Raw genomic sequence first — 287,726 nt, forward strand, 5'->3', positions numbered from 1 at the left:
ACGTCTTTGTGCGCACTGACACACCAGTAACTGTATTTTACTTGGACGCGTCCACATACAGAACCATTTGTTTCTTCTTGAGGAACCTGTCTAACTCCGACAATTCTGCCACCCTTCTTCCTTCGTGTTTCTTCGGGTCCATGTTATTAAATGGGCACCAGTTTCAACATGAAAGTGCTGCTCGTTTTGCTCTCAATGTCCATCTTGTGTTAGCAAAGCAATTGAAAGACGTTTATTTCACTTTCCTTTGCAAAGGGCGTATGGTTCATAAAAGCTGGTCTTGCTTCATTCGTGTCCAGCACCTGAGTCTATTGTCTTACTTCCCGCTCCGCTCGACAGCGCATCCGCCTCGTCCTCTCCTAATAGCACTCTCTCCTCATGTGGGCGGCCCCATGCAAGAAGGAAAGCCCAAGTAACTCAGGAGAGGCCCTCACTATCCGAGTTGCACGCCAAAAAGTGTACCGAAATTCACATGCTTTCGCAAGGACTACAGGGAGTATTTGGCCGACGGCGCAGCCAATACTGACATTAGGCAATGCGGCGTCGCCTGCTGCATTGTCTAGTGCGCATGCGCAGGCGCACTGAGAAGGCGGCCAAGTGTGTGTGTGTGTGTGTGTGTGTGTGTGTGTGTGTGTGTGTGTGTGTGTGTGTGTGTGTGTGTGTGTGTGTGTGTGTGTGTGTGTGTGTGTGTGTGTGTGTGTGTGTGTGTGTGTGTGTGTGTGTGTGTGTGTGTGTGTGTGTGTGTGTGTGTGTGTGTGTGTGTGTGTGTGTGTGTGTGTGTGTGTGTGTGTGTGTGTGTGTGTGTGTGTGTGTGTGTGTGTGTGTGTGTGTGTGTGTGTGTGTGTTTTGGGCACAAGGGAGCCGGCTTCAAAAACTGTGACGTAACCGCCTCTCCTGAGTTTTCCTTCCTCCACAGGCGGCTCGGATTGCGCTGACTCACCATCTGGCTAAGGATCTCCGTCGGAATGCGTTCGCATTCGGCCATCCTGTCCCGCCGACCTTCCTGACCGGAATTGTCCTCGTGTTCACATTCTTCAGAACTTGTCTCGTTGAATTCCCGGTTTTCTCAAAGCTTCAGCTCGTCAAACGGTGCAACACTGCTGTGTGCTCTTCGCCTCTGCCGTGCCTGAGGCACGTTCTCGATGCAGTAGTGGTCGTTGGGGAGCCTTTCTCTCACGATGTATGGTCCTTTGTATTTTTCTTTCAGCTTCCTTCACCCCCCCCCCCCTTTCTGCTGCTTCTCGCTCTACTAGACCAACATCTCCGGGATTTTATGTCAGCGCTTCCATCCGCTTCCTGTTGTACAGCTCCTGGTGCTTGCGTTGGTCTTATCGGATACTCTGCGCCGCTGAGGCGCGCCTAGTTTCGATGTCAGGGTCGAACTCATCGGCAAGGACGTGTTCCGCGCTGTCGCCTTTACTGCCGCGTGGCCTGAAGTTGAAGAGCAGTCCGAACAGCGTAGTTTTAGTAGCTCCTCGGAGCGTATTGTTGGTATTGTTTATGCCCCACATCACCTGAGGCAACGCAGAATCCTACTCTTTACCGTTTGCATCTTCCATCAAGCTTGCCACTGCCGGGGTAATCATGCAATTATGTATTTCGACTTGCCCGTTAGCTCGCAATGTCGCAGTAACGTTTTTGACGTGAGTGATGTAAATCTCGCATACTGCTTAGAACTTGGCGCTTGTATGAGCAGTTCCGCGGTCCGTGATCACCTTGCATAGCCGATCGGCCAAAGATTCCTACCACATCGTATAGAAACTGTGCCGCTGGTGCAGCTGATGTGTTGTGTACTGCAAGCATGAATACCAACTTTGTGGAGTCGACGACTACGATTATGCATGCGTTTCAGACTTGCTTCCCACGAAACACATAACTTCTATAAAACGTCTTCAAACAACTCCAAATATCTTGCAACGTCTAACTCCAGATTTAAACGTTTAAAAAACATCTCGGCAATTGAAGTTTATCCACAAACGTTTTAAAAACATACTGACAAAAGAGATTTATTCACAAACGTTTTAAAAACATGCTGACAAAAGGGGTTTATTCACAAACGTTTTAAAAACTTCTCTAAGTATACGTTTTCCACGCAACGTGTTGAAAATTCATCTCACGAGAAGTTTACGCGGGAACGTTTTAGCTAAGCTTTTTAACACCCATCTGTTCCGAACGTATCTTTGCATGTATGACCAAGTACTTGACACTAACAGTCGGTAGATGTGAACTAACGCCACAGTGAGCCTAAGTCCAATCATATAAATGTTTATACATCTTTTATTTCGGTGATTAGTGACGACTGAGCTAGCCCCGTACATGACTCGATCAGCGTCAATTAACATAGGATAATTTAGCAGCAAGAATGTCCACGCAACGAACGTTGCAAATAACATTCTTCTTCGAAGTTAATATACAATAAGAGTAATAAGAGCAATATAGAGTGCGTGTCGGACGTACCGTACGTAGTAGAGCGCGAGACAATTTCTACGACTATGCTGGTTTCAAGCTCCACGCACACCGCTGGCAGAAACTGATGAACTGATGAAACTATGGCAGAGACTGATGACGCGGGTTTTCTTCCCTCATTTGCATGTGTATCTATGCTGCAAAGGGCAGCTGCCTGCCTATTGCAGTTCGAGCTATACTGCACATATCTGAGCAAACAAAATCTGCAGCTCTATAAAAAGCATGAGCACTAAACCTAATGAAATCTCACTGTTTGAATTTAGAGTGCTCTAAATATATAGCATACTGATCTTGAAGGCTTCATATAAGCAGCCATTTCCAAATAATAAAAATGTCTAAGTACGTTCTTGACGAGTTCTTACGAAGAAGTTTTCTAGATATTTTTTTTGGTGGAGCATTAGCAGGCATATAACACCTCTTTCTGTCTCATTTTCTACAGAGCATCTGATAATAAATTTCTTCTAGACATTACCGCATACTTTTGTAGAAGTTTATTACACGTTACGTAGCCATTTTTGTTTGGTTTGATTTATGGGGGTTTAACGTCCCAAAGCGACTCAGGCTATGAGAGACACCGTAGTGAAGGGCTCCGGGAATTTCGGCCACCTGGGGTTCTTTAACGTGCACTGACATCGCACAGTACACTGGCCTCTAGAATTTCGCCTCCATCGAAATTCGTCCGCCGCGGCCGGTATCGAACCCGCGTATTTCGAGCCAGCAGCCGAGCGCCGTAACCACTCAGCCACCGCGGCGGCTTAGCCCTTTTTGTGTTTAGTGGGTTCTTACAGACAGGCCGAGGTGATCGACGTCTATTGACCGAAACGGCTTGTACTGTGAAGTACGCCTGGTCTCTTTCCAGATGGCGCCTTGTGGAAAGGCATTCGATGCAAGAAGGTATCTTCTAACGCAACGCATCATGCTGGGAGACCAATACCTTTCCCTAAGATTCATAAATGTTTTCTCCACGCCAAAATGGCCAGTGCCGTCATGACATATCCTGACGATTCTCCAGCGTGCCTGATTTGAAACTTCCCTGAGCAGTCTTTCGTTTAAGTCGGTGTCCTGGTTTGTTTGTTTTGTTTTTTAAAGCGAAATTTATTGCCCCAGGGCATCAATGATGGGTGAAGATGTGATTAATGATCTAAATAAATGGAAAAGGGTTAGCTGATTTGATGAAGTCCAGTAGAGAACGATGGTACGGTCCCTGCGTCCAGGCAATCTATGAAGAAGGGTTGCTTGGTGAAAGACCTGCTACCATCAGGTGCCGGATCTTTGTAGGCTTGAGAGCTGGGCAGTCCCACAGTAAGTGATGAATGTCGGCCTCAATGTCCTCGTGTTTACATACCGGACACCCTGGCCGAGGAAACAATTCTCGGTACTGAGGCCACTTCCGAGTGATGGCTGGGTGTCTTGGTTCTTCTATGCCGTTTGCAACAGGCACTCGTTTTTGACGCGCCTGTTTTCTTTGAAGTGGTCTTTTTTTTTCGAGATTTTCCTTCAAAGCTTCAGTCGGATAATTCAGCTGGGCAACAGCGAGCAGGTCTTCTTTCGCTGTGCCCGTTGCGAGGATGTGAAGGTCAGGAACAATATCTGTCTATCCAGGAGGGTCGTGTGCAGAGCGGCTCCATGTCGAAGGTCAACCCTTGCAGCCCCAGCCACCATCTGCCAATACAGGGAGATTCCTTTCGCTCATCGTTGCCCGTACTGCGTTTTATAGTCAATGACTGCTTTGAAATTCATCGCGATTAGGTACACTGGAAACTTCTTTAGCGCCCAAAGGCATATAGGCCGTTTCTGGGAGGTCTGGAATTGCAGTGGACTGAAGCGTGTCGCCGCTATTGCCCGTGTTCTTGTGCTCGATCGTCAAAAAGCCGCACGGTATTCTTCCGCCTCACAATCGTGACGTGTGGTTGCTCGGTGAAAGGTCGACTCATTAATTAGTAGGGGTATGGACTGTGACGCATCGGGCATGACCGGCATGGGAACGTCTTATCTAGCTTGGTCAACCGTGAGAGTGATGCTTGTTTCCCCACACGGTGTCACATGTCCGGGCCAGTAGCCCCCGATGGTAATTAAACGGCTTGCTCAAATTCGTGTAAGCGATTCCGATTCGGTCGGCATTCTCTTTCCGCAGAGTTACGTGTTGGCTACCGATATCGACGTATTCTCGTGTGTCGCAGCCGTTTGCCTTCGCCATCATGAAGTACTATAGTCGCGTCGGAACCGAAAGCAGAGTGAACAGAGCGTTCCCCAGCCTCATTCGCCTGCCAGAGCTTTCGAGCAGTCCTTCCAAACATCCAGTGCCATCATCAGCTGCAGGAACACTTCTTTGTATTAATTTGTGGACGAGCGCCCAACGTGGCAGAATTTTTAATTCGCAGAACGGTGCCTATTGGAGCCAATTGCGAACTCACGGCCTTCTGCAGCGTTATTCTGTCCCCTGGGTACTTTATGGGCAGCATTCTTGCCCAGCACTCTCGGCAGCCTAGCTTTTTATAGTCAGGTTTTGGACAAAGCACGCATGTAGGCCTGCTAAGTGATATTAAGCCAGCTGCGCCATGCTGAGAGTTTCCACGTTGTCATGGTGTCCATGAAATTTTTCCATTGGCCGTTGGTTGCTGTGGGAATGGCGCAGCAGCTACCAGTGTACAGTACCCTGCCCTTGCCCTGCCCTTCCTACCGTTGACGCCTGCAGGCGGTTTCGACGCGTTCATCAGCCAGGTTATGCTGTGACAGTCACTGCACTGGGTGCTCATTGCTCATTAAAAAAGCGTCAACGTTTATTTTTTTTTTCTGTCCCCCCTTACGGTTTTCTCTGTAATGCAAATCGCATCGAGGTACTACGCTCGCGTAGCTTCCAATGCATAGCCTGAAAAAGCTGTCCGCGAGTATAGTCAAAAGCACATAGCGCCTTTGTGAACGGTAGTAGTGTGATTCGGACTGCTTACATGGGCGTCACAGTTCGAAAGGTACCGCTACTGTGGATGCCTACAGGGAGGGGCAAAAGGGTGCCAGTGCATGCAAATCAGAAGAGCCATTGCTTTCAGAAAACGCGTGCGCCCGTCTTCTGCATACTTAAGCTACCGTTTAGAATCTGCTTCTATTTACGTCTCATGGCCAAGGGCGGCCGTGACCAGTGCGGCCACGTTTTGCGCCTGGCAACTATCATGGCTGCGCCCAGCGGGTTATGCTACTAGTTTTGTTGACGATGTTCAAATCGAGCGTATTTGTGGTTGCACATACTCTGCATCGTCAACGGTAGCTCGCCTATTGGTAGAGTTGTTCAGGAATGGATGTCCTTAAAGCAGAAATCGAACGGAAGCGTAAAGAGCTGGAAAACAGGAAGCTCGTCGTGAGTATTCAACCGTTCGCAACTATCGCGATTACGGATAGCCGTCGTATTCCACAGAAGTTCGCTCACGTTTTTCACATTCGTGTGCATTTTTCACATTTAATATTCTGCTTGATATTTCGTTTTCAGTTATGTGTAAGGGTGGTGAGCCAATTGCAAATGTGATCGTGGGTGCGTGACCAACGGGCAGCCGAGCTCTTAACTGTTGTCACTGTAGCCCCAAGTTAGCATCGTGACAGTATATTTCCACAGGCAGGCCAGTATTTATCGGTAAGACATAGAGGGCTCGACTCCAAGAGAGAAGGCAGATACTGCGACACCAAGAATTCAAGTTCAGCTGTCCGCGGTTGCTTGATCACGTTGACTACTGACGTCGTTGCGTTTCAAACGCGGCTGATCGTTGATGTAAAGTCGGCAGTCATGCAGTTACAGTGGTATGGGTCTCTTTGCATTTAACGCCAGCCAGGTGACAGCTGTTAGCTGCTAAGATTTCACAACTTTGCAACAACTTTCCTGGGTTGCCCTTTGATGTTGTCGCATTGCGTGGTTTGCTTGTGTGTCTTCTCTGGATTCTGCCTTCTGTACTATGTTTAAATATTCAGGGCGTAATAATAAACAAGCGTATTGTAGCGCTAATGGTAAAAGTGGAATGCAAGCGCCGAGATTGTGAACTACAGAGTGAATTCTTGAATAATGATTCCATGAACTGGCTGCTGTTATAGCGAGGCAGGATCTGCAACATGTATTCTGTTGACCTTGCAGGGGCCCCAGAGAAAGTTCTTCAAGCGGGAGGAACTCATCAAGCAGACCAATGAAGAGTACGAACTGCGGCGCAGAGCCAAGCATCAGGACGAGAGCGATGACGAGGTGAGCGCGCTTTGGCATATGTCTCTGCAATCCACACTTAGCCGTAACCATCGAGGCCTTTTCTGTACCTTGATGGCGCCACAGAGCGGCCGGACATTTGCACTCACAAGTCGCCGCATGATGGTCATTTGGATTCACAAACTTTTGAACTGCGCAATTTAAGACCTAGTGTGCTCAGGGACGTCCGCTGATATTTTTGTGCGGATACGTGCATTTTCGCATAGCTTGTTTCCTCTCACTGCCTGTTGCTTAAACATCAGCATTGGTTTTGAATTCTATCGTTAGTGTGAGTACGAAAATGTGTCCTTTGGCCCAAAGTTTTGTTCTGATTGCTCCGTGATTTCAAGCAGCATTTTGCAGCACCCAAGATCAACTATAAAGCCCTCTCACTGTGGGCCAAGGCACATGCAGTATCTTCGATGCCTTGTTAGCGAAGTGCTCACTTAACAAATTGTACTGTTAGCGGGCGTCTTCATGTGACATGTCTCTGAGAATTGCACAAGGTCTCCCTGCAGGGTTGGTATGGTTGAAGAATTGAAGGGAAGAATTAAAAACAAAAGATCACCTTAATTGACCCAGTGGCGGAACAGCATTTTACTAAACAGTCGTTAGCCCAGTTGTCGTCTGGTACTTGGCCCTGGGTGAATGTAAATTTTTGCAACGTATGTACATTTAGAAAGACGACATTCCAGAATAGAAACGTTCTAGCTGCAGTACAAACCACCTGCTGAAGGACCTTCTGCCACATTTCTTCAACAAAAGAAGATAAACACTGGCTTTTAATTTGGCTCTTGCATGCTCTCTCTAGTACTCTGCAAAAGCTCTCGGGAACTAGCGGCATTCTTGACCTTACCTTTGTCTGCTGCTGCAGTCATCGGCATCGCCTTCAGTGGCCAGCCTCCTCAAGAAGAAACAGGAAGATGAGCGTGTGCTGCCCAGAAAAGAGGTGCGTGTGCCGTCCACTTTCTCTTTGAACTGGTTCAATGCAGTGGAAAGGCAGGCTGTGTATTCGTCAGGCCCCATATACATTGTAATGCACATTTGTTTTTTATGGAATTCTTAAAAAAACGCGCCAGTCCTGTGACCAAAGTGCCATTGGAAGTCAGAGAGCACTCACTGCGCTCCCACGTAGTCAGCTTTTCAAAACGTGTGAAACGAGGGGGTGCTGTGAGTAGTCTCCGAAGTTGGTTAATTTGTCTAAACCGGATTTGTGCTCCCAGTAGCCAAACAGGTTCCAAGTCTCTTGTGCTTTTCTAAGAGATAGTCTTATTTTGATTTAAATGCACATTCTGTCTTGCATGTATTTTAATTAGATATACACGTGAAACTTTGTTTCAAGTTTATGTAGGCCCAGAGGCCCATAGCAGAGAGCTTGGAGAAGAATCCTAAGGGAAGAACTGTTGGATCTACAGCTTCCACATTTTGTGTGTACATTCAGGGGACTGCCGAGGCTTGAGATGTATTTAGACTAATGGTTACAGGCCCAACAGGATATAAATTTGAGATGATAATTTATCACTACATTCTCACTGTGTATCTTATCTTGTAATCAGTAAATGTTGTCCTTTATTTTTGTCATAGGAATAAACTGTTTCAAGCTGTACTGAGCAACCCCTGTGTCCCTCTTATCCTACCTCTAATAGCCCTTTCTTATTGTCTTTCTGGGCGAATACCTTAAACTTTGCTGAGATCTTGTGATGCCCTGCACTCTCGGTAGGTGATCAGGCGCCTTCGAGACCGTTCAGAGCCGATACTGCTGTTCGGCGAGACAGAAACAGAAGCCTTTCACCGACTTCGACGTCTGGAGATCCTGGAGCCAGAAGTCGATCGAGGTCTTCGCAACGACTTCCAGGTTAGTGGAAAAAGCACAAATTACGTTACATGTATTAGACATAGTTAGGAGTGCATTCTATTTGATGGATTCTTTGAGCTAGAGGTGCATTCATTCAGTAGGTGCATACAGTGACTTTAATCTAGCAAGCATTGCGCTCACCGGCATCTCACTTGAAGAGAGTTGTGAAGTAGAATAGAATAGAATAGAACTTTATTTACATCACTGTACATAATGTAGGAGGCTGCATTCACTCTTGGAATGTGAATGAGCCAGTATATTTCAGTTACGAACTTGTGTGTCATACTAATTTGAAGGCAGTGTTTTGCAAAAATAATAGTAAAAACTATTTAAATCAAACCAGCAAGGGAACAATGAAGGCTTCTTTGCAGGTTTTTTTTTTTGTTTTCTATTTGTCTGGCTGGCAAAGCATATAAATTGGGACCTGCCGTGTCTCAAGCAAAGGAAGTGCTCTGTGCTTTGCACCATGCAGTTCATGCCTGTAGCTCTGAATGGCTGCAACTAAGAAATGAACCTGGCCTCGGCAATGTTCCAAGTGTGCAGGATCACATTGAAGTACGTGCAGCTCCATAGATGCTTTTGCTATGTCATCAAAACTGAGCAGAGCAGATCGGAAAACATAGCACATGTAATATTTATATTCATGTCTGCTTTTCGAACAAAGGAGTCATAATGGGTGCACGTCTGACAGCAATTGTTTCGGCACTCGCATGTCTTGGTTCGCCTTCTTTTTCATCTAATTTGTATGCAAAAAAAAAATAAGAGCCTGCAAAGACTGTAAAAAAAATGCCAAAATTCTGCCAATAATGACTGGCTGTATGGCCTGTCATTAGTATGGCAGAGCAGTTTTATAGTCATTGCACTGGACAATGTGCTGTAAGCATATACAGTTCGGTTGGCCCCAATATAAAGTGGGGAATTAAACTGGGGGTTGATACATGCATGGATCCAGGTGCTCGGGGACTCCAAAAATCACTCCACAAGGAACCCAAGGGTTCCGCCCAACCCAGTTTGAGAACCCTTGGTCTAGGCATCTCCAGTGAGCCCGCTGGAGTTTCTCAAAGTGGCAGTCATGTATTATCTGGCTGGAATCTTACAAAAGCACTGCCTCCAAACAAAACACATTCTTTTTTCCCTTTTGCACTGTGCTCTAACAAACACCAATCGTAATTCTTGTTCCTACTCTCAGGGTCCAGCAAAATATTTTTTCATGAACCAGTTGCACATTTTCGTCATACTATGCAGTCGGATAATAATGTGGAGCACTGTTTGCATTTTAATTTGGCTCACTAGAACATCATTGGTTGATGATATAAATCCACAGGTGATAAAATGGAACTTGCGATTACCCCTGCCCACACTGCTGCTGCCATCCAGGTATACATGTTATGTCTGCTGTTTTCCAAACATGCTTGCAAAGAGGTAGCTGTGCCCAGAGCATGTACACCCTCACCTTCTGCTGCTGCCTATGGTTTGCATCCTCTGTTCAAGGGCGTGCACCAATGAACATGTTTGTGCCACCCATTGAGAATGAAATGAGTCAGCGGTAATGACTGAAGTACCCAAAAAGAAAGTGTCTGATCTAGCTGAACACCATTACAATACATTTCGCTCATGCAGGAAGCAATGGAGAAGGTGGACCAGATCTACCTGGACGAGATTCTCAAGTCACAGGGCAAGACTGAGGATGGCAAGTCGGTGCACGATGTCAAGGTTGAGGTTGAGGGCACCACCCTCGAGGACATCCAGGTGTGTTACTGGGCCACACAGTTCGTTCAGCTGTGGCACCTTTGCAGAGCTTTGCGCAGTTGCTCCCCCTCTTAACGAACATTGCATTTGCACTTGCACATAAATTAAGTGGTGTACATTTGTTTAGTCGCATGCAAGCTGATTTGAGTCCAGTGTTTGTCCTGTGTGGTCTGTATTTCTCCTCCTGCCATCTCAATAAGCACTGCTTAAAATAAGTAGACCAGGCAGTAAACCTTTTATTGCTGAATATATTTCCAGTGCTTTCTGGAAATTATGGCTATGTGTTCAAAAGTATATAATTGGTAGGCCGCCTCGAGCTTGACGTCGGACAGTAGCAGTCACACCTTTCGCGTGATCAACAACTCTTATTGGCTGAGTCTTCAGCAAGATTCTTGCAGTTTACTCTTGCCTTGCTAGTTCTTGTAATTGTTGACAAAGCTATATTAAAGTTGTTTTTTTGCATTCTTTCAAGTCCGTCTGCTATTAATTGCTTTCAGTACAGTAAGCATGCAAGTATGCTATATCCTATGCACCTGTTACTGTTTTAGATACAGCTTTTGATGACGTTGACAGCACCATGTGGACAATTGATTTCGAGCATGGCTTCTTGCAAACTAGTATCGTGTCATGATGTAAATGCCTTGTTTTCAAATCCCTACTGTGGTCATTTAGTTGTATAGTAATGAAGCAGTTATATGAGTGTGATCATCTGTATCATTCATCAGCCACTGATGCCCACACTTCCACTCTGGGTGCTCGGTTTCCTTTGTCTCTCTGTCAATATCTCTCTTCTTCCTCGCAGAACATAGCACAGGAACTCGGTGAACGCAGAAACAAGGGGAAGGATGCCGAGATGATCCTCACTGCACTCAAGGTGAGATGGCAGCAGTCCTGCTCTCAGTATTCTCTTTTGGGCTTAGTGTCAAAAGGTCCTTTGTCGCCTCTCTGTCCAAACCAAGCTGTAATTGCTGAAGCTCTTGTACAGCCGCGCTCAGCGCGAGTTTCAACATGCTCGCAGCAACTTTAGTTGGGGTCTGCAGATTGATAAACATTGCAAAAAGCCCTGCCAGCTGATGTGACAGCTAGCAGGTGCATAACTTTGTACTGCCATAACGGTCTCACTGTTTCATGACGAAAGCTCAGAACGCATCTTGCATGTGGCAGGTCGTACTGAGCGCAACTGTACCTGGACTTGAAACATGGTTGGTCCTTGCAAGTAGCTTGGTGCAGTTAGTAGAATATAGCTTTGCGAGGCTCATCTTTCCAAAATTTTTGAAAAACCTTGCTGATGCTGATGCTGACCATTTATAATGGGTCGCCACTGCCTCTTGGTGTGGCAGAGCCAAAAAAGACGAAGAAAAACTGATAAATACACTCACTATAAAAATTGAAAAATGGGAAAAAACACTGCTAGTTAGTCCACCTTCCAGGTGCATCTAGTCTGATATTTATTCCCATGTCTGCTAGATGCATTGGTGCTAAAACATCACCTTGTGTCAGAAAGTGCATGAAGTAGTGAGTGCCAGGTCTGTGCCAAGGAGAGATATAAGTAGTATGCAAAGCTTATCTCAGCATCTCATCTTTTGGGTACGTCAGGTTAGTTGGCTCATACCTACACAAACTTTAAACCTCACGAGACTACACCTGACTGCATAGTATTTCTTTCTTTATCTCTGTCTCTTTTGCACAGAAGATTCTGTGTTTTGCTGAACATCACAGCTTTTTCATAGAGTGGACGTAATTTAGCTTGGTTTAAGCTGCTTTGTAATATTTTTACAGTCCAACTATAGTACTTTCCCTATTTCAACGATCTTTCTAGAGGTGTCTTCTTTCTGTAAATAAACCCTTGTGATTATTTTTTTTTTTTCAGCTTTTACGGTTGTGTTTGTTAAGACACATTTTTCTTGATAAAAACGGTCATCAGCTGCCTGCAACTGCCTCTGCACATATTTAGCCAACTAGAATTATGAAGCATGCTTTGGGAGCCTATTTATGGGCTGCATTTGGAAGAACACTTCCATCTTGAAAGTTAGGGTTAATCTAGACTGTTTTGCGACTGCTAGGAGGACCTTATCACTATGACTGACACAACTGAAATCTCACCATGTGCTGGATTTCTGGGTCAACTCTGTCTAGCTGATTTTGTGAACCACTTTTCTGCATGAAGGTGGCAAGGTTTAGGCTAGTTGATTGTGTAAGTGCACCGTGTGTTCGTCTTTCGTTGTCTTTGTGTCTCTTGAGCGCTTTTGCAGTCGTATAGTTTTCTGCGTGGCACCAGTGTGGGGAGGCTGTGTGGAGCAAAGGAGGGTGTGCTTGTGTGTGTGACTGCTGGCCAGTGCTCAGCACTTTTGTTGTTTCCCATTTTGTGGATATTGTTGCCAGGTGAATGAGATTTGATTTGCAGCAAAAAAGAAAAAAGTTTCTTACACTGTGTGCACCCTTAAGATCACATTTTGAATTATCATGTATGGGAAACCTGTATTCTTGGTGAATGCCTTCACTGATTGCTGGTTTACCTAGAGTCTGCGACATTGAGCATTCACTCGTTGAATAAGAGCAGTCTCAGCAGCAGCGCGAACAGAGGGCAATGGAACTGCCTACAACCCTTAGTGTGTCAGGTCAAGTGTCAACAGCGGCTGTTGCGCCAACTGCATACAGCCATGGCTTTGCAATAAAGAGTGAGTTTAAATAATATTGATTTGATAAGAACTTGGACCACCAACCCGTATGGTTTATATGAAAGAAAGCAGCATTCACATTCCACTGAAGCTGGCCCAGCACTATCATTGCCCTGAATTTTGTGCTTCAGCATCCGCAATTTGCAAAGTACCGCACAGACCTAGAGACATAGGACGTGTGCCTGCCTATATGTCCTATATGTCCTGCCTATATGTGTCCTCGACTCGTGGTATCTGTGATACTTAGGAAATCACGAAAACATGCGAACTTGGCCACCCTTAGGTTCAATTCTACCTTGACTCACGTGTTTACTATTTTCAGCTGAAAATTTGACACTGTTTTCTCTTTCCATGACTCATGATGTTTCCATAAGCCAAGTTAGACTGCTTGACGGGTGAGCATTGCTTGGTAGACAGACAGCGAGGGTAGCTCATCCCTTTTCTTTCCCCATCCTGTGGTGCCCCTTTGATTGCCATAGTTCATCCTGCAGCTGTGGGGCGAGCGGCTCAACGCGCGGCCCGAGGCGGACAAAACGTCCATGCGGGGCAAACTGGCGTCGGCCACATACGGCCAGACGCAATCGTACCTGCGGCCCCTGTTCAAGCGCCTGCGCAAGAACACCATCCCCGAGGACATCCTAGAGCACCTGGTGCGCATCGTCAAGAACATGCTGCTCCGCGAGTATGTCAGGGTACGTCAGTGGCCTCACCTCTGCTCTGCTTTGTCGAAACGGACAGCATTGTTCCAACAGCATGCGGTAACTGTGCCAGGTTGGCTTCAAGGCAGCACCAGTTGAGGTTATTAGAAAGTGAGACTACTTTGCAGAAGTATGACTTGTTGGTTTAGTTGGCAGAGCCAGCTAAATAAGAACACACGCAGATGAAGTGGTGTGCATAACCAGAGCTGCATCTTTTGTGCTCTTGGTGTGCATCTTGAGATTTTCACATTGTTCTTGTCTATATATTCCACGCGTTTTCAATATGTATCACAGTAGCACTATTTCGACATCTGAGTAAGTAAGGCGTGCTAGTATTATGTGCTTTTAAATTTCACGAGGAATGGCAGCAGCAGCATCATTACTATCATATAGAACCTTTGTCCGTAAAGTTCCGAGACTGAGTTCATTAAAAAAATGCATTTAACATTGAAATTATTTGCGCAGCACCCCTTCGAAATAGTCTCCCTTGCAGTCTATAGTAGCTGACGGGTAATTCGGACTCCAATAATTCAGACTTGTAGGATATTTCGGTCCTCATTGAGGCACCGTCAGTCACCCCATAGAAGCACATACATATTCGCGACGGATATTTCGGACTTCAAAAGTCCAAAAGTTCAATTTTTCGGACTAATTTCAGTCGCTTGCAGGCCAAAATCAGCCATCTTGGAATGAGGTGGATTTACCCTGCAGTTGTATTGGCTTGACATACTTTCGGTACCTCATTGTTGCCAGTAGAGGTCTCTGCGATCTCTGACTCTTCGAGGTGGCAGCCCGATTCTCATTGCCGTCAACTTGCTTTTGTCGCTGACGTTGTCGTGGGCAGTTATCGCTTGTGCCATACGTTGAAAATTGGTTGCTAGGGGAAGGAAATTGTGCAGGAGCTATCTCACATCTCGGCGGGAAGGGAGGGGCTGAGAGAAGAAAGGAAGAGAGAAGTGCCGGAATGGAGGGCTCCGGAATAATTTCGACCACTAGGGATCTTTAACGTGCACTGACATCGCACAGCACACGGGCGCCTTTGCGTTTGGCCTCCATCGAAACGTGGCCACCACGGTCGGGTTCCAACCCGGGAACTCCGGATCAGTAGCCGAGCGCCCTGACCACTGAGCCACCGCGGCGGGTCTCATACGTTCGCCATTCGCCGTTTCGTCCCTTGGGTTTCTCTGACCGCATCGACCGAGTGGCGCTCAGTCTTCACGAAGTTACATCCGTTCACCGTTTTGTGATTGCGTCCGGCGGTTCTGCCGCTTTGAGCGTAAAGTGCCTTATCTTATGTGTTTGACGAACGGTGTGGTGCACACTCAGGTTGTGGACAACATGGCCCCGCCGGGTCCGTCAAGGAAGCGTGGGAAGTATTTCAACTAAATGCGGTGACCTTGCTGTCTGGCGTGTACAGTGAAAGCACAACTTTGGCGCAAATACAGGCGCAAATCGTCGCCAGCAAGAGAATTTTGCTGCGAGGTAAAATCAGTGACATTTTTAAGCCAATTTCATCTCAATAAAGTGATTTTTTTGTACCTCACGGATTTTTCGGGCTGTTCGATTATTCGGACCATTTTTCGGGTCTCTTCGAGTCCGAAAAATCGGTCGGTGACTGTATACACAGCTTCCAACGCTTCTTGAGGTCCTGGAAACAGTTGGAAAACGCGTCTTTTGGCAGGGCTGTCAGCTTCTTTGTCATGGCGTCTTGAATAGCCTCCATGCTCCCCATCCAGCGACCTTTTAGGGCTCTCTTCACACAAGGAAACAGGAAAAAATCACATGGGGAGAGGTCACGCAAGTATGGCGGATAGGGAAGTACAGTAATGCTGTGCTTGAAGAGAAATTTTGTCACGCTGAGAGCAGTGTGTGGCTTTGCATTATCATGGAGAAGGCTACATTGTCCAGATGCCCATAAATCAGGGCGACGGCGTCGCAGTGCATCGCGCATGTGTTGGAGCACGCGGGTATAAAACTCCTTATTCACCATCTGCCCTTGTGGGACGAACTCGTGGTGTATGACACCTCTGGCATCGGAAAAAACTATCAGCATCGTCTTTGTTATTGGTCTTCTGCCGCCGGACCTTTCTCGACGCCGGAGAGCTTGTCGACCGCCATTAGGCGCTCTGCCTCTTCTTTGAGGATCGTATTGAAAACACCGTGTTTTGTCTTCTGCAATGATGCTGTCGACGAATGCAGCATCCTTCTGTGCCTCGGAGAGCAAATCAGCGCTCACTGATGCCCGCGTGTCCGTCTGGTCCTGTGTGTGGGAGTGCGGCACAAGTCTGGCATGCAGCTTTCGTTTCCCCAAGTAAATTTGGTGGCATGTTGTCGAGAGGACCTGCTAGCATGCGGACTGTAATGGTACAGTCTTGCTGTACGATTTCCCTGATCCGAGCCACGTTGTTTTCATTCCGTGAGTTTGAAGGGCGCCCTTGCCTTGTGTCATCTTCCACCGATGTTCTCCGCAAAACGAATGTCTTGTGCCGCTCGAAAACTCGCGCCCGCGACAATGTCTCGTTGCCGTAAGCGTCACGAAGGAGCTCCTACGTCTGTGTGGCTGTCTTGCCAAGCTTCACACAGAATTTTATGTTTACACACTGTTCGAGGTGGACGTTCATCTCTCCACATTCAGTCACAGTAGAATGCGCAGATGACTAGTGACAACATATCTTTTTTTTTACATGTAGTGCCATCCAGCATCTGCCACAGCAATTAACATTAATAGCTCAGGTTAGCCTGAAAAGATGGCGCTACACATACGTAACAACATTTGTTTTGGGGAATCATTTCTAAAGAAGAAAATAAATCAGTCTTTACGGACAAAGGTTGTACTGAACTTGTAGCATTTCTGTAAAGGATAGGGAGTGCTTGTTTGGTAAGCATTGAGCAGCACTGCTAGTATATGTTCTTGTCCACAAAGTGTGCTGTAGCCGCCGTAGTGGCTCAGTGGTTATGGTGCTTGGCTGCTAACCCGAAAAAAATGCATTCAATCCCGGCCACAGCAGTAGCATTTTGATGGAAGCGAAATGCTAGAGCCCCCTGTACTATGGGAGGTCAGTGCATGTTAAACAACCGCAGGTGGTCGAAATTGTCCCCAGCCCTCCACTACTTCTTTCACTCCCTCCTTTCACCCTTTCCTTAAGGGGGGGTTCAGGTGTCCACCGATATGTGAGACAGATACTGTGCCACTTGCTTTCCCCAAAAATCAGTTTTCATTTACTGAGGAGTGGAAGCTTTTCAGAAAGCTGAAAAGCAGGGTTCAACTTAGGCTGTCACAACTTGACAGTGTTGCAAAGGAAGCACTGTATACATGGCTGCGAAGTTGAGGTGAAAAAAATGTTTTCTTTTGGAAATCCAGGCTTTGGCTAACCACCAGTGCAGATTCATGGAACTCACCCGAACAACAATAATGTAACAAATAGTTTGCACACAACCGGATGCGCATAAGAAGTTCAGTTTAATTGTGCAGCAGTGTAACAGTTAAGGTAGTCATTAATAGAACACAAAACGGTGATTGTATTTGCTTCCAGAACATGGCACATTTATTTGATGATGCAAGCATGCAAGAGAAATCCTAGGGTGCATGAACCGTATTATCATCGCGTACTGGCAGTAAACGAACATTTATATGTGCCAAATATCACATTTCTTAATAAAATGTGATTCAGTTGAGAAGAAGTATTCTGTTGTCATTCAAGATCTCAAACATCTAGACACTGCTTGACAGATTGCACGTTCTTTCAGCGTATTGCACTCTCCTGCAATTAAGACAGCATGTGGCTATTTTACAAACCTTCTCCCCAAACCCAAATGCTGCTGCTGAAGATCGTGGCATGATTTGATAGTTGATGTACCACCTCTGTTTCTTGACAAGACCGCAGTGACACAGCAGGGCTCAGGAATTAAGAATTTCACAACAAAAAAAGTGAAAGTAGAAAAGACAATACAGATGCAGAGCATTATGGTATTATGCTGCTGAATGAAGCCACACATAGCTCGATAACCCAGTTAAAAAGGCAGCCAAGCAAATTTGCCACTAATCATACATCAGGTAATAATATACTGCTGTGTTCATATCAGTAATTACAAATATGTATTAGAAGTGTTGTTTTGTCTAAGTTGGCATGTCTGCTGTTTCAAAATTACTTATGAACTTGGCAGGCACAGCACCAAATAGCAAGGAAAGTTTGTTCCTTGCTTCTCTTTAGTCATTTACTTGGTACACAAACAGCGGTTTTTGCCTGTGTTTTCCCCCTCCAGACCATGGTTATTGATAGTTGTTGTGAGCATGCTTGTGATGGTGGTGACATTGCAGGCCAACGATGCGTACCTGCAGATGGCCATTGGCAATGCCCCATGGCCCATCGGTGTCACCATGGTGGGCATTCACGCCCGAACGGGACGTGAGAAGATCTTCTCCCAGAACATTGCCCGTATCCTTGGCTCTGAAGTATTTTGTCCCATGTCCTGTGACCTTTCAAATAATTTCTTTCTATCCACTGCATAAGTGGTATTGGGAGATGTTAAAGGGGGGGTGCGTGTGTGCGTGCGTGCGTGTGTGCGTGTGTGTGTGTGTGTGTGTGTGTGTGTGTGTGTGTGTGTGTGTGTGTGCGCGTGCGTGTGTGTGCGCGCGCGCGTGCGTGGGGGGGGGGGGGGGGGGGGGGGCAGCAGTTAACGTGACCATTATTTCTCCTATGCCAGGTGCAGACTTCCAACTGTTAATTTCTTTCGTGTTTTCTGCATGACCATGTTGTTTGGTCTAGGCTTGCATAACTTTTATTGTGTAAGGCATGCAGCAGACTTTTTGGTTAAATTTTATTCCCAACTTCCGAATCCATGGAATACCTGCCCAGCCGTCGTTCTGTCAGCTTTCGTGGTCGTTTTTCATTTGCAGCAACGTGAAAGAGAAAAACATGAGATCAATGTTAGTGCAGCTGCAAGTTAAACGGATCCTTATTAGCTCAATTCCTGAGCGTCCCATTACTTCAGTCTGGTCGTATACTAATTGGGCCTCTTCCAGTTGTTTCCCCATTTGTATGGAATGCAAAGCTGTCATTTCAGCTGGCAAAATTGAGCACTAGAATTGGCACTTTGTGCCAGAGTGGTACGGCTCAGTCACATCAGTCATTATGTTACAAATTCAGACACCATGATTGGGCCAGCTGCATGACATCATCACAGCAGCGTTTCTTTTCTTGTTTTAAGGCACTGCATATTTTGCACTCTGTTATTCGTGCATCACAACGAAAAGCGCCCAAAATCACAAGGTTTATAACTTTTGGCATTGTCATTTCTCAGAGACCATTCCTAGGAACAGGAAATGCAGTTGTCTGAGAATCATAAATCAATTCTAGTGTAGAGAAGCATTTTGGGAGTCAAGGCAGTTACTTGATGGTTATGCTTTTCTACCCATTAGCCTTAGCCCTGTTCTTGGCAAAATAGTATTGCATATTTCAATCTAAAATTTCTGTAATTTGCACATCTGGCATCCATGAAAGGTAATCTTTCATTCTAGACTTACTTTCTATCAGTGTTTGAATCGTATTTTAAGTAAATGGCGCCATAGGTGGCTTTGCACCATAGAGTTCGTGAATATGACATAGCCAGACTGGAGCAGATGCATCTTGATCAGGAAGTACTAATTACCGGACATGCTTATTCACTTAGCTACGTCTGAACAGTGTTGTCACCTCTTGCTACAACATTTTTGCATTCAACAAAAATTTGCATTTCCTACTGATTTTGTTACTGCATTCTACTTGTAGTTTGTTGGTCCTTAGGTCAGTGTTGGTCATCTAAACATCACATTAGGCTCTTTGTTGCCACGTTGTTGGCAGCAGCTAGCTAGTAGTTCCTCATTAAAATTAATGTCAGGGTCTCTGAAGGTTTCATCATCTCAGCAGACAAGTGTTCTTTCCCTGACCAACACCTCAGATGTCCTGAATGATGAAACGCAACGCAAGTTTATTCAGGTAAGTGTTTGTTTGTTTTTGTTTTTTTGTTGTTTTAGCGTGAAAGCACTACTTCTCAAGCAAAGCTGAAAGACCCGAGAAGTGTGAAGTCTCAACCTTTGACGGAGCGCCAGCGGCGGAGGCCTTGCGCAGCTGCTCCGTAAATGTGCAGAACCGACACCCTTCCCCTCCTCCAGGAGGGGGAGAGTGAAGGAGGCCCAATGCGCGAAAGCCATTGGCGCCGAATCGCAACGTGTCCTTGTGAAATACAAACCAGCTCTTCAGGCAACGCGCCCTAACGAGATGCACACGTAGCAAGGAAAAGAAACTGAGAAGGAATGCTCACAGCTAATCAAGTGCTTTCAGAAGTCCTGCTTGGTTCCACTACGTTAAAACCCTACCATTTTTTTCATGTGCTGGATATTGTCCTTCAGCTCTTTTTAAATGCAAGCACTTTTCATCTGCTATAAATTCGCACTAGGTCATAAGATATAGCCCTCTCACATGAATATGTGTTCATACATGGCCGATATTCGCGACTGAAGTATCCATGGCTGCTATATCTCAGTATGTCAGCACGTAGAAACGGCTGGCGAAATCATTTTGCAGTTCAGATTTGTTCACTCATGCTGGGGCAGCTTGGTTGCATTGGCGGATACGTCATACAAAGAACTGTCTCATTTTATGGGGAAGAAAGATTGAATGAGGGATTCTCCAAGAGCCCAGTGATTCCAACACCATTTAAAGCACTAATGTAACCGTGTAAAATCCAGTGGTTTTGAATTTATATGACAGAGTATCACCAAAACATCATTGGTGGCCTTCCTTCCTTGTCAGTATTCTGTTTGAAATAACACAACGGATGTACCGCATAAACGCATGTAAGGGCCGCACCTGTGTATGAGCCGCACCCTGTTTCCAGGGTGGGCTACACAGGAGCTTTCAGGTGCCACCCACAGATAATGCCAGAGGCCACAACTCATAACCGTCATTGTCAACTTGTTCCTCCGCCGCGAGTTCCCGCCGCTTCTCACTATCCATATCGGCATCAGTATCACCAGCTCCAGCGTTTTGTGGTTGTCAAAGGCACAGGAGTTGTGGTTTTTTATTTTTATTTTATTTTATTTTATTTACACAGTACTGCTAGCCTCTAGGTGAGGCTGTAAGCAGGAGCGGGAGAAGAAAAAAAAAAAGAAACATAAGTGACATGCGCAAAACGGATCAAGGCACAACACGCTGCCTTCAACAAATGAGATGCACTCACAAGCAAAAATAGATGAAGGAAAGTTGCGTGCAGAAACCAAAAAAAAAAAAATCTCAAGAACACTCCGTAATCATCAATTACTATCTGACCGCATTCTGACAGCATTCATAAATGCTTCAGTAGTACGGCCTTCAGTAGTAGTACCTAGTTTATCATGAAACAGCAAGTGCATGTATTTTAATCGATCATACTGACGCCGTTTTTGTAAATTGTCTAAACCTGCCTTTTTTACTAGAGTACTCGCGGAAGTACGCCAGCTATATGATCGGTATATAAACCTAGCTGCTTTCTTTTGTACAGATTCGAGCTTGTCTATGTTGCCACGAGTGTGCGGGTCCCAAACATTTGATCCATATTCTAGAACTGGTCGAACTAAGGTTACCGTAGTTGTGGATTTCACATGCTGCCGCCGAGCATTTTAGCTTTAGCATGATGGGCAAGCACCTTAATATAGCTACACAGCTGGGAGTTTGTTGTTGAACATGGCAAGCGTGCGGCGGGCAGGAAATTCGACGTGGCCGAGAAGTGCGTCCGACGATGGTGCAACCAAAAGGATGGATTGAGGAACACAAGCTGCAAAAAGCACGCTTTCCGAGGCAAGCCTTACAAGTTTCCCCGAACTAGAAGAAGAGCTGCACTGCCAAGCGACGAAAGCGTGGAACAACGGATACGCATTGATAGCGGGTGTGCTACATGACTTATTGTAGGATGAGCGTACACCAGAGCAGAACACCAGCTCGGAGCGATTGAACGTAGAATAAATGCCGCTGATTTCCCGATTGGCGTGTTTTCACTTTAAAAAAAAGTTTTTTTTTGGAAAATTGCATGTATGGGTCGCACCCCTAAAATTGGCCCTCAGATCTGGAAAAAAAACTGCGGCCCTTACACGCGTTTCTACAGTAATGCCAGAGGCAAGAGCCCACGCCAGTGGTGCTGGAGGTATTTTTAAGGTGATGGCAGCCATCACTGCCTGTGTAAGAGCCAAGTTGCACTGGCAGCAAAAGCCAAGCCTAACCAAACTCGGCTTAGTTTATGCCCAAATCCTTTGTCTGTGACAAAGGATTTGGCTTTCGCTTCCCATCTTCTGAGCGCTGCAAGCTCTGGGTGAACATACTATTCCAGCTATGTGTTTTTGCCTTTTCTCTAGGCATATTTAACCAAACCAAGAAACATAACCGCACTGTCACGCCTTGCATGGTATTGTTCACGGGTAGAGGACTGACACATTATGTCGTTATGTCATTTATATTGTCACGCAGTGGAGTGAAAGGCTTCCCAAAAGAAACTCTTTATTGGGCTGACCTGCACGCACAAAGAACTGAACAACTCAGCGATGGCGATGGCAACAAATGTGCTTGGTGGTCGTTCAACAGAATGCCAGCTGCTCTAGGCTGCAATTTGAAGTTGACAACAAACTTTCGAGATGCAGCTTGCAAATAACCACAACAGTCTCGAACAACATCGAATCAGTTCCACCTAGGTGTTATCATTCAAGACAATCAAGTCGTATCTCGCATCACAAGCAAAGTCTTGATAAAGCCACATGCCGGTGGGCTTCAGCGTTAACAAACGGTACAAAATTTTGCAGCAGTATATACGGGGTGCAGTGTGTTACTTGCCCAATGTGGTCACTAGCGTTTACAGTCTTCCCGTCTTTTCTGTCTCTATTGGCAGGCTCTCAAGCGCCTGATGACCCAGTGCCAACGACTCTTCCCTACAGATCCCTCACGGTCTGTCGAGTACAACGCGTGAACAAGACTGTGCCAGGACTGTGGGATGATCGGCTGGAAGCAAAGACAGAGCTCAGCTCAAAGACAGTGCTTCGTGTTAGTCTGTGCGAGTCAAGAATTTTTTTCTAGATGCCACGAACTTGACTGCCACGAATGCTAAAAAGCAACAGAATACACATTGTGCTGGCGTCCATCCCGAGACAGGGACAACAGGTCAGAAGCTGGATTCACAAGTCCATAGACCTTTTCATCCTCCCTGTGGCTCTGCAGCAATTTTACAGGCAAAATAAAGCGCCTTTCTGTCCTCACGGCCTCAAGTAGCCCCTGAATGACCTCTCACGAAAGCTGGCTTTTCTTTGTTTTTAAGGTTTTTTCCTCTCTCTCTGTGGCATTGCTTTTAATTTCCGAATTTGGTTCATTGATAAGTGCTTAAACGTTGCAAGCTTTTTACAGCCTTGCTAGCAATAAGCTTCCAATGGCTGCATCCAGTGTGCTGAAAATATGCGGGTCCAATTTTCATGCTCAATTGTAGTAAATTTTTGCCTTTAAAGTTGCGAAGAACTTTCCTAGCTCATGTCACTCAGTTCTCCTGCCTGTTCCTACCACCCATGCGCTGTTTAATGGCCAACCAGTAGAGTATATTTTCAGAACCAAAATCGCAAATGCCAACATTTGGCAGCAGAGCAAAGCAAATATACTTCCTGTCAATTGACGCTGGCGGGTTGCACATCCTTATTCAGGAGAAGTACTGAATTTACATGAATATAACACAAGTTTTTTTCCTCATTTCATTGGCTTCAGAACGCACCTCCCATTATACTCGGAACCAAGGTATGAATATAAAGCGAACTTTTCTCGCTGCTCCTCAAGATAGCTACAGTGGCCTTCACCGCCGGACTCACCAGCTTCTAGCTGAAGCCAATTTTTGGATGACAATAGGACTGCGCAGCGCGCATGAGGAAAGCGCCAAGTAGAGGACGAACGTGGAAAGAAGCCAGCGTGGCGATGACTGTGGCCGGGCCGCTGCTGCGTGGAAGATGCGTCGGAGGCTTTACTGCGGTTGATGGTGTCCAACACACTTCTGAAGTGTGGCCTCAGAAATAATATGGACGTAGCTGTTGCCTCCGTTTATTTCAGAGCTCTCAGCGCCTCAGCTGTATAGTTACCTTGAACAACCTGTGAGCATGTTACATTCGTAATACTTTTATTTTTTCGTGAGGTCTTTACGTAGTTTACCCCCACTTGCTTTACATAGTTAAGTCCTGTTATATCGAACCCAGATGTTTCGTATTATCAGATTTATCAAACACGCAGACTATCTCCTCGAAAATCCTGAAATATAGAAAAGTCGCGCAGTATATCTAATTACAGTTTCGCCAGTCATTCAATCTACTGATATTTGGGCCGTGTCCACGCCAGAGGCCCTTCTCCTAACGATGCTTTTCGATAACTTTTCGCATGCAGAGATGGGACGGCTGCGTGGCCTTGGGCACCCGGTGCAAGCGCTAGAGATGCGAGACCCTGTGAAGAGGGGAACACTCTTGAGGGTGGCCTGTCATCTCTGGTACTAATTTTCCAAGCCACATCGCTGTGATGTGGTGAAGGCGTTACGGAAGCCAACTGTACCTCAATTTTAATGAGCGAGTTATTTAGTGTACTGGTAACAGGTTTGGACGTCTTATGATAGGCAGTGGATAGTTCCAAAGAAGCATCTGCCGGGGCTGCATTGCGATGCAGGTTGGGCTTACCAATGCCTAGCAACCGTTGCTGCAAGAAGAGTCACTGCCATGAGTGCAACATGTTCTTACTTATAGATTACAGATAAGCTGTACGTTAAGATAAGCGCAGTGCTGTTCGCCATGAGGCAGTCCGATTCATCACTCCATCAGTTCTACTCTTGCTGTGCACCATGGATGGCTCCTGCCCTTCAAGGGCTCTCAACGCTGCAGCCAAACGTGGCACTAGTGCATAGGCAGAACTGAAAAGGTGTCAGAATCCCGCAGTGCGAGCCACCGAAGCAAAGACAGAAATAATGAAGAAAAATACCTTTACCACTACGCACTGCTGTCACGTAATGTTACGCTATACAAGATGCATGGTCACCTTCCACGAGTTTTTGTCCTTGAATGTGATGCTATCATGTCATCTTGGTTATTCCCTTGCATCAAGCTCCGGTTCCACTTCCGGCTTTCAGGAACTTGTGCACACAGTAAGTAAAACACATGAACAAATACATACGGCTGTAAGGGCCATTTATTTTCGTGCTCTGTGGGATAAGTATAAATAACGAATCCTATGGTACACTGTGGCATCACATTGCTGCTACCTCTTCATCAAATCTTGCCCTCCACGGCATTCTCAAAGTGGTCCAGCAGCTTCTTGATGCTCTTCCTGGCATGGTAACAGTCAAGAGTGACAATCTTCTCACTTCAGAAAAGTGAAAGGACCAACTCGTAACTCACTTGTACACCGCTCTATTCATAAGCTTTCTGCACATTGACTGGAATGCATCTGGCTTGCTGTGCAAGGTACGCTTCAGCTTTTCTCCAAAACCATGCATGAAGTTACTTCGCAGTTACATCTGAAATGTACATGGTAGCGTGCACAATTCCATATCTCAGTGGCCAAAAATTATCTACATTAATAAGATGTACAATGCCATAAGGTAATTAAATTCATTTAAATTGTAGCACTAACGAACAGTGGTAGTTCTTGCAATTTGAATTACCTTTAGTCAATGCTGCCATGACGCTTTTTATATTTGCTTTTCAAAGTTCCTTGTTTATCACTGCTGGGATGAGGCCATATTACTTTCTGTCAGCTATTCAAGCTGTGACCAGGTCGCTTTGGAACAATCATGATCATGCATTATGTGCCGGTTCCTACAATGAGCGAGATTGTTCTTGGCGTTTCAGGTGCCTTACCCGGAATGTCGGACAGTCTAGCTTTCCTTCGGTTCTTTGCAGGAAATCCTCGAATACCAATGCAGCTTTTTCTAGAAGACGAGGGTCAAATTTGGCAAGAGCTCGTCTTCTCGTGAGAGCAGGTGCTTTGCTGCTAATGACACCACACCGCTCTTGAAAGCCTACTTGTGCATAACCGCGCACTTTGTAGTTTCACATAGATACAAAAAAGTTTGATTCCTCAAACAGTTTTGAGTATACGCTCACAAGCTGCCTCAGCAAAGACATTGACACGTGACCTGATTGAAATGGCCAATTCACTTCAGTCTAGATGCAGGCACACAGATGTGCAAAGGATACACCTCTGCCACGAGACCGTCCAGCGGTCGCATGGAGTTGCTCAGCTCTTCAAACTTGGCCATCAGCTGGTACATTGCCTGCAAGGGGTTTTGCACAGCGAATTGGACATGCTCTCATCTTGCATGCTGAGAGTCATGCGCGAAGTTCTGGCAGCATTGCAATGTCTGCCTGGCATAGTAAAAGAGGCTCCAATGTCATGCGTGTAAATGGTGTCAACGCAAGTCCCGCATCTCGTGTGAATTACATGTGCAGTAAGCTCCATGTGGAACAACATATTCTTAACTTCTCCTCACTGCCAATACTGAACTACACAAACTGGAAAGCAGCTCAGTTGATGGCTACACTTGAAGTTGCTTGCTCCAGCTGCGCGCCAAACAAATCAGGCAAAGTTACCGAATTCAGTTTGCACAATCATGCAGTCAGCAAGTGGCCAATATTTATTAGGGTAGAGGCAAAAGCTATTTGGTGATCTATGACATTCTACAGCTCTAAACACAAGGGATGATGCAAACAACAATGACACTAGAAGCCCTCGTGGTGCGCCTCTGTTTATGTCGTCTCTCATGCAGTGCACTGTGTGGAACACCAATATTTAGTTCCATTTGCACATCCTTACAAGAGCCATCCTGTGCAGCCTTGCATGCAATAAACCAAAGCAGGCTGACCATTAACCTGCAGCTTCTAAATCTCCTCCAGCTAGCATGTGTTGTGGCCATGAGGGGTATGGAGCAAGTTGTCGTTAAGTATGAGGGGTCAACTACATTACAAGGTGATCTGGAGAGCTATTCCAACTTTATTCCCCCCTCTCCCATTGCAATGCCCTGGGCAATGTGAACCATCCTTCAAGCTTTTAAGCTATCTTGCTACACCAAGCAACATCTACACCCTTTTCAAAAAATTCCAAGCAAGTCCCATGTTTGCCTGATGCCTTATCTGAGAACGTGAGTCAACGCGCAGGCAGCCTCAGCAAGAATGTCATGATAAGCAAAGCATACAACTCTCGATACAATGAAAGTTTATCAGGATGCGAAACAATAGAGAGATTGCAGCCATGCCTCGCATACACCATCTGAATACAAAGCCTACCTGCAGAAGCCACTGTGGGCCTCACTAGCTCCATCCACACACAAAGAAAAAAAGAGTTGCTGTGCACCCACCTTGATGTTGGAGTCTGCCACATCACAGGTCTTGGAGATTCCCCTCTCATACAGGCGCATGCAATCCACCGTCATGGATGAGATCTGGGACACAGGGGAAGGGGCACAAGAGTTTACACTATACAGCAGGGGTTCTCAAACCGGGTTCTGGGGAACTCTTGGGTCCCTTGGATTGCTTTTTGGGGTGCCCGGAGCACCAAAGTCCATGCATGCCTCAACCCCCGCATTAAGGGTTCCGTTCAGCGGAAAACCCGGTGTAGTCCGTCGTTCACAGAACACCTCACCACACCAAACAAGAACGTTCACCAAACACCAACTTGCTATTCTAGCTAGATAACCATGGGAAGCGAAGGTGACCTGGGTGCATTTCATTTTTATGCGCGACTAATATCTTTTAGCAATAAGGATCTACTAGTGAATGTTGAGTGCCCATTTCATGGCACCTAGGTACAGCACTGCAGTGATAACCCATTCTTTCTAGGGCCATTTTCAGTCAAATGTAATTATCTCAGGCAAGACCAACAGCTTGCACCAGCAGAACAACACAATGCAACAAGCCTCGACATGCTGCTCATTCCTTCTACATTCTGTGAGACCAGTGCACCTTCCCCCCCCCATTAAGCACATCCAGACAGCTGGAATGTACAAAGCAAACGAACTGCAACAAGCCACGACAATCAAAGCTGGTGTCAACTCTGCCTGGTAATGAAAATTTTTTAATCAAAACACACCAGGGGTGAGCAGCTAAGATATGTAGCTTCTCAAAAACCCTGCTCATCTAGAGGGAACACATCACATGATCTGCAAGGCTTGACAAAGTTGCCACACAACCTCGGTGCAGGTGCAAGCAATTGATTGCACAAATGGGATGTTTCTCCTATCCTCCTGTGAATGGAGGGGGGGGGGAGAAGAGGTCAAAGGCCCTGCAATTCAGGTGAGCAACTGTAGTCGCCACACATCCCTTTTAACTGTAGTGGCTCCTCATTGTGGTCAAAGGTCAGAACAGGCCACACTAAGAAGGAACCTGCTTTCTGCCTTTGACCACAAAACACTCAACAGCATGTCCTCAACAGGCTTATGCAAAGTGCCGTTTGCAGCTATATACCAGCACAAGATAGTTGATCTATGCTCACTGCCACTTGAGCTCCTCTTAACTGGAACAAATAATCAATGCCTCTTCGAGTTCAAATTACCAAGCTGACTCTGAAAGTTCATTTACTCAGGTCCCTACTTGAGAAGACATCCTGTCCAGCCACAGTCCTTGATTCTCCCTGCCTAGCTTGGAGCTTTGCTGGTTCAGTTTAGTAACATAGAGGCACGTGTGTGTGTGTGTGCATTTGTACACAGGTTGTTTCACACTTAGAGGGAACACGGGAGCACATGTGAGCATGAGTGCGTCCGACGAGGACACACATCGAAGGAAAGTGGCACAAGATGCTGTGGCACCACCAGCAGCACTGGCGTTTGGATGAAGAGGTGTACGGCTCACACAGGGCAGAACGCACCTGGCTATCAGGCTGAATGGACGTGGCCCCTCCAGCGCCCACATCATAAAAGCTGGCAGTAAATGTGGTCACTAGTGCCCCCGTGCGAACAACACCTCCAGGTCCCTTTTTGCTGCACTACTTTGCACAGGCATGTCGAACGCTATCGCATTCCGAAGAGTGGAGACACATGCTTCTTTCTGTGTTCCCTTTAAGTTGAAACAGCCAGTACAGGCACAGATGCATGCACACTTGAGTGTATGTATATGCAGCAGGTGTAGGTCAAGCATTACTAAACACCAGGTCTTGGCACCCAGGTGGGCAATGAGATAGTGTTAAACATAACCATGCATGTTAAGCACTGACATACTGTCCAACATGAACACATCATGGTCTGACTTGAAACCTTACAAGATATCTAATTCCCCTCCTGGGAACTTCCTAGAGTGCCTGTCTTGTGTCATCTAAACTCAAGGACTAGCTGGGCTTGGTGATCGCAGATGTGGGCATTTCGAGCATGCATTCTGTGTTCTCTAACAAAGTAAATCCTCACTCTCTAAACTCAGCCATGCTCCTGACATAATAGGAAGACATTAAAACACTGCAATACTTGGACAAAAATTATTTTGGGACTAAGAAAAAAATTTACAAAAAGAGGCAATACTTGGACAGGAAGAGCCACTGTTGATCACGCTGCACCACTAGTAGATGTGACAACCGGCCTCTGCAAGGCCAGAAGAGCCTCACCCCGTGCATGGCAGTGGTGAGGCTCTCCAGGAGCGTCTCGACGGATGCAGCTACCGTGCGTGCCTCATCTTCCAGGTCGGCCAGGGCGTTTGGGTCTACGGGGGCCACATGCGGGGTGAACAGCTGCCGGCACAGGCTTGGTGTGGACGAGCACGACGACGGGAACGGCTCTGCCAAGGACAGAGCAGAGAAGCAATTATGGTGGTTTAGTTGCAACAGAAATTGTAGACATAAGCTTCTCCCACAAAATCACTATTTTTCCAACCAAGTATAGGGGTCAACTGGGTCACATCTCACTGAAATGAGTTCCGAAAAGGGCTAGCACCTGCCAATACAGTATAATCTCAGTGATATGAACTCAGCTGGTACAATTTTTGGGATGATAAGAATTTACAAAATTTCCTGCCAAGTGCACTGCGCATAACGTGCACAATTTCAGGTGCTCCGAACACTATTCCGCGCCCCTAGGGATGATGCAAAAGCGGCAGCTGTGGCAGCACCCTCGAGCTACAAGGCCACCCCATTGCTGAAGCCGCGATCACTAGTCGTGCAGTACTTGCTGCGAGGATTAAGTGGTAGAATGCGGACCACACATCGTCAACATCGCAATCACCAGCCACACAGTGCACATCAGCAAGCAGTGAGCAATGGCACATGGCTGCCAATGAATGCTGTTAGTAAATAATTTCCACAAAGGCTTTTCCCGTGCTTCAGTATATATATTTTGGTTTTGTTTTGTTTTGTTTTTTGTTTTTTTGATGGTACGAATTTTAGGGTGACAGGAAACTCCGTGAGATTCGTATCAGTGAGAAACTACTGCACAAAACAAATCTGCTGTTTCCATTTACAGCGACTACTAGCAATTCCTCAAAAAGTTGTTCACACAGCCCACGGAATGTAAGTAGCTGTTGCTTCTTCTCAAAGAGGACACCAACCAAAAGAATAGCACTGTTGCATCTAGCATGCACTCATAGAAACATGTGCATCGCTCTGTTGGCTGCACACGCGCCAACACTGCACACAATCAAGTAACTCCCAAAACCATATCTTCCACTTCAGCCAATCAGCATAGACATACCCTGACGATAACGTCTATGGAGATAAACGTTAAAATATAAATAACCCTTCTGGACAGCCAGGGTGGGCAGGGGAGAGTGCTGTGCACCGAGGTAAAACTTGCAACACAGATACAGTGGACTCCTATCAAGACGAACTGGTTTAAGAATTCTCGGATAAGATTAACAACGCGACAGAAACTGATTAAACCATGCTCAATTCCCTCGCACCTACCTGAGCGCAGTGCAAGCGAATTAACCACAACATCATGACAGCCAGTGAACGCCATTAACAGGAGGGCCTCCTTTGAGGGGCATTTGCAGCTGTGTTTATGAGTCATACTTGAATAGGGTCCATTTTCTACAGGTTGCAAGTTCCATTTCATCATTCGGAACCTTCATAAGCACATGTAGTTGGGCTAGTTGGTTTTCCATTCAAGTGGATTTAGCGCAAAAATGGGACATGAAAAGGAACAGCAGACATCAAGATCGCTTCTCTGGCACTAGCTTGAGGACTTCACAGAGGCAGAAGGATTTTTGGGTTCGCTATGAAATCACTTCAGTTTCCCTTCTCACATGCACAACAATGCCACCAGACACCTCACACACTTCACTACAAGCATACTCAGCAATGCACCCAAACTCAGGATTCCGAGCTGGCATCTCGGAAAACCAGCCTCCCCCGAACGCACTGCCGCTGTGTGCACACCTGCCATCTTGGTGACAGGACTGCTGAGCTTGATCTTTTCCTGGAGGTCCTCTGCCACAAAGGTGACCATGTCACCCTCATAGGTGAGCGTGCCTTGCAGCTCGGACAGCCCACTGCTGCCTGCCACTCCGTGAGCCTGTCGCTGGAGGGGTGAGTCCTCAAAAGCTTCCTCCGCACTCATCATGGAGGAGCCGGGACTTGTCACTTGGCTGTCCGTCATGGCAGAAGGGAGGCGGCCGCCGTGGTGCGCCTTGGAAGAGGCCCTGACACCCAAGCTCTGGGGTCTGCGAATGCAACGCAAAGCAGGAATGGTCATTCAGAGCACCGAGCACAGATTTTTACCATTATTTTACTACGTTTACTTATATTCATCGAGAATAATATCGCAGTGTCATAAATATCTCTAGCCAGAATAAATATTTTGCAAATCGCTGAAAAAAAAAAGAAGAAATATAAGGATCCATTTTATACTAATAATATTCAACTAACATCCAGAAAAACTGGGCCTTTTATGCCCACTCGCACTGATCCTCAAGTTCAAAGAAAAATGGCAATGCTTGAAAAATATGCAATCACTAAAAGTACCAAATCAGCACTAACTATGCACCCGCACCTATCATGCAGATGGGTGAACACCACAAACTCTCCTTAGGCACCTACTTTGCACAATTAAATAACAGCGGCTGTGTTTTGGCTCACTACAATATATATGCAGAAAATCCCACGGCCATTACTTCAAACGGCGTTACCAAAGAGCACCCATCATGCAGCAACATGACACAGGATTCCGCAAGAGAAATGCATCATGGGAAACAATAGTGCTATACTTACACAGCATGACATGAGCCGTAAATCTTGGCTTACCCTCAAGAAAAGCAGGCATGCTTACACATACACCTCGAGACAAGCAGCCTAGCATGAACCCACAAAACAGCAGGGAGACGAAACACATGCACTGCTCACTACCAATACCTTTATTTGTAATGAATGTCCTAGACGTCTGGTTTGTGATTTATGGGGGTTTAGCATCCCAAGCGACTCAGGCTACAAGGGACGCCATTGTGAAGGGCTCCTGAAATTTTGACCCCCTGGGGTTCTTTAATGTGCACTAACGTCACAAAGTAAATGAGCCTCTGAGATTCCGCCTCCATTGAAATTCGACCGCCGTGGACGGGATCGAACCCATGTCTTTCGGGGCAGCAGCCAAGCGCCATAACTGCTGAGCCACTGCGGCGGTGAATGTCCTAAATGTACGAAGCAACAACTGCCTAGAGTGCAAACGTCATGCAAGGAGAAAAGAAAAGGCTACCTGCAACCATGACAACTGTGACAACTGTGAAGGACATGAGAGAGGCCAATGCCCTGCAGTGGGCGTAAGTAGGCTATCATGATGTTTTGTTGAATGCACATTCCAAAATTAAGGTGGCTTGAAGTGCTGTATGTCTGCTGTCTCACCATTATCCTGTGCGATTGCAATGCTGATCTCAAAAAGCAGAGCCAAGAAATCCAAATGTTTACACTTAACAAATATACTGCCTTGACAGACAGCCAAACCATAAACCAGATCTCAATTCTGTGCATACATGAAAACCTTTCAAAGTTTAAAATAAGAGACAAACAGAAAATGAGCATGAGCAAGCAGTACAGACAACAAACACACGCAGTATCAATGGCTACGTGAAATAAAGGCTTTCTGTAGCAGTGCTCTCTCAAATGGCTGTCGATGTAAAGTTTTTATCTGCTCAACATGCACCTTTCTTATGGGCGAAGGTGCCAGGCAAAGTGCATCACATTGGAAAGAAGCAAACTCTTCCAAAGGGTTCACTAAGAATGCAGCTTTTATGTCAGTGCTTCCAGTATTCACTTTTCAACAGCTTCGATGCTGGCTAATTCATGCGAGATATTTAGAAAAGGACTGCACAGACACGATGCAGGAAGAAAACAGCAGAACACAAGCATCTACCTTTGCATCTTGCCTCTACACTTGTGTCAACTTTTTAGGGAAATGTGAATGAAACTGCATGTAGAGCTGTTGACCAACCAGCCCAGCAAGATCCTGATGTAATTCTTGGGCATGCTCTCTTAACTAGCATAGACGTGCTGTCCAAGTAAGAAGGTAAATGTTAACACATTTGCATGGCTAACTACTTTGTTCAGGCCAATGTGGTTAGAAAGATCCTCCTTAGGTGGAGCTGGTTTCCAAGAGAAGAATAATTTCGGATGACTATAACAGTAATGCAATGCTCCCAGCTTTGGGCTCTGAACCGCAACAGATTTTTGTTCGACTACGATGGCTTGATAAATATACATAGCATTTCCTTGCAGCTGTATGGCTCTACTTAGATTTTGAGACCTTTTCAGAGGCGCTGAAGACGTATTCAAAATGTTGTATATCTATATATTCTCATCACGGTGCAAGTATGTTATTCTTACACCGTGATTCTCACGGATGAACTTTTAAAAAACACTTGCATAAAGTGCTATTTGTAGAAAGCAATGTAACCATTCCTTCTTTGCATTTTGCTTTTGCCCATCCTGCTTGGATCAAAAAGGTCTGCAGTATCATGTAAATAAAATAAAAACAAACAGCTTGACTGTCATCTTTAATTATTCCTTTGCATGTTATAGTTAACTTTCTTACAGCGAAAGCTCTACTTCATGACCAAAGCTGCGAAAGCCATTTCATTGCCGAACCCAAACCTTGAATAAATAAATACATAAAATAAATAGTGCCGCAACCGGATTTCGCACCCGCGGCGGCACAAACAGATCAGCTTCGCTAACCTCTGTACGAGAGCAATATACGCTATCGCTGCAGCTGATCACACCTCGTGTTAAACTGCAACACACTATCATGCTGTGCACTGCACTTCGTCGTCTTCATTAACTAATACAACCAGCAAACTAATATCGTCACCAGACATGCTGGTGACCCAGCAAAGCAAAACCATGAGCCAACCAGGCTAAATACATGCTTCCACATGTCTAGTTGGTTTAACTGCGTTAAAACCCTACCACGTTTTTTTTTTTTTAGAAAAATGCGCACATAAACACACATACAGAGGCCTTGAGGCCCCTTGTTGCCCCTTTTTTGTTTGTTTGCTTCCAAACTCCACCATAACTGGTGGCTCCTGCCTGGCAAGAGCAGTATTAGCTGCAGCATTTCTGAAAACTAAAATGCCCCCATTGGGTGGTTTCTTCATAGAATAGTAAAGAGGTTCGGTGTATGTTTAATGAATGCATAATCGTAAAGCTCACAACAATAGGCAAATCGCCAAGCGTCACGAACAAGTCTAGTTTGTAACTTTTTGTTCCCTTTTAACTTTCGTCATTGGTGACAACTTCCTGGAAGTGAGGAAAAGAAAATGAGATACTACAAAATACAGCCCAGCAAACGAGCTTGCATACAACCCAGCATGTTTTTCGATGCTGCAAAGGGAAGAAGGCCGAAGGCCTTAGAAACAATGAAATGGCGCCTTATAAAATTGGTTTTTGAAGAAAGGAAATGGCGCAGTATCTGTCTCACATCTAGGCGGACACCTGAACCGCGCCGTAAGGGAAAGGATAAAGGAAGGACTAAGAGAAGAAAGAGGTGCTGTATAGTGGAGGGCTTCGGAATAATTTCTACCAGCTGCCGCCGCGGTCGGGTTCGAACCCGGGTACTCCGGATCAGTAGCCTGAACGGTCTTTCAGGGGCCCTTCACTACAGCAACGGGCACGCGCCATGCAGACAATGCCGAGCGGTGATCGGCACCTGGAGTTGCCGCGCGCTGATGTGGCGAAGCCAGCCGCGGCCCCCTCCCGTTCCTCGCGGTTGATCTGGTCGACGAGTTGGGTGATGCCCTGCGTGGCGTCCTGCACCTCGGCCAGGTCCGAGATCTCGCCCGGCAGCAGGTCGTCGTCCTCCTCGCCCTCCTGGTAGATCTCGCTGTACGAGGCAGTCATCGCGTCGGGCATGTCGTCCGCGTCGTCCGAGTCGCCGCCGTCTATGGACGCCAGCGGCGACACGGACGCGCTAGCCGCGTCTTCGGAAGCCTCCGACGCAGCCGCACGGACAACGCCGTTGGCGTCGGCTTCATCTTCGCCGACGTCGGCCGCGTCGCGACGCAGTTTGGACGCGCAGTTGTCGAGGTTCTCCAGGTTGGGCGGTCGGTTCTCCACGCTCATGACTGGTCCACTCGCCCGGAACTCTCGTGACGTTCAGGGTTCAGGGAGCATGCATATCACTCTTTGAAACCGTGGGCGGCTCCGCAAACACAGTGGCGACGGTGAATCGTCATTTGTGACGCTATTATGTCACTGCGCACTGACTGGGAATAGAAATCGCACAGCGATGGTCGGTCGGCCGCAAGTTCGTACGGATACGCAGAATTCTTACGGGTCGTTACAAGAACATCTGCACTTACGACAGTCGGGGTAAACAGTGCGCGTACTATGTCGATAAAGGTCTTTTTTTTTTCCTCACCTTTCAACGCCTACAACGCAACGTCAGTGCGGTGCGCCAGGCTGCGAGACCTTCAATCAGCTGGCTGTTTGTTTACAACGCAAGGCGGCACCGCAGTACCGCGCCCACTGAAAACTAGGCGAAGTAGTATTTTAACGAAGCACGGCGCACGCGAGTGGTTGACACCTCTGAACCGTGTGTGCCTTTGGCGGGAAAAAGTGACGGATCTCACATTTCACGACCAACGCATTTCGCACAGAAGCATTCGCAGAACACATCACTTCTCCACTGGGATTACAGGCGATTTGGCGGCCTACAGACTGACCCCGACTTGACATTGTGCTACGACATCCTGAGTCGCCTGTTTCAGTTTCGGTTGTAGTAATTCGCATACAACAAAATTTAAATGAGGATGACGTGCACGAATAAACGCGCGCTAATGAGGAAAAACTGCATGAAACTTTCGTATCTTTACATGCTCTAATGTTCACGTCAGCTGCGAATAACTCCGTCGTGCCGACAAGAGCTTTGGTCAGTGTCTGGTACAGACTTCGTCACTTTAGACGGACGCGTTCTGGTTTTTTGAGAGAAAATCTCTACGCCTCCCATGCTGAGACTGAAGGTTATCTAGCTCTTGGATTCGACCTCTAACGGGAGGCGCGCCGCATGTGCAAAATCGGTACGTGCATTCAGCCAGAGGCCATCATCATCATCATGTGCCAAATCGCGCGTTGGCAGGTGCCTCATATGGAGGAGGCTCCAAACAGAAACCCCAGCTAATCTTTTCATATTAAATAAGATGTATCCAACGCAGTAGAGAGACACGTGCCCCAAATGCGGAGGCAGACCCACGGTGTATCACACAAAGTGGGAGTGCAAGGACAGTTATAGTTTCTATTATCACAAAGAACCGTGTCGGGAGCAGTGGGGGAAGCGCTTTCCAGCCACAATCCAGCCTTCTAACGAAGGTTGGTACAACATGCTGTGAAAGCTTACAGATCCAATGGGGCCCTGAAATAGGGGCTCCACTCGCTGAACAGGGCGAAGACATCGCAAGGTGAAGGCGACATCTGCACTCTGAAGTGTATAGAAACTAGAGCAATAAAGTTTATCCTATCCTATCCTACCGATCTTCGTCGACGCTGGCTGCGCGCTGGGCAGTCATGTCCACCGCTGCGCCGATCGCTGCTCTGTGGAGAGAGAGAGATAGAAACAACTTTATTGCTATAGAATGTCGGGATTTAGTGCAGGTGGGTTTGGTGTGGCCCCCAGTATGGGCGACTTCCTGAGCCCACGAAACGATCGAGTGCCAGCTAGTTGTGGACTTGTCTCCATGGCCTTCTGAGGAGTTGGTGTGGTGAAAACATTTATTAGGAAGGGACAGGACGTATGTTTGGATGATCAGTCCGTAAGAGTCCGTATATATATATATATATACGCACCTAAGCTTGCACTGTCATAAAGAAAACTGCACTGAACTCCTGTAAAAAAAAAATGGCTGAGGTTCAACCCGGCTGAACCATGACGTACACATCAGGTGATACGAATCTCAGCTCTAAAGGTCAAGGCCAAAGTCAAAGGTGAAGTGACTGCAGCTGGTCATCGGTCGCACGTGCTGTATATGCGCAGCAAGACACACAGAGTCCTACATTGTTATATTCTTGGAGGTGTGTGCTTAGTTTGACTTGGTCGAGCTTCCAGCTTGTCAAACGCGCAAAGCCAGGCGAAACTGAGATGTACTTCGAGTAGTAGCTCTACGACAGTACAATGCGCGATGGTCGATTGACCACGTTTGTATCATCGTATACAGTGTTGTGCGTTTTTATCGTGAACACTTAAAAAAATTTCCCCGCCTCAACCGCTAGCTCATTTACCGTGAAACTGCACACAGAGCTTGCGTATAATGGTAACTTTTGTATCGTAGCAAGTTTGACAACGGTACTTACTTAGTTGAGCCGTGCATGATGCGAAAACGCAATCGTCTACGTAGAGATCGGCAACCAAAACCCGCAGACGACGCTTTTTCGCTGAAGGGCGGCAGTGGCGTCATCTGTTTTCGGCAGTAAAAAACGTCGCGACAAGGCCGCCGAGGCGAGCGTTGCAAACAATATTTTTTGAAAGGTAAAGCCTCTTTAAATCTGTTGTTCCGATATTTTTTCCGCTCAATTAGCGGAAACTGTTGCAAGCGCTTCAGTTGAAGCAGTCGAAACGGCCGGAACAGCATATTCAAAGGGCCGCGCTTCTAGAAACGCTCGCCTCGGCGGCCTCGTCACAACGATTTCGACTGGATGGATGGATGGATACGGCTGAACCCTTTACATCGGGCGGTGGCTCAAGCCACCTAGCCATGTCTTGTGAAATTTTACTCCTGTCTTGCTTTTAGCCACCAATCAGATAACCTTCGCTTGGTTACTTCTAACCTCTTAAAATCCACTTTCCCTTCACTATCCCTAAACCCCAATGCCTTGGGTAAGTCAGCCCCGCTGCCTTCCACTGTAGGGTGAAGCCCTTTACAGAAAAGTATCAAGTGTTCAGCCGTTTCCTCCTCCTCTCCGCACGCAACGCACAAAGTGCCAATCTCCTGGTACCTGACTCTATACTTCTTAGTCCGCAAAACTCCAGTCCTGGCCTCAAACAACAAAGAACTTCCCCTACAATTATCATAGATATTTTCTTTGACAATTTCCTGTTTAAAGGTCCGGTATGTTTCTAGTGCCGATTTCGTCAGCATCCCTGTTTTCCACAAAGCTCTCTCTGTTACTTTAACCTTTTTCTTAACCGATAATTGCTGATTTGCCCCCTTACTGCTGTCCAGATATTTGCTTGTCAATTTTCTAGTTCGCTTTCTCCATTTCGTGTCAACATTCTTTATATACAGGTATCTGAAAACTTTCCTAGCCCACCGCTTTTCCTCCATCCTTCTCAATCGTTCCTCAAATGCTATCTTACTGCTAGCCTCTCTGCTCTCGAAAGACGCCCATCCCATATCACCCTGTACCCCCTGATTTGGTGTATTGCCATGTGCTCCCAAAGCTAACCTCCCTACTCCCCGTTGCCTAATTTCCAGCCTTGCTTGAACATCTGGCCTCATACACAGGACCGCATTCCCGAAGGTCAGGCTAGGGACCATCACCCCTTTCCAGATCCCTCTTACCACCTCATACCTATTGTAATTCCACAGTGCCCTATTTTTCATGACAGCTGCATTCCTACTAGCTTTATTCATTACATATTTTTCATGCTCTGTCAGATACTCAACACTGTTATTTATCCACACCCCAAGATACTTGTACTCATTCACTACCTTTAGCACGAACTCCTGTATTCTATGCTCGCCGCCCTCTTCATTAAATGTCATGACTGCAGATTTTTCCTTACTATACATGAAGCCTAATCTATCTCCCTCTGTACTGCATATGTCTAACAACTTCTGCAGGTCTTCCTTGTTGTCAGCCATTATCACTATATCGTCCGCATATATTAGTCCCGGTAATGTCTGTTTAATCAATTCCCCTTGCTTGGAAAAAGAGAGGTTGAAACCTAGTCCGCTCCCCTGTAGCTTGGCCTCCAAACCTTGCAGGTACAACATGAACAACAAAGGGGACAGAGGACATCCTTGTCTAAGCCCCCGCTGTATCTCTACAGGCCCTGATACATTTTTTTCCCATTTTATGAGCACTCTGTTACCTCTATATACATCTTTTAAAAGATTAATTACTCCATTTTCCACATCCAATGTGCCCAATATGTCCCACAAATGCTCCTGAGTAACGTTGTCATAGGCTCCCCTAATATCCAGAAATGCTAGCAATAAGGGCCTATGTTCCTTTTCCGCAATTTCTATACACTGTGTCAATGAAAATAGATTGTCCTCCAACCTCCTTTGTTTCCGGAACCCATTCTGTAGTTCCCCTAGCACCCCCTCGTTCTCCACCCAAGCCTGCAGTCTATCCTTTATAATTTGCATCACCACCCTGTAAACCACAGACGTCACTGTTATGGGGCGATAGTTACTTACGTCTGCTTTGTCCCCCTTTCCCTTATATATCATGTTCATTCTACTTAATCGCCATTCATCGGGGACTTTCTCATCCACTATCATTTTGTTCACTACCTGTATTAATGTTTGCTTGGATTTTGGTCCTAACTTCTTTATCAACATAATCGGGATACCATCTGGTCCTGTTGATGTGCCACTAGGAACCTTCTTCTCTGCCCTTTCCCACTCTCCTTGCTCAAGTGAAGCTATTGCTGTAACCGGTCTATCCTCCTTCGATAAATTATGTACCACGTGCTTTGCTGAAAATTTTTCCGTCATCCTTGTTCCTATGTGTTTTATTGCTTCATCCCCTTCTAGTCGAATACCCTCATCTGTAACAATAAACCTTTGTTCTAGCCTAGTTTTATTACTCATTGCATTTAGATGTTTCCAGAATTTTTGGGCTGCTTTTCTATCCTTTTTATTTACTTTTGACATCCATTGGGCACCCTTTCTTCTAATTTTCTCATTAATCAAATAGGATGCGTCCCTTCTACACTTTATGAAGGTATCCCATTTTCTGTCTACTTCGGGTTTTGGTTCCCCCCTCTTCTTGGAATATCTGTGTTCCCTGGATGCTTCCTTGCGCTTTTCTATTGCCCTCTTGACCTCCTCATCCCACCAACTCTTGGGTTTGCATCTTTTCCCTTTTAGCTTTACTCGCACCTTAGCTAGCTCTAGCTCCAGTAATCGAGTTAATTTGGTATAAGTCCATTCTGTTTCACTATCCTCAAAAATTACTTTCTCGATTTGTTTGGCTGCTACTTCCAATTGCTTTTCTGAGTAAAAAGTTTCCCCTGATTGTTTATCTTGATTCAGTCCTACAATGCTTTTTCTTCTGAAGCTCAACTTGATACGCTTGTGGTCACTACCTAGACTTCTGGAACCATCTTCATCTATGCTCATTACCCCTAATCTGTTATACATCCTCTGTGACATTAGTGCATAATCTATCGTCGAGTGCAGACTCCCCGCCTCCCATGTTATGAGCCCTTCACACTTCTCGGTGCTGTTGCATACAACTAAATCATGCCTGTCACACATGTCCTGCAGCATGCTTCCTGTCGAATCCGTGTACCCATCCAGGTCTTCTATGTGTGCATTCATGTCGCCTAATATAATTATCTCGCCCTGTCCTCCTAGCTCATCAATGTCGCTTGCAATACATTCTAACATTTTCCTGTTTTCCTCTTTGGCATTAACCCCTGTCCACAGGTATACAAAGCCAAGGAGTGTTTGCTTGCCTGCCACTGTTCCTTTTAGCCATAAATGTTCCCTGCATCGCAGTCTAACCCTTTGAAAATTCATACTTTTATGAATGAATGCCCCAATTCCACCTCCCTTTCTGCTGCCCTCTGTTCTATTGCAATATTCCCATGCGTAGTCTGGGTTACAGGGTGGTTGCTCCATGTCTCTAAGATGTGTTTCCGCTAAACCATATACCATTAATTCCTCCTGTCTTAACTGTTCTTCTATTTCCTCCCATTTCAGTCTATTCCTGCCACCTTGCATGTTAATGAAACCTATATTTGAATTAACTTGGCCCTGGCGCTTGCGTCTCTTTCTTCCCCTATGGTTCCATTGTCCGTTTGATCTTAATTCTTCCTTCTCTACACTGGTTCCTTCAGAGCTCTGGGTCCCCCCAAAAAAGCTGTTGCCTGGCGACCTATCCTACTACCCACCTTCTTGCCAGTGGCACCACCGTAGCACCAGTGGCACCACTGCCAAAAACAGATGGCGCCACTGCCGCAGCTCAGCGAAAAAACGTCGTCTGCGGGGTTTGGTTCGCCGATCTCTACGTAGACGATTGCGTCTTCACATCATGCATGGCTCTACTAAGTAAGTACCGTTGTAAAACTTGCTACGATACAAAAGTTACCATAATACGTAAGCTCTGTGTGCAGTTTCACGGCAAATGAGCCAGCGGTTGAGGCGGGGAAACTTTTTAAAGTCTTCACGATAAAAACGCACAACACTGTATATAGACGCGATGACAGGCCTAGTGGTGGACCGTTTAACATGAATGTATTAAGGGAAAAAATTAATTTATTTGATCCGGGTATCTGTTTCGAGCGAGCGCGTATAGACGTAGGGCCGCTTCAATATATTCCTTTTTACGAGTTTGAACAGGTCATAAAATGTCACCCTCAATACTCTAAAATCCATCTACATGCGATATTAGTGTAGAAGGAAGCTATTACTCGTTTTAAAGTCATCCAAGTCCCTTCTCGCGCATATTCTTCGCTGAAAATCTGCCACGGGCTTATATCCACACGAAGGCGTCAGTTGCCTTACTAAAACCGAAACCAAAACTCTGCCCAAAGCTTCTTGTCGTCATTTTCCTTGTTTTCCTCACTTTTTCTGACCTCAAAATAGCCACTGCATAGGCTGCATTCAAACGTTGACAGGGTAGCTGACCTAGCTATAATAACCAGGCTCTTTCAAAATGTGTGTGTCAACAAAGCGGCGTGCCGGCGTTGCGTGGCTTAGCTCGAAGCAGGATTACGGCACGCACTTCTACGGGGACCGATAGCTCTTCCGTCGCTACTGGAACGGCGGAACGGTCCTGCAGCTGACTACCAGGCCCTGAAACCGCCATGTCGACCTCGCTTCAGCCGCTAGCCGCCGTACTCCTCGTCATGTTCGCCGAAGTCTCCTTCGGACATGCCGCGTCCGATGCACCGGACCTGCTCGACGACGGTCGCTCGAGTTCGGCGACAACGTTACACGAGGGCCACCTCTACGTCATGCCCCGCGGCCGGAGGGACGAGATGATCATCTACTGCTACCCTGGCGATCCCGTCCGCAACCTGGCGATCTTCAAGTCCATCTACGTCGAGTTCAAGCACGTACCCGAGCGCTTCAAGCTCTTCGAGGGGCCCGACGAGGCATCGGTGCGCGCGCAGTTCAGCGCTCATCTGGCGAGTTGGGTGCCGCTGCTGCCGTGGAGGCAGTCGACCATCTCGCTGTCGGCGTTCCGGCCGCACTGCTTCGGGCTCGTGTCCGAGGACGACTACCGCTTCGAGCTGGTGGTGCGCCAGGCCAACTACTGGCGCGTCCTGCAGTTCGCCGCCTCGGCAGTGCTCTTTTTCGGCGTGCCGGCGCTGTGCCGCAACGCGCTCGTCTTCTACACGTGCGGCGTCTCCGTGGGCGTGCTCGCCTCCCTGCTCATCGCCGTGTTCGTCGTGAGCCGCCTGCTGCCCCGGCGCGCCGCCGGCTACTCGGTCATCTTCTTCGGGTGGTCCCTGGTGCTCTACCTGCTGCAGCTGCTCTGGTCCAATGTCTACCAGGTGCGTATGGGGGCATCCGGCCTGCGAACGCGCCGGAACGAGTCTGTGCTGGAGCAGCCCGCGCTGTAGTAGGCACGGCTTCGGAAACGTGACGGGCGGAGGTTGTGGTTGCACGAATGCAGCCTTTATTTGTAATACGCACTTATGTGATGTTGTGTTGCTTAGTTGCGTTTCTTTTTCGTGCACCATCCTTGTAAGTACGATACAGGTTCAAGCCGGGCCGACCGCCTGCCCGTAGATGTTGGAAATATTGGAAGCACGACTCGTTACAGTCACAGTGCCCCCAAACGATTGGAATAACGGCCACAGGCGCTCGATCGGCCCACCAACCAGGACCTCCTCTGAAGATGTTTATGGGGCAAAGCAACTCGGGCCATGAGAGACGCCGTAGTGAAGGGCTCCGCAAATTTCGACCACCTGGGTCCCTTTAACGCGCACTGACATCCCACAGTACACGGGCCTCTAGATGTCTTGTCAAAGGAGGCGTGTTGAAAGCCAGTCCAAACGGTAGACACGTCCAGCACTGGCTGTCCAGCTTGGACTAGCCAAAGCTGTTCACTTCTTTATTGCCATCCTTAGTGTTTGTAACATGGAATTGTTGTTTTCAATTAGATATTACAAAATACAGGTACTGCATTCTCATTCATCAATGCGCTACAATGATGCAGAATACACTACTATGCATGAATCCCCACATGGTATCCACTGACGACCACGAAGTGATTCATAATCGAATTTTTCTGTCATGCTGTTTCGGTTTCAACAGCCAAACGATGACTGCAACACCAAAGTGTGCTTATTGGTCATGTGAGTCATGAAAAACTGTGTTTCGACAGCCAAACGATGACTGCAACATAAAAAGTGTTCTTATAGGTCATGTGGGTCATGAAAAAACTGCAATGTAATCACTGCTTGCACATTTGTTGTCATTCCAGCTATTGACGCAGGCTGGCTTTTACATTGTAGTGAATTAAAACGACGAGGCAGCAATTATATCGCAGTTATTCGTGTCTCGTGTGACCTATAAGCACACTTAAGAAAGACATCGCAGTATTTGTTCGACTGTTGAAACCGAAACAGCATGAGAAAGAAGCTCGATTATAAATTATAAAGCAGAATATCATGTGGTAATTCATGTATAATAATGCCTTACGCATAATAGAAAACGCACAGCCAGAAATTAGGTGTCCTTTAATAGGCTGTACTGAATTTCATGCGGTCATTCAGCTAACGGGCAGTTAGAAGGCTGGACTACTGTTCATTTGGATGGAAGTTAAAACTGGCTTCCATCTGTCCATCTCTGTTACTGTTACCCACAGGGAAGGCAGCCAGCAGTCAATGACTGTTTGCTTCCTTCATATATATATTGTAATGAGCCGCCCATACCTCTAATCTTGTCCGCTCAATCTGTTACTCTCGGAGGAGTTTCATTGGCTACGGCAATGTACCGTGATACCTGAAATCACAAGCTTTTGTGCCCATTTGCAGCATACATATTTTGATGGCAGAAAAATGCAAAAATATCGTCGTGCCAAGATTTTAGAGCATGCAGTTGAGAACCAGGTGGTGGGATTCAGTTTGTAGTTATCCACTGTGATATTTGCCATTGTTCACTCTGTGCCCTTGGGACAGAACAAAGCATTAAACCTGTTCTCTCCTGCCGCCAATGCAGGTGCTGGCCGAATACAAGAGCGTTCTAGCTGGCTACATTGCGTTCACAGCACTCTTGAGCTTTGCCATCTGCTATCGTGTCGGTCCGCCGACAAACCCACGGACGCTAAACTTGATCCAGTGGTCCCTGCAGCTGGTGGCACTGGCCGGAGTGGTCACGTCCTCCGAAATGCGCGAAGCAACAGGTGCCGCTGTGCTCGTCATGTTGACGGCCTACAACTTTCCGCCTCTGTGGAAGGCCAAGCTGCGGACCTGGTGGCGGACTCGGGTGTGCCGACCCAAGGTGACACTGCTGACGGAGGAGGAGTACATCCTGCAGGGCGACATCGAGACACGCAGGGCACTGGAATCCCTGCGGGAGTACTGCAGCAGCCCCGACTGCAAGACGTGGCAGGTGGTGACACGCCTCAGAGACCCCGTGCGGTTCGCCAAGTTTGTGCAGGGACAGTCGCACCTTTCTGATGAAGAGGTGCTCCATTACGAGGTGGACTCGCCGGATTGCACACCAAACGACGAGGATAGTCTGATGACGGAGGATGAGCAGCCCTCTTTCACGGAGCTTGCGGATGGACCTAGTGCATCGTTCTCGAGGTAGCCGCACATTTTGGAACCATCGAGCAGTGCTACGAACTAACACAGCTGCAAACAAATGCTGCTTATTCAAGAAGATTGCATATCGCGGGACCAAGTATGAGCTGGACTCGTCAGATCCCTTCTTGTGATGTGGACTGCCTGATGGTGATGGGCAAGGGATTTATGGAACTCCTAGTGCCTAAATTGCCTGGCTGTCAATGGCTTAGATAGTTCAGTTGTAAGAGACAGCCATTATAAATTTGGCTTCTTTTCACTGAGGCCTTATTCTGAGGAGACCATTTAAGGGTGCTGCTCATCATTGATACACAAAACAAAGCAGGTACTAGAATTTATATGCATCTTGGTGCCAGGAACTTCTTGGGTTCCTGTGTGTTGCTAATGTCACATCACATTCATTTTTGTTGCTGTGTGCCAGTGTTAGGTGGCTTTTTGTTTGTTAGCCTACTGTGTTTCTGTGTGATTAGAGTTGACTTTATTGTCTCTCTTGTATACTTCTTGTGCAAATTTTCATGATTTTTATACCGTTGTAATGTAAACGTTTTAAAGCTGTTTAAGAATGTTGACAATAAGTTGCACAACAGTGATGTGCGTATTGCTTATACAGTGCAGTCTCACTGATTACTGCTGGTTTATTTCAACTGGCACTTTGGCCCCATCAGCATCATGTGTATTAAAAAGGTTCACCTTATTTCAAACTCTGCATGATTAGAATAAGTTTTCACTCCCCTTCCAGTTCGAATTGTCAGAAATTGAATGTATTGCAGTCTATCCGACTCGTGCCAACTTTTACACCTGACGTACTGTTCGTGCTCCAGTGTTTGTACATGTTTTAGCCTCAAGTGTGTATATGTGGGGAAAAGTTTTGCCCAAGCACGAAAGTCATGAATATTTGATGATTTTGAATATTTGATTGAATATTAAGGTATTCGATTCCATGCAAATGTTTGGTATCCAAAATCTCGAAGTATTTGTCTCAAGCGAATAATGTTTCTGGGACACTTGGCTCACATTGTTTCGGCCCAACGCAGCTCCTCCGGGATGGCACTGTAGCATGCGCACTGTCCTAGACGTACACTCCACGTGCCCGCACACATGCTGAGGCCATTTTGCACATGCATCCAGCGGCAGATGTAAGTGCACACGAGTGCAACGCCCAGACCTTGCTTACCAGGTGTCTGCACCCACACTACTCGAGCTGCACGCATGCTGGAACTGGCGCTGCGGTGTGCATCATTTGGAAAACACACAGCTCCCTTGCTTCCACGGAATGAGTCTGAGCCAACTGTAGCTCCTGCTGGTCTCAGTGTGAAATTCGCTAGCAAAGCGTGACAGCATGAGCACAAGGCACATGCAGGTTAGTGCCCCTTCCAACACCTGATGCAGGGTGGCGCTGGGCACACAGGAGCGTGCCGCGTATGCCCAGCAAGGTGTCCATGCAGTCATGGCTTAAAAGCAACATCTGCACAACTGCACAATCACAATTGAGACCGGAAGTCAGAAGTCCCACAAATAGGTCCCACACCCCGTGAATTGTCAGCTCTGGATGTAGCTCAGCTCCCCGAATTTCTAGTGGCCATTTTTGTAAAACATTGACTCATCTTCAACAAGTGTGACAAACTTTCAGTGCACTTTCTTTTTTTTTCATGTAATGGCCTTGCATGTTAGAAAATAGAAAAATATGTGATTTTAAAAATGTTTGTTGTGTTGGTCAACCTTTTTCAAAACTGTGTGCGAGGTATTATTTGCTTCGAGGAAATATTTGCTTGAGATTCATTCTAAGAAAATTACTGCTTGCTTGGAATTCGCTTCAAACCGGAAAATCACTATTCACACAGGTCGCATTACAGACATCATGGATAGTTGCACTTTTATCCATTTGGCTAGCTGTGATTAGCATACCGTCAGTCTGGCGGAATGTCTGCTTTGAATTAAAAGGGACACTAAATGGGAAAACTACGTCAAGCTATGTTGAAAGTTTGGTGTTCCAAGAATATTTTATATAACGTCATTTTTTTTTTGTGAAAAGAGCTTGGACACGCGAGAAAGTTGCACGATAGCAAAAGTCTGTAGCGATGCCTCGAGAATTCCATTTGCTGCACCTCATCCAATGAATTCTTCACAGGCCACAACTGGCTCATCACTTTCACGTGCAACACTGTTTTGATGTACCGTAAAAAGGAGCATGACAAGTTCTTTTGAGATACGAGCAGACGAGTCATCCACAAACCATTGAACAGTGTCCACTATTTAATTCCTATTGTGCAATTCCGAATGAAGGACCCATAGTTGGCTCAGTAGTTGGGGCACTCGGTTACCGAGTCTGAGGTCCCGGGTTCGACCCCAGTTGCGGCAGCACAGTTTTGACAGGGGCAAAACACAAGAGGCGCCAACCTGCTGCACAATGTCAGCGGACGTTAAAGAACCTTGGGTTGTCTAAATTAAACCGGAGCTCTTTAACTACGGCGTCCCTGGTAATGCTCAACAAAAGCTCATCACTGACCCATGCGTTACGTTGTGAAGCGGTCATCTACACATGTTGAGGGGGCTCCCTTATTCCTTATTATTCCCAGCGGGAGGCGAAACTTTGTGTTTAAATTTCTCCTCAAGGCTCACAGCTGTGCTAAAACAAGTGTGCGAGGTAGAACAACTGCACTGGGTCTCCATTCTTCCATGCCCACGTGTGTTGAATCTGCCCCACACTGAGGAAAGCATTTTTCTTGGTACTCTGGAATACTCTGTTAGGTGTTTTGACCAAAGAGAGGATTGGCGCAGCCTACTGTGTTGGCGTAATACACGTTTTGTGTGGCCCTTTGTCTTCCTGTCTTGTGAAATGCCATTGTGCCTGCTTACGTTCGAGCACTGAAATATGTGGACAGTAAGAAAAATAAAAAGAGGTTGAATTCTTTTTCATCAAAAATTCATCACATGTTTTTAAGCTGATGGTAAAGAGACGTCCCTTTTACACTGCTCTCTAAAGTTCTCAGACAGCCTTGTGTGCGACCAAAGCAGTTGGCCAGCTGCACCACAAGGCCGGATGACTGTTGTGGTGGTGTTCCTGATGCTCAAGTCTCGGAAGGAAGTGAGGTTTGCGAGCTGAGGCATATTCACCATAACCGAAAAAAAATTGGCACACAGGGTAGTCTGTGCAAACAATATGGAAAAATGAATAATCTAAATTATATTGAAATGCATTTACTCTTGAGCTTATTCTACAGGCGGGCTGGCAGCAGAAAAAAAACACATGCCTGCGGGTTGGCCATGAAAGCATGACAAAACCAATCAAAACAAGCTTTACATAACTTTACAGAAGCACATGTACTGTATTCTGACACAGCCTGAGTCTGCAGTGAGGCTCCGCCTACATTTAAGACCGCTGCACAGAATTCGTCCACGACAAAAAGTAATCAGTTAAAACTTTCATGTTCCTAAACAAGAAGCTAAGCACCAGATTAAATTATAAGTGGAAGAATTCTGATATGCCTCTGGCTTGTTTCACACAGTTAGGCATTAGAAAGGTGATTTTGTTTACTGTTGTAATTGGCGGCTGTGGGCCATAGCCCATTGTTACCAACTGCTTTCCTAAGTTGTATCCTACTACAGAGGCATTCTTGATGATCTACCTTTAAGAACTTTGAGCACTTGAAAACAAAAACCGTTTTCAGGCACTGGTGCTTGGCAATGTTTGAGGAATTCTGGAAAAAGTGCCAGCAGCACTTGCAGTATGATCGAACTCTTGTGTCTAAACGCTGGCAAGTGCAAGTTTTTTTTTTTTTGCGATGCTTCTGCTGCAGTCGTCAGTTAGACTGGTCTTTGCTTGGGAACTAGCTGCGATTCTTGCTTTTTATGGCGTCTGTAGAAAATATGCAGACTCTGCACATTCTGTGAATAAACTCAGCTATAACTTTGTTGTTATTGTGCATATGCAGTCTTTTTTTTTTTCCTTTTTGGTGGCACGACTAGCTCCCCAAGTGGTGAAGCTTGTGATGCATGTTCATTTAGGCTTGTGAAACCAGCTGTAGTGGTTTTTGAGCGTGAGTTATGCTTATGCCTCCTTGTGCTTGTTTAGAATAACTGCTAATTGTCCTCGAAACAATTTCCTGAACTCTATTTCTCTTTTTTTTTTTTTTTTCAGGTGTGCTAGCCCTGCTGAAAAATGATGTGCATTCAAATAAAGGCAGCATTCCTTATATAATTCTGTGCGAGAGGAACTGTAAATGCCTCTGCGTGCTGACAGTTGAAGGAAATCCGATTTGCTTCTTTTCCGCTGCCAAAGCTTTCTTTCTCATCTTATATGCAGTCTTTGGATGGCTTGCGCCGACGTCATAGCGGCCGCCAAGTTTGTGGACCAAAATTACAGTATACTGTACCGAAATACCGCGCTAGGCTGTCGCTTAGATAACTATTGCTTTAAATACTCCTTCTTCCCCAGAACCATAGCTGAATGGAATTCCTTGCCTCAGGACCTTTTACAAGCAGACAATCTACACCAATTTGAAACTTATCTCTCCCGTTATTTAAGCCTATAGAAACCATTTGCCATTGCTGTCATTCATTATGTTCTTTACCTGCGGTTCCGATCTTCGGTGGTCTGAAACCGAGCGTATTATTATGAACACTTACCTATCTGACGCTCTTGTGGCTTTATCTGCTGGCGAGATGATTGCTGATTTCATATAATTTATTTATTTATTTATTGGAAATACCTGCAGCGCCCGAAGGCATTATTGCAGGGGGGATGAGGATACATAACAGAAGAAAAGGCCAAAAAAAACAAAAAAAAAATACAACAAGGCATGACACAGCAAGTACAAAATGAATGAAATATGAAACAACAAAAAGACATGACGAAAAAAAAGCCAACTGACCAAATGATGCTGGACCAACAAGAACAAAGACCGCGTGATTAAAAAAAGCCAAAAGAAAGCCAACTGCGCACTCATACATCCGACAGTAACGCGCGGAACATAGACTCGGAACGGCACTCAACAATTTCATGGGGCAGGCGATTCCAGTCATGAATGCTAGATGGGAAAAATGCGTTTTGATAAGTGTTAGTTTTGCATTTAATTTCTCTAATCTTCCACCCATGGTCAAGTCTGTTTGACCTGAAATGCGGTGGAAGCAAATAATTTTCTTTATCTATTTTGATTTTTCGGTGAAAGATTCTGTACAGCATTTCTAACCGGGAGTTGGTACGGCGTTTCCGTAACAGCTCCCATCCCAGCGTTAGTTTAATGTTAGTAACACTGCTGTTAAAATCATAATTACTTGAGACAAACTGAGCGGCAAAGTTCTGAATACGCTCAAGCATGTCTGTTAAATTTAAAGTAGGGGGGTGCCAAACAACACAAGCATACTCCAATATTGGCCGAATATAGGTGAAATATAGAAGCTCTTTAACTTTTAGTGGTGCCATTTTAAAATTTCTTTAGAAAATTTAGCATGCCATAAGCTTTAGCAGAAACGTGCTCGACGTGCTCATTCCAGGTGAGATTAGACGAAAAGTAAACGCCGAGGTATTTATAGTGAGTAACTCTAGAAAGTCGGGTAGAATCTAGTTTGTATTCAGCCAAGAAAGGGTGATGCTTGCGCATGAAAGAAATAAACTGACATTTTATTGGGTTCAGAAACATCTGCCACTTCAAACACCATTGCTGTATGCGGTCCAAGTTGCACTGCAAATGACAAGAATCTGAAGAACTGTTAATAACATGGTAGATAACACAATCGTCAGCATATAAACGTATTTTACAGGTCATATATTTAGAAATGTCACTAATATAAACTAGAAACAGCAGAGGCCCTAAAACAGACCCCTGCGGTACCCCCGAAGATACAGGAACATAATCAGACTGGGACCCATTAATCAATACACGTTGTTTGCGTCCCTGCAGGTAACATTGAAGCCAGTTTAGAAGTTTAGTGGCTGTGTGTACTTCTCGAGTTGTATGCATCCACCCTGTAACAGCCTTACAGCTGACAGTATCAAAAAATAAATATTGGCATCTTATCACGCTTAAATAACCCGCATAGTGCTGCCTGCCCCTATGTACTTAGTACTAAGGTCATTTTTTTTACCTACACAGGCTACACAAGTGTAGCCAGTGTTTCATGGCTTCATTTTTTTTTTTTGCCAATGTGAAACGCATTTCTTTCACGTGTAGTGTAGCACAAGAACTACACATTCTACACCGCTTTCTTTGGAGGTCTTTGGAGGCCCTAAAATACGACTGCAGAAATACAAATTTTTGCAAATTATATGTTGCAAGGAAGCGTTGTTTTGGAATCAGTATGTCCTGTAATAAAATATGGTGAGTGTACATTGCAATAAATGAGCATAAAAGCAAACGATAACCGAACTTGATCATGGCTAGAGAGGGCTTTCTCTTCATGCCGCCAAACATGGCTAACCGTGGAAAATAATTTTTGCATTGAAGACACACTTTATGCAGCCAATATTCTTTCAAAAAAATTGTTAGCGCTTACTACGCTTTAGAAGCTTCTGTTTTTGTATTGTGCAAAATAGAAATGTTTCATTGCTGTAGTCTGCTATTGCAGGATGAGCCCCATGTCTGGGCCAGTGCACTGTCCATGCATTGGATATGTTCGTGCCGTGAGAAACTTGCCAGAGCCCCCACTTTTCTATGAGGAACTAGTTTGCGTGCACTAAGTGCCGGCTCTTTGCATGTCCTGGCGCTGTGCTTACAGATCTGCCAAGAAAAAGTAATAATTAGGAAGCGAAACCTCTCCTACCACAAGTAAGTGATGGCTGACAAGTGCAACATGCGGGTAGTATTTGCATGAAATAGCTCGTGAAGTGGAAGTCGTTCCTGCGTGAAATGCGCAGCCACCGCCAGTCTTCGAAATGGACCAGACGCAATCCTCAGTGAGTACGGTTAACGTAAGTTGCGCTTGTCGGGAGTACTTTGCGCTTTTAAACTGTCTCCGAGACTCCTACGAGAAATGTGCAGAGTGGTCACAATAGCGGACCATTGCGTTGTCAGTTGACACAAAAAAAAACTTGTTCCCTTCTTTCACATTTGAGTGGACACGTAGCACAGGTTCGCACTGAGCAAAACCCAGCTTGCTTGTGCATCCATACTTTCTAATGCAAAAAAAAAATGTGCTGTTCGCAGGAAAACACCATGCACGACATGAAGGTGTGCACGTCGTGAGCAAGAAGCTTATATTGAAGGTATGGCGAAAAAAGATAAAGACAAATTTGCAACTCCAGTTGTGATGTAAATAAATAATGTTGATTTTATTCGTACAGTCTGACAAAAGTCTCTGGCCCGCATACTTCGGAAACGAAGCAGATAATAACAAGAGCTATCGGCTTCGCTTCCGGAGCATGTGGTCCAGAGACTTTTGTCCCCAACTCCAAGTGTGCTGCAACTCTTGAATCACTTGCTCCGAAACCTGTCCAGGACAGACTTCGGCGTTCTCTCCGTGTGGCCTTTTCGTCCAGCCTTTTTCTTTTGCTGCAGCTGTTTTATATGTTCCTGCACAAAAAAAAAAAATTTTTTCACACTACTGTAGTGGTATATCAGAATGCAACAACATGTATGACATGCTATCTGCACACACACAAGAAAGCAGCCATTCTCGAGAAAAAAAGAGAGTAACTAAATTGACTGGTGGTTTCAAATAAGTATGCATGCGGAACGCTTCCAGCACAATTGTGAAGAAAACAGACATGATCCATGTGCACCAATTGAAATCGAATAATGCAAATGGATTACGCCTTATCATTTTCACAGGAAAAATCTGGGAAACCAGCTGCATATAAACGCTGATTCTGCTAGTGCAACCGTGTTTGGTGCCACCCGTATATTTTGTCAGTGCTATGAAGAAGGATGCTATACAGCAAGAGGTTATTCTAGTGTGAGAAAATGCGCCGAATAACTGCGTGTACTAACATATTGCAAAAAATTGCTCAGGTCCACTTGACAGCACAGCATCAATTCAACAAATAAATGGTCTTGGTAACACCATCAAAGAAAAAGAGAATGCAGTCGAAGCCCGCTACAACGAAATTCACGGGGTGCGCGAAAAATTTCGTTTGAAGCGGTCAGGATGGACAACATAGTCCCAAAACATCATCAGGATCGTTGACAGCGTGCTCTGCGAGATGCCGAAGTCCACTGCAACATCTCCCTTTTTCTTGCCGCTGGATGCCGCGCTGATAATTCGTGCCTTCTCTTCAAGAGAAAGGAACTTCCACTTCCTAGACAAAGTCGCCATGCTCATGTCCATTGCGAAAGTTTAATGAAACAAAGAAGCGTGGACCTATGGGAGTACACAGATAGGCGGCGAAATGCTTGTTTTATTGTAAGATAGATTTTTAAATCCAGCTTCGCATAGCAAAAATTTCATTGAAGCGGAAACGCACCCCAGAAATGGTTCGTTGTGATGAGAAATTTGTTCCATTACTTTCTACGGCGAGCTGACGGGGAATTGGAAATATTTTGCTGAAGCGAAAATTTCGTTGAAGCGACGTTCATTGTAGCAGGGTTCGAGTGTAGTGAACATCGCAGCTGTCCAGTCCCCAATACACTCTAGCAGTGTGCTCTGCACTGCACCCGTCTCCGAGCGTATAGCGTGTGCAGCCGTACTGTTTCACATTCCAATGGCTGCCGCTTCCTGTGTGCTCTGTCCACAGCCAAAGGCACTCTTCAGTGATGGGCAGAAGCAGCAATACGCCATGCCTATTGCATGTGATAAGGGAACATAAATTGCATACCAATAAATGAAGTGCACAGCAACTTGTGGCCATTGGGATGCAAAACAACAGGGCAGCGCAATCCCGAAGTGCTTGAGGAAAACTTATCCTTAACCCAGAGGCCAACGACGGTGTCGTTTATGCACTACAGAGCACAGACAAGTATGCGGACAAGCGGTTGCATTCATATTCCCCTTTTTCCCCGTGAAAAAGACCAAGAATTTCAGCAACAAAGATTCACTGCTTGCAATGGAACAATTATTCTCTTCAAAAGACTCCTTTAGTGACAGCCTCCATAATAGGCCTGTTATCTCACTGAATGCTCCCAGATGAAAAAAAATACCAAAAATCAGAACTCGCAGGTATATCAAGTTTTTGAAGCCTAATGGTTCCGCATGCACCTGAACAGTGCAACAAAGTTTAAAATTTCACAAGATACGTATGTTACAGTGTGCAGTCAATAGCTCTGACAGCAAATGTGGACACTGCAATTGGATACAGCTCAAAAAACTAAGCGCCTCTTCAAAGAAGCCCTCCAATAGAAGGCATCAAAATTGTAGTCAACTGCCTTACACCTACTAAAAGCCCCATATACCTACAACAATTTGAGGGCCTTTTCTTGGAGTGTATCTGCTGCACTGTTCTTGAGTTGTATCAGACTATGACATACTTGGCAGTAGGAACAAGCCCAAATGAATCAAACAGATATCTTCCTCTATGTCTTGAAATTGCCCCCACAATCGAAAGAAAATTTGAAAGTTACCTTCACACTTTCATCCTTCAAAGCTTGTTTTACTTTTGATGACTTCTTTTGACCCTTGGAAGTGATAATTGTCTTTGGCTTCACCCCCTGGAAGCACACAAAAAGAAATGCTAAACACAACAGGTTCCACACTCTCAAAAGCCTCACGAGTGCAGACATTTAAACCGGGTTCAGGTGGCCTCGGATTGGGGATTCGCGAGGGAGCGAATGCACTCGTTCAGCGAGATGACGCAGGCCTACAGAGCCTCGCGCCAGCTCTTCCCCCCGCCCCACCCCTCCCTAGACAACAAACACGCAACACTCTGGCGCAAACTACAGCCACACACAACCCCCTCACCCCTGAGCCTAGCCCACTATCACCCCTCCTTCCCCACTCCTGCCTGCACCTTGTGCCCAGAACCATTCGCCTCTTCCCTCCACATCCTCTCCCTCTGCCCGGCGGACCCTCCCCCGCGCGGCCTAGAGGACCTCAAGACCTGGGAGACCCTGCTGCGCTCGGAGGACCCGGCCGTGCAGACAATCGACACCGGCTGGGTGCCAGTGTAATGGACCTTACGGACATAAACACTTGAGTACAGTGGGGTCCTGCGGGGACCCGGCGGCATGCCCCAAATTCCTCTCCACCAATAAAGTTTCTCTCTCTCTCGATTCCCCTCACAATGCTCTGCTTGGTTTCGAGAGCTTGCCGTTTCCTGGCTTTCAGAGGAGCAGATGCCGTCGGAACTGAAGACAACCGGGGCTGGTAGACTTGCTCACGTTCTCAACTTTTCGCTACTTGTGATGACACATCTCACTCATGGGCTCAGGCGTGACAACACCGACAAGACGCCGCTGCCACTCCAGCATGCTCGTCTGGCCGCGCCATCACGTGCTTTCAAGTTTTGTCCAATCGGTGTGCCCAACGGAGGTGCATCGGAGAGATGAAAAATGCCTGGTTTGCAACTTCTATTTTTTTTTTTTCTATCCTCTCCTGCCTTCAGCCTTGCCTTGAACCACGCTGACAACGTTCTCCCGCCCCGCCTGTTGCCTCTATCTTGCACAATCTGGGAAGCGCGCTCCTCGCGCCCACCGGTACCCACGGGCCCGCACCGGTACGCCGGCCGCCATGCTTTCCAGAAACAGCACTATACGCGGTCTTCGGTTAAGCGCTGCCGCATATTAAGCGGTACGCCAATACATTGAACTCTACGGGAAGCGAAGCGGTTGTCACAAATAGCCGCATACAATGCGGTCCCACATTATAAGCGGTTACATTATAAATGGTCTGGGCTGTATTTCAGAAGCACGCTGATGAGAAAGAAGTGTATGACATAGGCATTGAATGTGCGCTAGAAAACTTCAATCTGTCTTTTCTGTGTCCAGAACATGAAAGAGATAACGGCACAAGTGTTGCACTACTACGTCGGATTGCGAATGCGCCAGTACTGCAAACAGCTCAAGAAAAATGAGCTCAACAAAAGCGAAAACCTTCGCAAACTCTCAAAGCGGGCATAAGCGGTAGTCCGCCTTTTTATTGAACAATGTAATGGGTTATCATGAGACGATAATGTGTGTAGGATTGTGGTTAAAGATGTACAGGAGTACTTTTATTAGAGTTCAGAGTTGTTATGTGTTGCGTCTTTTTCTGCCGTTGTTGTAAATATCTCATTAAAATTTGTGTCACTACCGTCTTTGTCACTAGTCAAGAACTGCTAGCATCGTTAATGATTGCTTTGCTTCACTGGCATTCGTCAAAATAAATCATGTGCATCGCAAACTCTGCCATTTTACTTGCCTCATTTCCGCTGTGTTGCGGAATCGCATCTAGAGCTTGTTTGCAGTTTCACACAAGTACCAGCTTGAAGCATTAAAATTAGATATATATAAATATAATCCACCCTCATGAAATCGAGTGGGAGGCATTGAGCAAGAGGAAAAATAAAAATTTAAATGGTGACAGCTGAATGTATTAAATCCCAATGTACCGCCCCAACAGCACCTGACCGTTGCAACCACAGTTCGGCACATCACGATCAATGCCGATTTTGTGCTTAAAACAGCTTATATTCGTTTGGCATGCAAACTAAAGTGTTCAGCGATGATAACAGTGCCGTGCAACATTAACAGCATCCACTTAAGGTGCGTAAATCATTGCCGCAGCGCCAGAGTTCACGGAATCACCCATGAGACAGGACGTGAAACAGGCTTAAAAACTGGCACGGGCGGCCCAGATGACAGCTAAGGGACATGCATAGAAGCACGTAGAGTAGCAAGTCAGAGGATTTAAAATCCAGCTAAATTTTGTTTTTCAATTAAAAAGCTTCTCTCTCTGTCTTCTGCACAATATTTCTAAGCTGGCAAGAAGTCCATCATGATTACCTATAACGAAATGAAAAAAGTCGTCCAAAGTAGCAGCATTATGTTTTGAGATTGCTTAAAAGACAGTGCATCCATAGCCTATCCTCGGTGCTGAAGGCTTTGTTCATGCTCTAGTGTTCCTTTTTCTTCTCTACGGGAATCACTTTTTGGATTCGTTCCACCATGCATGAAGGAACAAATCATGAACTGCAAGCCCAACCAGTCATCACAGCAGTGGCAAATTACATTTGCAACCTCGTATATACTGCTGAAAGTGGCCACTAGGAATTCAGCACCATTGATTCTATACAAGAATTTCTTGAGCAGATTAAAATATTAAATGTGATTTCGGAACCCTCACTAGTCACTGAGGCAATGCCATGTCCCACACTAAGCAATCAAGAGTAACAACTACACGCTTGATTTGCATTGTGTGGGACATGGCACACATGATCACTAATGGCTATCAGCAAACTGCAGACAGCAATATCCGGCAGCAGTTTATGCATCCTACTCGTAAACGCCTTGACAGTAAAACAACAACCAGCACAGTGGTATTGGAAAGCTTATCACATACCATTTTCTTGCTGTATTCCTCCGCCTTTGCTTCCATCCTTTCAACATTCACCTTGCCAAGACGTTTTGGGTCTAAGCAGATGAGCTCTGGTTGAACCTGAAAATGCCGAAATGCTCAACGTAACAAATCTGCACCTCTGCCAGAAATGCCATAGGAAAGTAAGCCAAGCATGAAAGATGACAGTTCTAGGACAAAGACTACAGAGCGAAAAATGATTTGGCCGTACCTTCTCCAAGAGAGCCTTCACTTCCATCTCTCTTCGCTGCTGCTTTGTCATGTATGGGTTGCTTTCAAGTGCATCAAAGTTTGGCTCCCCAGAGCCTGAGAATAGAATCACAGTGACCATGTGAACAAATAGCAGCTCAGCCGTCTGTAGTTCATACAGAAACCTCGACATTAGAATATTTCTGGTACAACGTGCTTGTCATTTGCCACTGACTAATGGCCAGACTTATCTGCTGTCACCAAAATGAAAACTTCTGTCATGGCAAACTCTTCTGAACCACATTCTTTTAATATTCTGAACAGACAGGGTTACACCACAGGTTTGTTACAAATTTCCCAACTAACCTAGCACTCTCGCAGCAAATGCTCGGCCTTAAAACGGCCTTAAAATGCAAGCTTTTCAAACTGATGTAAATGCACGATGTCCAGAGAACAAACCAGCCTTTCATAACTGATTAACGAACCAAAATTTACAATACTTATTCTGCTCGGCGCATGCACACACATTCTTTCTCTCTCTTGAGAAAATCCTTTATTTTCATTCCATTTTTTACAACTGTAATTTAAACCTAATGTGGATTTAGCTGATTCCACTTCTAGTTATTTAAACAGGCCCTAAACAACCTCTTATGACAGCTGCTGTCTTTTAGAAGATAATACAGGGACATGGCAGGCACAGCACACGCATAGCTTCCAGTGCTCTGCTAACCAGATATAATTATGCTGAATCTCTTTACACCATTAGCTGCATGAAGTAGGTATTTTATGCAAGGTAAGTGGCATCACCATCAACGTCACAGTTTACCACAACTTAAAACTCTCACATTCACCTGCCTGCCACTAAGAATGCTATCTCTGTGGGCCACTTGGGCCTGGCCCATGCAGATGCACTTTGTGTGGTGGGTAGGTGCAAAGCAGCTGCCACGGTAACTTCTTCACTCAGGAAAAGTCAGGAAATGTGAACGGTCTAGGGGTCCTTTGCTTCATTTTCTGACAAAGCACTCAAGAACAGGATATCATTTCCTGCCATATGGGGAATACAGCGAATGGTAGCATAAGAGCTTGCACACAAGTCACAATGAAGCAATCCAAAAAGTCGGTAGCAGTCAGAAAACAAACCTGGAACAAGGACACTGGTGAAGCCTCGCTGGTGTCCAATACCTAACACGTCCTCATAAGGGCAGAACTCCAGCGAAGACACTGTGCCAGGGGCCTTGTGACGCAGGTAGGGCGCAGTAACAGTGGAGCGGCAGCAATCCTTATATACCTAAACATGGAGAGGCCACAAAGCATGCTTTACTGCATTTTTTTTAAGTGCACGAGCACTGAAACCCTCAATCTCACATTTCGTCAATGTTGTCTGTCCAAGGCCTGCTGGCAGGTTGCCATCTGCTCACCGGATTGTGGGCAGCCTGCCGACAGGATTTATGGCCAGCTATGCAAAACACTCTATGGCCTCAAGTGGGTTTCGAACGCACGAAACGACCTTATGGTGTGAATCTCTGGACAGATGTCGAGTGGAGCAATGCATGCTTATACGTTTTCAACGCTTGCTGACCTTCCATATGCCCCCCAACCACCCGGCCTTAGCAGAGAAATATGCGTTTGTTTCATGGAGGGCATTAAAAGGTCTTATTGCACCTCAATCGAAACGACATGATATCATTCTGCATTGCAGCGCATTCATCAGTGTTATTAAATACATGAGTAGCACACGCATTGAGATGGAGGCCGATCGACGTCATCAGGCTTGCGTGTGCTTGCGTGTCCTTAAAGTCTACCTCTCATCGGCTTGACTCCGACTGGCCGACCAACTAGGCTTAGTGTGAGTCAAACATTCGAAGGTTGCGTTCAATTAAGACGCAGAAAAATCTTGCCACCAATCCTGCGCAACAGCAGGCTCTTAACCGTAAAACCTAATGTTGACGAGCGGATCGTGCCTCACAGCCAGTTTCGCCCTCAGTTACACTGCATGTGAGATTTTCACAAATGGACGTCACAAGAGTAACTGCCTGTGCTAATTGGGCTTTATCCACAAGTGCTTCTCGTCAGCGCTCACCAAAGACAACATACTGGCAGATGCAATGTGTCGTTTGCGCGGAAATTGCCACATGTGCATGTGTGAATTGTACCACCAAATAATTTCTGCGCCATAATTAAACGCAACCTTCTAATGTTTGACTCACACTAAGCCTAGTTGGCCGGCCGGTCGGAATCAAGCCGATGAAAGGTAGACTCTAAGGACATGCAAGCACACGCAAGCCTGATGACGTCGATTGGCCTCCATCTCAACGCGTGTGCAACTTGTGTTTTGTAAGTAAGAGATAAACCGGCAGCGGCTCCAAAACGGTTGCCAAAATTCTGCCGGACTGAAGGTGCCTTGCGCATATATGGCATACGAAATACGCCATGGAATTCCGCATTGCAACGTCCATTTGATTAGCCCGTTTACTGCAAACTTCGGGACATAAGGAACGGATGACGAGTGGCAGTCACGTTCATTATAAGTGGCTTTCAAGCACACCTTAGCACTTTGAAATGACGGCAAGAACTACGGTTCTATGAAACTGGTTCAAACTTGACAGAGAAAAAGCTCATTTTGGCAACTAACGACAAGTGATTTATATTAGAAAATTTTCTTAATGAGGCAGAGGTTTAAAGATACAGTAAAACCTCATTAAAGTGCACCCGCTTAAACAGTAGTTTCGTTTTAAAAGTAGTAAAGTCAAGTCCACCACTCAGCGCCCATTGCACACAATGCATTTTGCATCCGCATAAACCATACCAGCATATCTAGGACGTATCAGTTAGCACGTACCATTTTCACTTTTTGTCGCACTCGTGCACGACGAATTCATGGCGTTGAACCAACTCATAGGAAGATTCGGCTAACGATGCGACGGCAAGCCACATGGCCAATGACAAATCAGAGCCAAAGTTAACCAAACTCAGCCGCAATAATCGATGGCGTGATGATAATACAACTAGCGGCATCTTTGGGGATTTCTCCGCAGCAGCGATAACTATACATGTGGCCTCCATGATCAGCTCTGGCAACTGCGCGCTTGATCGCGGAGGCCACGACCTACCGCAGTGGCACATCCACCTACCTCCTTTAGCGGGCCCGGTTTTGAGTCAGTCTGCGCAAACACCCCTCGAACCTCAAGGGTTCAGACCTTATTTCGTCTCCGCCCGCTATGAACGTAACTGGAGGCGCTGCTGTCTGTAATTCATGAACAACGACTGCTGCAGTTTTCGCACATGCCCTTGAGCTGCTTGATCTGATTGTGAGTCGCGTGTTCTCTGTCCGCATCATGCCGAAGCTTGGACAGAAGCACTGGGTGCTCAGTATAAATGACAAGTTAGAGATAGTCCGTGCTATCGAGAGAGGAGAGAAGAAATCTGTGCTGGCTTGCGAGAGAGACTTGCCGCTGACAACCGTGTGTGGCATTTGGAATGGCAGAGAAAACCTGCACGGAACTGCTGCCGCGACTGCGAAAAGGCGTCGAGTACGAGGCTTAACATATGCGGATGTGGAGGAGGCGCTGGTGCGTTGGCTGAAAGCAGCTTGTTCAAGAAACGTCGCACAGCAATGGCTGGCTGGCATGCGAGGCATGGCATCAGCACAAAGACGATAGCTGGGGAAGGTGCCGCAGCCAACGTGGATGGCGCAGAAGATTGGAGGACTTGGCAGCTGGGACATACCGTGAAAGACTACGCGTCTGATGACATTTTCAACATGGACCAGTCTGCACTGTTCTGCAAGCTACTGCCAAATATAGAACATTTGTGTTCCAGGGCGAGTTGTGTACCGGCGGCAAGCATGCGAAGGACCGGATTTCGGTTGCGTTCGCAGTTGATATGTCGGGAAGCGAGAAACTGCCGCTTTTTGTCATTGGCAAGTTAGCCAAGCCAAGGTGTTCCAAAAGCGCCCCACTGTCATCGAGAGAGTCTTCTATAGGAACAACACCAAAGCTGGAATGACTGGGAAGCTGTTTGAAGAATATATGCGCCTCATTGACCGCCGTTTTGAGGTGAAAGGAAGAAGTGTTGTCCTCGTCCTTGACAACACATTGGCGCACGTCGCACTGAATGATCTCAAGGCTGTAAAGCTGGTGGTGTTTTTGCCGCCGAACGCTACATCGCCAAACCCTTGGACCACGGCATCATTCGAGCTGTTAAACAGCTGTACTGAAAAAATCTGCTGCGCAGGATGCTGCTAGCACTCGAATGCGGCAAGGTGTACGCCATTGACCTGCCGGGTGCGATTCGCCTTTTGGAGCACGCATGGCGACAAGTCGAGTCAGCAACCGTGCAGAACTGTTTCAAGCATGCAGGTTTTCGTGAAGTGTGCATGGGTGACGCAGATGACACAAATGCTATCGGTGGCATCGCGGACGAAGCTTGTGACAGCCTGCTCCTTGAGAGGGAAAGTGCTTCAGAAGGCATTACTTTCACTGATTTCAGGGACGTCGATAGCAAAGTGGAAACTTCGCGAGACATGTCCAAAAAAGGCATCGTTGCTTCACTTGTGGCCGAAGTGTCGCGAACTGACAGTGACAAGGACGACACAAAAAGTGACGGTGATTCGGGCCCAACAGTGGCAGTAGCTGCACACACTGTAAACGACATCATGCGACTGTTCACCGAGAAAAGGTGACTGACCATGAAGCTGGCTCGCGGCCTAAATGAGTTTGAGGCTGCTGTTGCTGCTGCTAGGGCACCGCGGCGTCAAACCAAAAATACTGACTTTTGCAGTGCAAAATAAAGGCTGCATGTTTTTTCCCCCTCTTTCAACCTACTACTGATCTCCGGTTTTGTTTTTCGGCAAGTGGGCGATTTCATGCTGTGCCTGTTAAGCCGTACTACAGTTTAGTACGCACTTTTCAGAGTTCCGGCCAACTACGGTATAATGAGGTTTTACTGTAGTATTAATGCAGAACCTGTGCATTTACCTTTCTAGCAAAAAAAGAATTATAGTAATAGCTGATATAGATCTGGAGATATCACTCTTCCAAAATTCTGAATCTGTCAAAAATGCAGTTTTGAGAAATCATGCAAAAATGGCTGGCAGCTAAACATCGCTAAGCATGAAATATTGTGTGAAAGCACGGTTTTTTGCAGGTGGACGCCACCACCACATACCCCAAAGTGCAACTGAAGTATCCACTGACCCAGGGAGCCAGTTATGCGCCTTTACTTTCCTCAAAATCAGGGGAATCTAAACCTTGCACTGGTTTTGAGAAACAGAAAAGCGCACAACTGCCTGAATTTGTAGGTGGACGCCACCGCCTACCCAATGCGTGACTGAGGTGTCCAGTGGCCCAGTTACATTTGGTACTCAGAGGCCTCACACAGAAGGACACCACTAAACCCGGCGAGTGCAGCTAGAAGTGCTTTCGCACTGAAACATTTTGGCGCATTTTCGTTGCAGCAGTGCTAACTAGATATCAATGAAGTTAGTTCTGGTTGGTTTCTGGTGTGAGCACACCATTTCCTGTCAACATAATCACGCTTGCAACAAGGAAACTGCCGGCAAACAGATTGTGTGGTGTGGAAGCTGGTACCCAAGGATAGTGCCTTTGTATCACGACCTCCCCGAAGTTGAGGTGCGCGAGTGTCTATCTCACAGTGACACTGTGTTTGCAATCAGCCCCTAACTAATGATATAAGCTCTTTGCTTGTCTCGTACCTTAAAAGAGAGAAGAAAATTTAATTTCGTCAAGGTTTGTGATTTCACACGTTGAAGAATGCCGTTTCGTGACCGCCGCCACACCACTATGCCAGAAAGCACTATCTATCATGCCGTTACTGGTTATCAACGTAACCTGCATAGGTATCGCTCCCTCTTGTGCACAGTCACAATTATACTGCCCGTACATGGCAGGAATCGCCATGAGGAGACTGTGTTCACTCCTTGCTGTTGCACTAAGCACTGTTGGCTGCGCCGTTATTGGGCCATCACTAAGTGTCGGCACTTCGTCGCCAATTGTAGATAACAGGATGCTATGACACGGCATACCCACCGCACTTCGGATCTCTACCTTTCGCACCCTTAAAGACCTTTAATGCTGCACGAATCGGAATAATCCGCACTTTGTGCCTGATGAACCTCGCTTGGCCACGACAGTGGAACCCCGTGACCAACTCAAAATGGTGCCGGGCTACAAGCAGTAAATGCTGCCAGCCAATAGTAATGCTGGGTGCAGCGGCGTCGCCTGCTGCATTGCCTGCCATGCATGCACAAGCGTGCTGAGGGGGGCGGGAGCCTCCATGACTGGCTTAAAAAATTGACGTAACTGTCTCTGCAGTGTTCGTTCCTTCCTCCATGCCACCAGCCAAACAAAAAGTTGTCAATTTGATCATGAAATTTCGGAGATCAATAGTAGCGCGTTTCGCAGAATTTTGTTCCTTCGTTTACTGCTTCCAGGGCTTGCTCATGGTTGCCGACTGAAATACTGGAACAGCCTGAATTGCAACTTTTGAAACAAAACATAAATGGTGTCAGCGAAACACGTATTTCTTTACCTGCAGCCAATAAAACTTCGCTGCGAACTTCCCTCCCCAACTTTACCCCAATTTAAAAGGCCACACGTGCAGATTCACGTCCGAGACGCTATAACGTAAAAATTACGAGATGTTTTTCAACGAAAATTCTTAGATAGCTGTAGAAAGAGCTCAGGATCGTGAAAACTAAAAGATCAAAAATCCCGTTTTTAAGATTTTCAGCTGCAAGGAGCCATGTCCCCCCCTAAAAATTATAAATCCTTGTGTCTTCTTCGATATTGCAGTGCTCAATTCTGACAATATGAGGCACAATCTTTCATTTCCACCATAAACTTGTGACACGTTTTAATAGTGGTCGGTTCCTTAAATAAGCAACCATGATATGAATTCAATGGGTAAATACAGAAGAAACAGCAAGCATAGACTCTTGGCACATTTTGCTATACCACAACATACCTCAACAAAGTTCCCAAGTGACAGCGCTACCATTTCCTTCTGGCTGAAGGCAACATGGCCAGGGCCAGCTTGAAGCTTGTAGGCATTCAATGTCTTGTACATCCTCAAGTCCCAAATCTTCAAGGTCCTATCAGCAGAGGCTGTTGCAAGATACCTAATAAGAGGGTTACCAGAAGTCCGTATTTTAGCCGCGATCATTCCATTAGCCGCAGCAAGCACAGCCACACGTAAAAACAAAAATGCACACACACTGAAGCCACATTATAGTGCATAGAACTCATTCACTGAAAAGAACATGAACCTAAGCGGTCTTGTTCAGCAATGCAAATCACATTGCACACAGCAAACATCCCCACTACATTAATTCCACAATCACTACAAAAGAAGGCTCGGTTTCACTTGCATATGCTATGCCCCCTGCTGCACCAGGATGCAAAAGGGGAGTGGTGAGGGAATGAATTTCTACCCATTTACCGGCTCGTTCACGCTGGTGGTCACTTTCCCGGACGAACAATTGTGAGAGCAAGCTTTCTGTAGCCGTTGGCACATACTGCAATCCAAAACTACAGAATCATTTGCTGCTCGGTTTGCCGCTAGTGAGCCAGACCGAACGCAAGGTACCGTTTTATCGCCTTTAATTCCATTTGCCTCTGGCTGGCTTGGTGATTGTGTCATTGCACATTTACTTCTTTGAGCTGCGCACACGCTGTCATGCCATCCCACGGAGAACTACATAATGTGGGGTGGGGCGGGAGAGGGTATGTCTTATATTAGAAGTCAGCTTTTATTTTTCTTTGGGGAGTGGGGGGTCGACGTATAGGCAGCAATATACAGTATATATTGTGTGTTATGACCTTCGTAGATTTTAAGGAGGTGTTCACAAAATTGGGGAACATACTTAATATGTTGCTTGTTTCGCCCAGTTGTGGTGCGCTGCTTTTAGATCCTTTCAAGTTACTTGAAACACCCCACATATAAAAATGTCTACTTTTCAAAAACTGGAGGGGACACTTAAACTCCGCATTTAGGGTGCGATGCAAAGGGTTAATTAATGCCCATATATGCGGACTTGGTCATTTTTGACTTTATATAGTTCATACATCGCTGAGAGTTCTCATACCAATCCTGCCGCAGAAGCACAGCAGTTAAGCGATGCGCGATTGCCCTGTGATGGCAGCTGCTCCCAATGGTGGGGCTTGTGCAACCCAGGTTTCCCTGCCCGAGCAACCTCTTGCAACCAATCATTAATTTAACCGCCACCTGCCACAGCGGCCAGTTTGCTCACAATCTGGCGGGGCCGGTTGTGATGACGCCATAAGGTCACGTGACCTAGGTGGCCCACCTAGGTTGCTTCTCCGGGTATTTTTCACTCACAACGTCGACGGCGCTGGATTTCATGCAGAATGGGAGCTGTAATGCTCTCATGTTAAAATATTTGCACAATGTGCGCACCCCTTTTTTGAAGCCTTAAATTAGAGAAACAAAGTGTGCAAATTATGTGGGTAAATAAGGTATGTCCTCTAGGACACTCAGGGCATCAACAGTTTCCTCTGCATACCCACACACACACCCTGCAGAAAAAAAAAAAATTGCTGCTACTGTCTGGAAGACGCTAAAGTAACGAGCGTTAGCTGTTTGGTTTACTAGAATTGATATTGGTCATCCGCTGAAAGTTTTGCACCAACGTGACCGTAAGACTACATTTTCCAAGTCATTTTTCCTCCAAACAGCAAGTGACTGGAACGACCTTCCCCATGAAATTGCAGCCATCACCTGTCCAGCAACCTTCCTAGAAAAAATTACATCGCACCTGTCACCATAAAAAAATGTTTTGCTTCTTCATGTCAACCCCACCCCTTATGTAAAACCCCCTACAGGGGGTCTTTAAGGAAATAAAAATGAAGTGAAGTATGAATGAGATTAAAGTGAGGTACATCAATATAAATATGAATTTGTATGTTTATTTTCCACATGATAATTATTGGAAGATAACTGGTTTGCTATATCGATTTACCATAAGGGCCGCCATCTTGCATTCCTTCCTCGGACTTTAGAAAATTTCACGCCGCAGGGAGGTGGTAGCGGTCACATATAATAGGGAGTCTAAAAGAAAATTATGAAGGAAAGAAGTATGAAGAAGACAAAGAGGTTGGCAGTAAGGATGACGTGGATTAACCGAAGACTAAAGAAGATGAAGAAGAAGCATTCGGTGAAGTGGAGAGATATGATTGGTGGAGAAGAGAAGAAGGAGAAGACGACGACAAGGCTTATGTGGACTAATGCCAAGGCTATAAAACGGCGAGAGAGAGCGAGGCACGGGGGAAGAGCAGAGAAGCGGAGGCTCCGGCGGGTCAGAGACGCTTCGGCTGGAAGAGAGCGACACCGGCTACTGCTTCGGTGAGCTCGCGTTCTATGGCTTCGCATCGTGGACTTCCTGCCGTGCCTGAGCCCGTTCCGGGGAGTCAACGGAGGATGCTACCACCTGCTACGGCCAGGGGTATCTCCAGCGCTGTTGCCACCCATCCGGGTGCTGCCCCAACGCCAACAACACCGGCATCACCTCCACGGCGCTTGGACCTGGAGCTTGTACGACGCAGCCAGCGACGCCAGCCCAAGCGCGTCGAACGCCGCCAGCGACGCCAGCCCAAGCACGTCGAACGCCGCCTCGACGCCGGCTACGGAACCCATACAATGCCGCAGCCGCACCGAACCAACAGTGAGTACGAACGCCGACTGCTATCAGTAGAACGCTAGTAGTAGACGCTGGTAGCAGTGTTCCCGGGTCGTGTGTATTTTCTGTGTTTTGTGTTAGTTTTGTGTGCTAGTGTGTGTGTCACGTAGGCTGTATTAAATGTGCGTCTGTGTGGGTACACCTGTCGCCTAGTTCATTCTTTCGGTCCGAAAGATCCATGACAGTAGCAGACTTCAAGAAATCGAGGAACGTGATGAGTAAGAGCTAATGCTCTTCATAAAAAAGCATGCCCTGCATACATGTGCATAATGTTAATGTAAAACAATTATATAGGCTTCGCAACAACATGAGAAAGGCTGATAGCACAATCAGCCATGCGCACGCAATGAAAACAAAAAAAATGGCAGAACGCAGTGCAAAACAAAAAAGTACCTCAACGTACCTTCTCTTCTGATGATCATAATGACGAGCATGGCACTTTACATTTCGGTTAGACACCAGTGCCACTCATACTAGAGGCCAAACTTCTGAGTCGCTTACTCGCTATCATCATAACCCTTCTCTCTGCCACCCTGTAAACATGCCAGCTCCGCCACCTCTCCGAATTAAGCAAAGCTGGGGCAGATTTCTCTGAATTAACAAGAGTTTCACCTCATAGAAAAGCAGTACATATGTCATATGTTTGACAGGACCAGGCAGGGGGTCCGGATTGTCCACCTTTGCCAATTAATGCGGGTCAAAATAAAAAAAATGCTTACTGTATTATATCACAGACACTTTACTTACAAACCACGCTGATCCACAGCAAGGTCTCTAACTGGCGCCTTAGCACACAACATGCTCACAAGTGGCTCCTTTACATTCGGTGTCCACATCTTCACAACACCTGAAAGCAGAAAGAAGTGACCCCTCACAATGGTGCTCCTACCGCAACTCAGATATTCAAAATATTACAAAGGTAAAAGACATTACAAAAAAAATATCATGAGATAAGAACATGCAAACTCCATCTTAATAGGACTATGAAACGATATTTACCGTGGTTAAGTAAAGCGGACGAGAGATAGCCATTCCTCACTGTTGTCCACATTAACGTCACAAAAATACATCATGCACTGAAGAAGTTTGGTCCCTAGAAAAACTGTCTATAATTAGATTCATCCATATTAATGAGACATAACGGTATTAAGATTTTGACAATCTCACTGGGCATTAAGACAGGGATTCTCACTCTTTTTAGCCTGAGGAAAACCCAACAGTTTGCAAAAATCGATGAGGAACACCACGTGTCTTGGCTTGCATCCCTCCCTGCCCGACATGCATTCACGAAAGAACATGCAGACACATGAGACTTCAATAAATGGCCAAATTCAATTCGTAAAAACTGGCTGGGCAGTGAAACAGTCTGCAGTGAACAAGTACTGTGTTAAGGGGCAGCGCAGGTCTCAAAATGTGGGGAAAAAAAAAGTATTTTCTAAAAAATCACATTTTCGGCATGTTTATGCATTCACCCTTATCTGTTAAAAATCTCAAAGTACTGCTTCATCAAAAAATATTTTAAAAATCAAAGCTTCATGCGCTCGCACGACTAAAAAAACTACTGAGAATGGCAAGATGAAGCCGAAGTTCGCTCCGCTCCTCCTTGTCCGATCGCGGTCATTCAAAAAAACGTGGATCGAGCAGTGCGTGCCCGTCGCCGTTGCAGAAAAACTGTTGGAATACAGTGCCTTAGACAGCAAGCTTTCCACTGTGTTGAAAAAAAGCTGGGTCCTTAAAGTTCAGTGTTCTGTCCCTTTAAGGTGCCGCCATGCCCTATACTTTGAATAGAAACAATAAAAACCATATGCTGGATTTGTGTCCAGGGTCCCTTTAAGTTAACCACTATCATCTGCAACTACCGTATAAGCTCATGTAAGGGTCGCACTTTTTTTTAAATTCAGGTGTGAATTTTGAAGGTGCAGCCCATACATAAATTTAAAATAAACGTATAACCATATTTTTTTCTCGATTATCTAGTCTAAAACAGGGTGCAGCCCATACATGAGATTATATGGTATCTGCATTGCTGCAACTGCTACTAACCATTTGTATGTCCTGTTAGGATGACTGCATTGTATGGATTTTGCTTCATGACATTGAGACGGCCAGACTTGGCATTGAACTGAGTAACCATTTTTCCGATGGATGTATCCAGCCATGAAAGGTAACCCTTCTCACTCTGAAAAAAAATAATAAAGAGAAGGGGGGGGGGGGGGGGGGCATTAACCACATTTTAATCATTGTTGCTACCCTTAACTCCATTTCTGCTAAAGGTTTCACTGTTTCTAAAATTTTCTAAGACTATGTTCATATATTCTGACATCTACATTTCGACCAAGTGAAAATCAAGGCATCCTTGTTGTGAGAAGTTGATACATGTGAACACTCATTCCTTGGTTTCTCCAGTGTCAACTCATAATGCCCATCTTAAATATGCACAGATGTAGCATGTTTACTTCAGCTGTTATAACTTAAGCTTAAATAATCGGAAGTCACCAGTATATAAGTTGTAGCGACGCAGAAGCTGCTTCCTGCTATTGTTTCATTACATGTGTAATTTATAATTAAGTTTCATTTAAAGGGTTACTATATTTACTTCACTACAGCCATTCTTGTTTCATTGTACAACCTTTGTCCGTAAAGTTTCGAGACTGATTTATTTTCTTCCCTAGAATTGATTCCATTAAGCAAATGTTGGTGCGTATGTGCCGCGCCATCTTTTCGGGCTAACCTGAGCTATTTATGTTAATTGCTGTGGCAGCCGCTAGATGGCACTCTATGTTGAAAAAATATGTCGTCACTAATCGTCTGCGCATTCTACTGTGAGTGAATCTGGAGAAATGGACGTCCACCTCGAACAGCGTGTAAACATAAAATTCTGTGCGAAGCTTGGCAAGATAGCCATGCAGACGTGCGAGCTTCTTCGGGACGCTTACGGCAACGAGACATTATCGCGGGCGCGAGTTTTTCGAGTGGCACAAGAGGTTCGTTTGGGGGAGAATGTCGGCAGAAGACGACAAAAGGCAGAGGCGCCCTTCAACCTCATGGAATGAAAACAACGTGGTTCGGATCAGGGACAATTGTCCCTGACAATTGTCCCTGATCCGTCCTTGTCCCATTACAGTCCGCGTGCTATCAGATGCTCTAGAAATTAGTAAGACAACATGCCACCAAATTTTGCGTGAGAACTTGGGAAAACGAAAGCTGAATGCCAGACTTGTGCCGCACTAACTCAAACAGGACCAGAAGGACACGCGGGCATCAGTGAGCATCAGTGAGGCAGAGAAGGATGCTGCATTCGTCAACAGCATCATTGCTGAAGACGAAACATGGTGTTGTCAATACGATCTTCAAACAAAGAGGCAGAGCGCCGAATGGCGGTCCACAAGCTCTCCTGCGTCGAGAAAAGTGCGGCTACAGAAGGCCAAAACAAAGACGATGCTGATAGTTTTTTTCGATGCCAGAGGTGTCAAACATCATGAGTTCATCCCACAAGGGCAGACGGTGAATCGGGAGATTTATATCCGCGTGCTCTAACACGTGCGTGATGCACTGCGACGCTGCCGCCCTGACTTATGGGCATCTGGACAATGGAGCCTTCTCCACGACAACGCAAGGCCGTACACTGCTCTCAGCTTGACAAAATTTCTCGCCAAGCACAGCATTACGGCGATTTTTTCCTGTTTGCTCTTGTAAAGAGAGCCCTAAAAGGTTGCTGGGTGGAGAGCGTGGACGCCATTCAAGACGCCACAACAAACGAGCTGACAGCCCTGCCAAAAGAAGAGTTTTCCAACTGTTTCCAAGACCTCAAGAACCGTTGGAAGCTGTGTGTAGACTCCAAGGGAGACTATATCGAAGGGGTGCTGCACAAATGATATCAATGTTAAACGAATTTTTTTTAATAAACTCAGTCTCAGAACTTTATGGACAAAGGTTGTAACAACTTTTAATTGTATGTATTAAAGTTTATCATAACAAAAAGGCTATGGCTGCATAGCCATCACGGGACATTATGCCTGCTATATAAAAACCATATTTAGCTCAAAGTGGCAAGAAAAAAAAAAGCCCTCCGGAAAACTGTCTCCGTCCACAGGCAATATTATTTCCAAGTGTGCTGGGGGCTTCAGTTCTCCTACATGACAATTATTCCAGACACAGTACAACCCCTCTATCGTAAAGAGACTCGGACCAGCAAAAATCTATACTATATCAGTTGTTGGTGATGGCACGTCTCTGAGGATGCTCTCTGGTAATTGGTGACTTACTAAACACAGTGTTGGTTTATAAAAGAAACACTTACAAATTCCTTCCATCCTGCTGTTATTTTCCCTTTATGTGTGTGGGCAGGGCATCATTATTATTTTTCCTGCCCACTCTACAATCTGTCCCCTTAAGTAATAATCGCCTAATTTCACATCTCAAGTTATCACTTTCTCGATTTTGTTTACATCTTATGGAACTACCACATTTGCACAAATTCAATGTGGCTATGAATATAATGAGAGTTTGATTTCATGTGAAAAACCAAAGTTTTGCTTGAACACTGCGTCACTTTCCACAGCCTCAGCATTGCAATAGTTAAAGAAACATGCATGACGAAGTCAAGGCGCAGCGGTACCGCTCCCGTAGTGCCGTCCCGCCTTGATTTCTTGCCGCCACTTCCCTGTGCTTCGCACTGCTGTGCTGCGAATGTTCACCCTTTACTTCCCTTCTCTTCTCTTCACTGCACTTTTACTGTGTTTCCTTCCTCAGCAACCCGCGCCGCCTTCTTTCTGTGTTCATATTCAGCTTAACTTTTTTTTTTTTTATGCGCGTGTCGCATGCTTTGCCTCACGGCCCCAAGGACTTCCAGAAGTTGGCTTCTCCTCGCAACGTTCAAGCTTAGTGGTGAAGCTGTCTAAAAAAAAAGTTTTATCAAATTTGGTATCCATTTGCCTCCAAATGTTCGCCTCGCACATGCCACGCTGTCATCATTCCGCGAAAGTACGTCGCCATGGTCAGACACTCTATAGCCGGTTTTTGGAACAAAATCTTCACTATAACCGAAAAAAGTACAGTCATCTATGGAAGACGAAATGGGACTGCAGTTTCACTTAACTATATCTGAGTTTTTAATATTTCTGAGTTTATTATAGCGGGGCTCTACTGTACAAGGACTGTACAATGACAGCAGCAACACAGCTGAAAAGTTTAACATCAGGCACACCACACCAAGGAAGCAACACAGGACAGAAGCAAAGGCATAACTTACAGCTGTGACCAGTAGGAAGTGGTAAGGCAGAAAGGCCATGCGGAGTACATTATCCAAGGCCTTCAGGCAATGCAGCTCAACACCCTGGCTGTCATAAATGTAAGTCCAGGACTTCTGAGCCACTGCAAACATGGTGGGCATGTGCAGCCACTGGACGGCATGCACAGACTCCATCACATTGGTCTCACACAGCAGGTGCTTGGTGACCCAGTCCAACGCTGCCACATGACCTCGAGCACCACCCAGTAGCAGGTGCCTGTAGTTGAGAGGTACAGTTCACTTCAGTGAGCCGCACTGAGATGATCTCTTTCGATTGCTATCTGGTTAGGCTGACAAAGCATTTGGTATGAGAAATTACTTTAGCTGCATACCATTCTTTGACTGCCACAAATACATTAAACTAACATCCCCACTCCATGAAGTACTCAGGGCCCGCCATTTTAATGTTTCATATCTTTTACACCTTTTAATAACAAGGAAGCAGTAGCGATGCATGATGGACATTCCTTCTATTTAGAAGTTGGGCAGTAACCAAGTTATAGTTCCACAATTAATGTTTTGTTGTAATATTTACAATTAAAAAACATGCGCACTTGCTCTGTTGCAAGATATAAATCACCAAATGGATTCCGGAAACATCCCAATGGGCACTGAAACTGCCTCGGACGTCCTGTGGGTGTTTAGGACTTCTGTGGGACATCCACGGGAGTTTCAATGTCCGTTGGGATGCTTTGACCTATACAACAAAGAAATGTGCACTTATGTTTCCTTTTTTCAAGTAATCTTGCTAAAAGTTACAAACGGTGAACCCAACTCTGCTGCACCTGCCAATTATGCTAGTGGTGCAGTAACTGAAGACACGAATAAATGCACATAAGGCTTTTACAATTAACTCAAGACACCTCCTCCAGAGCTGAACTTTCATGTTAGCACACACTGCTCGTCAAAATATCACATCCGTTTGGAGTCCTTTAGGTAGGGATCCTCCTTTCTAGTCTCAAGAATCCCAATGGCATTAAAAAGATGCTGCGGAATCTCACATGCCTTGGCTTCTATCCCTTTCTAGCTAGCATGCATATAAGAAAGTGTACACAGATGCAGAGCACCTCAAAAAATGCTAAATTCAAGTAATGACTGGCTATATACAGTATTTACACTATTGTAAGTCGACCTATTTTTCAAAATTTGAAAATTTTAAGTGGGGTGGTTGACTTAAAATCGAAACCAAAGCATCGCAGCATAAATAAAGGCGAGACAAACGAGATATCGGGCATGCTACAGCGCGGTTGCATTTTTTCTGCGTGGATCCGTCGCATTGCTCTTGGTGCTAGCCTCGAGCAGGTGCTACGTCAATGTGCAAAACCGGCATCCCCACCCCGCGCGAGGCGGCCGATGGTGGCTGTCGATAAGCAGCAAACCAGCACCAGCCCACTCCCCCCACATGACCACAGATTGCATCTGCTGATAAGCAGCAGCAGCCCGATAACGCATTCATGTTTTACTTTTAATAGGCGTTGGTCCAAGTTTTTGTTTACTTTCAACCGCGCACTTGGCGCTCAAGGGAGGTTTGATAGTTGATGGAAGGGCCGCTGTTTCAATAGTGGCGGCACCGCCACTTGGAACCGCAGCGGCGCCGGGGAGTGTCGGTAGCTAACGGAAGAGCCGACACCACTCGCGCGTAGTTTCTCTTTGGCTCTGACACATTTGACTAATGCCGGCCGCATTTCATAAGCTTTTAATGTGGTGGTAGTGCTTCGTAATTTGTGCTCCATGTCCGGTAAGTGACCCGTGCTTGTTCATGGCTACATTCAAGATGGCTGTCATTCTTTATGACGAAGAAACGAATAACTGTGTGCCGAGCCACAAGTTCAACATTCGCAGCAGGTGATACAGGTGTGGCAGCTGCAGCGAGGAAAATTCTGAGCTGTTCCACGCGATGTCATGATGTGGCTGTTTGCGAATTGCGGGATTTCGCTGTACTATGATAATAGAAGGACGAGCTGTGGGACCGCAGCAGCAATCACGACAGCAGCGCTAGTGAGGACGATGGTGCAGGTGTGGACGAGTAATCCACTGACTAATACATTTTCGTTTTGGAATGTGCCTACGGGCGGCAGCTGATAGCGGCTGGCGATAAATGGAGGCCGCAGGATTGCGTTATCGCGTTCTATTATTAAAGGCCAAGCATAAACGACCTCCAAGTTTCTTTTTTTCAGAAATGTGATGTGGGGGGGGGGGGTCGACTTATATTCGAGTAGACTTACAATCATGTAAATACAGTAGTGACACAAAGTCCTACAGGCAATCACAGTATGATTCGTCTCAAAATAAAGAGAGTCAAGGAAATGTGGAGTTGAGGCACGCATAGATATAGGTGCACGGGGAACATGAAGAGCATTCCACGGAACCCTTGGAACACTATATATGCTCATGCAATGCACAATCTCTTTGTGAAGAGCTATGTGGTATGCTTGCATTGCCCACAGCCCGCCTTATTTTACTTGCCTTTCACAACAAAGAATTTCTGCTTTACATCAGGAACAATGCCACTGTGGCTTCTGAACTTCCCATCTTTTGAGTTTGAAATTCTTCAGTTACAAGGCTACACACCGGCTATAACGGTAATGATTTGTCAAAGGTTCACCAAGTGGAATGTACTTAGTTTTATTTCTTAAAACAGGAAAATTGTGACTGTCACAAAAGGAAATTTCTTGCAACCTTACTAGGACCACATCACATGTGTATTGAATTTTTAGCTTGTTTCAAAGAGCAAATGAAATTCTGCTACTAACAATAAGTTTTGCAAACATTTCAGTGTACAACAGCGAAATCTGCTATTGTTTGCCTTATCAAATATTTCAGTGCAAAAGCAAACCGTCGTACTGCTTGTATAACCTCGTCGATATGTTTAAAGATAAATGCAGGAAAAAAACGTACTATCCAGGAAAAAAAACATGCAGTTCAAACCAGCCAATTTTGAAACATACCACTGCTGAATGAGGCACAAAGGCGTTTATTGACATTTTCACTTCATAAAAATCCAGACTAGCATTCCTAGGCACAAGATCTGAGCAGCTCCTTTTCTAGCACTCACAAAATTCAGTCCGCATCTGCTTTGTTCTTGGGGGAAGAGGGGGCGACATAGCCAGTCCGTTTACGGCAATGGCAAAAATAGTAGTCTCTTCCTCATTTAATCCTTGCACAAATGCACCGCAGGGAAGCCACCGCATGACTGACTGTCGCAGTGTTCTTGTTGTGTGTTCCCTTAACAGAGCTCAAACATATGCAAGCACGCACAATTTTTTTAGTGCTTTGCCCATGTGCAGCACTGCGCTGCAGAGGACCCACATTGGCAAGTGACTTCTAGCAAGTGGATTCTAGCTCTTCCATGACGCATGAACACACAACAGTTGTATGTTTACACATGTACACTTGGTCATTATACGCATTATAGGACCAGAATTTTTCAAAATTTTGAACATAGTAGCCAGGAAATTGCATTATCTGGGAACGTATTAACTCGATTTGTGCGTATGGACCAGGAACATAACAGCGAGGTTTTACTGCAAATGTTTACAGGGGTTTTACTGCAGCCCTTGAAACAGTGCCATGAAGCATCATTTCAGCACCTATTATACAAGCAAAAACCATTTATAGCCATCAGACACTGATATGTAAAAACAAGCAAACACACCCAATTCATAAATTTGTGTTCGTTCCGATATGGTCTCAAGTGGCTTGGTTTATGGGGGGTTCAACGTCCCAAAGTGACTCAGGCTATGGGGACGCCGTAGTGAAGGACTCCGGAAATTTCGACCACCCGGGGTTCTTGAACGTGCGACGACACTGCACTGTACACGGGCCTGTAGAATTTCGACTCCATCGAAATTCGACTGCTGCTGCCGGGATCGAACCCGCATCTTTCGGGTCAGCAGTTGAGCGCTGTAACCACTGAGCCACCACGGAGGCCGATATGGCCTTAAATGTTCACAGCAAGGTTATTGTACAACCACAAGAGTAATGCCTTGATGCAGTATGCCATAAATCTTTTCCTACGCCCAAACCACGGAGTAAGGATATTTTAGGTGCATTAACAGTGGCTCAGCTGCTATGAAAATCTCGTACAAACTTCATACCTTACCACGACGTGGCACTACTGTACAGGACTCTTACAAGTGTGTGCCATGATACGTGCTATCGGATGTTCTCGTGACGTTGGTGTTATGTTGTCTGTTCAAAGCAAAGCAATCTGACTGCTCACGGCTTCTTTAAGTGAAATTGGTCACCTAGAGTTCTAGGTTACGATGCAGCATTATTTTACAGACTATGCTAGCCTCTGAAACCATCTCAATTTATCATGGGTCATGCACTTTACTAAAGCAACAAACACCTACCAAGCATAGGTCATCATTCAGGTATTTACCCGCACCCCTTTCTGGATGTGAATCTCAATGAATACAAGAATGCTATGTTGTTTGAAGCTGCCTTTTTTTGCGAGCTTCTTAAAACTGCAAAAAACTGTGCATCGAAACCGCAGTTCACATGGGCCACTGACAAGTACTTTCTTATCGCAGAACACATGGGAGCGGAAAAATATCATTATCCCTCAAAAATGAGTATGCTGATGGACTGCGAATATCGAGAGGCAAATATCGAGAATGCTCAGTGTATCGTCTGCTCCTTTTGTTCTAGCATTTTGCAGACGCTATGCATTCTTTCATGGCACTTGTTTGTCCTTCAGGAACACTGAAGCTACTATTCAAGCCACTAAGAGTTATCGCACCATTGGTACGGCTCATCCTCTGAAATCACGGGCTCTTCTCTGCTGGCAGGTGATAGTGCACAGGCAGGAACCTGTTCTCCTTTGCTCCCATGGCGTCACTGGCCTAAGCAGCCACATGGACACTCCACGCCGTGTTTTTGGGCAGTCGAGCTTCATATGCTTCACATAAAAGCACCACGCTGCAAACACTGCATCAAGCACTAAGCTCCCTTAGGAGTGCCTGCCCCAGTGGCGCAGGAGAGGAGTTGGTAAAGATTTTCTTCTCTGGTTGCTACGTAGCAGGTGCAGCGCGTTCTTTCACGACAAATACTGCTTACACCGTGGCCCAAACTATACTGCTAAAAAATGTGCTTACCGGCTTTCTCGGGAGTAGTTAATGGAATAAGGGCCAAACTCTGGCAAGTTCAGGTCAAAATACTGAAAATAAACAACCAAAGATGGAACTCACATACACAGTACAAGCTAAACTAAGCATCATGCAACCAGGTCTAGAAAAAAAGATCACAATAAATAACTGCAACAGTTAGGCACAACTAAAGGGAGTGCAAAAACACTGGCCATAAGTAATCTATGTTCCAAACTTAGCCACAACATGAACAAGATGAGTCAAACAAAAATTTTGAAAGACACATTGTGCTTCTTAAGTTTCAGTTCTGCGAAAGAGGCTGTACTGGGGCCAACCACACACAGGAAAAGCACGACAAAGGCAAAACGAATAAAGAACCATAGTACCCACTTCTGATTATGGACCACACACAGACTTTTATCCACAGATTATGTGTCACATGATGTCCCAATTTGGGTTCGTCAGGTGCCCGCCTGGTCATGTATGTCCAATCCACTTATTGACCCCAGGAAAGGTGAAGGTTGTGATAAGTGGATCAGGCATGTGCATGGCCTTTCGCTGTACAACAATCATGATCACAACACTCACGATCACATGCTAGGCAGGTACCTCAAGGACCGGAACCAACACGTCACATGACGCTTAATCCAAGGGTGAAAACCAGCCTATCGCCAATCATTGGAATCCCGCATAGGTAACCATTACAAAAGAGATAAACACAGGACAAATTTAAGAAAGAGCATATGTCCACAAGAGTGTTGTACGATTTGTCAATGCTGACATCCTTAGTGTGCTGTCACCAAGAATCCCTTCACTAGAGAAGTGAAAATAGAAAGCCAAGTGAACATAGTTTCCAATGCATTGTAAGACTAACTGCGTACACAGCCTTTCAAAGGAAAGTTAAACATAAAACATTAGCAGCTTGAACAACTCTTTCATTTCCTGCTCAAACAGCCAAGCCTGCACAACACAGTGGCATGGCACTGGATGCTCCAGTAAAAGAAATCAAATGGATATTCTCCAGGAAAAGGCCAATGCGCATGACTAGGGCCAAGAAATTTTCAAAAAATAGCTTTACTTACATGGTCTAGCTAGACATTGAATTGCATGATGTATGCCAACATTCTGCTTCATAGCAATGCTTTATTAAAAGCTCACGATTCTTGCAGAAAAATACTGTGAGAGGGTGCGCGTGTGTAAAATCTGCGGCACTCATGTCTTCTGCAAAAATAACTTCTTTTTTTTTGTGCCTAACAGCACATAATGCGGAACCTGTGGTTAGAAATCAATTTTCAACATCACATGCATGTGGTCCATTCATTTCACCTCTAATAACATGTTTTTCTCTAGTTACTATTAACAAAAAATTAATTGGTTCTGACAAAAGGAAAATGCAGCAACTGTATCGCCTCTCTGTGGACTGCTCAACCCCACCATGAAGGAAGGGGTGAAAGGGAGAGTGAAAGAAGCACAAGAGAAAGGCACATTAGTGGAGGGCTTCAGATTAGTTTCGACCACTTCGAGTTCTTTAATATGCACTGACATCACACAGCACACGGGTGCCTTTAGCAGTTATTGATGCAGAAATGCATTCAAGGCTTGCAAGCCAAAACTTTCGGAGACTGAATTTTACATCCGCACTGCACCTTACCTAGATAATAAAACGCACCCGTGTCTCAAATGCACTATGCTGCATACATGGTCACACACAAAGTACAATGTATGCATGGCTATATACATAGGTACGAAGTTTGGTTATCCTTGTCAATCAGGTTAGCTTAGAGGAAGATGAAGATGAGAAGGAAGCATCAGAGACAAAGAAAACCTTGACAGAATAGAATGCATGGGCTTCTCTGGGAGCTCCCAAAAGAAAAAGAAGATAAGAGCAAAGGCACCACAATTTGTCGCCAATCTCAAGCACAATCGATGGCAATGCATTTCTACAGAAACTGCACCGAGTGTTTCACAAGTTTGTCAATAGTTTTTTCCATTAAAGCAGACAAGCAGCTTTTTCTGCCACAAAACAAAAGTCTACTCAACACTGACCTTACACAAGAAGCACACAAACTAGCACACAGACTAGAACACAGACAAAAAAATTAGCTGCGATTTAACTACTGTTGAACCTGGTTAGAGAGCGAAAGCTGTGGTGTATCGGGCAACTAGCCGCAGCTTGTTGGCGTCTGTAACGTCGAGTGCGTTCCGGACACAGGATAGGCAGCACGCCCACCCTGACAGGTGGCAGTTAAATTACCTATTGGTTGGTCACCCAATGAATGCTGCGGCCTGTTGCTACAGTGCCCCGCGTGTCTGCCACAACGTTGTCAGCGCTAACGCATGCAGCCCACATATTTCACTACCACAACATAGCTTAAAGGGACACTGAGGAGAAATCGAAGTTGGCTTGTATCGATAGAATAGCAGCTCCTGATCACAAAAACGCCACTCTTACTGAAAACAAAGCTCTTGTAATGTAGAAAATAGCAAGAACCAAAATACAGGTGCCACTGCCACAGGCCAATCTCGCAAGTACAAGCGTGATGACTTCCTAGGACAAGAGGCGCCACCTTGGAGGAATTTTCCTTACTTCATGAAAACCACGAATCTCTGAGGCTGGCAAAGGAAGGTTGCGCACCGCACCGCTAGCCGTCAGAAATCACGGAGTCTGCGTTTACGTCACGTATCACGTCACTCCGTTCTGAGACGTCATAAGAGTTGCCGTGGCGTCATAAGAGTTCCCTGAGTTTGAATCAGAGCGGCGGGAAAAACTTTTTCATCTTCGAATCCAAATTTATTTGAAATAAATGCATATTTCGCGCCCGGACAAGCGGCAACAAAGCCATGAAATGCCGAACTATCAGATTTTGCTAACAAAAAAAAAAAATGATAGAGTTCTCCTCAGTGTCCCTTTAAAGTGCGACTGGGGTGTTCACTGTCCCAGGGGGGCCAATTATGCGCCTTTCCTTTGCTTTCGAAGCTCCCGCTCTTCATCGGTTTTGGCGCAGCTCCCGAGCGGCTGAAGGTCGCTGAAGGTCAAAGTGACGGAGTCGGAGAAACTTGCGGAACATGGCGTAGTAAAGCTTTCGCTTTAAAAATTATGAGACAATCAGACATCTGATGTGACGATTCTGCAAAAGCAGTTGTATATGCTCTCGATGATTACTTTGAAGCTTACATACCCCTGTCGCATGGCCAAATTGAAGGCCTTCGAACAGATAGTTGATCAATTCAAGGGCTAACTGAACGCTGCCACACTGGCAGTTCCAATGGCCATCAAGTCAATAGTCTATCGAGTCAGCAGACCAGTGTGGAACTCTATCAAGATTTCAAAGCCCTTCGGGCAGCAGTAGCATGCAGTTTCAGAGGCGGGCACTCGGATACTCATTGGGAAATCATTGAATAATCGAAATTCAATAATTGAATAATTATTGAATTTCAGAATATGAAACCTAATTTGCGGAAAAGAAGACAGGCCTGGCCTCAAAGCATGGCGATGGCGACATGGCCACACCCTTCGAAACGGCAATAATACCACTGTTTCCAGTGATATAAAAACATCTGACACCAGCTTCTCTTATGTGCACAAGTGCTACAAACAATGCAATTCATTCCAAGAGTGATTAATTTCACTGTAACAAACAAACATTTTGTTCTTAACTTTTTCAGGTTAAACCTGTGGCCTGACTGCTTGCATGCCTGCAAAATTATTGGTAGTGACTGTGGCGCCACAGCAGCCTGGTGAGAAATGATGCAGTCTCTCAACATCGATTAAGCCTGCCTTGCAGCAGTGGCACAACCCCTTCAAGTGTAATTGCGAATGAGATTCTAGAAGGCTCTCGACCCAACAGCCACTAAAACTGCCTGTGTTACAGCAGGGTTACGCTAATGAATGATTTCACTCTAAGCTGGGGGTTTGCACATGCTTCACATCACCACAGTGAAAATGAACACGGACGGAGAGAGAGACCACAAAGCGTTGACCTCAACTTGAAACTTGACTTCATGTGAAGCTAGCACTTTGTAGAGTATTTCTATGAATCTGGGTTCATTTTTTGAGCACTGTGGTGAACTGAAACATGTGGAACCATCTAGCCCAGCAGTTCATCTTGAGCACACACACGAGATAATTTTTTTTAAGGTAGAGGTGAATTGGTGCTTCCGGAGGGCAGCTGACCTTCCTACTGCATCTATGAATTCGATTTCATGGGCTTATGGTGGGCAGAGACCTTACAAAGGTTGGCAGTATACTCCGTTTCATACATAGCACACAATGCTGCAGAGGCTACGGAAGTAGTGCATCTTCACAACCACCTACTGCATCTGTGAATTCGATTTCATGGGCTTATGGTGGGCAGAGACCTTACAAAGGTTGGCAGTATACTCCGTTTCATACATAGCACACAATGCTGCAGAGGCTACGGAAGTAGTGCATCTTCACAACCACCTACTGCATCTGTGAATTCGATTTCATGGGCTTCTGGTGGGCAGAGACCTTACAAAGGTTGGCAGTATACTCCGTTTCATACATAGCACGCAATGCTGCAGAGGCTACGGAAGTAGTGCATCTTCACAACCACCTACTGCATCTGTGAATTCGATTTCATGGGCTTCTGGTGGGCAGAGACCTTACAAAGGTTGGCAGTATACTCCGTTTCATACATAGCAAGCAATGCTGCAGAGGCTACGGAAGTAGTGCATCTTCACAACCACCTACTGCATCTGTGAATTCGATTTCATGGGCTTCTGGTGGGCAGAGACCTTACAAAGGTTGGCAGTATACTCCGTTTCATACATAGCACGCAATGCTGCAGAGGCTACGGAAGTAGTGCATCTTCACAACCACCTACTGCATCTGTGAATTCGATTTCATGGGCTTCTGGTGGGCAGAGACCTTACAAAGGTTGGCAGTATACTCCGTTTCATACATAGCACGCAATGCTGCAGAGGCTACGGAAGTAGTGCATCTTCACAACCACCTACTGCATCTGTGAATTCGATTTCATGGGCTTCTGGTGGGCAGAGACCTTACAAAGGTTGGCAGTATACTCCGTTTCATACATAGCACGCAATGCTGCAGAGGCTACGGAAGTAGTGCATCTTCACAACCACCTACTGCATCTGTGAATTCGATTTCATGGGCTTCTGGTGGGCAGAGACCTTACAAAGGTTGGCAGTATACTCCGTTTCATACATAGCACGCAATGCTGCAGAGGCTACGGAAGTAGTGCATCTTCACAACCACCTACTGCATCTGTGAATTCGATTTCATGGGCTTCTGGTGGGCAGAGACCTTACAAAGGTTGGCAGTATACTCCGTTTCATACATAGCACGCAATGCTGCAGAGGCTACGGAAGTAGTGCATCTTCACAACCACCTACTGCATCTGTGAATTCGATTTCATGGGCTTCTGGTGGGCAGAGACCTTACAAAGGTTGGCAGTATACTCCGTTTCATACATAGCAAGCAATGCTGCAGAGGCTACGGAAGTAGTGCATCTTCACAACCACCTACTGCATCTGTGAATTCGATTTCATGGGCTTCTGGTGGGCAGAGACCTTACAAAGGTTGGCAGTATACTCCGTTTCATACATAGCACGCAATGCTGCAGAGGCTACGGAAGTAGTGCATCTTCACAACCACCTACTGCATCTGTGAATTCGATTTCATGGGCTTCTGGTGGGCAGAGACCTTACAAAGGTTGGCAGTATACTCCGTTTCATACATAGCACGCAATGCTGCAGAGGCTATGGAAGTAGTCCATCTTCACAACCAAATTACTCCGCCAAGTATCACTTGTTCTTCTCGAAGCCTCGGCGAGTGCTTGAAAGAAAACAAAGAGCGGTATAAAACGAAGTAGTAGCACTGAAAAGCACGGCCAAAGCTGTCAGGCGCTGAGAGTTCGGGCCCTCTGGCTATAATATTCACCGAGTTGTGGACTACTTTTTAGGTGCATATGGAGTAACAGCGATTTGCCCTACGAGCCGTGTATCATGCCGCCACATGTCATCTTCACTTCGCGAAGTTTCGATGAGCCGGAGGACGAAATTGTGGCAAAAGGTAAAACGAAATGCAGGAGGTTATTCACGCTACCTGGGATTATTTGCCGCACGAAATATGTCTGTGGTCATCGTGGCTGTATGGCCAACTACTTTTTGGACGCCAATTTAGCCTGCGCGAACAGGCACGCTAGCTTTGGCAGCATTGCCTGCTGTATGAAATAGAGTATAGGTTGACTGGTGGTGTGGAATTTCTGGAGGGCGGGGCTAGGTGTGTGTGGATGGCCCTCCTGGAGGGTATAGAGTTGGAAAGGTGGATAGGTGGTATTTCTGGAGGGTAGAGTTGGCTGGGTGGCTGGTGGAGGGTACTTCTGGTGGGTGAAGGTGGGCAGGCAGCCCCCTAGCAAGAGGGTACAATGGGGAAGGCGGCTACTCCTTTTGGACGGTGGTGGCTTCACTCTCTCAGACTACAGACAGATGCTGGCATTTTTGCATTGTGACACTGTTACTATTTCCACAGTAAAATTTCAAGAATTGAAAAACCTGATAAACCTGAAATAAATTGCTGCCCCACTACAATAGGTAATGAATGCTATGGCGCACAGCCACGCCGCGGTATTGCACTGCGCCACTGCCAGCCACCATGATTGAGGTGCATGTAGCAGACGAACTCATGCTCTGCAAGCATGTTCTCTTTGCATGTCGCATTCAGACTGCCGTTTGGAATCCGCGTGCATCGGAAATTCGCCCGGTAGTCACTGAGTGTGATAGCCGCATGAAACTACATCATAAACGAACGCCACTTCGATTGAGCAGTTGCGCTTGTTAGCGCAGCTCGAGCCTGTCAAGGAAACTGGCACAGCGACGAAAGTTGGTCGTGGGATCGGTTCCCTCAATTCTGGGATAGAAGCTCGGATAGTGGTCAATGACAGCAGCGCTTCCGTAAAAGCGGAGAGCCGCATGTAGTTCAGGCACGTTCGCAGGGAAGAGATCGGTGGCCCAGCGCCACTCGATAGCTGCGGCACATCTGCGATGCTCCTTCCATAACTGTGGACTGCAGATCTGCGCAGAGCCATTTATTTCCGAGTCCTACTACATATCTGACCTTGATATCATCCTTCAGATTTATCTCTAAAGGTTGACCTGTGAAATTCTTGGATGAGGTGAATTGTAAAAAAGCGTAGGATGTTCCCCAAAATTTGCTTAAATATATTGAAGGAGAGGATGCGACCTCATGCTTTCTTCGATCTTGAAATGAATTCCTGGGACATGCGCTTTGTTATATCCTGGACCATGTGAAGACTGCGCTAGCGTCAAGGTGATACTGCAAGCTCGCAAGCTGGCGCAGCAACCTCAGTCCCTACCCAAACAGCAAACGTGCACCGTGGGCTGTACTGTCAGATGGCAACACAAAAAAGAGACGCAAAAACTGACAAAGCACGGACTATCAAGTGTAAGTTAGCAGGTATTCTCGTGCCGAATTTTGTCAATATGACGTGCACAGTGCAAAAGTGAACAACTACCTAACCCTTTTTACTGCCTTATGACCGACCATTGTGACAATCAATGACCACGTTTGTGCAAAAAGAACGACAGCTCAAAGTGGTACGAGGCTTCCGAAGTCCGGCCATGTGCATGCATTGTGTGCCGAGGACTCCCACACAAGACACAATCGGCACCTTTTGTGAGAGATTTACCCAGTGTGCTTATGCACTGCAGTCGCCGTAGCGAAAGGCTAGATCACTGATCACTTCCCGCGAATGTGCCTTAACTAAATGCAGCTCTCTGGTTTCATAGAAGCACTGCCGTCATTGACCACTATCCGAGCTTCGATCCCAGAATCAAGGGGAACCAAATACGTGACCAACTTTTGTCGCTGCGCTTGTTTTCGCGGCTGGCTCGAGCAGTACTAACAAGCGCAGCTTCCCAATCAAATTGGCATTCGCTTACGACATAGTTTAGTGCGGCTATCATGTCCGGCGACTACCGGCCAAATCTTCGATGCTCACGGATTCTAAGCAGCAGTGCGACATGCGAAGAAAACATGTTTGCAGAGCAGGAGTTCGTCTGCTACGTGCACCTCAATCATGAAGGCCGGAGTCCTTGTACCACAGCGCGGCTGTGCACTAGTGCATACCACCTATAAGACCATACAACATGGGATCACTGAAAAAGCCAGCTTTACATGTAACACTCAATGAGGTTACAAGTCCTGAAGAATAACAACATTTAACTACAGTCCGATACAACTCAAGAACAAAGTGGGAAATGCCCCTTAAAGGAGCCCCTCCAGCCAACAGTGTCGATCAATTCTCCCCCTCTCCCCTTGAACGACCCCCTTTGACCTGCTAGTGTCAAATTGCGGGGGGGGGGGGGGGGGGGGGGGGGGGGGGCAGATGAATGGGGAATAACCACGGCGTCATGAAAATCGGTCGATGCCATTGGCTGGAGGGCTTCCTTTGAGGGAATCCGCCGCTTCTTTTATGAGTTGCATCCAACTATAGTACAGCCAATATTAAAATAGAATAACAAAGAATCAAACCATAACACATACCTGACCCCAAAGGGTTCTTGGTCATTTCTGATGTGCCTGACTGCACTTCAAAACACTTACAATATCACAATAAACACATGCAACCTTCAGAAAAAATGCCTTGAAAGATTTTTAAAGACAAAGAAACACAAATAATAATAACCAACAAAAGCCATAGAAACAAAACAAAGGAGGCCAGTGTTTACATAATTGCTTGAAAGGGACAAAGGTGTGCAAAATCTCAACGTTGAATAGGCAAATAATTTAGAAATTATAAACAACAAAAATAAACAGTTACCTTGGTACAGCTTGTGATGTCCACTGCATTTGCAATATCAGGCTGGCGCAGCTGAAATGTTTCTTCACCTTCATCAGCTTGCAGATATCTGCAAGAGGAAAATTTGCTTTACGATGCCGATAACAAAGAAAGGCTGAAAACTTACCCAACATCTTCAGGAAGCAACAACTCTGCACGAGCTGCCTGAAGCACTGACTGCCTCACCTTCTGAGCACGAGCTTGTATCTTTTTGCGCTGAACTTTAGTTTTAACTCCGCGCTGGAAAGAGTAATTTCAATAAATAAAGAAAGGTGCACCTCCCAAGTGAAATTATGCCAAGCAGAAATGACAGACAACTTACCAGTCTAATACGGCCAGAGCGGTCATACTTTGCAGCTGCCTTTTTCAATGCAGAAGGGAAGGCCTCAGTTTCCAACTTTTTTGCTTGATGCCCTTCGGTTTCTTGGGTTTGCTTTTTTCTGTTCTTTGATGGCACTTTCTTTGTAGTTTCATCTGCATTTGTGGGTGGATTTGTGCCTTTTTTGGATGCATCTGCTTGCACTGTGAAATACCGACTCATCTGCAAGACAGGAAACAGCAACCAATTACATGGATGGATGATAATGGCATTGCCCTTTGTATCGGGCGGAAACTTGCACCACCTAGCCTATAATTTCCCCCTTGTTAATTTTTTTCTTTTCCTATTTCCCTTGTAAAATGTGTAGTTTGGCTATCTTTTCCTCGCCAAATTCACCCCTCCCTTGACTTCCTGCACCAATCTTCTAATCTCCCCCTCGTCAATGTCATGCTTTTCTCATCCACTCGTCCATCCTCCCCCGAAAATCCCAGCGCTCTCTATATCTGTTGCTGTTCCCGCGGGGACGGCGGGACGAAGTTCTGCGCACCTCAAAACTAAGTGCTCTATGATCTCTGTTTCCGTTCTACAGGTAGCGCACAAAATATCCACTCCTTCAAATTTGGACCTGTACGTTTTTGTTCTCAAAACCCTTGTCCTAGCTTCAAAAAGCAATGAACTGCCCTGCGAGTTATCAAATAAACGTTCTTTCTTTGTGTCCTGTTTTCGTGTCCTATACATACCAAGCACTGATCTTCCCTGCATTCCTTCCTTCCACATCTTTCTTTCTGTCTCTTCTGCCTCTATCTTTTTTAAACGATGTTTATTGTCTCAGGGCATAAAAGGGTATGTAATGATGAATGACGAGAATGCTTAAATAAATGAAAAAAGATTAGCTTAAGTCAAGGAGTGAACAATGATGTGGTCCCTGCATCCAAGTAGTATATGAATCTGGATTGTTCGGCGCCCTTTGCTGCCAGGTGCCAAATTTTGGTCGGTTTCAGCGCCGGGCAAACCCACAGCAGGTGGTGAATATCAGCCTCAGTACCTATGCTCTTGCAGACTGGACACCCGGGGCAGAGGTATAAACTTTGAAATTGCGGCCACTTTCGTGTCACGGCTGGAGTTGGGGAAAACCCGACCCAGATCCTCTGAAACGCAACCTCCTCTGCACAGGTAAGACCGCGGGGGAGGGTTACCGCACACAGAGGCATTAGAGCACGTGTGTGGCGTCGGAGATGTTCCTTTCTTGTTAAAAGGAGCGTGGTGTCATCCAGAGTGAGGACTCGAGGCAAGGACGAGGTTGGGGTCGAAAGGTGGGTCGCAGAATTAGCATTATTAGGTCGCAGAATTAGGAGGGCGTGGGACCCACTCAATACGGATTGGCTACGGGGATACACACCGCTAGATACTTGTATAGATACCTCATGTATAGATACTTGTACTACACCTTTTTTACACACCTTGTTTCCTCCATTTGGGTCGCCTCTCGAACCTCGAACGACGCCCAGCCCATATCTCCCTGGACTCCTTCACTTGGAGTGTTCCCATGTGCACCTAAGGCTAGCCTTCCTAAACTTCTTTGTCCAATTTCTAAATTTGATTGTACTTCTGATTTAATCCACAGGACTGCATTTCCGAATGCGAGGCCTGTTACCGTAATTCCCTTCCATACACCTCTAACCACCTCATACGTATTATAGTTCCGTAGTGCTCTATGGTTCATGGATAAATGATTATTTAACTAACCGGAGTCAACATGTTTCAATCGGTCGTCACCAGTCTGGCTGTCTCCCAGTCACATCAGGTGTGCCACAGGGAAGCGTACTGGGGCCACTACTCTTTCTAATATACATTAACAACATCATTGGTGAAGTTTGTACTGGCGTACATATTCGATTATATGCTGATGACTGTGTTTTATTTCGCGATGTTAGCAATGAAAACGATCAGAGTGACCTACAAAATACGCTTACTAATATTGTACAGTGGTGCAAGCGCTGGGACATGACACTGAACACAGATAAAAGTGTTTCTCTTCGCATAACTAACAAGATAAACGCTCTACAATATGCATATAAATTAGAATCATCACCATTGCAACAAGTAGCGTCCGTAAAGTACTTGGGTGTAACACTTACTAATAACCTTTCCTGGAACTGTCACATAGATAACATCTGTTCACTCGCATTCCGTAAGCTCTGTTATATAAGGCATAAACTTCGAAACGCCCCCGCTAACGTTAAGCTCTTAGGTTACAATACTCTAATTAGACCCAAGCTTGAATATGCTTGCATAATTTGGGACCCGTATACTAAGTCTAACATAAGAAAGCTCGAGAACGTTCAAAGGAAAGCAATTAGATTCATATATTCAAAATATCTACCCACTGACTCCCCCTCAGACTTGATGCATGCTAACGGTATTGAAGAACTACAGGTAAGAAGACGAAATTTTCGTTTAGATTTTCTTTCTTTACTTCTTAATAATAAACTCAGACTTGACCCTTCTGCTTATCTTTCCCCAATGCCAACACGGAATACACGACACTATCACAAAGCTCTTTTAAAACCATATTTTGCCCGGACTAACTCGTTCAAGTTTTCCTTTTTCCCACGCACCATATCTGACTGGAACTCATTAACCGTACCAAATCAACCCTGAAAAACAGACGCGTTCCTCAGCCATCTTTGATATTGCGTATTATGTATTTTTTTCTGCTTTGTCTTGCATTGCTGTATTGTTGTTTTACTACATTATCTTTGCTGTATTGTTGTATTTTTGTTACTATACTTTTGCTTTTTGTGCACCTGCCCATTCCTGCTTGGACCTAACCATGGTCTGCAGTATGTACATAAATAAAAAAAAATAATGCCTGAATTCCTTTTCCCTTTATCCTTCAGAATCCTCTCGTGCTCTTCCAGATATTTTTTTCCTTTCATTTAGCGATATGCCTAGATACTTAAAATTCTTCATGTGGTCAATCTTAGTGTCTTGTATTTCTAGCGGGTCTCCCCTCTCATCATTATATACCATTATCCCAGACTTTTCTCTACTGAAATGAAGACTTTACTTGTCGCCCTCCTCTACACAGATCTTAACTAGTTCCTGAAACCTATCTAGCTTGTCTGCTAGCAGTACAATGTCGTCCGCATACATCAGTCCGGCCAGCAATTGATTTACCTTCTGGCCTTCCTGCATATAACTCACGTCAACTCCTACCTTACTCTCTTTCAACCTCTTTTCCATTTGACTCATGTATATCAAGAAAAGTAAGGGTGATAGTGGACAGCCCTGTTTTAGCCCACTTTAATTTTAGTTGGTTTCGTAGTTTCTCCCTCCCATGTTACCACCACCTCATTGTCTGAATGTACATGTTGTAGAAAGTCAACCAGATTTCCATTTGAACCATATCCCTTCAACTGGACCCAAAGCTTTTCCCGGTTCACACTGTCATATGTTCTTTTAAAGGGGTTCTGATAAAGTTTCTATATGACTCTCGTGTTACAGGACGCCACTTCACAAACATGCTTCAGCAAGAATTTTTTTTATGCACTTTGTAGCCTGTAGCCAAAATTTGAATTTCAATGTCTTTGCGCCTTTCCCTCTTCTTTCGTCTTTTTTGCACACCAGAAGGTCGGCACTCCTCCACCGGCCCAACCTCTCGGTGTGGAACTTCTTGACCTGCCAAAACTACACTGCTTATTGGCAGCGGCCATGGTATCTGCCTGACGTCTGAAAGATTCTTGGTTTTGGTTCATGGCGGTTTAACGTCCCAAAGCGACTCAGGCTATGAGGGACCTGAAAGAATCTAACCAATAGCTATCTCTCAACCTGTATGCACAGATGCGAGCGACAGAGAGGGGTGTAAGCATGAAAATGTCGTCGGAAAGGGCTTGCCAACTTTCGCACGTGATTGTGGGTTCTCTGCTGCGTGTAGAAGTGTATTACTTGGCTCAGGTGTTCATGACAACAAAATGCAGAGATTGCACAAATTGGTGTGCTCTCCTTGGAAAGTGTTTCACAACCCCTTTAATTTCTAAAAATGCTATCCATAGAGGCCTTCAACTTGCCTCAGCTATCTCTATACACTGAGCTATAACAAATAGATTGTCCCCCAACAGTCTGTCCTTTCGGAAACCGTTCCGCCCATTCTTCCATTCTCATTTTCACCGTCTGCATTGCTAGCCTGTAATAACTTATGCAACTGTAACTGGTCGGTAGGATTTAAGGTTGTTATTGCTTGTCTTACCTTTGCATATTAGTCTCATCCTGCTGAATTTCCATTCTTTTGGTATGTCTCCTCCCCCTATTATTTTTTCAATGATCTGTCGTAATTCTCAATTTGCTTTTTTGGCCTAGTATGTTAACTAATCTCATAGGTATGCCATCTGGTCCTGTCTGTCTGTTCCGATGGGAACCTTGCCTTCTATTCTGTCCCATTCCCCTGCTGTCATCTCCCTAAGCTCTTCCTCCCCACTGCTGTCCTTGCTCGCCCCTAGTCCGCTCGCCACAGGCTCTGCAAATGTCGCTTCGATTGTTTGTCTGATACATTCCCCTGCGCTTCCTCTCCCTCTACTCCTTTCCCCTCCTGTGTGGTCAGAGTGTGTTGGACGCCCTCTGTCCTCTTCCCTTGTAGCCTTATGTGCTCCCAAAACCTCTTTGCAGCATTTCTATCTTTCCTATTTATTTCCACCATCCACTGGACTCCTGCTTTTCCTATTCTGGCTTGAATTAATGCCGCTTCCTCCCTTTTGCTCTCGAGGTATTCATTCCATTTTGAATCCACTTCACCTGGTGTGGCCCCCCTTTTCTTTGCTAATCTGCATTCCCTAGATGCCTCTTGTCAAGCTATGGCTGCCTTCACTTCCCTGACACACCAGCTTTTTGCTTTATGTTTCCCTTCCCTTTTCCCTTTTTGATTTGGCCCTTCTTTAGCTCCCTTTCAAAAACCCCACTAAGGCCTCATATGCTCACTCCCTATTCGGCTGCCTGGATACCCTCTTCAATGTGTTAAGACACTTCCTGTAGCTGTGCATCGGAGAGGTTATGTTTACTTTCCCTCACTTGAGTTTCTATTGCAGATATTGCACTAACAAATGTAATTTTAATTCTTCTGTGGTCGCTCCCAAGGCTTTTCATGCCTGCTTCATCAATTTCCATGCCTCGTAACCTGACGTACAGTTTGTGTGACATTAGGCAATAGTCAATAGTTGAATGAGTTATTTCTTGCCCATGTTATTTTCCCCTAGCACTTTATTTCTGTATTAACCGTTACTAGATCATGGACATTGCAAAATTCTCCTGACATCTTTCCCGTTGCATCTGTAGCTGTGTCAAATTATTCCAAGTGAGCATTCATATAACTCAAGATAATTATTTCCCGATGCAAGCACGACGCCCTGATCTCTTTAGACATACATTCGAAATGCCCTATAATCTCCGCACTCGATCCATTCCCTGTTTTAAGGTACACAAACCCTATTATTGCTTCTAGACTCCCCACTATGCCCTGGAGCCATAGATGCCCCCTGCAGTTCTCTATCACCCTTTCCCAATCTTGCCCCTTTAATGCCCCTAGGCCTCCTCCTTTACGGTCTTTCCCTTTTCTGTTACACCCTATCCAAGTGTAACCTGCAATGTGTACCGGTTCTTTCATGCCTCTCAGGTGAGTTTTGGCAGCCCCATACACCCCAAAATTTTCAAATTATAGTTGTTCTTGCAGTGCCTTTGTCCTGACACACCCCCCCCGTTCACATTTGTTGCTTACCACTTGGCATGCTGGAGTATCCTGCATGCCAGTAAAAAAGCCAGTGTGCCACAGTGCCTCAGTGATTAGGGCGCTCGGCTACTGATCCGGAGTACCCGGGTTTGAACCCAACCCAGTAGCCGCGTTTCAATAGAGGTGGAACGCAAAAGGCGCCCCTGTACTGTGCAATGTCAGTGCACTTTAAAGATCCCCAGGTGGTGAAATTATTCCGGAGCCCTCCACAAGGGCACCTATTTCTTCCTTTCTACTTTCACTCCCTCCTTTATCCCTTCCCTGCCATTTGGATGTTCACTGATATATGTGAGACAATTACTGCAGGTTTCCGTATATCACATGGTTGACACCCATCACATCGCACCTGAGGGACTTCCACATCCGCCTGATTACTGTGTTGGCCCTCATGACCTGGTCCTCGATGTAAGGGTCCAGTCCCCTGACCTCCGGGACTGTGCAGAAAACCACCCCCATCTGTACTTATTTTCCGAAGTGTTTCCCTGTATTCTGCAGCACATTGTTGATGCAAGCGCCAGGGCCAAGTTAATTCAGATATAGGTTCCATGAACATGCAAGATAGCAGGAATAGGCTGAAATGGGAGGAAATAGAAGAACAGTTAAGGCAGGAGGAATTAATAGTATATGGTTTAGCGGAAACACATCTTAGAGACATGGAGCAACCACCCCGTAACCCAGACTACGCATGGGAATATTGCAATAGAACAGAGAGCAACAGAAAGGGGGGTGGAATTGGGGCATTCATTCATAAAAGTACGAATTTCCAAAGGGTTAAACTGGGATGCAAGGAACATTAATGGCTAAAAGGAAAAGTGGCAGGGGAGCAAACACTCCGTGGCTTGGTATACCTGTGGACAGGAGCTAATGCCAAAGAGGAAAACAGGAAAATGATGGAATGTATTGCAAGCGACATTGATGAGCTAGGAGGACAGGGCGAGATAATTATATTAGGCGACATGAACGCACACATAGAAGACCTGGATGGGTACACAGATTCGACAGGAAGCATGTTACTAGATATGTGTGACAGGCATGATTTAGTTGTATGCAACAGTACCAAGAAGTGTGAAGGGCTCATAGCATGGGAGGCAGGGAGTCTGCACTCGACGATAGATTATGCACTAATGTCACAGAGGATGTATAATAGATTAGAGGTAATCGGCATAGATGAACATGGTTCCAGAAGTCTAAGCAGTGACCACAAACGTATCAAGTTGAGTTTCAGTGAGAAACCAATGTTGGACTGAAGCAGGATGAACAATCAGAGGGGAATTTGTACTCAGAAAAGCAATTGGAAGCAGTAGCCAAACAAAATGAGGAAGTAATTTTTGAGGATATTGAAACAGACTGGACTTATACCAAATTAACTCAATTACTTGAGCTAGAGCTAGCTAAGGTGTGAGTCAAGCCATAAGGGAAAAGACACAAACCCAAGAGTTGGTGGGATGAGGAGGTCAAGAGGGCAATAGAAAACCGCAAGGAAGCATCCAGGGAACACAGATATTCCAAGAAGAGGGGGGGCGAACCAGAAACTGAAGTAGACAGAAAATGGGATACCTTCATAAAGTGTAGAAGGGAAGCATCCTGTTTGATTATTGAGAAAATTAGAAGAAAGGGTGCCCAATGGATGTCAAAAGTAAATAAAAAGGATAGAAAAGCAGCTCAGAAGTTCTGTAAACATCACCATATAAGTGATGCCGGCCATGAAATAACGTTCCAGTGGCTTCCAAGTCACTGCGGGATTATCGGCAATGAACGGGCGGATCACGCTGCCCGCTCGGCCCATACTGAGGAGCGCCACGTCCCAATTCCTCTTTCTAGAACTGACACGGCACGGAAGCTCCGCCTACTTGCTCGGCAGTGCACCGAATCGCAATGGAATGAGCCACATTTAAGAAATACGCGACTGTACTCACTTGATCCAACATTAAGTCTTCGAGCGCCATCACAGCTTCGCCGTAGAGACGCCACGCTTTTATATCGACTTTGGTTGGGTGTTGCCTTTACTAAAGCCTATGCCTTCCGCATAGGGATGACTGACACCCCAACCTGTGATCACTGCGGCCATGAAGAATCAATTGGCCATATATTGTGCTCCTGCCCGCAGTACAGTCCACAGAGGGCATGCCTTAGCCACGAACTTGACCAACTGGACGACCAACCGCTATCCAAACAAAGAATTCTGCAACATCGCAAGGACCTACCGTCACAGAACAAGGCCGTACAAGCGCTTTTGCGCTTCTTACAATCTACCGGGCTGTGTGAAAGACTTCAACTGGAACGCCTTGTGTGTGTGTGCCTCCATGTGTGCATGTTCCTTTTTTTTCTTTTTTTTTTTGCGTTTTCCTCTCTGTCATCTTTCTAACCCCTATCCCCCATCCCCAGTGTAGGGTAGCAAACCGGAGACTCACATCTGGTTAACCTCCCTGCGTTTCCTTCATTCTCTCTCTCTCTCTCTCCCTCTAAATGCAATGAGTAATAAGACTAGGCTAGAGCAAAGGTTTATTGTTACAGATCAGGGTATTCGACTAGAAGGGGATGAAGCAATGAAACGCATAGGAACAAGGATGACAGAAAAATTTAAAGAAAGAAATGTTGCACATAATTTATCGAAGGAAGATGTGATGTTATTGATCACCGGAGGGCTCCACCGCGTCGGCAAATAAAATGGCACGCATGACTGGGCTAGTCAGTGCGTGGTATGCCCTTCACTGGCGTGTTGTCCTTCACTCGTGGCCGGGAAATGTTTTCAGCCCGGATTAAAACAGAGGATAGACCGGTTACTGCAATAGCTTCACTTCAGCAAAGAGAGTGGGAAAGGGCAGAGAAGAAGGTTCCTAGTGGTACATCAACAGGACTAGATGGTATTCCGATAATATTAATAAAGAAGCTAGGACCAAAATTTAAGCAAACATTAATAGAGGTAGTGAACAAAATGATAGTGGATGGCAAACCCCCGATGAATGGCGATTAAGTAGAATGAACATGATATATAAGGGAAAGGGGGACAAAACAGACATAAGCAACTACTGTCACATAACAGTGAAGTCTCTGGTTTACAGGGTAGTGAGGCAGATTATAAATGACAGGATACAAGCTTGGGTGGAGAACGAGGGGGTGCTAGGGGAGCTACAAAGTGAGTTCCGGAAACTGAGGAGGTTGGAGGACAATCTATTTTCATTGACGCAGTGTATAGAGATTGCTGGAAAGGAATACAGGCCTCTATGGCTAGCATTTCTGGATATTAGGGGAGCCTACGACAACGTTATTAAAGAGTATCTGTGGGACATACTGGGCACATTGGATGTGGAAGATGGTGTAATTAATCATTCAAAAGGTATATATAAAGGTAACAGAGTGCTTATAACATCTGAAAAAAATGTATCAGAGCCTGTAGACATACAGCGGGGGCTTAGGCAACAATGTCCTCTGTCTCCTTCGTTATTCATGTTGCACCTGCAAAGGTTGGAGACCAAACTAGAGAAGATCAAACTAGTCTTCAACCCTTCTTTTTTCAAGCAAGGAGAATGGATTAAACAGTCATTACCAGGACTAATGTATGCAGATGACATAGTGCTAATGGCTGAAAACAAGGAAGATTTGCAGAAGTTGATAGACATTTGTGGTACAGAGGGAGATAGATTAGGTTTCAAGTTTAGTAAGGAAAAATCTGCAGTCATGATGTTTAATGACGAGGGCGGTGAGCATAGAATACAGGAGTTCACGCTAGAAGTATGGATGAGTACAAGTATCTTGGGGTGTGGATAAATAACTGTGCTGAGTATCTGACAGAACATGAAAAATATGTAATGAATAAAGCTAGTAGGAATGCAGCTGTCATGAAAAATAGGGCACTGTGGAATTACAATTAGTATGAAGTGGTAAGAGGGATCTGGAAAGGGGTGATGGTTTCTAGCCTGACTTTCGGTAATGCGGTCCTGTGCATGAGGTCCTGTGTTCACGCAAGGTTAGAAATCAAACAAGGCGCCGTAGGGAGGCTAGCCTCGGGACCACATGGCAATACACAAAGTCAGGGGGTACAGGGTGATATGGGATGGGAGTCATTCGAGAGCAGAGAGGCTAGCAGTAAGATAGCATTTGAGGAACGATTGAGAAAGATGGAGGAAAAGCAGTGGGCTAGGAAAGTTTTCAGATACCTGTACATAAGGAATGTTGACACGAAATGGAGAAAGCGAACTAGAAAATTGAAAAGCAAATATCTGGACAGGAGTAGGGGGGCAAATCAGCAATTATTGGTTAAGAAAAAGGTTAAAGAAACAGAGAGAGCTTTGTGGAAATCAGGGATGCTTAGGAAATCAGCACTGGGAACATACAGGATCTTTAAGCAGGAAATTGCCAAAGAAAATATCTATGATAATTTAGGGGAAGCTCTTTGTTGTTTGAGGCCAGGACTGGAGTTTTGCGGACTAAAGACATATATAGTCAGGTACCACGAGATAAGACACGTGCGTTGCATGCAGAGAGGAGGAGGAAACGGCTGAACACTTGATACTTTTCTGTAAAGGGCTTCACCCTACAGTGGAAGGCAGCGGGGCTGATTTATCCAAAGCATTCGGGTTTAAGGACAGTGAAGGAAAAGTAGATTTTAAGCGGGTAGAAGTAACCAAGGGAAGGTTATCTGATTGGTGGCTAAAATTAAGACAAGAGTAAAGTTTCACAAGTCATGGCAAGGTGGCTTGAACCACCGCCCGATTTAAAGGTTCAGCCTTATCCATCCAACCAGCCACCCCGAAGTGTGGTACGTCGCCAAATGCAGAACCAATTATGGACATCAGATGCTAAAATTTGTACTTCCCACACTTCTAAATCACGTATTAAAAGAAACTAACATTGACATATCTGGTATATCACCAAAAAGACTGCGTGAAATGCTTATATAATGATGCCATACACTGATTTTTTTTTTTTCCTTGTGCTTTCCTCTTCGTATGATGTTGCTTAACTCGTGTATGTGTTTTGTCCAAGTGTACTTCCTTAGCCGCACGCTTCTATGCTGCCCGTGTGGTAGGGGCTCATGGCTCCTCGAGCTGTTTCTCACAGCTTTTACCTGCCCTCCTCGTAACCTTTTTTTGTTGCAGAATAAATTAGATTTGATTTGATAATGCCATGTCCGCTCCGTCCGTAAAATGGTAGCGACTATTGACCTGTAAAAGTGCCTTCAGCACGAGGCAACTGGCAAAACCTTAAATGTCGTACCGTTGGTACCAATTGCATTTCAATTTCGAACTTCCGCACAGCTACATCTAGTTCACTGTACAGCTGCACACACACTGCGTTCACAAACGTTCAAGCCTTATGTTTTTTACGCATACCTTTTCCAAAGGTGCCGGGTCAGAATAGTACACTGCACGTCACCAAGCGGTCGGAACACCTTGGGAACACTGCAGACCGGGAAATGACACACGTTTATAACGAAGGAAGGAAGGAAGGCCTCAGACGTTGCTGGCACATACCCACTACGGGGGAGTGGCCAAGACACAGGCGGTTAAACAACAGTTCGCACGTGCACGCGTCGCTCACGTCCACTTCGCGCCGGCTGCACCTTCCACGAGCAACATTTCAAATTGGATTGGATTGGATTTTGGGGCTTAATTCTTTGACGATGTCGATAGGAGTTTGTGGAGTTTCTGTAAAAGTTTCTGTTGCCTCTGGCCACTCTGGCGCCGCTTCCTTTTGAAAATGGTCTGGGAGAGGCGGGAAAGGAGACTATCAAAAAATTATCAGTCCCTCGATAGCGTGTCTGTTGCGCGTGGGCTGCTGCATTACTGGATGTTGCGTTGTTTGCTCAGCTGAGGATTTTATGGAATATTGTGTTGCAGTGCGCACCCTCCAAAGCTCGCGGTCGCACACTTCGCTTGTCGCTGGCGCGCATTTTGTGCTCGTTGGGCTAGTCGAGCAAACGCAACATGTGCCCAGCTCGTGCCGCCTTTACTGTGACAGTATTGTTCAGCGCATTAGGCGGTGCTGTCGGTTCGAGCGTACTCCTACAAGAACACAGCGTTTATTCGTCGCCGAAGAAGCCGGAATACGTCGACACTATCGACGTCTACTGCTGGGAGCCGCCACACGACGTCGACATCTTTAGGGCGGCCTCAATCGTGTTCTCCGTCGTTCCCGGAGACCTGTCAGTGTTCACTGGTGTGGACGCCCAGGAGGTGCAGCAGCAGCATGTCGACAGCATTTTGCGGTCCCCCTTCCTGACTTCCAAGTCGCTGCGCGAGGTCAGCCTGAATCGGCGCGACGCCCGCTGCGTCGGCGTCGCCTCCCGGGAGGCCTACGAGTTTGTCTTCCAGCGCGACGTTAGCCGTCGGCGTCTCGTCCAGTTTTGCCTCGGCGTCGCGGTCTTCTTCCTAGCGCCCGCTGCGTGTCGCAACGCGGCCGTCTTCTACGCCTGCGGCACTGGCCTGGGCGTGCTCGCGTTCCTGCTCATCGCGGTGTTCCTCGCCAGTCGCCTGCTGCCACGCCGGGCCGCCGGCTACGCGGTGCTCGCGTTCGGCTGGACCGTGGTCCTCTCCTGGCTCGACTCCCTCTGGTCGAACGCGCACGACGTCCTGGCCAACTACCTGCACCTGGTCGTCGGCTACGCGGTCGCCTCGGCCCTGGTCAGTTTCGCCGTGTGCTACCGCTTCGGACCGCCCAGCAATCCGCGCACCCTCGACTTGATCCAGTGGTCGCTGCAGCTCGCCGCCGCGGCCTGCGTCTACTTCTCGTCCGACCGACGGGACGTGACGGCGGCCGTGGTGGTGCTGATGCTGACGCTGTACTTGCTGCCCAAGTTGTGCTCGAAGAGGCGGTCGGCGTCGCGCGGCGCGCCCGCCGCAGATCTTCCGCGGACTTCGAGCTGTAGTTGGTGCAGCGACGATGGCACGTGGACGATCATGACGAAGGTGAGGGCGCCTCAGGCCAAGAAGATCTCCATGTACATCCATGCCGATGATCCGCAGAACGGCGGACGGCCGTCCGGACAGTGGCTGACGGTCACGGAGAGCGGAATGTGCGACGACAGCAGTGAAGAACCGGCCTCTTTCCGCTCTGATCAGCTGGACGATTCTGAAAGCATTGAGTGAATGCGGCTGGCTCGCTGAGCGTATGACAACCCACCTCGTTGAGTTTGTGCAGCTGCTCGAAGGCACATGCTGGTTCTGCCAAAGTTTGGCAGACGCTGCCGGAAGTCAATGCATAGTGTATGATTGAAGACCTGTCCCCATCGATGCACCAGTATGAGAAAGCTATTTCCTTCAGCAGCGATTGTTTCGACATTTTTGTCTTTCAAGCATGTGAACGTCTTTCTCCTGTGATACCAGGGCCTTCGACAAATCCTCTCATACTACACATTTGTGCACTGCTGGCAGTAAATTATTTCATTGTGTGCGCTTACTGGTCAATGGGGTAAATGTGACATGTTTTGTTTCATGCCGAGTACGAGTGCAGGCAAGACAAAAGAACCTATATGTTGAGTGCAAGTGCAAACCACAACTGCCGATGCTGGCAGCTATTTCAGCTCCCATCAGCCGCGAGGAGGATGCCGTGACAAGTATCACACATCTCAGTCCTTTATTGATCACTCACTCCAAACGCAGTGCAAACAGCCAAGAAAATGAAATACATTAGACACACAAACTTGTCTGTTGGGAATGGGTACCAAAGACTAAAATGTTACTCAAAAGAGGTTATCAAAAATGTTTCAGCAGCGACTGTACCCACTACACTGGAAGGGGCAGCCTTTCAGAGAACCTCTCAGAGGTGCCCACTTTACAAAGAATGGCACATTCATTCCTTGCCAGCGTTTTGGAGAACAATGGTTTTGGCCAAAACTTGCATAAATCTGGCAGCCTCATCTGCCCTCAACATAATGAATTTTTTTTTTTTTGCAACTCAAGCTCTATCAACCAGCATTCTGTGCCTTTCATGCGACTTTCTCAACTGAAAATGTCAAATGACCAACAAAATAGAAACTGCACTGACATGCACATCAACATCTACAGGAATGCAAAAACTGTGCATATATAATATACATATATCACTCTTCAGCGGCGGGTCACCATAGGCACACTAAAAATTGCCAGTCATTTTACTTGTGCAGCAACATAATCCAAGAGTGCACAAAAACAAAACTAAAGTGAACCTCTCGCCTCCATAAGAGTTAAACACAACATGCCTAATTATGCAACACATTAAAAATATATAAAATGGGAAAACAAAGGAGTCATTTAGACAGTCTTGTAGTCGGGTCAAATTCGAACTTGCCGCCATCAAGACCTACACTACTCATCAACCTTCACTCGTGCAGAATACGGCAGCGGAGCATGTTAGTGAAAACACCATCAAATGTAATCCCAGTTAAAAGCAGTGGGATCTTTACTGCTAGCTATTTTTTTAGGAATCCCTGTACGTTCAACTCCAGCTGTAAATTTTACGTAACCGTATTTCCAAATTCTTCTGTATCTACTTATTAACTGTGCCTTCATCACCAAGAATGCCGCAAGACCTGCATTCGTCCCAACGCATCAGAAGTCTCGAGGAAATCAGTCCAGCTGTGAATACATTTTGTTGCTTTCGGAAATGGCTCTGGGTAAGGCAGCACTAGACCTTAAAAATGAGTTTAAGCCAACAATTATGCACATTACGGTTGACGCGAGTCACGAAAGGCTATTGCACGCAACTCTGAATCGGAACAAAAAAAAACAACTTTGCAAGGGCTCTGAATGCTGCCCTACCAAAATTTTGATAAACATACAGCCACAACACGCAATAAAAACAATGTTGGCATAGTTACCTCGCAAGCATTTATGCATCCTGGTGCGAACACCATCGCACGTTTTCAAAGCAAGCCAAGCCTGTCGGCGACCGTCAAATGAGGACCAGCTTCCTCGGGAACGGTAGCTGGCCCTACGAGACATCTCAGCTGCTCAATGCAATAAATAAGACTGACAACTATTGTTCTTGTGTGCATAAATTTCCGAGTGCACGTTAGTAATGACGATTCAAGAGATGCGCACGCCTCCATCAGAAAAGCTGGATGTGTCAAATGAACATCTTCACAAGCTTGATGCGACCAGTTTGCTCGCAATTACACCACTGCTTCCAGTGGGGGAACATTAGCCATGCACCGGCAAGGTTACACTGTTAGAGCTACAATGCGCTCTCAAACCAATCTACCAACCTCAACACTAAGAGAGTGGTTACTTTTCCGAACTGAAGTTTTAACTATCTGCACACTCTTTGAAGGTTCCCAGGTCACACAAAGTGCAGATGAGCTACCCATCTGTTTTTAAACTTGTCATCGGTGTAATAGGACATTCTGTCTTCATTTTTTGTGCTGGTTCAAAGTGTCGGACATGAATCACCAACTTGCCCAACCTTCTGCATTTAAGCTTAATTATTCAACTTGGACAATCTTGTAAGAAAACTTACCAAAATGTGTGGCACCAAATAAGGTGGCACAAATATTAACTTCCCGAGACATATGAAACTCCAGCCTAAATGAATAAAAAAAAAGTTCTGCTCGAGGCAGTGTGTACTTTAATGCCACCAAACAAATCCCAGCAAGAACAGCAGCAAGACCTGGTTTAACGCACAATCTTGCGCAACGCCGATAATAAATGGTGGAACAGCTGAGGGATTTGAAACTGAGGTGTCGGCACAATGTGAATTGAGCTTCGGGCTAATTTACAACTCGTAATGGCATTGCAGAATACACACACTTAGCACCAGTCGGCACTTAACCATATTCTTCGTTCCGCTATCATGTTTGGATAGGCATTGAGCAACACTAGCTTCAGTTCTCAATCAACGCAAAGAGCAGATTCCCACCTTACAACAGTTACCAGTCATGTTATGAGGAAAAATGTGGGTAAAGTAAAATGACCTTCATTCACTGCATGTGCACCTCCTCCCATGTACAGGCACCAGCACAAATGCAAGCACACATATGGTGTAGTAAAACGGAATAGAAAGCAAAGTTTTTGCTGAATCGCTCGCCAAACACAAACACACCTGTATGGGAGTAAAAACGGAGTGAGCTGCCCTCTAGTGCACTTTATAAAAGGGGTGTGCACTAGACAACAGCTCACTCTTTTTACTCCTTTCTGCTTAGAGTGCAGAGGCACAGAACATTAACCGTGCAAAACAAGTCGAACAAGCGACGACAAAAGGTTGGCCACTGTGCATAGATCATGCCGCCCAAACCGACTGCACCCAAGAGTTAGCTTGCACAAGTCGCTTCATCAAACCAGCACTGCTAATGGCTGCTTTCCGTGACACACTCTGTCTGCATAAGAAATCTAGCAATGCGCAGCAACAGCTTCTCGCTTTCTCGCATTCTATTGCCACCTTGCATTTTCTACCTACTACCTCCCAGCTTATTTGCTTGCGATGTGTAATCTACAGCAGTAAACATGGTAGAACACAGGATCCAACACATCAATGAGTTTTTGCAGTACATGTACCAGGTGTGTGTAGTAAGTGTGCAGATGACCATCCCACTACAGCTTGCAGCATTTTCCTGTTTCATGCTTTGTTTTCATGCTTGATCTTGCACACTGTCTAAGTGGAGTAAGCTCGCAAAAGGCTCCCAGTCGCACTCTTGCAGGACAAACCAGTCGGCGTTATTAACAAGGGGACAGTGCTTCTACAAACCTACATGAGAAGCACAACATGCACAAACACCTGGCAAAAATGTTTCCATCCTCAATCCAGAAATTGAAGCCAAGATTTTTTTTTTCTGCAGTCATGTTGATGAAAAGGGGGTTAAGATGAGACATGACGGAGATAACTGTATGAACCATCCTCTCGTCATAATCTTCATGCTTGTGAAAAACGCCCGACCACACATTACATCGCTTCAAACTAATCTGACATCTAATTCTCCTTTCTGCAGCTATACGGACTTGCTCCCCTATTCAACGGCACAGAGCCAATGAAAACTTGCCGCCGGCTGATAAAGGCTGCCTAAATACTGGCACCACACGTTAACCTTGTCTCATTTGGTCCAGATCTCTTTCAAACATCCATGAAACTAATGTCGAGCAGCATTTCCTCGTAACCACTCCAGGAAACCGCTAAACAACTCTGCTGCACAGACTTGCCAAGCAGCCACTACAACATCCCACTGTCTATCTTTCCATCGGCTCCATTTTCCCGCTCCAAAACACTTGGGCCCAGCAAGGCACGCCATAGCAGAACACCAAGCCATTCAACCGAAGGCATAAATAGTGCAGTTTATTCTGTAACCTCAAGCCAGTTCTTGCATCAGTCATAACATTTGGCGCTCAAAACTCAAGACCATCTCTTTCACCATTGCATATACTCTTCACTCACTCTCTCACTACCACGAGCAACCCTGTACAATTCCTCTCGCTGATGCCAGGCATGACTGAGTAGCTATCCACTTAGCACCACCACTTCTGCACAAACAAAAGAAAAGGAAAAAAACACCACCACACTTCCAATTTTGCACATTTTTTTCCGAATCAAAGAACCACATAGTCACAGTACAAGCCTAATTTCTTCGGCGCACTTTCCAAATGAGGGGGCTTGGGGCACAAGTGCAATTGCGCACAGATTGATCAAACGAAACCTAGAGAGAGAGAGAGAGAAAAAAAAAAAAAGAGTTCCTGGAAAATGAACCGTTGCCTCTCCCCGATCCTGCACCTGCCACACCTCTCAGGATTGTCTCTTCCTTTGCACAGAGTTTGTCTGCGGCCACAGAGGAGGCCGCCATCTCCCGTGATGCATCCGAAGCACAGAGAAGAAGACACTGGCTGAAGCACACACAGTGGACAGGTTTGACACTGCGGCCGTTTATTCCGCCACTTGCTAGGGCACGGCGGCATGACCAAAACCAGCAGTAGCAGCAGGAGGCAAGCGCGGAGAGCGGAGATGACAGCGACAAGTCCGCTGTTGACCGGGCAGTAATAATGGCGCGTGGATTCCCTCTCACAGAGCACCACAACACTCGGCAATGCCAGTCTTCTCGTGGGAGGGGGTTCGGCCTGGCCGCTGGCTGTTAGCTCGACACCGAAGCTGCGTTGGCGGAGGAAGAAGAGCAGCCGGCCGGCACAGACGCAGCATCAGAGTTGCCATCCCTCGCCGGGGAGCATGCGCCAGGTGCGGATGCATTAGTTGAAGACGCTCGCTTGAGTGAGTCCAGATACTCCTGCTGGGACTGGGCTAGCACCCGGGCAATGATGTCCGTGTCCTCCCAGTCCGTCAGGCCTGGGCACAGAGCAGTTTCCCCATTACTGGAGCAAAGTTCCAAAGTCGGAACATCCGTGCGGTTCAATTTCAGCATATACAACATGTTTCGTGCGGCATTCTGTAAGTATGGTGTGTCGTTATGCAATCACTTACAGGTACACAAAACCCAGACATGCAAAATAACGGTGCACATCAAACAGTCGAAACACCCCCCTTCAAAATCCCTCGCAAAAGTTAGTGCTTGCATTTATCAAACTCCCGCTCAGCAAGACATTAAAAAAATCGAATGGCACCACGCCACGTCCCCGAAAGTGCTGCAGATGCAATATCTGCGCCGACTTTGACAAAAGGCCTTTGGTCTACTGTGCCCGTTTCCCATGCACCACTGCTGCAGTGAGGGAAGCAAAGCAATGCTTGTCAGTCGGGAAGCCAGCCCAGCTGACCTAGGGATAATGGCAGCTACCACTAGAATGGCTGCATCATACTCCTAGTTTAACTCATATCGCTTCAACCGCATGAGTGCAGCACAACCTGGGTTTCTGGAAAGAATTGGGAATAACTCGCGCGGAAGGTCGCATGCAAAAAAAGATTTTTTTTTGCCTCTCAAGACAACTGCAAATCTAGAGCAAGTAAAAATTTTCGTTTGTGATAAATTTGGAAGCAGTCGCAGTCAGGTGTGAAGTGCAAGGCAGCACTTGTCACACTCCTGACGACTTTCACTGTTTTTCTCCTGGGCTTTCAAACTAAACATCTGCGTAACGCTTTCTACTATGCCATCATTCAGAGGTATTTGATGATCAAATTGGTACCACTGACTAGTAACTAGACACATTTTGGATGAAGCTACAGCTGGTTTCCGGTGCTTAATTGGGCAGGACCGTCATTAGAACGATCTTCTCGACAAGATAAACTTTCCTCTCGTTGTAGCATATTCCTTTTCAGTCGCTTTTCGGTAGAATTTGTAGCTGATGTAAACAGCAGAACACACCACACTGACGATTCTTTCCTTGCAAGCTTTCAGAATTCCAAGCTGGAACTCAAGCTGTGCCTGAAGTGCCAGGCTCATAGTTCGAGTGCTAATCCTCAGGTTGTGGATCAAGTCAAACTCACTGCTTTCAATACCATCCAAAAGTTTAGGGAATTTCCAGTCTGCATCCGCACAGTTGTCAAAAAGCAACGCATGAATTTCAGCACCCCCGAAACTTCAGTCCTTCCACGTGAACCGACGTGAAAACTAGCATCCCAAAATTAGCAGCCAAGCACGTGGTGAACATTTGTTAATGCTTATTTAAAGTGAGGACGGCAAGCCACCGTCTTCAAAAGAGAATGAGCGAAGGTTCACTGCCACTAAAATGCAATGAACCCTGTTCTTTTCAGGTGGACACAGGGGCGCAACAAAAACACACGGACATAGAAGTAGACAGGGACGAGCGCTTACTATCAACAGGCTTTATTTGACGTAGACCGTTAATATACTTTCGCCTACCCAAGCGCCACTGTGCGAATCACAAGCACGTGGGTAACAGAAAACACCAAAAGAAATCGAAAAGAGGCGATTACAGAAATTTATCTAAGAAAACCGTTTCAGATCGGCGAAGCATTACAGACGAATCACTGATGCAGTTATCTCCTTTTTTTCTGATGTAATAGGCTTCCACCAGTTCCCGTTCAATCTGATCGCGGCTTCTCAACAATACTCTACAGTCAGATAATCGGGGAAAACAGGCGACCTTAGTCGTCTTAGTGCATTCTTGGCAATGGTCCGGGAGATGGGAGCCTGTCTTCTTTAAAGAATTTTTGTGCTCCAGAAGGCGCTGGTTGAGGCAGCGTCCAGTTTGCCCAACGTAAACCTTCCCGCAAGTGAGCGGGAACTCATACACAACTCCTTTTTTGCAGGTTACGTGGGGCTTACGGTGTTTTACGCCACACTCTTGCCATTTTTCTTTTCTTCTTATGCGTTCTGTTCCGGCTGTAGCCACCTTATCCCTGAGAGCGTCCTGATCTTATCCACCCATCTGATTTCTTGCCGCTCCCTGCTATGCTTGCCTTCTCTTGGAATCCACTCCACTGCCCTCGACAACCACCGGTTATTTGGCCTTCGCATTACACACTCTCCCCATGCCCATTTTTTTCTTCTTGAATTTAACTGGGATGCCATTAACTCACGTCTATTCCCTGGCTTGTTCTGCTCTATTCTTGCCTCTTATGTTACATCTTTCATCTTACTTTCCATAGCTTTCTCTATTGTCCTCAATATAAGCTCAACCCTTTTCCTTAGCCTCCACATTTCTGACCCAAAGGTGAGTACTGGTAAGAAACAGCTGTTATACACTTTCCTCTTAAATGATACTGGTGAAGTGTCATTCATGGTCCGATAGTACCTGCCAAATGCACTCCACCCATTCTTAATCTCCGTGTTATCGCATGGTGCGTATCTGTGGTCTCAGCCTGCCCTATGTAGACGTATTCTCTTACCGCTTCCAAAACTTTACTGCCTATTGTAATCGGCTGTTCCCTTCCAAGACTACTGAACATCACACAAGTTTTCTTCATATTAATTCTTAGAGCCACCTTTCTGCTTTGCCTGTTGAAGTCTTCAGTCATGCTCTACAATTCATCCCCCAAGTTACTTAGCAAGGCAATGCCATCAATAAATTAGAGATTACTATGGTTTAGGTTTATGGGTCTTAACGTCCCAAAGCGACTCAAGCTATGAGGGACACCGTAGTGAAGGGCTCCGGCTAATTTCAATCACCTGGGGTTCTTTTAACGTGCACTGACATTGCATAGTACACGGACTACTCATCAACCTTATTGATCCGCTAATCTATCCAATCCTGTTCTCTGAATGTCTCTATAGAACAAGTGGGGAATAGTAGTGGAGAGACTGTCTCCATGCCTAACACACTTCCTTACAGGAATTTCATTGCTTTCTTAAACTCCCGTTATGCAGTGCCCACATGATCACTGAAGTTTCGACTGAGTCAAATGCTTTTTCATAATTTATGAATGGCTGATTATATGCCGAGCATTTTGCTATCGTACGACTGTTGCCGTGAATAGTTCACTGAACAGTAACCATTTCCAAAAAGTCGGCACCCTTCTTTGGCCGACTCAAGCCTAAGATTGCTGCAAATATATGATTACCTTTATAAATTTGTTGTATGCAAGGTATAGAAATAGGCTTTTTGCCATGTTTCATACATGGGATTATCAATATATTGAACTATTTCGGGATCCCCTTCGAGTTCGGTATATACTGGATTGACTTAGGTTCATGTCTGTCTTCCCAGAGATCTACGAATTCCCTGACAATAACAGCCTCCCAATTTACCAATGATTGTCACAACGACCCCCCCCCCCCCCCCCCCCCCCAAAAAAAAAAACAAGTGGAGAGCCCTGCAGTCTGCTGCATTGAAGAAATATGAAAGTGTTTGCATTTGAACATCAGTACACATCCCCAACACACTTTACCATCCTACACAGCACAACGCATTCATTTCATGCCCCTCTAACATGTCTGAACCAAAGACCCTTCGTGGCGTATACGTTGCGTGCCCGCCTGGCACACAAAGGGCCTGGGTTCGTATCGCAATGCCGGCGAATTTTTTTTCGAATGGTCATTTTCGTGCGGACACACTAAAATGATAGGTCCTGTACACGCCACTCATGAGACAAGAAATGCTTTCGCATTAAAATGGATGCACTGTCATGAAAGAGGCACCCTCTCATGAGTGCTGCTGCTCACCAAACATGGACGGGGGCAGGTGGTTGAGGAAGGAGGCGGTCTCAACCAGGGAGAAGCCTTCTTCCTGGGATGGCGGGTTCGAGAGACCGGAAGGTTGTGGCTGCGGCTGCTGCTGCTGCGCATTATCTTCGCTGTCCGGGACCACCGACAGGCCAGAGCTGCCAGCCTTGGGGCTGAAGCCTGCATGGGGAGCCGCCATGTCAGCGCATGCCAGTGGCCGACTCTTCCAACTTTCCTTTTGCTGGTTAACCTGAACTTTCCACACTAATGCTTTCGCCTCTGATTTGCAGGCTCTCCTGGGCTTGGCACAATGTTATTCACAATGAATGACTAGTCGTAATGCTTGGCGCTGTCGTTTTGCTGCTCGGTACGGCGAGCATGTCGAACCAACTCTGGGTTTTCACGCTGGCATCTGATATCCTTCCTCGCTAGAATCCTGGAGCTCGGCCCAGGAGCAGGAGATAAAAGCTGGGAGCGTCCTGAACACTGGTTGGTTTATGGTTTATTCGGGTTTAACGTCCCAAAGTGACTCGAGCTATGAGGGACGCCTTAGTGAAAGGTCCCTGAAATTTTGACTACCTGGAGTTCCGATTGGCAAAGTGTGTGGGCACACAGTTTTCGAGATCGAAGGCACACTTTTGCAAGCAAGCAAGGTCCTTAGAGTGCGAACGGCAGAGGGATCTTGGCACTGCATCTCAATTCACGTATCGGTGACATGAGCTCCGCCTGATGTCAATTGCTGACGGGCTACCCATTGTCTTCCTAGTCCCTCACTATCAGCACTGCTTCAGGCTCTTGTTGCCAGATGCTTATTTCCCTCACTTTGTGCCCTAATCACTTCATCGCCAAGGTGGGTGAGGTGCACGAAGCTTCACTTCACCCTGACGCCAGATTCCCGTGTGGGTGCAGTTGCAGTGCTTTCGCACTAAAAGTCGTTAATTCGTATGTAAATCCACTACAGAAAATTCCAATTGTGTGCTGTTCCCAGTTCGTTTGTGTTCGTAGTTGCTCCCTTAGATGAGCAGTAGGTAGCACGAGAGCAAACTTTAACTAGCTCAGGGGCATGCGTGGCACCGGAATACGAAACAAAGCGACCTTTTGCCAGGAGCCAGTTGAGCCGCACGCACGTGTGCAAGGCAAGGTGAAGCATCGTTTTTATAGCGAAAGCTATACTGGCCACGAACTTGCGATTTCGCTGTGGCGGTGCTCTGAGGAGGCAGAGAGGCAGACCTTGAGCCGCTGCCTAGCAACTGCCACAGCTGGGCGGACGCCATGCGCTCACCGCACCATCTGGCATGAAACCCCCCCGCACGCCCACTGAATAAAAAGAAACCTGTGTCGAGGCTGGGAATCAAACCAGGGCCTTTGGCGTTTGAGGCACAAGACGCTGCCACGACTGCTCAAGGTTTAATCATGAATAAAGGTGCATCTAGTGATTGTACAGGTTTCATATATTAACTCTTCCCATCCAGAAGTCACCACGCTTTCGCTACGTATATCCTGGCCTAACAGAGCTAGGCCACAGCAATTTTTTCGCTTGCTTTTGCTCTCTGTTGGATTCAAATTGCTGTACTTAAGAACCCATCATTACATGTTTATTGCTTTGAGTTGCGCGCAAAGCGGGTGGGGGGCATGAGCCAATTTTTATTTGGAGTCAGCTTTTTTTCTGGCTAGCAAGGGCTACCAGTTAGTGGGAGGGGGGTATACTTTTATGCGGCAATATATGGTAATCGCAAAGTTAATCTGACAAAGCTAATGCGTTCCCTGCAACAAATTTTTTGCCTGGACCCTGTTTTTTAGCTGTGCTCAGTCAATTCGAAAACCCGGTTAATTCGAATATTTTTGATGGCCCCGATGACATGAAATCAGAGGTTTTACTGCATTCTAACTACTCCATGCTTTCAAGGCACAGGCTTGTTTCTGCTAATGCTCCCTTCAGCAACCCTGGCACTAAAAGCAAGACAGCTCAGGAGGAGAAACTGCTCATAAGGCAATGCAAAGAGTTGCACAAAGCAAAGCAGCATTACAATGAGAAATTTTTTTACAGAACTGTGGATGGACATAATCTAATCATGATACTAAACCCAAATATATATTTGGTATCACCCCTATTGAAAATTTATCGCACAAGTCAGTTTAATCCAAATCCATGTTTTCAGTGCTAAACTGAAAAAAACCTTAATTATAACTGAAAGGGTGAAGCCCTTCCCAGATGATTCCCTCAAGTGGTACTTGCCGGCTCACATCGCATGTCTGATTACAGTTGTGCTCATCACATATGGTGACCACATAAAGAGTGCAGACTTTCTGAAGGTCACTTTTTATTGCAACCTAAACATTGTGAAATTTGTATCCGGAAATTTGACACTTCACTTTTGTCACAATGGTGCCTTTGCTGTGCAAAGATTAGTGAGAGCTTTAGCAGCGAGCCCTTGAAGCTTCAGTTCCCCCCAAAATCAGAAATAAACTGCACAACTCTGTAGGATATTTTTTATTGCATACAATTTTATTCATATGTGACAATGTGACAAAAAAGTTTTGTCGTGTGAGCAAAATTTTGGAACCAATGAAAACAGGGATACTGCTCAGCAAGTGTTCTACAGATGCAATGCAAGAGCAGGTGCATCTAGGGGAACCTACTGGCAAAGACAGCAGTGAAGGGTGGTGAACCACTGAGCTGCTCAAGACCCTGAGATGGCATTCTAGATCAGTGCGCAAGTGATAAATAGTGCAATTGATAAATCCATCACAGGAAGACATCACGTCGCTTTTGTTGGTCTGACCGAGGCATGCTGCAATCTCTCCTTTTATGATCCTCCATAAAATAATGGGCAGGTTATCTAAAGGGGAGAAGGACAAGTACCGTTGACAACCATCAGTGCCCCGCTCCATTTCCGTGCCTCTATGTTGTACGTGTGTGCCAGACTACCTTTGTTTTTTTACCATGTTTCCATAACCCATGTTCTTTTGAGAATGTTTGTGCAGAGAGTGACAGTGACTTAATGATGTCCTCACATTTGAAAATGAGATGCATGTGTGTTCTCTGCCACCAAGTCCCATGTGCACAGGAACTGCCTATTCGAGAGTAAGTGCTACAGCTCTGAGAGGTCACCAGCCACTTTGGCTTCATTCACATCGACTGACAGAGTGCCTGTTATATCTTCTTTCTTGTGCCCAACACTAGGATCCGGGAGTAAGACCTCAAGCTGGGGGGAGATCAGGCTGCTTGCGTTTCTGTTGCAGTCAGTGTCGGCCAAGCAAAGCTCACCCTTGTTGTCTGTGGCAGCGTGCACGCTGCCACTGTCGCACTGGTGCGGTGGTGACTGCGCCCCAGCACCATGTGGGGGTGTGCGGGGGCTCGCTCGGGACCGTGGCGATGCCCGGCCTCCTCGTGGGGAGGCAGATGCCCCTCCTCCACATGCAGCTGCGCTGTTGGCAGTGTTGTTGCCTGCCCCGTCCACCAAAGGAGAGAGGCTGGAGCTCGACGTGGCAGTGGCCGACCGGGTCTGTGAACAAAAGTGGGGAAGAGAAAGAGGGACTCCTGAGTGGGTGGCGCAGTACTAAGCAATGGGGTGAGACAGGAGGATATTCTGCGTCAGAAATTGCACAGCTTGATGACACACTAGGGCAAATATGAGAGGAAAAAGCAGCCGCTCAGGCCGCCTTCCTAAGATCACCAATACAGGACACATGGTCAGCAAGAGCCAAGGCCACTTATCGACTGGGCATCCGCTTTTGACAGAACTGAGAAGGGTACAAGATGCAACCCTTGCCAGTGTCACACTGCCACGTCAACAGTCACTTGGACCCTCCTGCCAGCGACATTACGAAGAGGAACAAAAACAGTAGTCACAGAGGTCCCTAAATGACAACATGCATTGGGCAGCACCTGCAGATTGTGGGGATTCATGCGAGGCACTGTCCCCTTAGGTTCAGCTTCCTTTTGATGGTGCATCCTCCCTATACTCAGTTTCATACATAGCAGGCAACGCCACCAAAGCTAGTGCACCTGTTTGTGCAAGCCAAGTCCGTGCCCAAAAAGTAGTTCACCCTACAACTAAAGTGAACAGAAGCATATTTCGTTGCAACAGATCTTAAGATATCACTCTCCTGGACTTTGTTTTACCTCTTGCCACATTTTCGTCCTCCAACTCAGACTTCGAGAACTATGAGTGACTTTAGCGGCCTGATACACGGCTAGCAGGGAGAATCACCCTTACTCCATCAGCACCTATAAAAAAGTCCACGCAGTGAAAATTTTATCCAGAGGGTCAAAGTATTGAACGTCTCACAGCTTGGACCGCAATTTTCAGTGCTACCACATTGTTTTATACCGCTCTTTGTTTACAAACCCTCACAGAGGCTTTGAGAAAGACGAATGATACGTGGTGGAGTAATATTGTTTCGTGGATGCACTACTTCCTCAGCACTGCCTGCTATGTATGAAACGGAGTACAGTTGCCCTAACTATTAAGGGCCTGCGCTGCAGCAGCACTAGCACCACAGATGGCGTGACTGTTGCAGGCACAACGGAGACAGGTTTTTCAACTTTGGCCTTGGAAGTCATTGTGTGCGGATGTTTCACAGCCTTACAGGAACATGCCCTACGAGCTCATCCCGTCCAGCCACGGAGTGCCTCCCCTGCTCTAGCAAGGGTGAATAATCGTTTGTAGCCCTGCTGGTGAGCAGGACAAAGTCCACTCCTCAGCATATTTCGTTACTAGCCACCGTTACTCTTGTCTTCTTCCTCTTCTCAACAGCATGGCCTGCGTGGTTGGTTTGCGCACTGTTGCGGTCACGATCACGGGGAAGGGTCAGCAATTTGAACGATCAGGTCAGCCACGAATAAGCAGAAAAACATTTACCCCCACCATCTAAGGATCACAACATGTGACCTAGAACAGACAATAGCAAGTACAACCATAATCCACCAACAGGATAAGCACACAACTGACGGCAGAAGACTCATGAGTAGAGCGAGGCCTTTGTCTAGTCGCCTTCATATCAGAATAGAACTACTACAGAGAATGTTTACTACATTCAAATCAGTGCAAAAGAACGGATTTCTGCTATGTAGAAGATGATGATGAGCGGGCACTGCCGCGGGACGGAGTGCTCGCGCTAGACCAGATGCGGACATGCAAGAGATGATTTTGCTCGGGTCAGAACCACCAGATTAGTGCCACATAGGAGACGACGATAAGCGGGCAGTGCAGTGGGACGGAGTGTTCATGCTAGGCCAGCTGCGAACAACAAACGGAACCGACAACGGACGATTCTGTTTGGGGTCGGTACCCATCGGATTAGTGCTGACGCACTAATACATCACTACTCTCTCTCCCGCAGTTACAGACCATGCCACAGAAGCTGCAAATTCTTCGCATGGATGAAGATTTGGATTGCAAAGAGAGAAAAAGTGACCAAAGCCGAAATCCACAAGGAGCCAGAGGGCCTTCAATCCCGTAATCCGCATGACTACGGCAGTGATGGAAGTGCTGCTGAACTGCTGCGGAATTCAGAAAAGTCAAACTCGTTTATAATGAACAGTATGATTCAATGCAATTTGTTCGATATATGGAATAATTCACTATACCCGAACCCGCTTATAACAAACTTCAGTACCAAATTTGTTACACATACATGAGGATGTGACCAGTAGAGTGAAAACGCGCTGCTGAAAGAAAACTTGTGCTACTCACCATGAATAATGTACTCTGCAAGTAATTTATTGGCAGGAAATGTACGCCTATGTGCAGTAGGCAGTGATTTTTGCCTAAACATTGTATTTAGCTTCATCAAAGAAAACCACATTTTCAACATGCGACATCATTTCAACGAATTCCAGTCCACTTCCCTTGTATTCCCAAGCAGTATTGTCGCAGCACATCGCTAGCAGAAAGGATTTCTTGAAGCATTTGATGAGAACGATCTTCCGGTGGCAGCTTCTCGGTCTCCTCGGTGGCGCCAGAAGCCAGCACACCGGAAACTGTTTCAGAGTCCAATGGGCTCGCTGTCATAGCTATGTCATTGTAAAACGTTAAAGCAACCTCGAAGGCAACTTCTGTTGGCACAGCAAAGCTTTGCAGGGGGCTAGTTAGTTGTGCATACTGAGACTGTGTAGCGCTAAATTCAAGACAAAGGGACAACACCACATAGGAACACCACGAGACACGAGCGCACCACATAGGAACACCACGAGACACGAGCGCTCGTGTCTCGTGGTGTTCCTATGTGGTGTTGTCCCTTCGTCTTGAATTTAGCACTCCTCAGTCTTAGCTGGCACAGCATTTGGAACGTGGGCGAGTTATTCCCACAGCGTGGCAATGTCACTGTCATCTTGCACTGTGCGCGCTCCACTCGCAGCTTCTGCACCCTCATGCACAGTCCAGCATGATGGAAGCAGTTCCGGGCTGCGTCTCCAGACACGCGTCTTAAGCTTGTCATTAACCCATAGTTTCAGTAAAACCCGCACAACCACGCCCTTCCGGTAGATTAGCTAGAGCACACAGAAGATGCCTCGATCATCTGGCTGTAGCACTGCTGTAGTGTTCGGTGGCAGGAAGCTTTTGCCACCACCACTCGAGGCTGGCCAAAGCTGGACTGCAGGAGGAGGCAGTTCTTGCGGCCGCTCATTGCACTCCTCCCGCTACTTCGTCGTCATCATGCAGGATGAAGCACCGGAAAGCAAATGGGCAGCAGCAAAGGCACAGCCTTCTCCCGAAGCCAGTGCTGTAAGTCTAGAGCTGCTCGCACGTATTTGATCACGTGGTATGCGGCTGCCAAATAGGAGTGCTGCTGCAGCGAGGCTGGCCGACGGCGCAGATTTTAGGCTGCTCCCGCTCCTACGTTTCACGGGTTCCACTTAAGTACGGACAGGCAGCGTTGTCCAGAATCTACCTGGAGCCGGCACAGCTGCGCATTGGTGCGCGTTTGGTGACCGATTGCAGGCATATGGTGACCAATGGTGGACGCTCGGCATTCCATTTCATTTCATTTCATTTCATTTATTGATCCCTTAAAGGCCCGAAGGCATTACATAAGGGGGGGCACATTGGTTTCCAATATGCATAATGTGTATAATGCAATATGCAATATGTATAATGTGTAGTTTGTTATAAAAATACATTTTACATGCATGATGCTATAACTACTTCAGAGTTCAATGTATCCGGATCTGAATGCATGATACTTTTTCATGACGCTTGCATGGGTTTCAGTTGACGGTGGCTTGCTACAGTTACAAATATTGTCAGTGTCCTTTTATGCTGAGCAAATGAAAACTCCTTAAAGGGCAATTCCAGGGCTTTTTGACACCCACGCATTCTATTGAAACATCTCTTATGTGCCAAATTTTGCAGTCCGGCGATGTTTTGTTTCGGCACAAATAAATTTTAAAATGTCAAGTTTCGTGGCCTCAATCAAGGCAATATATACGAGCAATCTTGCATGTATGACGTCATCAGTGGCAATGGTCGATGCTCGCTCTGCATTTGCTGAAAGAAAAATTTAGAGCTTCTTTTCAGTCACTGCGAGCGATAACTTCAGACACGAAATAAATGACTAAAGTTGTCACTGGCAGTCACCAGTTTAGCCATTCAACGTGCACATGAAATTGTTTCCCACCTTGTTTCCCACTTTTTTTGGTTTTTCATAAATGATTTGGTCATCATTTGAAAATTGTTTCTGGACAACTGAGGGAGAGGGGTTCAAGGGATATAATTAGATTGTCAAATGAAGATGTTTTAAAATCCCCCAGAGTTGCCCTTTCGCCCAGTAACGCCTCTGATAAGGTGATGGAAGTCTGTATGCAGAAAGCAATATGCTGGTAGGCGAAGCTTGACGAGGTAGTGGAGCTTCTTGGCCACCACCCGGCGTTTGTAAAGTACTAGAGCATAGCCTCAATATGTAAAAACTGCACTAAGTCCAACAATCCCATTGTGCTGCCATGCCCCAGCTTCTGCACTTTGTTAGTTCTCCCTTATGGACAATTGTAACTTGTACAACAGCCAGCAAGCTGTTGTGTACATTTGAACGACATTGACCTTTTTCGGTATGGACCGAATTTCGAAAAATAAATTTAGCACATGATTATGTTTGTTGTGTTTTTTTTTTTTCAGTTTAAAAACGTCAACCCCTATCAATACACAGTACAAGTTTGCAACGAAAGACTGCCTTAAACAAGTGCACCCATTCACTATGCTCTATTGCCCCACAGGCATGGGCAGAAAAAGTAGGTCATGTGCAGCATGCCATGGGTGCAGGGAAAAAAGAGTGGTATTACTTTACTAGATCAAGGAGTTTCACTGTCAGGTGCCCGGTGACAACACCTGGTGGTCAGAAAGGCACTCGTCACACCTTTGTGCCCGCTGTCACTACTAGGCACTTACACACCAAGCTAAACAGGAATGTTTATGGGTGTTTAACGTCCCAAAGCAACTCAGACTATGAGAGACACCGTAGTGAAGGGCGCCGGAAATTTGAGAGACACCGTAGTGAAGGGCGCCGGAAATTTCAACCACCTGGGGTTCTTTAACGTGCACTGACATCGCACAGTACACGGGCCTCTAGAATTTCGCCTCCATCGAAATTCGACCACCGCGGCCGGGATCAAACCCGCGTCTTTCGGGTCAGCAGCCGAGTGCCATAACCACTGAGCCACCGTGGCGGGTCCCAAACTGGAATGTGCAGTGTGGAACAACAGTTGTGCTCCTTGCCACTAGGTGTCGTCACTGGCACCCCCTCCTCATCGTTCTGAACTGGTGCCTCCCTCACCTTCTTGCGGGAGCGCATCTCGTTCTCGCGCAGCCAGTGCAGGTAGGACTCGCGGGCCACCTGCTCCTCGAGAGCCTCGCTGGTGGCCTCCCAGTCGGTGGCGCGCAGCTTGTCCTCCAGCATGGCCTGCTCCAGCTGCAGCTCCTCCGAGGCGCGCAGGGCCTCCTTGACCAGGGCCTTGTCGGCCAGGCCGGGCTTGAAGGCGGGCAACCCCAGCCCCACGCCCACGGTCGCCTTGTACGGGTCCACGATGGAGTTGTAGTGCACGTTGCGGTGGTAGCTCAGCCGGATGGGCGGCTCGTTGTCCGTCTGCTGGCCCCCGTGGAAAATGTTGATGGGCTCCGCGCTGTAGTGGTACACCTCGATGGGCCGGTTGAACATCTCCGACAGGGCCTGCATCTCAATGTGGTTGCCGTGAATGTGGTCACAGCGCTTGCGCTCCAGGTACTTGTCAAAGTCCTCGGTCACGTACTGCGAGTAGTAGTCCGAGTTCTTGGCCTGCAAAGGAAACAGAGATGACATGAGGAGAGTGGCACCCGGTCACAAAGAGTGCGAGAGCTGGCAGCAACACTGGTACACAGGCAATCTGAACCGGTATGCAAAGAGCCCCTCAAACAAAGGCCAGTCCAAATGGAAAAATATTGAACAGCGCAAGCACCGCAGTTGTGTGCCTTTCTCACCTAAGGCCACTCTCTCTGCCAGCGCCACACATTCAATAATTACAGAAAAAAAAATCCAAGCTACCTACCAACAGATCTTGCTTAAAACAAAGAACAATGAACAGTCAGCACTTGCATAAAAACAAAATCTCTTACCACATTTTCTTCCCCACTGTCAACAAGGACAAGGTCTTCTTTCTATCAATCATGCTTTCTATTGTACACTGTAGACTGGGCATGTCCAAACTGCAGGTATGGGTATGTACAGGTGCACACATAAGTACATGGAGCACACTGTTGCCCTTAATCACTTTTTCATGTGTTTACTAATTGAAATTGTCAGCGATCATATGTGCATGCTGTTAGTGGATATTACTGCGCTTGCTCTCAGACAATGTTTTTTTATTTCCGATAGGGAAAACATTATTACACTTAAAACGGAATAGCGTACTTCGTTTACTTCTGTCCGCAGCTATACATTATTCCTCACTCTAGCTTTTAATTACACACTTGCGTGTAATTTACCTTTCCAAGTGTTCTGAAGCCCTCTCCCAGAGATTAAAGTGCCGCCATTAATTATGGTTCAAAAAATTCCTCAATTAATAATAATGAAATAATCCAGAACCCACCTTTTCCTGCCAATATGTCCGCTGCTTCCCCCACTAACACACACCTCAGACCACAAACACACATTTCCTCACCACCCACAGTAGCCTAGTGTCAAAATGGATGCATATGGGCAGTTCCCCATACAGCCACGCTGCTGTTCACATTCTAAACACTTTTCTTTTCCAGACAGCGGCAACATGTGAGGGTACACAACGCACGCATCTCGCACTGATGCACGCGCGGTACACCACACACCAGTTATCTGTCCCATTCCCACTGCACGAGAGGACGTGAGAAGGCACACGCACCATGTAGTCCATGCAGAGCTTGCGCACTGCCTTGTGCATTTCCTGGTCCCCGTACACCTGGTCCGCTGCACAGCCAAAACACGGAAATGGCCACACTCTCGTCCAATCCACAATGGTTACATAATCACCGTGCTCATCCTCCGCCCACACTTCGGTGCGCACCACGTTGAGTTTTGAGACACAAACAGCGGCACATGTGACACCCAGTGAGCCATGAAATCATGTCGCACAAATGGCTGCCTTCTCACATTAAGACAAACTGTGCAGTGGTAGTCAACGCTACATTCACGAAGGGTGTTGACCCCCTGACGGGCATTTTTCTTCAACAGTTTGCACCGAAATGGTCATTTCAGTACACGTTCCGCTATCTGTTCTCTAAACAAAATACTCCTTTGGAAGAACCCTACTCACTGTAAACTGGACAAAGAGTGCCACAAAACACAAGACGAGCTCGACTAGTCACAAGGCAAATATGACTGCCAGCTTCTGCTCTCCATTAAGGGTTAAGCGCAAGGATGGTGGCCACAATTCCACATATGTGCAACTGTCAACAGCTGCACGACGTCCAGCTCAAACGCGAGCGGCAAGTCGTATTTTATTAAAACAAGGACAAATGAGAATTCTAAGCAGAACCAGGGGCACTCTTGCACATGGATTGTTCGAGGTCTTTTCTTTATAAAAAGACTAGGGCTTCAATTTTATTGTGACACTTTGGTATCTCTGTTATCTCATTTCATTGGCAAAAGGTGTCTGTTAGGTTAAATAAGGTGGAGGCAAAATCTCCGATCCAAAGACAGGGCACTAGCTGTTTCTTATAGGTGGTACAGATGTGGTTTCCCACTGCTAGACCACCATTTGTGCAGTGTGCCGTTTCCCTCTTGGCTTGCCAACAAAAATAAAGTTACCTGGAGTACAGTGCCTGTCCTGTCTTTTGTCTCTCTTCATGCCTGGTTTGCGATTTGCACCGCTATTTACTTTCAAATGTTACGTTTGATAGCAAGCCTGGATCCTTACAGCTCCTGCCTACAATGTATGCTAGGCTGCTGACAGACGGGCTCAGTGTGCCACTGCTAACCTTCAGCATATCAATGCTGCTGCCGAACACTGAACCTCCGTATAACATCCTGCAAAAAGGCCTCCCTCTGGGCCGCCAACACATCTCCACATCACAGCTCCTACAGCGTGTCACACGGTTGCTTTGCATCTCCGATAACAATGACGCTGCAGCGTTTTAAAACCTGCTCTGCCGCCAGACAACGGACTTCTCAGCTAGTTGGAAATCCCCACCTTAAATTTTCACATAAAGTGCTCTGTGCAAAAGCCAATGTGCCCCCACTACATTTCAGGCTTTGATTGAAAAAAAGAACAAAAAAAACTTTTCTCATAATCCTCGGTGGATCATCTAAATGCGTTAGCAGCCAAGCGTTCATTATATCTGAGGCTGACACACTAAAGTTCGTTATATCTATGGTGGTACACTTAGGTTTGTTATTCCGATATCCAGACACGAAAGTTCCTCATATCTGAGATGACATACTTCGGTTTTTTACATCGGAGGTAACACAAGAAGGTTTGTTATATCCAAGGTGGCATACTAAGGTTCATTATATCCAAGGTAACACATGAAAGTCTGTTATATCCGAGGTGGCATACTAATTTTCGTTACATCCGAGGTTAACACAAGAAAGGTCGCAACATCAGACACCTCAGTATGCCACCTCCAGGTGGCATGCTGCTAACTGTCACAGGGGAAAGGTGGCAGCAACCTGGCCGCCAGGTTGTGGGCAACCTGCTTTCCATTGTCTACTGACAGACAGCAGTCACCATTTCCACTTGCACAGACCCTCCTAAAGCTAACACAGTAATAAAAAAACGGTCAAGAATGCAGGCTGGTGCTTGAAAAAACCACCACAAATTCCAAAAGACATCATGGGCAGGTCAGCAAGGTCACACTATGTCGGCAAAGAAGCACTGTGGACTGAGAAATGGGCACTGACCGACTGCCCTGAAGAGGCAGGCCCCGTCCTCGCCCATGTTCTTGATCATCAGGCCTTTCTTGAGCAGCTTCTTCTCAAAGTGGTACTCCCTCTGCAGTGAGGTCAAAACAAGCAACAGGTCAGCAGTGGGGACCACAGGGATGAGCAGTGCACATTCATTCGAGGCAATCGCAAAGCACTCTGCAGTAGGCAACCATGACAAGCAATCAGCAGCTTTGATGTGGAAATGAGGAAGCTGCGTCCCAAGGACAGGAAGCAGGAATTTTCAGCCCCACAGTCACCTGTCTGTGCAAGCAAAGTTGCCATGCCAATGCCTCAGTACCACACCGAACCATATTAGTAATCGATCATAAGAGGACAGCCAAACAGCAAGGGAGCAGGACATGAACAAACCCATCTCACTAGTGGAGTCAATGAAAAGAATGCGTGAATGAAAAGACTCCTCAGCTAAGCTCCCTGCAATTGATAACTACACAATGATGTCTGCAAGACCATAATGTGGCAATGACAAGATGGTGCCGATGAAATCTCAGCGCCAACATCACGCACCTCACTTAAACACACCTGGACCAGCCAGCTTTACTGTCATCCACCCTCTAAGCGCTGTGTCTTTATATGCCATCACACTCTCACACGCACAGGAACATACGCTCTGTGCGGACAAAATATCCACATGGTCCACCCATGCCCTACAATCTGCACCATGCCCCACCAGAAACCAGCCTGCAGCACTTGAAATGGAACTAATGCTAAAGGCCTCACTGGCAGAAGTATCAACACTACTGCCACATCTCTTGTTTCTGCACCCTCATCAGCTTTGTGGCTAATGAAGTGGAGCAATAGTCGATGCCTAATGACCCTGCCTCACCTCTCCCCTTTTTCCATGTGGCCCCAAAGCATTTGGAGACTCATCTCAGATGGAGTCTCTATGAAGCTTACCTACTTCACCACAATCGTTCAGCTCTTTTCTGATCTCACAAACATTTTATGTGCAGCAGCCAGGGTTCACTGATGGGTGCTGCTGAAATTCCCATTCGTCTTTTACGCAAGCTGATTCAAGCTGCAAACAAGCATGCCACATGCTGCACTGCCTCAAAATCCCCGTCCCAATATTTTGCCCTTTGGATTTTCACCACCCCTCGGTATTCTGCAGCAGTTAATCCCTGCAACAACTGCGTAAAAATAGGCAACATTGGACTTGGCAGCTGACCCTTCATCTTTTGTTCAAATAAACTTGAGGTAGTGCTTGCCTATGCCCCTAGGAGTGCACTGGTGATTGACCCACTATAATCAGCTGTGCTGTAAAGCAGACAAGGAAGCTTACAGTGAGATGGATTAAGGTCAGGAACCGCAAACAATTTTCTCCGGCAAAGAGTAAACCATTTCACATTTTCAAACAATGCAGTGTATTCATCTCAATGCTGAATAACCGAACAGGAAGCTTTCCAAGCCAGCCATACACAAAATGTCAGTTAGCTGGCATCTTAACATTACAGCCTAATATATCACATCACAATATATATATACAGTGGAGACCACTTATAGCGTAACCGCTTTTAGAGCGGAACCGGTTATAACGCGGGTTTTTCTGACCACCGGTATTCCTGCCATAGAACTCAATATATAGGCAGACCGCTTAATACGCGGGCGCGAAAACCAGAATACCGGTTAAAGCGCGGTTTTTGGCAGGCGAAGGGTGCAGCCCGCGCGGCAGACACACCGCGGGACGCGCGCGACGAAAAGAGAAGAGCGAGAGAGAGGGAGAAGAGCAGGCGGACCCGGCGGCCTCGAAGAGTCCGAAGGAAGGGGAGGCGCGTACGTCATGCTGGCAGCGCCCAATCCGGGCGTGCGCTGAACAGAGTGTGGGGTAGAAGCAGTCGCGCTGCTGTCGTTTTTTTTTTTTCCAACAGTTTCTTTGTTGCGTTCAGTGCGTGCTTGTCGTGCTCTCTGCTTCTGCTGCCATGTCGTCGGCGTCTTCAAGCGTCGTGAAGAAGCGGAAAGCATTACCGCTTGAAACGAAGGAATGCGTTATCAAGGACATTGAGAGCGGGCTGAAGAAGGCAGCGGTGGCTGCAAAGTACGGCATATCGGACACAACTGTGTCGACGATCTTTAAAAATCGAGACAAGGTGCGGCAAGATTCTAGTTCGCTGTCGCGGAAGAAAATTCGTGCATTTAAGTACGAGGACGTGGACGCAGCGCTCTTCAGATGGTTTAAAGAAGTTAGGGCTCAGAGCATACCGGTAAGTGGCCCGATGCTCCAGCAAAAAGCTAGGTGCCTGGGTGCTCTTTTAGGCCACAATGACTTCAACCCCCTTAACGGATGGATACAGCGCTTCAAGGACCGCCATGGCATCAGCTGCAAAGCTGTGTGCGGTGAAAGCGGAGAGGTGAACGACGAGACCATCGCAGTCTGGCTCCGCTTAAATTTAGGAACCATTCTCTCGACGTATACGGACAGAGACATTTATAATGCCGACGAAGCAGGCTTATTTTATAACCTGCTGCCCAACCGTACTCTCGCGCTGAAAGGCGAACCCTGCTTGGGCCGCAAGTCTTCAAAGGAGCGTGTGACTGTTTTGTTTTGCGCTAATATGGACGGCACCGATAAGCGTCGCCTGTTCGTCATTGGCATATCGGCGAGGCCGCGTTGTTTCAAAAAGCGTGAGTACCTGCCAGTAACGTATAAAGCGAACAAGAAAGCGTGGATGACGCAAGAGCTTTTTACGAGCTGGCTTTGCAAATTTGATGAGGATATGGTGGCAGAGAAGCGGCGGGTTGTGCTCATCCTTGATAACTGCACAGCTCATAACATCCAGCCCAGGTTGACTGCTGTCAATTTGAAATTTTTGCCAGCGAATACTACCGCCAAAAGTCAGCCCCGTGACCAGGGCGTCATCGCCACTGTTAAGGCACTCTACAAGAAAAGAATTTGTGAGAGAGTTCTGCTGAACATGCAGCAGCAGCAGCCCCTTAAGGTGCATTTAAGGGGTGCAATTGACATGATTGTTGCTTCGTGGTGGCAAGTGAAAGCTCAAACAGTAAGCAAGTGCTTTCGGAAGGCTGGCTTCGTACGTAACGCCGAAGTTGGAGCTGATGAGGAGAGCGACGTCGTCGATGAGGCAGTCAGCACTGACGACGTGTGGTCCGGCCTCGTTGAGGGAAACATCGTTTCCGCAACAGACACTTTCGAAGACTACGTCAGTGCTGATGAAAATGAGCTGGTTGTCTGCGAGGAAGCGAGCACGGATGATGCGATTGTCGCAGCGGTGCGCAGTGGCGTGGAGCTTGCGACCGATGATGAATCGGACGGGGAGGACGATGTCGACCCAATGCCAGATGTGCCATGCAAGGACGCGCTCGAATACCTGAGCAAAGTGAAAATGTACTGCGCAAAAAACAGTTTGAGCGACAAAGCGCTTCAGTATTTAAGTCTTGTTGAGGACGAAATCGTTCGAACTGCAGTTAAAAAACACCGCCAGACGAAAATCACCGCATTCTTCCGCTCGTAATGCACTTTCGATGCAAACACTCTTGATGCTCAGTTGCAATTGTTTTGTGTGTGTGTGCGTGTGTGAAATGTGCAATAAATTGTGTTTTAAAGGTAGGTAGCCCGTTTGGCATGCCTGAGAGCTTAAAAACACGATGTTTTGGTTATAACGCGGTACCGCTTATAGCGCGGATATTCGGAACTCCCACAACTTAAGTTATAAGCGGTCTATTCTGTGTATGTATATATATATATATATATATATATATATATATATATATATATATATATATATATATATATATATATATATATATATATATATATATCTGCTTCAAGCATACTGCACATCTGGTTTCAAGATTTCAAGATGCTAGGCAAGATGCTAGGTTTCAACGCTAGGCGGGCAATGTCACCGACCTAACAAAACATTGTTTCTGGAATGACGAAGTGCTGGTAATAGAGCAAAGTGCTGGCAATATAAAGTTGAAGGACAAGATGAAGGACGTTCTTTCACTAGTGTGCTTGAGAAATACACTGAGAAAAAAATGCCACAGTGGATTGTAATACAGAGAGCCTCACAAAATGTAGAAACCAAATCTCAACAGTAGTGCACTGAAACACCAGGTACAAAGAAGAGCACAGCTAATGCTGACCACCTGGCATTTAACACAAAATTCACACAGTGTAACAATTAACACAGACACAAAAGCTGCCTGCTGGAAGCAAGTCCTGCAAGTGCAAGTTCACACAAGCCAGAATAACTACTTAGGGTAAGAACAAACAACTGACAACGAGAGCACATAGAGCATTAATATGAACTAAAAAATATTAGTGCCCCACGCTAGCTAGCTGGTTTGTTTTGTGCATATTGTGGCTCTGTGTATTGGGGAACAAAGAGCAAGGGTGGCCTTACCCAAATGCCATGAAACGTTTTTTTTTCTTCGCAATGAAAGGTGGCGCACTAATATCATACGGACTGAGCTCTATATCTGCCAACTGGTAAGGACACTTTAAGATTGCTCCACAACAAAAAAAGTACCAAGAAAGCGAGCGCAACAACAGTGAAATAGCCCAGCCAGTCACGACTGGGCCAGCAAGCGCTATTCACAGGCCAGACAGACGGACAGGCTGGACAGACCTTTCAGCAGCTCATTTGATGGATGGCTGTTTTTCAGCTATGGTAGAAGGCGTCTTTCAACGTGTTTACATCAAGAACCAAATTGTCTAAACCATTACCGTAGCTCTAACAATAAAACAGTGTGATTGCATTTCAAGAGTAACTGGAATTTAAAGTGGTGCTGCAATGCTTTCTTTAGACATTGGCACTTGTCCATGAAGCTCTCGTGCCACTTTTAACATGATAGTGGTCTGAACGCATTACTCCGCTTCACCTATGTGGTAGCGGTTACCCTCTCATTGTTTATGTGAGAAGACCGACCAATAATAAAGTAGCAGTGAATGTGATGAAACTGCGTAAAAAGGAAGAAAGTGAGAGGAAGAAAAGCAGCAACAGAGTTAAAACTGTCGTTTCAGCGCCCCTTTAATGCAACTAGTTTTAGCGAGTATAAATTAGCAGCCTATATGAGATTAAGGGTAATCATGCCCTGTATGACTGCAACAATGCCTCGATGACTGCAGTGCAGGCTAGCACTTGAGCAGTTCTAACCGAGAGAAAGTTGTCCTCATTAATATGGAACTGGGGGCATACACGGGCTAACTTATAACGGAAGCAAGAAACATTGCCAACACGTGACCCCACCATTCAAACAGCACAACAGCAATCTAAGTATAATTGTGTAAGAGTTTTTCATCCCCTGTCACTGCCATCTGTACAGGTGAGAACTTCGTCAAGCGGATTACCGCTTTTTCTCTTACCCCCTCCATTAATTCGTTTCTGGTGGAAATAAACTTTACTGTTATAACATTAACATCTTTAAAGTAATGTGGTCCATGACACATGTGATAGTATCGCTCAGTGCAATGACATGAGCCCAACTAAGACTATCCACATTCCATAAACAGCTAGTACACATCTGAACTCAGTCGCCTGAAAGCTGATGAATTTAGCTTTGAACGTAGCGTGAGCCACAGAGGGAGTTTTTTTTTTTCAAAGTCCTTGCCCGGGCACCTTGGAACTGCAAAAGATGAAACTACAAAAAGAGAAAGGCTACCACTCGAGCATTTATACACTTCTGCACTGGCTCCTGCTGTGCTGGTGTACTTCATTCAAAATACACGGAAAGAAAGCTCTGGCTTGGGCAGTCGAGATTTTGTTTTTGTCACTGTGCCTATTAACGCAACAAAAATACATGGGCCCCCGATGGGCTCTCTGCATTTCCCCCAGTGTTCATTGTTTGGACAGCGAGATTCCATATTAACGAGGCGTAAATACATTGAAAAAGTTTACTGCCCAGAAAAACTGACGATAAGTCAAGTCGCCGATATTAACGGGGCACAACAGTATATGCATCCTAGTGATGAGACCTATTATTTTATTTCCCTAGCACTAGATGGGCCCCTAGCAAAAAAAACCATGATGCGTGATCCTGAAGCCTTGGAGTAACTCTAGCAAGATTGCAGGAGTGTCGCACCAGCAGCAGCCAAGCGAAAAGAGGTTGTGAAGATAAGGCGCGAGAAACGTGGTTGCATGCACATGCAGACACCAGAAAGAAGAGGTGAAGGGTGAAGTCTTAGCAAACGGTAAATCATGGATAAAGCCGGGCCGTCGACAGATTCTGAAGCCAAATGACATGCATGGCGAGCTGAACAGCAACACAAAAAAGGAGATCGCCAATCTGATTCTGCCGATCCAGTGGATACAGCAAGGCAGCAAGCCAAGGCAGCAAGCCAAAGCAGAACAGTGAAGACAGTATAACCTTGCTAAACGAGATGTGGAAACAGATGAAGAGAAAAAAAGAAGAGGCAAATGATGAAGCCTTGGAGTAACTCTAGCAAGATTGCAGGAGTGTCGCACCAGGTGCTCGAGCTTATAGACAAGCGCAGTTGCACGCGAAACGCGGAGAGAGGCTTTTCCCGCAGTCAAGGAGAGAGCCTCAGCCTACTCTAGTGTGGCCGCCAAATGCCCACCCATAATGGATTCTAGTTGGTCCCAGGCTATTACAGCGGCAGTTGAGAAAGCTGTGGCAAATGCAATGGATCGCATTATGGAAACCGTGTCCACGTGCACTTCGCAGGTCATAGCTGCTCAGATGACCAATCTTCTGCAGGCGTCCACCGCTCCGCTCTTGTCTTCTTTGGCTTCGGAAGCTACCCCTCCTTCTGTAGTAATCGATTCCGCTCCACAGGGCCAAAAACAATGTGAGCAACAAAAGACCTCTCAGGCCTCTCCTTCGAATAGCGTTATGGACGCATCCTCTATGGATTGTATGGATATGGAGTCTGATCTCCGCGCCCAGAAACGAAGTGGGTCTCCTCTGAATATTGCAGGTCCATCTTGCCCCCAGTCAAAGACAAAGAAAAGTAACGCATGTCAAAACGCTAAGACCAGTATTCTAGATAAGGCAGTCGCGGCTGCAGCACTTCCGCCAAGATAGGGCTCTTAAGTGTACTCCAGTGGAATTGTCGATCAATATTCTCAGCTTCAATAGATTTAAATTGCCTATGCAATCAGCTTCTACCAGATTTAGTTGCTTTACAGGAAACATGGCTAACTCCAAATTTCAATTATCATCTCAAGGATTACCATCCGTTCCGGCTTGACCGGTCATCACGAGGGGGAGGGTTGTTAGTGCTCATATCTACAAAGTTTTGCCACAGGGCATGCATTTCTTTTCAATATGCGGACAATGAATGTGAAATCCTTGCGGTTGACCTCAGTGTCCCAGGTCAACAGCCCTTTACGGTAGCTAACGCATATTTCCCGTCTGGTGTGTGTGACACTCGGCCCCTTGACTCACTCATGTCTAGTAGCCGATCTCAGGTTCTATTACTTGGCGACTTCAATTCGCAACATGTGACTTGGGGGTTTAATACAGACAGCTTTGGTTCTCGACTATTTGATTGGGCTTCTGGCAACAACTTGATCTGCTACAATTCCGGATTGCCTACGTTTGTTCGCAGTCAATGCCGCTCTGCCTTGGATTTAACTTTTTCCTCCCCAGGAGTCTCTGTTATGTCTTGGGCGCCTGTTGACTGTGCAACAAACAGTGATCATCTACCGGTTAGTTTCAAGTTTGCGTGTAAATTAACTCTTCCTCAGCGACATCAGTGCAGGGTAATAAATTACAATTGCTTTAAAGACACGCTAAAATCAGCCCTCCAAATCACTTCAGACTCTTGTGTTCCGACAAGTGCCAAAGAAAGGCTGCACATCTATGTTCAGTACTGGACCATGCAAGGCAAAAGTCTGAATTTTTGGTTAAGAGAACAAAGGGTGCAATCGCGAACAATTGGTGGAATGCTGAGTGCACGCGTGCATACAGACGACGGAAAGCAGCTTGGAAGAAACTTCTCATCAATCAATGCCCAAAAAATTGGCTGGATTATAAGTATGTTGCAGCAACATTTAAGCGCACTGTCGCCCGTGCAAGTGCAAAGGAGGAGTATAATACAAATCATTATGATTTCCTTTCCCAATCATGAAATAAACGAGCTTTGTTTAATTTCATGAGGCGCAACAAGGTGATTCCTCCGGCTGCCAACATTGAATCCCTCGTTCAATCCTCTGCTGACATCGCAAAGGCCTTAGAGGATATTGCGTGTGGCCTAGAGCTTCGCTTTACATCTGCTTTACCTTCTCCTACTATATTCACATGTACCTCAAGTGATTTCACTGAGGTCTCTATGCCTGAGCTGTCGCAAATTGTTCTGCGCTTATCCCCAGCGGCTCCTGGCCCCGATAAGGTCACTTCATCTATGATCAAAATTTTGTTCAATGAATCTCCTGCAGACCTGTTGGCTCTAATTAACCATTCTATTAAAGGTCCTTGGATACCGCATGAGTGGCGTATTGCTGAAATAGTTCCATTGCTTAAAAAGCAAGGGGAGGGCTTAACTTTAGACAATATACGCCCTATTTCGTTAACATCGAACGTAGTGAAATTGGTGGAAAGGGTCCTTCTCAGCCGTGTCATGTCATTCATTTCAGAAAATGCTGTATTGAATCCATGTCAAATTGGTTTCAGGCCGGGTTGTTCAATTTGGTGTGCTCATACTGACCTTGAGAGTCGTTATTAAATTAGCTCACAATAGAAAAAAGTTTGCTGCGCGTGTCACCTTGGATGTCAGTAAAGCATACGGCAGCGTGGAGCACTCGACTCTATTACTAAGATTACAGGAACTCAACTTCCCAAGCTATTTTGTAGCCTGGATTTGTTTTTTTGGAAAATAGAGAATTTTACTGCTGCCAAAATGGTGTTTCCTCAAGGAGATTTCCACAGACAAGAGGTGTTCCGCAAGGATCAGTTCTCTCACCTGTTCTTTTTAACATTTTTCTAAGCTCAATTCCATGCATTAAAAATGTGAAAACTTATGTGTACGCCGACGATATTGCATTTTTTGCATCAGCAGGTGACATTCACTCTTTATCGAACCCTGCAAAATTACCTCAATGTTCTTGACAACTTGCTAGGAAGAATTCATCTGTCCCTTAATGTGAAGAAATGCGCATTGTTAGTATTTCCAGTTTCTGTTCCTGTAAATATCTGCCTGGTCTATAGAAATAACATAATACTTCAAGTTCAGACGGTGAAGTATCTCTGTGTAATATACGACTCTACTCTCTCCTGGTGGCCACACATTGAGCAAGTTTCTGCAAAAGGAGTTCGGGTCATTGGCATCCTGCGCAGGCTTTGTAGTGCTAGGTCAGGCATGAGAAGGCATACGCTTCTGATGATTTATAAAATGCACGTCCGCCCAATTTTGAAGTTCGGGTGTGTTTTATTCTCAGGAGCTCCTGCCTATAAACTTCGCCCTCTTGTGCTTTTGGAGCGTGAGGCATTGCGCCTTTGTCTGGGGCTTCCAAAATACGTCGCCAATGCTGTTCTGCACCTTGAGGCGCGAATGCCTTCGTTATCAGCTAGGTTTCGCCTTTTAACAGTTCAAACATTTTTAAAATTGTGCGACTCACCTCTTCACGCTTCCAGTATAATATTTCTTAGTCAACCTTCCGCCTTTCTTAGTGCTGCCTGGTCTCGATTTCATACCCCGCAGATATGTCACGTGCAGTCCCTCCTTGATCGCATAAATATTCATTTCACAATGTCCGCCAAATATATAACAACTCCTCATCTGTCCAGATTGAATTCGATGACATTTTCCCATCGAATACAAAGCTGCAGCCCTTCCCGCTTCTTCAGAGTCTATTGCAGGACCACCTAAGGTCCTTTCCCTCTCATGTTCTTATTGCTACCGATGCCTCGCAGGATCGCGAAAAGGCAGGTGTGGGAATTTTTTCACCTTCACTGGATTGGTCTTTTTCTCTCCGTCTTCCTGACTTCACTCCAATTTTTCTGGCTGAATTATTAGCAATAATCTTAGTTTTACGAAAATTAGAATCTACCGTTTCCCAGGTCGTGGTTATGACAGACTCTCTGTCCATTTGCTCTTCCTTATCCTCACCCACTGACTCTCAGCCATTACGCCTCTTTAAGTTCCTGATTCTGCTCCATCTAAATTCGGTAAGGTTGCTTTGGGTACCAGGTCATACGGACTTTCACTTAAATGAGGTTGCAGATTCTTCAGCAAGAACTTCTCTCTGCGGCCCAATTGTTGCTGTCCTGCCATCATGTGCATATACAGCTGCGGTGAGGTTTCGCAGCTACACAATATTTCAGGAATTTGCTGCCTCGGCTCTTACATCATCTCCCGAATATCAGCATCTTCTGCATCCTTGGAGTAGCAAAGACTGGCGCTCACGCAGACTAGAGGTCTCTTTCACGAGCTTGCGTTGCCGGGTTCCCCTTCTAAATTTCTACCTTCACAGATCTGGCCTGGCAGCTTCCCCACTGTGCCCTTTTTGTGCCGAACCTGAGACAATAGATCACTTCCGGCTGTTCTGCCGCCGCTTTTCTCATTTGAGGAAGCGTCTTTTGCAAATTCCATTTCATCAACTGGGCTTGCCTGTGTCTTCCGCGGTTGTTCTTTCCATTGGCGCTTCTTTGCTTGGACGAAGCGACAGGAGTGTGCGCTCTGCTGTGCAAAATTTTCTTCAAGAAACGCAGCGACTCCCATTCTAATTTCTTTTTCCCTCTCTCAGTCAGTACGACATTGGAACATTACAGGCATTGTATACGATTATGCACATTAAGCAATTGTCCCGTCTTCGATCTCCAAGTTACCTGGACCCCTTTCTTTCCCTCTTCCAATCTATCAGACTACATACTATTACCACTCCTTTTCCCGTCGAAACTTTCCTGTATCCAGTAATTAACTGCCTGTATCTTGGCCACTCCCCCGTAGTGGGTATGTGCCAGCAACGTCTGAGGCCTTCCTTCCTTCCTTCCTGCAGGAACATCCAGTCGAGGGGCGTGTAAAAGTGGCTTCAGAGACTGCCGAACAGAGGAAACAGCGACGCGAATCGAAACAAGTAGCTCGGGCAGCTTATCGCAAGAGGAAAGCTGAGGAATGACTGCAAGAACATATGGGTGAAACTTGAATTTTCAAGTTCAGAAAAGCTATACAAAGATAAATAAAGCTAAACAAGGGCAAACACGGTAGCACGCCGAAGTCACATTTAGCTTAACCACGTAAATCGGGGGCCAATTTTTCTACCCACTAGCTGTGCGCATTGGTTTGAAACTGGAGCAGGTACATTATAAAAGGAACGTTCCACCACGTGCTGCTTGCAAAAAGTTTTTGCTTCAAGAATGTCAATGGCTATGCAAACATGCAACGCATGAACCAGCAATTAGTGGAACTGCCACCTCCAAGCAAAGCCCCTTCTCACAGTGACAGCACGATTCACACCTTAGGAACACTAAAAGTCTTCAATGATGCATTCTACAGAGGTCATTTACACTATTAGAGTAAACCATGTTTGGTGTGAATAACGCGCTACACACTAACAAAATGACAACTGAAACAGGGGACACAAGACAAGCGCGCCCCATTCCAATTGCTCCCATTCCAGTTGTTTTGTTAGTGTGTATAGTGCGTTATTCACACCAAATGTACAACCAACTAGTCCACATTGCTGCCTTGTAAACCATGTGTCACCATGCAACACCATGCGTCAAAATAAACAGCAGTTACAAACTCAATGCACGTTACAGAGCAAGTCAATGTAGACACTGTACTTTGATATGTCTAACAGGCAGTGAGGACTAGGCTCTGTGCGGCCAATGACTTCAGGTATTTCAGAATGGCCGACTGCTGGGCAAGTTGGCACACACACTCAACTAAAAGGACGCACCAGTGGTGCCGTGTCTTCTACGACTTCCTTTGCACCCTTCACGTTGAGACTTTTCGTATCTACAAGAAACTCTGCACTGCAACGGATTCCACTCGCCACAGCTTGTAGCACACAGATTTTCCAGAAGCTGCCTTCGATTGCTTTTATGCAAAAAGGATCGCGTTTGTTACTAGGCGTTCAAAAACGCTGTGCACAACATTTCCAGAGGCCTTAGTTTCAGCACGATTGCAGAGAATAACTGGCAACGATCCCAAAATCCTTGCCACCGGAAGAATACCTGCTCATCATTTGTAAATTTCACTTCCACTAAGCAAGCAAGCATGCCTGGTCACTAGGTTCTGGACTGGCGCACTAAGGTTGTCAGATTAACTTTCATCTTCTGGTCGGATTTCAGCGTGCACAAGAAAGCTTCTCTCATTTTGAATCTGAGTGCTCGGCAGCTGGCTAGGTGAAAGACAAGGCAGATACTCGTCTTCCCATGTAGAGAAGGAAGGAAAGAAAAAGTTAAGGACTTCTATGTGTCAAATCCGACGGAGTGGCTATAAGTGACATTTTAGTAATGGGTTCTGGGTTGATTTCAACCACCTGTAATTCTTTATGTGCACCAAAATTTTTGTCAATGAAAGATTTTGCATTTTGTCCCTATCGAAACGCAACCACATCAGCTGAGTTGCAATCCACAACCTTGCGCACATTAGGACAATGTCATGGCCCCCGAGCAGGGTAAAATAGTTCAATCAGACCCTTCCTTCCAAACTGCCTAACAACTTGCACACAAAAACGACGGCAAACTCCGGCCAGGGTGACATACTTCCATCACAGCAGGACAGCAGTCGCTTGAAGGCCCTTTTACCCAGTGGCGTGGCATTTAAATGAAACAGACCGTTCACAAAGAAATTACTTTGAATTTTTACCGAATGGCTTCCATCCCACATGCACATCTGCTCATGTGTGCCATTTTGAGATTTATAAGATACTTGCAATGATTCCAAGCTTGATGGTCTCACTGTTCTAGACAATTTAGGCCTAACTCAAGAAAATATCGCACTGCCAAAACGTTGAAGCCATCTTTGCGATTAACAATTTCAGGTGCAGTGATGGTGAGGAAAAGAAAAGAGTTAGATGATTTGACTGACCTTCGCAATGGCTAACCTTCCCGATTCAAGCATCAAACTAACTCCTCTCCACAGGTACCATATCTTTATTCCCAATCATAAGCTTAGGCTTAATAGCTGGACCTCCAAATAAAAATGTCATGTTTGCGTTGAACATATGTTTTAGTCTCTAATTCTGTAATGAAATAATAAACATAGCAAACAAAGTAAATAAAATAAATAAGTTTCTTTTCTTTTTTTCTTTACACTACTTATCAAGCAATTTTTTTTTTTTTTTCGGCTATCATGAAATGCACCAGCATGAAAACAGAAAGCACAATATGAAAGTGAGGACTGCGGCAACAAAGTGTCACTGCTAATGTCTGTTAAGGTAATCTCACATACATAATTGAAGGCATTTTTTTCCCATGCTATAAATATAAGGAGGTCTGAACGCTTAGATTTTAACACTACTTGTATTTTGAGCTGATGTGCAACTGCCTCTTTTAGGGACGGAACACAACAGCAAAAAAGACCAGCAGATTCTTTTTTCCTTGACAGAGAAGAATACGAACGGAAAACACACACTTGCAGCCAGTGACACATGAGGGATTGAAAAAGTGCGTGGCTCTGTCTCAAGGGGTGTGTACTTGCACGTCACGTCATTGATCACGTTCAAAGAACCCAAAGAACATGTGAATTTGCTCACGGAGTCATTACAAAGCTTGCTCATTTTGAAATGAGTAATTGATACATTTCGCTTCGCTGCAGCTGCTTGGTTCTAAATCATGTAACAGAACAAGCATAGCTTGCAATGTTGCAGCTGTCCTCCATCATGCTGTGAAGATGATTCTGCAATGAAAGTCTCTGCAACTAGGCAGGAAATGTATGAAAGTGAGACTCCACCAAAGTGTTCCTCAAAAACGGACAGAGCAGAACAACTGAATGTCTAGTCCTCATTCCGTGTACTTTCAATGTAATAAAAAGGCTGAACAGGCTCAATGCATGACAGGATTTGTCATTTTTATGATATTGAGGGTCAGGCGCTGACTTTTGAATAATTCTGTGAGACAAGACGAAACACTGCAATGAAATGCTTCAGAATTTGTGCTGCTCAACAACAACCTGCTTGCCTTGGACTGCAAGCAAACTCCCTACTTCTTAAGCGTCCAGATAATCATTAGATGACAATGCCATCAAAAGCATAACAGCAGCTAACAAGAAATGTTAAGCCATAGAACAGTAAATAGTACTGCAAATATGATTAGTCAGCTGTCTTTACTAAAAATTATGTTCATTTATACAGAACATTCTAGACAGGGCCATGAGGCCGTCCAAAGTATGACACCCGATTAGAGAGTATGTTTGAGATGCTTATGGTAAGCTAGCAATCAACATGGACACCTTAGTAATAAAACTAAAAGGACATAACTTCAGTCTAGAAAAAAAAAAAGTATTTTATATTTTGCGGAAAAAATTTCCACGCTGCCTGCAGGCAAAGATATGCAGTGGATGCTCGAATAAAAGTCACAAAGGCGAACTGTAAACAGCCAGGTGGATAGCCTCACCTTGTGTTTACTGACATTTTTACCACACCCCAAACATCTTCTAGCACTGCACAGGAAGTGACCAATGCGTGACAAAGGGCACACCCCTTTCTTAGCTCTGATGGCTGCAACACAAGGAGAACAAACAACTCCAGCTTGACTGCCCGGACTGTTTGTGCAGTCTTGCACAGGGAATCACTCCTTGCTACTGCTGACTTAGCACTGCAGTCTCTCAAGTCATATATACACTATTCCAGGCAGTGAAGAGACAGGCGAGCTAGATTTAAGTGCATAGATCTCAAGATGACCCATTCTTTCGGGGGGGGCACATGAGGCATCAAATTTTTGTTCAGTGTTCTTTCTATGTAATGCGCACAGGACATTAGTAAACAAACTGCCTGCTGGAACCACGTACAACTGGTCTTTGGTTTCAGCACTGCTATCTGACGGAACAACACTGAACAAAACCAAAGGAACCTCCAGTGTTTGCAGCAGTCAAAGTCAGAGAAGAAGCCCGATACCATCGCCCTACTGATCTAGCCGCTTCTACGTGAAAAGTGCTGCGAACACCAAGACGCAAAAACGAAACCGCCAATAATTAAGCGTCTCGCACACAGACGCCTCTGTCGCGCCGTTCCCTGCTTTGCAGCGCAACCACGGTAAATACTGAGATGACCTAAACAAATGGCAGTGCCAAGTGAGTGACGGCAAACCCAGTGGTCCCCTCAGCCCGCTCGCCGGACTGTGGACGCGTATCGGTGTTACGTGTGATGTGCGTGCTCGGGCGGCGTGCCAGGTTAGACGCCAGCGTCCCCCTGCACCCGAGACTATCGCGAACCGTATTACGTCAGGCTGTGCGAAGAACCGCCGTCACCCATTCAGTGGCCACCGAAGCTCCGCAAAGGGACGTTTTCCTCTTGTGACCTGCCCTTCACATGCTGACCTCGTACTGCCCTAACTCGCGAGCGGGGTCCAACATGGCTTTCGAGCCGTCCGCTCGAGACGCACGGCGCCCAGTCACGCCCGTACTCCGGGGCGACGCGAAGGAGGAAAGAGCACCCAGCGCACTTGCCTCCTTGAACTCCTCGGTGGTCCAGAGCTCGGGTGGCTTGTCGTACTCGTCGCCAGAGTTGTAGCCGCTCGGATCGGCGTCGTCGCGCGCCGAGGCCGCGTCCTCGACCGCCGGGCTGTTGGCTCCCTGCGACGTGCTCGGCTTGGCGGCGAAGTTGTTCACGCCAGACGCGCGATGGTGGCCCTTGCGCAGGCTTCGGTGAGGCGATGCCCTGTGCCTGCGCTTGGAGTGGCTCGGGCCGCTGTCGACGGCATCGAACTCGTCGAAGCCGCTGGCGGTCGCGTGCGCAGGCCGCTTCTCGTCCCGCGAGCTGGCGTTGGGCGCCGCCCAGCGCGGCGGCGAGTTGCGGTTCGCGAAGTTGTACTGCTCGGCAGAATGGCCCGAGTGGCCATGGCGGTCGCCATGAAACGAGCTCGGGTCGGAGCCGTCGGCCTCGCTTTTGGACTGCGACGACTTTTTCGTGGGCAGAATGGTCATGGTGCTTTTTCCTTTCGTGTACCGACGCTAGGAAGTCATGAATCCTCAGGCGTTGGCTCGCGGGAGCACCGATAGTTGACAAGCCAGGGAAATATCACTCCGCTTGCGAGCCAAAGCAGCCGTTCGACACACAGCAGCAGCAGCAGCTGGAACTTCTGAATTTCGACCAAAGATGGCGACTGCTAATGCGCCGTGACGTCACGCTAAATAAAAAGGCTCAGTGTGGCCAGGCAAAAAAGCGAATTGTCGCTGAGCATGGCCAAACTCAACATATTCTATTATTCCCACGGTGGTTTTTTTTTTTACTCCCTCTATTTCATATAAACCTTTTTTCTCCTTTTACGACCATGGTGACGCGATACATAACTCTGACCGCCACCTCCTGCCCACTTCTTTTTGAAACCATCGCAAAAGTAACCGACCAGTGCCATTACGCCACAGCTGTCGTATGCAGCGTTCTTGATTGGTTCTTGAGAAGAAAAAGAAACGCATCAGTTTTGTAGGCTAAGGCTAAGCGCACCACGTTTCATCGAATATGTGCACGTGCGCGGCACGCGCCTGCCGAAGTAGTAGCTCTATGTGCCGAAGTCCGTTCCACAGACCGGCCGCGCTTTGTCAGCGTTGAACATGATGCACTTAGCTCTTCTGCACGTAAATATTCAGCAATGGCGGTCGACGCGTAGGGAGCGCTTTTTGAAAATCCTTACCGCACAACGTATGGTTTTGTCGCCGCAGCATATGCGTGGCAATGGTTGCGTTCACAGGCTTGACGGCCGCGAGAGTCATTCTGTGGCGATTTCGTACCTTATCTTTCAGCTGCCACTCATTTCGCCACGTGGGCCACACTGCTTAATTAGCTTTATTGTCTCCCACGGGACAGCGTCAGGAAATAGAACAAAAAGGAAAACCGGGGAGAGGTGCGTTGCGGTGCATAAGGTAACCAATTTTCTGCTGGCCTGCGCGTAGTGAGGGTCAAACGGTGATTCAAATTTAAAGGATTTGAATGACACCTCATTTAGTTGCATGCTCTCTTCTCTGTGACGATGCACAAGACAAAATATAAGTACAAACGTTAGCGCAAAATAAGACACATTCACAACAAAAGGTGAACAAGACAACGCGCTACTGACAACGTTTGTACATAGAACTATGCACTAACTAGCCCAGCAACAAATGTTACTTGAGTACAGAATATATGGACCATCATGTACGCAGTGGCATCCGCCTGCAACCGGTAAATAATTTGGATCTCAATTCCTTCTCTCACGCTGCTTCGGGTTCATAAACCGAACGAGCGTGTAAGGACCGTTTAGGTCACTCGAGACATGAAAAAAAAAATATGACGGTCGGTTTGCGCAGTTGGGCCAAATGCGAGTTCGGTGCGCTAGCACTTCGTGAGTTTTCAATTCGGTTATGGTGTCCGAGTCATTTACATGCATAGGCGCCTGGGAGCTCCTCATACCACTCCTGCCGCAGTGGTCCAGCGGGTAAGCGATATGCGCCACTGCATGCCCTGCGATGACAGGCGCTGCCACCGGCGGTGCTTGAGAACCAGCTAGGTTGCTCTTGCCGAGCAACCTTTCGCTGCTCTCGCGACCAATTATATAGTTGAACTGCCACAGCGGCAACGGATGAGCATCCTTCCACAAGCAGGCTTCAGACAAATAAACAACAGCTAATTGCGGAGAGTTTAAGGGGGGGGGGGGGGTTTAACCTCCCAAAGCGACTTGGCTTATGAGGGACGCAGTAGTGGAGGGCTCCGAATGTTTTAACCACCTGGGGTTCTTTAACGTGCATATACCCGCCGCGGTGGCTTAGTGGTTAGGCCGCTCGACTACTGATCCGGAGTTCCAGGGTTCGAACCCGACCGTGGCGGCTGCGTACGTCTTTATGGAGGAAAAACTCCAAGGCGCCCGTGTGCAGTGCGATGTCAGTGCACGTTGAAGGTCCCCAGGTGGTAGAAATTATTCCGGAGCCCTCCACTACGGCACCTTTCTTTCACTCCCTTCCCTTAATTACGGCGCGGTTCAGGTACGCATCCAACGATATATGAGACAGATACTGCGCCATTTCCTTAATTCCTCAAAAACCAATTATTATTATCAACGTGCATATGGCGTCGCGCAGTACACCGAGCCAACGTTCCTAGACTAGCTTGTCTATAATTTCGCCTCCATCGAAATTCGACCGCCGCAGCCGGGGTCGAACCCGCGTCTTTCGGGCCAGCAGCCGAGCGCCCTCACCACTGAGCCGCCGCGGCGGCTGAATTGCGGAGAGCGGCCGCGCACTAAAATGCACTCTCTATCATGGTCTAGCTAGACGTAGGCGTGAAATGCTTTGCAGTTCTGGCGCAGCACATTGAATTAACCTCGTTTCAAGGCAAGGTCTTTTTCTCGGCCGAACACAGCCATCCTACCGCAGCGTCGTTAGGGTGCAATTTCGAAGGCCACGGCCCTCATTGTATACCGCACCACGCCGAAGTATGGCTCAGCCATACGGGGTGTTTGTTCACCACGAGATAAGATGGCGCAATTATCAAGACAAGTTACGCGCGGTCGCGTGGATCCCCCTCCTCAGAATACTTCATAGCACCAACCATCACCACATGCCCGGCGCTCACACTAGTGTGCTTTGTTCATCGGCCTTCTCCCATCATCACCCCCCATCGTAACCATTTCTTCTCCCCTTCCCCAGTGAAGAGAAGCAGGGCAGGTATCTTTTCCCGGCCAACCTCCCTTTCCCGTCGATACATCCCCTCTCACCTGCGGGCGCATACACAGGAACACTAGCTCACACGTCGCGGTGTGCGCCGCTCGGGCTGCAGGGTAGAGGGTATGCTGCCTTGCGCCGCCTTCGTTCCTATGAAAGGATATATGAGACAGATACTGCCATTTCCTTTCCCCCAAAATACGGCGCGGTTAAGGTGTCCAACGATATGAGACAGATACTGCGCCATTTCCTTTCCCCCAAAATACCAATTATTATTATTGACGGCCGCTGCTCATTGTGTGGAGGTGGCCGACAACTTTCACATGGTTTGGGCATGCAGGCAAAATCCTTCTTTCCCCCATAACCCCTTCCCCTACCCGGTAGGCGGCTCTGCTAGGCTGCCAGGAACTATCGGCCCAACAGGCCCTGGTTCGGCGGACCTGCGCAGCGGTCAGGACCAACGGGATCCCGGAATGAGGAACTCCGCCTTCTATTGTAAGGGGGCGATACCCACTAGGGGCCTCTCCCCGAGCACCTCTGTACATATAGATTAATAAATGTTTTTCACCACCATCACCAGCTGCCTCCGCCCAAAACGGGACGGGACTTCTTCCGGAGGATAGAGGGACTAAGAGGTGCCCCCACTACGGCGCCTTTCTCCTCTTAGTCCCTCTATCACTTCCCTAACGGCACGGTTGAGGTGTCCGCCGAGATGTGCGACATACTGCGCGATTTCCTTTCCCCAAAAACAAATTTTTTCCGGAGACCTCCGCTATGGCACCTCTTTCCCCCTCCCGCCCTTCTTTTTATCCCTTCCCTTACGGCGCGGTTCGGGTGTCCACCAATATATGCGAGACAGTTACTGCGTCACTTCCTTTCCTGCAAAGCAGCATTTATTTTCAAGACTCTGTTTACGCATATACCGTTCCAGCTGTAGCGCAGCACCCTTCTTTCACTCCCCTTTATCCCTACCCTTAGGCGCAGTTCGGGTGTCCACCAATATATGCGAGACAGTGCGTCATTACCTTTCCTGAAAACCAGCATTTATTTTCAAGACGCTGTCTACGCATATACTGTTCCAGCGGTAGCGCAGCACCAGTCTTTCACTCCCACCTTTATCCCTACCTTTACGCGCAGTTCTGGTGTCCAGTTACTGCGTCATTTCCTTTCCTGAACACCAGCCTTTATTTTCGAGATGCTGTTGACGCATATACTGTTCCAGCGGTAGCACAGCACCAGGGGGGGGACTTGCACCATCACAAACTCTAGGGAACGTTGCCTCCCGTAAACATTTCCAGACCTCTTGCAAGGACGGGGAATTTGGTGCTGGGCTAGGTCGTGTTCTCCCGCCGTTCTAGCGCAAATGTCACCCACGGCGCGCCTACTACGGGAGCTGAAAGCAAGTCATGCTTAAATCTACAATAAGCTGCTGATACATCACCCTCATTCCAGGTCATGAAGCAGGCTGCCTTTGTAGTGAATTAAAACACTACCACCTCAATTATAGTGCAGGTTTTCCACGCCTCATGGGACCTAGACACACGTCATGGCCATTGTTCAGTTTAGAGCACAGCAGCATCAAGAAGAAATTCAACTGCAATTTCTTCTAGCTGTCATAAGGGAATACTACGGGGTGATCACTGTATACTAATATATTTAATACATCATTTTGAAAAGACTAAACACGCAAGCGCAAATTTGATGTCTATATACCTTTAAGAATGGTGCGGGTTACTACCCCTTTATTTGCACAGGAAATACGACCATTCAAATGGCCGGCCTCAAAGTGAAAAGCCATAAAGAGGCACGTTGCCGATGAAAAATAGGTGCCACTTGCATGGGGCATCAGGAAAAAGGATTTAAACTATGAGGCAAGGAGGCCATATGCCACCAGAGTTTGAGACCCCTAACCTAGATAGGTTGTCCATTGACAAATGTAGCAGGGAAGCCATGCATGCAAAAAGCCAACTGGAAGTGGCTTGCTCCATCCTTCATGTGTGCACGTGGCTTAACCGTGACAGTTTCGACTCTGCTAAGTCACACATATGCACTACCCAAATTGGAAGTTTACCAGTTCACACTTTAAGAGCTGTGCAAGACAGCAACGCAATCCTTGGAACAGAAGCATTAAAGGGTGAAAATTTCTGCCTGCCTTTTTGTACTGTGTCGAAACTCCCAAACAGGTATTTAACAAAACTTGAACTGTTTAAAAATTCACAAGAGTGGAGACTGAAAACGTGGAGATGGTGGCAACACCCAGCATGCTCCAAAGGCTCTAATAGGGAGGGCTTACGCAGCCTCCTCTGCGCACAGAGCAGAGGCGTTGAGATTGGACGCATTAACAGTTACGGCATCTAGCCCACTACATTATAATTGGAAGAGCCAGTGGTCGAGTAAAATTGCTGAAGGTACGGTGAGTCATGGAAAGGCAAAGGCACCATTCTTAAAAGGCCGCTACTTGATAGGAGAAATTAAAGACCACGCGTTCCAAAAATCTAACAAGCGTGCCTCCACCCATTAAAAAAAAGTGTTCCAAAACTACTACAGTACCTTGCAAAGGAACAAGAAACTTCCACAGTCCCTTCCAGCCTTCAACACTCATCAAAAGCATGAAGACAGATTTAGTATGCTGCCTAGCCTGTATGTGGAATTGCCATTTTGCAGGCCACATTGCAAAGTTTCAGAGCCCTGCTATTATGTTAGCATGATGTCACAGTTGCTATCAGGTTGCAGAAGGTGTTTTTCTCCTCTCAGAGAAAAGAACAGTACAAATAAACGCCAATTGCGCAGCGAGTTTAACGTCCCCAACTGACTCTGGCTACAAGGGATGCCGTAATGAAGGGCTCCGGAAATTTTGACCACCTGGGGTTATGTGCACCAACATTGCACAGTACACGGGCCTTTAGCATGTCGCCTCCATCGAAATGAGACCGCCACAGCAGAGATCGAACCTGCACCTTTCGGGTCACCAGCAGAGCACCATTAACCACTGAGCCACTGCAGTGGCACGCACAGACATCTTGAAGCCCACAATATCATAGCGATTACATACTTCCAAGTAGAGAACAAACAGTACTGTTCATAGGGAGATCTTTAACATTCCAGATGGTGGAATTCATGACTGATATGCCAGGATACACTACCCTCTGATATGGTATTTATACAACAAATAGTTCTTGTATGCAAGCATTTGAGGCTACTTGTTCAGTTGAGTACAGTGTAGATACTGCATATTTATTCATAAAAAAAGGTCTACACATTCTCTCAAACAGCAAAGAAAATCTTGTAACATGCCATGACGAGGAGCTGACGGTTCAAACAAAAAAATGGGGAAGGGGTGGGCAAAGTCACTTGTGGCAGAGTGTAGCAACACAGGCCAGAATAAACTAGGCATAAAAAAATAAAGATGTCATCAACAGTGGGAACGAGGGCTTAAAATTAGTAACCACCAGCGCACACACATCCGTCGTCTCCCTAAAAAAATAGTGCAGCTCTCATTCAGCTAAAACAAAGCACACTCTGCACAGATACGACCCCCGTACATTATATATATAAAGCTGTTTCAGACTCAGCGCTAACGCGACTTGTGGAGAAAATGGTTCTGCTACAGCCCTCAAGCAAAATTACATGACGGACCTGCCCAGACCTAGGAAACTGCGTGCCGACAGCATCCCTGTTGTCTTTTCGTGCCCAACAAACAAAATGGTGCCACTGCCGAAATTGAAGCTCGGGTTAAACGCGAGCCCCACAACTGCCTATTAAGCATTCCGCATTCCCTACAGAGAGAGCTAGAGATATCTGCAATATTTACATAAGAGTGGGTGAGGGGCAAAAACAAACCGAGGCTGGGAACACCACTGCCACGCAGAATGATATGCCAACTGTGCCAGAAGCGTGCAAGAAGGACCCCCCCCTTTTTTTTACTACTGCGTGCCCCGCAACAAGCGCTGGCAGACACCCTAAGATTTGAGGCTTGCACGGCTGTGTCCTTCCAATGTGACCGAATGAAGCAACGAAAAGCACCACCCCTTGGCACAGGGACAAATGATGCTTACGAATTTGTAAGCACGTTGAAGGAACACTAGCCTCACTCAATTAGCCGCAAGCCAAGGACACCTATAAAAATGGCAGAGCAAGGAATGCTGCGATATTGTCAATAATTAGTGCTCCTTTCTTTGCACTTCAAAGCCATAAAGTTAACGAAAACACCAAAAGGAAGTACTAAGCAGCAAACGCAGTCCCGAGAAGATTGACAAGAACGATATGGAAATACAAAGAGCAGCAGTCTTCTGAGAGCGTAGCAGAGGGAAAAAAGCTCGCAGCCCCCTTTTGCCCAGTAGCAGGAAGATTTCATGCGATAAAACTCCCAAGTCAACCACGAAACCTCCAGCATCTATTATATACATTGCCTGCAAAACTGGTAATGAGCAGCCTGCAAAGAATGCTGTCACCCTTAATATGCCTGTGCCAAAGCAACACCTTCGAGTGTACAAGGCGGGACCCGTGCCTCACAACAGGTTACATCAGCTTGCCAGCTCCTATTAAAAAAGTACCCAGCACAGCAGCGGTATTCAACCTTAATCACAACTTGACCACACTAGAGCCCCTTTTTGCCAGCATCTACAACACAAGTTGAACCGAGTCATAGATGACAAACTAGACTGCAGATGGGCAAAAACGGCAAACAGTGTAAAACAGCTTGCCATCCACAAGTTTGCAAAACCTCACTGCTTGCAGCATCTGTTCTTGGAGAACAGTTCACAGAATGCAACAAAACACCTTACTGCATTTTGCCCTACTCTGCTTGGCGACGCATGTAATGCGGTGTTGGGAGGAAGGGAGGGAAAAAAACAACAAAAATGTGCAGCATCAACGTTGACCACCCGCAAATAACGTCACCTATTCTTCACTCACTCGACCCCGCGTGCTTACGGTCGCCGCATGCCACCTTCACGAAGCAGGCGACTGTCCCTCAGACTTTCCTTCTCCCCGCATACCCTGCCTCATTCTCGTGTCCAGAAACACAAAGTGGCTTTGAGAAAAGAGGGGCTGGCGAGGGAAAACAAAGCAACCAAGACATGGTGACGAGAGATGCGTGCCCTTGGCAAAGCCACTGCCAACTCGACGTGGTCGTCGCATGCTTGCCCAAACGAGCAGACTGGCAAAGTCTCCCCATCCCACCTCAGCCCCATCCCCCCAACCGCCAGCCGCCTGCTCGTCCAGAGGCCAGCGGACGACGGCCTGGAGCTGCGTGGGAGTATGTGCAAGCACTGGGTTGTTTGGTCGTGCGCGTTGCCTTGTCGTCGAGGTGGGAAGGCGGGGGGCGGCGCGAGGAGCGGCATTATTAGCAGCAGCCCTGGCTGCGCGGCTTCTGCTCGTTCGTGAGCTTGATCTGGTCGGGGAACTCGTTGTAGAGTTCGACCTCCGTCTCCTGGGCGAGGGCGTTCTTGGCCACTGTCTGGAAGGCCTGCTCCACATTCAGGGCCTCCTTGGCGCTCGTCTCAAAGTACGGGATGCCATTCTTGGACTGGCACCAGCCCTGGGCCCGCTTGGTTGACACCTGCAATGGAGGGAAGCCAGCTCAGAGTGGGCAATCTGTGCACAGCAAATGCCAGTGCAGCATTCAGTGAGGAGAGCACAAACAAGATCAAGACAACTGCTGGCCATGTGGTGCAACCTGCAGCAACAATCTCTGCTGATATTGCACTGCCAAGCGTGAAAAGAAAGGCTGCTAGCCTGATCCCACACATGACCCGGCAGCAGAGAACTACAGCCCATCCCTTTCTAACTCAACGTGGTCTCCACCACATGACCCAAGGGCATCATCACCCAGCTCAACTCCACCCAGATGGGATATGCAATGACTGTCCTGTTCAACCAGATGCACATACTATTATTCACTCCAGAACAGATGCGAGCTATGTCCTAACTGAAACTACCTGCACCTGGACTCCCATTAAAGAATTAGGCAGTGCATTTAACAAGGCAAGAAACGACATCCAGGACAGCAAACTAAATGCACATACAGGTTCGTCAAACCCCTTACTGGGCACCAGGGACATATCTCTCCAGCAGTGTTCTTGTTAGGCATGATTGTTTGCTTGCAGCTACCAGTGTTCATATGTTCAACACACACGTATAATTTGATGAAGGCGACTGCCTTGTGCCTGAATGAATTTTCATAACTTCTTTGACTATGCAGTGCAAGAGATTTGTACAGTTAAAACTTTGCGCAGTTAAGATTTGCCAGTCACTGAAAGTTTGAGAAAGCCCTCCACCATGCATGTATCCAGGTGTGTGTGTGCGTGTGAATTGAAGCTTGCTCTCCCCTTCCCCAATTCTCTCAGCAGTGCTCTTCTCGGGCACTGCCAAGCAGAGAATGCAGGCGGGAAGAGAGAAAATGGTGCCAGTGCTCACCCCCCGGTTGTCCAGGTCCACCTTGTTACCAATGACTACAAAGGGGAAGTTTTCGGGGTCGCGGGGCGAGGCCTGGATGAGGAACTCGTCCCGCCACGACTCGAGTGCCTTGAAGCTGCCCGGCACGGTGACATCGAACACCAGCACACAGCAGTCGGCGCCCCGGTAGAAGGCCACACCCAGCGACTGGAACCGCTCCTGGCCCGCAGTGTCCCAGATCTGCGTACAGCACCATGTCGGACAGGGGTCAACACTGTTCTGTACCAGTACGCTAATGCCTGTCAAACTCTTGGTTTTAACTGCGGTTCAGATGATGACAGCTGACATCAATAACTTAACTGTCCTCACACACACACGCGTTTAGTCAGCTATGAGGGTTCAGGAGCACAGTTCACATATGCAGAAGCACATTATATGCCCTCCTCAAGTTGACTGAACTGCTATGATTCAAAAGCCCCTGAACGAAGCATTTCATGCACAAGAGCACAATAATACCAGCTTTGGATGAAAGCACTGCTGCCTTGGCAGCAAAATGCTACATGAAAAAACTGGAAGAGCACACTGGTTGGCAGCCAGAGAAGGTAAGGTGCAAGATGGAAGGACAGCGCTCTGCAGGGCCCCACAATGTAGCAAACCACAGCACTCACTGTCATGACAGTACATACAAAGTGCACAGGGACCACAAGCTCAGCCAGACAATTCTTTGGCCATCACTCTGGTTCCTATGAAAGGAACATTACTTAGCAGTAAGTACCACCACATTCCAAAACTCGTAGCTCACAACAAAAAATCCTAGCAATTGCAAGAAACATGGCCAGCCTTTGCAAGCCTGCCCTGATTAAAGCCAAAACCTTTGCTCCCTCAGCTTCTTACGCACACACACAAAAAAGTCACATGTAAACCGTTGTATTGGCTTATAGTGGGTGCTCGCGGCGTACAGTATGCATAAACCCACTGCATACTCTCTCAAGTGAGGGCATCATCGTTTTGTTGTACAAATTTTACGAACAGGCACAATTGTCAAACAACATTCCCTCACAGCTTTACTTCCAGTGAGAGGCTCGAAACAGTTAACTCACTGTGACAATCAAATGCACTCAAAGCAGTCTCTTCGGATTAAAATTCGAGGTCGCCACCTCCTGGCCCGAGCTCCAAGCAGCGCCAAATGCCCACACGGCTAACACCCACCTGCATGGTGACGAGCCTGTCGTCAACCATCACTTCCTTGGTGAGAAAGTCGGCCCCAATCGTGGCCTTGTACTGATTGCTGAACTTCTTGTTCACATACTGGTTCATCAGAGACGTCTTGCCTACCCTGCACATGAACACACAAAGGGGAAGAAACAGGGTTCAGGACCCAGACCAGAAAATGAATACAGGCTCTGTCACTGACAATCGTGCCAATAGTTTCTAGAGGCCAGACTATGCAAGGACCACACACAAATGAAAAGTGTCCAGCTTTTTGCAATGGAACAATGGGAGCACATCAGCGCATGCAAGGACAGTGAAAGCTACACAAACTTTGGAAACGGCAAATGCAGTTCGTCATGTTTTCGATTACCAATAGCAAGAGCTCCCTTCCTTTACGCAGCTGTAGCTACGTACTCCCAGTGGGCAGCCGTGCTTGTTCGGGGCTTCCAAGTCGAAATAAAACAAGTAGAACCAGCTTGCATGCATCTAAACGTTTCACATTCACTTCACTGCAACCTGCTCTCGTCTTTCCCATGTAAATATGCATGTGTGATACTATTCTCTTATCAATGGGTCCACTGCACTGCAGTGTGGAATTCCTTCTTCCTACATCCCAGCAATTTGTGCTCAGTAACACATGCTTATCAACTACGGTATGTCATGCTACACTGCATAAGCTATCAGTTCACAAGCAACTGACTGCTCTGGCTTCCCCTAAGTACACTGAATGAATGTTCACTGAAATAACAGCTGTGGCTCCAGACATAATGTGACCACTTATAAGCACAGGTTAACAGATATCAAGGGACACTGCCAAATGTACAAGTCAAGACTGCCCAAGTTGTTGGCTGCTGCAGTAGTTACAATTACACTGAGGAAGCGGGAACAAATTGCTACAGTGTGCGGAATGCCTCATGTAGAGAGCTGCACAAAGGCCAACCCCTGTGGTGCTTGACATTTGTTTCACTTGCCCTGCACGGCCCTCTGCCACTATAACCACTTCACTTATCAAAGACCTAGCTGCTTGTGAAGTTGCCAAGCACTTTACACCAGTGACTGTTCTTTTATACCCTCAAACGAGCTGAATGTAGATTCAGCACACGAACGATGCTGCCAACAGTGACTCTTGTCATGAAATGCTACTGTTAAACACGTTCAGCTTGTTCATCTCGTAGCTCTGAAGCTTGTTCTGGCAAATTCCCAGAGGCTGCAAATACACACTGTTGAGGACCCTGCAGCTCAAAGCATACAGGTGAACAGTGAACTGAAGGAATTTAACAGGTGTACTGAGAACACTGCATGCAGTGCGGGCATGCATCTGTCTTGAATATTGTACCTCGCTCGTCACCTTAAAAAAAAAAAAAAGATTGACCTTTCTTCAAATGGTAATCTTCACTACTCAAACCTTGCACAGACTATTTTCAGAAGGGACCAATCAAGTTAATTTGCAGAGATTAAGACAGCAGGAAGCAAGTTAGAGCACAGCCGAAGCAGTAAACAAAATGTCTCAGTTTTGTACCATACACAATGTTAATAGGAAAGCTCGAAAGCTATAAAAACAAATATAACTTGTGGGGTTGACTGGGGAGATAAGTACGTTCTCCCCACTCAATCGCGGCTGACACGGAAAGCCGCCCGGACCCCACCCCGTGATCGCGTACGCTACCGAGCGCACGCCAACCACGGCGGGCCTTGCTCCGAGGGAACAAAGGAACGACACATTGGCTGACACAAACAGGCATTTATTGCTACAGCAACAATAACACCAGCTAGCAACAAGGTACGCTAATGAATCGAGGCCGTCCGACTCACCAGCAAGGTTCCGAGCGAATGTTCGCCCGCACTAGGGCAAGGGATATAAACTCCGCAGGCCGGATGGGACGAGTACGGGAGCCTGTCTCCCCGTCGCTTCCTCGCCCCGCCAGCAAAGAGCGGAGCCACGAGCAACGCGTCCGCTCAGGCCGACGATCCCAGCCGAAGCCCCCTCTCCCGCGCGCGGGCTTTGGCAGTCTCGCGCGCAGCGATGCTGGCGCCCTCTCTTGCCAGTTAATGTAACTGACAAGGGAATGCGCTCAGTCTCGAGGTGAGACTGCCGCTGCACGGTGCCTCGCGGGAAAGCAAACTCAGGGGGCTGCAGGGCAAGTCCCTACACACTCAACCTTGATTTCAGCACGATGTATCCGCGATGAAGCGGGCGTCAAAAGACTATGCTGCAGTAAAATTTATCCCCGATGTACGTATGGTTGCAAGGTCCCGACATTAACAAGCAGTCTTACGCGGAAGCACGAACAACCAAACGAAAAAACGACTAGCGGTTTAGCATTGCTGAGTAAGAAATTAGTGCGAAAGCACAGTTTTTGCAGGTGGACACCACCGCCAGGTACCTGAAAGCGCAACTGAGGTGTCCATTGACCCAGGAAGCCAGTTTACCCAACGTACGCCAGTGCCCTATGCTCCAGTGCCGCTTTTCTGCAGCAATGCTGTCAATGCCAACTGCAGTGTTTCTGCCACAGCGTTGTCCACGCCAATGCATGCAGTGCACATCTGTCACTGCCGCCACATAGCTCAAAAGGTGAACATGTTTGAGAGTAGTATTAGTCGATGAAGAAGACAATGTACAATGCGGAGCATGAGAGTGCTGCAATTTAACAAGACATGTTCGGCTACGGCGATAGCCTAGAGCTCTCATGCAGTAGTCAGCGAAGCAAGATCTGTAACTGTTCGCGCAGCTGTGGGTTTGTATCCCAGTCGCAGATATTTGATTTATTTCTATCTATTTCAATCTGCACAAACCCACTAAGATCTTGCTCGGAGTTTACCCGCTGGACAGTGCTTTCGCACCAAAATTATCCTGGAATGCTTGCCTCTTTTTGATAGGGCAGCAAAGTGAACCCCAAAATCGATGCCTACTGAGAACTTCGCGGGAGCGTGCCGTTTCCCCACTTCGGCCGAGCAAGGATGTGGAGGACCAGGGCCATTTGTGAATGTTTTTGCCATGCGCATTTCCAGCGTGCCCTCCACACCACGGTGAACTAGGTGGCAGGCCACCTGCTTTTTCACTCACAACACCGAGGGTGGACTTTCTACTGAACGGGAGCCTTAAAACTACCAAGTCAAAACAAAGAAAAACATTATGACAAAACAAAGTGCAGGACATTGCCACTCATGGTGCTCGAGCAGTCAGCCCAGCAATGAGTCAATTGTAAGAACATAATGGGGGCAGAGGTCTGTTGAGCAAGTAAATCAACTTGGCTCATGAGCACCTTGGGCAGACTTGTGGAGAGAAGCCAAGACATACCCGCTTTCCCCAAGGATGATGACCTTAAGTAGCACCTTCTTTCTGGACGACATTGTGAATCTGCGAAAGAAAAAAAGAGAAAAACACTGAGAAAATGCAGCACAGTGAAGACAGGCATACCTCTTATTGCCAAAAGGTCGCAGCCTTCCCAGAGCCACAGTTCACCAAAAATGCACTCCAGAACAAACTACAGAACGGTCCTAGCAACATAAGCCATCGCCTAGGCACTATTAGGCTTGCTTGACTACTCAACGGCATGCTTGTGGTTACTGTGGACAATTCTTAAGTATCAAAAATCAATGCAAGCTCATAGCACAAAGCTTGATGCAAGCCTTACCTAGAAATACATAAAACATAAAAAGACCCTCAGACACCTCTGCAGCCTGATGCAGAGAGGTATTAACAATGGGTGTTGCATGAACTGGGTGAGGCAAATGAAACCAATCGTCGAGATTGTGCCTGGTCACTACAAGAAGACCGCCTCTGGTGGACATCACAGGCAGATATGACCAGTTTCCGCATATATTTTGAAGGAAAAATAATCTCCCCGTATTTAAGTATGCCAATTACACAACACAGCACTGCTATCCTCACAGTGCAGTGGGCATATTGGCCCCTCCACCCCTTTGCCAGTGACTGCCGAGAGGATTAACTCAACTGCCGCCGAAATCAACACGCAGGGTGCCACAACGCTCCAGGTGGCTTCCAGGAAGTACAGTCATGAGCAGGGAGGTGACAGGAATGCTGCGACAAGCATTCTCAGTTGTACAGCAGCACAGGTGGTATGAGTATGAACAGCACAAGCAGCAAGCACGCAGCTGTTGCATGCCCACATTAAACTCATCTGTGCATGGCCGCACCGGATGATCAAACACAAGGAGCACATGTGCAACATAATTTGAAGCCTACAGCTAAGAGTATGCACAACTTAAAGGTTAACACTTGACACTGATTTCTGAGCCACATACTGAGCTTTATAACCTAGTGAAACAACAGTGCAATAACTTGGGGAGCCTTCCGAAAAAAAATGCAGTAGCATTTGAAACTTGGGGCCCACCCAAGGAAATGAATTCGGGTGGATTATTAGGTCGGATTAGTATATTCCCATATGATAATCCAATGAAAGTACTCAAAAATTCGTCCTCAGATTTTCAAATTTGGCGGTACTACTTATATCACGACTCTCTGGACCAATCAGAGAATTTCGTCACACAAAAGCTGGAAATTTTTCAGGTAACGACAACCCAAATGCTATTACATTAAAAGACCAATGCTGACAAATGCCGGACTTGCCTGGACACTCAAGATGCCCTGTGCGGGAGCATCATACTGGGTGCATTAACATTCATAGATCCCTGGTAGTCCTCATACCACTCCTGGCGCAGTGGTTAAGCGGTAAGCCACTGCCCTGGGATAGCAGCTACTGCTACAGGTGGAATTTGCGCGATCCAGGTTGCTCTTCGTGAGCGACTGATCATTAATTTAACTGCCACCTGCCAGGTTGCATGCCGACGCAATCCTATGGGTACCACCGATTGTCTTGGCCTTTAGCCTGCGTGTGCTAGCCTGCTGGCTTCAAGACTACTAGACTATTAATAAAAGAAGCCTAGAGCTCAGTTATTAGTCCCTCTGATTTAACAAACTGAGTTCCCTACTTAGCTCTGATCGCAAACTTTTTTTGGTACAAATGTACCCAGCAAGTGTAGAATAGTCATGCTAGCTTTGGCAGTGTTGAACACTACCTATGAAACAAAGCATGGGGCTGGTGTGTGGCAACCAATCCTGCAAGGATCATCCTTGCAGAGTGAACAAGAGGGCTACACCTGTGGCAGCAGTGGTGGTGGCAGTTCCTTCATCGTAGAGAGCAAGTGAAAGCCAACTAACAACCTTTGATGTCGCCAAGCGGGCGCAAGCTGCGTTATTGTAGGTACACATATGCAACTTTCATTTGCACTAAAGGAAATGTTGCAAGACTGAGGGGTATTCTTTAAAGGGGTGCTAAAACACCTGAAGAGAGCACAAAAACTTGCTCAATCACCACACCGTGTTGTCAAACACCTGGGCCAAATAATACTTCTACATGTGGCAGAGGACCCATAATCATGTGCAAAAGTTGGCCAGCCCTTTCCAGAGACTTTTTGAAACTTGCACTCTCCGTGTCATGCATCTGCGTATGTCAGATGGCTATTGGTTAGATTCTTTCAGATGTCGCACAGCTACCACGGCCGCGGCCAGTCATCCGCGTCGGTCCAGTGGGTCAAGCAGCAGAGTTGTATTGCTTGTGCTGCTTGCATTACAGGCGTTACATGTCCAATAATAGTACAAAGAGTACAGCCACCTTCACCACTATGACCAACAAGTGTGCAATGAACCAGACATTCTACACTGAGAAAACAATACAATCCCTGACTTGCTATTTCTCAATGTTTCTGCTAGGTGAGGTAACACAGGCAACAGTGAATCACATCAAGAGCAACTAGGCACAGAGAGAGAAAACCAAACCAGGCTGTAAAACTATGTTGCAACCATGCAGGTGCAATGGAATCATCGAGTAGGCAGCTAACAGGTTACTGGTATTGCCACAATGCAATCTGAAGGAAGGAAGCAAGATCTATATGTGCATGATTTTGACATACAGGGGGGGGCACCAAAAAAGTATTACCACATATTTTCCGAAATGAATCCCCAATGCGCATTTCTTCGTGTGCCATCCCAGGGTACTGGACCTACCACATAGCGTTAACTGCAACCTTGCACAGCACATAAGCGAAATGTTGGCTAACTGTTGCAGAAGACTTCCTTGCAAAACTCAGATCCTGGGCACATCTTGCTTGCATGAATTGCATTTCCTCAGCACCACTGTCGACTAAGACGAAAGGGCTTCCTTTGCGCAGGCAGTTCCCTCTACACTAATCAACTGCACCAGTGTAGCCGTCATAAAATAAACTTACAATTGGTTTTTTATGACTACAGCCACCACATCTTCAAACGCGGCACCCTTGCCAGGCGGCAATGCGTGCTGTCTGCAAAAGGGTGGTACACGCATTACCTTATCTGGGCCGCCGTAGAAGCAGGCCATCAGTTATCACCAATGGGTAAACGACAGTATGGCTATTGACGGAGAACAGGAAGTGTCGACTTTGGTTTGTTTCACAGAACGAGGGCAGCTGGCACAAGTTGTGGAGCCAACCGAGAGTCCATATTTGCGGCAAAGGTGCCAACCAAGATTCCAATTCATGCCTCACCATCTACACCAATGTTGTGACCTACTGTGAAGCACTGTCAATGGTGAATTAAAAAAAAATCAACGGTCCAAACTTTCTAGGCAGCAGCATGCATCTGCATAGAATCAGGATGACTGAATCCACAGTTATGACAAAATTAAGAAGCAATTCGAGCAAATGTACACAAAAAAGAGCTAAGCGAGGAGCTTTCAGAAATGGGCCAATGCCTTGTTGCATTGTGACGCAGAGGCATGGCAAACATCAAAGTGCAGTCACTAATCTGATCGGAAAGAATTGCCACGACAAAGTGAAAACTGCCCAAATTCACTGGTCAGAGTAGTGGGGAATAGCTTGATAAATGCAGTGGTTGCACCAGGATGAACTAATCACTCGGCCAGAAAATTAAAAGATTACAGAAGGGGAAAAAGGTGTGGCGAGGGCAAAAACGTCCCCAAGCTGCATGCTTCGGCTATCTGGGATTAACGAACAAAGACCAGGCCAGACCGGTTCTTTCAGCTCAGTTGCGTCAGCGGAGATTTAGATTAGCCCACCTGTGGGAATTCTCGGTGGAGGCAAATCGCGAGATTATACAACGTGCCTCATGAACAAAAGAGCCCAACAAGGATGACACGCCAGGTCTCGTCTCGGGCGTTGACACGAGCACGAGCCAGAGTGGCGGAAACTTCACTCAAACACTCCGTGCATAGTACACAACTTCCCACACTGCGGCCGAGGGACGATAGCGATGAAACTGGCCGCGTCATGCCATGCGGGAGCGAAGTCTGTAACGGCGCGACAACCTCGCCAGTGGCGCAACACGACACAGCAACAAGGGAGCCGAGAAGACGTCGCACGCGCCGCCGACAGACTACTTTTCCCGAGACCCGGTAGTCACCACGCGGCGACAGCTCAAGACCAGACAGATCAGCGCCCGGTTCAGAATCCAACACCGTGGCACAAACGCTCTCGTCAACCAAATGCGCATACGGAGGAAACGGGCGCGTTCAGTGACCGCCCGCAAAAAACAGAGCGAAGTGCAGAGCGGAAAAACATGCCCGGGCGAAACGGAGAGGGCTGCGACTGACTCACGCACTGGTGATCTTGACACGTTTATCGCGTCACAGGTCGCTCGGGGCTCCCGGCAATGCACCAGGGTCGAGCCACCCGAGCACACACACGACCGGACAGCGCGCCAGTAGGCTGGCCAACGACAAATCGACCCGAAAACGACGAAAAGGAAAAAAAAAAAGAGGGGGAGAAAGTTGAGGCTGGCTGCCGACGCTGTCACCTCCACTGCCGGCCCGTCGCAGCACCGCCAATTACGACTAGGCAGCCCCGAACCGGGTTCGTGACAATGCACACGCTGTCTAAACTCGGTGGGTGGATGCGGCGCGATTAACACAGCGGCCGCCGATTGAGATAATCGCCCGCGCTGTGTCCACGATTTAGGTGCCAAGAAAATGCAGCGGCCGTAAGGCGGGCAAAGAACCTTGGCAACGCCAAGCCGCTGCCTGGGACGACGCGTCGCTTCAAAGAAAAGCAAGCGAGGAGGGGGGGTTGTTTCACACCAACAGCTGATTTGTCAGCGCGCAGACCCAACTTCGTCGTCACGCACGGCGCATCGCGTCTGTGGCTTTGACAGATGCTGCCTCTGTTCGCAAAACGCGTTCCAGTCGGGGCCTGTGGAACGAGCCCGGGGTGCGATGCGTATGCGACGCAACCGTATGCACATCGTCCGTGGGACCTCTACCGACGTTCCGAAGACGAGCCCTCGGCGGCAGCTTAGGCTTAAAACGACGCCGAGCCGACGGCATTTGAGTAATTTACCTAGACGCTGCCGAAGGACGCCGGGCCTTGCAGTTCGGTCGTCACCGACGAAGGTGGCTGAAGGCCGTCGCAGCCGAGCGGGGTTCCCTACTCCGGGACGGGAGATGAAAAAATTTTCACAGTCCGCTGCACTGCCGAGCGCCGAGAAAAGGACACACCGACTAAACCAAGATGGCGCGAATCGTGGATCACGGGATAAGTGACGTCACTGACATCATGTGACCGATGGCAGCGGCGTGAGTGGGAACGGCAGTGGCGTCAAAAAAGTGGCAGTGCATCGCTGATGGCCCATTACAAAACTGCTTGAATTTCAGATGGTCTTGCTTACGAAAACAGACAGTAACGAGTTGTAACCCACAGCGCTACAAATCACGAGCAGCGGCTGAGTGTTGACCGCATGACGTCTTTAGGCACAAAGCGCTCGTCCTGTTCAGCAACACTGTCACGCCGCTTTTGTTGTTGTTAGCCTCAGCTTGTGTTACTTGTGCTGTGCGAATCATAGAGCTACTACGTGCGAATGGTGCAGTAGTCGGTGCGTAGATTTAGCCCTCCATAACTAGAAAACTTTGGCTTCAAAATGGCCATGCATTGTGTAACGAGACTACGTTAGTGTACGAGGTAAAAAAAAAAGTTGCAGTCGCTCTCGATCTTGTATCTGTGCCCGCACTGAAGGCAGCGCACTTACTTTTGGTTTCACCTGAAAGCTGGCTTTTCCACAACCCATGAAGTCGATATATGTAGGGGAGATGTGTCTCCTACGTGTTCCTACGTCGAACGCATCGCGAAGACCAATGACGATACGCTGAACGCACTCTTAAGAAGGTAAAAAAAAAGATGTTCCAATTGTTTGAGACGACGCGACTGCTGTCCCTGTCAGCCACTCGTCGTCAAGATGGGGTGCGACCGTCGGTGGTTTTGTCTTCGTTCGCCGAACAAGCGGACTGGCAGATCTTGGCCCTCGTCTGCAGTAATGGTGAGAATTTACGTCCTGTTATTTGCTGTTACGTAACGACATTTTTTGATGCATTAGTTTACTTTTGCTGTTTGTGAGCCAAAAGTACTAGTGGTACTAGGATGCCTCGAAACATCAGGAAAATCTAGCCCATTGATTTGGCTCTGCGCAGTGTTCTGACTACATTTTTACTGCGAGTGATGCAGCAAAGCTTAAGAGTTAGGGACAGGTGTGCGAATTAGGTACCGCACTCTAGTACCGATGGGTGTTATAGATGGTTGAAATTGTTGCTGGTGTACTTGGAGAGTACAGTGAAGTTCCACATTGTTGTAACATCCGAAAAAAAAAAAATTAGCCGTGATTGTCTGTCACCTTACATTCGACTGGCGAAAATTCTCCACAGTTAAGCCATATTATTTGCTTAATTATTTGAGGCATTCTTAATTGTACATGTCGAACGCTGCTTAGTCATTCAAGGCATATATGGTGTTGGCCAGATGATTGTACGATCTGCCAAGTAATTCTACTTTGTGTGCCTGCCTTAATTAGATCATTGTAGTTATGGGCAAGCATGGTGTGTGAACATGTGTCTGTGCCAAAGCCATTGGAAGGATATATCGGTAACTTTTGCCACGTATAGTCTAACAATATCTTTATGCCGATGTGCGCCTTTGCATGTTGGTGCTGCACTGCACCCATTAGCCAGTTCCCACACCAGAATCGTGTTCTACACTCTCCTCCTCCATTGTCCCATTCCAGTTCAGACTATCTACTGCACCCAGATCTTTTCACTGCTGCGCTCATTCTGTGGTCCGTTCTCACTTGCATAGGTGAGAAGTAGGCAACATGATCAGAGGGGAAAGCTGGTTATTAGGATGAGCCAATGAGTCCATACTTTCCCCCAAACAGAAATCATAATTATGTTACAAACAGATCATAAGTGAGAGATTTGCCATGCAGTCAATATACCAGCTGACTTGTTTGGTGTAACCTCTCTTGTTTGACTCAAAGGTACGACGCGACATGACATCAAAAGCATGACGTGTGAAAATATGGCATGTCAATATACTGTGCAGATTGGCAGTTCTGTCTGCTCACAGGAGAGTATCGCTATCTGGGCAAGTTCTAGGAGCCAGATAATTTGATTGAAATGTTTACTACATGTTTGTTATTTGGCACACATTCCTTGATAGCGACAAGATCATAGTGTCAACAGGTGTGGAGGCAAGGGGGTGAATCTGCCAACCTGTAGTTTTGGGTTTGACTAAAGTAATTATTAGTACGGCAGGTGTCGTAGCTGCCAGTGGGTGCACAGGAAGTCATAAGGACAAGCAGTTCCTCTAATTGCTTCATTGTCATTGTTATACTCGGGGACGACACCACTTGCAGGGCACCTGGTGCTGTACCTGCGGCATATGCGAGATCCCCGGCCTCGCCTCTGGAGCCTGCCATGGTCGACGCCATGCAAGCCACACCACCATGGCGACGTGGTGGCACTGTGCATGGACCCACTAGCCACCAGACTAGTCCTCGTCACCGCCAACGGGGCACTGCACATGTGGGACATTTCACCTTTCCTGGTGAGTGCACTTTGCGAGGCAGTTAATTGGTGGGTGCAGTTGTGGAGTGCAGTTAGTGGGCATCCTGGAGCAAAAGAGGATGAGAGGGGTGGGTGCAAAATGATGCATCATCAGAGAAACATTTTTGCAGTGTTGACATCATGTAAATAGGGTGCTGCACTAGTGCAGGCATAGTGTACACAATAAATGGTGGCCACAAGTTACTGATGACCAGAGTGAGGAAACCAGAGTACGCATCACCATGATGTCATGAAACAATGACGGCTGGGCTGGCTAAGCCGTTCCCCACTTTTTTTCTGGGGTGTGGAAAAGTCGGGCTGCCGTGTTCAGCTGTTTTGTAGCGATAGCTACATTACGGTAGCATTTCGAACCTTCAGCGTGGCGGCGCGCCACCCGGTGGCGGAGCAGTGCGGAGCAGCTGCCGGCGGCGTGGCGCCATGGCTGATCACGTGGTTCATCACATGGTTGGTCACGCGACGCAAGTTCCACTCAGCCAGCTGTAGCTATTGCATCACTCCAGGTTTAACTAGAGCGAAACCACTGCAGATTTTTTTGCCAGATATTTTGCTGAGCGGCTTGCTTCAAACAATGTCAGGTCATGTGGGAAAAAGCGCTTTACTGGAGCTTAAATGCAGAAATATTCCTGGCTATATAAATACACTGGCATTCGTAGGCCGCCATAGAACACTACTGCCTCGTTCGTCCAAAAGTGTTATAAACTCTCAGCGATGATCAAGCACAGATTGAGAAAGTGGATATTGCTGTTCCCTCCAAATGGGTGAGCTTGTGTGCACATTCATGCATGGCTGGCGATCAGCCAATGCACAGCAGTGGCAAGACAGGGCACGCTGGCTAGCAGCTGTTGGCTACTGACCTCCCCTGCTCTGCAGCAATGGGAATGGCCTGGAAATCTTGTTGCCGGTTTTTTTGCATGCCAGGAGCGTGTCATGACACCCTTAACCCACATGCCGCTGGGGCCTCACTTGTGGCAGTCTCTTTTCGTATGCTCTGTAGAGCCACAGTATGGAACCCAGTATCACTGTCTTTGTGCATGACATTGGAATAGATAAATGGAGCTTAATTCTTAGTGTGCAATTTACAGAGTGCATCATTGAATCTCAAGCTATGCATCCTATATGCCAAGGAATTATAATTCATTGCCAAAGTCATGTTTCATAAACGTTTGAGCGAGTGTACATGGACTTGTGGCAAGCAGCGAGCACAGTATTGTGCAGAGTGCATATTGGCACACACAGGTCTTCTCGTGAGAGCCTGGTATGTTTCACTGCTGTTTTGTGCTAAGTATCACTGCAAATGGCACAATATGTTTTAGCAGCCTTATGCTCCGTTATTTCCACTGAGGCTTGTGCAAGAGCAGTCTGATCACATGCCTCATTTTCATGCTTTTCAAAAACTCTCATAGTGGCTATCATTTGAAATGATCAGCAGTGCGTCATGTTTCTGTGCTCTACACAGCTCTATTCAGCTATTTAAGAAACGGTTTGCTGAGAAAAGTGGCATCGTGTACACTGGCAGGCTACATATAGCAGTTTCTATTCGCAAAGTTTTGCTTGCAGCTTCGCTTTCAGGGGCTTCTGGCTTTTACCTTCATAGCTCATTGTCATCTCTAGTGCTGGTTCTTTTCTAGTTAATGAATTCAGCGTGGTCAAAGTGTCACACGCACAGCTTTGCATCACAGCATCTTGTTGTGAATATTGATATCCAAGAGATGGGCAGTGATAAGGCAAGCCATAGCAAATGCGTATTTATTCTCAAGGAGCGCACAACTCAGTTTTACATAACACTGCAAACAATTTATACAAGTGAAGCGCTTCAGATGAAAATGTCCAAATGGGATTTTTTATGGTCCCAGTTCAAATGGTTTATTGGCCCATTCCTTGTAGCTGATGGGACCAGTAGCTGATGGGACCAGTAGCTGATGGGACCAGTAGCTGATGGGACCAGTAGATGCTGGAACCAATAGCTGCTGGTTTAGCCGCTGGAAGCAGTAGCTGCTGGTAGCATGAACATTTATTTGCCTAAACCATCCGTGTAATATCTCCTTAGATTTCTAACCTTTCTGGCAAGTTACAGATATAATATGTTTGAAAGAGTTGCTTAATGATAATAAGCACACTCCAAAAATTCAGGAAAACAGAATTCTTACACTAAAATGTGTAACAATGTGTACACCTGCAGGACCACACAGATCTGCCAATAGTGAGAACGCACAGCTTTAATCATAGCAAGTGCCAACAAGACTAACAACAAAGCACTGTAATGCACATAATTTGTATGAGAAACTTATATACACTCGGGGTGCAGGCCACGTCAGGAGGTTTGCCTCGTCTTCCTCCTTTTGCCTCACCTCGAGGGCATATTGTATTATATGGCCAAATAAAAATACTACTACATACTACTACTCACATTAAATCAAACTGTTAAATGAGCTCATGCTTATATACTCCCTCATTAAGAGCATCCCGTAGGTGTTAGTAGGGAACAGGTAATAAACAGTTCTCTCATTAAATTTCAGCACTGTTTTTGCAATTTATAGCAGAAAAACTCTGAAGAGATTTAGGTGAAAAATATTAATTGAGGAACACCATTACAACATAATCAACAGAAAAAGGTGTCAATCCAACAACAGAAAGTTCTGAATAAGAGCCAGCAGATCCCACTTCAGAACCAGAAGCTCCCAGCAGGGACCAGAAGAGGCCTCCTACGGACCTTTTCAACCAGCAGCAAACCAGAAGGCTTTCTTCTGAGTTAGGCCAGTAGATCCCAGCACAAAACCAGAAGGCTTTCTTCTGGGAACAGTAGATCGAGGCAAAAAACCAGTTTGAGCCCTACAGGGACCATTTCAATCAGCAGCAAACCAGAAGGCTTCCTTCTGGAACCAGTAGACCACAGCACAAAGCCAGAAGGCTCCCTTCTGGGACCAGTAGATCCAAGCAAAAAACCAGTTGGTGGCCTACAGGGACCATTTCAACCAGCAGCAAACCAGAAGGCTTTCTTCTGAGCTAGGCCAGTAGACCCCAGCACAAAACCAGAAGGCTTCTTTCTGGGACCAGTAGATCCAGGCAAAAAACCAGTTGGAGCCCTACAGGGACCATTTCAATCAGCAGCAAACCAGAAGGCTTCCTTCTGGAACCAGTAGACCACAGCACAAAGCCAGAAGGCTCCCTTCTGGGACCAGTAGATCCAAGCAAAAAACCAGTTGGTGGCCTACAGGGACCATTTCAACCAGCAGCAAACCAGAAGGCTTTCTTCTGAGCTAGGCCAGTAGACCCCAGCGCAAAACCAGAAGGCTTCTTTCTGGGACCAGTAGATCCAGGCAAAAAACCAGTTTGAGCACTACAGGGACCATTTCAATCAGCAGCAAACCAGAAGGCTTCCTTCTGGAACCAGTAGACCACAGCACAAAGCCAGAAGGCTCCCTTCTGGGACCAGTAGATCCAAGCAAAAAACCAGTTGCTGGCCTACAGGGACCATTTCAACCAGCAGCAAACCCGAAGACATTCTTCGGAGCTAGGCCAGTAGACAGCAGCACAAAACCAGAAGGCTTCCTTCTGGGACCAGTAGATCCAGGCAAAAAAACCAGTTGGTGCCCTGCAAGGACCTTTTCAACCAGCAGCAAACCAGAAGGTTTCCTTCTGGAACCAGTAGACCCCAGCACAAAACCAGAAGGCATCTTTCTGGTACCAGCAGATCCAGGCAAAAAACCAGTTGGTGCCCTGCAAGGACCTTTTCAACCAGCAGCAAACCAGAAGGCTTCCTTCTGGAACCAGTAGACCCCAGCACAAAACCAGAAGGCATCTTTCTGGTACCAGCAGATCCAGGCAAAAAACCTGTTGGTGCCCTGCAAGGACGTTTTCAACCAGTAGCAAACCAGAAGGCTTCCTTCTGGGACCAGTAGTTCCAGGCATAAAACCTGTTGGTGCCCTGCAAGGACCTTTTCAACCAGCAGCAAATCAGAAGGCTCCCTTCTGGAACCAGTAGACCCCAGCACAAAACCAGAAGGCATCTTTCTGGTCAACATGAACTGGTGGGCGAGTTGGTCAGACATAGTTCTTGTAAATCAGCGCAACGGCTCGAAGCCAAAGAGAAAGGGACAAAACACAGCGCTGTGTTTTGTCCCTTTCTGTTTGGCTTTGAGCTGTTGCGCTGGTTTACAAGAACTATCTTTCTGGTACCAGTAGATCCAGGCAAAAAACTTGTTGGTGCCCTGCAAGGACCTTTTCAACCAGCAGCAAACCAGAAGGCTCCCTTCTGGAACCAGTAGACCCCAACACAAAACCAGAAGGCATCTTTCTGGTACCAGTAGATCCAGGCAAAAAACCTGTTGGTGCCTTGCAAGGACCTTTTCAACCAGCAGCAAACCAGAAGGCTCCCTTCTGGAACCAGTAGATCCAGGCAAAACCTGTTGGTGCCGTGCAAGGACCTTTTCAACCAGCAGCAGACCAGAAGGCTCCCTTCTGGAACCAGTAGACCCCAGCACAAAACCAGGAGGCATCTTTCTGGTACCAGTAGATCCAGGCAAAAAACCTGTTGGTGCCCTGCAAGGACCTTTTCAACCAGCAGCAAACCAGAAGGCTCCCTTCTGGAACCAGTAGACCCCAGCACAAAACCAGAAGGCATCTCTCTGGTACCAGTAGATCCAGGCAAAAAACCTGTTGGTGCCCTGCAAGGACTTTTTCAACCAGCAGCAAACCAGAAGGCTCCCTTCTGGAATCAGTAGACCCCAGCACAAAACCAGAAGGCATCTTTCTGGTACCAGTAGATCCAGGCAAAAAACCTGTATGTGCCCTGCAAGGACCTTTTCAACCAGCAGCAAACCAGAAGGCTCCCTTCTGGAACCAGTAGACCCCAGCACAAAACCAGGAGGCATCTTTCTGGTACCAGTAGATCCAGGCAAAAAACCTGTTGGTGCCCTGCAAGGACCTTTTCAACCAGCAGCAAACCAGAAGGCTTCCTTCTGGAACCAGTACACCCCAGCACAAAACCAGAAAGTTTCCTTCTAAGACCAGTAGATCCAGGCAGAAAACCAGTTGGTGCCATGCATGGACCATTTCAACCAACAGCAAACCAGAAGGCTTCCTTATGGAACCAGTAGACCCCAGCACAAAACCAGAAGGCTTCCTTCTGGGACCAGTTGATCCAGTCAATAAACCAGTTGGTGCTCTGCAGGGACCATTTCAACCAGCAGCAAACCAGAAGGCTTCCTCCTGGAACCAGTAGACCCCAGCACAAAACCAGAAGGCATCTTTCTGGTACCAGTAGATCCAGGCAAAAAACAAAAACCAGTTGGTGCCCTGCAAGGACCATTTCAACCAGCAGCAGACCAGAAGGCTTCCTTATGGAACCAGTAGACCCCAGAACAAAACCAGAAGGCTTCCTTCTGGGACCACTAGATCCAGGCAAAAAAACCAGTTGGTGCCCTGCAAGGACCTTTTCAACCAACAGAAAACCAGAAGGCTTCCTTCTGGGACCAGTAGATTCAGGCAAAAAAACCAGTTGGTGCCCTGCAAGGACCTTTTCAACCAGCAGCAAACCAGAAGGCTTCCTTCTGGAACCAGTAGACCCCAGCACAAAATCAGAAGGCATCTTTCTGGTACCAGTAGATCCAGGCAAAAAACCTGTTGGTGCCCTGCAAGGACCTTTTCAACCAGCAGCAAACCAGAAGGCTCCCTTCTGGAACCAGTAGACCCCAGCACAAAACCAGAAGGCATCTTTCTGGTCAACATGAACTGATGGGCGAGTTGGTCAGACATAGTTCTTGTAAACCAGCGCAACGGCTCGAAGCCAAACAGAAAGGGACAAAACACAGTGCTGTGTTTTGTCCCTTTCTGTTTGGCTTTGAGCTGTTGCACTGGTTTACAAGAACTATCTTTCTGGTACCAGTAGATCCAGGCAAAAAACCTGTTGGTGCCCTGCAAGGACCTTTTCAACCAGCAGCAAACCAGAAGGCTTCCTTCTGGGACCAGTAGTTCCAGGCAAAAAACCTGTTGGTGCCCTGCAAGGACCTTTTCAACCAGCAGCAAACCAGAAGGCTCCCTTCTGGAACCAGTAGACCCCAGCACAAAACCAGAAGGCATCTTTCTGGTCAACATGAACTGATGGGCGAGTTGGTCAGACATAGTTCTTGTAAACCAGTGCAACAGCTCGAAGCCAAACAGAAAGGGACAAAACACAGCGCTGTGTTTTGTCCCTTTCTGTTTGGCTTTGAGCTGTTGCACTGGTTTACAAGAACTATCTTTCTGGTACCAGTAGATCCAGGCAAAAAACCTGTTGGTGCCCTGCAAGGACCTTTTCAACCAGCAGCAAACCAGAAGGCTCCCTTCTGGAACCAGTAGACCCTAGCACAAAACCAGAAGGCATCTTTCTGGTACCAGTAGATCCAGGCAAAAAACCTTATGGTGCCCTGCAAGGACCTTTTCAACCAGCAGCAAACCAGAAGGCTCCCTTCTGGAACCAGTAGACCCCAGCACAAAACCAGAAGGCATCTCTCTGGTACCAGTAGATCCAGGCAAAAAACCTGTTGGTGCCCTGCAAGGACTTTTTCAACCAGCAGCAAACCAGAAGGCTCCCTTCTGGAATCAGTAGACCCCAGCACAAAACCAGAAGGCATCTTTCTGGTACCAGTAGATCCAGGTAAAAAACCTGTATGTGCCCTGCAAGGACCTTTTCAACCAGCAGCAAACCAGAAGGCTCCCTTCTGGAATCAGTAGACCCCAGCACAAAACCAGAAGGCATCTTTCTGGTACCAGTAGATCCAGGCAAAAAACCTGTTGGTGCCCTGCAAGGACCTTTTCAACCAGCAGCAAACCAGAAGGCTCCCTTCTGGAACCAGTAGACCCCAGCACAAAACCAGAAGGCATCTTTCTGGTACCAGTAGATCCAGGCAAAAAACCTGTATGTGCCCTGCAAGGACCTTTTCAACCAGCAGCAAGCCAGAAGGCTTTCTTCTGAGCTAGGCCAGTAGACCCCCAGTACAAAGCCAGGAGGCTCCCTTCTGGGACCAGTGGATCCAGTCAAAAAACCAGTTGGTGCCCTACATGGACCATTTCAACCAGCAGCAAACCAGAAGGCTTCCTTTTGGAAGTGGTAGATCCCCAGCACGAAACCAAAAGCTTCCTTCTGGGACCAGTAGATCCAAGCAAAAACCAGTTGGTGCCCTACATGGACCATTTCAACCAACATCAAAGCGGAAGGCTTCCTTCTGGGACCAGATGAAATCATTAGAAACTAGCAGAATCCCATATTGATATGCAACAAAAAGCCCGAGGACACTTGAGCCATGATGCAGAAAAGATTTTAATGGGCAGTGGGCCTAAAGTTAGCTCTCTGTTTTGTCACTGCCTGTGTCATTGTCTCCTGGCAGTACTCCGAGATGCAGTGCCAGTGTGGTGGTTAAGAATTTATAGTACGCATAATTTGTGATACAGTAGAATCCCACCGTTATGTTTCCATGTGCTGTGTTTTCCTGGCTCTTACATTTTTGTGAGCCAGTCCCACTCTGTAGCTACCATAGAAGCCCTTGTAGTACAATTAAACTCTGCTCTTACAGTTTAATTGTAGCAGCGTGTCCTCATGGTACGTCGCTGATGTCACCTGACAATATCCGATGCTGGCGTTTTGACAGCCTATGTTCAGCGAGCGGCGGCATGCAGGCCAAAGTGGGACTCTCAACATTCCAAGCCTACATTGGCTGATGATGATGATAGTGGCACATTTTAATGGTGCAAGGACAGTTTTGTCCAGAGAGTGCTATGGCACAAGTTATTTTTCTTGACACCCATTTTGCAAGCGTTTAAACCCTAGATAAGTCGAGCACCAGGCCAGGGTAAAGCTTGTACCCATTGTATTCCCGGAGGGTTACCGGTGGCACTGTAGGTCGATCCCCGCGCCTGCCGCATGCAAGGTGCAGATGCTAAACCACTATGCCACTGCTGCGGTATATCTACATTGGCCCTTTACCGCCAACATGTTCGGCGGCTTCGGCGCGCCGCACGCGCTTGCAGCAGGCATGAATTTTGTTGGTGGAGTTCCAACGCCGTTGTGACATGAGCGCGGACGACTGGAGGCACAAAAATGAAACTACGCCGCAGCAGACAACGTGTGACAGCGCTGTACGAGATGCAGCTTGCACGTGTTGGCTCCGAGGCTTTTGTTTCTGTAATAAGTATTGCACATTGTTGCCTGCAGCTTAAAGGATGCAATTTCTAATTTAGAGTAGACGAATAAAGCAGCCGCCCCAAAAACATCCTAGGAGCGCGCGCGTGCCGCGACTTCGCCCGCTGTGCGTGCGCTGGATCCCGTCTGCGCTGCTGCCTCCCTTTCACTGACAGCTGCTCAGCCATTACAGGGCGTTTTGGACATTGTGCACATGCAGAACGATGGAGAGAAAGAGAGAGAGGGTGAATAAAGGTTAATGCTTTAGTACTGGAAGGGTATACGTGCCAACAGAAATTATGACCGCTGTCACACGTACGTGACGTGGTGCGAACCTTGCGCCGTTATTGCAACCTCCTGCCCACCGGATTTGTGGGGTACACTGCCCACCGCAGCAGATAGCAGTAAAATTATTGATTGTTCGCGAGTGTTTGTTTGTGACAAGCAAACTGGGTCCCACAAGCCCCACTATTAGCTGTGTTTGAAACAGCTACCTTCTGGGGGTCATTGGTGTATCGCTCAACTGCTACACCACTGCACCAGGAGCTAGTGGTATGAGGACTGCCAGGCATCTATGAATGCAGAGTATGACCTTCTGCAGATATGAGCATCAGCTACAACAAAATCAGCAGCAACAGAAAATGCTCATGCATTTAAACAATCCACTGAGCATCACCTGAGAGTTTTATTGCTCTAAAGGTTGGTCTTGAAGCTTCTTGTGGTTGGGGCCCTCTTCTAGGGTTCTCGCGGCATCTGCTGCTGAATGGGCCCTGTCGACCAGCTGATCTTAAATCTGACCGTTACAAAGCCTTGGAAATTCTACAGAAGCATGTTGCGCTTACAAGAAAAAAAAAAATGTTAATCAATTTGGGTAATTAGGCCAGGTGTGGGTATGTGCGCCGGCATGATGTGTTTTGGTGCTCCGCTGCTCTGCTAGGTTAAGGTGGTTGTTGGTGTGTGTGTGTTCTTTCTTGCAAAAGTGAAAGGAGATATAACACCTGCCATAGCACCTGCCTTGTGCCACTGCTCACCTGCCCACCGGCAATAGCTTGGCAAGTACGCCATTCGATGAGCAGCGGCGCAGCACCCCAGGTTTTCACCTGGTTACTACCGGCTACACCTTGGCAAGTAATCCACCCGGTGGTGGGCAGGTGAGCAGTGGCACAAGGCAGGTGCTATGGCAGGTGTTGCCAACTGTGGGACTTTGGTTGCGACCCAGGTTGCTCTTTCCAAGCATCCTCTCACGATTAAATGGGCTGCCGCCTGACACAGTGAACAGGTGAGCAGCTTGCCACAAAACCAGCTTCAGACAAACAGACAAAAACATAACGCTCAAATTCGAAGAATGGCCACTCTAAGTGCTAGCGCACTAAAAGTAAGGTGGCGGACAACAAGTTCAATTTTTTCATGCGCTCTGTTCAGCGATTATGTTTCCCAACTGGCGCATTTTCTTTTCTTCATGCTTTTGCGTTTGTGGGGTAGCTTGACGCTTCCTGCTCGTGGTGACAGACAAACCAGAGGCAACCAGAAGAACAAAACAGTTGTTTACTAAAATGGTCTAACAAGGAATAACCACATGTCGACAGCCACACACAGCTATCCAGCCAGCGCTCTGTGAGTGGTGTAGCTGCCGTCTCTTTTATGGTGCAAGATTGCGCTTCGCACATTCGCCATGAGCAGACAAACACAAATGCCATGTCGAGTTGCGACACTTTGCAGGAGGTTCGACTGTACGATGGTGGAGATTTGGAAGAAAAAGTAGAGGAGGCTGAATGGCTTGCCGCTGGGGTCGATGGGATGAGTCTCATGAATGGTGGTCCATGGTGTTCCAGGTCAGCTGGTTGAAAGCCTTTCGGAACAAAAAGGGTTCAGCTTAATTTAGGACAATGCAGCGAGCTAAGGAAAGAAGAATGATTGGCGTAACGTTAAGATATGGGTAGTGGGCAGAGTGGGTTATGGATGAAACGGGTTAATGGCATCGTAGTTGAAATAAAGAGGAAGAAATGGGCTTGGGCAGGGCATGTAATGTGAAGGGAAAATAACCAATGGTCCTCAAGGGTAACTGAGTGGATTCGAAGGGAAAAGAGGCATAGCAGGGTGTGCCAGAAAGTGGGCGGATGAGATTAAGAACTTTGCGGGGATACGGTGGCTGCAGCTGGCACAGGACAGGGTTAATTGGAGAGACTTGGGAGAGGCCTTCGCCCTGCAGTGGGCGTAGTCAGGCTGATGATGATGATGCTGCTGCTGCATGACTCTCATGTGGGTCATCGGCACAGCTTCTCCAGGCTGCCAAGAGATGGCATAAGGGGTCTTGCAGGTGGACTTTGTGTGGGCTGTTTGAACTCGTCACATGGCTGACTGGTTGTCCGCTTTGCTCCACACAGTTGTCAGATTTTTGAAGAAGGCTTTAATGCTTGGTTTGGGAGTGTTGCAGAATTGCTGTTGTTTTTTTTTTTGTTTTGATCTGAAGATAAAGTTGTAAATGTTGCTAACACCTGGCTGCATCTGATGAGCGCTGCACAAATTTATGTGGCACATTTCATTGGAAGCATATTTGAAAACTTGGGCGAAAAAAGGAAAAGAATAACCTGACATTGCTGGAACTGTGCGGTTTGCTCAAAGGATGTTTTTTTGTTTAGAATGCCTGTGAGATGTTTATTATTCATGGGTTTCTGTTTGTGCCTAGTGTTGGTGCATAATGGGCACATAGATGACTTTCCAGGATATTTTGTGCAGGATGTGACGATCTACTTCACCTTCACTTTAGCTGTTTTTGGCCTGCCGCTTACACTGATTGCTGCGAAGCAACCTTTGCACCGCCTTTGCATTTTTTTTATCCATCACTTTCTGTAGTTCGTGTCCTCTCTTTTTTTCCTGCATATTGGCTTAGTCCTGTAATAAGGCATGGCGAAAAATGAACGTGCCTGTACATCCTGGAACTGAATGTTTGATTATTGCAGGCATATTCCTAACTATGCGCTTCAGAATCATATGACACCAATTTTTAACTGTTTTTCTAGCACAGTCTTGTATTATGCATAGTGGATCACCATTTGTTCGGAGCAATTTTTCCAGTACAAAGATTTGTCGTGCCTAATGAAGCTTGATGACTCCACAGATAAGAACCCAATATTTGCGGGAGCAAAGCTGGCTCGTGCAACTTAGTGCACCAGTGACCCACAACACAGTGAACATGCTAATGATATTAAGCAGGACTCTGATATCAGCCAGGCCCCCACTACTTCTTACGATTTCTCGTTCTCTTACAAATGTTGTGGCAGCTCAGCACAAATCTTGTGCGTCTAGGTCTCAGAATGCGGTTACACCAGTTCAACCACTTGAGCGACAACTTTTCAAGGGTCCAGGGCAAAGATGCTTTGTTGTATGGAGTTTATTGCTTCTCAAAGACTTCCATGGTTAGCTCACATCAACCTACAGGCTGTACCTACAAGCCTCACTGCAGCGCTGCCATCTTGTGGTCAGAGTGTCAACTTGTGAAAAGAAAGTTCATTCACCATTATTCATCATGCTGGTGAGCTGAAGTGAACCGACATGGAGGCGCAGCGCAGGAGATAGGACAAGGAGAAGGATAGTCGAGATGAGCATTAATTGGCAACTGAAAGTTTATGAGAAGTAATTGCTGTTTCTTGACACTTTTTGTCGCCAACTATAAACTTTCTGCGTTTGTGGTGTTTTTTGTGTTCCTTGTTGCTTATGTCCTTGTCTTGCTCAGTTTTAACCTTTCCGAAGCTATGAACCAACTAGCCCGCAAGAACGTCCTACTATAAGCTTTTTGTTGCCTAATTGATGCTCGCCTCGCCCATTTTTGTTCTTGTCCTGTCTTTGTGCTCTGTGCCTCTGCTTCAGTGCATCACCAACTAGCACCAAATTCCACTTTGCACGAGCTATTTGGTGAATACTGAGAATTGAAGGCATATTACAAACATGCTTAGTGATTAGTTGTCAGTACTCTTCTGGAATATGGCTGAAAAGAAGCTCTAGCAGTGCGTCCACGTGAGTGCCCGACGCATGCATTTTTGCCATTGTTTGCAGGATGAAGGCGCGACCGATGATAAAAGAAGCGTGGTGGATGACACACGAGCAATTCATCTCTCCGGAGACCGAGGTATGTGGGACTTTGGTTGACTCGGATTGTCAAAAACAAAGATCAGTCCGCGACAGCATGCTTTACACTGTTCACTGACTGCTTCCTGGGCCCCTAGGCTCTGCTCTAAGTGGGTGCAAAAGTGTATGCCTGATCTGACTTGGATGATGTCACGCTGTGGCCAAAGCAACAAGTAGAGGGAAAAGGCAGTCATGTTGTCACCAGCATAACTGTGAAGTGGACAAATTGGTACGACTTCTTGATTAACAGGGCAATGGGATAGTGAGGGCAGGAGAACACATGCACAGTGCTGAACTTTCAACTGACGTTTATGGTTGGAAACAAGCACAAAAGTCGTGCCTGTGTTGGTTGCTGGCACCTCCTACAAACAAAAGTTCCTTCCTGGACGGATGCTCAGAATGATGTACACTTCACCTGTACCTGCCATGCCTTGGACAGGGTGTGTGCTTAGCAAATAACTTTGCACTGAAGTTCACGAGTGTGTTTCGTTTGTGCGTGATTCTGAAAGTATGACGAGAGCAGGGTATGGAAGACCAGTGAGACTTTGTCAGTGTAGTGTCATAGCCTCTCAAAACCTTTAGAGAGATGCAAGGGGGCTTTTACCGCATGAGGCAGATTTAGGGTTGCTTGACGGCGGAAAGAATCACTGGCTCGTTAGTGCAACGGTTTGGTCCAAGACCCTTTTGCTAAGCTTCTCACCCCAGAAGAGTCGAGCACCTGGCCAGGGGAAATTTTGTACCCGTTAGAAAACCGGTGGGTGCCCAGCGGCACTGGGGATCGAATCCAGCACCTCCCAAATGCGAGGCGGATGCTTTACCACAAGGCCCTCTACCTCCAAGGCAATGAAGGCACTCACGCTGCCGATCGATCTTTAACGAACCGAGCACCTGGGACAGAGGACGATCAGGGGGGCACAGGACTTTTGTCTACCTACAATGAAATCAAGGAACGCTACAGACTGGGGCGACACAAATTTCCCCTGGTCCACCACTCTGTACATAATTCGGAAGAAGTTCTTTGGTGACAGCTATAAACCAACACCTTTATTCACTCTAGCTTACTAAATAAAATCTACCCGTGCCTATACACCGATCAGTGCTGAATACCGGGCTACTACTCTAATCTACTTTTTGTGGGAAAATGCCACTCTGAGGAGAATGCTGTCACATATGAGCACTTGGAGGCCATGTTGTTCAGCTTGGACCCAACTGTACAGAAAATTGTCAGTTGGGCACGGGGTGGCACCCACGTTGAGGACCTCCTTTAATCCCACCCCACCGTAATGGACAACAAAAGTTTTCACTACCGCCTCCCAGCAGGCCAAAAGGTGTACTTCTCAGAAAATACCGTTTTCTTCCATTCATTGACGTTGCAGGCTTGCTGGCACACAGCAAATTTCAAGTGTGCTGCTCTCAAAAGCTTTTTCAAAGCTACAACATGACCTTTTAGCATAGCCTCTCTCCACCTTTGCTGCATTGTGCTGTCTCTGCCATCTAATGAAGAAATTGCAAATTAAAAATGACCCTCAACCTTAAAATGCGGCAGTTGCTCTGGTGTTTCATAGTGTGCTCTTTCTGTTCACGTGTTTCAGAAAGGGAATGTGCTTTGTGAGCACTCTTGTAGTTCACCTGTAATATGTCGTGCTGCGCTTGGTCAAACTGCCATTGCTCTAATTTCAAAGGTGTCTTCACGGGTGCCGTGCAAGGACGTCTTTCACGTGGTTTGCATTCACACGACGTACATTCGAATTCTTCCTTTCGACCTGGGAGGGAGACGCCTAGAAGAAGGAACAGGGAAGAATGGAAAATGAGAACAAACCAAAATGAAACCACGTTAGGTGCCGTATGTGCCTGCCCTTTTCTGTTTATTGTCACATTCTGCGTGACTTTATTTGTGCGCAGTTGCCAAGCTTGGCCATGTTGCAGCCCTGCTACCGAAGGTGAGGTAACTGATCATCGTTAAGGGTAACGGACTTGATACTAAGAGAAGGCGAGCGTAGCAGGGGGTGGCAGAAAGTTGGGTGGGCAGATGAGATTAAAAAGTTTGTTGGGATAAGGTGGCTGCAGTTGTCAAAGGACAGGGTTAGTTAGGTATGGGAGAGGCCTTTGTCCTGCAGTGGGCGTGATTAGGCTAATGACGATGATGATGACCAGCAATTGTGCTCCATATGCCACTCTTCCACTGTGCAGGTACTCCGACATGCGTTTGCTGGTGGCAGACCTTGAAGGGTGTCCCAGTGGCTGTCGTCGGCACAGAGGTGAGCTCTCTTACCTTGGCGCTGTAGCCACGTTGCACTTGCACCCATGTGAGCGACCATCTGTTCTTGCAGGACCTGCGGATTTATCCTGATAATGTAACTGCACCACAGGGAAGAGAGGACTACCAGTCTAGCCTTGGTTCTATTTATTTATGCCACAGCGATGGCTCAGTAGTTATGGCGCTTGGCTGCTGACCCAAAAGACGCGGGTTTGATCCCAGCCATGCCAGTTGAATTTCGATGGAGACAAAATTCTAGAGGCCCGTGTACTGTGCGATGTCAGTGCACATTAAAGGGGCTCTGAAACGCCTTCCTAGGAGAGCACATTAACTCACTTAATCACTGCACTGTGTTGCCATGAAAACCAGAGCCAAATAATACTCTTCTACTCGCAGCAGACGACCCACAATCACGCGTCAAAGTTGGCGAGCCCTTCCCTGCGACTTTTTCATGCTCGCACCCTTCTCCGTCCCCCGCATCTGCGTAGACAAGGTGTGAGGTGGCCATTGGTTAGATTCTTTCAGACGCCAGGCAGCTACCGTGGCCGCGGCCAATAAGCCGCTTAGCTCCGGCGGGTCGGGAAGCTCCGCTCCCAGACGGGGGCCGGCGGAGGAGCGCCTGCCTTCCAGCATGTAAAACGTGATGAGAGGAGCAGGAAAGGCGCGAAGATGCTGATATTCAAATTTTGACTACAGATAACTCAGCTTCTACAAAACGCATTAAAAAATTCTTGCTGGGCACTATTCGTGAAGCGACGTGGTTTAAAGGCATGCCGCAACTTTATTAGAGCCCCTTTCACAGCCCCTTTAAAGAACCCAAGGTGGTTGAAATTTCCGGAACCCTTCTTTACGGCGTCCTTCATAGCCTGAGTCCCCATAAACCATAAACCAAAATGTATTTATTTATTTCTACTCTGAGTGCAGACGCGATCACTTCCCACGCTGTCCACTCAGTTGTCAATGCGCTGGTCGACTGAAAACGAACTGCAAAAACTTAAAAGATCTGCTTGTTCCGAGTGCTTTGTCTCTGCTTTTCTTCTGTTATGTTTGCGCCATTTGTTCCTAATTTAAGTCACGGACCAACTAGCCCAGCTATAAGTATTGGTTGCTTGCTGGCTGATACACCAAAAATAATGTAGACAGACGACAGACTGATGCTGCAAAGTGATTGGTCACACTTTATTGATTGAGTTCAAGTGAAATTGCTCACTAAACACCATGGCATCTGTTCTTGCGGATCAGTTGTAGCTTTCATTTAACTTTTGGGTAGATTTTCCAGCTCAGACAAGTTGTATTTGTCATTTGTTTTGTTATGCCACAAATACCTGTTAGCCTTTCGCAGTTTTTGTGTACGTCAGCAGGTGCAAAAAATGCAAATTTGTCAGTTATTTATTCAATTTTTATTGTTATGAACATTACGAACGTTATTGTTATGCTGGCGTCGTGTATCAGTGGTGGCGCAAATACTGTCTTTGTTGTTATTAATGTGAAAGCATTTCTAGGCTATGTCGACGGGGTCGTATCACTAAAGCGTGTTACCAAAACATGTCCGCAGCGATTCTGACGTTCTCAGAAAATCTAGCATCAAACGAATAGTTGTGATCGGTATTGGACGATGTGAAGATTATGCGCAAAAAATTTGATATAAATCGTATGGTTAGTTAATTAATTAGACCCAATAATGTAAAAAAAAACGTTGGAACAGCGTGGATGTTGATACAGTGAGTGGACGGGAAAACAGCTGTGGATGGCAGAATAGTGGAAAAATAGGCAAATAAGTGATAAGAAAGTTTGAAATGGATTGAAATGTGTTTGATGAGTGATAATTTATCGAACGAAAAGTTTGATTGACATGTATGAATTAGTTAATTAATGAGAAGCAAACGTCAATGGACTCAAAAAGGGGCAAAGAAAGGTGACGAGTGTCGAGGAGGCGTCAATGCTTTCCCATTCCTCCAATGCAGGTAGCCGCAGTGATCTCTAACGTTTTATTATTAGTCAGTATGTGCGACAACCGCAAACTGTGTTACTATGTCTGCCCCTTGCCTGTGCTTTTCGCCAAAGACAACTGTAACATAATTATAACTGAAACTGACAGTGCTTAGTCACAAAAATGATTACTGCTTCCTGTACTGCCCCTGGGCTTGGTTTGGCATTGGAATGCTGGCTTTCCCATTCTCATGTCCTGCTCTGTGTGAGATTAAAGTATGGGCTTTGCATGCCTGCTGCTGACTGCCGTTGCGATCCACCCGCAGCTGGGGGAGGTGTGCTTCATCGACCTGGTCGGGAGGCGACAGCTGGCCTCGACAGTCATCGGCCAAGCTGTGGTCGATGTGCAGGTGGTGACGAGCACCGTGCGCAGCATCACCCACCTGCTGGTGAGTGGAGGGCATTTCTCGATCACTTGCCGGCTGCACTCAATCCACTGTAGTCAGTCTGCAGTGAAGCTCTGCCCACACTCAGGACCGCCGAACAGAACCTCTTTGTGACAAAAAGTAGACTGTTGTTAAAGCTTTTCTTGTAATGCAGACAAGGAGCTAATTTTTTGTGTCCCTTACTCTGTCCCTAGTTCAATATTTTGCGCTTCCTAGTTTACAACATGCATCACCAACTAGCCCGGCAGCTTGCTCTCCTGAAGGAGCTAATCATGAGATGAAAATTATAAGCTCAAGAATTTTGACGTCTCTGGCCTGTTTGGTGGAGTCAAACACTGAAAAGCTGATTTTGCTCTCTCTTGTAATTGATAAGCGAAGGAATGCAGGACGCCAGTTTTACCAAGTCCTGTTTTTATACAGTGTGCTGTGTTAACCTTCTGCTGAGGCATGAGGGAATTTTTTTTTTAACAAGGCACTCACTATGTCTCACCTTGCCTTCTGGTATTAAGGTAACGCTTTGATGTTTGGTATATCGCTTCATGTTTGTGGTTGGTTCCATTCTCACTTTCTTTTCAACGAGAATGGAGGCTTGCCGGAGGTGTCCGTATGCCAGGGCTGTTCTAATGTGTTTCTTCAAGTACAGTGAAGTCTCTGTGATTAAAAGTGTCGCAGGGTAGCGAATAATATTCATGTCTCCAAAACACAGAATTTCCATGCTGAAGCACGGGCAATGCATTCACGAAAATCCGTTTACAGCTCAGGGGATTTATTTATGATCGCTTACATCTGCTCACGATACATAGTGTGGAACTCAGGACTGCAGCATCGGCAACACGGGGCCTTGTACTGCACTGCATGACTTGCAACTGCAGCTTTGCCAATGGGCAGGCTGCATTTAGTACTCATGAGTACAGTCGTGGCACCTGGGTTATGTCATATATAGAGGCGTGCGAGTGTGCTCAAAATACTTGATACTCTGTATGTACACTGTACAAAATGCACTTTGTTCAGGGAATCTAAAATTCACATCATACTGAAATTTATGTTGTCCCTGATTGTATCATGGACATTCTAATGTGCTGCATTGAGGCGAGATGTGTGTTTTCTCTGGGAAGGGCTTTTAGTGGCAAGTGGTCAACAGGTTTTGATAGGCTTAGACGGCGACGCCGTCGGTGTAATCGGTGTGTGTTAAATGCATGACTTCTGGCCGGTGACTCCTGATCGTTGGGTGCTCCGGTCAACCAGCTGGGTCGCATAAACCTACGGGCATCTCTGTTTCGAACAGCCGCCTGCTAGTGCAGGGGTGCATCAAATGACCACTACGTCAGTGTGGCATGCCGTGACCACTACACCAGTGGTCATCAGAGTTAACGCCTAAATGCCTTAACTACATAAACACCTAAACAGCTATTGCTGAATCTCGCATTGCACAGGCGTAACTGTCCTGTGAGTTTTTTTTTCTTCTTCATTCCTCTTATACGACATCATGGTGTTTATTTTAGTGTGCGCTGACCTGTGAGTGCCGGTGTCTTTGTCATTGTTTGCAAAGCCACATCCTTGCTTGAAGGCAGACCTTTCATAAAATGGATGCACCTTTGCGACTTGCAATGCAATGAGTGCTTGAGGTTCATTGCCACCTACTTGTTGACAGGTGACCGATGTTGACCAGCAGCACTGGCACCTACTGCTGGAGGACAAGGCAGCCGGACATGACTGGCTCCGAAGTGTCAGCTCTCCGGTCACAGCATCTTCGGGGGCTGCCACGTCTGAGTGGCGGCTATGGTCTTCGCCCGACCGTGAGGACTCTGCAGCCACACATGGTAAGTTGCTGCCGTCTCGTGCGTAAAGTGTAGCAGCAGTGCATTGTAACAACTGACATTCGGCAGTGCTGGTGGTTAATGTTTAATAGACCTGTGGGACAAAGCAGTACTACTCAGTTGCAGGGTGGATAACATCTATGCGGACATTACCCATCTGTAGCCAAAGACCGTGCGGTGTTGTGCACTGTTTCCAGCATGAGGAGGATGGGAGGATCATATTATCCCATCATGTGGTGCAGGTGGCCCTCGCACCACATCAGTGTGGTATCTTTCACCTGCCGCAGACACGTACAGAAAAAATTGGCTGTGGTTTAGGTCTCGTTAAACCTGGAGTGACGTGAGAGCTACATCTGCCTGGTGACGCTTAGGTTCGGCAGGAAAGTGAAGACACAATGGTTTTGCACACATAGTAGTCGCGTAACGGCTTGAACCACGTGACCAACTACGTGGTTCAAGCCGTGGCTGGTCACATGGTTGGTGGCTGGTCACGTGACCAACCATGTGACCAGCCATGGCGCCGCCACGGAGCTCAAGGGGTGGCCGCAGTGGCCACGCTAAAGGCTCGAAGAGCTGGTGTAGTGTAGCTCTAAGAGAGACACAGACAAAGAAGTAGACAGGACGAGCGCTAAACATCAACTGAGTTGTTTACTGAACATAAAGGAACATATAAGCAATTCGGTGGTGCATGCGCACACTGGGTTAACAATACATAGACAATCTAATCAAGGTGTGGCAAACTGTTCTTTAGGTACATTTTTTTCTTTTTTGGTCAAGGTAAGTGAACTAGTGCTTACACAGTTATCACCTTCTCTGTCAATGTGATAGGCCTCACAAATCTCGCGACCTAACTTTGTGCCTCCCCTACCAAGCACACACGTGGCACCAAACGCCGGCACGCACCCGCACCGCTTACAATGATTGGCCAAATGACCGCCCCCCGCCAATGAATCTACCAGCGTGCTGTGCTCTCGTAGCCGCTCGTTCAGGCACCGTCCAGACTGCCCCACGTAGCATCTACCGCAGGAGAGGGGTATGCGGTATACGATGCCAGTAGTGCAAGGCACAAACTTGCATACGTGTTTTGTGGTGCAGACCGGTTTCCTTTCTTCGTTGACCGCTTTGCACATGCACACCAGCTTTTCGGGGGCAGTGAACATCACGTCCACACCGCACCTCTCTCCAACTTTCTTCAGCCGGTGCGATAGCTGGTGCACGTACGGAATAGCGGTACGCCTCAGCCTCCTGCAGCTAGTTTCCGCTGCCACGCCAGGGCGGCCACCTGCCCTGATTTCTTTCAGGAGGCACTGCGCTACAGCCGTCACGGTATCCATAGGAAAACCGGCGTTCTGCAACCGGTGCACTTGCGTCTGCAAACTGATCTCAATTTTATGCTGGCAAGACTTCTCGAGAGCACCACGCAGGCAATTTTTTGCAATGCCCCGTTTTACCAATTTCGAATGAGCCGAATTGTACGCTAAAATTTCCTTTTTTGTGCGTGGCTGGTACGACCAGCAGATGTGCCCCGTGCCAAAGAACAAACAAATCTCGAGGAATTGGAGACACCCGTTGATCGGAACTTCATGCGTGAATCTCAGCTTGACAGAACATTCACCGAAAATATCTAAAACACTTTTTACAACCTGTGGTTTGTCACTCTCGTTCTCAACATTCACAAACACAATAAAATCATCCACATATCTAAAACACCTCACTACACCTTTTTCCCTTTTCATGCACGCTGCAACGCGTTTGTCAAATTGACCTAAAAATATTTCGCTAAGTATTGGAGCTATGCATGAGCCTATGCAAATACCGTCTTTTTGCACGAACAACTTGTCGTTAAAACAAATAAAGGTGGATGAGAGGTAACACTTAACTAACGCTACAAAGTCATTTACAGAAACCCCGCTGCTATTTTGGAACTTAACAGCCCCCCAGCTTTCAATTCGCTCTTTTACTGCGTCTAGTAACTCTATTTGGGGAATGTAATAAAAGAGCTCCTCAATATCTACTGAAAAGGCGAAATTAGCTCCTGAAGCACCACCTTGCTCACCCAAAAATTCAATTACATCCTTTGAGTTGCTCACACGTTATATGCGCTAGTCTTTTAATTCATGATGAAACACCAACTAGCCCAGCTTTCCGCCTTGAGTGTAGCTCTCACTACAAAAATAAATGGAACAGTGGTGAAGTGGCCATAACCTAAGAGGAGAGCCAAAAATGATGCAGTGTCATGTCGTTTTCGTCTCTTATGTTGTGTTGTGGCCTCCTTCTTGCTGTTCCACTTATTTTTTGTATGTGTGTGTCTGCCATACACACATCTTTACGTCTCTGTGTGAAGGTTGCAGCCATTAGCGAGTGTTGCCAGCGTTATATTGTTTTGCTGCTGCACATAACATAACTCTTAACTTTGTTGTGTGCTATAAACATTTCATTTCAAACTGACACTGAGGATGACTCCATGAAATTTTTGTTGTGAGTAAAATCTGATTGGCAAATTTTGTGGCACTTTCGGCGTTAGTTTGGCAGCAAACGGGCTGTTACAGAAATAAACGAATCGGTTGCACTCGGGCTTAAAAAGCGGCACTGGCGGCGCAGGCAGGCACTAGTACGTACTGCACAGGCTAGATGGCGCGAGTAGAGATGACCCCCTCCCCCCCTAATGAGCCTCTCCCTCCTTCCCTGATATTCCGAGCACTGATAGTCTCAGGGTCAGGAGGACCCCTTAAAAAGTGAGCGCACGCCCCAACCGGGCAGAGCTGACCAGCTTGCTCCTGGGCGGAAAGTTGAGGCACGACGTGCCAGACGATCCGAACGAGAGCCGGCCAACAGTGTTGCCGAATCATGAGAAATTTCCCATATCGTGGGAAATTCAAGCCACTGAGGGAAAAAGGGAATTATGTTTAATAACACATTGAAAACGTGAGAAATTTTGGTTTCTCTAAAGTCCGGTGTTCTAAATGTGCTTTCTCGTGAAAATGTGCGGAGATGAAGGGAAAATTCTGTTATCATGGCGGCCTGACTAGTGTTGCGAGAAGAAATTTGGCTTGATGTCTCCCTTTAATTTGCTGCCTAGCCTTGTATACAGAGCATACAGAGCCCTGGCCCATTCAAGTTCATTCAGGCTTCGAGTGCTGCGTCCTTGGATTTCTTCCAGCTATAGCGGCAGCGACTACTCCCAGCTCTTTAGTCACACAATCCCCTATGTACGCATGTTGTTGTAAAGGAATTCCCGAAAATATCTACGGTCTATACAGGAGAGGCTAGAAAGGAAGTGGAAGTAGCCGAGCTGGTCCCCGTCCCAACGCAAAAACTAATAAAAACGAAGTGGGGATTGACGATGATGTAATCAAGAACAATCCAGCCCTGATGTTCATTATTAGGCTTTGTATTTATTTTATTTCACTCATTCTTATATTTATTACCTTGGCTGTATTCAGTCTAAAATTACTAGAATTTGAAAAAAATATATTTGTGGGAAAAAATGGGAAATTTTTAGCCGACAACTGGGAAAAACCAACTGGCCAATGCGGCAACACTGCCGGCCATGCCAGCGAGTCCTAGAAGTGCGCATCACCACTGCCGCCGTGTACGATGAGCGTGTAGCCCGTCCCTGTCTTGTAAATGGTCTATGTTTGGTTCACCCGCCAAACAGATCGTGGATGAGTTTGCCGAGGCACGACCCGCCAGACACTGCTTTTGGTAGCAATCAATAGTCATAACAGGGCCATTTATTGGTGAGAAATTCAGAGGTAAAGTGGGAATATTTTTCCCAGCATTTGATTCAAACGCATGACATTGATGATGATGTTGACTTCATCGGGGACTCTATGATCACTGGACAAGAAGAGGAGACCGGTCTGGTCTGGACTTGTGTGTTCGTGTGGTAAGCGCTCTTGACATCACCACACTGTGCTTGTGAAAGCCTTTGGCAGCGATACCTGCCCTTCATTTTTTCGGCCTTCTCTGGCTTATGAAAGTGGCCTGATTGTTATTAGAATGTGGTACTAGTCTGTCGATACAGGCCAGCTCCAATTTGTGTGCGGTGTTGCTTCGAAACATTTACAGCGCAGTAAATTTTTTTGTGACCATTCCTGCTTAAATATTTCGTGAGTTTAATTTGAATTATAAGCTGCATTCGATTAAACTGTGGTTCACTGCACCACCTGCACCAGTTCATGGTGCGCTGCACCAAACCCCTCAATTCACAGCGTCCCCTGCACCGCCATCCGGGATTGATTTGGATGCAGCTTTGGTGCAAGAAACCATGGCACCAGCCGCAAAGGAGGTGCAAAAAAGTTGTGCACATGCAGATGGCTTTCAGCAGGTGACGCGCAGATGACCCTAACATGCTCGTAAATTTTGAAGGTGAATTGAGGTCAATTGAAGGTCTTCGCTGTCGTTGATGGGTGCGATGTCATTTTGCGTGAAAATGGCACTCAAATTTACCCGACAACAGGTAACTTTCTTTGTTTTGTGTTGTAGCTGCTATGTTGTGACGGGCAGTCCATGTGAGTGCGAGTTCACGCAAAACATTTTTTTTTTTTCAGACGACGCAGCAATTAACAGTGTACAAGCTGTTGCTAAACTGCCAGCAGGGCAAATCTGAGCGTGTTTTGTTACAACCGGCACTGGTACCTTTGCCTGATGCGCTAACCATGTAGGCAGATGCTGCTGGCTCACCTCATTCTGGCCATTCTGCTGTGGCTACGAGCAGCGACGAAGCCCTCTGGTGCTGTCGAAGGACTGTTTTTTTTTAATCAGTGCTTATAAAGAGCTAAATGAGCGAGGCGGGTTCTCGGAGGTGATGTGTGGGCGCCCTCCCCTAGGCGTCGGAAAATATGCAGGGGCTTTGAAGCGCGCCAAAAGTTCTTCTAATGCCTCTCTGGAGAGTCTGAAGAGCCTTGTGAATTCAAAATTGAAGTAGCTTGCAACCACATTTTGTAGTATTTTGGCAGTTGATCCAAACAAGTGAGTTGCAGCAAAAGATAGCCCAGAGTCGGTTTCTTCATATTCACTGTCGTAAGAGTAGAAGTACCCCATAACAAGGAACTATGCGATGCCGTCGTCGTTGACTATGGCCAACTCCATGGCTGACTCAAGTCTCGTTATGCACGAAAGCGACCGCAAACAAAAAATAAACGCGAGAACTTAACACCTCCATGGTGAGCAGGCGACAAGACCTGCCTGCACGCGCTCGATTGAAAATTGCCGCACCTATGAGGTGTGGCGCTGCTGATGCGCTGCACCTGCACCATTGAACTAGTTCTGCACTGTGCTGGCACCAGCGGCACTTTTTCAGGATTGGTACCGTGAACCAGCTCTGAATCAAATGCAGCTATACTTTACAGCCTAAACTTCTACACGTGTCGGCGAGTTTGTGGGTCATATATCCGTGCACTCATATTTCAACCTTTGCTGTATTAGTTGTGTTATGCACCATGGTCCTGAACTTGTATACTGAAGAAGTCTATGCTTGTTCTCGTTTTTCTGCGCTAACTTCATCAGTATGCATATCAACCAACTAGCCCAACTTTCTGCTCTCCTGAACTTGTGTTGGGCACTTTATTGCAGATCCACACTGCTACAACCTAGCAGTGTCATAAGGAAGCGAGTGTGTGCGTTTGTGGCACACTATATAATATTGCTGCCCAGCTCTGTGGCCTCACGGAGTGCTGTGTGTGCTTGTGTGCGTGTGCTGCCTTGCAGAGAAAGGTGGTGCAGCTCTGACCCAGCAGCATCAGCAGCAACAGCAGCAACCGCGGCGCGTCTCCAAGCTGGGCCGGGACACATTGCTGGACCGGCAGAGCGTTCAGGGTCGTCAGTGCCTACTTGTTCTGGACCCTGCCTCGGGGCAGCTTGAGGTGAGCCAGGGCCCCTCTTTGTGGCCGCAATTGGCCCCCATGTTGGGTGCAAGGCCTCATGGCAGTCGCTGGCTGTGGGGGGTCTTGTTCTTCACTGCGTAAAGTAAACAGTCATGTAAGGCCAATGAAGGAGAAGGACTTGCCGTATTTCCTGGACTACAATTCATGGACTATATTTGTTTAAAAGCTGGAATTCCACATGATGCGAATTGTCTATGGGTGCGGACCATACATGATTTAATTTTTTAAAACCTTTTGCTAGTGCTGAAGAAACCTAGCATTAGTGTCGAAGTAAACAAAAAAAGGAGGGGACCCGACTGCATATGTGTCATTTTGCTGTGCTAAATAGCATAGCAAAATTAGCTCCGATGTGCAGTCAGTTTTGCAATGCAGACAAATACTGCTACTTAGAATAGATGTTCTTCAGGGCTTGGATTTGTAAGCACAACCTCAAAACCTTGGTGAATAATGCCAGGAGCGCTGAAATAACCCCGAGGTCATTGCATCCCTTCTTGAAGAACGATTGCGAGTGCTCCAAAAAGAGGAAGAGCCTTCCTGGCAGCGTTCAGACTCAATACAGTCAAGCATGTGTGAGGTGTAAAGGTGAACCAAGCAGCAGTGAATTAATTTCATGTGGATGAAAAAGTATGTGGGCTGCTTCCCTGAAAATATGCGAAAAATCTAAGATCGTTTTTTTTTTTCCAGCAGAAATTTGTCCATGCAGACTGTATAAGTAAAAAGTTTTCATTTTAAGCCAAAATTTGCCTCTGCGGACTATACACCAGGTGTGGACTAAAGCCCGGAAAATATGGTATTTGCATTTGCCAGTTCATGCTTGCAGTGCACATTGTTGACGCTAGCTGTTCATGCTGGCGTGCCAGTTCATGCCAGTTCTTTGGATGATCTACTCGTGTGGCAGCAGATGTGCTGTTAGTGTGCCTTAGAGCATGCCCTGAGGGCCGCAGCATGCTTCAGGGTACATTGAAGACAAGTCCATCAAGTTTTTGTTCTGAGTAGAATTAGTTGGTTTATCTTTCTGTTGCTATTTTGGTGTTGCTTCAGCAGTGTTAGACATGTCACTGCCAAGAAATTTATAGTTTGATGGTCAGATATATGTCCCCCCACAATGATTCGAATGCGTCATATATTGGCGATAATTTTGAGTGCACTCTAAATACAGTTCCCGCTGTCTTTGTATGCAGCCTGAATAGACCAACTGTAAAACCCAGAGGTCAGCTTTGCTGTGCGGTGAAAGTCTCTCACTTCAGGGAAATGGTTTGGATTATAGGACCAGCATCATCTAGCCTAAGCAGATATGTGCACCCTGTGTTTGGGCACACCTGCCACGCAGTATGCTGTCAGTACTGCACTTGATACGCTTAATCTGTGACTCAAGGATGCTGGTGAGCCGAATAGTGTTACTGTGCACAGAGGAATCATGGGCATGCTAGCGTCTTCCAGACCTGCGTCAAATTATTGTCCTGCACTCGGGGGGGCCCATGGTGCCATTGTAGGGAAATTTTTGCAGCACACGGAAGCTGACACACCCGAAAACTTCAGTTTGGTATGCATTAATGTGGTATGTATTGGTGTGGTGTGTATTAGTGTGTTAGTATGGTGTGTATTAAATTTTATTGCTAGAAGCACTTTCCAAGTTTATAATAAGTGTGTTAAGTGCTGGCAACATATTTCACTGGTTTGTGCGAAGGTGTGCTTTATGATAGAGAGAGGGTAGCCAGATGCTTTCTTGACACTAACATAGTGAACAAGGGAGGGGAAAGCCTCAGGGTGCTTTATGTTTGTTTGGACTTTTAAATATTTGTTGCGTCAGTAGTGCTGTGTGATGCACCTTCACTAATAAAACAAAAGATCTAGACTGAAAATGTATGCCCCGCCAAATTTTCCTGGCCAAAGCTCTCACAAGTTGCATGGCGCAGCAAGAGAGTGGACTCTGGTTGCCTTCCTACTTTGTCGTTTTTGTAGTTCATTGTTACACTGTTGCACAAGTGTACAAAGTTAATCAAGGTGGCTGTTCTAGCAAGTTGGTTCATCAGTGCCAAGCTTGTGGCGCTTGAAGACAAGGGCAGAACGGAGAAGTCAAAACGGGCACTTACGTTCAACTAGAATGCCCATGTTGGCTTCTTCAATCTGTCCTTGTCTTCAAGCGCCACAAGCTTGGTCAGTAGAAAGTTAAGGTGGGTGTTTACGTTAAAGGCTGTGGTTGACCTAAGTGTTTTTACATTGTAGCACAAAATGCGTGAAAAGTTGCGGGGTGTCAAACACACAACCGTGACTCTGTCCAGCTAAGAAATCTATGTCACCAAATGGTCATTTTGTAGCATCTGCTCCTTGTTGCGCTCTTTGCTTGGAGTATCTGTGCTCAGCACTTTTTTTTTTTTTCTCCATCATTGCACTGCATCCGAATACATATCAGCGAATAAGTAGAAGTTCTAACATTGACAATAGTCTGTGTGTTGTTGTCTTTCCTTGTCCTGCTGTCTTCAGTGCCCTGATGCTTTTAGCCCATAACACTTGCTGTTGGGCCTGCTGGTTCCGGCATACTTCGAGGAACAAGCGCAGAAAAGAAAACCCTATGGATATGAACAAGAGATGTGACTTGGGCAGAAACACTGGACAGAGGGCTTTAGCAGCTCTGTCTGTTTCTTCCATCTTGTTCTGGTCTGTGGGTTTTTTGAGCTTGTTCTTCAAAGTTTTAGCCCCCTGCAGCTGCCAAGTACCATCCAGACTTGCCTGCTATCTTCTCAATCGCAGCTGTACGATGGTGGGGATGTGGCACGCCGTGCCTCTTGTGTGTTTGGGGTGCCTGTGGTGGGGGCTCGCCACGTGGTGCTCACGGACCACCTGCTCATCATAGCCGCCGGCTGTGAGCCGGGCTCTCCCGAGACGCAGCTGCACCTCTTCTCCCGCAGCGCCCTCGACCTCACCAGCAGCACCACCAAGAAGGTCAGTGGCTGTCTACAGTCGGTGCCCTTTGAGGGCGCTGTTGCAGGTTGAGAAGTGCCAGCAGTTACATAGCCTTGTTTAGACTCTGCCCGCTGTGATGATTGTGCCGTGACAGGCTGTTTGTGGCATAACCTGGATAACAGGAAATACCCACAGTTAAATCTTGATCTAGCAACGTTTGAGGAATATTAATGCGACAGTGTTAAAGGCCCCGTTCACCAGAAAATCCGGTGTCGGCGTTGTGGGCGAAAAATCACGAGCATGACATTGGCAGGTGGTCCCCAGAGAGCAACCTGGGAGGCAGGTGGGCCATCTAGGTCATGTGACCTTGTGGCGTCATCACAACCTGCCCACCGGATTGTGAGCACACTGCCCACAGTGGCAGGTGGCAGTTAAATTAATTATTGGTCGCTCGGGAAGAGCAACCTGGGCTACACGAGGCCCACCGCTGCTAGCACCTGCCATGCTAGCACCTGCCATGGCACCTGCCATGGCAGGCAAGGTGCCATGGCACCTGCCATGGCACGTGACAGAGCTGAAAAATGGAAAGGCACCAATCTCTCAATTTTCGCCAGAGCTACAGTCTGCAATCTTTTTTTTATTAGCAAGCTCTGGTATGTCATGCAGGTTCTGCATTGCTCTCGGGTGAACATTCAAAAGCTACACTGGATTTTTGCCGTCTTTATATGGGCTTCCGAATGGGAACGTTGCAGCCGAACAAACCTGTTCCGGCGGGTAAAAGACGGGGGCCTGGGGCTAGGGCACCTCCTTTTAAGGCAGCTGATGAACCGTTTTTTGTTTTTTCGCGACATCTCAGACCCGTTCTTGCGCACCGTGTGCCAGGTGAGACTGCGGCGATTGCTGCCCGAGTTTGTTGTTACCACAGAAGAGCTCTCGGGTGGAATTTTTGGTTACTACAAAGAGATTGTAGCAAGTGTTAGGTTTCTTTCAGCGCGTTTTTCCAGCGATTATTTGTATAAAACTAAAAGAAAAAAGTTGTACCATGATCTTTGTGATATTGTTTTCCCAGAGCCCATGTACAGGGCCTTGTACAGTGGAGGTCCGGGAGCTGATGTTTTAAAAAAGGTGAAGAAAATGCAGGTGCCACCAGGAGCAAAGGCCTTCTTTTTTAAGTTACACACCGGGACACTCCCAGTTAAAAAGTTTTTGGAGGGAAAGGATTTCTTTTTACCGTGGGGATCGAACTGCTTAATTTGTAAACAGCCCGAAACAATAGACCACGTTTTTTTGCATTGCTGGGAAGGGGTTTATTTTTGGGACGTGTTACAAAGGACAATAAAGAAAGAGCTACCACTTGACGCGCAGGGAATTCGTTATTTAAGCACTGACAATGAGGGTGGGGTACCATTTGACCTCATAATGCTCTTGGGCCTCCACTGTATATGGCGCTCCAGAATGGCAGGCTATTATTGTGACAAAGACGCACGACCTGCCCGAATTTATTTTCGGGAAAGAATAGACTGCTTTCTGGCCATCCAGAAAGCAGCTGCGGAGCCTCCCGAGTGGCTCTCGAGGCTAGAGCTGCTCTGTAGGCTTCGTGAATTTTAGTATGACGAAGCCAGACTCATGCTGGCTGATCACGACAGTGCCGTATGTACATAGTGTTTTGTGTGTTTTTTGTTGAGTTTTTTGTGTGTAAATGTTATGGGCCAAAGCCAGGCAATAAAGAAAAAAAGTGGCACATCGCTTAACCGCTGCACCACTGCGCCAGTAGGGGTATGACGACTCCCAGCGACCTATGAAGGTAGAGAATGCCCATTTCTGCATATATGGGAATTAACCCATCACGCTATTGCGTCATATCCTTAAGGCGGAGCTTAAGTGGCTCCTCTAATTTTTTTACATTCTTTTGTTATGTTGATGATAGTTTGTTATATTGATCAATAAATTCACCGTATAGGATACTGTGGATGTCGTTTGTTGAAAGGGAATAATAGTTTGTTCGATCAGGAAGTCATTAGTATTGAGTCCCTTATAATCAGTGTTTGACTGGGGTGAATAGAACTTAAATTGAGTGTCAGGCTATGTCTGTGCACGTCATCATCATCAGCCTTACTACACCCACTGCAGGGCAAAGGCCCCTCCCATGGCTCTCCAATTAACCCTGTCCTTTGCCAGCTACTCCCACACTACGGCCGCAAACTTCTTAATCTCATCCACCCACCTAATTTTCTGCTGCCCCCTGCTACACTTGCCTTCTCTTGGCATCCAGTCCATTACCCTTAAGGACCACCGGTTAGCTTGCCTTCGCATCTCTTCTTTAATTCCTGTCAGTTCTGTTTCTGTCAGCGATGGAGTATAAACCATCCAAGTTCAGTGCAAGTTCCCCTGCTCAAACCCACCTATTTTGTGTATGGTTTTTGTGGTGGGGGTGATGTTTAGGTGCCGGCAGGATTATCCTGAAGTTAATCATATAGGCGATTGCTTTGGCTGCGTATGATGGTCAAAGAGAGAAATGTACCTTGTGTGTAAGATACGGGTTTGATATCTTTGTAGTTATTTTCAAGTTGTTGTATGGAGGCTACAATAGGCCACTGCTGTGGGCAGCCTTTAGCCGGACGTTGAGACACTTGTAATGTCCCTGTGGCAGCTACCAGTTGACGGTGCCTGTCACTTGCTTCATGTGTGACATGTGGCAGTGATTTGATGGGGTGGCATTTGTGTCCCCTTGCAGAAAGAGTACATTGACCCCATCCTGCAGAAGTGCACCATTGGGGAGCCTGCGTTGGCTGTGTACCGGTGCTCAAGGCCCCGATACCAGGCCCAAGTGGCAGCAGCCGCCAGTGGCGATGGCAAGTACAGGCTCACACCCTCTCTGTCCCTAGCATGGATGCACTGCTTGTGTGGCTTGTGGTGGCAAGCTCTGCTGGTGCGTGATGGCTGGCATGATTTGTAAGCTCGGGACTCGAGGAAGCATGGTGCTCAGGGATGTCACTTTTATTAATGCGTGAGCATTACAAGGGTCTGTGCTAGCAAAAATGTCAACCACCATCACGCGTGACACGTGACTAGGTGTGAACCTTGCGACATCATCACACTTCACCATGGGCCCTGTATCGGTATCGTCTGCATGCTGTCTTATCTCAGTTTGTTTTGCCTTTGCAATTTCCTCTGTGTGTTCTGGCCTCTGTGAGCACTTTTGGTCTAGTGGGGAGGTTGGGAGAATGGCACAAGAAAAGGGGGGTGGGGGGATGGGGAGGCGAGAGGGGAGGGTAAAATACAAAGCTTGAGTCAAAGTCAAACAGTGACTGTATGAGAAGTTCCACCTATGGCAATGGTTAGTCTCACTGCAGGAAAACTTTTTGACTGCCTTGCAGCTGCGAGTGGTGAGACGAAGGATACCGATGAGGTGCCACTGGCATCAGAGACCTTCCTTGATGGCTGCTTGGTGGTGACTCGATACGGCGTCTACGTCTGCAGAGCTAGGTGGGTGCCTGGTGCGGTACAGCCCCACTTTGCGGTCTGCCACTGGGTCACACATAAAGTTGCCAGACATGAAACCACGCGACAAAGTTCTTTAGTGTGACCATGCAGTTTTCCCACTGTCACGCCTAGGTCTTGCACATTAATGGTAGCACAGTTATGGCAGTCACCAAGGTTTATTTGACCTTTGTTATTGTAGAAACAGTGAAATCATGCCGATCAGTGCTGGGATCTTCTGTGCGTGCGTTGCTAGTAACTGCAGTGTGTGAGATATCTGCTGGCATCAAGGTAGAAAAAATGCGCTGACCTTCCAGACCCACACATTTGAGAGGAAGTGCCTTCTTAATGCTTGACAGGAAGTTAAGAAGTGGCAGTTTCTTCTGTGCAGGTTTGGAATGGTTTCAGTAGTACTAGTTCCCGTGGAATGATTGGGCATTCTGGTTATGGGAGGGAAGGTGACAGCATCTGTTGGGCGGAAATGCATGTTGCTAAATGCTCCAGTAAAGCCTCGTTACTGAGATATCTGAACTAGTTCTCACATTATAAATATTTGCTTCATTGCTTCACCTGACTTGCAGAAAGCCTGGCGTGAACAAAACATGGTAGGAGCCTGCAGTCACTCTTTTAAGTTTTACCCAAAGGAAGGGTTAAGGCAGTGACAGTCTCCAAGTGTTTTTAGCAGCCTGAATTTTTTTCTACAGAGACAATGTTATATCCACGCTGGCATAATGCACTCATTATCGTCATGTCAAATTAGTGGCGGTATGAAAAAAATTAGAAAGTAATTCAGAAGTATAGGAACATCACTGCACAAAGAATTAATTGAAGGTGCACTAAAGAGAAATCTGAGCTCGTCTTTTTACTGCAGGAGCCTGATCTGCACGCTTCAATCATTCTTGGAAACGTCAGTTGTTGTCCTGTGCGGCCCATTTTCCTTGTAGATCGGACTAAGTGTCCCAGCACCTGCTTTTCTTTTTTCTTAACTGACCGCAGAGAGTAGGAGTCAGCCAACGCATGGGGTGCCTTTTAGCCACTCGCGTGGTGGCTCACTGTTCTGCCATCAGCGGAGTAATAGCTATTAATATGCCTAGGGGCCTTTGAAAATGTGCGAGTTGCTTGCGAACGAGACAACACTTACAACAAAATGTGATGGCGTCCCACAGATCACTCGAAAGAGTAGATCCATGGATGTCACGGGATTGCAAAACTTGGGAGTGGAGCAGACACGGCACCTTCGAGAAAAGGGAACCGGGATCACTGACACATCACAAGGAAAGAAGCGAGGTGTGCGCTTCCGCTGGAGCAGGCGGTGGGGCACATCTCCCCGCAGCAGCAGACGAGGAGAATACGTAGTCCAATTTGCTACGGGCTTGTTTTTTCGGCGATGTGTTCTCTGAACCACGAATATGTAGTGGTTTTATCAAACTATTACCTTACCTCTTGTCCAAATAGAGTAATAAAAATTACTTAGGTTGTCTTCACGGTTTTCACTTTCCATTCGCAAGGTGATGAGGTTGAGTCTCACAAATGCAGAGTCCATGCATATTTTTATTTCCGTGGGCTCAATTTGCGGCTATGTTGTCTGTGGCTGAAACTAATTATTCGTGGACACACAAAAAACAGGATAAAAGTGAAACGAAGTGGTGTGTGCGTGCAGGTGCTCGGCAGAGCGCCTATTCCTGGGGTTCACGGGCTCCCCCGCCCTGCTTCCCTCGGCGGAGCAGCTGGGGGCCCTTCTGGGGCTCGACATCTTCTCCCTGTATGAGGCGGCCGCCGAGGCACAGCTCGTGCGCGGGCAGTTTCCCCAGGCCGTCCGTCTCTACCAGCTGTCCAAGGTAAACGGGGCCCTGCCATTGCATCCACGCATTCCTCTCTTGATCGCTTGCAAAGCACCACATAGAGATGGTGTGCTTTGAACGGTTGGCGCAGGTTTTGGAGGCTTCAGTGAACAAGCACCATGCATGCAGAGAGAATCTGGCTATGCTAAAGTTGTCCAAATGTTTCCCTTGTGAGTTGTACACAGTGACTGCGAGTGGAAGCAATAGCATTTGCTGGCATGATAGCTGCTCTGGCACCCTTGTTTGGCTTTAGAAAGGGTCTCAGTGCACTGCATTACAATAATCTGTTTGGGGGCTAGCAATGCTAATTGAAGTTTATCTCGTAATGTCATATGTAAGGCTTGCTACCAAGCGAAGGCTGTGGGAAAGAAAAAGTGCAGTGTCAGTCCAGCATGATCTTCTGATGCAGGCTAGGTCCATGGTAGGCCAGTACTGAGGAAGACAATATGGCAAGCACAGTGCCTGATATTGGTAACTCTGCTGTAACTTGACCATTGACAAAAATTCTTTATAAATAGTATGCTTCTTTCACAGTGCTATAGAACTGGTACTTGATGAAGTGTTTCTCGCTAAATGTGGTCCAGGGCAGGCAGAATGAGGATGTTAGCTTTTTGAAGTGGTAGCTTTGGTAAATGCGAGCAGTGGACGTTTTAGCAGGTCCTGGTGAACATGTGAAGGGGTAGCTGATACCAGTAGACTGAGGAACGGGTTGCAGTGTCGGCCTTTGATTGTCCATTGCGAAGTGTGTGTTCTTCTTCTCCAGCTTTGGAGTGATGGAACTCAGGCATTGTCGTCCTTGTGTGCCCTGCAGTGTCCTCAGCTGAAAAGGGTGGCCCACTTCGCGAGCCGGGGCTTCCTCTCGGAGCTGCTGGCCTATGTGCAGGTGCTGTTTGGCACCCGTGCCTCCGAGATCCCTGCCCCAGACCGGGTCCACTTCGCCAACGTGGCCGCCCTGGGCTTCGTGCAGCAGGTGCTGGGCAAGCGCCGTGACACGACCGACCGCGATGCCGTCCTCCAGGCCTTCAGGCAAGGAGCTACTCCCTGCTTCCCTCCTGCTACGTGTTGTTAGTACTCTCTAAGGGTCCGGTTCCACTTACGTCTTCTCATTCACCTCGAAAATTCACATGGATTAGTGATTGTTGAGCAGTGGTGAAAAAGAGGCATGCTGAATGCAAGTTTTAGAGTCTTACTACGTGGAAATGTGTGCCACTCGCTTCTGTTCTCTGATTTTGCTCAGTTGCCCTTTTTGCCTGCAGGGAGTTCCTGCGGGAGAACCTGTACTACGACGCGTCAGTCGTGATGCGGATGCTGTCCGAGCAGCGCCTCTATGAGCTGCTTCACCTCTGTGCGCAGGTGGGGTCTGGTCATTGGTAGCGAAAGCTTTATTGCAATGCTTGAGAAGATATTGCGCTCTTTGAGGCTGCACTCTGTTGAAGGGAAATGAAGGGAACCCGGCAATAGACGTCATCATAAGCGTGGGCCAAGTCGTGCCAAGTAATTGATGGGACATCGCAGATTCTGTACAAGCAGGCTCATCCTTATGATGTATGGTGATGTGCCCTGTCAGCTGTGAGACATGAGCAGGCCATGCACAGTGGTGCACGTTGAGCAGTTTTAAGCTGCAGTGATGGCTGTTGATGGAACGTAACCCCTGATCCACGACATTGGCATACACATCCACACGGCAGAGGGGTTAGAAAGAGGTGGGGGAGAGGAAATAGCAGATGCTGCTCAGCAGGGTGTGTGTTTTAGGTAGGTCAGGATGGTGTTTTGAAGGTACAGCGAGTATTTCATTCACTGGTTAAATTAGCAAAGAAAGCCCACACGAGCATAGCATTGCGGAGGCCTGCTGCGAAATGGTGCATCGCCATTCGTAAACGTGGCACCCACTGAGTCGGAAGAGTCTCTTTGAGTCACTGCGGTGACTCAGTAGTTATGGCGCTTGGCTGCTGACCCGAAAGACGCGGGTCTGATCCCGGCCGCGGTGGTCACATTTTGATGGAGGGGAAATTTTAGATGCCCGTGTATACTGTGCGATATCAGTGCACGTTAAAGAACACCAGATGGTCGAAATTTTCGGAGCGCTCCACTGCGGCGTTCCTCGTAGCATGAGTTGCTTTGGGACGTAAAACTCTCTAGACAAGTCTCCTGTGAGCAGCAGCCGAACGCTTGTGCTCTTTCCTTCCCAGGTGTGGCGCCACCAGTCGCGGGGTGAGAGGCACAGAGGAACGCGTTTTGCAGCACATGCCGTTCTGATTGGCTCAGATAGCCACAGTCTTTACAGCGCTGCGTGTGACTTGCATGCGAGGTGGAGTATAGTGCCGCAGCATGCGGCAGCAAGAGCAAGAGGGGAGCACTGCATTGCAGAGAACATTGAGGGCAAAAAATCTGGCAGCTGTGGCATAGCATAACAAGAGGGAGCTCTAGCCCCGGTGCTGCATGATGAAAATGAGAGGGAATCTAGAGATGCAGCATGGAGGGCGTAGGTTCTCGGCTACTGTCCAGCGCAGAGTACGAGGCACTGTGGCACAACGCGAGAGGGCACTACACTGGTGGCGTTGTGTGGAAAGGGGGAGAACGTGTTAGTAGCGAAGCATAACAGCTGTCCACTGGGTTCTTGCATTACGTAGCATAGTGCAGATGATGACTGCCAGTATTTTCTTGGTGGGGGGGGGGGGGGGGGGGGGAGGTAGGGGTAGGGGGTAGGGGGGGGGTGCAGGGCAGGCTAGGAAGGCATGAGCTCTTCAGACCTTCTCTCGGTAGCTGTATGATGCTGGGGAATTTACTGTTCCTGATTGCCTTTGCAGCAGCAACTTGGAAGCTAGGAAAAGACGGTGAAATTAGATAGCGGGCTTTGCAGTCAGCTAGGGAAAGGAAAATGACAGCAATAACCTTTAGGAGAGCAACATGGTTTACAAAATAATGACAAGTTAGTGATGCCCTAGGTGAAATTAAATGGAAGGAATGGGCTTGGGCAGGATGTGTAGTATGGCAAACAGATGACTGGTGGTCCCTTAGGGTAACAGAGTGGATTCCGAAGAGAAATAGCTGGAACGTACCCGTTAGTTCTGATGGAAGGATAAGATAGTTTGCAGTGCTAGCATCACTACTTCAGAGCAGAGATATTTTGAAATCAATTGGGAAGCCTTTGTTCTGTAGTGGACACATTCTAGCCTAAGGTGGTGGTGGCTTACCAGTAGCCAGCACCATTGGCTGGCCACTGAGCTGGCAGCCCTGTGCTGTTATAATGTGCACCCCATAGACGACAGTTTTAGTGGACTGTGGTTAAGGCGTGAGCCGGCAAATAGAAAACGATGGTCCCCATCGGGTAACAAAAGCTCAAAGCATTGGCGATGTGAAGGGAGCGTTGCTTTTCTTTGAAGGGCACACTTGAGAGAGATTGAGCTGTGTACAAATATGAACAAGGCCCATTTCACAGGTTGCACTCTAACGCTGCACCGAGTAAACAGGTGGAGTGGGTGGAAAAGGTGGGAGAGACAGAAGCAGAAGCAAAGCCCTGCATGGTACAGGGTGTTCAACACTATGGCAAGACGGGCGAGTTGGTGATACATACTTAAGGGAAATAGCGCAAAAGACGGGGACAAGTGAAGAAACCAACAGGACCAGCGCTAACTCGTAACTGACAGTTTATTGACAGGAAACAAGGAATATAAACAGCCCGTCAGTTTGCCTGCATGACAGTGAAGTTCGTTTCCTCGATCCCACATAGCTACACATTTGTTTGCTTTGTTATCTTGTTTGGTTGCGCTGTTTATATTCCTTGTTTCCTGTGAATAAACCTTCAGTTGTGAGTTAGTGCTGATCGTATTGTTTTCTTCAGTTGTCCCCGTCTTTGGCACTATTTTGCTTAAGTACAGGGTGTGTGGGTGCGGGGTCGACCCAGGTTTGCGCTGAAACACCACGTTGCGACACACCGGATGCCTAAGCACTGCAAACTGGGAATGCATGCACAGTACTAATGGAAACTGCACATCACATCTGCCTCTTTTGAGGCAGGGCCAGGAATCAGTGCTGAGGGTTGAGGATGCCAGTAACTGATCAAAGCAATCAGTGTTTTGCGCTCGAGAATGCTACTGTGCAACCCCCCCACATCGTCTTTCCCCTTTGACTTGGCAGCTGCGTGGCCAGCGGCGGCTGATGGTGGAGCAGCTGGTGCACTTTGACCCCAGCCTGGCCCTGGACTCGGCCACGTGCGCCGCTCTTGCCAGCCGAGGTTACGGACACCTCCTCCAGCAGGCCAACAGTGGTGAGCAGGGGGGGGGAGGGAGAGGGGTCTCAGTACATGTCTGCTTGCTTGACGGCGCTCTTGGGGCTCAGCCCTGTGAGGAATTTGCTGTTAAACTCTCCATTGCACAGCCACATGCGTGCTGCCCAATTTCTGCACAACTCAGCTGATGCGTGTAATCAAGAGAGCCATGGTAGAAGTGGCCTCCTGCTTTTTAAAAGTGAGCCTGCAAGCTGCAGGCCTGGGCTGATGAGGGGCCTATCATGTCGGGAATCTTGCTGCAAGGAACTTCACCAGATGCTGCACACTTGCAAAGATGAGCAGGCACCTGGCAGAGTGCAAACTTCTGTGCGTGTTATCACTTGTAGCACTTGTAGCACAGCTTGAAGCATAGAAGGTACCTGTCCTGTCATTACACGTCAGCAGTACTGTACTTTGGTACAGTAAGCAAGCTTTATCTAGAGAAAACAAAGGCATGGTTTGAAAATAGTATTGCCAGTAGGCAGGGGGTACACCTGTATATGTCTAGCTGTAACGGCAGAACTTCCCTATCTGGAAGAAATGACCGGGAGAACAAGAATGCGTGAGGGTGCACTTGGGAGGCACTCTTGAGTTAAGAATGACAGATCGTTAATATCAGTCAAGAGGAAAAAGCCATGAATTAGCTTACTAATAGTTGATTAAGGAGAGAGCGGGGGATGTAAAAGATGACACGATAACAGTTAAAGGAACTGACTGCTGAATTTTAAAGACCCAGTCTGTTTCAGCACAGCGAGAAACTTCAGTGTCGTCGAGGGTGCCCGAATCCGAAACTGTTTTCTTATAAATGAGGTAGAAAAATCTTATCGGGAGATTTTGGGAGATAGCGATTACGCACTGACAAAAGGGACAATTTCAAAACTAATATAGTCTCAGCCGCCAGGCAGTAATTGGACAGTTTTATTATAGCGTTGCACCCATCTGAGATTCCGCACCCAAAGCTGTCACTGCACAGTGACATACGCCGCAGTAACGGCAGTCTAGGACTGAGACGGACTGAGATTGGGAAATTTGGTGGGCAAGTCTTTCTCAGGAGTGGTTAAACTGAGGACTAGCGGAAGGGCCAGTCTTGCAGTGGACACTCTCAGAAATGCTGGTGAGGACCTCTTGCAGTAGCCAATGATGCTGAGCCCTGTCACTAGCACTTGTGTGTCTCCACACTTTAGCTGCAATGCGTTGTGAACTTGCAGTGCTGGTTACAACAATATATACAATACCACTTACATGTTTTTCACAGGACTGCTGAAAAATAAAAAAACTATACCAGGTGGGAAATCGCGGTAGCCGTACTCAGCGTGTCAAAAACCTGAACATCATTCTCTACCGCTTCTTTCTTAAATTTAATTCTTGTAAGCACAACATCGTACCGGTATTTGCAAGGCTGCATGCCTGTTGCAATTTTTCTGCATGAGCAGAATCTCTGGATTGCTCAGCAATGGCCGTCAATCTGCTCAAGCAGCTGTTAGTGGAAATGAAGGCAGCAGCACGGAGAAAATGGACGGAAATGCCATGTGCATATCTGCTTCACTGTTTTTATGGCACGTGCTTTAATCATACACAATCCTTGTCTATTGAAATGTAGAAACTTGGAAGCTGCAGGCGACAGTTAAAAAGTGACTGACAGAAGCAAAAGCCTCTGAGCCAACCAGCGCAAGTGTACTTCTACAGCGATGCCCACGCGCTGTCTATCGTGGCACGGCTTGATTTCGGCAGCTCCGGTCATTCCTGCCTGCGTCGCAGCAGCGTTGGAACTGCACCAACAGCCGCAACGAAATTCACGCCGCTTGTAAGCCTGCAGGGCGTCAGCATGGGCACAGTGCGCTGGAAACCACTGAACACGGTGGCAGTCAAGTGCTGATACAATGTGGAACCCCCCCTTTTGCCCGTTTGCCGTCGCTGTTCTGCGCCAGTTCTGCGCCAGTGACAGTAACAATCTTGTAGTTGCATGCCTTGTAGTTGCATGCATGTGTTAAGAAGAAGCTGCTAATCCAGAGTATGCATGAAAAATGTCAGCACGACAAGTATGCAAAGTTGGATTGCAGGTAGAAAGCATAAGTTGAAAAACAAACATAGCACTAATACTTGCTCAAGACTTTATTCAGAGCAGTCTGGTAACTTTATGCCAGGCGTTACCCAGTGCTTACTTTGTGCAGTTTTCCGTGAATCTGCGTAATCCCTTCAAAATGCAGCGAACTTATGCTCCCTTTTGTACGTGTGCATTGAAGGGTGTCCTGCGTTCATCCTACCTTTCCTGCAGACCACTTCCCGATGTGTGTGACTGACCCGGACCTGCTGCTGCCACTGTCGTGCGACCTGCCTCTGCTCAGCGCTCACCTCCGGCTGCTGGCTGACCTGCTTCCACGACTGGACCCTGACCTGGTGCAGCGGGTCGCCAGGATGTACGATGCGTCGCGGCCAGCCCCTGCCCTCGCATTGCGCCGGGTTCTCCTGGCATCTTCAAGACAGGGCCGGTGAGCAGTTGTCGTTGTCTGCTATATCCTTGTATCTCGAAAGTGGATGGGCAGTGGAGTCTGTGCTTCATGGCTTGGACAAAAATCTCAGAAGCAGTTACTACTCACAGTGGGCACTTTTCCGGATGGCACAGTTGGATGGACGGAACCCTTTAAATCGGGTGGCGGCTCACGCCACCTAGCCGTGGCACGTAATATTACGGATGGTGGCGCATTTAGAAGTGGCCAATAAAAGCTGTCGCCATTTGTCGCTGTTATCTTCCGCAGAGCATTTTCTTTTTTGCTTGTTCTACCTCTTAGTTCATTTCAGGCTCTTGTATCTATGAATGTTTGTGCTGGCATTTGTTTCACTGACTTTGTTGCTAGGCAGTTGTGCATTCATCAACAGTCTCAAAATTTGTAACTTGAACACAGTTCACATTATTGACCATGGCTGTTTCTGGCCCAATCAGCCCACTGTTTAATGCAGACATACAGAGCAGCTAACAGCTAACCGTTAGAGCAGGAACTGCACACACCTTGAGTCTGTCATACAGAGCACCAAATGACTTGGCCTCTTCATGACTGGTATGTTTCTTTTTTCTAGTCTGCACCATGCATACAGAGAAAACTCTTGCGGTCCCTAGTCGGGGGGCCCCCTTCTGAAAATGCAGCATGGCCGTTCTGGTCTGCTATCGATCACTGCCTGACAAGCTGTTCCGTGGTTGAATTGTGCACTTTTTCCTCTTGCTCATTCATTATTTTTTTCTTGGCCGCAGCTACCCTGGCTCTTCATCCTCCCTCTCGACGGATTCCCTGGATTTGACACAATCGGTGAGGCAAGAGGGTTATCAGTCACTGCGAGTTGTTAGCAGATACAGTGGCAGGCCGTTTGATTCCAAATGTAGGTCTTTCTTTCCTGTCTGAAAATTTGGTGTTGTTGTACAGACCAGACTTCTGTGAAGCTGGAATTGCAATTTCCTGGTTGTTTTTTTCTGTGCGCTTCTTCTGTGAAGCTGTTGAGGTACTGGCAGCCACCGATGCGTGTTGTGTCACCAATTTTGGATGGGAGTTGGCCATGTATAACCATCGGTCAGGCTTCATTAAGTGGTAAACTAGTATGAAAAGCTGTTGTATATTTGTGGATAATATAATGCAGTCAGATCAAGATCGTAACATTGAGTACACAAAGGGAGTTCCCCAAATTCTTTTACACCTTTCATAGCAACATGCTGTTATCAGGTTGCAATTGCATATGAAAATGCTGGTTCCTTGGGTTCATATGTGAGCTCAGCGGCGGCATGTGCTAGCATGTAGGTGCGAAGTTGTTCCTATTTTCTCTAGGTAAGGTGTGACAGGTGTTTGGTCCCATGGTATTATGGTTGGGACTGTAGGTACAGCCTTCAGTCAGTAGGCTGATGTTGATGCCGATCAATTTGCTTTGCATGCATTAATGATTATTTGCATTGTGATACGGGCCATGCATCACAAGAGCTTCAAGCCTAGCTGGTAAAACTTGGGTCTGGAAGGATAATATAGTGCAGTTGTCTTTTCGTCTACATCTGTTCTGTCTTATTTTTGTGATGCACCTGAGCTATGGACCTGGTTAGGCTTTATGCCTATTCAGTTGCGTTGAACAGAGTAGGCTTGCGAATATTTGTTCGAAAAGTAAAATATTCTATATTTGATTTAATCCGATTGTTGGGTATTTGAAATCTCGAAGTATTCTTCTCAAGCAAATAAAGTTTCCAGAAAGTTTGCTTCGTGGGGTTTCGATTTGATGTTGCTTCTTGTGTCATGGTGTCACAGCGCACACGCAGCTAAAAAGCAGCAGCTGCAATTAACACCAGCAATTGAAGGAAAGGGGCGATTAGAGGCCCAAAGTGACACAACTTTCATGCCTTCCGCACACATGTGGCCCAGCTTCCGTAAGCAGCAAACTGAACTGCCAGTGCTCCTGTAGCTTCGGACCATGGTGTGACGCACACTGCGAAAGTTACCGGAAGGACCGGGAGTTTGTTCTTGCGCCATCTACCACTTGTCCAGGAAGGCGATGCCACCGAGAGTATGCCGAGTGTGCACCATGCATTTCGAATTTTTGTTAGGGGCACTGATTTGTATATGAATACATTTTTTGTTTACACTTGGAACACCATGGATCACGGCGAGAAGGGGTTTTGGCACGAGGCACATATTACTTTTGTGATGCCCATGGCTCAGCCAAACGACCCCGCAGATAGGTTGCCATTAAGATCGACTCTCTTAATTTCAAAAGCTGATGTTTTTTGACACATAGAGCTCGATGAACTACGGCGGTCATGTGCACTGGTACAAAGTGCATGTAATACCTGTGGCTTGGCGGGGCATGCCCGAACCACTGTAATGGGTCGGCTTATGTGTAGGTTCAGTCCCTCAAACTTTGATGGGTATTTTTGCACAAAATCAACATAAAGTCTGTTTGATCTTGTTGCACTTGCTGCACGAGTTCTGTAAAGTTGTGTGGTGTTGCCGCAAGCATGCAGCGCCAGTTACGGGCAGTTCAATTGCAGCATGGCACTGGCCGCTTCCAAAACGAATGGTCGAGCGCTGGCCTGCTCATCCACTAGCCTTGGCATTGCCAACAAATTGCAGCCAGCTGTACGCCACCCACATCGAGAGCCACCAGCATCCCGAACCATATGAACAATTTTCAAACAGCACATTACACTGAATTGTTCCCACGAATTTGCCTTGATGCATGTGCACCTCACGGTAGCTCGCGCGATATGCACATGCGTTCTTTTATTGAACATGACTGAAGTGTTGACGTGCATCACGCTGCATGCACGCGTTTCCTTTTTTGGACCAGGTGCTGAATACATGCAGCCATTTCCTTGGCGAGTAACTTGACTCTCTTTGCCGTTTATCGCAACACACAGTCTACTGTTGCACAAGCTAGCATCTACTTGAATGACAGCTGCAGAAGCATGATTTCAGCACTGACTATTGAGGAGGTGCACAGTTTTTCTGAGCTAGACCAGCATGACGCCTGTGCTGGTTTGTAACGAGTGGCATCGTTCAGAGGGTGCCATGTTGCACCGCTGAAACGAATGGTGTAGTGCAGCACTGCGAGAACCACTTCATGTAGTGCAGCGAAATCGAATGGACCTTCGGTGAGCGAGACAAAGCTTCAACGCATTTCTTTGTTCCTTACCATTTAATGGTCCTGCTTACCAAAACTAGTTGAAATGTTCTTTTCAAATTATTCAAAGGGGATTGCCATTTGCTTTGGGCCAAAATACTGCTATATTCACACAAGCTGTAGAACAGATAAGAATAATAATAATTGGTTTTTGTGGAAAGGAAATGGTGCTAAGGTTGGACACCTGAACCACACTGCGCCGTTGGGGAAGGGATAAAGGAGGGAGTTAAAGAAGAAAGGAAGAAAGAGGTGCTGGTAGTTGAGGGCTCCGGTATAATTACGACCACCTGGGGATCTTTAACGTGCACTGACATCACACAGCACGCAGGCGCCGTAGCGTTTTGCCTCCATGAAAACGAAGCCGCCGCGGTCGGGTTCGAATCCGGGTACTCCGGATCAGTAGTGGAGCGCCCTAACCACTGAGCCACTGTGGCGAGTCCTGTAGAACAGAGGTAACAAAGGAATTGCTTTGTTGGTTCCCTAGACCTACTTGGTGCGTGTCACCAGTTAGACGTGGCTTTTGCAAATGCAGGACGATGACTCGGTGAATGAAGAAGACATTGTCAAGTTCATGCTGTTCGTGCTGCTGATGCTGAACCGGCGCCGGTCCAAGAACCGAGGTTACAATGAGCACCTGCTCAGGACTGGCTTCTTCACGCCTCCGGCACCATCCAGCACAAAGCGCCCTGCAGTCCAGGAGGCCGAGCGCTATGTTGCTTGTGGCCAGTCCCACTGCGGCCTGGTGGTTCGGGGCAAGGCCTACACCTGGGGACGGGCTCAGTTTGGCAGGTGCGTGTGCTGTTTACAGGAAGGACTGAAGCAGCCATCTTGCTTGGAACCCATTTATTGGTGGGGTACAGTCAAACCCCGCTATAACAAACGCTGTGACTGCGAAATTTCTGCCACAGCGAAGTATTTCCGATTTTCCTTCAGCAAACCATACAAGGCAATGCAATTATTTCCTTCTACAGCGAATTTTCGGAGCGAGGTTCCTCTTAAATGAAATTTTTTTTAGTAAGTGGCCAATGTTCTTTTTTCCTGCATCTGCATATGCTCATATATCTCATTAGGTTTCACCAAAAATGGCTGCCAAAAACAGTTTGTACTTTCAATAGCGCAGCTGACAATTTCTGTGCAGACATGTGGTGTAAAGATGCGTGCGACGCACGACTGCTTATGAGAATGTGGTGCCCTGTGTATGCTGCGGGGACAATCAACTGCAATGGAGCACGTTCTGAGGTTTCCACGTGTTCCCCGCAGGTTCGGTGCAGATCAGCTTGCACTTCGGGCGCACCAGGGTGCAAAGCGCTCCGGCATGCGCTTCGAAAAGGAGTGCACTGCCAAAGCTGTTGTCGAACAGAATTTCTGTGCGATTGCCTGCTTGAATGAATGAATAATGAGTAATAATAAATATAACGAAGGAATGGTGATTCCCGTTGGAAGCTGAGTCACCACGGGCTATAATGGAGCTGCGGCTATAATGATGCAATTGCCGGGTCCCTTCACCTTCGTTATTTTGAGGTTTGTACTGTATAGCATTTCAAGTCAATAGTTGCATTATGTTCCATTGCGTGTGTTGTTTGTCTTTGTTGTTTAGTCATCATTGTGGTCATCACCATTGTTTAGTCACCAAAGACATTTGTCTTTGTTGTTTAGTCACCATTCATTGCATTCAGTTTGCAGTGTATACAGAATCAGCCAGCTCTTTTTGTTACGTTGTTGGCATTTTCAGGCCACTCGCAAAATTCCACCCCCCTCTCTCTGTGTTTGACTGTCTTTAGGCTGGGCCACCGGGAAAGCCACAAGGAGATCCTGGGCATCACATGCGTGGAGGTGCTGGACACCCTGCGGGTCAAGGTGTCCCAGGTGGCCTGTGGCACCCACCACACCCTGTTCAACACTGACGCTGGCGTGAGTGGCACACAGCTTTGCTCACTCGGAGTGCGGGGATGTGCTGAGATGCTTTGCAGGTGCTGACAGAGCAGAGGAGACAAGATGACACCGATGCTACCAGCACAGCGACTTACTTCAAACACAAGCTTCTTCATCTTTGATGGAAGCGCTACTTATTTACATGTGTGAAAATCAAAAGAAGAAAAGCACTGTTCTCTTATTCACAAGGAGACTGTCAGTGCCAACATACAAACAAGGGCGCACAAGTTTGAATGCTTTGGTTCGTGCCGGGTATTTTAATCATTGCTTTGTTTCTAGTTTCAATACGTGTTGACTGCTCTGGTAAACGAGGACTAATGCGCCATTGCAGCATTATTTGAGCACTGTTGACCAAGGTATCTTCCTTTATTGTACAGATGGTTTGTATTGGCTGTTTTTCATTTGTCCGTGGCAGCACATAAGAAGTGCATGTAAATGAGAGCTAAAATAATAAGTTTTTTTACACGTGTAAGCTTCTCATCAGAATTAAGAGCACAATTTCAGATGTAGAATTTTGTTGTCACTTATCATTCTTTGCTTGTTTGTGCTGTTCAAGGTAGAAGTCATGTATCATTAGTTACCATCTACACCATTGCTTTACATTTTCTTGGGGTGTTGTGTGGTCACTTTGATCAGTCATGTTGGTGTCTGTGCCCGGATGTTTCAAAGCAGGCAGCAGCTTGAACTGATGCAGTGGGATTTTAAGGCCGTGAGAGGGAAATGGAGGTGCAGTTCGTACAAGCTGCCCGAAAAAATGTTTGCACCTTGAAAGAGGAGTATCAGCTCAGCTCAATTTATATGTTTTTTTTTTGTTTGAAGGGCATGATGCATATACAGTGAAAGCTCTTTAATTCAAACCCCGATAATTAGAATTTTCTGATAATTTGAACTACACTACTTGGTCCGGCGAAGCTCCATAGTGATCTGTGTATAAAAAATCCCATTAATTCGAAAGTGAGTCGGTTCCGCTACGGATAATTCGAACTACGCGCTGCCGTGTCTGAGTGGCTTGGCACACAGCACGTGGCCAAAAAAAAAAAGCACCTCCGCATAGTTAGGGGCTGCGCACGTGCTAAACGGAAACAGAAGATGGAACCAGATAAAACCGTGCAAGAGTGGATAAAGCCTAAATGGTGCCATTAGTGGCGCGGCGCCGGAGGGTATGGGTTGGCGGCAACGGTGGCGGCTGCGTACCCTCATTTCCGCGCAGCCTCCGAAACTCACTACTAAATACTCATTAATTCGAGCCCTATTGATTCAGAAATACGAATAAGTACTGTCGGTGCAGTCCCAGGCAATGCCCACGAAAGGCTATGACTTCGGAGGGGCACTGCAAATTACGTGCGAAAAACTTTTTTTCCTTGCGAGTGTCGTTTGTCCTTCCACCCAGCAGTCGCCAACGGAAGCACGCGGTCAGCCGCGATTATGATGCCAGCTTTTAGCATCACCCGGCTACAGTGTTCCAGAACCTTCTAGAACACTGTAGCCCAGCGGTCAGCCGCTGGCCGGAAGTGGCCAACGTGGCTTCAGCGTGGACCAAGCAGGGTGCGACAGCGTCTGACTTTTGCCTGGTTCTACAACATGGCCGCGCCTGCCAAAGCGGCTTCTCCCTTCACTACGAACTCGTCGTTGCCGCTACACTGTGCCTCATGTTCACGGCAAACAAAAGTCGCACAAAGCTTTCGCTTCGTCTGAAGATGCCCACAGCACAAAATTTTAGCGATGAAACGCGCCAGGTTTTCAGAATGATTCTGGATTTTCAAGGCTGCTAGGCTTAGCCATTACGTGTCGGTTGATGTCAGGAAGCACGAGAGGTTCAAACAGGTTAACTATTTTGGTTCAGAAAGGGGTCACAAAGAATAATTCGCCCTCTTTGTCCTCATTGAATAAATAATAGCTTAATTCTAAGTGCACAGTTGTTCTTTTCAGCATTTTACTAACCATATGGAATCACGCCATTTCTAAATCCTGGTGACAGTGGTCTGGCGGCAGCCACCCGTTTTCGGCGTTCCGCCGCACCGCTCAAAATCTGCAGTGCAAGTTCGCTCCATGTAGGTTGCCCTAAATACGGTACATATACCGTAATGCAAATGGTTCTTGTCAATTTTCTCGAGGCCATTCGATAATTCGAACATCGGATAATTCGAACATTTTTCCCGGTCCCGTGAAGTTCGAATTAATGAGCTTTTACTGTAGTAGACAGCCATTGTTATATGGAAAGGAAGAGTTGCAAACTGAACTAGACCCCATCAACAATAACCATACTAGCCAGTGACTAGGCATGCACAAAATCAATAGGATCTGTTCTGCCGTCAGCGAAATAAATTTTCTGCCTTGTTGTTGTCAATGAAAGCTCACTCCTATACTCGCTTTTTCTCATGCTCACGCACATACAGTGAGTTCATCTCTGTTAAGACTAATTCTCGGATAAGGTCAACAATTGAGACGATTTGGTTGGTTCCCCATAGGGTGCAAAGTAAAAAAAAAATCCGTTTAAGACTAACTGTTTCGCGCATAATTCGGTTGAGACAAACTTTTGCACCGACCATGAACATCGGCCACCCCGTGCAATGGCACTCGGGGGATGTCTGCGCGGCACTGTTGAGCAGGGGAAAAATATTTAAAACACTTCCATGCAAAACAAAACGTACCTCGACAGGATAGCTTCCGCACAACTTGCGCCTTTGTGCAAAGATGTTGCCTTGCGGGGCCATATATCCTTGTGGGGAAGCCTTCTTGCCAGTGCACTCAGAGCCTCAAAAGTCAAGTCAGAAACAAACAAACAAACAAACAAACAAACAAACAAACAAACAAACAAACAAACAAACAAACAAACAAACAAAAGAAAACAGATAGCAGTGGCTGTGGAAGAGAGCGAAAAAGATCTGTGAAAAGAAGAAAATCAGACCAATGCTGTTTTCAAGTAGGACAATGTGACTTTGCTTATGCTCTCAGTGTTTAGTTCACTTCATGCATACTGCCACATATGTATGTTCCATTCACAATTATCCTCTCACTGCAAGGTTGTTTTATTCGCTGTTCTCATGTTTCATTTCCTTTATTCTAGGGCCCGTGGGCATTACATAAGGCTGGGGCAAGAACAGGGTGTAACATCGTACTGATACCAGTTCAACAATAACAAAAGCAAAAAAAGCAAAGGAACGAAACAAAGCAAAAATTCATGAGAAGAGACAATAGCACAGGATCAGACTATTTGGTAAGGCCAAAAACATCATGGAAAACACGGTGTACTCACTAGTGCGAAAAATTGCTCGATCTGTGCACGAAGCAATATCATGAATCATTTATCACTGACATGCTACCTTTCATGAGAGCTGTTGGATGACTGTGGTTTAGGCGAGGGGCTATTCTTGACGGCGGCTGTAGCAATGGGTGCCTGCTAATAGGGTGGTAGCAACACACATTTGGACACCGTAGCTAGCACAAATCTAACACACATTTGACATGCATAGTGTGCATAGATATCTTTTCTGGGTGAATTCTGTTGTGACGAACTTCTGATAAGACAACCAGATTTTCCGATCCCTTCAAGTTCGTCTTAAGGGGAGTCTACTGTACTCGCTCATTCAGTAATCGTACTAATCATGGGAAAGGCTTCCCACACCTCTCAGCTCCTTCTTTTGGATCTGAGTAAACTTTCGGTTTTATCCACCTGTGGCACACCTGCATTGGGCACAGAGTGCAGACCAAGTTGTGCGGAGCATCGATAGCCCTGATAGCTTGCTGATTATTTCTAGGCTCGGGATTTAAACAATATCTGGCTCTCCTGATGTATAAAGTCTGTTGCAGAAGAGTGGAATCGTGCAAACTGTATTCACACTTGGTCTTTTAGCTGAGTCTCTTGGTTTGGGTGGGTGACAGTACCAACAAACACTGCAATTGTGTAGCCTTGCTGCACTGGCGACATCAGTGGAGGGGTGCATTGAAGTGCCCATCCTTGGCGACGCAGGTGTTCTCGTGTGGCTCATCACGCTTTGGCCAGCTGGGGCTGGGCGACCTGCAGAGGACATGGGTGCCCCATTTGGTGGAGACCCTCTGCACCAAAGAGGTGGTCAAGGTGACTGCGGGACTCTACCACTCGCTAGCAGTTACCCGGGATGGCTGGTAGGTGTTGGTAGATCTGGTAGATGGCAGGTGCCACTGTGTTGCAGAAGAATTGCTCTCTAAGTGACCTAAGAGCAGAGTTTGTTTAATGCAAGAGTGCTTGCAGAGAACTATTTAGCTAATCTTTAAAAAAAGGTTTGAACCATAATATGCACACTATCTTGACTAATTTATTACCTTTCAAGTACTTCATAGATACGATTTCACTAACAGAACTGTGATAATGGACAAAATGGTTTATGTGTCGGCTATCCAAGACGGCACACTGAACACTTTTCTGCGCTACAGGTGGCGAATATTTTGGGAAGATCAGATTGATTGCCTGGGCATCATTAGTTGTCAGTAAGGGAGAACAGTGCTTGAATCATGGTGAAACAAGTTGCTTTGCGCCTCGTAGTTGATTCTTTCGTGGGATGCAAGAATAATTGAACACAGAAGTTCCTTCAAGTGTCTTCACATGCTGTTGTATTCATGTACAGTAGACGTGTGATAATTCGGACTGCATAACTTGCACTTTCGGTAAATTCAAGCAAGCTGCAAAATTTTGGTTGGTTAGGTGTATTTTCAATGTATTTCAAAGCCGCTTAATCCGAGCTGCAGTTTGTCTCAAATTTTGCTTTATCCAAACATTTTTTCCGATGCTCCTAGTACGTGAAAAAGCAGCGCAGCAGGGTGGCATTGTGTGAACTGAAAATTCCACCCTTCCAATCGTTTAACTCAAGACACTGTCCGAAGGGGGCTGTGTTGAGGCCCAGTTGGCACTCCAAGTGGTTGGAGATGCCCCATCGCAGCATAGGTTTATTTTCCGAGCTTTGTTACCAGCCTGAAGTGATAGTGACAGCCACGCATCAGCGAGCCAAGCCTAGCTGCGTGCCTTTGGCAAGATTTCTGACGTTAATTGGTGTGTTGCTGATATTTGTTCTTTTTAGTGGGCTTCTCAATGTTCAGACGAAAATGTGCGTTCCCCCTGTACGCTTAAAGTGCGCACTCTTCACAAGCTGCTTGTTGTATGGTGAAGCCTCCTTACACGTATGCTACCACTTGTGAGGAGGATGCACCTCTGCCTTGTCTTACCTGCAAACGAGGACGCAGGAGACCTTAATACATTGAAGTAGTTCTGCTTTGATATTGTTGACAGCGGACATACTGTAGAGTAGGATGTAATCGTTGAAAATTGTTATTGCCTGATAGTTTTCACTGAAAAGCAGACAACTGTTGCTATTTTTTCATCAGTTATATTTGCTGCGATGCGAAATGGTTTTTTTGAAAGATTTTTTGTGCCCATACGATCTTCGGATAAGTTGGGATATTTTTTACTGACCCTTGAGATTCCATTTAACATGGTTTTACTCTGTTGGGAATCCAGTGCATTATTGGTAACACATAATCAGTTAGAGACTTCTAGTTGAGTAAATATATTGGTGCCTGTCACCCATATTTTGTGTTGTGCCAATGCCATATGAATGAAAAAATGAAAATTGGTTTTTGGGGAAAGTAAATGGCGCAGATCTGTCTCACATGTCAGGGACACCTGAAAGGGGCTGTAAGGGAAGGGATACCAGAGGCAGTGAAAAAAGAAAGGAAGAGTCTGGTTCGAACCCAGGTACTCCGGATGAGTAGCCGAGCACCTGAACCACCGAGCCACCACGGTCGATTCATATTAATGTGCATTTTCGATAATTCAGGCGAAAATCTTTGGTTCCTTGAAGTTTTAATTAATGAGTGTCCTAACGAGTTAAATAATGCAAAAGAAAAATGAGACAAAGATGCGGCACACATTTCGCTTGCCTCCCTTCATCTCGTTTTCTCATGCTAATTTTATATCTAATAAACTAACTAACTATGCTTCACAGTCTGCTTAGTTGGATCTGGCTACCGTCTCTAACTTCCACAATGACATTACCTATGACATTAGGCAGTTTCTGTGAAACCTGTACATGGCTGTCTGACTGTGCAGCGATGTAGCTGCTCTTGCATGGATGCTAATGAGTAATTACTCTGCCGTCAGTGGAAATTGCATTTCATGCATATTTGATGCGTGCTAAATGATCTTCAATGTTTGGTTCATTCTGCCTCGGTTTGAGCTAGAAGAGCATTTCTGCCAGTGCCCTGTGCCTGTGCAGCCTATTCACCTGGGGCTGGGGAGTGCATGGTCAGCTCGGACACGGGAGCTGTGCGGACGAGCGGCTGCCTCGGCGAGTGGACAGCCTGGCCGATCACAAGGTTGTCGACGCCTACGGGGGCTGCGGCCACTCGGCAGTGCTGACTGCTGAGGTGAGGAAAAGCAGTTATAACTTATAATGCATGAGGCTGCCACTTTGTGGCTTTTGAGGAGGGAGTTTAGCAAACCCAAAGGGTAATATTCACAGAAGCATGAAAAGCTCTATCCACCCATGAGCTTTTAAAAGGGCTCTGAAAGGAGCTGTCAATAGGTAGCTGCGATATGCCTAGGATGTTAAAGGACGCCGCTTCACAAATATGCTTGAGCATAAATTTTTTTAATGCGCTTTGTAAAGGCTAAGTTATCTGTATTTAAAATTTGAATTTCAGTGTCTTCGCCCCTTTCCCTCTCCTCGTCACTTTTTGCATGCTGAAATGTCGGCGCTCCTCTGCCAGCTGCTGACACGCACATGCATTCTCCAGGGGGGGGGGGGGGGAGCTTCCTGACCCACCGGAGTGGCCGCAGCCATGGTAGCTAGGTGATGTCTGAAAGTCTGAAAGAATTGGTGCAGCAAAGCAATGATAGTCCTCCACTGCTGACATCACTTGCACGACATGACGTTGTGTGCCAGGCTTCGTGTGAAAGACTGGCACTGCTGGTCGCCGCAAGTGCAAAAGCAGGAATTTTAAACAATGCATTTTAAGTTATCCGCTTGCTTTTGAGGTCTTTTGCAGGGCATGAACACTCGCTGACCTGTACTCTACTTCATAAAACCATTTTATAGCCGACCTCAAGCACCCCTTTTCAGAGGCCCTTTAAAATTCATGGCTGAAGAGTAATGAGAATGGTGGGGGCCAGCCTGCAAGTCAAGATCACAACCTAATAAATGGTGCTGCTCTAAAGGAGTGCGGTTGCAGGAGTTGCTAAGAAGTGTAGCTGAGATAGTATCACATAAATATGGCTAAGTTCTTCGCGCACCACAGGGTAAAGCTAACTTAGTTTCTGCCTGTTTTCCACGCTGACCTATGGTCAGTATTAAAATGTACTCTTGCACTCAGTATGACCTGCAGTATACTCAGAGTGAACCAGCAGACGTTTTTTCATTGTAGCAAATCAGTGTGTTTTTGCACAGAGCACCAACCAACCAACCAACCGTCCGTCCGTCCGTCCGTCCGTTTGTCCGTGGCTTAGTGGATTGGGCGCCCGTCTCGGCTGCGGGAGGTGGTCGGTTCGAAACCCACCGCCGGACACCCACCGGTAAAAATGGGTACAAGCGTCCCCCGGCCTGGCGCCCGGCTTTCTTTAGGGGTGTTCGCTTGGGAGAAGCTCCGTAAACCCCGCTGTGCCCCTCGTGGGCTAAACTCCAGTTTCGAACGACCTCGCAGCCTGCAAAAGGTGGTACTCCGGACAATGTGTGATCAGCAAAGCAACAGCAACAGCAAACTAAAAAAGGGCCACAAATGGGCTTCTACCGCACGAGGCGGATTTAAAGTTGTTGACGGCGGAACTTATCGCTGATCCGTCAGAGCAACTGTGGTCAAGACCCTTTTCCCAAGCATCTCACCCAGAAGAGCCGAACACCAGGCCGGGGGAAATCTTGTACCCATTAAAAACCGGTGGGCGCCCGGCGGCACTGGGGATCGAACCCAGCACCTCCCGTTTGCTAGGCGGATACTCTACCACAAGGCCATGCTTCAGTCACGTTCGTCTGTCCGTCCATCCGTCCGTCAACACACACACGCAGAGAGAGAGAAAAAATTATGGCAGTGCTGACTTATCATTATGCGATGGCAGTGTATTAACATTAGGTCTTCTCCTTGCATTTAATTGCTACTCATGTACTTCTCATCTTCTCTTGCTCATTAAAGCATTGCATTATTTCGCTCATTAAAAGTTCCTTTGCTGAATAACTTTGCTGTGCTCTTTTCTGAGTCATTTTCTTTTATGTTTTTGCTGAGTCATGCTTAGTTATTTTAATTTTTGCTGAGTCCTTTGTGGCCACTGTTGGTCGTTATCAATTTGCAATTTTACAGTCATTTTTTGGGGGCTGGGGGGGTGTGGGTAATTCTTGGCGGCAGCCACCTTGGAGCCCCTCTCTCCTCTCCTGTAATTGAGTAAAGGGAGATTTCCCTTCCTTCACTTTGGTTCCTCCCAGCGTGGCAGGTGGTGCAGCAATCGCGGCAGGTGGCAAGTGTGCACGACACCATGTCACCAGATGTCGGACACTTTTTCTTCACGATGGGGCTGCTGTGATAATGCACGAATGTTCACGATACATTGTTCTTTTCGTTGGCAGGTAAACCGGTAACTTTGCAGCACCACCGGACTTTCACAGCTCCATGAACTCAGTTGCTGCCACATCATGTGCGTTGCCACTTAGTTGAGCATGATAATGTTGCCATTATTGTTGCATACCGTCCTGTGCTCACGAAATTTGCTACATTAAGGTGGTGTCAACCGGCGTACAATAGGCTGTGCGACCACATCGATGATCTGAAATGCAGTTTTCACGAATGCTGGATTGACCTACAACTAGTAGTCCAAGGTGTTTAAAGCAGTCCTCCAAAATTGAGTAAGATTCAGTTAAGAGAGTAACTACTACTCATTAGTGTCCGCCTCAATACGGCTACAAAGGAAAGCCAATACAACCTCCTCAGAGTCTTCGCAGTCGAAGAGAAATTGATTGGCTGTGCTGAAGGGAATCTATTCTGCATTAAGGTGTTCCCCTGAACATATTGGACTAACATCATTTTTGCTTCATGTTGGTGACAAATTCGGCCTTGGCCTACCGCCTGCTAGCCGTCCTGGTTAGCTTTGTTTGCAGAGCAGCTGCCTCGGACATGCCATAGTCCCGCGTTTGGTGCCCAGACAAGAGAGAATTTTTATTCCACTGCGAAGATCCCGAGAGGTGTTTCCCCTTCCTCCATATGTCTGCGTTCAGGTGTGTGCTAATGAGCAATTACTCCCCTGATTGATCTATTGGTGACTTCCAATCGCAGAGTTGGAGCACTTCGGGAGCAACGTTTTCTGCTCCTTTCGGAGCAACTGTATTCCAAACGCAGATCTGAGCCACGGGTCGCGTCTTCCAATCGTAGACAGGGAGCGGTTGCCGAGCTGAGATTGCTCCGTGGAGCAGTCGGGACTGCTCCGCCGAAATCGGCAGAGTCGACCGGAAGTTTGCGTGATTTTCTTTTTCAGTGGCACTAGTGGTGCCCTCCATTTCCGGCGGCTTGTCACGTCCGCCGCGCTGGCTCCTCTCCGCGCTCCGTAGCAGACGATCAGCTTCGCCCACCACTATGGACTTGAATCGCGCGAAAAGCACGGGCAAGCGAAAGGAATGACGGGTACTTCCTCCAGCAGTTCGCAAGCGCCACCTATGTGCTCTGACCAGAGCAAGTGTACTCCAATCGCAATTTCAGGTCACGTGCTCTGCCCCGAATTCAGGTGCTCTGTCACAGAGCGTGCAGACCGCTCCGGGCCTGCCATTGGAATTCACCATATGTCGTAAACACTATCAGTCGAGAGGTTCGGAGGAGTCCTCCCACCCATGACTAGAACTCCTCTCTTTCTCGCCGTGTGCAGGGTGTGGTGTTCACCTTTGGCTGCAACCTGTTTGGCCAGCTGGGCCTGGGGCGCACGCCCAAGAAGAGCAGCCCCCAGCGGCTGGAGCTGGGCGAGCCAGTGCGCCTGCTCTGCTCGGGATTCTTCCAAGTGGTGCGTGCGTCCTTGTTGTGTGCTGAGACGCCGAATGCACTCGGCTGGCTTCGTGGGCTGTTGGCGGTTGCAAGCCTTACTTGAATTTCAAAAGTGCAAGATGTGTTGAGGCAAATGGAAAAAAAGCATACAAGTTCTGCGTTACAGGACATCTCTGTTTTAGAAGCGCGCAGTCTTGTAACTAGTTCAATGCCAGTGGCAGCGTTGGTGGCAGTGGAAACACGCTGCTTATCTTCAATGAGCCTCCAATACGCTGTTCTTTAGCATGTGTGCCTGATGATAATTTCTGATTGAAATCAGAAATCCTGTGATCAACTTGAGAAAAGAAGGAAGCAACACAAGAGCGCTGTGTTAGACGGAACCAGAATTGGTAAATATTAACTTATGTAATCTTTTGTTTCTAGCTTGTGCTGCACAAACAGAAGCAGCTAATTTTATATAACAACTTATTCGTGTTGTGCAGCCGAATTCTGGATTTCGCTGGACCTCCATCATGAATCCAGCTTGTGTGCTGCTCGCATTTTTTTTTTAAGAGGGGTGGAATGCCAGGTGGCACTCAGGCAAAAAGACTGATATCAGCTGGTGGCGCTCGGATTGAAGGACGTTGAAGGTCGCCGTCTCCCCTCCTGAAGAACGTGCTGCCAAGCTGCCTGTCTTGTCACTAACATTGTGACAATATCTGTAGGTTACTACTGTATGCTGAAAAGAATTGGAATGAAACGAAGAGTAGTGGGCATAGTTGTAAAGTCTTGCAGTTTATAATACCTGTCACTGTAGCTTCTAGCTCACTCTCTGGTACGTGTGAAAACTCTTCAGCAGTTCAACCTTGTGACATGTGAAGCATGTTTCTCATTGTAGATGTCTGCTGAGAGGCAGAAGGAAAACAAACACTTTGGCGATCCTCGCCGGATTGCTTGTATGCATTAGCAGCCAAACATTCCTTATAGTATCTGAAGTGGCATACTAAGGTTCACTAAGTTTGTACGGGTACTATACTAAGTTTGTTCATAGCGTGGTGGTCAGGTTGCCACCTGCCACTGGCTACTGACAGACGGTGGTTGCCATTTCTGCTTGCACAGACCGCTCCAGTGCCAGCGCGCTAACAAAACTGTCGGCCATCACAGGAGAGGGCACTGAACAAGCCGCAGAGGAGGGTGATGATTTTCTCTGGGGCGCATGCACCCTGTGCAGCTGGCACTGCTGTCGTCGGGGCGCCTGCTCACATGGGGCGCCAACCCGCAGAGCCTGCGGCTGCAGGCACAGTCGTCACGCCGCTCCCGCCTCCAGGCGGTGGTCGCCCAGAACGAGCTGCTTTCCTCACTCGCCGGGGGACCCCATGGTGGGAACCTGCGCCACCCGACTTCCTCCTCTGCAGCATCTTCTGGGGGCATTCTCCCTGCTCCTGGCACTAGCCCCATGGCCCAGGTACGCTGGAAAGGCACCAGGTCGTTTTTGGTTGCAGTTACAACCAGCTGTTACAATTGCAGTGCCATGCAAGTTAGATAACATTCCAGATGGGGCTAGTTGGACTTTTGCATGCCTGTTGCTCTTGTGTGCTTTTTGAAAAACATGTACAACACTTGGACGCAAAAACAAAGTGTAAAACTGTTGCGCTAGCTGCATGATTGAGGGTTCTTGTGTGACATCTTACTTCGGTGGTGAGTTTGGCAAACAAACATATACATGATAGTGAAGACACTTGATCTGTTTGCAGCTTTAAGCTGTCTGCCAAAAGACACTGGCCGTCTGTGAAAACAAGGAAATGATGGGGGTCCAGAGTGTTTGCTTCTTTCAGGACTATAGATAAACTGGAAGACAGAGATTAGATTGGACAGAAAAAATAACATTTAGCTGGCACTTACCCAGCATGTCATTCACAGCACCTCACGATTTGACTCAACTTTGCCCATATACTGTACCACTCAAAATGAGCTGCAACACACTTGGAGTGAGCCAACTGAAATTGCCGCTTTCTAGTGCATCAAAACATACATACTGGGAAATGGACCCAAACTCTCAGTGCACTTTGTTCCTTTATTGGCCGCTGAGTGCACAACTTTCGAGCACTGCAGTGCTCGCACAGTTTCGGGAACTGAACTTTCACGGCATCCTGTGCGTTGCAGCTCATATTGAATGCAACAGTACCCGCTTCACTTTCATTACCATCTGCACACACGAAGATGTGACCTAGCTTTGAGAAGGCCATGTTCTAATGTTCACCATGAGAGCAGCAACATCTTGCGCAACTGCTGCTGACATGTTGAATGTATTAATCGAAGTTAGGAGCTGTCTTATGCTGCATGGGACATGGGACACTCAGCTGTAGGTTCCGGCCATTTTTCTACAGTTCGCATGTCCAGGGGGACACAAATGTGGGGGAACCCCAGTTAGCGGTGCGCTTTACATATCGCGGCCATGTGCACGCTTAGTGCTTCATGCACTTAGCATGCACACAGTGATGCAGCAGTTGATACAAAACAAAAATTGCTTGGGCCATTCCGTGCCACATGCACTAGAGTTTATGCTTAACCCTCCTCGATTTTTTTCTGGAAACTTGTGGCTCTTTTTTTTGCTGTCAAAAGTCTGCTAGAGTAGAATCTCAATGATATGATTACGGTTGGTACGAATTTCGGGATGATATGAATTTTGCATGTGTCCCGGACAGTATGCATTGTACGGAATATGTTAAGATTTGGGATTATACAAGCAGGTTTTGAAGCCTGCGTGGATGATGTCAATTTGCGACCGGTGCGACCACGCACACAAGCGAGCGAGTGAGCGCGCATGGCTGGTCTCAGGAAGGAACGTACCTCCCGCCTCCTACCAATGCCCTGCGGCACCGGCTAAGTCTGCTGCTGGAGCAGCAAGGCGAATCACGTGCATGATGTCATTCAGTTGTTGATTGGCGTATGGAAAAAAGTGTCTTGCAATCTATCAGAGCTTGTTGCCGCTGTGCCACCAACGCCTGCCTCTGCCGATACGTTCCTCCATTTACTGCTGCCTTCAGCGTTTCATGTTGTGCGATGACAACTCTGTGCCTGCCTAACACTAGCTAAGTGCGCACCAAAGACTGATCGTTCAAATTCAACATGCCTCGAAAGTGGAAGACCGTTTCTTTTAAACAGAAGCTCGAAAAAAAAAAACGACTCGGCTTAGATCAGAAAATGTCATCGAAAAACTGAAAAATTTTGTTCTTTGTTGATCAGTGCTCCGCCCACCTCAGGAAAGTTGCACTGAACAATATCACAGTCATGTCTTGCCTGTGAAAATGACAAGCCACCTGCAGCCGTTAGGACTGGTGTAGCAGAGGGGGTTGTGGCGCTACACCATCTGTTGTCCCCCTTGTGCAGGCCCTGCTGCATGGCCACCAGCGCCACCTGTCTCCCACTGAGGTGGACCTGTCAGTGGTCCGTGGCCCTCTGGTGAGCATGGCCTGTGGCTCCAACCATGCCCTGCTGCTGACCCGCGATGGAGAGGTCTATGCCTTTGGCCGCAACACCGAGGGTCAGCTGGGGCTGGGCAGTCGCAAGGACCAGGTGCGCCCATTTTTGCTTGACCTGACCTTTCGCATTCCCAATGGGCACTGATAGATGTCCACTGATGGATGTTTTGGATGTCCACAGGACATCCAAAACGTCCCCAGGACGTCCAAGGTAGTTCAGTGCCCTCTGGGAAATTTCAAAGTGCATTATGGCAGTTACCTCTTAACTCATGCATGTGCAGGTTTACATAGTTTTGTCGCCTAATATGAAAGCAGGCAACGCGCTGATCACCTATTTCATTGATTGTTAGAATGTTTTCTTATTTCCACCATTCGTGTCAATGCCAATGCACTGCTGCATTTTACTGCACCATCGTACAGGCTGGACAGATTAAATGCTGCATCCACTGACCAGGACAAAAGCATCACTAACTGCTATGTTCCAAGTTTTTCAAGTGTTTTGAACCTATTGCTTTAATCTCCAAGTTAAATTCTTGTTCAAACAGTGAAGAAAGGATGGAAGGCATCTGCAGTGGCTTAGCTTGTTTAGCATGGTGCAAGTAACAGTTCAGTGTGATGTGGAAGGGCTCACCTTTGGCAGTGGCTTGGAACCACTGATGTCACCCTTGCCCTGAAAGTTCAAATAAGATTTTGTATAGTTTTCAAACCGGCTCTCTTCCACTGAAATTCTAGGTGTTGTACTGTTTTTAAGTTCACTTGCACAAGTTAAATTAATTCGGTCTCTTGAATGCCATCTGAGTATTGCTTTGATTGATGCTTGTGTTGAGTGATGTCAAGTCTACCTGTTGTCGCGTGATGTGTGTGCAGAAAAACCCGCAGCTGGTGTCGCACCTGGCCCAGCGGAGCAAGGTGGCACAGGTGTCGTGTGGCCGGGACTTCAGCCTGGCTCTGGACAGCCAGGGCAAGCTCTGGGCCTGGGGCCAGAACGATGGCGGACAGGTGGGCTTTTTTTCCTTCCCGTTAAGGTGCTTTTGCGCAGCTTGTAGCACATGTGTAACTTGTGGCGTTTAATTGTGCACATACGGCCTGAAATACTATGATCATTTATGGTAAAACTGAGGGAGGTTGTGGCTCTGTATACCTCAGGCTTGTGTGTACAGCGAACAATTGGAGGCTCTGAATGCTTCCTCATCTTGGCTGGTGTCTTTGTTGTTGTTGTTGTTGTTGGTCATTCTGTTCTCTTCTCAGCATTGCTGGCATGCGATGAGCTGAGCGGGAACATTGTGCGCTGCGTTGCCAGCAAAGCCTGTGCGAGGTGCCTGATGTCCAGCTGCTTGGTTGCTTTCTGCTTCGCTTTGTTAAGCATATCGTCTTTCTGATGCTTCAGGTGGTTCGTAAATGCTATGAAGCTGAAACAAAGCTGAAAGAGACACAGTAAGGGTTGACAAGGGTGACAAAAAGGCGCTTGAGCGACAAGTGTTTGGCATTCACATTCGTCTTTGTAGAGCATTTGTAATTGGCGTCAAGTTCCCATGTAGCATTCACTGTGAATTGCATTTCTGTGTCTTCAACGAGCATCATTCATAGCGAAAGCGCTTTAATTTTCTTTACTGACCTGCTACAATTGCTGCCAACAGTCGTATGGTTTCTCCATGTCGACAGTCGTGAAGCTGTCTTTCGTTCTTGCCTGACATGTGTTTCTGTTTATTTCTGTTCAGCCATCTGTCATAACAGATTAGCATTATGAACTAGCGAGGGCAATGGGAGAGAGCTGTAAGGGTAATGCACACATTGCGTGTTCTTTCTTGACAGCTGATTGTGGTGTTCGTGTCCGTGACAGTGGAAGGTTATATATAACCAAGAAATAAACTCTGTCACCTTGGTTTATGTCTGCATAAAAATAGGGAGGAAAAGGATGCTTCTGGAAAGATATGGCGAACATGCAGAACTGTGCTGAGGCCTGCTTGAAAAGTCGGCTTTCGTGACTTTTAGAACAGTGTGTGTACAGCACACATCAAGAGTGCACACACAAGCATTGTGCTGACAGCCACTGTGTGTGGAAATATAGGGGGACAGCTTTCCGCCCCGCCCGCACTCCCACTCCGCGGATGCAGCGTTCCCGCTCGCTAACCGCGGATGGGGTTCGTGCTCGAGGGACAAAGGGAAGGGACGACACACCGTTAACACTTGTATGCTATTTATTACAGTTGCAATTAATATACATAGCGGGCCAGCTAGCTACAAAACATCAACGAGGCATTCCTCGGAAATAGAAGGCTACGTAAGAAGGACTTCCGACTTATCGGCTGGGGCAGGGGGCGACTTCGAAGGTGTTGGCGGCGAACGTTTGTATGCGCCTACAATGGCGGCCGGGTTTTCCCGTGTGTGCCGCATTCTTGGGGCAAACCCATTCACTAACATTTGCTGGGGAAGGCGGTCAGAGCGCACGTTTGCTGCGCTCGCTGCGCTGCCTGGAACCAGAAGTCCAGCGGCAAGGCACAACGGATCCCTGTGTGCCTGCCGCAAAAGGTGCTGAGAGTGTGCGGCTCCAACCGCTCGTAACGCTGGCCGGATCCCGAAGAGACTCTGTCCGGTCCCGCAGAATTCCGTGTAACCTACGAGGTGGCGCTCCCGTCGCCATTCCCTTTCCTCCATGAGTGAGACTTCCCTCCTCGCCCAGCCGGGGCTGTCCCGATGCACACCGATGGAGATGGTCGGCTGCGTCGAAATGGAGGGGAAAACTGGTTTCCACATGTGTGAGTGTGCTCTTTCTTGCCCTGCGCTGTCCCTGCGCTGATTCACTAGCGATGCAAAATCAGCACCAGTTGTATCAGCGCAGTGTCTCAGTAGACAGTTTGCTGCCAAGTGTAATTGCACATAGGTCAGGTGCTGCAGCCTGCAGTACTCGTATATCATATTTACTCTAATGTAATGCTAATTTTTGTATTGAAAGTAGAAGTGAAGAGTCAACATTCGCATTATAATAGAATATTATGCGCATTACCAAATATCATTCAGTGGCAATTAGGCACACTAGCCTGTATGTACTTGTATAAAGTTTCATGTGCCGTGCCTGTTGGCCCCAACTTTGGGAAATGGAAAAAGAAACAAAAGAAAAAAATGCCATATTGGTTGACCAACTGTAGCTCCGAGCTGCAAATATTTAGCTAAAGCAACTGGACGGCATATCGTATATGAGAGTAGCGAGAAACTCATCACCTGAGAAGGCACACTTGTGCACAAAGTACAGCTTTGATGCATAGTCTCGAGGAAGCTTGATAGAGCACACGAGACATGAGGACCTTTGTTTCATTCTATTAAAGTTCAGCCGACACGCTCAACTTTCACAGCACTGCGGGTGTCGCACTTAAAGACAATACTAACCCACTTCTGGCGCATGCAAAACTTGGCTTTGCTATTTCACGCACAAAGACACTCTCACGAGTATCAGTATCTGACACACTTTTTGGCACAATTTTTCAATGGCCGCACACATAACATGACTCATTTAGATGTTGCAGAGGATGGCCACTGACATTTGGGTGGCATGACTTGACGTGCAGTTGCAAGACTGGGACAACTTTTGTTCTCTTGATGAGGCCTCTAAAGCGCATGGTCAGCACAGTGATGGCACAGTGGAACTCCATGCTTGTCCTTGTATCAGTCTTACCTCTGAATCTCTTGCACGGCTCTCTTGAGAAACAAGTGGCGCATGAAACCTTTCCACAGCAATGGTGGTAGCAACTGCTGTACTGTGTTAAGGCTCGAAGTTGGTCACGTCTTCCGAAGTCGAGCCACAGGAAAGCTATTTTTTTAGCTGCTTCTTTTATAAAATTCTACCCTACTTCCAGTACACTAAGATCTCATCCCCTGTGTTAAATTCACATACCTTTCTTTTTTTTTCTGTTTCACGCCCTCAGAGTCTGCCCCCGCATTACATGTCATGTTCTTGTTACATTCGGTAAACAGGGTATGTTTCCAACCATGTGCTTTTGCCTGCATGCTCCAAAGCATGTAATTCTGCTTCTCTCTGTCTACTTTATATAGTGTGCATTCGTTCGTGTGATTCTGTGCACATGCTTCAAAGCTGTTGCCCCAACACACGTGCTTCCACCTGCATGTATGAAAGGCAAAGGCATTCGTGGCTACTAAAACCTGCTCCGGGTGGTTGTGGTCGCTCTGGTTTGATCCAGGCATTTTGCCACCTGTGATGCCCACTGCCTTTGGGACCTTTATCGTTTCCCAGCTGGCGTGCAAGCTGCCCGCCGAGGAGAGTTCCGTGCGCCACCTGCGGGTGCTCTCCAGTCGCCTGATCACCATCCGCACCAGCCGCTGCCTCATCACCATCCCGCAGGGGCAGCGCACGGGTGAGGTGCGGCCCATCGAGGTCACCGCACTGCCCCCAGAAATCACGCGGCCACCCTTGGATGACCTTGAGCAGTCGGTGAGTGCACCGCGGGGGTGTCTTGAAGTGATCAGCCACCCCGTCCGCAGGGGAAATGGATGGTCTGTATTGCTGGTCCTAGCTAATCGGTTGGGATGCACATTTGTTGGAATCAGAAAAAGGTGCACCCACAGGAAGGAAACTAGGAGAGTGGTGGCTGCAAGATACTGCAAGTTCATGTGCTAGACATCAGGAAGCTCATCTGCTTCCCTATCTTGCAGTCGCTTCTTTTGCGTTGTTGAGGGCGTCGAGAGGTGTGCGGAAATGTGCTGTCATTGGGTGGTGCTTTTCTCAGCCCGATGGGGAAAAGGATGGGTGTTTGACGAGCATAAAATGTGAAAACAGCAGAGTTCAGTGCAGTGTCAAATGCACATTAGAGAATGCCAGGGCCTGCCTGAACAAAACAAATATTAGACAGTCTAGTTCTCAGTCTTGTCTTATTCGCAGTCGAAACCCTCCGTTGGTTTTGAGGATTGGAAAGGCACATAAATGTCCAACTTCATTGGCAGACTCCACCGTCACCTCGCAGCGTGGTGACACAACAAAGTGAGCCAGCAGAGTACATAGTGTCGTATAGAAAATGGTGCATCAAAGTGGAAGCCGCCACTGTTTTCACCACCTCCTTGACAGCTGACTTGAGTTAGCCTCACTGCAGGGTAGTTATAACAAGGCTGCAACCATCCACACTCCTGCTTCGGTGGTGCTGTTGACAAGTGTCAAAGGCGAAAACGCTTGCCGACTGCCTGGCTGCCAGCCATTTATGCTACTCTATGTTCCATGGCACTTTGGATACTTCAGTGTGATGTAAGGATGCGGATGCTTGCTGCACTACCACGAGCCGCTTTTGTAGTGTGGCAAAGCCTGCTTCTTACCCCATTAGAAGGGTACCACTTGGTTTTGTGTTGTTCGATGTATCAATTTTATCCAGTTTTTGTCTGACTTCCTTTGATATGTAAGGGTTAGGTGCAGGTCATGGCACCACTGGGCGTAGTGGGGCTCTGGGACAGGAGTTTTGGGGCGACCGCCAAAAGGCGCGCGATGTGTGAGCGGGAGTGAGGCAGTGTGTGAAGTACACACATGGCAAACTGGACGGTGGTGGACAAAGAGAGTCGGTGGAGTGGGCTGTCGTGACTGCATGAGTGACAGTGGCGTGACCAAACATTAACTGCGGTGCGGGAAATGGTGTGCGAGTTCTACACCATGGAGTAATTGTGCTCTTACAGGTATATAAAGTAAAAATTGCATGCATTTGTTAACAAAGTTTTCAAAAATTTTGACATACCCAATAATTTGTGATATCTATATTCAATATATCAGCTTTTTACCGTATTGTGCATTTTTGCAGCTGCATTGGTTTCCAAAAGATTATTAATGCGTTATCATTAGAACCCTCATGGGGCCACAGTGTGTCATCGGTCATAAAATTCGCCCATTTACTGGAGGGAATTGACTTCACAAGACTGGAAGTTACAACTATGTGCTTCAGTGTATCTTCATTGCGTCTGTGTTGCCACCTCTAGGCACCTTCAGGGAAACGTCCAACCACCGGCTAGATGACCCGAAGAGATGTCTGGATGTGTGCAAACAGACGTGTAGAGGTCCGCAAATACAACTTCTATTGCTATCGCATTACCAACACATAGTGCAATTGGGTGTCCCTGGGAATTTTGATCTTATGATATACTTTCAAGAATGGCTGAGTCTCTGGTGAACACTTGGTTGAACCTGAAATGGCCAATTTCTTTTGCCTCTTTTGTGCAGCTTCGGCAGAAGGCCTTCCAGAATGCATACCTGAGCCGTTCTGCACCGACCTTTGACCTGGGTTCACTCGATGACCCTCCGTATGGGCCTGTGGCCCTGCACACTGCCCTCGAGGTTAGTGGCTTCGATGTCATACTTAGGCTGTTAACCTAGAGGCACATCTCTCAATGCACATGAAATGTAGACTGTCTGTTCTTTAAAAATGTCTAGTCTTTTGTGTTCTAGATGCGGAAGTATCTGATACTCGTTGTCACCGCATGCAGAATGACTCGCTACGTCATTTGAACGTTATTTTATTTCTGCAGAATATTGGAACCTGTTATGATGATGACTCTAATATTCTCATTCACTCTGTTACTCCAGCATTACTTTCATCAAGCATTCTATTAAGGCATCTTATGCCTGAAGAAAAGTGTGCTGTAAATGTTGTAAACTCTAACTTTACTGACCCTGCTTAATTAAAATGCCGTGAAGCACAGTCAGTGTTTGGAATTTTACTACCTTCTCATTTGCAATGTTGCTGAATGAATGAAATGAGAGGGTGAAGGCCTTTGAAATATGAGCTTGAGGGTAAGTTCGTGTTTCAAATAACTGGATCCAAGTTTATGCCGGTCTATGTGGTATTTTCAGCATCCTTGTTAGTGGTAGATCTCTCCATAATTGACGCCAAGCATTTCCGGGGTTGCGTTGAAAAGTAGTGGAAAAGCAAATTCCTCCACATGCCAACTAAGGTGCAGTTGCCTCTTCTGTCTCTCGTAAGCTCAGCTCGGTGGAAATTTCTTATCTCAAGTTCTTGGAAGCTGGCATCCATCCACTTAGCTAGATGGTTTATAACGAAATAATAGATATAACGAAGAATGACGATTTTCCTTGGAAGCTCTGTCAACACAGGCTATAACGAAGCTACGGCTATAAAGAAGTAATCGCTGGGCCCCGTCAAGTTCATTATAACGAGGTTCAACTGTGTTTTCTGTTCTGTTTGTGTGCGCTGCACCAAAACGTCCTGCTTTGTTGGTATGAGCCTCGTGCCAGTAATCATTAGCATCAGAACCAAGATATGTTATGACAACAGTTTGCTTCTGCTACGGCAGGACTGAGGCCATCTCACTAAACCTTTTGCTAGGTTACTTGATGCAGAATACTTTTATTCATAATGCCACAAACATAAGAGGAATGAAAAAAAAAAACTTCAACAAGAACGAAGAACTGGAAAGTCATGATTGCTAGCCTTCTGCAATGCTTACCCAGCATTTGCACTATTGTACATCCAGTTAAACGCACGTGTATTGGGCGCCCATGTTCTGCACAGTGATGGTAGCATTTTATGACCTGCCGTAGAGACGTGCTGTGTCACAGTATGTTAGGTCTTGTAGGTTTCTGGGGAAGCAAGGAATTTTGGCTGTCTTCAGTTTTGATGTTCATGTTTTGGCCGTAAGTAATGGTCAGGGTGCACTTCTGGCTGCTGAATTTGAGATCCTTTCGTGCCTGATGTGCTCTGTATTTTCATGTCTGTCCTGCAAGTTTCTTTAGTTAGTGTTTCTAGGAAGTTTGTGGATCAGTGTGCCCATATTTGCGAGGCCACTTTGGCTTCATCTTGAAGCTTGCCAGCTCTATTCTGATTAGCCGAAAATGCGCGAATATGTTCTTGAGTCTTGATCGAGTGGAATGAAGTGTGCCCTCATGTAATCAGAGAGCTGTAGGTGCTGCTATTTAAAGATTTTATGTGTGCATGGCTAAGTGGCAGTCTTTCTGTACTGGGCCTGCAAACTGCTCCGGGCTCCCTGCTTTGCCACTCAAATTACTGCAGTGATCAAACCACACTTTGGCATCTCGCGAGGTTTGCTTTCACTGTTATATTAAGGCGAAATCCTTTGATGGCTTATACTCGCGTTCGTCCGTTACATCCTAGGTGACGCGACCGTGTCCGCCCGTTGCATCCTAGGTCACGTGACCGTGTCCGTCTTTTACTTTGCCACCTAGGTCACGTAACCTTGTCACGTGATCACAACCGGCCCTGTAAACTTGGGACCTTGGCACATGCCGGAAGTCTTAACTCGGGAACTAAAAAGGTTAGGAGAAAAACTGCTGAAGAATGGTTGCTTCAGATGGAGGAGGAGTGCACCCAATCCGCAACCCAGCGAGGGAGCCAGTGTCCAGTTACGGTCACAGTCTTTCAGTAGGGTGGAATGCCAACCTGGAGTGCATCGCATGTGGCAATGCACAGAATTCCAACCCACCTGCTACCTCCCATGCGTATGCCAAGCTATCTTAATTATTACAACAGAGCTCTGGTGCTGTTACAGGGTTTAGTTAAGATTTATATGCAGTAATTCTAGCATGGGACAGCTCTGGTGCTGTTACAGGGTTTAGTTAAGATTTATATACAGTAATTCTAGCAAGGCACATTCAAATTCAAATCAGTGCAATGAGTCACTAACGGCTTTTGCCTTCCCGCGCCTCCAACGAATGGCGCAGTATCTATGTTTATCTGTCTCACATATCGGCGGACACCTGAAGGGTGGCCCTGTAAGGGAAGGGATAAAGGAGGGACTGAGAGAAGAAAGGAAGAAAGAGGTGCTGTATTGGAGGGCTCCGGATTAATTTCTACCACCCGGGGATCTTTAACCTGCACTGACATTGCACATCACAGGGGTGCCTCTGTCTCAGTCTGGTTTTTCTGTATTTTTTGTGCTTTTCAGTTGTGAGGACTTATCAACTTGTCTGGATTCACTGTTTTGGTTTGGTTACACCCGTGAACCAGCTAACCTAAACGAAGGTTTCACTCCTGCTGTGCTCTTCCCTTTTGCTTCCTGTCCACCCACAGGCATTCCGGGGCAGCTACGACCCAACCTCGGTGGTCAACTACTGCCAGCGCTTCTCGGACTTCCAGGCTGCTGCCAAGGTTTCCACGCTTGAGGGGCAGTTTGCCCAGGTGAGAAGGAGGGAGACAGTTTCAACTCGGGCAAGGCTTGAGATGTCGTGAGGTGCTGGGGGTAATGAGGGTGGCGATACCGAGGGTGGCGACACCGAGCTGTTTGGGGACGAGTTTAAGGCAGAGAGGGGGAGAGAGGGAAGAATGTTTATCGTTGGTTATATATAAATTCTCAGTGGATGTGCCCCGTTTCGAGTACTCCACTGGAGATTGCCAGCTGCTCTGCTCTGTCCACTAGGTAGGCCTGGGCAGCAGGGTCATCGGTGGCCACCATCTCCTCCCATGTCGGTTAGGGTTTGGGGTCTGGGAGTATTGTTTGTTTGTCGCACGTCCACATCATATGTGTAGGGTGGGGCCACCGCTGCACCATGGACATGTTTCTTGAAATTGGATGGGTGCACCTTGTACAGGTTAAGGCGGAGCGGGGAGCTTGGGAAGTTGGCATCGAGACGCAGGCAGGAGTCTTTGTGATCGGCAGTGCTTGTGGCAACCAAGCCCTATTAGCGGTGGAGTACTTTCAGATGGGGACAGATATGTTGTGGTGCGGAAGTGCCTTATGTGACTATCCATTTATCCGTCCGTCCGTCCGTCCGTCCGTCCCTCCCTCCCTCCCTCCCTCCCTCCCTCCCTCCCTCCCTCCCTCCCTCCGTCCGTCCGTCCGTCCATCGACTGTGACGATATAAAGCATTCTGCCTTAACGCTGCAGAGTTTACCAGTTGTGATGAGAGCCTTAGGCTTCATTAGAACTGTTTGAAAGGAAAAGAAGAACTGTGGACAAAAAATAAAAATAAAAAAGAAACATGTGTTCAAGAAAGCAAGAAATGTCTTCTAGTAGCTCCTGACCAAAATGCTACACTGGGAATGCAGAATTAAATTTTTCTGCCCTGCTGCCACTTCTTACGATGCAGTATCTGACTTAGTGTTGAGCTGTCGCAAAGGGCATTTAGTGTCATCCCCATGTCTCTTTTGGGGGCACATGTCAAATCCACTTTGTCCCGGACATTCAGTTTGACATTCAGGGTTGCCAGCAAGTCTGCAAAAGTTCCTTTAAAGTGATCCCTAAATACGTGGTAAATGGGCCACAAAACAAGAAACAATAGTACAGGTGCTGATCACTGCCTCTCCTGCTCTTCTTTCTTAGTTCATGTCTTTTACACTGTGCAATTCTTAAAATTTGCAGTCACCAGGAAAAATTTGCAGGATGCGTGTGCCCCAATGATGTGGTCACCTGGTGTTGACAGCAGCTGGTAGGGTACGCACATTCCCTCTTACTTGCAGGCATTTCAGGTCATCGGCTTGTGTGACTACGCCAAAATAAATTTTTTCCCCGCACCTTTAGCCCGTAAAACTTCATTGCTAGCTGCTCCTACTTGGGCCTGTGTGGTAAACATGCCATTGTGATTTTTAAGTATTTGCGACTCGCAGAAACACAACCAATTTATTGTTGCAAAGAAAGCTGGAGGGGCGTATCTCTTTCGTCTCCATGAGTGTAGTGGCAGATTTTTCCACATTACTCGGCAAACGTCCACCTCCGAAGCCACGTTTTCGCAACTTGCTGCTCACAGTATGAATTACCTATAGATTGCAAAGGTGTTCAAAGGAACACTGTTCAATTCAAATTCGAAATTTGACTATTCACATGTCCCTACTGCTGTCTGTTCCAGAGATGTTCTTGCCTTGAGCTCTGGCTGACAGCCTCCACTTCTATGCCCTTGCTGTTCTTGCAGGCCTTACAGTACCAGTTTCAGGCATTGATGTTTGACCCCAAGGTGACCCGCGAATTTCTGACGAGGACTGCAGTGGAAGCTGTCACGTACTACCTGGGGTGAGTGCGGAAGAAAGGCAATGCGCATTTGTTCTTTCCATTCCCTCCATTCAGTGTAAATTTTCGAATGCTGAGCAGTGTTCAGCAGCAGGTTTCGTGAAACACATGTGACCCACCCCTTTGTTCTGTATAATATACTCATAATTCGTGCGCTCTTTCTTTGGGGTAACAGCCATATGTTCTGCAGCACCAGTGTTATTATTGTTAAAAAGAAATTGTCTCTACATTTTGTTTTGATTTACATAATTGTAGTACTGTCATTTCATTGTTTCCTCGTTCAGTTTTGCACTGATTTAATTTTCAGTGCAATTCACAAGCAGCCGTACTTGCACCTAGCATTGGGAAAGCAGTGTCAGACAGTGTGGCTAGAGTTTGAGATGCTCCTGAGATGTCTTTTGACCTGCCTGTTTTATTCTTTCATTTTCAGGCTGATTGACAAGGAGAACAGTGAGGCCAACTGTGGCTTCTTTGAAAATGTGAGTGCTTCTACACACTAGCATGCTATGTGAGAGAGGTGTCGGTGTGGTTTGTGCAAGTGGATTGCACAGCACAGTGAATATTATGTGCGTGATAGAGTGCAAATTAAAAGATGGTTAAATATCTAAGCTATAACTAGTCACCTTTTCAATTTTTGGTTTTAGGGTGCGAGGTGATATATTGTGAAACTGAAGGCTGTCAGTATCGATCACAAGCCCAGTTTTTAATCTTCTGAATTGGCATTGTGGTTTGGAACATCGAAGGTGAAAAATACGCTTTTGAAAGCTCGTTGAAAGCTTTCCCGCATTGCGCATGTATAAAACAGCTTCGCTGTGCATGATATCATTGGCACATTGGCATTGGAAGGGTGAGACTGCTTCTAAAAGGGAAAAAGAAATGGTCAGCAACACGTCAGTTTTGTGTTCGAAACCGGCATGCGTCTTAGGACGGCTGACGAATGTGCAGGTTGACAGCTGTCATCGCCGCAGGCTGGCGGTGAAGGTCTGAAACTGAAACTGCATGGCCAGGCTATTTTTTGGCCTAGCGATAGACCCTCCGAGTGTTCTCACGCCTACTGTTACGCTCACGTCATAGATGCGTGGATTACAATGCACCATGCAGTAGGCGGTATTTTTACACAATCGTTTGCCCTGCCGCTGACATCTCGACTCGCCCCCCCCCCCCTCCGGAGCCCCATATGAAGTTCTGCAAATTGGCTTTCTCACATATCACAGTTAGACAAAACAAGATGGCAGAGCTCTCACTATAAGAGTTGTGAAGATGACAGGACAAGTTTCGTAGGTGTGGACATTAAGTATGAAACATGTTATTGAAGGGTCAAAGAACAAAAAAAAAAAACACTCACTGAACCGTTGTGACTGTTCGAAGCGTGTGGTTGGCAATCTTTTTCACATCGCGTGTGATATGTGGGTAGAGCCACTTGCGCGATTTTGCTCGGGGTCTAGTGCTAGCAACCTCCGAATGTCATCGGTCCACACAGTAAACTATGGAGAATAAAGCGAAGAGGGCACCTTTGTGCTGTTTTCCCGACACTTCAAACTCAAGTTTAAGATAGTATGCCCAGATATTGCGGTTTTGGCATGGTAGGATTTTATGGTAGCTGGCGTGGCAGTCGATCGCTGCCAAATATTCGGAAATTCTTGAATCTCAACTTTTCGAATCAAGTATGAACTGAATAATGTGTTCGATTCACGTTCAAAATTTTGAGTATTCGATCAATCCTAGTAAAAAGAGATGAGAGCATGTGGTTTTCATTGTTTTCAGAGATTTTGATCTTGCTCTTCAATTGGTATTACCAAAGTAATGAAGCCAACTTAACCAACATCTTGCGAAACCTAGATAACCGGTGGTCCTTAAGGGTAACGGAGTGGATTCCACGAGAAGGCAAGCGTAGCAGGGGTCTGCAGAAGGTTAGGTGGGTGGATGAGATTAAGAAGTTTGCAAGCATAGGGTGGGTGTAGCTGGCAAAAGATAGGATTCATTGGAGAGACACGGGAGAGGCCTTTGCCCTGAAGTGGGTGTAGTCAGGCTGATGATGGTGATGATGACCAATGTAACTAGCTGGCATGTGTGTGTGTAAAAAAATTGGCAGTGGCTTAGCTCGGCTATGCCAGGATATTTATTTATTTTATTTATGACATATTGCAGGCCGTGAGGCCCAAGCAGGAGTGGATTACAGAAACAGATCACAAATTGAGTAAAAGTACCAAAATGCAAACAGAACGCGAGCAGCGGGAAATGACATGAAAAGGCAAAAAACAAGCTAACACAACAAGCAGAAAAAAAAAACTAACAATATGCACTTATCAGGTCAAGAGACCGTACACACGAAGCTGGTAAGCTGTTCCAATCACTGATGGTTTGCGGAAAGAAAGAATGCTGAAATAAGTTAGTCTTTGCAAAGTACGGGGTCAGAGAAAGGGGGCGAAAGCTAAGGCATAGCTTGGTTAGCCTTGGTTAATCTTGATTGCAGGTCCAGGTTAGTCTGGTTGTCTGGCTAGTTGTTGTCACGTGGTTCGTTACGCGGTTGGCCACGTGACCAGTCACGTGGTTGGCTGGTCACGTGGTGCGCTGCGACCACGGTGGGAATGCGAGCACGGCAAAACTGTGAGTTCGTGGCCTATGTAGCTTTCGCTACATAACATTCATAGACGCTCAATGCCATTCATGTGGCAGAGTATGCGCTAGCGTTAGTGTTACCCCCGAACGGAGCAACCGCTACCACTTATGGGTTGAGACCGTGCGAACAGGTGGCGTGATCCAATCCATTAATTAATCACTGTGGGACACATCATACCCCTGCTCCATTCTCCCGATCCAATTCAACGATCACAGTGACACTCCTCCATACACCCTCTCCACTCTCCCCACCCCTCGACCCTGACTGGCCACCCTGGTGTCCCTGCCACCGCCCCTTGCTTCCCACCTCCTCTTCCTCTTCCCTCTCCCACTTTCCCATTCCCTCCTGCATCTCCTTGAAAGTGGAGAGGCAGATTTCACTCTCTCCACTTTGCCTCCTTTTAACAGAGACTTCACAGGCAAACTCCGCACACTTTTTGCTATGATAGTTATTCAAATGCTGACGCATTAAAAGCTGGCAGGACATTGCATATTGTATTGTAATTCAAAATCTGTTCTGTACTGTGGGCTTTATCATTTTTTACTTTAGCACATCTTTCTTTTTTTTGTGCCCTTTTGTACATTTCGCCACTGAATGGTACCTAGTTCCTTTCATGTTTGTTGCATGAGTGGTGCTTGGCAACTTATTGTGATGCAGTCATGCTCGCGGTGCTGGCCCTTTTCCAGATGGTGAGCTTCTGGCAGGAGCAGGAGCTACCCGTGAATCCTCTGGAGCAGCTCTTCCAGGCCCACCTGCCAGACATTGGCTACTCGCTTGGTCTCGTCCTGTTCAGGTGAGGCAGCTACGAAAAGACTAGACGTGTTTGAAAGGAAACTGCCGTGTTCCACATTTTCTCAATTTCGGATTGAGGCCAGCACAAAAGAAAGCCTGCACGCATGAATGTTGTGCGCCCCTGTGTTCTCACTTGCGGGGACCACGTTTGTCACCACTGTTCCGAGCTCTGAGTTTCCCACCATTGGGCTTAGTTGCTAAAATGTCTGTGCGAATCGCTGAAGGGGTCCACCGTCTGCAGACATCCTGATGCTTGACCATGTTACCCAGCTTTAGTGGCCTCCCGCTGGAGCTTCTTCTATGTGTCACATGCTCCAAGGAAAATGTGTTTGCCCTTCCGATGTTGACTGTCTATTGTGGATTGACAATACGTGTGAACACAAGCTGCACGTGCCCCAACATGGCATGTTACTTTCGCAGGTGGCCTAGCGAAGAGCCGCTTGCATGGTGGTATGATCTGGTGGCTGAGAAGGCAACATTTTAGTGTGCTTTGTCAGTTTATTTAGTTATTTATGCAATACCTGCAGGGCATTATTCTAGGGGGTAATATTACAAAAAAGAAGCATACATAATATACCGTATTTACTCGCGTAATCCTCGCACTTTTTTTCCCTGAAAATCAACGCAAAGTTTGGGGGTGCGATAATTATGCGGGGAAAATTTTCAAGCAAATGTTTCCGAGTGTTAAATGCAAAGATGAATGGGTGCAAGATCAGGATTGTCAGGTCCGCAATTGTAAATATAACGAAAACATTACTTTCCAGCGTAACTTACCTTCGTTATGAAAGTACAGGGTGAACGTAAGCTCATGCTGCTAAAGCACTTTATTTGCCGCGCGCAACCTCCCCGTCACTACTCGCGTTGCGTACGTCCTGCAGGCAATTCTACTCTTCATCAGAGTCTGTGTTGACACTGGAATCGATGGTTTCTTCATCTTCTGATGCTTCTTCGTCGTCCCACACCAGGTGGTCCTCGGTCGCATCCAGGGCGTTCGAAATTCCTGTTTTCTTGAAGCTTCTGGCCACCATGTTTACATCAGTCATCCACCATGCCTCTGATACCCAGCTGCACAGCAGCTCCACGGACGGTCTTTTGATCTTGCTGCCCGGCGTCAGAGCATGTTCACCTTCGGCCATCCATTCTGCGTACAGCCTCCGGACGTTATCTTTAAATGGCTTGTTCAAAGATACGTCAAGAGGCTGTAGCATTGATGTGAGGCCGCCAGGTATAACAGCCAGATCCGTGCGCAGTTCCTTGAACTTCACCCGAACCGTCTCTTGAAGATGGCCCCGAAAGCTATCAAGCACGAGGAGCGACGGAAAAAGAAGCGCTCCCGGTCGCCGTTCCCACACAGTCTTCACCCAGTCCACCATAAGGTCCGCAGTCATCCACCCCTTTTCTTGGACGCGCACGTGTATACCAGGGAGGAGCTTTCCTTTCGGGAGGGTCTTCCGCTTGAAAATGACGTACGGTGGGAGCTTCCGCCCGTCCGCCGTCACGCCTAGCATGACCGTGCACCTCTGTTTTTCGGCACCTGTAGTCCTGACGTGCACAGTCCGAGCGCCTGTCTGTTCGACTGTCCTGCTGCTGGGCATATCGAAATTCAGCGGAGTTTGGTCCGCGTTCCCTATCTGGGAGAGCAAGAAGTTTTTCTCCTGCCGGATCCTGATAACGAATCGATGGAAGTCCACTATTTTCTCTTCATAGGCTGCGGGCAGGCGCTGGCAAAGCGTCGTTCGCCTCTCGAGCGAGAGTCCATTGCACCACATAAATCGTGTGGCCCACCCGTTACTAGCGCAGAAGTCTTGCACCGGGATGCCCTCCTTTCTTGCGATTATGAGCGCCTGGTTCCGTATCAAATCAATCGACACAGCAGACCCATCCGCTCGTCGAGCCTTGATATATTCCGGTAAAGAGGATTCGACGGCAGGAAATTTCCCAGTCTTCGGTCCACGGAAAGCCCGGCGTGTCTTACCAGTCGTCTTGAGTTCTTCGTGCTGCCGGCTCCAATACCGGACGCAAAACTCGTTGATGCCGAAGTGTCTGCTGGCGGCGCGGTTGCCATGTTCCAACGCATACTCAATAACTTTTTGCTTAAAAGCAGCTGTGTAGCTTGCGTAGCGTCCCATGGCGAAGCGGCACAAAGAGCACGGTGCAACACGCAAACAAGGCAAACGAGGCCTACGAGACACCGGAGAGCTGGAGACACCTTTGCAAAATGGCGTAGCGGTGGTGAGTGGATGAGCGGTAGCGGCGGTGGCAGCGGATGATAGCACAGTACCGCCGCCTAGTAGCACGCGCGCCCAACCATGGCAGTTAGTTGTGGCCGCAGTCAATAGATGGCGATTGCTACGACAAGCAGACGGCTCGCGGCAGTAATTTTGGGGATGCGATGATTATGCGGGGAAAAAAAAAATTTTCCAATTTTTGATAGCCAATGTGGAGGGTGCGAGCATTATGCGAGTGCGAGCATTATGCGAGTAAATACGGTACAACCTTTGTCCGTAAAGTTCCAAGACTGAGTCCATTAAAAAAAATGCTGCGTTTAACATTGAAATCATTTGTGCAGCACCCCTTCGAAGTAATCTCCCTTGGAGTCCATACACAGCTTCCAATGCTTCTTGAGGTCTTGGAAACAGTTGGAAAACGCTTCTTTTGGCAGGGCTGTCAGCTACTTTGCCGTGGCGTCTTGAAGGGCCTCGACGCTCCCCATCCAGCAACCTTTTAAGGCTCTCTTCACTGAGGAAACGGGAAAAAATCGCATGGGGAGAGGTCAGGCGAGTACGGCGGATGGGGAAGTGCAGTAATGCTGTGCTTGGCGAGAAATTTGTCAAGCTGAGAGCAGTGTGCGGCCTTGCGTTATCGTGGAGAAGGCTCTATTGTCCAGATGCCTATAAGTTAGGGCAACGGCGTCGCAGTGCGTCATGCATGTATTGGAGCACGTGGATATAAAACTCCTGATTCACCGTCTGCTCTTGTTGGACAAACTCGTGGTGTATGACACCTCTGGCATTGAAAAAAAATATCAGCATCATCTTTGTTTTGGTCTTCTATCGTTGCACCTTTCTTGCCGCCGGAGAGCTTGTGGACTGTCATTCAGCGTTCTGCCTCTCTGTTTGAGGATCGTGTTGGAAACACCATGTTTCGTCTTCAGCAATGACGCTGTCGATGAATGCAGCATCCTTCTCTGCATCGGAGAGCAAATCAGCGCTCACTGATGCCTGTTTGTCCTTGTGGTCCTGTGTGAGGGAGTGCGGCACAAGTCTGGCATTCAGCTTTCGTTTCCCCAAGTTCTCGTGCAAAATTTGGTGGCATGTTGTCTTACTAATGCCGAGAGCTTCTGATAGCATGCAGACTGTAATGGAGCGGTCTTGCTGTATGATTTCCCTGATCCGAACCACGTTTTCATTCCATGAGGTTGAAGGGCGCCCCTGTCTTGTGTCGTCTTCCACCGACATTCTCCCCGAAACGAACCTCTTGTGCCACTCGAAAACTCGCGCCTGCGATAATGTCTCGTTGCCGCAACCGTCACGAAGGAGCTCATACATCTGTGTGGCTGTCTTGCCAAGCTTCACACAGAATTTTACGTTTACACGCTGCTCGAGGTGGACGTCCATCTCTCCGCATTTAGTCACAGTAGAATGCGCAGATGACTAGTGACAACATATTTTGTTTTGCATGTAGTGCCATCCAGCGTCTGCCACAGCAATTAACATAAATAGCGCAGGTTAGCCCAAAAGGGTGGCACTACACATATGCACACATTTTTGGGAAATCATTTCTAGAGAAGAAAATAAATTAATGTCAAAACTTTACGGACAAAGGTTGTACATTACATTAAGCAGGTAATATAACGTAATAACCGCTTGAGAAGCCCATGTGTTATGTCATGGTGCTGCTAATTCCCTTGAGGTATTTAATTAATGCCCACAGGTGTGCACAATCACTGCAAAATCGCAGCTGGCAGTCTGTTCTGTCGCTTCTCTTGTGGTGAAGCTGAACATGGGTGGCTCACATTTTCTCTGTTCACCTTCACCAGCCCCTTCTTGTCGCGTTAATTTGGTTGTGCCGCCAAAATAACAGTGGGATCAGCAGCTTGTTACCCTTGCACATGCCCGTTTCATGCATCTTACTCAACCAAGGTTGAAAGAGTAGTTACTGAACCTTAAAACATTTTCCTTCGCTTTTCACATGCACCTGTGTGGCTCTGTCCACCTGGCATAATTTGGTCTGCTCGTTTGATGTGGGGTGTCATTCCCAAATGAGCTGGTAAGGTGAGGGAATAAGCCATGACTGGTGCGGGCAGGAGATGTACTGTATGTGCCATGGTGACCTTTTCATGTGCGCACAGAATGTAGGCAGGCGAAGTGCTGTCACTGTGAGGCAGCAATGGCACCTGACTTGCGCTGCGTTGACTCGTGGACTGTGGATGAGTGGACGCGGACTGCTTTGGCATATGGTAGGAAAGAAGTGCCTCACAGACCCCTGCTAAAGTCGTTGGCTTCCATCCTGTGTGTTACAAAATCGTGGTTGTCAGAAAAAAATGGAGATACAAATATTGACAGTTTGTTTATCAATATCCACTTGCACCTCTGGGTGCTGCACTGAAAAATGCAAGGGTCAAATGTGAGGAATGGGGTTAAGCTGCCTACTCTGCATTGCATCAGCGGCCTTGCAGCAGCAGCAGTGTGGCTGACGTCATGCCACATGTGGCACCACCACTTTCACAAATGGCAAGAGAGCATAGGCTGTTTGCTTTCTCAGGGGGTGCAATATGCATTGGGCAGAACCAGATTCGCAGGGATGACCAAAAAACACGTAGGTGGGAGTTTTAGAATTGCACGTCAAGTTCCAACAGAACATGTTGCGTCCACCTTGCTTAAGGGAGCTAAGAGCTGACTTACTTTTGATTGATCAGCCAGCATGTGAATGGAAAGTGCTGCATGCATGCTGGATGTGTCTGTCCTTTGGAACCATGAAATCCCTTGAGGCAACATTCAAGAATACATAAGCAGAGTTAATAGAACAGACGTGAACTTTGGAATGGAATACAAATGCCTGTCTACATCCAGCTTATCTGTGTAATGGTTGAGGAGGCTTTGAGTGGCATTGCTGAATGAACAGCCTGAAGAATGGGAATGTTGCACTTTACATGGTGCAGCAGCAGAAGGATCCATCCAGAGGAGTTCTGGTGGGCACTTTGGCAAGTTGGCTTGCATTGAGAAGCACAGCACTCCGTCGTCACTGTTTGCATTTAATGGGCCTTCTTTATAATCAGACCATGGTACACATGCTCCAGAACTGTTTGTAATGCACAAGTTTCCCTTTCATTGAGCTATGAGTACTATGCAAATTTCCTTCATTAAAAGTTTGTTTGACATTGTTTTGTATGAGGTGTTATCGTGAAAATTGTAGCAGTACAATATGGGACGTAACGAAGTTCTTCTGGCTTTCATGTAATAATGTAGACGAAGGAAGGCTGTTCGAGGAGCCCAGATGCTGTTCTTGGATACAAGAGAGGTGACTGAGCTGTACAAAGTCCCAGCTTAGTATTACAATAGACCCTCAATAATACAAATCTCATGAGGTCACAAAAAATTCCTATAATCCAAAATTTCGTATTGTTCAAAACGAAAAAAAATATATATGCAGAAGCATTAGAAATGCATTCACGCAGATCTGTTTACAGCTGACAGGATTTATTTACGGCCGTGCAGCCACAGCTCACTACATGCAGTGTGTACAGCACAAATGGCAATCACGATATTGGTGATGTGCGGGTGGCTCACTGCTTGCGATGTGAACCGCATGACTAGCAAACACCGCATTGGTGATTTACGGGTAGTGCTTAGTGCTCGAAGGCTGAGCCGTGGCTGGCACGTTCGTATCATCCGTAGTGCTGCGGGAGAGTGTTTGGAATACTGTCTGAAAGTCTGCAGATGATACACAATGTACTACACCAATTGGGGCATTTTACGAATTTGTATCATCCTAAAGTTCATATCAGCCATGTTCGTATCATAGAGATTCTACTTTATTAACTTTTGTGAAATTCCCCACTATTTGTCACAAACATATTTTTCATAGCAGCATGCTTGATGCTTTATGGAAAAAGATAAGATGGACCATGGCAACTGTCTAAACAAAACATGCAAGCCTTTGGCATGGTTATGTTTTCAGTGCTGAAGTCCAGCAGGCCCCTGTCTTTCTGACAGGTGCCTGGAGGCTCACAGTGCTTGTGCATGTATGTCTCTTTGTCACTTGTCTGCAGCAAGGAGCGATTGTGGCAGAGAAGCATGCATGGTGGTGTGCAAGGTTTGCACTGCTTGGTGTGATGCGTGAGTAGCTTTGACTGTGGCCAGTCTCTTGACCTTAACAGCTTGCCTGGCTGGTCCTAGCAAGCTGGTCTAGGACACTGAACTGCATTGCCAAACATAAAATTATGTCCCCTACTCCCTCTAGATTCACCTTCCTTCATCTCTGAAACTGCAGTCTCGCTCATGTGGACTGAACCCTGCTTTGTGACACATCTGGACACTTCTTCACCTGCTCTTGACTGCCTGCGCACCTGCTATGTGGGGAACTAGATTGAATGCTGTTTATGGAAATGGCGGAAAGCGGTTGTACCAGTATAACTTAGCACAAAGAAAGTGACAAAAAAAAAGAATAGCATAGGAAGTGGGACACAGTGAGCATTGTGTGTAGCATACCAAGTATATCTCACTTCAGTGGACATGGTACAGGCTTAACCAACCCTTACTGTGCCCTGTCTGTGCTTGCAGCAACGAGCGAGAGGTGGTGTCCCATTTTGTGTCGCGCCTGTCACCGGGCCTGTGCCTGTCGCTGGCGGGGGCCATGCGTGAGCGGGTGCTGTCGGGACGCCCCCACGGGGAGCTCATCGGGGCCCTGCTCGAGCGGTCGGGGACCGCTGCCCTGGCCGCCCAGATCCGGCTGGTGGACGAGAGTGCCGGCTGGGAGCCTGCCGTGCCCCCACAGCGACTCTGGGAGCAGCTGGTGCGCAGCCTGGGGCACGGCATGCGCCGAAAGGCCGCCCTCCGGGTGGGTGTCTCACCTCCTGCTACCCATTCTCTGTTCACGGGAATTTCTGGGAGGTGGCATTTCGCAGGCTTTGAGCAGAGGCAGGGAACGAAACAGAAGCACGCTTCGTACTGTGAACCAATATCTCTGCATACCTAGGGCCATCATCCATGCAGTGCTGATGTCTGCAACTGTCTCAGACGAGGCATGTGGCGTACTCGGTTTTTAGTTGGAGATGGGCCGTGTGTGCGTGCCCCCACCAGCAGTGTGCACTAAAGAGGGAATAGGATTTTATGTCATATCTCAAATCTAGAGGAAGAAGTGAACTTAACCGGGACATGCGATGCAGGCAGCAAATAAGTTGGGCTCTGTTAAGGTGAAACAGAGCGGTGACAGAAATATGAGCAGCTGATGCACAGACAGATGTTGACAACATGGACACATACCATTGCACGCACGAAAAGTGCACTTGCATCCGATTTAATGGGGTGGTGGAAGATATTTATTTATTTATTATTTATTCATACTGTCAGCAGCTGCCAAGACAGGAGTTGGTGAAATAATCAAAAACTAGATGCAATACATTAGCAGATCACCGCCGTAGGAGAAATACAAATAAAAGAAACATTATAGGAGGGATTAAGACAAAATGACATGTGATATGGGTCAAAAACATACCAGTCAAACCAGTCACAAATACTTCGTGAGGGCGTTTTCGAAAGCCTTTAAATCCGAACATTAAACTACTTCCTTTGGTAATTTGTTCCATTCGTCAATATTGCGAACCAGAAAAGAGTATTTGAAAGAATCTGTTCTGAACTCCAGAGGTGTGATATGTTTGGAATGTTTTGTTCTGCTGCCAGAAGCATTCAGTGGTTTGACGTATTGGTCTAGATTGAGCTTATAGCTACCTGTCAGCACATGAAAAAAGAATATCAGCCTGTTAAACAGCAGGTTATGTTCACAGTTGTCAGCACAAAAGAGGTGTGACATTACAACTGTCCACAATAGTGTGTAGAACAGTCCAAAACTTGCACCACTTTTCCTAACAGCAATATGGTTGCTCTGATAATGCACTCATCATCTTGCTTTGCCTGTGTTCTTTTGCTTCGATAACTGTCTTGGAACTGCAGCGATGCTGTAGTGACAAGGCATCAGTCTCTATCAGTCTCTTGTGAGAGGACTGCTGTATACAAATAACAGTAACAGCCCACGGATAACTGTGATGGGTACCGGCCACCAGAGCATAGGTGCTTGGTATGTGCAGAAGAGAAGTGTGCTTTGGAGAATGTGCCATCTAACCTCTGAGACCGGATGAGTGTCTGAAGATATTATGTTTTGCATTTTCATATTTTGTTTCTTTGAGTGCAAACATCAGTGGTATACCATCTATGCAAGTGGGTTGGAAATGTCCCCATTGCCCCATTGGCATATGGTCTAGTGCCACAGGCAGATGCACATGCACTGGAAGCGTTCCACACTACTCCACTTTGCAGTGGGAGCTTTATGGTGACTTCCAATCGCAGAGTTGGAGCACTTCGGGAGCAACGATTTCTGCTCTTTTCGGAGCAACTGTATTCCAAACGCAGATCTGAGGCACGGATCGCATCTTCCAATCGTAGACAGGGAGCGGTTGCCGAGCCGAGATTGCTCCGTGGAGCAGTCGGGACTGCTCCGCCGAAATCGGCGTATCCGACTGGAAGTTTGCGTGACGTTCTTTTTCAGCGGCGCCCTACATGCTCTGGCCAGAGCAAGTGTACTCCAATCGCAATTTCAGGTCGCGCGCTCTGCGCCGGATTCAGGCGCTCTGTCACAGAGCGTGCAGACCGCTCCGGGCCTGCGATTGGAATTCACCATTAGTGAAATGGACGTCGATGGAGGCATGTGTGCTTGTCTCCATCGACCAAATGCTTTGCAGTAGAACAAATGGACACAAGTGTGTGGATATACTTGTTCCCCTAGCAACCAGGGGATACCAGCAAGCCATTGGCTGTGGGTAATAGCGTCATCACTTTTGCAGTGGTGGATTTACTGGCAGTTCTTGGAAGGAATGGTTAAGAAATTGCACCATGCATTTTTTGACCTCGTTCAGTGAAACTAACTGACAGCCAGTGCTGCTTTCCTACAGAAAATTTCCTACTTGAGGGGGGGTCATTCATCCCCATAAATGTGCCACTGCACTTATGCCATATTTTTGTGTTCCTGCTTTGTTGCCCACAAACGGGTAAGCATTTCGTGTTTCTCTGCACAGCTCTCGGCCCCCGAGGTGGAGCGTCTGACGCAGGCACTGCTCGCCGAGAAATCGGCCAAGGCTGGTGGCTGCTCCCCGCCCGACAAGCTGGCCGGCAACGCGCTGGTCTTCTCGTGTGGCCACAACACGACAGCTGCAGCTTTCCATGAGACAGCTATGCCTGAGCTGGAGGACTCGCTCCTGAGGCGGTTGCAGCGTCCCCTGCCGCTGACGGCCAAGCTGTTGGCGCGAGGCTATGCCATGCCGGGCGTCATCCCATTCGCGTGCCCACGCTGCGTCGTCAACGAAATACGTGCCAACTGGTGATTGACCTGATGCGGTGGTGTCGCCTGTTTTCGATGCAACCTTTCCCTTATTGCGGGGTCCACTTTTTAAGATGACGACTCTGCCCGAACACTGCTTCCTTGGGCCAGCCCATTCCAGTTCTTGCCACTTTTTGAGCTGTGGGGAGAATGCTTGGTGGTCTTGTCTTTGCAAACCCTGTGAGTGGCTGAGAGTATTGTGCAATAATGTTTCGCGAATATTGTACATGGTGACATAGGCATGCTCAAGGCTGCTATCATTTTTGGGAGTGGTAACGTTTTGAGGTGAACAAAAAAATCTATTTAGTGGGACCATCTGACAAATGAAAAGAATTCCACGTACTACCAATTCTTGAGCGACTAAGTGAAAAGGTCTGCATCATTTAGGGTTGCTGAAGAGAACGCTGGTTGCGTCAGTTACTCTGCTTGCACGAGCAAATGCAAAGATAGGTCGACCCTCTGACCTGTTCATTTTGCAATGTCAAAAGAAGGAAACGTATCCTCCATGTAAGTGTGCACAAGTCTAAGTGCCCCCCCCACCCCCCCCCCACACTTTTATGACACCCAGCTCTAGTCAAGTCCTCAGGTTGCACATAATGTGACAGGAGGGCCCGAGGCCCTCAGCACTCCTTTTTTGCGACCACGCAGTCTTCTTCACAAAACCTCCACAGTATGCAGTCAGCACTGAAGTGACATTCTTCGTATTAAGTATCCAACTTTACTTTTCCTGTGCTGTTCACAGTGTGTAGTTCAAACTTGGCTTAGTGCACACCATATCACTCAAGCACATGAACGGAGGAAAAGGCCTTCATGGTGTTGGTGTGCGTGTGTATCTGACAATTTAGATATTGCTAGGAAAAGAAATACTGACCCACATAATTAACAGTGGCACCAGCTACAGCACATCATCATCAACATTCTGACTACACCCGCTGCAGGGAAAAGGCCTCTCTCATGCCTCTCCAGATAACCCTGTCCTTTGCCAGCTGTGGCCACCGTATCTCCGCAAACTTCCTAATCTCATCCACCCTCCTCACCTTCTGCTGGCACCTGCTACACGCTTGCCTTCTTTTAGAATCCACTCCATTATTCCTAAGGACAATGAGCACAGTGTGGTCTCATATATGCGATTAGTGTCAGAGGCCTTTGTCCTGCACTGGGCATAGCCTGACTCACATCGCTGGGGTTCACAATTATATGATGCAAACTAGGTGTGAGAATTGGAGACCCGTGGCTTGTGTTCTTGCATGATTAAACATGCAGGCCACAAGGTGACCTCACTTTCTCTGTTGTGAAAAGGGAAACGAAGCATTTATCAAGTGCATAGCATTCGTAGGAGCAACCGCAGCACTTTTTTTTTCATCTGGGTAGATAGGATTCCGATAGAGTGTTATGTTGCAGAGGTGGGCCTGAAGAAGAATAGGAAGAGACTGGAAGAAGCAGAAATGCAATGCTGGTTAGAATGAGTGTGTGGCCTCTATAGAACACGATGTAATCCTGGCGTGCCTAAAACGAGTACAAGGAGAGGAAGAACAAAAAGAATGGATTGTGATGGTGCCCTGGAGTAATGTTACAAAGCGGATGAAGATGCAGGAATTGTGAGGTGAAGCCAACACTGGAGTGAATATACAGTAAAGCCTCGTTGATGCTTTTTTTTTTTTCAGATTAGGGGGGAAAATGTATTATCCAGGAAATTTTAAAAAAAATGTAACTGCTGATTCTAGCAAGGCTGAATGGTGGGCCAGTTGGCGTGACATGTCGAAGAATAAATTTTACCAGCCAAAAAAAGACGAGGGACAAGAGGAGAACTACACAGGACAACGCTGGACTAACAACTGACATCTTTATTTTGCACATTCCTTCGAGTAACCGTCACACATGCGCCAAGCCAAAGCAGACAACCTACGTTTAATCGCCCAAAAAGTCAATCTCTTTCGTTGTCAGCCCAATAGACGGAGAACTGACGCAAGCATCACCATGTTTATCTATCAGATAGGCCTCAAGAATTTCACGTGCCTTTATTGTTTTTCTGTGGCCTAAAATGATTACATGGTTGAAACGAGGGGAACACTACCCGGGGCATCTACTACAATGCAAGGCAAGATTGCCATCTTCCCCACTACCAACTTTTGTTCGGTGCTTGCGCAGCCTTTCATTAATACAATTACCAGTCTGTCCTATATAACACTTTCCATGCGTCAGCGGGATCGTATATATGACTTCTGTTTTGCACCTCGCAAACATTGTTCTATGCTCGGTGTTGCAGCGTTTCTTCTTATCGTCGGCCATTATTCGTGCGCAGAAAGCTGAAAGCTTAACAGGGGCAGAAAAAACCACGTTAACGCCTTAGCGCTCGGCGACTTTCTTTACATTGTGCGCCACTTTGTGCAAATACGGCACCACTTGAACTCTCTTCCTTTGTTCTGCAGTAGGCTTCTTTTCTTTAGTAGAAAGATGACTGACGCCAACCATGTTAATTTTTGAAAAACACGACATTTTGGGACCGTCTCGGTCCCTTCTTTGTGGTGTGACTAAGGATGAGGCGCAGCTTGGCTTTTTAAGCCCTCGTGTTGAGTACCTCCGGGTCAATGGCCGCAAACCATGGATGTAAGACGAAGGAGGTATCCCCAGGGAGCGGTTCCTTCGTCTTACATCCATGGTTTGCGGCCATTGACCCGGAGGTATTCAATACGAGGGCTTAAAAAGCCAAGCTGTGCCTCGCCCTTAGTCACACCGTGAAGAAGGGACCGAGCTGGTCCCGAAACGTTGTGTTTTTCAAAAATTAACTTGGTTGGCGTCAGTCATCTTTCTACTAAATTAATTTTTCCCAACCAGACAGACTTCTGTCAAATGTTTTCTTTTTGCTTCTTTTCTTTCTTGGCCCTGACATTATCATCATTTCATCATTTATTATACCCTTAAAGGCCTCTGTTGAGGCATTACATAAGGGGGGGGGGGGGGGGACAAAAACAAATGCAACTAAGAATAATACGTTAATACAACAAAACATAATGCAATACAATAAAATGAAAAACGATACATCACAATACAACGTTGGTCGATAATGAAGGGCACAAGGCTGAATTAGGCGGTAACAACTACAACAACAACAAGAAAAATAATAAGTTAACATTAAATTCCTTCAGCACAGACTCGGCCGCTCCTCTCACCATTTCTGTAGGGAAGCCCGCACCAGAAAGGCGATTGGCCTGCGTCATAACACTAGCTGAGACAATGTAGCAGCAACTTCTTTTTAAAGCGTTTGAAAAACAAGCCTTAGCAATACTTCGCTTGACTAATTTAGTCGTACGGTAAGAGTCCTTTTTGAGTTATAGGTGAGTACATCCAGCACACATGGCTTTCTCCTGAGAAGGTTAGTAGCCAGTCTAAAACACGAGTGGAGTTGTGTGCGGGACACTTTTGAACTCAAACATTCATTTCGTAAGAATGTCGATTAGGCTTTTTTGGTGCAAGATCTGTGCAGCTCCTTTTCTAATGCTTGCAGAATTCGATTCGCTTTTGAGTTTATCGTAGCACAGAAGAAAGTTTGCAACAAAATAAATCCGCGAATAGCAATGGCGAAAGTAGCCGAAATGCCTTTTTCACCATTTTTAAATGCTTCCCCTCCTTGCATTAGTGTACTGCGGGGAAGCGACCGCGGCGATTGACTGCCGCAGCATTCTTGCTCTATATGCTGCATTCCCCTTACTCGGCCCGGCGGTATGTAAACGCACCATTGTAGTTGTCAGATGCTTCACCCCCTGAGGCGCTGCGAAGCAGCAAACTCCGTTTCTCCTCTTAACGCCACGTCCCCAGCTGGAACTGCCAGCTCTGATGTGTTAGCACGGTTTATTCTTGGACGTTTCTCCCTTTTTCACCTGTGTGCCGCCGCGGTGGCTCAGTGGTTTTGGCGCTCGGCTGCTGACCCAAAAGACGTGGCTTCGATCCTGGCCATGGTGGTCGCATTTCAGTGGACGTGGAATGCTAGAAGCCCATGTACAGTCCATTGTCAGTGCACGGTAAAAACCCCAGGTGGCCGAAATGTCTGGAGCCCTTCACTACGGCGTCCCTCATAGCCTGAGTGGCTTTGGGACATTAAACCCCATATACCATAAACCAAAGCCTTTGCACCTATGCACTGCAGAGAAACCACCATGGCGGGAACCGACACACTACATTTCAGCTCTCTCAAGCTTCAGGTTCGGCCTGCTAGAACGTTTGCACACGAGCGTTTTGTCATGAAACGTATTATACGACCAGAATTGGTCGAAATTTTGACAACGGTAGGCGGGGAATAGTGTTATCCGGGAACGTAATGATCGGGAGAGAAATAGCGCAACTGGGCGGGACATTTCATTGCCTCCGATTTTGAACTTATGAACCAGAAAATTGCATGGACAGGGAACGTATCAACGAGGTTTTACTTTATATATGCTCATTCACAGTTCTCTTTAGTACACAACTCGATATCCTACTTATGAAGAAAGCCAACGGGCACCAAAACCAAGGAAGGCATAGGGGAATGTTTCTTTGTTTTAAATTTGTGATTTTGATCAATGGGAAATTATTATTGCAATCAGTTTTGGCCTGAAAGATAACTGATTACAAAGTTCAAGAAGGAATAGTCACATGCCGCTAGTGGTATCCGAACCCATGATCTCCATGTATCCTGCAGTTAGGCTTACACTAGGTTCACGTTCCAGAAGCCGTGTAAATGTTGAGCACTTGGAACATCTTTGGGATGTGCCAAAGAGATGGCCAGTTTTTGAATCACAGATTCCCAGTGCCCACGTCACCTCTTATTTGCTTAGCATGCTTGGAATGTGTACAACCTGGGATATCCACAGAAGCGTTTAGATTGGCATCTGGGTTCTGGTTGAGTGGTTCCAGCCAAGGGGTGCAAGGTTCTGCAGATGAAAACAGAACTGCTGATGTTGGTGGCTGGATAGGGTGGCAAGTCCGCAGGTCATGCTCCCTGTTAGAGAAATCTTGTGTGCACGGATTAAGAGGGTTTCTGAGCATTGTAAACAGGTCTAATGTTAGCATGTGTCAATGTGGTGGAAGACAGAAAAGTGGCAGGATTGTTTTGAAGGCTTCCAAGCTTCCTTATTGTTCCTGATGTGCCTCCTTATTCGGTATTGCGGGGTAGCAGTTGGTCATGTTGGCAGCAAACTCTTGTGTACAATTGCTTACGCTACGTGATGTCCGACATGTAGTGGACCAGCTTTTGTGATTGTTGAATGGGATTGTGCAATTGAAGAAGCTTCTCTGTGGCCTGTTGGTCTCCCGATTACTTCCCAGCTAAGAGTTGGCGAGGAGAATAAGAAAATCTGCATTGTTCTTTACCTTGTGTCAGTATTCATGCGAGACAGTAGACCAGAATTGTCTTTGCCTGCTGCTTTGCTGGGTGATGGCCGTTCACTCTTGATGTTTGTATTTTGAATTTTATTTCATGCTTACTACTGCATGCTGCTTTTATTTATCAGGTGACTGCAGTTGTGGTACCACTGTTCTATTAGACCTGTGAAACCGCTCTAACTTCACCTGCGGAGCACGTGTAGAGATTACCAGAAAAGTATACTAGATAAGTACGCGTATTTTCTCAATGTAGACATATTCCATGCCCGAGAGAAATGAAAACCATATTTTGCTTTTAAATAAGATGGCGAGCACTCTTAGTGTTTTCTAGAGCAAGTGCTGAATCAGGATTGAAGCCCAAGCTAGTTGTAAACGCTCATGCAGAGACTAACAAGAATAAAGAAAGAAGGCGTATGTGCAAATAATGCGCGCAGGGAATGCTTGGTCCTTGTTCCAAGGGTTGTTTTGTGATGGACAGTCAGACAGGCCACAGGCAGTCAGTCAGTTTTTTTCGGATGTTTGAGCTGCATTCTTTTAATACCTCCTCCTCCAAGGTGCACTCAGCCTTCTATTGCTGACTGCATTAGCGTCAAATTTTCTCATGCTTGGAGTCAAGCCTGTGTATTTGGGCTTTCATTATAGTAAATGTACAGCCGTGAGCAATATGAAAGGAAGCAAACTCCTTGCACAAAATGGCAAATTTTCTAGTTATTTATATAGTGAATTGGAGAATCAGTTTTGGATATTTCATTTCTTTTTATTTATTTTACCCTCAGGGTTTTCACACTACAGAGGGGGTGTGGCAGTGAAAAAACAATACATAGATCAAAAAGAGTGCTATATATATATATGAACAATATCGAAAAATGCTGCAAAAGAAATGCAGCAAGAGAAAAACCAGTGAACAAACAGAAGAAAGTATACCTGTGTCACATATTTATGGAATAATCAATGAATGAATGCTCAAGCTACGCTCCCTTTCATATTGCTCCTGACTGTACTTACTGCACCGTTTTAGCTGCCTTCACTCCTTAAGATATCTTGCAGTGCATTTATGTAAATACTCTTTCCTTATATTTCCCTAAGGTTTTCACGAAAGTCCGAGGAACAGTTACGAAGTTATCGAGAGAAGGTCAGCTTCGTGCAGCAATCTGTACTACATCTGTTCAGACAGCTTGCAGTGTCTGTTTTCGTGCTTGCAATACTACGTGTCTGCTCTTTGATGCCACGCATTTCTGCACGACCTCTTTATTGCCTTGAAGTGGCACCTCACTGTGGCAGCTAATGGATTGCGGTGCTCGTTACTGACTGCACTTGTATATACCTCTTGTACATAAGACATGGGTACTTAGTCGTTAGTCACTGTGATAATGTGATTTGGTTGCAAAGATACCACAACACGTACACTCTTGCAACTGTTCAGGGTAGGAAAATCTGAAATGGGAATTCGATGTCCTCCTATCTGTACATATCTTTTAAGCGTGTTACCCCCACCTCTGCCCTGTAAGGGGCGAGAAAAAGTTGACGTAGTGTTTTGCGTAGTGAAAGGTAAGCTCTGGTCACGCACATTTTGTCAACGGAAGCGTGTTGTTGAAATGCATTTGTGCATTCAGTACGAATTCGAAGACGGAATACTCTGTTTACTACAGAACTGCCAGGCTTCAGTGGTGTTGCAGCAAAGCCTTTGGCAAAAGTAACTCGCACTGGGCATACACTTTTGCTAGTGCAAGTTTCCTGTCTGTTCATTTGTGTGGCAGTTGATGTAAAAGCTACATCTCCATCGCCTCGAATATTTTAGTGTTTTAATGACTTCTCTTATGATCTCTTTGATGTTATATGTTGGTGATAAGGTGTATATTTAGCATTCCAGCAGGTAAAAAAACTAACTGCACATGGTTTTTGGTGGAAACTCTGCACCTTAGGTCACGTGAAAGAGCGAAATGTCAGCAGAGTGTGGATCATGGTGTAAATGTGGAATAGCAGTGCTTCAACACCACTAATTTTCTTTCATTCGTGAAAACTCTGCAAGCTTTGTTGTGGGAATTTTAGAAATTTGAATTTACGAACTTTGCTTGTGTGACAATTGTAGAAGTGCTGTTTTACATCTGCGTTGTGGGTTTTAACACAGACTCTCTCCATAGCTGGTGTCTGCACCAGTATTATGTGCGACTCAAAATCCTTTTGTCTCTGTGTGACCAGAAGTGCTTGACAAAGTGTCTGAGTCTCATCGAAGGTGGGAGAGCAAGCAGTTGAGAAACTGCCCCCCCCCCCACCTAACAGTAAATACATGCTTGCTTGTTTAATGCATTGCTTCTTCTCCTTCGATTGTTCTATTCTCTTCATGTGATCTGCCCTGCAGACTCTCGTTGCTGAAACAAAAATGGAGATGTGATGGCATTTGGACCATTAATAAAGTGTGAAGACAGGCTAAGAATACTATAAACTCACAGCACATCGTTCAAAGTATGAAGGTGAGACAGACAACCGGATGTTTAAGAAAGGACGTGGCTTTCAGTACCAACTTTAGTATTTTTTAATGGATTTAATGGAGAAATTTTTTTTCCCATATTAGTAATACTTTTAAACTAAAGCGCAAAAAATTTCTGCTTTATATTTGAAGAAGTTTTTGTCTCCTACAGACTAGACAGACTTGACAAAGTGTGACAGATGACTGGTTCAGCATTCACTGCATTTCTGAATGCATGCTGCACGTAATGGCAGTTTAATTTTTTTTTCCAACACCATTTTTTATTTTCCTTTTTTACAAAGCATTTGGCAGTGACATGTCTAAACTGTAAGATCTCATGCCAAAAATCTACAATTCATCAAAATGAAGAATTTATTTATAAATAAATAAATAAATAAACTCAGATTGTCATTGCGTATAGTGGAGTTCTGTGGGTGCAACAGAACAAACGGGGTTAAAAGAGTCACAACAACAGTCGTGAAGGAATATTTGCAGTGAGCATCCAGTCACAGAGCAGGAAGAGAGAAAAATGCCGATTTTTCAAGCGTTTCTTCGACATGCAGTGCCACAGCAACTGAGGAAACAATTTTCTTTTTGAGTACCTCCCAATGGAATTCAGAGTTATTTGCTTATGATGATTCAAGCAAATGACCGTCTTTTAGTTATTTTACCGAGAGCATTTGTGGCACTGTGTTCTCCTGGCACAAAGTGAAATTTCTTATTCTGTGCAGCTTTGTTTAATGGCAAGTTCCGGTCAAGAAAATGAACACTGATTTTAGCATGTCAAAGTGCTAGTTTTGGCAGCGCTGTTGTGGTCACTCCTTCATGACTGCTGGTACCTGCCACATGTTTGTCTAATGATGCCTGTATTAAACACGTGCCTCCTCCTTTCCACTTGTCGAGCTAGCTGGTGGTCCAAAAGGATTCGCATCTGTAGCAGCTAGGTGGCTGTTACCTGGTTCCACACCGTAACGCACCGGTAGAGCAACATGAAAGCACATATTGCGTGTAAACTGTCTGTGAATGCTTGAAATTTGTTTTATTTGGGGATGTGTCATTTTGTGAAGTTAGGTAGGCAGCTGGAGAGGCTCACTTGAATCTGCAGCGCAGTGGTGGGCTTAACCTAAACAGCTCAGTCATACGTATAGCATGCACTGGAAGCAGCTTCAGGTAAAAAGATAACGGTTCAGGGCGCCGTTTCATGAAAGTGTCCTGCTAGGAGATGTAGAACAGATTGAAATCATAAACCAAGTTTACGAGGCTGCCAAGGAGAACCATGGTGTGTGTTGCATGTTCTGCTGAAAAAAGTACGCAGTTTAATGTCTGCATTTGTATTTCAAGGACAATACTTGTGTGTCTATTTGCAACTGTTCTTTTGGTCCTGAAAAACTGGAGCTTCTCTACGAACAGGGCGTAGATTCACAAAACGGTTTGCTTTGGAACTGGCTCGTTTCTTCATGGTTTGTCGCACGTGATTGGTCACTCGCCGCATGACGTCACACGAACAGTTTCGTAGATGTAGCCCCAGGCCTGCTTAAACAGTCGTACGGTGCTTTTACTTCACTGAGAAGTTTGCCATAACGAATGCCAATGGTGTCTAGATCAAGAATGAAGAGTGTCTCAGTTTTGGTGATGCGGCTGCTACTGACTTGTTTATCGATCTCTGTACTTGAGCATATGTTCCGGCTTAATACGTGACAGTCAGCAAGAGGAGGTCGAGGAAATGTGCCAAGTGGACAGAGAGAGAGAGGAATGGAGCTTTTTTTTTTCTTTAGTACCTGGTCTTTAATGGAACACAGATATGCGTTCGTCATATGGCAGACAGCTGTGTCATTGCTAAAACGCAAGGAGAGCAGCCATGATCTCATGTATATTTTACAACACGTGGTACACATTGTGCCAAGCTCATGTTCTTTTGCAGTAAAATCTGAGTTGTCGGATGAACGAGGTTTGATTTGGTTCTGTACCCAAGCAACCATATAAAGTGGAACAAAAGCAAGAAGGGTTGCAGTTTCTTCTGTCTAGTCACTGTGAACTCTATGCATTATGTGCTTTTATTGAAAGAGACATTGATTAATAAAGGAGACTGCACCCCGAGCTGGAACGGGCTGTGTAACACTGGTGTCAGTTTGCCTTTTGACAGTTTGGTGCCCACCTCTGCGGAACTCATTGAAGCACTGAAACAAGCTTGAGTTTTCTGTGTACAGAGCACTGTGGTAAAATAAATATTGGTTATGAAACAAAGGTGTCATTGAGCAGCAAACTTGAAAACATTTGCATCATAGCCATGGTACAAAATTCAATTGGCACTTTCACACTTTCAAGTGGCAGCTTCAAGTATAAATTGTAAACTGTGGGGTTTAATGTGCCAAAGCAACAACACAAGCTACGAGGAATGCCGTAGTGGAAGGCTCTCTATTTATTTGGACCACGTGGGGTTCTTTTAACGTGCACTGGTATCACAGCACATGGGTGCCCTTTTCATTTTGCCTCCACTGAAACGCGACTGCCACAGCTGGGATTGAACCTGGCACCTCCGGCTCAGTAGCCAAGTGCCGTAACCACTGTGGCTGGTCGCAGCTTCAAGTGACAACTGTAGCACACCACAGACAGGCTTTACAGTGTCAACTAAGTTCCGTGTTTGCAAAAAAAAGAAGCAAAGTAAAATCTATTTTAAAGACAGCGCCAGCTCTATGAAAGTCGGTTCTCTTCTGCAGGAGGCCGTGTCACATCCCCGGCTTTGACACCAATGGTTGCTAGTGGCGCGAGACACTACTAGAATGACTACTTGCTATCACTTGAATACCACACAAGATATGAATCTGCAAATGTGTTTGCTACTGGAGAGAGAGCTTGCAGTGACAGTACATGCAAAACTGTTTCCAAGAGGCTTTTCTTTTATAATGACAGCTCTATGGCCTACCCACACCGAGGGCACACGTGCCAGTCATAACTGAAGCACCTTGTAGCAGATGCGGTGGGAGTCAGCACAGAACAAGAAAACTGGCCCACACTCTGGAATGTGCATTGGCCACTTGCTGCCATTCATTGGTGCTCATGCAGCTCAAACTGCGAGGGGAAGAAATGGTGACCAGGTGAAGAGGATAAAGTGTACACGTGTAATAATGATATTACCAACAAGCAGCAACTCGCTACCATGCCGTTAATCGCGGCAACATGCTTTCAAGGAATGTGAAAGGAATGAATTCGTTTCACGTACCAGAAAAAAAATTCGTAGGCTTTGAGTGGGATTTGAACCTGTGCCCTGACACCTTAGACCACTTGGCCATCGACATGAGGCTACAGGCAGTACATCTGTATCTGCGCAGATCAACTGTGTCTCCATGTACTTGGCATCAGTAGTGCTGCAACCAGTCACTCAGGTTCGATGATTCCGGAGCCAGTGAGTGCCTTTAAGACCTGGAATGTAATCCATGTTTGACAGTGGAGAAGAGAAGCACTTGATTGTTTGGCAAGGGCAGCATTACGCACAAGAAGGGGGCAACTGAAACTTTAGGCTGCAGAAAAAAAAATGCAGATGAATGGCACCCTAAACACCTGGTAGAGACCGATAAAGAGAGTGTGGCTGAGTATTGTCTCACCATCCCTAGAATGCACAGTGAAACCTACCAGAAGAAAGGGGGGGGGGGGGGGGTGTCTTCAAAAGAATTCTCACAGATGTCACACAAGATATACAGGGTTGAAATTTTCACAGGGAACGACTGAAGGCTTTGTTCAAGCCATATGCTCACCTCTGCATAGCACCATTGAAATCCTGCCTGCATGACAAACCTCGGTGTCTGCGGCCACTAGAGTAAATCCAGCACTGAAGAGGCAATATGGCCAAGTTTGGCATTGCACGTTGCCCAATTCCTTTCCTACCTTCCTGTGGTGAGTGTGAGGGATGCCCCTTTGTTGAGGACAGGCTCTGCACCTCGGTTGACTAGCACCATTTCCTTGTCGCATGTAAATTCGCAGCAGCCAGAATAATATGGACCACACTTCAGCATTCCCTTGCCTTGGCTTGCATAAAGGAAATGGCAAGCTGTGTCATACTTAAGCACAAACACACCAGCAGCACTCACTTGCATACTAAGTATCAAGCATACTTCAGTTTTCACTAGCCAATGCACAAGAGGAGATTTATCACCAAAGTGTTGGGTTGATGGGCTTATGGGGGTTTAACGTCCCAAAGCGACTCGGGCTGTGAGGGACGCCGTAGTCAAGGTCTCCGGATATTTCGACCGCCTGGGGGTTCTTTAACGTGCACTGACATCGCACAGTATACAGGCTTCTAGAATTTCGCCTCCATCGAAATTTGACCGCCGCGGCAGGGATCGAACCCATGTCTTTCGGGTCAGCAGCCGAGCACCATAACCACTGAGCCACCGCGACGGCTATTACCAAAGTGTGGTCTGTATTGTTCAGGCTGCGACTGTACAGGACAAACATGCAAACATGGCATCAGCACACTGCTATTTCAGCATGCGCAAACACAGTCTGCTTATCAGTGGTGAATAATGATATGTTATCATCTCATACCTTCCGGGCAACTGATCTTCACCTTTTACAGCAACAGTCGTACACAGTCACATCCTGACTGAAAACTCCCATATTTGTCCGTTGCCCAGGTAGGCAAGTCCGGGAGTGGCTGCACTCTTGGGGTGCTGGGTGCAGTCAATGTTTTAGCTTACAGTCTACCTTACAGCAATTTGTTGTTTAGAACCAGGGTTGAAGTGAACCTCTAAGTCTCGCAGAGCATCACTCACAAATGGCACACCTAGTCAACTCTTTCAACAGGAAACCTTGCAGCAACACAGCTGTAAACGTGCTGTCCAAGTCACATTTTCGAATAATATGTCCTGTTTCTCCCATTGTAATAGCTCCATTATACAATGTGCCTGTCTATGGGAGGGGCAGTTGTCCTGCTGTGGGCATATTCGGGCTGCTGATGATGATAGCTCCAGCCAGCCTGCAAAGATGTCTGCTCTCGTGAGCTTCTTTCTTCATAACCTGCTGGAGTACTGCTTCTGCAGACACTGATTTCACTTCGCAGTGGCAGAAGACAAGACTACCTACAGCGCACCTCAAGGATGCCACGCACAGTTCACAGTGCTTGGGAAGAATCTGGTCAACACCCGCCTAAAGTTTTCATTTGCACAGCGAGCCTTTTCCCTCTGCTGTCCTTGGCATTTGCAACTGCTTGCAATATCATGTGGACCGCCTCAGCTTGAATCTCGATGCACAAGCAAATGTATATGCAGGAGAATGTAGCAGCTCCACATCTTGGTGAGCACTTCTGGATCTGGCGAAAGCAATGCTTCACTGGCACTTAGCACGTTCCATTGCGATACGATCATCGACGTGCAAAAACTTGTCCATCATGGCACAACTTGTGTGACCACTAACCCCGTAGACTAGGACAGACCTCACACCATGTTGTCTCCTAGTTTCTTATGTACACCTTTCGCCACAACTACTGTCAACTTGGCCCCGAAATTGGGGGTAAATGGCACGTGTCAATCCACGGCAGGAAGTGTTGCCGCTTGGTGTCGCACTTCGATGTGCTGCCACGTTTGCAATCACCAGGACCAGACCATGGTCTTGAGTGCATTGTAGATGCTGCGCATCATGGACATTTGTCATGTCTCGTTGACCTCATCGCTGAAGAACTTGTCTGTGAGCACACGCACGAACCTGTCCCTCATGGCACGCTTGAAGGATGTGTACCAGGACACCAGTGCCTGTCTCCTGTCCACCCTGCCCTTGGGCTTCATGTCCACCTCCTTCTCCAGGATGGGCATGAGCTCCTGTGTCCAGTTCTTGACGTACACGAGCGGGGCCTTGTGCTTCTTGAGCAGACGGAAGGTTCCGTTGGCGTCGTCTGCGGGAGCACAGCCTGGCGACAGCGTCCGGTCCTCGACCACGGGCAGCGAGCCGAACTCGAGGGCCTCGTAGATGCGGTAACACTCGGGGTTCTTTCCCGCTGGGTTCAGAGTGACATCGCTTAGTTTCAGGGCCAGCAGGTATGATTCTAGGGATGACTTTGTTTCCAGGGGCCGCCATCTGGCAAAAAAAAACAAGGTGCAAGGTTCAGCAATCACAGCTCTTTTCCTCAAAGGATCTGCTCACATAGCAACATCTTGTAATGGAGAACTCCACAATGAGGCAGTTTTGCACAAAGCACATTAGTTTGGCAGGAGTTCTGGTGTTCAGCTCTTAAAGGACCAGAGGCACCTAACTTTAGTTTCATGTTTTCCTCTTTCAAATGATGCAATAGACTTTACAATATGTGGTTCACCATTCGTATTTGCCTACAGCTGTGAAATATTTTATAATTGAATTTCATCTTGAAGCTGTAGCGGTTTCGTTTTCATCAACCAAATGATGGTTGCAATGCGCTGGGAGTGTTGAAATTATGTGATGCAAGAAAAAACAAATATAATTGCTGACATGCAGTTTTTCACTATAACGCTTAGACCAGCCTGGTTCAAGAGTATGAATGACAACAAATGACATATCAGCAGTGTATACTGCCACTTTTTTCACACCTCGTGTGACCTGAACATTCCCAACACGCCACGGCCATTCTTCGGTTGAAAAAAACAAACAAACAAATATAATTGCTGATATGTAGTTTTCTTTCACTATTACGCTTAGACCAGCCTGCTTCAAGAGCAGGAATGACAACAAATGACATAACAGCAGTTATGTTGCCACTTTTTTCACGCCTCATGTGACCTTAACATTCCCAACACGTCACGGCCATTCTTCGGCTGACAAAACCGAAAGAGCATAAAGAAAAAATTCAATTATAAATAATTTAGCGGTGCTTGGTTAACAACCACATGGCAAACCATGCTTTCTAATGTATAATGCATAATTTGAAAGGAGAAAACAGGCAATTAAAATTAGATGTCTATGGTCTTGGGCTGCTGTTTACGCTCCACACTACCATGGCTGCAACTGTTGTGGCCTGTTCGAATCTGTTTTTCAGTGCTCTATGAGAGAGGCCACAATGGCTGTCCTTGGTGGGTGACATTCTGAAATGCAAAACCAAGCTGTACTATGGAACTGTGCAGCCACGCTTTGTTGTTCACGGGCTCATCGTTGGTCTTGAATGCAAAAGACTGGCGAGGATGATAAGTTGAACAATGCGTTAGCCCGCACTTGTAACAAAAATCTGTGAGAAATCACAATGTGGTAATTATATACAACAGCACAATTCCTGAACTCAGGTGTGCCCTTCGTAGTGCTGCATAGGCTGTAATGTAGGTTGGATCAAACTGATTCGGATTCGCCTCATGAGAAATGCCGGGCAGCACATGACCGCCCACTGGAAAGCATGATTACTATAGCAAATAAAAACAAAAACCTTCCAAATATGTCAGAAGCTTATTACATTAATGTCACATCATTGCTGCAATGCGTCATTACTGTGGCACTCCCACTGCTGCAACTTTGTGGTCCTTTGCAATCACTGTCAAGACATCACCATTCTGTAGCGTATTCTTGCTTTTTGAGACATTGCACTAAAAGCTACATGCTGTGAGAAAAGCGCCTTGCTGTGGGTGTTTGTTGTGGGTGCTCAGGTAGTGAGGGGCACCATTGTTCAGAAAAGATATGTGGCAAGCATGGAGGCTGAGCATGACAGCACACAAGTTTTATTGCCTAATACCCCTGTCATACGGCCAGTTTCAATGGCCATCGAGTCGAGGGCCTTCGAAATTCTCAATCACCATCGAACTCGAAGGATCTGTGTCGCTGCTACACGGCAAATCTCAATGGCCATTGAAATGGTTCTCGTGTCTTACGCCAAGCTTGTGTGGTGCCACAATCGGTACTTTGGATTTTGCAAAAATAACAAAAATATTTGATAAATGTATACTAAAGCTGAAATAGACGCATACGCGCATGCCGTTTATAACCCTTTGAATTGCACGTACGCGACGGACAGATGCAGACACTGCTGTAGCCACTCTAATACAAGACAAGCCAAAACCAAGCCAGTCCAACTGCGTCAGAGCGCTGCATCGTCAGGCTTAACACCTGGAAAATCACCTTGATATCTGAAAAACAAAAGCTATTTGTCTCTCGAAATTTTATGCGAGGGTAAGGCTGGGCAAATCTAAGGCGAATGCAACAGCTTAGAACACTATACTGCTTTGAGGGATTAGCGACGAAGCTGTTATCGCTGTGAAGCGGGCGGGCAAAGCGCCGCCATATTGTCAATGCTAAGTACGCAAGCAACGCAAAGACCGCAACGCAAAATTAATGCGCTTAGTGCGCTTAAAACCAGTCTGATACAATTTCAAAACCGAAGCGTGGCCTTGTGGTAGAGCATCCGCCTCACAATCCGGAGGTGCTGGGTTTGATCCTCAGTGCCACCGGGTACCCACCGGTTTTTAATGGGTACAAGATTTCCTCGGCCTGGTGCTCGGCTCTTCTGGGTGATATGCTTGTGAAAAGGGTCTTCACGACAGTTGCTCTGATGGATCAGCGATAAGTTCCACCGTCAACAACGTTAAATCCGCCTCGTGCGGTAGAAGCCCATCTGTGGCCCTTTTTTTCTCACAAGGTTGAACAGCCGGAAAAACCGAACTTGCCGAGGACCGCCGTGATGCTCTGAATCGGTTCGTCAGTTTATCGAAGCGATCACTCAGAGCAGTGTTGACGCTGGTTAGAGCGTACGAACTTTGATTGCAGGTTGAGTGTACACCTTTGCAGGCTGAATGTTCGATGCTGGGTTTGCCCCTGAAGGGGCACAGCGGGGTCTGCGGAGTCTCCTCCAAGCACACACATCGAAAAACCGGGCGCCGGGCCGGGTGGTGGCTTGTACCCATTTTTAACCGGTGGGTAGCTGGCGGTGAGATTCGAACCAACCACAATTTTAAAATTATTGTACAGACTGCTTGCATTAAAGTTTAGGCAAATAATGTTTGTTCATGGTTTTGTATCTTGAATGCATCATGTACGAAAGTGCGCTTGGCGCCGCTTGAAGCAATGCTAGCAACCTTGGGCAGCGCTCGAAGGCCCTCGAAATCTTGATGAAGTTCCGCGCTGCTCCGGCGACTCGATGGACTATTACTCGATGGCCATTGAAACTGCCCGTGTAGCAGGGCTCAATCGCATTTGAGTCGATAGACTATTGGTTCGAGGGCCTTCGAAATGCCCTATGACAGGGGTATAAGTGTGCTTGGCAGCAATTTGCTTGTGTTTTCATTTGCTGTTGCAGCTCTCTGTCGAAGCATACATAATTTTATGTTTACCACACAATGCTGCCGAAGCAAGCATATCTAAAGGATAGTTTTCTGACGAAGTTTTTTCAGCGCTACAAAAACGAGGACACAGAAAGAAAGAAGTACACAAGATGGGCGCTGACTCCAACTAACTTTAATGACGCTGACACATTCTGCATTTAACACAATGAAGGACCAGAGCGCATGCGGGTGGGATATTTCTGGTAGATTAGGGAAAGCAGATTGCATGCTATCATCTATTTAATAACCTGCATTCGCTGTCTCGCAGGGAGACATGTGGTGCTGACGCACATGTTGCCCCTTTGCTTGATAAAAAACGCTTTGGACAATTTGCGTGCTAATCTGTTCTTACTTCTGCTTAGAATTTTGATACGCTCAAGTCGTGGCTCACAGTTTTCATTGTTCTCATCTTTGCAGGAGCGGCAGTGGGCGAGTAGATTTTCAAACGAGTCGAAAGCGTTACCAGGTGAATGTTCATGTTCCCTGGCACATTCGTTCACACAGCAGCCAGTCTGCCCGACATATGCTTTGCCACATTTAAGGGGGATTTCGTATACCACACCCATGGCACACCGCATGTACGGCTTTGCGTGCTTCGTCCCGCAGCTGGAACTGTCTGTGCTGCAAGTGCTGACTTTGGGACACATCTTGACCAATTTACTTGGCACAGAGGAGACCAGCGGCATGCCATACTTGTTGCCAACCCTTTTCAGGTTGTGGGACGCCCTATGAATGTAGGGGATAACCACTGGCTTGGCGCTGCTATGTTGTAGTCTCCTTGCTTTCTTTGGTCTCCCTTTAACTTTCTGGAAGAGTGTCTCAGTCACCGCTGTCAATAAGTGGTCAGGGAACCCTCCTTTGCGCAGTCTAACTACCTCGCTCTGAAAGCTCGCTTGCACCATGTGAGGGCACGACTTGAGGAAGGCGGATTCCAGGGAAAGGGTCGCAATAGCTCTCTTGACCGTTTCTGACTGTGCTGAATCAAGAGGTAAAAAATATTTCCTAGCTCTAGGGCGGTAATACCAGCAAACCAATCTGTCTCCGAGCTTCACCAACTAGCCCTACAACGTGTTTTGTTAACTAAAGGATAGCTTGCTTTGAGTGCAAAGCAAAGAGAAGAAGAGCCAGTTGTGTCAGAGAAAGCAGTAACTGAAAGTGTGACTACGCTGAGAAAGCAACCATCGGTAGTTGCGGCAACGTGAGAGTATTGCGACGTGTACCGCTTCATTTCACACCTTGCCATGTTTATGTCCCACCCCTTATCAAGGCGCCAAGAATAGGAGTGAAACGATTTTGAGTGCATGCTACTTCTGCAGCTTCCTCTGCAATGAATGCCAAGAGAAAAACAAGAGTGTAGTGCCTCCAATGTAAATGCTTTCAGCACTATAAGTCGCACTAAGAACGCAAAGCATAAGATGTTTCTGAAAGCGTCAAGTTTAAAGTGCTGTGTGTAGAGTGAGTGCACATAGAACTTGAATTATGTGGTTGCAAATCCTGCAAATGCCACTGCTTTTGAATGCTTTGTAGGCGTCCTCATAGATCTCACTAATTCTTTTGGGCACAAGAAAGACTGAGATCAGTGAGCTCACTCACTCATTGCGGGTGTTCAAGTAGCAGGGGGCGCCACGGTCACCAAGGACGCGCAGGAGCTCCTCCCGTGACGATCCCGGATACACAGTGCCCACAAAGTTGCACGGGTAGGGACGCTGGCTATCTGATGACAGCAGTGAGCTGGGAGCCTTGGGGAAACCACGGTACCTGCACGAAGAGGATGGACAACAATGCACACTCACTGTGTAATAAAGAGATGTGCACGTGACGCACGCATGCACGCACTCTCTCTCTCTGTCTTCGTGGTCACACACTGCCTTCAACTCAGAGCAATGTCAAATCACGGCCCAATGAAAACTAACAAAATGTGAATGACCTAAGCCAGCCTCCTTGCCAAACGCAATTGCACAACTAGGAAACCAGTTCCTCCCAGACAGAACTCCTTACAATGGGAGGTAGTCAAGCCTCGTGCCCTTTAAACATTGCAGTTTACAAATATATCTGAAACTGGAAATACTCATTGAGTGTTTAGCTTTCTTCCACATACCTCGGTATGAAGCCCGCAGACAAGCTTCCCTACACATCATGTATGCTGAACCTCTGATAGCAAAGTCTGCATGTGAAGTGGTCATCGTGCTTCAAAGCTTGAGCGACAGCAAGAGTAGCTTTAGGCTTTAGACCCCGCAGCCCGTGTTAACAACTACCTGCTGCAAATGCAAAATAACATTTCAAACAGTACAACTGATGTGCTAAGTTTTCTGCGTGCAAAATTTTAAATTGTGCAAAGTGAGACCAATGAAATGGCAATATTCTGCGGGAAGCCTGTTGCGCGTTAACGCGCATGACATTTCGCTTCCACGACCATGTCATTGAGAAATTGGCTTTTCCTCACAGCTGACGAGCCTAGTGGGTCAGCTTGCTGTGGGTATCTGTGGGGGTAAGAAAAAATATGCGTCGTATTTGTGGTTTGGCTCAAAATATAACGCAAGGTGTTTGCTGAAGGTGACGGTTCAAGAAAAAACATCTAATTTATTCGGGCAAATACGAAAAACCTGCTTCCGACACCATTATTGCGACTCATCCCATAGAAGCGTGTGGGCGTGGTGCTGCCAGAACTGCAGTGCTTGACACGTCAGGCTGCTTGAGTGGATGGGGGAGCAAGCATGTCAAGGCATCAGCAGAACTTCGTTTGTTACGACATTCTATGTTTCAATACAATTCATACGATAAAACTAATTGCATTCTTGTCATTCTGTTATTCCTACTGATGTCTACAAACACAATATTGTTGCGGACTAGAAAGACGACAAAGCGGGCAGTGGTGAGGGCAGAGCATTTGCACTAGGCCAGCAGCAACTGAAATCATCTCATAGCCATCTGCAATCATGTCTGCTTGCCGCCACACAACAATATCAAAAAAGAGAATGCGGCTCCTAACACACAATTCTGCGAAAAATGCTGAAACCCACGTTTCTCCGCCGGAAACCAGTGGTCTTAAGAATAACTGCCAAGTGGCATATCCCGTAACCGTAATTTATTGTGTAAAAATGAAAAATGGCTCATCTGTGAAAGCACTGCAGCTAGCACAATATCACTGTAGCCAGCCTGACACCTGTGTACTCAGATGTGCACAGCATGTGTAAACACGCGGTGTCAGTTTTAAAGGCTTTCATTTTCAGCTGGAATTCCAGCTGAAAGTGTATACGTGACACATGTATAACAGTGCCAGCTACACAGTATGAAGATTATGCAAACGCAGCCTCGGAGAGCTTGCTTGCCAAGTGATGTCATCGTGTGCAGTAGCATGTCTAGTATGTTTAGCGAAAACGCTTTACTTCAGCGAGCGACTTGGCAACCAGTTTCCTCGGCCAGCAAAGAAATCCGGCGAGATGCTGAGCCAGTTACACGGTGGATAGTGCAGCCTTTCCTAACCACATTTTGTTTGCAAAAAATAAACCATGAAAACGTATCTTTTATAGTACACTGTCTTCAGTGTGATGCTAGTTTCTTATCACAGTCTGGCTGTCTAACTCTTATGTCAATACCAGCAGCCAAAAGGAACTTACGTAGCTACTCCAAGCGGCCACTGAAAAATTTCCTTGTCGTCCACCAGTGGTGTGTCGTAGACGATGAATGCTGCCGACACCCGGCCACCGCGCGACTTTAGGTACGGCAGGAGCCAAGTGTTACCGGAGCATGCCTCATCGCCCAGCAACACGACGGCAGCCCCCTTGAGCTTGCGGAAGTTGGGCAGGGAATCCAGCCAGATCTGCGCAGTCGCTACCTTGGCTGGCTCACGTCCATTCAACACCAGCACCACGTGAGTCACATCCTGGGGCACCGTTGTTGGAACGATCCACGGCCCAGTTCTGAACCTGCCATGCAAGTTTGGGCTGGATTAACTGCCTTACCAAATTGCAGAGCATAGAATAACGTAATGAAGCACTCATTAAGTCCCAACTCCCACCTCATACAGCAGCAGATTTAAAACACTAAAATTGCTCTTTTCTTGCTTCTTTCGGTGAGAACTTAACAGAAAGTGCAGTTATGAGTGCCATTCATTTTTTTGTATCAATAATATTTCACTTGTCTTCCACTTAGTGCAACGCAGGTTGAGTCAATGAATGCTGCTAAAACATGATGGGGCTGTAGTTTTATGATGTACATTACTGTGGCATGGTGTTCTCCCTGATTCCGTTCTTCCCTGATTGGTCAAGAGAGCTGCGACATCATCAGCACGGCCAAATTTGAAAATCTGAAGACTAGAACGTTCCTGAACTGTCCACTAGATCAGCATATAGGAATTATACTAACCAGACCCAATCTTTCACCTTAATCCACCCAAAAATCCACATTAGTCCACCCATTAAGCCCAATAACTCACCTTGGCCCATTTTCCAGAGTGGGCGCCTACTTCCAAAATTTTGGAGGTTCTGAATATTTGAGAGTCGGCCGCCTTCCAAAGTGTCATCACATTTTCTTCTTTAAGAATGTGGTTAAGAAGGCCTCAAGTTTTTTCAGTGCATCTGTAAGAGTACTAAGTAGCGCCAGGTTTCAAAATTTCATGGTATTTTTAACCAGATTTTGGCACCAGCATTTTATTCTGAACACCAGTAGACAACAATGTTGTATGTATTGCCTTGCAACTTGCTTTCCATTGTTTTATACTGCCTCTGAGTCATGGCCACTTGCACGACCCAGAACGTGTATGTCAGACAAGTGTGTGCGCTTGCAGCACCAGGATGCCATAAATTTGTATCTGAAAATATAATGCAAATTTTGATCTTATCTAAGGTATGGAATGAAACACCTGGAAACTAGTGCCGTTGAGTGCTTGGACATATGGCAGCCAAAGCATTTCGACAGCAAGTTAAGCATTCACCAATAAACAGCACATGACCAGAACAGCTCTGGACTCTGAAGAAAAAAACAAATGCCAACTAGTTTATAGTATGCAATGTTATTCTTACGGCTTTAAGGAAATGTGGTTTTGTAGATATATGGCTATGCTTGAACTGATGCTAATGAGTAATTACTCCCTCAATCGTTTAGCACACAATTCACCATCCTAATAGTTGGTTTATTTCGTTTAACGTACCAAAGTGACCCAGGCTATGAGGGATGCCGTAGTGAAGGGCTCCGGAAATTTTGACCACGTGGGTTCTTTAATGTGCACTGACACCGCACAGTACACGGGCCTCTAGAATTTCGCCTCCATTGAAATTCAACAGTCGCAGCTGGGATTGAACCTGCGTCTATCGGGTCAGCAGCTGAGTGCCATAACCACTGAGCCACCGCGGCAGCTATTACCATCCTAATGTCTAACAAAGAGAGAAAGCAGAAGTGCATACTATAAAAACACCAATAGACATGCTGGCAACCTTTCGGCAAAGCATCTCTTTGTTCCACATGGTAGACGAATTTTGTTACATACAAAACAGTTCCTTGTCATTGCTTCTCTTGCTCTCATGTTCTTCTGTGTGTACTGGATTTTAAGGGACTATAGATACTTAAATTTAGTTGTGTTTTCTTCTTTCAAATTATGTTTTAGACACTAGAATAAATGAACCAGCATGTGGTATTCGCCTAAATGATCTATAACTTAATTTTTTCTCTCATGCTGTTTCAGTTTCAACAGAACGATGTCTGAAATGTAGCTGGCCTTTATGTCAAGTGAGGCATGAAAAAAACTGCAATAGAAGCACTAACACAGAGCTTTAATTCATTACAGCACTTAAACCAGCCTGCTTCAAGAGCTGCAACAAATGACGTATTGGCAGTTATATTGCTGTTTTTCTTGTGCCTCACATGACCTAAAGAACAACTACATGTCAAAGCCATCATTCAGCTGATGAAACCGAAACAGTGTCAAGAAGAAACTGAATCATTAATTATTCAGCGGTCACAGGCGAATATCACAGGGTGACCCATGTATTTTGATATTAATGCATCACTTAGAAAAAGAAAACACACAAGCAAAAATTTGGGTCCTATAATTCTTTAAGAGGCCTGCTTCTGAGTTCATAGCAAGGGAAAGGACTCTTCCCAGTGACACACTGAGTGATTTAGTTTTGTTGCAAAGAGAAAGAAGGGCGTTGACACTCACTTAAATTTGAGGTTGCCAATCTTCCTGAAGCCATAGCTCCACCCACCGTCTCCTTTTTGCTCCAGTCGACCATTGAAGATGTGCTCCCACAAGTAGAGGCCTGGACAGTAGGCGATTCAAGAGAGTGCTCAGTGCAAAACAGAAGCATGCTGTCAAAGTTGCTTTTCACATTTCATTTGCATGCCATAGCCTAGCGTATTCAGGGGAAGCCCCCAGTGTATAACAGATTTATAACAGATTTCAATTATTAAGTAATTATTCATTAGCATCCACCTGAGCACAAACACATAGCTACAGATGAAAAATATACAAATTCAGAAGCTTTGCAGTCCATGATAAATTAGTGTTGGTTGAGCGCCAAACATGGGACCACTTGCCTAATTGAGGCAGTCACTCGTGCTAATGAGTAATTACTCCCTTAACCCTTTAACCAGAAAATTAATTCCAGAAAAACGCACCAAATTGGCAATCTTTTTTCGTGATTTTTGGCGAATATGATTGCTGTCAGTTAAAACATGCGCTAAAAGGTGCAAGTTGCGTTTTATGGACAGCTACTGCCCTCTTGTGTTGAAAAATTGCGAACGATGCAGTTTCGGATGGTAACTTGTCTTTGGCAGTGGGAGGAATGTAACAATGGGCCAGACGAGTGTGACTCATCATTGGTGATACTGGTAAGAACTCCCATGTTGAGTACAGCTTGGAATTGGTGATTAAAGGGTTAACAGAAGTCTGTTTCACCTTGGGGGTTCTCCCTCAATACATTATACTAACAATGTTTCCCGCTTCAGACTGGTCAATATGGCCTCATCCTGCTATCAGCAATCCGTCCTGGTTAGCCTCTAGTAGATGGTAGAGCCATTGCCCCAGGCAGGCAGCAAATTCCAGCTTGATCACTTAACGAGGACATATTTTTCTTCAGCTGTGAAGACTCTGAGGAAGCTGTAAAGCTTTCTCTTGTAGTCATACAGCTCCACTCACGTGGACGCTAATGAGTACTACTCAACTGATCTGCATGTCTTCACTCACCACCAGCCAAGAAATGACAATCTAGGAGACCACATTTGTCAGCAGTATTTACATAAAGCAACTAACACTTCATACTGCCTTGAAGAAACAAATGCAGTGCTAAATTTGTATCTCTTGCAGCTTAACATGTTGCTCTGCACTGTTCATCACGATTTCTCATTTCAGTTGCGAAATTATCAGCAGGCAAATGCCAGAGTGGTTTGACACTCAGCCTGCTCTGGCCACAGGTAGATTTATGGTAACTTTTGGAGAGGACGGCCCTGTTTGCACAACGTGTTCTTGGAATTTTTCGTTAAAAAGAACGGGTTGCCACAGCAGCTTTTCCATGGAAAACTGCTCGCTTGACAGAGGGAACGAGGGTCGACCGTCGTTACATCCATCCCTGGCCAATTCTTCACTGCAGACCAGCCAGCAAGCAGCTCTCAAAGGGAACTGCTTAAAGACTACATTCCCTGTGTTGCAAGTACTTGCAGAATCATAGAGGCTAAGATCTCATACCTATGGCTGCCTTGCCCCATATCTCAATTGTGTGGGCCTGACGTGAAGTGTTGCTCCAGCTTAGCTCCTCTCCCCACGGATTCCACTCCGCTCTGTCTCTGGCTCCTGTAAGCATTGGGGGGGGACAAGCCTCAGGTCATATCTACACTGTAAAGTGACTCAAACAGATTTCTCTATGCAACAACATGGAAGCGACACTGTGTGCAGTTTCAGCCTGCTCGCCATGAACGTCCATGCCACATGTGCAAAGTTTGCAGCCAATGGAAAAAACGCGCGACGACCGTTTTTTTTTTTTTTGAAAATGCCAAAAGGTGGATGAGTTGTGGCAAGGTGTTTGACCTCAGTCCCCAGGAAGCAAAGATTACTTCTTCCTGGCCAGAACATGGCATAAGCTTACTACGTTTAGACTTCAGTATCTTCTTCCTGTCTTTTTCAACTTATGATGTTGCTGAACAATCCTTTTTCTGTAGAAAGCAGAGCACATGCTTGACTCAAATTATGCGGCTGAACCTCCAATGTACAGCTTTATGAATTTTTTTCTTTGCAGGCATTTTGTTTTACATGGCGAGCTGACTTACAGGAATGTGCAGCATCATGTCAAGAGTCATGATATGCCTGCCCATCTGACCCAGTGCCAAGCCTCAATCTAAGCAGCTGGACCTTTGAGTACTCTTTGCAGTTGCAGAATATTCTATGAACGCAGTCTTGGGCAGGCTGCCTAATGTCAACATTAATTGTCGTGCAACTAGCTTCTGCGCAAGACACCTTGTTGTAAGCCCCTGTGTGGCCAGAAATTTGCACCTGTCATTTTAATGTTTGATGGACCTGACAGGCATGCCACGAAAGTAGTGTTTCAATTCACCCAAACTATGGATGTGTACACAGATCTCAAATTCGTCAATGACACACCGAAAATTTCTGACAGCGAGACAAATAGCCTCCACAATATATACATTCAGAAAGACTACGAGCCGGAAAGTACCAGTCTAAAGATGTTCGCCAATTTCAAGGTCAGTCGGAGACGCAACAATACTGTTAAACCAGGAAAACTACGATCCCTCCAGGTCAATGCGGTGGTACGAGGGCATTCGTTAAATCGAAATATTCGTAGAACCGGGTCTCGACTGCTTGTGGCCATGGCAGATCTCGCTTGATTTGCACGTGGCATACTCTGCTCGGTGCGTTGCCTCTGAAGAGCGGCCGTTTACGCGTATACAGCTCGAGGCGTGCTCGCCAATGACTATAGGCAGCTCAAGCGTTAGCTTGCCCGCTGTTTTGAATGTGCTGAAGTTCGCGGACGCCACAAGGCGCGGCCTTCAAACCATGGCAGCCTACACGACAGGCACAGTGAAGAATTTGAACGAATTGGAACGGAGTGACGCAACTGCAAAAGGGCGCTCACAGCGGTCACCCGGAGTGGCTTTAAGGGCCATTTGTGGCCACGCGGTGCGGGCGACGTTCCTTCCACTGCGCGCGTACTCCGACTATTGCTTGCGCCGTACATTACAAGTTGGCAGGGCGCCAGCTCCCGAGGCTCACCTGACAGGCGGGATGAGCCTTTCCGCACGCTGTCTTTGGGGTTGGAGCTATAGTTCCTGGACACAAGTACATACGCCGTGTAGCACGTCAGGGCAACGTAAACAACCAGCACGGCGACAGTAACACGCCTCAGCTTGACCATGGCTCAAAGAGGCGCCACAAGGAGGAAACAGTTCAGGGAAGACGGGACGCTGTTCTTAACCAACCTCGCGGTTTTTTACGCATCGCGTCGTCGATCGATCGTTATTACTTCTCCGGTCAGACAGCTTGAAACGTGACCAAAACACAGCGGTAGCGCGAGCTCCGAGCAGCTTTCAGCACCGCTCCATGCCAGCTGTTATCGGCTGACAACGACTCTGCCTTGACTCCGTATGACCTGATGTCAAGTGCAATATTTGTGAAACACGGACTGACTTTATTGTCCACCATAATTGAGCAGTACTTTAAATTTTTGCTGCTTATTTATTCTGAAAAAGAGAAAACTTGCAGCTTGAAAGAAGAAACTTTTCTTCTTTTCTTGAACTTTCGGTTGCGTTTAGCAGAGAGTGCGCTTAATCGCGCGCGTGTCGCATGATATTAATAGCGAGCAAAGAAGCCTGGGATGAAGAGCACGGCTGTGTTCTTGCTCGTGGTCTGAAGAAATACAACACAACTTAAGTGTAGTAGAATATTCTAGTATAGTCGTCCACAGGCTTGTCTAGGCCGCGGTGGCCCAGTGTGTGTGTACACACACACACACACACACACACACACACACACACACACACACACACACACACACACACACACACACACACACACACGCACACACGCACACACGCACACACACACACACACACACACACACACACACACACACACACACACACACACACACACACACACACACACACACACACACACACACACACACACACACACACACACACACACACACACACACACACACACACACACACACACACACACACACACACACACACCGGGCCTCATTCTCAGCAGGAATCGCGTGTTTGAGGAGACAAAACCTTCGAGAGCTCGGCCGTACTTTGGTTGAGCTGCATGAGTTAGAGAGGATTAGCCCAGGTGCCTATGTAGAAGATATCACTGCCGTAAAAGCAGAGGTTCAGCAGTTTGAAACCGAAAGATACAAAGGGGCCTTATTGATAAGATCTATAGGACCCGTAGGTTTCTGGATGAGCAGCCATCTCGTCGGGCCCTGAGTGATGAAAGGCATGCAGACTGCTCTAGCTAAAGAAATATTGTAAATTCAGTATGGAGGTTGCACATGCAGGGATGGTGCTGGTATTATTGAGGCTTTAATCTCTGACTATTATCGGAAGCTCTTTGGTGGTTGTGTGGGTACAAATGTGACATCAGATTACAGTCTCTTATTCGAATACTTGCCCCGACTTGACGATGAGCAGCGTGCTGTAGTGGAGGGGCCGATCACTTTGAACGAAATTAAATCTGCCATTGCTGACCTGACGGCTTATAAATCTCCTGGGTCAGATATGGCATTACTAGCGAGTTCTATAAAACATTTTCCACTTGCCTAGCGCCTGTCTTGATGGAGGTTTTCTAGGCTTCTTACGAAGTTGGTTTTTTTGCCTCCCCCCCCCCCCACTTTCTATTCTGCGCACACTATATTAAAGGGACACTGAGGAGAAATTGAAGTTGGCTTGTATCCATAGAATAGCAGCTCCTGATCACAAAAACGCCATTATTCCTGAAAACAAAGCTATTGTAATGTAGAAAATAGCAAGAACCAAAATACAGGTATCGCCGCCATAGGCCAATCTCGCAAGTACAAGCGTGATGACTGGATGGATGGATACGGCTGAACCCTTTACATCGGGCGGTGGCTCAAGCCACCTAGCCATGTCTTGTGAAATTTTACTCCTGTCTTGCCTAGGACTGCCTAGGACAAGAGGCGCCACCTTGGAGGAATTTTCTTTACTTCATGGAGGTCACGAATCTCTGAGGCTTGCAAAGGAAGGTTGTACACCGCTCCGCTAGCCGTCAGAAATCACGGAGTCTGTACTTACGTCACGATTCACGTCACTCCGTTCTGTGACGTCATAAGAGTTGCCGTGGCGTCATAAGAGTTCCCCGAGTTTGAATCAGAGGGGCGGGAAAAACTTTTTCAACTTCGAATCCAAATTTCTTTGAAATAAATGCATCTTTCGCGCCCGGACAAGCGGCAACAAAACAATGAAATGCCGAACTATCAGATTTTGCTAACAAAAAAAAATTGATAGAGTTCTCCTCAGTGTCCCTTTAATTCCAAAAAGCATGGATGCAAATCGGTTGAAAACACTTGAGGGATATCGTCCAATTTCCCTATGTAATGTATATTACAAGCTTTTTGCAAAGGTTCTTTGCAATCGTCTGCAGCTGTTTGTCGCTCACTTAATAGGCACGCATCAGGTCTGCGGTATCAGAGGCCGCAGCATCCAAACTCATATTCATATCGCACGTTCAGTAGTGCAGGCAGTATCAGATGAGATCGAACAAGTAGCTCTAATTCAGATTGACCTTGCCAAGTCCTTTGGCAAACTTCGTCCTGATTTCTTCTTTGCGGCCTTAGAGCACGCAAATATTGAAGATGTTTTGCTTAGGGGCATAAGACTGCGCTATAAGGAGTCCTATACAAGGCTAATTGTTAACCAAGAGCTAACCAAACCTACTCCATTGAAATTATCTGTTCGCCAAGGCGGTCCATTATCGCCTTTGTTGTTTGCCCTATACCTTGAACGCCTTTGCCTCAGTATTATTAACTGTACATCTATCCGTGGTTTCCCCCTGGCGCAGTGTGAAATTAAGGTTTTAGCCTATATGCAGATGATGCCGCCCTCGTTTGTTCTGATAAAAAGAGTGTGCTTGAGGCATTGCATTTGACTGAACAGTTTTGCGAGGTAGCAGGTGCGGCTCTTAATCTAGATAACTCCAAGGGGTTTTGGTTGGGCTAATCGGGTACAACGCCAAGTCATTATGGTGGCAAAAATTGGAACTGCGGGACCTTTCACTACTTAGGGGTTCCTACTCACCAAATTCGCAACAGTGGCGCCTACTGGGATTCACAGATAGTCTCCATAAGGCGACAAACCCAGGCTTGGATGGGTAGGGAACTGTCAGTGTTTGCTCGGGCCACGGAGGAAGACTATATAGGAGTGGAAACTCCGCTGTCTGCGGCGACCAGGAAAGGTCACAAGCCCGCGGCGCAACTTAAAGCCAACGGTCTTAAGCGCAACTATCATGCTGGCGGCGCCTGGCGGCCTGGAAAGGAACTACTGCCGTTTCGGGTGCCAAGGCAACCGGTCGAGCGTGTTGCTTCCGTTCGGCCGCGCGCGCCTGACTTCTATGGAGGGCATTCTCGCGCGCTTCTTTACCGCTGGTAGCCCGAAGAGCAAATGGCGCGACGCTTCAACCATTTGAGCACAGTAAACAATAAAACGGGTTCTTTTCCATGACGGCTATAAGATGATCTGTAGCTTCTGGTGGTACGCAGGGCTTTTGTTTGTCACCCCCGCGATGACTCACTGGGTATAAGCGCTGCTGGCATTCGTCGAAGGCGAACATGCCTTCACGTTCATCGAGTATGTGACCACGCTAAGTTTCATCTGCTGGAGGAGAACGCGGGCGTCGTACTGCGCAGCGTTTATGACCACGTCAGCCGATAATTAAGGCAACAAGCGGCTACAACTTCTCACCTTGTCCCTGAAACACTTGTAACCGCTTTGGCAATTTCGAACAAAACACCTGCGTCCCATCTTAGTCTAGCAAATTCTGAAGGAGGCCGCACTGCGCGTAGCAGCGTCATTATTCGGTTCTTGTTCTCTGAATGGCGCCTGAGTAAAGGACGCTAGTTCTTAATTGTTAGGATCTATGTTTTCGTAGTCTTTAGTTCATGCGTCTTAACTGAAGTAAAATGTATGCTCCTGAACCGGTGTTATAGGAGGTATTCACGTGACGTCATTCGCAAGGGGCGCTAGTGGCCGGCGCGGCATTCGCCATGTTGGTGGTCGCGCGCGCGGCAGCCTCAGCATTTACCTCGCTTGTGATGTGTGAAATGTGAGTGTATTTAGTGTCTCGCGCAAATCATTTCTGTCCGACCGGTAACACCGTGTGACTGAGTGGATACGCCGTGAACTGCGCGAAGCAGAAAAGAGCGGGCACGCTGAAAATGTTACACTTTGTGAAAACGTCGACGCGTAGGAATGTGCAGGTGCCGGCGTGGTGTGCGACGTACTACAAGACGGCTGCCGTGCGTTGAATTCACCCATATTAAGGTCCGCCTTGTGCACGGCGTAATTTTGCCGACAGGTCGAGGAATTAAAGCATGCAAATCTATAAGAGTGTGCAATTGCTTGACAAGCGGTCGACCCCACATCCGTGCTGAGAGTGCCGACGGCCGAAGTGCCGTTTTTCACATAGGTGAGTAGTTAAAAGTGTTTGTTCGTTTAGCTAGCTTAACTTGTCATCTCTGTCTGCTGAAAGTGACGTGTTACTACTGAATGTAGTGGAATCGCTGCACATCGCGTTGCTGCGAACCGGCCTACAGATTCCAGGTCTTGTGCACTGGAAGCAACGCTACGTTTCTACAATAAAACCTGCAAAACATTCTTGTTATGTCTGCCATTCGTGCTGCGAGTGCATGAAAGTATTTGCTCGACCATTTTATCGCGTAAATAAAGCAGCTATGACGCAATATGCGTTTTTGCTGAAACAATGAGGCTTCGGCAGTTCGCGGACTACAGCCGCTGGAAATATGAGTTTCTGCAGCGTCCGTTTAGGAATATGGGTAATCAATCATGTGCTGTGTTATCCACCATGTGTCCTGCATGAGTAGCTGACAGCTATATGAACTGATATTAAAAGCGGCAAGTCGTGTACATTCTTGCGTGCAATGCAGCCGGCCAGTTTTGCTGCCGAGTTGCGGCACACAGCTCGGTTAAATTACGGCACAGAATTCTGCTGCAAACTTGATGCACAATAAGCGTTCCACGAAGAAAAGTGGACGTTGGCGCATTTAACAACGTGCAAAGATGTTACAGATCACTAACAATACAGGCCGGGTACCTCACGGCGTACCGTGACACAGCGCGAGCTTTCGTGAAACGACCACAAACATGGCGCGTTTGCCGCGGCGACGCTCGCGCCATCTGGTAGCGCGGCCTCAGTGAATACCTCCTATAGGCCTTGTTCACTTATTCGTGCATCATCTTGTTTCTCGTTTTTTATTTTTCAGAACAACAAAACACCCGTTTTACTATCTGTGCTTATAAGGCGTCTCAGTTGCTCATTTACCTTTCCTATTCGCACCGACTGGGCGCACTCGTGAGGAGCTTTTATGGGGATTCCTTAAGGAAGTTGCTGACACCTTCAATTTCCTCACTGTGCGCTTTTCTTTAGACTACCTGTATAGCCTCTCCAGAAGGCAGATGACTCAGGCACTTACAGAGTATTTGTTCCCTGTACCATTGTGTCGCGGCAACCTTTTCTGGAGTCCCTTGACACTAGTGTTTTAAAACGTGTTAGGCGAATGTGCATTTCTTCTGCCGCAGAAACATTCTTTTTTAAACTGCACAAATCCACGCTGCCTGTGAAGGCATGGCTTCATGCTAAGGAGATGCTTGCGCCATGGGCGGTGTATCGCCGCCTGTGCAATACACCAGAAACAATTGACCATTGTTTTTATCGCGGACACGTATACGAAGGAAGACGTGTCCGTCGTCGCTGCGCTGTTTTTTTACCAATATGTCCATGATGCACCAACTCGCTCAGTTGTCTGTTCTAAAGTGTGCATCACACCGGGGCAAGACACTAAAGAAATAAAAAAAGTTTGAGCTGGGGAAGCAGGATCCGAATTCGCGTCAGCACGAAAAAATCAGTTCCGCTGGCTGCTGCTTCAGACCACTACGCCGTCGTCACGGCTTTTTTTTAAGCATGACATTTATAAGATTGAAAATATATTCTATTTACATTAACTAAATTATTTACAAACCATTTAGAATACGCCACGAAACACATCGCAAGAAGACAGCAACAGAGAGCGCATCACCAAGGAATGCCACTCCGGTTTTAAGTCGGTCGATCGGTTCATGCACTTCCCTAATTTGAACAATTAGGAGAAATCCTAGCATCCTGCCTGAACGAACTGCCAAACTCTCGTGCTGCGCTTGCAATGTCGTCGTCTTCGTCACATAGCCGCGTTCACGAGATTTGTTGTTGAAAGTGCCAGTCGTTGTTGTTACAACACGCTGTAGTTCGAAAGCGTGGTCTTCATCATATTCCAGCCGTGCGCGTGGAAGCGTCATCAGACGAGCATGTAGCAAACCGCACGAAACGACGGGTGATTAGAAGCAGTGAAATTCAGAAGACTGCAGTGCAATCGCAATTAATGTCGTCAGGTATGTGTAATTAAGAGACCTACAAAATTGCTTTGTTCTGAGTCTATTCTGTGCTTAGCACTTATTGTAATTATCGTGGTAAACGGTGCTGAATTGTTTTCTGAATATTCTTGGCGTACATTAGTTTTTGTGCACAGACACAACAACGCGCTGACTGATTTTAGCAGTCCATTTTAGCACAGTGCATGGGCACCGGACAGCAGCAAACGAGGCAGCATGCTAAGCAATCCTTTTTGCTTTGCTATCCAGGTTAGTGATTCCAAACCTGCACATTGCTACAGGAATGACTATCGCTTTCTAGTGCTACTGCCCTGCCCACTGTGCGTTCAGCGTTTCCTTTCTCGTGCGATTGCATTATCAAAAGATGTGTTGTCTTGTGGCGGTGCTGAAACAAATCCTGGCCCGATTGAAAAACAACTGCCATCGGAATTGCTAGAAGGCCAGAGTAAGATTAATTCAACAATGGAGGGCCTGCGGGCGTCTGAAAACATAGCTGAGAATAAACTTCCCGATTTAACTCAGTGAATTGATGGTATTGAGAAACAGTTGTCGGGCCTAAATGTCTTAGCCACGAAGGCAAAAAGACAAGGAATCGGCAATATCGGAACTTCAGGAGCAGCTTAGTACAGTTGGGAACCAGGCAGGAGAAATAACCTGATCATTTACGGAATAAAACAGCTTAGCGAGGAACTGGGAAAGGAAGCAACTGATGGCGTTTTTTTCTGAAACAAGGTTTAACAGTGAATGGTGTCGAAAGATGCCACAGGGCGGGTAAAAAAGAAATAATTAAGGCGCGACCAGTCGTTGTGAAAGTACTCGACTTCTGTGAAACAATTTCAATATCAAGATCGTGCTATTAACTCAAAAACACCAAAATCAGCTCAATATTCAAACAGCAAAAAAGCTCAAAATCATTAGCTAAGGACTTTTCTAAATGAGTTAGGAAAATATGGAAACAGCAGTGGAAAAGCTGCATGCGAAGAAGAGGGGAAAGAGGGCGCCAAGCTTTAAAGCTAATTAATCTATGATAAGCAAAGCGTTAATCGCGTACTATATATATGGTTGGAATGGAACGAGCTCCTCGCTTTAGGCTTAGATAGAAATCAAACTGACTACGGACTAAGAGACTTCACACCCTGAAAATACTGAAGTTAATTGCAGAAGTGTCATAAACAATTAAGACAACTGAGTTGGAGGCCCTTCTGCTTTTGCACGACCCTGAAATGGAGGTTTTGACAGAAACTTGGCTTAACAATAGTGTTTGACAGTGAGTTCGTTAGCACTGGCTACAGTTCGTACCGAAAGGATCGTGATGGTAGAGGTGGAGATGTCAGCATTAGGTTTAAATCATCCATGCGAATTTTACCAAAGCCTGATGTACCCAATGTAGAGTGCATTTCGTGCACAACTGTCACAAAATTCGGCGCATATTAGAAAGAAAGGGCGCAGTGCGTAAGCAATCGCGCCCGTGCGCCGTAAAATAATAAAAAAAAACAGCGGGGAAGGACCCCCGGAGAGTGCGTAGCTTTGCGTGTGCGGCTGTTCTTTCCACTCAGCTCGCCGGCGCGGCACCAAAGTAAACATAGCCACGCGCGGCGTCAATTTCTCCATAAAGTGTGAGTAGTTTCAACTCATCGTCGACGGAGAGGGCCTGACCTTGACCGCGCTAAAGTGATACCCTCTCCCCTTCGCTCTCGCGCCGGCGTCTTCGCGTGCTAGGAGGAACCAGAAATTTCTCGAAGGTGGTCTCCGCGCTTGACCAATAAGAGTTGCGCGCCCGGCGCGAGAAAGAGTAGTAGTTTGGGCAGTTGAAGCTGCGTGTATGTGCGCGCGTGCCTTGGCTCGAAGAACAAACAGACGCGGGCTGCGCCTATAAATGCGGGGCTGCAACCACTGTCTGTTAACAATAACCGAGCCGCCGTTTAAGCTTCCGAGAAGCGCGCCCGCTTGACTCCCGGGAGAACACCACCGCCCAGCCACGGACCAGGGAGGCAACGTGCGCCAACTTGCGGATCGGCCCCGCCGTGCTCCTCAGGTCGTCGAACTGTCGCAGTGCCCGGTGAACAAATCGTGTTTTGGTTGTTTGTCTCTCTGTGTGTTAGTGCACTTTAGGTGTAAAGGTTCTGTTGAATTGTAATCTCTCTCGATTGTTACTTTGCATGAGTTGCTTTTCACTTTGTATCTGCTCGTACGAGGGATAGTGAAATCCTTTGTATCGTCTCTTAGCTGTATAAACGTAGTTTTGTTTTGTGAACCTTTGGCTCCGACCCACTCTCTGGCTTGAGACCGGTGAAAGCTGGGCACAAAACGACCAACCCCCTTGTCACTTGGTAGCTGGTCTCCGGCTGAGCTTGCCACGCTGAGTCGAGGGCATGTTTGTGACCGAGACCGCTACCTCTCACACGCTCTAAGGGCCTCTGGGAGCGCACGCAAAAAGTGCGCTTAGTGGTGACAACAATGTACTATGGAAGCGTTAGATATATTATTGGACCAATGTACAGGCCCGTCACCTCTACCGTTGCCGTACAGACGATCTGAAAAAATATTTGTGCCATAACGTTAAACCCAATAATCGTATTATACTGTCAGGATATTTTAATTTGCCTGAAGTAGACTGTTAAAATTTTTCAGTTAAAAAGCATGACCCACAAGGTGAAGCTATGTTAGACAATTGCTTTTGCCTTCGACTTATTGTAGAAGAAAGTACATTTCAGAGCAATTCTCATACAATGCTCGACCTCTTTTTTGTTAGCGGATGAATTACTGCCAAAACAAATATCCAAATAGAAGATGGAATATCGGAACCCAATTAAAACTACTGCAGACGCCGATTTAGACAAGACCTAAACATTCATTCTATCGAAACTTTTCTCGAGATACATTATAAGTATCTCGGACTCATCACTAATGACCTCACTTGAACTAAGCACACTGACTACATAATGGCTAATGTTAATCGCAATTAAGTTCCTTCTGAGGAGAGCTTTGAGACTTCCCACTCCTTCTGTCCGACTGCTTGTGTACAAAAATGTAATTAGTAATAATAATAATAATAATAATAATAATAATTGGTTTTTGGGGAAAGGAAATGACGCAGTATCTGTCTCATACATCCTTGGACACCTGAACCGCATCATAAGAGAAGGGATAAAGGAGGGAGTGAAAGAAGAAAGGAAGAAATAGGTGCCGTAGTGGAGGGCTCCGGAATAATTTCGACCACCTGGGGATCTTTAACGTGCGCCGACATCGCACAACACACGGGCGCCTTAGCGTTTTTCCTCCATTAAAACACAGCCGCCGCGGTCGGGTTCGAACCCGGGAACTCCGGATCAGTAGTCGAGCGCCCTAACCACTGAGCCACCGCGGCGAAAATATAATTCTGCCGTTACTATACTATGCATGCGTTATTTGGGACACTTTAACAAATACTCACTAATAATTAAGATAGAAATGGTGCAACGAAAAGCAGCTCGCTTCATTTATAATAGATTTGGACGTACATCCGTGACATAACTCTTAACTAAAGCGGAATTATCCCCCATTAATGCAAAGCGTGTGCCACGACTAAAATTCCTCTTTAAATTTATTAACGGTCACTATAAGGCAGATCTCAAGAGAATAATTTCTTTTTCGTCTGTTTACGCCGCTAGGCAAATACATAGCCGCACAGTAACGCCATTTACCACGCGTAATAACCGTTTTAAATATTGAAGCGAGAAGCTTCACTACCTCAGTCAACACCGCACTTCGCGCGAGCCGGCGTATGTCGGTGCACGAGTGACGTCACGCACGGCGCAGGTGGCCGCCGCCGATTCCGTCGCCTGTTTCCATCTGTTTGTTTCTCTCTCTCGCTCTCTAGTCACTGCTGCGCATGCGCCACTAGTAGCACCGAGCCACAGGTGTTCCGGCGCTGGGCAGCACCGTGAATTTCCTCAAAATCCATCTTTCAATTTTCTCTTTCCCTCCCTCCTTTATCCCTCCCTTTACAACACGGTTCGGGCGTCCACCGTGATATGTGAGATGGTTACTGTGCCATTTACTTTTCTCCAAAACCAAACACTTTTCTCCAAAACCAAACAAAACAAGTGATAAAATGACTGTGAGGGTGAGGGAGGGCCAGCAAATTTTTCGAAGTGAGGGTGAGTGCGAGGGAGGGCTATGGATTCAAAAGTGAGGGTGAGGGAGGAAATGTAAAAATGAGGGCATTTGCCCACCTCTGGTCAGGGCGCTGCTTCTTTCAGATAGTTTACACACCCTCGTATTTATTTGTATCTAAGTCCAGGATGCAAATGAAAGCGAAAAAGATAAAGTTCAGGCTTCACTGTAGGCCTCACCCTCTGAGGCTTCATACAGACAACACCGGGATTTTCACCATGTGCTGCTGGAACTGCTCATCATCATCCTCATCATCATCAGCAGCAGTCTTACTAGTCCCACTGCAGGGCAAAGGACTCTCCCATCTCCCTCCAATTAGCCTTCTTCTGTGCCAGCTGTGGTCACCTTATCCCTGCTAACTTCTTTAACTCATACACCCACCTACAGCAGTAAAAAAAACTTACAAGACAATCATGAAACCTGATGCAAGAAAGCTGCAGTAGCGCCTGGATGTACACTCGATGATTATTTCAGCGCTCTTACTCTAAGCCAAAGTTTTCCAACAAGCTGCCAGCTGTTTTTAGGAAAATTCCCAAAATCACCATGTGTAAAGAGAGTTCAGTTACAAAGAAGCATCCATAGAATGAATCGGTGACCAGAAATTTACGAAAATGGCAACAATAATGGCACAAATAAGAGAAAATTAATTCATGAAAGGAACCAAGAACCAATTCAAAATGAATTTGTTTAAAATTGCTCCAGGAAAGAAACATATTATGAAAACCCAGCAAGGAAAAGGAAGACCGTATGCTATAATTAAAGGCACATGATTACTGTGCTACAGCTTGCTCTTCTGAAGGTACACTCATACATATGGTCATCACACACAAACTCTTGCAATATGTGCAGCTATCACATTCAGTCCATACTCAGATCCATGTCTGAAGTGTCCTGCTATGCTCACATACACCATACTACTAAAAGTAATCTTGAACTAGCTTTTCAGCACTACTGCTCACATCTAAACTGACAAAGAAACAAAAATGACTTTTTGTAAGTTCTTTTCAGAAGCATTGCTCAAAACATTTAACCTGACAAAAACAAAAATGACGATTTTGAGTTACTTCTTAAGAAATATGTTTTCTTGAAGTCTGGCCTATTGCATCCTAAAATCATTTACACCCCCCCTCCCCACACATTTATCTGTATCAAATTTCAGAGTGCAAATAAAAGCCAATAAGAAAGACTGCAGTACCCCTATGTGAACAGAACCTGCTTTAAAAGTGAGTACCGAGGACAAATTGCAAGAGAGCCATTTTTGAGAATTGAAACAGTAACAGTGCAAACAAAACAATTTTCTGGTGATTTGGGTTATGGAAGTTTAATGTCCCAAAGCGACTCAGGCTATGAGGGTCGCTGTAGTGAAGTGAAGGGCTCCAGAAATTTCGACCACCCGGGGTTAAAATCTTTAACGTGCACTTACATCTCACAGTACATGGGCCTCTAGAATTTCGCCTCCAACGAAATTCGACTGCCATGGCCGGGATCGAAGCCACATCTTTCGGGTCAGCAGCCGAGCGCCACAACTACTGAGCCACAGCCGCGGCCTTATGGAAGGTATCCCAAACATGGCCTCACTACAAGAAAATTTCCTGTAAATTGCCCCAAGGCACAAACAAAAAATTATGGTTGATTTGGTTAGTTAGACTAAAGGCAAAACAGGTGCGCTGGCAGTTCGGTTTTCATATAGGTTCCGGTGCTCAGATCGAGTGCTCACGGATGGCAGTTTTTCAAATAGCAATAATGGGTTAAGGTCCATATATGCGGAAATGGTCATTCTCATTATTTAAAGATCCCTGGGAATCTTCCTACCAATCCTTGCACAGTTGTTCAGCGGTCAAGCAATGCGCCACTGCCCATCTGTGGTAGGCACTGTAATGGATAGGACTTGGGTTGCTCAAGTTCAGTTGCGATCCAAGTTGCTCTTCTTGAGCAGCCTCTTACGATTAATTGAGCAACCAACTTCCACAAAACAACCTTCAGAAAAACAAGCAGACAACGGCTAAATGTGAAGAATGGCTACAATAAGTGCTACTGCACTGAAATATTCTAACAACCAAGCTAAGGAAAGGAAAGGCATTCCATGATTTATGGTGATCTCCAGGCCACTGTTCTCAAGACACACTCAAGCATACAATCAAAAACACTTGTGATATGCCCAACTGTCACACACAGTCCACATGCACAGCCATGCTTATACCATTGGTGCAAAGGCCTGAGGTGTCATAACTGCGCCCATCGACAGATCTAGGACTAGTATGTCATAAAAGACCCCAAAACATGACATTCCAGTGACTATCACTACCAGGGTATAAGTGGTGTGTCACAATGAGAGCTTGTGTTGAAGCCGTTTTTGCCTGAAAACTTTTTCTCTGGCTTCTTGATGTTAAAAGAAGAGCAATGCTTCACGTGCACATCAAAAACACAATGTTGCAGTGAGCATCACTTGTTGCATTCCACAAGCACACTATGAGCATTTGCCACAGCAACCACATATTACTAAAACTAATAGGTTAGATTCACTTTATAATGGCAATTGCTGCATCTAGTATGCACTGAACATGGCCAAACTGGTACACCTGTAAACGAAAAAAATGGCATGTACTAAATGAGATCAAGCTACAAGAATGTCATTTTGAAGGGTACAATCAATGCTGATCCAAAAACACGCACTTTTCTAACGCTATTTTCAATATCAGTTTCAGTTATACTAGCTGCCTCCTCATCCCACCACCATTGCAGGCAAGAGGTGCCCACAGCAGATCTGCAGTCATTGCATAGGCTCCATGACATTTTGCAACATCAACTTCCCAGACAGTTATATCTGTCAGGTGGCTCCACATAATGAATAATGGCTAAAAGTGTAACAAAAAGTACCTGCAACAACATTGCTGGTAACAAGAGCTGGTTAATGTTTACTTTTTTTGCCAAAGGAGCTGATTACAGGTGATACAACCATGAATCAGGCTTTGCAGAGAACACAATCTTGCCAATTAAACGCGAAGATTAAGAATACACACCACTTGCCACAAAAACTCTGAAATATGAAATAAGGAGAGCAGCGCTGCACATGCACAAAATGTTTATATTCATAAATACGTAAAATATGAAAGTTTCAACACAAAATTACATAAGACACTATTACTGATCACATAACAGACCACGTGTAGGAGCTTGTCCTTGCACAAAAGTCAGTAATGAAACACGGCACTTGAAATTCCATAGGCAAAATCTAGAAGCTGGAATATAGGAAGAAGAGGAATGCTGGACCACTAAACGATGCACAGGGGAAGTCCAGACACTGCCCCTTATTCCAGGTTGTTTGTTTTTTTGAAAGTATATGTTATTTCTTTCATCATAGCGAAAGCTTTTCTGAGCATACAATCACATAAACACAAACACACAAACATAACAGGTCACACTGCTCAGGCCTAATGTAAGAAGTTTCGCTTGCCATCTGCAAAAAATGGAAAAGCGAACCACCTGTAGCCAAGGCTTTCCAGCAACTTTATTCATTGACTTTCTGCACAAACACAAATGACATTGTGGAAAGCTAACGTTGCTCGGTGCAAAGCCAGAAGTGAAAAAGGAACAGCTGCCATTTGTACTGCAAACTAGACATTAGAACTGGATCATTCCAGTTTGTTGAAGGATTTAGGCATTTCTATTAGGTTGACTGGCTTCCAGGGGCTACATCAACTTTAGAAATTCCCATTTGCATTAAAATCTTTTTCTACTCGTCACTTATACAAGAAGCACACTAAATAGCACTAAGCACACTAAGCTCATCACATTTAAAAATGCATGCACTGTAAAGATAAAAGAAAACTTTATTTGCCAAGTGCAAGTAAAGCATCTGGAAGCTGTAAAAAATATTCTTTGTCTTGATTGAAATCATCATTAAGCAGATGCAATCTGGAAACTGGCCATAAGTAAAAAAAAAAATCTCAGGATTATGGTACTTCAAAGAGGAAATTTTTGAAAAAAAGTTGATTATAATTTCATTGGACTGAAATATACCTTTAACAGAGAAGTACATTCCATGCCTCACCTCTTAAGCCGAACACAAAATGTGGATTTGATATTAGTCAGGCCACTGCTTCTTTCAAATTATTTGCGCACCCTCGCATCCACACATTTATTTGTACCTAAGTCCAGGATGCAAATGAAAGCGAAAAAGATGAAGAAATTGACAGACGATCATTAAACCTGAAGCGTGAAAGCTTCTACTGCAAAAGTATTTGCCCTCCATGGTTACATTGCCGCTCTTACACAAAGCTGAGGCTACACACCCAACAGAATTTTTCTGGAGGACGAGGTAGGTGACACTTCAGGAGAGTGCAGGTTGGGTGGGTTGGAGGTTCAAGGGTGGAAAGGAGGGTGGCTTTTCCATTGAGTCTTTGATATCAATTTACACCATGTTTTTTGATCCACTACACTTAGGGCTAGTGGGTGGAGGCCTTGTGGAAGGTACAGTAGGGTGGGCAGGGGATGGCGCTTCTCGAGAGTAAGGGTGGGCAGGGGTGTGGAGGTCGACCGAGTAGTGCTAGGCAGTTGGGCAGCATTTAGCTAGGGAGGTGACTGGTGCCTCTTGAAAATAGAGGCTTCACACTATCAAGCTTCAACTAGACAACACCGGCATCTTTGCCATGTGCTGCTGGCACTGCTTATTGTCATTAGCAGGAGCCTTAGTACACCCACTCCAGAGCAAAGGACTCCCTTATCTCTCCAATTAGCCCTCTCCTGTGCCAGCTATGGCCAGCCTACCCCTGCAAACTTCTTAATCTCATCCACCCACCTATAGCAGTAAAAAAAAGCTAACAAGACAATCATGAAACCTGATGCAAGAAAGATGCAGTAACAGCTGCACTTACCCTCCATGGTTACTTCAGTACACTTACTATCAGCCGAAGTCTAACACAAGCAACAATATTTTGATCCAATTTTCATCCCTCTACTCTGTGGACTTCCAAAGTCTGAAGGTTGGTGAGCAGTGGGCTCATCTCACTCCTTTACAAACACCTTGGCACCACACAACTCGCATCGTTTGGTGGAGCTGTACGGCACTTCTGCGGGGATGAAGGCTTCACAGAACGCTGCCAGCCGTTTGTATGGATATTTCTCTTACTGCCAATGCAGTACACCCAGAACAGCCGTGTGTAAACAGAGCTCGGTTACAAAGCAGCATCCCTAGAAAGAATCAGTAGCCAGCCATTAACGAAAATTGCAACAATAACAGCACAGATAAAACAACATTCATGGAAGGCACCAAGAACATAGAGTAACTCTAGGTGAATTTGTTTCAAATTGCCCAAAGAAGGAAATAACAATTATTATGGAAACCCAGTTAGGAAAAGCAAAAACATATGCAATAATTTATGGTAAATGACCACTGTGCTACAGCTTACTCTCCTCAAGGTGTACTCATACATGTGATCGCACACAAACACTGGATATGCACAGCTTCCTCATTCAGTCTGCAATAGATCCATGCGTGATGTGTCCCGCTATGCTCATACACCATACCACTAAAAATAAAACATTGATCTTTAAGTACTAGCTTTTTAGCAGCATTGCTCACATGAAAACTCACAAATAAACAAAAATGATGATTTTGTGTTAGTTCTTACAAAACATGTTTTCTAGAAGTCTGGCCTATTCCCTCCCAAGATAATTTACACACCCCCACATGTTTATCTGCATCAAATTTAAGACAGCAAATAAAAGCAAACAAGGAATACTGCAGTGCTCCTATGTGAACAAAGCCTGTTTTAAAAGCTAGTATCCAGAACAAATTGCAGGAGCCATTTTTGAAAATGGCAATGGTAACAATACAAAGAAAACAATTTTGTGACAGAAAACACCACAAATATAGGCTCACTCAAAGCCAATTTGCTGTAAATTTCCGTAAGGCAGAAACAAAAAATTGATGGTCGATTTGTGTTAGCCAAATGCAAATCAGGTGTGCTGACAGTTCGATTCTTCCTTTCGTTCCGGTGTTCAGATCAACAGTTCACTGATGGCAGTTTTACGGATTGCGATAATGGATTAAGGTCCATATATGTGGAATTGGCCATTCTCTACATTTATAGACTGCCCAGAATCTTCCCACCAATCCTGAGCAGTGGGGCAGCGATAAAGCCATACACCACTGACCATCTATGATAGGTGCTGTAATGAATGGGACTTGGGTTGCTTGAGTTCAGTAGCGATCCAGGTTGCTCTTCATGAGCAGCCTCTCACGATTAATTGAGCTGCCGCTTGCCACAAAAACCGGCTGCAGGCAAGCAGCTAAATGTGAAGAATGGCCATTATGAGTGCTAATGCACTAAAATATTCTGAGAACCAAGCTAAGGAAGCGAAAGCCATTCTATGATTTATGGCACATAATCACTGATCTCCAGCCCACTGTTCTCAAGATGCACTCAAGCATAAAGTCACAAAAAACACTTGTAATATGCCCAACTGTCACACATAGTCCAAATGCATAGCCATGCTTATACCATTGGTGCAAAGAAAGGCCTGAAGTGTCATCACTGTGCCCATCTAGATTTTGGTGTAGTATGTCATAAAATAACCAAAACATGACATTCCAGTGAATATGACTGCCGGGGTTTAAGAGGTGTGTCACAATGAGAACCTGTGTAGAAGCCCTGTTTGCCTCCACACTTTTTCTCTGGCTTCTTAATGTCACCTACAAATACCTGCAAAACTGAAGAGCAATGCATCTCGCGCACATCAAAAACACAATGTTACAGGGAGCATCACTTGGTTGTTGCATTCCACAAGCCCACTATGAGCATTTGCCACGGCAACCACTTATTACTATAACTAATAGGTTGGGTTCACTTTCTAATGGCAATTGCTGCATCTAGTATGCACTGAACATGGCCAAACTGGTACAGCTGAGAACGAAAAAAAATAGCTTGTACTAAATGGGAACAGGCTACAAGAATGGCATTTTGATGGGTACAATTAATGGCGATCGCGAAACACACTTTTCTAACGCCATTTTCAATATCAGTTTCAGTTATACTAGCTGCCTCCTCATCCCACCACCATTTTGCCAAGCAATGCAGGTGAGAGCTAAAGTGCTGCTCAGCTTCTGACAGCTCGGCATCCATGGAAGATTCACCAGCAATTAGATTGATCCCGCTAATGAAAAAGATTTTTATATGCTACGGGGAATGTAATCATATCCATGAGAAAGAGTACTGCCATGCAAAAAATATAGCAGAGGCAAGTTCACACACTCACCGAGTAATTGGAACAGCACAGCAGAAAATTCTGCTCTTGCCCACAAAGGAAGCTTCATGAAGCCCTGCAAACTAGGACTTTTGTTTTTCGGGGGGTAAATTTAATGATAAGCAACAATGGCATGCATTTCCTTTCTATGTAGTCATAAAGTTGAAACCTTCACTTTACACTTTCTTCATTACATATCACAACCTGACCGCAACACAGCGCAAGCTACAACCACAAGGCTAAGGGCTTTCACCAGTGTGGTACTTTCATAGTTTAGAACCAATCACAGACACCATGGTACTCGTCAATGCGCCCTCAGACTTCCACTCCATTGTGAACAATGTAAACAAGCCCTGAGATGGAGTAACACGTAAGCCATAGAAGTAATACGACTGCATTACAAGAAAACATGTTTCCCAAAGTACACATCATCCACAATACACACGAGTAAATTTTCATCCTGTTCTCATTACATGCACATAAAAATTGTAGCTCTTGTTAACATAGCACTAAAAAAAAACCAATGGATTTTACTCAGCAAAGAAGCAGACATAGCTGCACTCTGCACATTATGACATTGCTGAAACCCTACACTGCAAAATAAACTGCAGAGTAAAAGTGGTTGTAAATCAGCACACTTTTAACAATAAGAGCTATTCCAGATATGAAGAGTGCACATAGCAGATCCTTCACACTAGCAAAGTGACATATACAAAACATACACAAAGCAAACAGGGGGGGGGAAGCCTCAGGGAGCTTGCCAACATTTGAACAAAAGGTCTTGTCTTCGTCTGGGCAAAACGTCGTCATTGGTGCAGTGTAAAGGAATCTTCACTCCGAGGAGGAAGGTCCAGTGAGGTGGCGAAGTGGGAAGGGTGCTAGGATGGGAGGCGTGATCCTTGTCCAGGCATGATGGCTGCCAAAGAGGATTAACCAGTTGACCTGCAAAATGGTGAAAAGAAATATGCCAGCTCAGTTGAGAGGAATCCGAGGGGTGGGCAGGGTGGACAGATAGAGAACATGTGCGTGAAGGGCTCTACGTCCACACATGTCGAGCTGCAACAGGTGGCAGGGTATGACTGCTTGGCCTGGCTTGAATAAACTAGAAAACAATTAAGCATAAAGTTGAAAGAAATTCCTGGAAGTGACGAAAAAAAGATGGGTGCGTCAAAAAAGGGAATGGAGGCATGGAGGGAGTACGAAAGCAGAGGGTTTCTGAGAAACGGTACCAGGTGCTGCAGAGCTTAATGAGAAAGCAGGTAAGAGTAAACGATGATAAAAGAAAGAGAGGAAAAAAAGTAGAGGACGGGTAGTTAGAGGAGGATGAAAGAGCTGATAAAAAGGCAATATGTAGCGCTGAGAAACTGGTATAATGGTGCTTCTTTCTTTTGATCTGAGGAAGTGCAAAAATTTTCTAAAGAATTAAGTCCATGCCAGAATTTACCACACATATTCTTTTCGAGATGTTGATATTTGCTGTTTATAAGGTTTTAAACTGCCGAAGAAAAAAGACCTAATATTGCTGTGGCAAAATACTTTGAACTGTGTCTTGGTTTCTAGATGCAATAAAAGAGAAGTTATGTCAACTTTCTTCATGATTTCAGTTAAAATTATACCTGCACAAAATGCTACGCTTTACATATATTACAAGGCAGCTGAAAGCAAACAGTCCTTTCCCTGACGGTAAATGCTAGGGATTAAAGATTGCTTCAAACCTACCAACCCTTACTCCAATAACATGAGCCTGCCCATTAAATCTCATTAGGGAGATGCATGATATATTGCGGATAAAAAGCTCCTACTACAACTATAACATAAAACTAGATCAGGAGAAGAGATGCCTTTCAGTAAGAAAAACCAGCAACAATAAACAATGAACCACAGTTCTTACTAAATCATCACAAAGAGTTGATGTTTACTATGTAATAAAAAAATTTGGCATGTTGCAAATGGGTTGCAAGCCCCAAGGGTAGCGTTGGCCTGGCGGCCTGGGGCACAGCTGGAAACATCCGAAGGTCCTGGAAAAGGATGAGTCGACTGCCAACAGAACAACTTGTTTACAGAACACTTGTTCTGGCATCGCAAAAAAGCAGCCGGTCAGGGCGACCACGTTACTCGAAGGAAGAAATCGAAGTCTCTCTTTGGCGTCCGGGGCAGCTGCCTTTATACCCACGGAGTCGAGGGCAAGAAGGAGCGGCTCGGGATGAGGCGCCCGATACGGCGACGCTCGGACATGTTGAGACGTGACGTGCGCGTCCGCCGGGCCGGCGGCGCCGGTCAGACCTCCTAGCCTCCCAGTTGGGGAGCTCCTCTCCCCGGCTGCTGCGCTTTGACAAGCGCGGGCACCAACATGCACACGCACACGCACACACGAAGACACGTGGCACTGAAACCTGCCTGGACGCGCTTGGCGGGAGGCGTTGCGGCAGCGATGAACGGGTCAAAATGACCGCCACTTTGAACGAAGCCCCGGCGTCCGTTGCATCCGCGCCGGCTATACCGCGCGTCGTAGGCGAAACGTAACAGACCGCCCCGCCGGGAGAAGGAGATCCCGATGGTCAGGGGACTGCATCCGCTGTCCGGAGGGATGTCGCTCGATGATGCTCGTAATCGAAATCGGTCGTCCCTCGGCGTTGCTTGAGCGCAGCGCACAGAGAAGGCCTCGTTCTCAGGTTCAGGTTCACATAAGACACTGCAAAGTGACTTCGGGAGAGTTGCCATTTTTGTTCCCGTTCCCAGCAAGCGTTAGAACTACGCCGAAACGCAACCGCTCAGTCAGCAAGCACGAGACAACCCTCACTAAGCTCTGCCAGGCTCTTTCCCCTTTTATACTACTGCCTAGTTCCTTGCAGTAGTCAAGCAGCACTAAGAACGCGTCCACAAATGGGAAAATTGCACTAGAAAGCACGTCATCACTTTGAAACACTAAACAAAAACAATATGTTAAAAATCCTGCCTCAGGAAGAAAACATCAGTAACAAACAACGAGGCGGATTCCTACGTTAGGGGCCTCGACTTAAGCCATCGGCGTTACCGTAGAGACTCCCCTTTTTGTAACGCACCTCAAAGGAATATTGTTGCAAAGCGAGGCTCCAGCGCAGGAGGCGGCCATTTTTGGGAGAGATGGTCTGCAGCCATTGGAGAGGGCAGTGATCCGTCTCAATGATAAACCTCGAGCCGGCTAGGTAGCATGACAATTTCTGAACGGCCCACACGAGACACGCA

General features: G+C 46.7%; 9 protein-coding genes and 1 long non-coding RNA gene across 12 annotated transcripts; 5 read left to right on the forward strand and 5 right to left on the reverse strand.

Moving 5' to 3' along the window:
* The first annotated feature begins 5,627 nt into the window (after window positions 1-5,627).
* Window positions 5,628-22,922, forward strand: Prp18 (pre-mRNA processing factor 18). Its single transcript, XM_077640774.1, has 10 exons — window positions 5,628-5,818; window positions 6,581-6,685; window positions 7,557-7,631; window positions 8,403-8,537; window positions 10,158-10,286; window positions 11,089-11,160; window positions 13,444-13,656; window positions 17,981-18,098; window positions 19,600-19,637; window positions 22,555-22,922. The coding sequence occupies exons 1-10, from the start codon at window positions 5,756-5,758 to the stop codon at window positions 22,630-22,632; spliced, it is 1,026 nt and encodes a 341-aa protein (XP_077496900.1). The 5' UTR covers window positions 5,628-5,755; the 3' UTR covers window positions 22,633-22,922.
* Window positions 22,923-24,845: 1,923 nt separating this feature from the next.
* On the reverse strand, window positions 24,846-35,813 carry BORCS6 (BLOC-1 related complex subunit 6). Its single transcript, XM_077640773.1, has 6 exons — window positions 34,780-35,813; window positions 31,026-31,309; window positions 29,262-29,431; window positions 27,031-27,114; window positions 25,874-25,950; window positions 24,846-25,001 (listed from the first exon to the last, which is right to left on the reverse strand). The coding sequence occupies exons 1-6, from the start codon at window positions 35,190-35,192 to the stop codon at window positions 24,944-24,946; spliced, it is 1,086 nt and encodes a 361-aa protein (XP_077496899.1). The 5' UTR covers window positions 35,193-35,813; the 3' UTR covers window positions 24,846-24,943.
* A 6,058-nt stretch (window positions 35,814-41,871) lies between these two features.
* On the forward strand, window positions 41,872-47,987 carry LOC144107826 (nuclear envelope integral membrane protein-like). The gene is made up of 2 exons (XM_077641034.1): window positions 41,872-42,798; window positions 44,471-47,987. The coding sequence occupies exons 1-2, from the start codon at window positions 42,106-42,108 to the stop codon at window positions 45,062-45,064; spliced, it is 1,287 nt and encodes a 428-aa protein (XP_077497160.1). The 5' UTR covers window positions 41,872-42,105; the 3' UTR covers window positions 45,065-47,987.
* A 4,316-nt stretch (window positions 47,988-52,303) lies between these two features.
* Window positions 52,304-98,276, reverse strand: LOC144106556 (WD repeat-containing protein 46). Its single transcript, XM_077639402.1, has 15 exons — window positions 98,180-98,276; window positions 98,039-98,107; window positions 86,930-87,148; window positions 86,735-86,847; window positions 86,590-86,677; window positions 77,771-77,832; window positions 72,633-72,888; window positions 69,425-69,560; window positions 68,129-68,228; window positions 64,651-64,804; window positions 58,807-58,954; window positions 57,689-57,783; window positions 57,463-57,558; window positions 54,549-54,635; window positions 52,304-52,565 (listed from the first exon to the last, which is right to left on the reverse strand). The coding sequence occupies exons 3-15, from the start codon at window positions 87,146-87,148 to the stop codon at window positions 52,467-52,469; spliced, it is 1,653 nt and encodes a 550-aa protein (XP_077495528.1). The 5' UTR covers window positions 98,039-98,107; window positions 98,180-98,276; the 3' UTR covers window positions 52,304-52,466.
* A 130-nt stretch (window positions 98,277-98,406) lies between these two features.
* On the forward strand, window positions 98,407-104,317 carry LOC144106557 (nuclear envelope integral membrane protein-like). The gene has a single exon (XM_077639403.1). It carries the CDS (start codon window positions 98,633-98,635, stop codon window positions 99,791-99,793), a length of 1,161 nt encoding a protein of 386 aa, XP_077495529.1. The 5' UTR covers window positions 98,407-98,632; the 3' UTR covers window positions 99,794-104,317.
* On the reverse strand, window positions 100,262-137,268 carry LOC144106555 (OTU domain-containing protein 5-B-like). Its single transcript, XM_077639401.1, has 7 exons — window positions 136,595-137,268; window positions 121,018-121,108; window positions 119,021-119,085; window positions 117,445-117,942; window positions 111,941-112,178; window positions 108,673-108,852; window positions 100,262-104,942 (listed from the first exon to the last, which is right to left on the reverse strand). The coding sequence occupies exons 1-7, from the start codon at window positions 137,069-137,071 to the stop codon at window positions 104,734-104,736; spliced, it is 1,758 nt and encodes a 585-aa protein (XP_077495527.1). The 5' UTR covers window positions 137,072-137,268; the 3' UTR covers window positions 100,262-104,733.
* Window positions 137,269-142,980: 5,712 nt separating this feature from the next.
* On the reverse strand, window positions 142,981-155,927 carry Rab7 (RAS oncogene family member Rab7). Of its 2 annotated transcripts, none has more exons than XM_077639279.1 (5): window positions 155,738-155,927; window positions 150,687-150,746; window positions 147,386-147,512; window positions 146,198-146,416; window positions 142,981-145,340 (listed from the first exon to the last, which is right to left on the reverse strand). In XM_077639279.1, exons 2-5 carry the CDS (start codon window positions 150,737-150,739, stop codon window positions 145,125-145,127), a joined length of 615 nt encoding a protein of 204 aa, XP_077495405.1. In that variant the 5' UTR covers window positions 150,740-150,746; window positions 155,738-155,927; the 3' UTR covers window positions 142,981-145,124. The 2 variants fall into 2 exon arrangements, with proteins under 2 accessions (XP_077495405.1, XP_077495406.1); XM_077639280.1 differs by lacking the exon at window positions 155,738-155,927 and adding an exon at window positions 154,462-154,936.
* Window positions 155,928-156,184: 257 nt separating this feature from the next.
* Window positions 156,185-240,704, forward strand: LOC144106462 (uncharacterized). Its single transcript, XM_077639278.1, has 32 exons — window positions 156,185-156,710; window positions 158,079-158,269; window positions 170,498-170,570; window positions 172,760-172,827; window positions 175,082-175,204; window positions 176,853-177,021; window positions 182,731-182,885; window positions 185,658-185,849; window positions 188,545-188,662; window positions 189,188-189,296; window positions 190,951-191,128; window positions 191,943-192,157; window positions 192,388-192,484; window positions 195,269-195,398; window positions 197,674-197,887; window positions 198,646-198,700; window positions 201,580-201,836; window positions 202,829-202,958; window positions 206,950-207,104; window positions 209,228-209,378; window positions 212,848-212,979; window positions 214,171-214,404; window positions 216,330-216,515; window positions 217,289-217,420; window positions 220,668-220,865; window positions 222,627-222,740; window positions 225,451-225,558; window positions 227,286-227,383; window positions 227,811-227,859; window positions 230,687-230,793; window positions 237,575-237,851; window positions 240,082-240,704. Exons 1-32 carry the CDS (start codon window positions 156,572-156,574, stop codon window positions 240,385-240,387), a joined length of 4,860 nt encoding a protein of 1,619 aa, XP_077495404.1. The 5' UTR covers window positions 156,185-156,571; the 3' UTR covers window positions 240,388-240,704.
* Window positions 240,705-248,611: 7,907 nt separating this feature from the next.
* On the forward strand, window positions 248,612-250,452 carry LOC144107402 (uncharacterized). The gene is made up of 2 exons (XR_013309273.1): window positions 248,612-249,378; window positions 249,437-250,452. It is a non-coding gene; the product is annotated as an uncharacterized LOC144107402 (long non-coding RNA).
* A 152-nt stretch (window positions 250,453-250,604) lies between these two features.
* On the reverse strand, window positions 250,605-267,040 carry LOC144107401 (ribitol-5-phosphate xylosyltransferase 1-like). Of its 2 annotated transcripts, XM_077640392.1 has the most exons (6): window positions 266,689-267,040; window positions 265,150-265,254; window positions 263,626-263,725; window positions 261,086-261,394; window positions 259,062-259,226; window positions 250,605-254,274 (listed from the first exon to the last, which is right to left on the reverse strand). In XM_077640392.1, exons 1-6 carry the CDS (start codon window positions 266,828-266,830, stop codon window positions 253,851-253,853), a joined length of 1,245 nt encoding a protein of 414 aa, XP_077496518.1. In that variant the 5' UTR covers window positions 266,831-267,040; the 3' UTR covers window positions 250,605-253,850. The 2 variants fall into 2 exon arrangements, with proteins under 2 accessions (XP_077496518.1, XP_077496519.1); XM_077640393.1 differs by lacking the exon at window positions 265,150-265,254 and having other exon boundaries at window positions 266,689-267,031.
* Window positions 267,041-287,726: the final 20,686 nt, after the last annotated feature.

Source organism: Amblyomma americanum, chromosome 10, assembly GCF_052857255.1.
Source record: "Amblyomma americanum isolate KBUSLIRL-KWMA chromosome 10, ASM5285725v1, whole genome shotgun sequence".
Taxonomy (NCBI): domain Eukaryota; kingdom Metazoa; phylum Arthropoda; class Arachnida; order Ixodida; family Ixodidae; genus Amblyomma; species Amblyomma americanum.

Coding starts and splice junctions, on each gene's coding strand:
- Prp18 (XM_077640774.1), top strand. CDS start 5,756: ATGGATGTCCTTAAAGCAGAAATCGAACGGAAGCGTAAAGAGCTGGAA. Junction 8,538..10,157: donor GTCTTCGCAACGACTTCCAG/GTTAGTGGAAAA, acceptor TCGCTCATGCAG/GAAGCAATGGAGAAGGTGGA. Junction 19,638..22,554: donor CGCAACGCAAGTTTATTCAG/GTAAGTGTTTGT, acceptor CTCTATTGGCAG/GCTCTCAAGCGCCTGATGAC.
- LOC144107401 (XM_077640392.1), bottom strand. CDS start 266,830: ATGGTCAAGCTGAGGCGTGTTACTGTCGCCGTGCTGGTTGTTTACGTT. Junction 263,726..265,149: donor ATGGGGCAAGGCAGCCATAG/GTATGAGATCTT, acceptor CCTACTGTCCAG/GCCTCTACTTGTGGGAGCAC. Junction 259,227..261,085: donor TGGCCGCTTGGAGTAGCTAC/GTAAGTTCCTTT, acceptor CTCTTCGTGCAG/GTACCGTGGTTTCCCCAAGG.
- LOC144107826 (XM_077641034.1), top strand. CDS start 42,106: ATGTCGACCTCGCTTCAGCCGCTAGCCGCCGTACTCCTCGTCATGTTC. Junction 42,799..44,470: donor TCTGGTCCAATGTCTACCAG/GTGCGTATGGGG, acceptor CCGCCAATGCAG/GTGCTGGCCGAATACAAGAG.
- LOC144106555 (XM_077639401.1), bottom strand. CDS start 137,071: ATGACCATTCTGCCCACGAAAAAGTCGTCGCAGTCCAAAAGCGAGGCC. Junction 117,943..119,020: donor AGCTCTGCATGGACTACATG/GTGCGTGTGCCT, acceptor TTTCCTTTGCAG/GCCAAGAACTCGGACTACTA. Junction 112,179..117,444: donor AGATGCGCTCCCGCAAGAAG/GTGAGGGAGGCA, acceptor TTTTGTTCACAG/ACCCGGTCGGCCACTGCCAC.
- LOC144106557 (XM_077639403.1), top strand. CDS start 98,633: ATGTGCCCAGCTCGTGCCGCCTTTACTGTGACAGTATTGTTCAGCGCA.
- LOC144106462 (XM_077639278.1), top strand. CDS start 156,572: ATGTTCCAATTGTTTGAGACGACGCGACTGCTGTCCCTGTCAGCCACT. Junction 207,105..209,227: donor GCAGTTACCCGGGATGGCTG/GTAGGTGTTGGT, acceptor GTGCCTGTGCAG/CCTATTCACCTGGGGCTGGG. Junction 220,866..222,626: donor TGGATGACCTTGAGCAGTCG/GTGAGTGCACCG, acceptor TCTTTTGTGCAG/CTTCGGCAGAAGGCCTTCCA.
- Rab7 (XM_077639279.1), bottom strand. CDS start 150,739: ATGTCGTCCAGAAAGAAGGTGCTACTTAAGGTCATCATCCTTGGGGAA. Junction 147,513..150,686: donor ATCATCCTTGGGGAAAGCGG/GTATGTCTTGGC, acceptor GTTCATGTGCAG/GGTAGGCAAGACGTCTCTGA. Junction 146,417..147,385: donor ACAGGCTCGTCACCATGCAG/GTGGGTGTTAGC, acceptor TGCTGTACGCAG/ATCTGGGACACTGCGGGCCA.
- LOC144106556 (XM_077639402.1), bottom strand. CDS start 87,148: ATGAGTCGGTATTTCACAGTGCAAGCAGATGCATCCAAAAAAGGCACA. Junction 86,678..86,734: donor TTGCTTCCTGAAGATGTTGG/GTAAGTTTTCAG, acceptor TTCCTCTTGCAG/ATATCTGCAAGCTGATGAAG. Junction 52,566..54,548: donor TGAAGGATGAAAGTGTGAAG/GTAACTTTCAAA, acceptor TTTTTTGTGCAG/GAACATATAAAACAGCTGCA.
- BORCS6 (XM_077640773.1), bottom strand. CDS start 35,192: ATGAGCGTGGAGAACCGACCGCCCAACCTGGAGAACCTCGACAACTGC. Junction 29,432..31,025: donor TCCTGTCACCAAGATGGCAG/GTGTGCACACAG, acceptor TGTCCTTGGCAG/AGCCGTTCCCGTCGTCGTGC. Junction 25,951..27,030: donor TGGCAGACTCCAACATCAAG/GTGGGTGCACAG, acceptor AACCCCTTGCAG/GCAATGTACCAGCTGATGGC.